The following is a 229,776-nucleotide window of genomic DNA, read 5'->3' on the forward strand; positions in this document are numbered from 1 at the left end:
AAGTCCCCAAAGTGTCGTTTACATATATCATATGTGATGTTTACATTTTTTGCTCTGTTTTCGCATGTATACCATGAGCAGATGTGGCACAAATGTAATAAAAGTAATAAAATAGTAGTACAGTACTGTACATAACAGTATTATTTTATTTTTATTTTTTATTTTTTCCCAAATGATTAAAATGAAACTATTATCTGAAGCCTCAAGAGGTATATAACCAAACGGTGCACAAAGTGAGGAGCAGGTTTATTATTTGCATTTTTCTTTTCTTCTTCTTTGAGTGTGTGTCTTTTTATTGTAATTCTGTGTCTAATCATCGGTGTTAAGACAAAAATGCTGTATGTTGGACATTTTAAGCCTAATGAGGCAAAATCCTCTGTGTCCGTGTTCTGTTTTTGTTTAGTTTTTTTCTTTTGCATCTCTTTGTAGTCATGTTGTGCCTTTTTCAAGACATATTAACACTTGATTCCTGCACCTGTGTAAATATAACCTAACATTTAGATTTGACGTGTTTAACATCACCTGATCTTTAAAATGGGAACGCCTTTGGTTTTATTTTGACAGTACCCACCGGATGTCAGCTCTACTTCTTCTGCCTTTATAAACACGGTAGCTGCAGCAGCAGCAGCAGTAGAAGAAGAAGCAGCAGCTCGGGCAGCGCGGACATCGAGCTGCTCCGTTACTCGGTTCATCCTCTCGTCGATATTTTTGTTTTGATGGGTTAATTTGAGGCAGAAAACAGAAACGTGATATTAAGCGGAAGCCTGAAATGGAAAGACACGTCTTCCCCTGAGTGGACTTGTTGGTTCCGTGATGCTCTGCCGGTCGCACCAACTGTTTGTTTGTGTCCCGGTGCCCCGTCTCTGATGTCCACCTGTTACCGTCGCTTCCTCACCTGCAGACAGCTTCACCACGGATCGTCCGACAGACACAGTGAGTGCTTTGCTCCGGCTAAATTGTGCTTTTTATTGCTGACGGGGAGTTTGACAGCGCAAAGTTGCATCATCTGCCCAGCTGTCAGAAAAACAGCTGCGCTTCAAACTCCGGCTGAAGGATTCGCTCACACATCGACTGATTTTCGTTATTAACGTCGTTCTTTACGTTGAATCTTACGTTACAGCTTCTTCTATGTTGAGTTGATCTTAAGTCGAAACTTTCGTGTTGTTCATTTCATCTTTACAGGACTCGTCAGGTAACGTTACACAAAGTAAACAACGTTACGGTGAATAACACTTACATAAACCTGACATATGAACGATTTGTGGGTTAAATCTCACGGTTTCCTGGTCTGAATTAGACTATTTTTAATCATTTCATGATTTTTTATTTCATATTTATTTTTATTTTCGATGTAACGACCGACCGTGTGTCCAGAATAAAACGGTTTTTAATCATTTGTGGTACCGATCCGGTACCGACCCGGTAATCTTGCGGTTTATTTACACCGCGTTCTGCCGGATGACGGAGACTCGCGTGGCTCGACTCTGAGCACGCGCCTCTCCTCCCCGAGCGAGCATGTGCGCGCGCGCACGGTCTCGTGCACGGATTTGTTTACAAACACAAGTCTCGTGCTCCTGTGTGGAACCCGCCACCGCCCCCCACCGGCACGAGGCAGAATAGAGGTTGAAAGGTCAAAGCAGAAACAGCGGGACTGATAAGATTTACTTCCTGTTTCTGTTCTGTATACTTTTATTATTACTACTGCTAATACTACTACTGCTGCTAATACTGGTACTACTGCTACTACTACTACTGCTGCTAATACTGGTACTACTGCTACTACTACTGGTACTGGTACTACTACTACTTCTACTACTACTGCTGCTAATACTGGTACTACTACTACTACTACTGCTGCTAATACTAGCACTGGTACTACTACTACTACTGCTGTTATTACTGGTACTACTACTACTACTACTGCTGTTATTACTGGTACTACTACTACTACTACTGCTGTTATTACTGGTACTACTACTACTACTACTGCTGCTAATACTGGTACTGGTACTACTACTACTACTACTGCTGCTAATACTGGTACTGGTACTACTACTACTACTGCTACTAATACTGGTACTGGTACTACTACTGCTACTAATACTGGTACTGGTACTACTACTACTGTTATTACTGGTTCATTATATTTAGATATACTTTTACATTTTAACTTTAGCGTTGAACTTCATTATTTTTATTATTGATTAATCTGCTTTTTTTCTTTAATGACCCTTTTTTTTTTATTCTGACTAAATAATAATAATAAATAAAAATATTAATTATTGACCTTTAGATTAAAATTTGAACTGATTAGACATTCGATTTGTAAAATGCGACTCTAATGTTCTTATCAGAGCCCAAAGAATCCAACAGTGTTTGGATAAAAGCAGCAAAATCTCCCATCTGAGAAGCAGAATCCTTTTCTCTATTTCTGTTAAATTGTTAAAAACGATGAACTAAGTAACCCTGTGGGACAGACTGATTTGATAACTGAATATTATTTATCTAAAAATTAGTTAATACCTTCTATTCTTTGGAATTCAGTTCAGTTTACTGTGTGTATAATACTACTATATGCTATAATACTACACGTGTTCTGTATTTTCATGCTTGTTTTCTGTGTCCTCGGTGTGGTTTAGACTACCACTGAGATGGCTCGTGCAGAGACCATCGAGAGTGTCGGGGAGACAGGAAGGGGAGGAAACAGCCCTCTTCCTCGCCACAACACCTGCCACATGGAGCTGCCTCGCTCCATCCACCCGTGGCCCAGCCTGATCACCACTACCACAATCACCACTGGCTCTGGGACTGGTACTGGTGCCATACACCTGCACCATAACAACCACCATCTGCACCCTTTGCAGGCTCTGTATCTGTCGCACCCGCTGTCTTACCCCCACCCAGTGGGCCAGGATGAGCCCCAGACTCACCAGCAGTTACCCACATTATCGCCATCACCAACACCTCCTCCTTCGCCTGTCTGCAATCGGAGGGAAGAGAGAAGTGGCGTTGTGGCTGCACCCAGTGCCTTGTCAGGAGAACAGTCGGGTAAGATAATGTATTTGCTTATAACCAAGGAAACCAGGGATACTTGAGTTTATACAGGTTGAATTGTGGGTAGAAGCCCAACAATGACAAAAGTAGGAGTTAAAATACAACATGATTAATAATATTAGAGCACATCAATAATCATTGAGCCTGCAGGAATGACGAGCACCAAAGAGCCTGCGTAGATTTAGGACTAAACGCTTCTGATGAATCGGTGGAAACATGACATGGTACTCTAACAGACAACACAAACGTCTACTCTTTAAAAAACACCACTTTCCTGTCAGCTAGCAGGGCAGTATAGGTTACGTGTATGAGGGATTAGGCGGAGATGTGTTATCTTCTGGGGCAGATTGTAACCAGCAGGACACGAAGATCCACAAGATTCAGGCCGTAAAACTGCTCAAACCGGTTTTATTCACCAGACGATGTCTGTCTGTCTTTAGGTAATGAAGTGTGAGGAAGGGAAGTTTTAATGGAAACAATCAGTATGACCACAGTAGATTAAACTCTTCATTCACTTGACTCATAATAATAGTAGTATTAATAGCAGGTATTCACCACAGTAACTGTCAGTGAGAGATTCACTCTAACTGTTGAAATAAGTACTTTCTCTCTGTCTCACTTCACTGGGAGACAGATTTTACTTTCACCTGATGAATCAGACATTGGTATTTAGAAACAGAAACACGGGGATTTCAGGTACTAAAAGTGACTGAGCAGGTCCCAGCAAAGGCACGTTTCCATTTGTGTTGTGACCAACCACTGTGTTGTGACAGATTTGAAGCGATGTAAACAATGAGGTTTCCACCCCTTCCTCCTCCTCTCTGCTGTAGGTCAGCTGTGCATCTTGGGCATGTTCAGACTTGTCCTCTGCACAGTGGCTGCAATAAAGAAACAGTCTGCACTGTTTCCTCCTGCTGTGAGCGGCTCAGCCAGACAGCACAGCACAGAGTCATGTCAGTCAGTGAGTTTCCCAGTTTGTCATTCATCCATGCTGCAGATTTGTAAGTCGTTCATTTAGTCTGGTTGTTAAGTTAAAAAGCCAAAAGGTCAGTTTGGCAGATTAAATGGTTATCAGGCTTTTAATGAAGGAGTTGGAAGGAGTGTGTTTTCCAGTAAGTTAATTATTCTGTTAGCTTCTCAACAACTAACTGGTTAATTAGGTGAAGTCATATATTTGGGATAATCCACTAGTCCTCTAATCAGTTAATTAACTTATTAACCCCACGTAAACCAGTGTAACTTATTAATCAGTTGCTTTGTTAACTGGATTAGTTGACTGTCACTGAATAAGTCCCAGTAATCCGTAATCATTGTTAATTACTCATTGAGTTAGTTGGTTGTTTTTGTGTTTGTCAAATCAGCCGGTTACTCAGATTGTTAAATTATTTAAGGAGCTACTCAGCTCAACATCAAGCGTTCCACCTCAGTTTGTTAGTCGATCTGCGTTAGTGCGTTTTGATTTTTAATTCCACCCCCTACCCGACAACCTGGCTCTCCTGGCTCCCGTATTTAACTGGTCAGGGGGTCTTTCTCTGTCACCTGGTCAGTCCGTCAGCCAATCAGACACACTTGTCCTTCCCCAGCCCCACCCTTCTCCTCCCTTCCAACCAGTCACAGCTCAGCCCCCTGTTCTGTCGGCTAATCGCATGCAGACGTCTCGAGGAGTGCTGCTTTAGAGTTACCTTGGCAACAAGCCAGGATTTCCCCGTTTGTTTTCCTTCGCTCTCTCCTTTCGCTCTGTCTCTCTCTCCGTCTCCGTCTCTCTCTGTCTAGTCACCTGCATCTTTAAAGGATCAGTTGTAATCCTCCTAGCAAAACAGATGCTGTGGTTGCCAGGGGTGCCCGTTTCTGTGGCAACTCGAGTTGTGGTTGCTGCTGGCGCTCAGCTCTGGATTGCTTCACAGAAGAGATGTGATTGGACACGTTAAAAAAAACAAACTGGGGACTCAAAGTTGTGTCATTGAAGGCTTTTTAATCACCTAACAGAGAATTAGCATCAAACATATAATGCAAAAAGAAAAGTATAAGTAAAATATTTTAAATGTTGTCTGAATAATCAAATAAACCACAGTAAAAACAACATCACTTTCTGTTGTGAGTAAGTGGAGCCTAATTCAGATTAAATGCAAGTTAATTACATTTGGGACATAGCTCTTAATCTGTTTTGTATTAACCCATTAAGACCGGATGCAACACGTGCCTTTTCTGAAACGCTCACATCTGCTTTATTAAAATCAAGTTGTCAAGTTGTTGTTAAAGCCCTGTTTGTTACCCTGAAGTGAACAGACTGAAGATACGGGTATCTGTCTCTTTAAAACACAGCAAGCCAAAACACACACACACACACACACACACACACACACACACACACACACACACACACACACGCACACACACACACACATAAATAGATACACATACTACACCACTCCATACCAGACTTATTAAGCAGATTAAGAGCTTATTCTCCCAAGTTGCACAAAGAGGAAAATAAGTCACCGTCACCCCATCAGCCTCCTTAAGAAACATGTGTGACTTAAACTGAGCAACCTTACTAAGAACTGCAGTAAACAATTGTTGGTATGTCAATAGTCAAGCTGAAAGTATAAATCTGGTCACTTCATAAGCTCTGGTTCTATCTGCATCAGAGATAGTAAAACTAAAATTAATTGGTAACACAGGGTTCAACATTCAGCCCTTTGCTCTTTTACTGTGATCGATAAGTTTAAGTTTCACATATATGCAGATGACACCATTATTTATGTAACAGCTGAAACTCTTCATCAGGCTTCAGATTTGTTAACTACACATGTTATTTGGATAATCAACACTTTGAATGTGTTTTTATTAATTAAATAGTGTTGAATAGATCAATAATGACATAAAGGAAACCGAGGGAGGGACATAATTTAAATATTCATGTGTCATCGTGGAGGTTGCTTATACAAAGAAACAGTCCAAACTTTTGTTTGATAAGACCACGCATATCTGTCAAAGAAGCTGAAATATAAGTGCTGTGGTTTTTAAAGGTGTCAAAACCAGAGAAGCAGTAAATGGCAACTTACTTGAGTTCAAAGGTAGAAAGCAAAACTCATATAGTCAGTTAAAGGCTCAGGGTTACGGTTTAAAATCAGAGTCAGAGCTTTGAGTCATCACAGGATATGAAACAGTAGCTTAGACAACAACAAAGATGTAAACACTGTTCTCTTTGAATTCTCCTGTGAGTTTTATGGACACACACACTCAATAGTCACGTTTGTCTGGGTGGAAATGTTAAAACCTATTGAGGAGTTGCTGCAGCTAGATGCCCCGGTTATTTGTTCATTTGACATCATTTAGTCATATTCTCCACTTAATGCAGATAAAACATTTATAAATACACATATTAAACATTTATGGGTATCTATCTATCCTTCTCCCAAGTTCCCTGTGAAGTCACGTTATTGCTGGCTGTGATGATTAGTAACACCATGAAAACCAGGGGAAGTCTGTTTGTTCAGTAAACAAGACTTTGTGTAGTTTGCCCATGTGTTGCTGTGTGTGCACACATCTACAAGACATTAGTGAGTAAGGAGGCCACTGAGGGTCAAATAAGCAACGACTTCCTTCAAGAACTGCGGAAGACAGAGAAATCATTTTCTATCCCATTTCATGATTTCATTTTATGGTTTCTGCTGCAGACTCGGAGAGAGATGAGCACCAGGAGGCCTTCAGTCGGCAGGGACCTCTTCCCGACCTGCTGCCCCAGAATGAGCACCCATCCTGGCCTTCCCCACATCACAGGGGTGCCAGGGGAGAGGCACTGCAGGAGCTGGAGGTCAGGAGAGTGGCCACCCAGCTAAGGGTCATTGGAGACGAATTTAATGCCACAGTCCTGCGCAGAGCGGTAAGAGAAAAATGTGTTTAGTTAGACAAGATCATAATATTCCAGAAGTGTCATAGCTCTAACACCACCACTAAGCTTCCAACTTATAATCTGATTTGTTGGCAACTGTCTTTTTAACAAACTTAATCTTACAAAGTAACATTAAAAGCGAATTCAAAATGACATTTTTTTACTTTATTCAAATGTCAGTATGTTCTTTTCTACTTTTGTATGAGGCTAAATTTGAAAACATAAACTACAGACATGTTTAACCTCAGTCACAACAGTACCCATAAACTGTCTTTTATTTCACTCTGACAAACAAGCACAAATTAGATTAGATTATTAGATTAGAGATCATACTTTTATATAAGAAGCTGTGAATGAGATGAGCTGATAAAGATGAAAAATCATTTTGAAGACACAGATAAAATGTAATAATCCAACACCTGAACACTGAGTCTCACTGCAGTTACAGTGGTTTCTGTGTCCCTGAACACAGCACAGTTTCATCGATTCCCCCCCCCCCCCCCCCCCCCCCCCCCCCTCTCTTACATGGATGAACACCAGCGTTTTTGCATGCATGCATAATCATACGTGAGGCCGTGGTGGAGACAGATCAATAAGTGTGTGCGTGCGAGAGAGTGAATCAGTGTCGACTGCCTGCTGAGAGACGGTTATTCATCTGCTTTCCTGCATCCTTTTCTCTCTTCTGTCCTTCCTCCTCACAGTCTCGTGATCGTTTTACTTTCTTCTCGTGTTCCTCTCTCTGATTGTTTCTTTTTTTAATAGGTGTTTATGACAAATAACTTCCCACCTCCTCCTCTCTCCACATAAATGAAACACAAACCTTTTGAGTCCTTCCTTTCTTCCTTTCTCATGCTTCATTTCCCTCCTGTTTCACTCTCTTCTATCTTTTGTAAGATTACCTTCCTTCACTCGCTGCTCTTTCTTTATCAATATTTATACAGATTCAATAACTTTTATTACTACAGTAGTTTTCCACAAACATAAAATGTCAGTTGTCTAAAAACAATAACACATCAAACAGTTCTGACTAAAGTAACCCAGACACACTGATATTATCTTTGCACTGCTGCCTGTCTCTTTCTCTTTATTGTTATTTCTTTATCACCCTCTCCCGCCCGCCCTCCCTCTCTCTGTGCTCTAGATCGTGCGAAGAGTTGGCAGCAAGCTACCCACCCCCCACCTCCCCACTTCTCTCTCTTTCTATCCCGCCCTGTGCACACAAACAAGGATGACGTCAGCCACCCTTGGCTCTCACTCAGACATGGATTGCACACACTCACACGCACTTCATGAGGGCGTAACAGCCGCTTTGCAGACATTAGTAGCAGGTCTCTGCTCTCATTTGACTTTCTCCTATTCTGTCTGTGTGTGCATGAGAAAGACAGACAGACAGATACTTTATGCTCAAGGGGAAATTGTGTGTGCGTGAGGCGGGAGTGTGTTGTTTACAACTGAGCTGGGCCAAAACAGCAGCCAGACACTTTTTCTAAACAAGCAGTTTGAAACAAAGGGAGTGAAGGAAGGAGATGGAGATTGTAAAAGAAGGAGATAGTGAAAGATGGATGGAGGGTTAACCACAGGCAGTCCAGGGCAGCATCTCCACCACAGACACACACTTGTTTATCCTTATTTGAGCTGTGTATTCCTCATTATTCCAGCCCATGCAGACATGTAGTCTCGCTTTCTCTCTGCTACATCCTCCTCCTATCTTTTTGTCTCCCCCAAAAAAATGACATCATAATAACTTTTTGAGGCTGAGTTCTTTGACTGCTGCTCATGTCAACAAAGACGTGGAGAACATTGACTTTCATGAAGTTGCTCTCACGTGATTAAGCCTTTTGTGTTTTATGAGCTGTTTTTGGTTCATTTTGTTAATAAATGCGCATTTTTTAGCATCTTCACTTGTCTAAAAAGGTCAAGATTTGAATAATCAAACATGTCTGTGTTGTACTTGGACCAACATCTCTCTGTTTGTGTCTCTCGCAGCACGCTGCACCACACTGGCGGGACTGGAGAGACGCCTGCCGAGGACTCTTCAACTTCATCACCCAGACTCTCAGCACTCTCTACCGGCTCGTGTAGATTGCCGCATCACCTACCGCCACTGGTTACCATGGCAACTTTTTTACATTTAGGACTGGGCCGTTGGCTGTCGGACTGACAATTGAACAGAATAACTTTGACTGGTCGCTCGCAGGACTAAAGCGTCCTGAAATCAGACTTTTTGAATTTGGAATGATGAGACGAGCAGCTGGAGGTATCAGTGCCACCTGTGGGCTGGATCAACGTGCAACCTGTGCAAACTAGACCCTGCCTGTCTGTCTGTCAGTCAGTCTGCTGGTCCAGACTGCCGCTGACAGACAGTCACTTTCCTACCTGTATATTTTGTAAAATTTGCTTTTGCTGTCTTTGTCAACATCTTGGAGGGCAGCTCTTCATGTAGCAGTGAGTCTGTGTGTGTCTGTTTGTGTGCATGGCAGACCTGGGTCTGTAAACCGAGACACCATTTCAGAGAGATCATTAAAAATTGACTTTTCAGTACCACTTAGAAGTCCTTTTAAACCTTTTGGAGTCACTAATGTTCAGAATAATCCCAGACATTATTTGACCCTGGTCTGATGATCGTGTGCATATCACTGGTCTGTCTTTATTTTGCATTTCGTGCCCCCGTTCTTACAAACTGTGAAACTGGACCCTAACTTACTCCACTACGGAGAAAAGCAGAGAATGAACTCTTTCAATTTAGAACCGCTTCATCTCGTTAAATGACGTGCCTTTCTGCTCACGACTTTGTTGAGGCCTAATCTCCAACACCAGGACAATCATCTGCACACAAACATTCAAAACACGCACACACACACATGCAGAGTCTGCCGCTGTACATTCCTCCACGCCGTTCATGCTGCCAGTGTTGGGAGCTGGCAGGGTCTCCCTCCCCTGTGTTGACAGTGTTTATAGTTACTTGATCATTTGTAGATATTTTTTTGAAAGACGAACCCGGCAGATTGTGATGGACTGTAAAAGTACTTATCAAAGGGAGTTTGTTGGGAGATCTGTTTTTGTATTTCTGAGCGGCCGTTGGCAACAGTAAAGCAAGTTTGAATTTAAATCCAGTGGATTTGAGACGGTATTCCAAGAGTTAAAATAAAATCTATCATTTGGATCTTTTGATTGTTAAAAGTATTTGATAATGTTCGTAAGAAGACCCCTCCGGTTGTGTGATCGTTTTCGCTGAAGTAGGAGAAAATGTTAATTGCTGATATTACGAGGGTAATTTATTTTGGAAGTAGCCTACGTGTAGCTTGTTGTTTGGTTTCTTGAAAGTTTCCATTTTTTTATGTAATGTATTATTTATTTTTTTCTTACTTTCCTGGTTAAAACTATGAATTAATCTGTACTTGACTTATAACTGTTCAAACAGAGATTGAATAAGAGGGGAGCTGTTGATGTACAAGCTGAGAGTCAATACATCACTTTGAAAAGCAGAAAACATTTGATTGACGCCTTAGTGTAAAAACAGTGTGGACCGTCTTAAATGGTACTATGTCCTGAAGTTTACTGATATTCTAGATTTGAAAACTGAATGAAGCGACTTGATCGCACTGTTCACATGGGAAATAAGATAAAGTGATGTATTTTCTTTTAATGCGTATATCAGATGAGATAGAAAAGAACCAAAATCCTCCCTTTAAACTCTTTAAAGCACAAAAAAGAAAAAATCAGGCATGGCAGACAGTTAGCAATACTCAGAGTTATTGTTTAACAGCTTAAACTCAACAGGAAATTCAGTTGTAACGTCAATTTAATTCCAGAACTGGACCCCGGTAGAGCTGAAAACACACATTTATGTACTGTAACATAGTTCGGATCAACTTAACGGTGTATTTCCTGTCACCTTTAAAAGAATTGGCTTCGGCGGACGTGTTTCATCAGGTTTTATTTTGTCATATGGATCATACCACGCTCACTCGGCCTTAGCTGCACTGTTTTGTATGTTTTTACCACAGATCCTTGTTTTTGATGTATAAAGTCATTATGATACCACAGCTTTTGTATGTTCAGTTAACAAGAGGCTAAGCAAAGCTACAGAAGAGGAACAGTGCCAGCTGACGGCAGACACTCGTTCACTGCTTGTGTATTCATAGTCGTAGCTCGGTTGGCTAGCAGAGCTTTTAGCCACGTTTTCTTGTCATCACATGCAGTTCTTTACGTTAACAGGTGTAAAGACAGAACTGTTCAGATATTCCACGAGTCCACCTGTAAGGACTGAACCCGCTCAGCCTGCAGGTGATCCGAGCACCTCCTGGCTCAGGACTCCCTCCTACCAACAACGCTCAGTGTCAGTCACATGCAGTGTGTATTTGCTGTTTTTCAACTTTTTTCTATTGTTAACTTTCTACATGAATTTTGTACTTTTTCTTTTTTATACAATAAAAATAAGGAAAACTGTGACAACCTGTTTCAGCTTCATGTCCAGTAAATATAAAATAGAAACTGTTTGGATGTAAATATGCATTTAATTACATATTTCAACAATTTTTAATTCGTTTTTTACTCTATTTCAGTTGATGGTTCACATCTGTGAGTGAGATGTCGTGAACACAACACGGTCCTAAACTGACACGTTTAAATCTAATTAAAATAAATAATAATATAATAATAATTTAAATACCAGGCTGATGGTTCCTAATTTATGTTGACTGGTAGCAGGTGTTTAGGTCTTTCACCATTTACAAGACCAAATTTTAGTTTTAGGGACTAGATTAAGTTCAGTAACCGCTGTGACCTCTGAACCCTCAGGCACGATGTCCATGTGACGACTACAGCCATATGAGCTCACTGGAAATACAACCTGAAACCAGAATCAAAACCATGCAGAGTTCTGTCTCAGCAAAAGGGGAAAAGTCATCGTCTGTGATGGTGTGGAGCTGTGTCAGCGTAAATGTGGTCACCTGTCGTCCACACCTGTCTCATATTGAACATGAATGGTGCCACATGAAGGGGGGGGTAAGGGAACTGATAGACGTGTTGTGTTAGTACCCTCAGTGCCCAAATGATTAAATAGTGTAATTAAGGGGAAGGGTGATGAAACACAGATGTAAACAAACCTCTGCTCCAACTCTGTTTGTCTGTTTCATCACTGAATTGTCATTTTATGACATTTATTACAACAGAACCAGAAGATTATCCTGTTAGAAGTGATCACTGACGTCTTCATCAGCTCCATTATGCAGGTATTTGTTTACATGTGGTTAGAGTTACTGGGACGGGTTCAGCAGATGTTGAGGGCTCTGGGGGGGTGAGGGGGTGGTCACCATCACATCTGGAGAGCGTCGCGGATTAACAGACAGTGTTTACAGTCCCCACATGTTTTGGTGCTTCCAGGGAGGATTGAATGACTTAGTGACTCTATGTCCACTGGACACAGAGTCACTAAGTTAGAATAAACAGCATCACATCTATTTAATGAGTTGGTTTGTTTTAAATTCAGTCAAATTAAAATGTCAGTGAATAACATCAACATCAATATGTGTGTTTGGAAATGAAGAAACACTAAATGTCCTCTTAATTTAGCATTTATATGAAATAAAAGGCAGAGGATCGAACTGCATTTCATACGATGGTCTCATGGTTTCTATGTAAAATCATAAACTAACAAGTAGCTGAAGCTTTGAAATAAATCTTTTTGCACACAGTGTGAATGTGAGGATAGAACTACTTTCTATGTCATATAAGATTTTTAATTCAATAAAACTGGGTTTTTAAAGATGAAACATTGTGCTGTGGAAAAACTAGATCAAACTAAAACCATCAATTAACCAGCAATTAATCAATATTGACAATATTTATTAGTAGCAGCCCTGTTAATCTTTAATTAATAAACTACTCAGGGCTCTGGACGACCCCCTGCTGGGCCCACACACACTCCCGCCTGTTACTGAGTCAACGTGCAGCATCGGCCGACGTATCCTCACTTTAACTCCTGCAGAATGAGCCAATCGTGCAGCTGCCTGAGCAAAACCAGGACTCTGATTGGTTGCAACAAGAGGAAACAGAGAGAGTGACCACAGCAGGGCCACTAGGCTGGGGTTTAACGAATGATGAAGAGAGTTAGAGAAGCTGTAGTGGAGTCAGAGAGGAATGAGTGTGTGTATTGGAAGATAAGAGTTTAGGTTTAATTAAAGGGGCAGAATGAGCTTAAAGGGACGTTCCATAATTAATCTCCTTCCAAACCCCAGGAAAAGAGCAGCGGCACCCTGTGCTGCCTAATCGCTCCTCTGGTTTCATTTCAGAGCTCTGCTTGTTTGCAGTTCTCCATCAGCTGCAAACACGACACCACTCAGAAGTGTTGCTTCATGTGGACTTACGAGTATTATTTCCATCCAGCCTCTCTACTCTCAATCACTCACTGCGCTGAACTCACCACGAACCCAGAGTTTGAATGGATCTTAATTCAAAAAGATTTGTCACACATTTCTGCAGCTGCTGCCGAGAGCATCAGCAGCAAAGTCCAGGAATAAAAAATAGGTCAGTTCTGGATGTTTCATCATTTGTCATCATCCGTTGAGGTGATTTACTGTTCGATCTACGTCTCCACTCTCACCTATGGTCCCAAAAGGACAAGGACCCAGATACAAGTGGCCAAAATCATTTTCCTCCACAGGGTGGCTGGGTGCATCCTTAGAGATAGGGTGCTCAGTCACCCGGAGGAGCTCGGAGCCAGCTCAGGTGGCTTGGTCCTTTGATTCAGATGGTCCACCAGGAGGAGGCCCCGGGGAAGACCCAGGACACGATGTCTGGCCTGGGAATACCCGCTGAGAGCTTCTTCTCTAAATGGCTCTTGCAGGTTGGAGCCGTGCTTTGGGTCATTGACCTGTTGCCAGGATGAAACTGGCTTCAGTCGAGCTCCGTCCTCAGGGAACAACCTGCTGCTGCACAGTGGTGCGAGACCCCCAAGACCCCAGTCGACCCCGCTCGTTCATCGTGAAAAGAAAAACTATTGACATTCTGCTAGAAGTGACCTGATAACACCTCCTCTGAGGCCTTCGCTACCAGGAGAAAACCCATCCAGGAATAACAAATGGCACCACAATCTCTGGGGAGGAGAACAGGGTGCAAAAGTCACAACAGCTATTAATAGGGAGTCATTATTTTAGCAGAGCCTTTTTCCCTGCACCAAGATTTCTATCACGGGAAACAAGCTAACTAAGCAGAATCTTATCTTTGCACCTGGCATTGAGGTGACGTAATCTCAAAGACGCAGCTCAGGGGACGGGACGGGAGGTGAAAAGAAAATGAACACAAGAGATGCAAACATCTTTGACCGACCTGGATCACACAGTGGCCTTCATGTGACTCGTTCCTCTGTCCACTGTCAATGTTCTTTTGAAAGAATTATATAATAATTTTTTTTATTGGCCAGTCTGAGTCTGAGTCTGATACGGTTTTGTCAGAGTCACTGATGTTGAGATGCATTTGTCCTCTTGCTCAGTAGTCTATCAGGCCCAGCTACTATTTATACCGTAATTAGAGGGAGTTTGTGAACAGCCTCGAATAGAGTGACAAGTTTTACTCAACTAGTCTGAAGAGGTTTTCTTGCTTCTTTAATTAATTAGTGTACCTGAAAAGGAAGCTGAGACACCCTCGAACCCTCGTCACTGTTGTTTTTATGGTTATACTGTGTTCAAAAAAATAAAAGCAGTTTCATCAACATGAGGCTGAACAGCAGCTGAATGTGTTCGTGATTATTATTCTTTGACATTTTTAGATTAACTGACATCTGTGAAAAACATGTAAATGTTATGTTACACATAATGAAACTGAGGCTATTTTTAAACTTTGCAGAGTGAATCAGAGCCCACACTGCTTTTTCCACTATCTGCAGTTAGCAGTTGCAGAGGTGAAACCGTATCTGAAACAAAATAAGAGTGTTTTTTTTCTATCAGTGTGACATATCTTTGTAGTTCAGGTCCGACAGGTTAAACAAGTCCACTCTCCGCGGCCCGGGGCGGACACAGAACCCTTCCGCCGGTCACCCCGCCCCTTAATGCTCTGCTGATGCTGCCTTATTTCGGAGGATAGGATATGAAATGCTTTGAGTTTAATTTGAATGCATGACCACACCCTTTCCTCCTATTCTGCAGAAAGCTGCACAGTCACTGAGACACAGTGCAGCCATGTTTGGTTTGATGAGTCACAAGGCAGGCAGTACCAAATAAAGTCATGCACAGTGCTAGAAATCATATGACCTTCTACTGTCTTTCCTCTTCGATCAACCACACTGATGTGTGGTGTAACAAATGGGATTCTCAACGTTACAAGTCTGATTTAATCACTTCAGCCTAAAGATTTCAAGCATTTCCCTTAATTTAATTCACAACTTCACATTTAACACTGCACGGTGTAATGTGGTTGTTGTGGTGGTTTACCAAGTCCAGAGATCTGAGGCAAAACTTTACTCAACAATCTTTTATTAACAAATCTAAATAAAAAACTCACTGTATATTTGAGAAACATCAGGTTCTGTGGGAAAAATGCATCAAATGACCAAACAAAAATGAACAGCAGATGAATTGTATGACTGGTGGAGCAATTACTGATATAAATAATCAGACAGAACAAAGACAGAGCTCTGGTGGGATTGTGTTTGTGTGTAAAACCGTCCTGTGCACACGTGTGGCTGGTTTAGTTTGGTCCAAAGTAGTCCACCACACCGCTGCCTTTACGACCATCGAAGAAGAAGAAGTTCCGGTGAGGAGCGTCTCTTTGGGAGAGAGCCTGAAAGAAGAGACGGGCAGAAAGTGAAGATTGAATCACTAAGGTGATAATTAGACTTGTTTGGGGTGTTAGGCTTAATAAAGGTTAATACAAGTCTATAAAATTCAAACTTAATATTATATAACTAACCCGTTGTCAAATGCAAATTCTTTATTATAATAAAATACTCTGGCACGTACAGATGTATTCTCTCTGTTCATAAGGTGAGTTCAGTTTTCTGTGCACAAGTGAAATCAGGTTCACCCGGCGAGCCATCGGTTGGCCAGTTGCACTGTGTTTCATCATCACTATAGAAGCGGTACGTCAGCCTTGTGCCAACATAACGCAGTCTAAATCTGAGCTGTCAGTCTCCGCCCTTCCTCTAACCCTGACCTGAACTCCCGTTTACCTCAGCCTGAGGTCACCGTGCACCCGGCACAGGAAAAAATAAAAGGTTTCGAAGTGATACAAGACAAAGTGTATTCAGGTCATGAACTGAGACGTATGTGTGTTAGACTGGGTGCATTAAATAATAATACGGTTTTATCAGTGAGAAGAATCTTAATGATTCTAATGAGCTTAATTTGCCACAGTGCGCCTGTGAAACACTTCAGAGGAAACTATTAAACTAATGACCCAGCTCGACATGGAAATCTCATTTTGATGGAACTGCTGTTTAGTTGTTGTTTTTTTTTTGCCAAAAGTCCACATTTAGTGTCAAACACAAGATGAGAAGCATCACGTGTTCCTGTTGTCAATGAAAGAATTCACAGTGATGTCACATGAAAACTCCGTTTGGATTAACCTGAGGAAGTAAACACTGTAGTATCAGCGGCATCTGTGGTGTATATACACTTCACTGTGCACTAACAGCCCTTCACTCTTTGCACATTTTAACTATGTTGGACGTTTAATTTGAAATTGAAAAACACAATAACCCATAACGACATGATTTGTTTTACAAATTCATGAGACATTAAAAGACTCTTATTAACAGATCTATCCGGTCTCTTTGCAGATTTGCATTTGGGTTCTTTTTTCTTAGTTAGAAGTTAGAGAGTGTAGATAAGGTTCCACAAGTCACACTGCATGTCAGGACAAAAAACAGGCCATGAGGGCCAAGGACCTCTGTAGACCTCCACAGAAACTATCTGTGCAACCGCACAGGTCAGGACAAGGACATAGAACCATTTCTAAGGCTTTTATTGTAAGGTAATTATTGTAAAATAGAACCACAGAGGCTCATCATGGCAATCTGGCTAAAATGAGTCACCAGACAATAATGACCCTGGTCAAGGAGTTGACCAAGAACCTGGCAGTCACTCTAACAGAGCTTCAGAAATCCTGTGCAGAGATGAAAGAACCTTTTGGGTTGAGTGGTTAGCTGGAAGCTGCAGCCTGTTCGGAGCTGGTCAAGCATCATTGAATGGTCTTTGAAAGCATCAGAACAAAGATTCTGTAAAATAAACTCTACAGGCTGTACTCCAGTACTATGTCTGATAAATATCACATAAAAAAAAAAAACAAATTTTCATGCCCTACGCAGTGCGCTGCTGGACAGAGGAGCACGTTCAGCCAGAGACTGATCAACATCAAGTGCTCCACAGAGAACCACAGACGATCCTTTCTGCCTGTGGCCATCAAACTGTATATACAATACTGTAAGAACGGACTGCATATACAGAGTGTACAGAGTGTTTAGTGTTCAGTCATATGTTTTCTATTGAATTTTCAACAAAGGGCTCCATTATACTCCTTTATGTGGCAGAATCAATGAGTTTATTATGACGTGCAGCTTGAGGACAGTATAAATCACTGCTCCTATTAAGAGGCTGCTGCCAAAGCATCACACCGAGTTATGCTGTGGTCACAGTGAAAATCACTTCTAAATCAAGCTGAGCCACTGCTGTTTTTCTGGGTGTGATGCAGAAACCAGCTGAGTGGCCACCTGTCAGCTGACCGGCTCGCTTGCACACACAACACACTGGCCATTTCATTTGCTGCTGCAGTTAATATCCTAATATGCATCAGAGGGGTTATTATTAACCTGCTCCTGGTGTTTCCTGGGGCCAGTTTGTTTCTACATTAATGCACACACTGCATCCATTTACAACTTCCAAATGTTTACATGTTTACCTTGACAACTTCCTGTCCCAGGACTCCTCCCACGACAGCGCAGACTGGAGACATCTCAGAGAAACAGAAGCTGAGGACAACAAAACACACACCTCTGTGACTAACCAGTTAAGGAAGTGAGAAACCGAGAAAGTTCCTGTCACCAGAACCAATAATATGAAAACATGTTGCCAGCTGAAGTATGCGTGTCACAGGTGATGGCAGCCACGTTGACATACAGCTAAGTAATAAACCCTCTTAACATAGCATGTAATAATTACCAACAACAAGCTTGGAATACTGGTTTAACTTCACTACATTAAATTTAGTTAATTCAATTAAGTTTAGTGGACGCTTTTACAAGTATGGAACAGAGCGAGCAAGAAATCTAAATCAGGGAGTAGACATTCAAAGTGGAGTGTCATGAGGGGGAATGTTTCACTTTCGTTAGATGTAAACGTCAGATAAGAAGAAAAAAAAACCCAGTCTGTAGGAAAGTGTCAGAGCTGGAACGAAACCTGAATCTCAATCTGGGGGCAGCCACCGGAGCCTTTTCAGTTGATCAAAGATAAGACCTGCTGCTGTATTCGGGATCACCTGGAGAGGTTTAATTGTGTGTGACGACAGCCCTGTCAGTGGCACACTGCAGCAGTCGAAGCAGAGTTGTTCAGCATAGTCAGACAGGTCGCGCCTGATTTTAATAATGTTGTAGAGGACAAATCTACCTGTCTGACTAATGGAGGACAGAAAAAGTCTGGGAAACGACAGACTGTCCAGGCACAGCCCTGTAAGTGTTGATGGTGATCATTTAACCATTAATCAAATATATGAAAGTGTGACATCATTCCCAGTTTCCAAAGTTTAAGTTTATCCTGGAATCCTTCTAGTACAAAGTCCAGGTAATGTCCACAGAGACGCCCCCGTCCTCACCAGTCATTTATGTCTTTTACATGCACGTGTCCAGTGTTTGTTTTGGGTCTTAGTTACCATAGCACAAGAGCAATGTTGCTTTTGTGTCACTTCAGCTCAGTTCTTCTGTACCAGGGTGACCGGCAGAAGAAGTCAGTGCTTCAAAATTTCATTAATGTGACAATAAAGTTTTTAATCTTTTGAATTTGAATGAAGGCAGACTTTGTGTTGCCCTGATGTGTAATTGTGTTGTATATAAAAAGAGACACAAGGTACCTGATGAAGTCCTCGTTCAGGAGGTCACTGCTGACCGCCAAGGCCTCAAGGACGTCATCGCGGATCTGTCTCAGGAGCTCACTGTCCTCTGCAAAGGACTGTGGGTCGGGGTCACGGCCCTTGTCTGTACGAAACTTTAACAGAACTGTGGAGACAGAAAGGACAGAAAAGAAATGGGAGCGCAGGAAACAAGGCATAAAATGACAGTTGAGAGGCTGGAAACAAGTTTAAACCATGTTTCTAAAGCCGTTATTTTCCATATAATCTATTGCACTATTGCCATTTATAATTTCATCACACTTTCAAGTGACTTCCACTGTGAATTATCATCTTATGGAAAGACAACATCTCAACTTCACTGCTGCTCCCTTTGAAACACGATAAGATCTGCATGTGGTTGCACCATCAACCATTTCATCCGATTAGGCCTACGTTTCCCCACATCAAATTAAGAGCGTGCACACACCTGCATGTGTTTAGCAAGGAAATATTAAGGTGGAAAAAAAACCTTCTTCCTGTTTCTAACACTCAGTTTCAGGACTGGGTGAAAAAAATTACAAATCAGAAGCGTGCACTTTATTTGATCGTGAGCAATATTTCAAACAGTAACTGACTTCTCCAACTGCACCACACTGGCGCACACATCAACACTTCGCCCCCATGTTTCCTGTTCGTCCATTAACTTTAACCACATGAGGAAGTCAAGTCCTCCCACGGCCATTTCCACAAGCACACACACACACACACACACGCACAAAGAAGTGGCGATGATTCATTTTCGCACCTCAGCTCTGCCCTTTATCAGTGAAACTTAGTTGGTAAAAAGTTAAACACTGGCATAAATGGCATCATACTAGCGTGTTGGAGTCTGCACCAAGCAGGAAATCAAACTGAATTTCATCACAATGGGTGTAATAATGTGCACATGGATGGAACAACGGTAGTATCTCTAAAACCATACATATAGTAGTGATGCGCTGTGAGTACAGCTGAGAGGAAATATTTGAAATGGCCCTTTACATGCACATAGATTATTTCCACATACTAAGACGATGTCATGTTTATTTGGCAGAGCAGGAAGGAGAAAGTCAAAACAAACACACTGGGGAGTAGATCATTTTAATATATCTTATCAGGCTGCCGACATAAAAAGGGAAAAATAGAGATCAGAGATACTAACGTGCACTCCACCCGCGGTTCAGATCAGCCGACTGTTTCTAGTGAGACAGGAAGCAGTTGTAACAGAGGAAGAGCCACTTCCTCATCGGTCACCCCAAAACAACAACCACTGGCTCCAATAATAGAAACAGCAAATGAATAATAACACTATCTCCTGTCTCACCACCAGTAAACAAAATATTTTTAATAAACTAACTAGGTGATGTTTCCGCTCAGACGTGACTCTGCGTGGTGCAACTACAGGGGGTATGTGGGTTTCTGAGTATAGTCTGAAGGGCACAATGTCTAGCACTAACCTAAAATTAACCAAGATGTTCTGAATAAAAATATACCTGCAAATGAAGAGTTTAGTAACAAATGCTTCAGACACCCACAGTCACACGAAGGCTGCTGCTGCTGCTTCTGTCAGTTATCTACCAGTCAGACACTGCTGTTCACTTCTGTTGTGATTTTAAACTAAATCAGATTTGGGGTGTGTCTGTAACTCATCCAGTTTACTGGAGCTGCTCACCTAGTTGAGAAGTTTTCATCCATCTGGTCTACTAGAGGAGATTTTGGCTAATGTGAGATTTATTTTATTGTTTTTCTGCAAATTATTTTTTAAAAATTTGATCTGCAAATAATTTAAAAACTATATTTTATTGAAAGTAGTTTAAACGACATGAAACTGATGTTGTAATACATGTTTTTTTGCATATATTACAACAGCATGTGCTAAACTGAGCTGCTAGCAGTCCATTTGATGCATTATGAAGTGAAATAATTCCTAAACACGCACAAGGTGATGAAACACAGCAAACACACTCCTGTCCTGTAACAAGCTGCTGGCATCAAATTCAAACTGAGCAAATGTTCTTCAAAATAAAACCTAATTTCTCTGTTTCTCCGTTCAATTCTGGCCCAGAGAGAAAACAGCAGCAGCAGCGTTTCTGGAGTTTGTTTCTCTGTTTTTGTAGAAGCAGCGAAACTGTTCACCGCTTGGTTTTGAGATGTGTTAATGAGCCAAATGTTTTAAAAACCAACATCAAATGTACAATAATCACATTTTTAAGCACCAATCAAATCATTCTGATTTTCTGTTGTTTTGAACTAATTTGATTAAAATATTGATTTTAAATCATTTTCAAATCATTACGTCACATTTTACACAGCAGCACAATCTTTCTGGAAACACGTTTGCATGGTTTTTGCTTTAGGTTCATATTTCGCTTTTTGTCGTTGACGTTTTGTTTGATAACGATATAAAAATACAACATTACAGCACTTCTCGGTTTAAAATGCCAAAGAAATGATGGTGTTGCTGCAGTTCTTCAGTGGACGAAGCAAATGTTTAAAAACACGATGTCCTGACTTTCACACTTTATCTGTTTTAGTTATTAACTTTTAATGATGTGATTATTTCGTGACTTACTACCTGTTTTATATTACAACAGAGAAATGCTATGACTTCTATAGGACTTTTACATAGATTTACTTTAATAGCTGCATGGCTCCGTCTTTGTAATCCAACATCCAACCAAAGCTGATTTTTTTACATTTACGTTACATTTTTTAACTGAGAAGTTTTCAGAATTTCCAAATGTGCAGCCAGTAACAATTTTACAGTCATTTCCTGTTCTTATACGCTTGTTGTCTTGCGGTGTAGGTGTCGGGCTGTTCTCTGTTCTACGCTCAGTGCACATGACTGGCCATGGACAGCCTGTGATGGAAACTAGCATGTAGCGTTAGGGGATGGTGCAGGGCCAGGTGACAGGAGGGACAATAACAACTCTTAAGAGAAGGTCATCAGCCGCCGTAAATAACATGAAAAACAGGAAGACACACTTTACTTTTACTTTATGGATCAAAAAGTTCCTTCGGGCTGATTGGTTCCTGACGTTTCACAGGTCATATGTAATTATTCATGTGCAGCTCAGTGGAACAATATTGTTTTTTTTTACTCTCCAAAGGAGACTCAAGTTTGGAAAATCATAAATTTCTTTTTAAAGACCACCAACGTGTCTCGGCGGAGGCTGACATTTAACACTTAGCCCTTTGCACTACGATGACATTCAACAAACTTTATGGATAGGATTTTCCACGCACGTGCGATGACAGCTCGTCAGCTTAACTGGAGACAGTCATTTTGCATGTCCATGCCGTGTAATGTTTCAGTCTCGCTGCCTGGTTCCTACGCATTTTCAGTTTCAAATTTCTATACTTTTTTAGACCTTTCAGGATTCTTTGTGATATTCATCAATTCCCTGTAGGTAAACTGTGTGTGTGTGTGTGTGTGTGTGTGTGTGTGTGTGTGTGTCCTGCCTCCTACACAGAATGTCAGGACACATCAAACGGTCTAAACTACTCATTTCACAACAAATGAAATGAACTCACACAGCCTAAATAAATCTTCAGAAAACACTGATTAAAATACTAAATCTAAAGCGAAACAACTGTCAAACTATTTAAAACCTATAAACTCGACTTTCAGCCTCTCACACAAACAGATTTGTTCTTAACTTCTTAACTTCACCAGGAAAAAAAAACAATGATTTGGCTTAAAATACATTTATGAAGATACTAAAATTTGCACAATTAAAATACACAGTGTATATAACAAACCTGATGCTAAACTATGAATCCGTTCTGTTCCAGTATTTTCAGTCGCACATTTGTCGGAGCAGCGTCGACATTTCACTTCTTACTACTCTGTTCCTACACCTGCTGCAGCTGAATTAATCTTTCACCTCCTCACATATTGGACCGATGTTTTATTAGCATCAACAGCTGATCTGTGTTTTCTACTTGTTTGACTGACTCTGCTAAATTTCTTCTGCCTTTCTGACATTAAAGCTTTTCCACACAAATTAAGCAGAACCAGAGCCTTTCATGGTGATTTAATTATAACGATTATATCGATTAAATCTCAAGAACAGCCAGCTCCTCGTGAACAGGAGTGATTCTCTTTAGAAGTGGCCACAGCTCAAAACATCTCAATATCTAAATGTGTCTGTCCAGAGTCCATGTCAACGTTTCTAACAAATCTGAACTGTTTACAGCAGCGGGACAGACGGACAACACACAACATAACATCTCTGTTCAAAGTTTTCACTGACGTAGAGACATAAACAGCTGAGCTGGATACAGCAGCAGTAAAACCGCTGCCCATCCAGATCCTTATGCAAGACCTCCTTACTGTTAACCTGCTGACCCTTGTACCTTGTATCTCACTTGTAAGTTGCGTTGGATTATTTTCCCATTTAGAACCTGCTGCTCTTAAAAGGACATTTATAAATACCATGAAGCAGAAAGTAGTCCACCGGCGTACGCTTCAGACTGGCTTTAGCCTTCTCGCTGGTCCAGTCGACCTCCAGAGCCTCCTTCAGAGTGCAGAAACTCACCGTCTGTTCAGTTTGAGATTAAAAGAAGAGTGATGTCAATAGGGAGTGAATTCCTACATTTATTCATTGTTTGTTTTATTCATTTTGGGAAAAATGGCAATATTTTATTCAGGAAGAGCCGTTTATGTGGGATAACTTATAGGATTTGTGATCATCATGTCGAAGAAAAGCAGACAGTTCAGATAAATCAGTGTCACGTCTGTAAAACGTATTTCAGAACTAATATTTTATAAGTTTATTAATAAGGCAGGTTGATAACACACTAGTTCTCTCCATTGGCTCCCTGTAAAATCCAGAATTGAATTTAAAAGTCTTCTCCTCACTTATAAATCCCTTAATAATCAGGCTCCATCTTATCTTAAAGAACTCATAGTTCCATATATTCCAAGCAGAAGTCTCTGTTCTCAGACTGCAGGTTTACTTGTGGTTCCTAGAGTTTCCAAATGTAGAATGGGAGACAGAGCCTTTAGCTACCAAGCCCCTCTCCTGTGGAACCAGCTCCCAGTTCAGGTTCTGGAGGCAGACACCCTCTCTACATTTAAGACTAGACTTAAAACTTTCCTTTTTTATAAAGCTTATAGTTAGAGATGGATCAGGTGACTCTGAACCATCTCTTAGTTATGCTGATATAGGTTATTCTGCTGGGGGAACTCTACTGATAAACCGAGCTCCTCTCCTCTCTCCATTCAAATTCTACCATTGCATGTCATTAACTTTGTGTCTTCTCTCTCCTGTAGGTGTGTTTCCTCCTCTCTGTCTCCCTCTCTCTGTACTTTTCTGCAGGTATCCTCGGCCTGGAGCTGTACATCTCCAGAATCCAGTTCATCTACCCAATGTTCTTGATGCTTGTTGTTGTCTTTATTGCCTGCTGTTCTTTTCTCTCTTCTCTTTCCACTCACCCCAACCGGTCGAGGCAGATGGCCGCCCACTATGAGCCTGGTTCTGCTGGAGGTTTCTTCCTCTAAAGGGAGTTTTTCCTCTCCACTGTTGCCTAAAGCTTGCTCAAATTGGATTATTGGGTTTTCTCTATAATTTTTTGTATAAATATTTTCTGTAAGGTCTTACACTGTAAAGTGCCTTGAGATAACTTCTGTTGTAAATTGGCGCTATACAAATAAAACTGAATTGAATTGAATTTAATTTAACAAGTTAACGTTTGTAAGAAACAACAACAAAGCAAAACAAAGGACAAATTATTTCACTTGTGGTCTTGAAGGAAAGAAGATGAGACAGATTCACAAAGTGTTTTTTTTTTTTCATTCTGTGTAATTTTCTCAATATTTTTCCACTTCTCTTATCTTTTTAGTTCAGTAACTCCAGCCTCTGTTTGAAGGAAGTCATTTTATTCCACCCATGCAGTCGCTCCTCTGTGATCCACACAGAGGGAGTATTTTTAAAGGAGGATTTCTAGCTGAATAAAGACCTACCTTTTTCACCATGGTCGTCTCATTGGGGTCCACTTTGGCTTTCTTGGCCTCCGGACCATCGTTGGCGTGTCCAGTCGGTTTCACCACTTTAAGTTTCTCCCTGATGACGGCGGTAACGAGAAAACCATCTGTCAGTATTATTTAGGAAACCAAACTCACAGGAAGCTTCTGTATTATGACACAGCTGTTCTCATCCGTTTTTGCCGCAGTGGGACAGAGAACTCCAAACAGCAGGATTTAGAGCTTGGATGTCATCTTAAAGCTACAATGTGCAATTTGAGGCAGAGCCAGCATGATCCTCGAAATCAATCCACTCTGCCCTGCTTCGACTCCTGCAAAGCTCCACCAGGCTCTGCACAGCCCTTCATGTGTTTCTCATGATCACATTACGGTAAGAAGCTGCAAAACTTAGGATGAAAGGATGAAATGATAAAATCCTCTTTTTTCTTCCTGCTTGATTGTTCACACAGGCTCAGTTTGGTTGGATGTACAAAGGTTTTGACCAATAAGGGTCTGTATGACCTGCATGTGGGCATGTTTTTCCCATAAGGAAAGATGTGATGCTCTTTAACACCTCATCGTTCTCACCTCAGTGCTCTTGACCTCAACCAAATTTAGTTAAAACACATGCTACACTCACTCGACGTAGTTGTGCTCCTGTCCGAGGTTGCTGAACATGTAACCGTAGTAACCATAGACGTCCCCACAGAAGACCTTGATGTTGCGCTGAGAGCAGAGCTGGTCGACCCGGACCATCAGGTCTCTAGAGCAGCCTGTCAGACACACCTGAGGGAGGGAAAACACACAAGTTAGCTTCATATGTTTACTTATTTATATTTATTCTTTATTTTAACCCAGTGAGGTTAACAAACTTTTTTCAAAGGGCGACCAAGTCTTCCCTCTCATCTCTGTACACCAGGGAACAGACGGCAGCTTTGTGTCCTGTGCTCTGATATAAACTCAAGCTGCAACATGTAGAACCGTGGTTTTATAAATTAAGTGAGTTAAAGTTAAACAGCCTCATGTCCTCGTGTGTGCAGACACATTCTCGCACATCTTTCTGTCAAAATTAACTTATTTACTTTCTTACATATGAAACCAAACCCTGTTTATCTGTTTTGCAGCTTTTTGTCTTGGATTTAATTCCTAAGATTAACTGACTGAGACACATCTAGTGCAGCAGCATTTGCTGTTAGATCAAGCAACTGGAAGAATCATAGTGAAACCGGGTGGGCTGGTGTTTGTCTGTAAACAACTGACCGGTGGGTTGGGTCCACGTTATCCTGCTGACCCAGCCCAGCACACCCAGAACACCCTCAGCTCACTGATAACACTGATACTGCAGCTTTGGCATCACCGAGTCCCAAACAGCAGCAGGCAGACCGGGGTCAAGGATGAGATTGCCAAATACAGATCACCAGGATTTACTTTCAAACATATCAGAAGCTGCAGAGCAGGATCTCAACATCTGAAACAAGCTGAACCTAATTCTGTATGACAAGTAAATAAAGTATTAATTTAATCTTTCGCCAGAAGAAAAGAGGGAAAGATTGACTCCTGTCACAGCCAGCATTTAACCTCCACCTCTTACCTTCCTAGAAATGATTTGCAAACATTATCTAACCTGCATGTGATTAAAGCATGAAGAAAACAAGGAAGTGACGGGGAGAGAAAAGCAGGAAAACTGGAATCTTCTTTTAAAAAGAACAATATCACAGTCAAAGAAAACATATTGTGCTCCTTGTGTGCCTCTGTGAACAACTTCTTTACACAATCTTTTACTTTTAAAGAGGAATACTGAGAATGAAAAACAAGTCTTCAGTTGCTTCAAACGTGTAGGAAACTGAAGCAAGTTGTAGTTTCTCTGTCTGTGATATGATGTCTGTGTATTTCTTCCTGCAAGAAACTCAAAGGAATCACTGAAACAGACACTGTTAGCTCGTCAGCTGCACAAACCCAGATGGACAGTGTATGTTTTTCTACTGTATCATCTCCATCCCTTAGTAATTAGGCCTCTCATATGAAAACTGTGACGGCGCTTCAATCGCTCCTCTTTAATCACGCTCCATCTTCCTGCTGAGCCTCACACAGATACATCCGTGGAAGCAGATAAAAGTGAAGAGTGGTCCACAGTAGAAAGAGGGAGATGGAGGGGGGGAGAGAGAAGAGAGAGAGAGAGACAGAGAGAGAGAGACACCCCCGTCTGTTTTTCAGTATGTAATTTATTTCTAGCTTTTTGAATTGTCCTGCCTTCACCTCTCCGACCCTCTTATCTTCTGCTCTCATTGTCCTACTAACATCCTTCTCATCCTGTCCTCATTTCTCTTCGTCTTTCCTCCATTCCCGCTCCCCCTCCTCCCTCCTCCTGACCCTCACTTCGCACCCCCAGAGGGAGGAAGACTGCCGACAATTCAGACAGAACAGGAGGTAAAAAAAGAGTCTGTGTTATTCTTCTGATGTGTGTAGAAACGAGTGCTAAATGCTGAAGCAACTGTCACTGTGTTAAATCCATCGACTAGCTTCACAGAAACATACTTATAATGTTTGTGCTTTTCTGTCCCGATCATGTCTTAACCCTAACCAACCCTGGATTCACACGTTATCACATAACGTGAGTTGAAAGTTCGATGCAATAAACTGTTTATCTTCAACATGTTCATGTCAGCACCAGACTGGATTTTACATACATGATGAATTTAAACTTTACTGTGATCATATTTACGTAAACAGCAAGACAATGACCTCATCTATGTTTCATATCCAACATCCCCATCATAAAACACATTTAGCTCAAACATTTCAATAAGCTGCTGCCAGGTTCATGGTTTGTTCTTCATACGTCTTACAGATCTCACAGTATCTCATGATTACAGTCAGCCAAAAAAAACTGCATTTTGAATTTCCTTATCAACAAGTACAATTAGTACCACTCTCCACCCAGTGCACACTGCTGTAAACACTGCAGCAGCAGACGTGGCAAACAGAGACTTTAAACTATCAACTGTCCTCATATTGTAGTTAATAAGCTAATAGAAAACAGTAGAAAACACATTCAAAACAAAAGATAACATTTCTTTTGTCTACAGAGTGAAGCCAAGCTGACGTCATTGCTGCAGAACCACTTTAGAGAAATCTACTTCATTTCTGTGTTTGGTTTGAGTAAAATGAGAGCTTTAAATAACTGATATGAGCTACAAGTGACATCTATTGTCCAGAATGAGTGATACAAGACTGGAAACATCCCGGAGGAAACTGCACATTATAAAGCATCAAATACACAGGAAAGTTGTGAATTTAACATGTTTCAAAGTCTAATTTCTAGAAAAGAAAGTTTAAGTGGATTTTTAAGTCAGGTCTTTTATATTAGTTCCATTATTTTTTTACATTTTACTGTGTTTTACTGCAGCTGCCTTTCATTTCCTCTGTTTAATGTTTGACTGTCTTGAATACATTTTCTTTCTCACTCACTGCATCAAACTGCAGAAAGAAGTCGTCTGGTTTCTCTTCAATTTTGTCAGGGTCAGATTGGACCTCCACCATTGGGTTGAGGTTCTGTGCACGCTCCAGAGAGGCCTGGGCCCGATTCTGACCCTGAGCCGTCACTGGAACCAGGAACTGAGCTCGACACGACTCCTCTGACACCTGGAGGACACACAAGCAGAGAATGTGCTGACTGAATTTATTCACAGGGCCTGGAAAAACTTTTCTACTAATTTTCTTAACTTATGCTAACACCTGACACCAAATAGCTTTTTTCAGGACATTATTTAAAGAGAGAATGAATTTTTTGTGTGACATTATTTTAGGCACATTTGTTAGATGAAGATCACATTAAGTAACAAATGAATGAATGAATAACAATGAAGTTCATCTACTTTTTTTGCTATTGTGAATTAGTCCAACATTTATTTCTAATTCTTAAGTTGTCTTCAAAAGGTTAAGCAGCCAGACTCAAGCTGTTATTGCAGCATCACCATAACAAACTTGATGCAAAATATCTGGTTTGTTTTGTCACTGAGCAGAGAAAAATCATAGAGGCCTATTACTTTGCTACAGGTACCATCTAGTGGGCATCCACAGCAGTGCAAAGACTGAAGCTGTCACAATAGCTGATTACTACTGTCAGGCTTTAACTATATTATTTATACACTTAGGTGACAGCTGAAAACTGATTTATAGATTTTACACTAAAGCTCAAATCCTGTAGGTGACAGGTAGGAGTAGGACAAGAAAAGAGGGACCTTCTCAAACGGTTCTGTGTTATCTGTATGAGCATGTGTACCTGCTCATGATCCAGCAAAGTGAGTCCTTTAACTCCAGCCAAGATTAAGTTCTTGGCCACTTCGGCCCCCAGACCACCTAAACCCACCAGGAGCACACGGGACCCTCGTAACCTGTTTTAAGAAAATGAGAAAAGAACACACACATATGCAGACAAATAAATAAATCACCTTTTAGCTCTATTAGACTCAGACTTGTTTAATCTGCATGGAGCTTTAGAAGCGCTGCTTCTTCCGCACAAAGCTAAAAGTGTCCTGTGACAATTCATTTGAGAACAATGCACAGAACCCGAGCAAAAATCAATAACCTCAAAGAATATTTATTACAACACCTGCTCAAATAAGTATTACAGTCCACGCTTGCACAAATGGAACAAAACACATCGATTTAAACAAATTGTTTATTAACATTCAAACCCGGTGCAGAAAGTGTGCGACCGTCAAACCTCCTCCTCCGTTACACCGATTAGCCGACAAGCTAACTGAGCTAACTCACCTCTTCTGTGCATCCAGCCCCCACAATCGGATCTGGCGGTCGTACTGTGCCGCCTCTTCTTCACTGATGACCGGGTCCTCCTTCTCAATCATATCGATCATTTTAGTTCGCTCTAAAGTCGTGAATTTCCGTGTAAAATTACCTTTTTGTGCCGCTAGTAATGTGGATGTTTCAAACGCCGCGACAGTCCCGCTGAATGGGCGCTGGATTGTGACGTCAGCAGAACAAACAAAGGGTGCGTTTTGTCGCGTCAGATTTTTACATTGTCACTTATGTTATTGTTCGTGGTAATTTCGTTTAGAATTATCTTTTCAAAAATAATTGCACCTGAATTGTTTCTCTACAATTTAAAATCGGACATTTATTGCCAATGTGTTAGTCTTTAAGTTTGTTTGTGATGCTTATTTGAATCTTAAAAATACCCAAGGAATTTGTAACTATTGCTAGGTGTTCATTTATAACTGTGTCATTAAGCCATACAGTAACTTTAAAATCCAAAACATTTGCACCAAAGTTTTGACCAACAGTTTACTGCATGAACGAGCTGGGACGTGGGTATGATTTTCCCTGGGTGCTGACTTTTACGAACAACTCTAAACGCAGCCACATTTTAAAGGGGCTCTGCCTGATGCAGCACAGACAGACAAACTGCCCACTGACGGTCCATGATACTGTCTGTAGAGGAACTGTGGTCACTGGAGACGCAGCATACATCCCTATTAATACTTATAACAAAATAAAATAAACAATGGTGCTGTACATATAATAGTGATACTATTAGGTAAAAATATCAGTAATAGTTTATAATGATCTAAAACCTGTAGCTAAACAATACTATAGATATACAAAAGTGTGTAATCCTAGCATGGTATGACATAACAGCCTATAACTATATAATACTACAGACATTACAATATGTGTTCACTATGTGCAAGCAATACATATCACATAACACTATATAGCAAACACACATATACAATAGTAGCCTACATTCTAGATATAACATAAAACGTAAGATTTAATTATTATTTTATAATTAAGATAAAATAATTCTAACCCCGAATCACTGGTACACCTTCAAGTCAAACGCGGCGGCTAATTTTACCCCCCACTGTTTCCATTCGGATATTTCCGTAAGAAACGTCCAAGATTATTCGTCATGACGTCATCCTCGGATGACCCCGCCCCCTCGTCTTTGGAGAAGACGCTCCGCCATTTTAGGTCCATCAGTCGTCATTTCACATCGCTACAGTAGGACGGAGAACGTCAGGACTCAATTTCATCATATTTCTCTTACAACTGTAGTGGAGAATTGCCTACTATGAACTGAAACTCTTCCTAAAACCAAAAATAAGTAGATCCTAGTGAAGTGACGCATAAGCCAGTAGATTCCAGCGTCGAGTTGTAATTTTTTGCACCTCAATGTAGCTAGAGGAAATGGCTGTGGAAAGCATGACTGTCCATCCAAACTCCCCAACTACCAACCACGAACACAACAGTCTCCTGACTGACGAAAGGTCGAGTAATTCTACAATCATATTTAAATGAAATTATTTATTTGTCCTGTGCTTTTACACAAAAAGCCCGGGGTTTCTTTTTCTTTTTTTTCTGTCAGAGGGATTAAACTCGCCTTTTCTGGAAAACGAGTACAGAGGTAAAGAACGCCATATTGACACGACAACGCCAGCTGGGAGGCCAAAAAGCACCTGGGACACGTTATTCCCTGAATTTTATTATGTTCACAATCAGCGATCAATCGACTCAGCTCAACTTTTCTGAAGGGAAAAAAGACGCGATCGAAACAGCTGAGCTTTCTTTCACCGCCAAACTCACCACCTCAACGTTTATAAAGCATCGGTTAATCACCTGTCCATTGTTAAGGACCGCTGACTAACTAATTAGCGTTAATTCAACTAATTGTGGATGTGGTGATAATTACTGTAATGTCGCAGGTGCAAAAAAATCCAAACGATTGTTTTTGCTACCGGCCTAGTTTTAGGCTAACCTAGCAACATTAGCTTGTTAGCTAACATTGCCAACGAATACACTTGCCAAGGGAGAGGTAGGCTAAGCTAACGGCTAATGTTACTAGTAGCGTATGTTTGCTATTCGATGGCGTTTTCAATCTCTGCGCTTTCTAAGTAAATATAGCCGTAACAAATATTGTTAGGCTAGTTTGATTAATGTTTTTGTACAAATACGTTTAAATTTCATGTTAGGCGTTGAGTTAGCGTTAACGTATTGTAAATGTCTAGCTAGCGTTAGCTAACACTAGCTCTGCGCAGTTTAAAATTGACCCCCAGTCGTCGTCTTCCTGCTTCAATAACTCTCTTTATATAACTTATTATATATAGTTATAGTTAGTTAGTGGGTTCTTCCCCTCGATACTGAAGCGCTTGGTTTTTTTTTCAAAGTGTAAATGTATATATTTCTATCATTTACAATAATCGGCTAATTGCTTTAGTAGCTGGCTGTTTGAAGGAGTTGTGCTTGTTGATCATGGATCTTCGTCTAACTTCTCACTTTGATTCACAGTCACACTGACTCGTCCCAAACCTCCACAAAAAGTCCCCCAAAGTGTGTAAAACGTCTGCAAAGCATCCCAGAAGTGTTTCAAGTCAAACACAAAGTTCCCTTTTCCCAGTTGGCCCCACTTTAGTCCCACAAACTCCACCAGTGTCCCTACAAGCTCAGGGTAAAACTTTTTCAATGGTTTTGAGTGCAAAATGTGAAGAAAACCTGGCACAGTAAGTACTCCCCATTTTAATCACGGGCCTCGGCTTATAGATTCAGTTATGGACTCATGCACTGAGCTAATGCTGTACCATAATGCATGGTAAATAATTTGATTCAGTCGACCTTAACAGTCAAATAATCATGTGCTCTGTTGAACTTTGAGAACTTCTCACGTGTCTTAGTCACAGTTTGTACAGTTTGATTTAGCGTTGATTTATGGAAATTTGGATGACAACAGCACAGGCTTGGACTTTATTGCATTACATTGTGTTGGATTTAATTAATTACTCATTAAGTAAAGTTGTTCCTCTTTAGTCCTAGTTTGTGTCGATAGACTTGAACTCTGATCTGTTAATTTATTGGCTGACGAGCGAGGATGGAGTTTGTGTTTAACTGGCACTTTGTTGGCAGCAGGTGACGTGTAGTATCCGAACAGGCTGCAGAGGCCATCAGCTGAACCCCAGTCACTGCTTACTCACAAACACCTGCTTCTGTTATACAGGCAAATCCCGGTGCTACGTTAGAGAGCACAGGACGGTTTGATTTCACATGCAGAGGTGACTTGGCTGTTGAGTTGATCCTCTAGGCTCGGTGATGTTTGGTTTAAAATCTGATGGCAGCTGCAGGAACCTGAAGAACCTGTTAGAGTTTAGCCAGCTATTTGTGGCAGGGGAGATTAAAAAAAATCTGGAAAACAGCATAATAATTTGTAAATATTTATGTTTTTATAGTTACTTCTCATTGAGTGAGCAAAGAGAGAGTGAGAGAGAGTACACAACAAACTTTGGGCTTAATTCTGTTTTTTGTTCCAGACCACAATTAACAAACAAATGTGTGTGTTCTGGATTGTGCTTTGCAGAAAACAGGATTCTGTTTGTGGAGCAACTTCGGGGTTCATACCTGCGGCCTACTGGCTGCATAAATCCCAGTACTCATTAAATATGGAACAATGACTGAGAAGAATCTTCTCAGGGATTAGAAAAGTAAAGAGATAACATCTTTTCACTTAAGGTGCCTTTCTGGTTTAGATTAATAAAACTTTCCAGCTCTTTCCTACATTAGTTTTTATGTTTTTGTTTAGGATGGATGAAGCTATCGACTAGCATTTACTTTGTCTCTGAATCAGTCATGGCTGTCTTTGTCTTGCTCTGCTGATGATCATTGTGACAGAGAGATTAAGCTCACACTGTTGTGTCTGAATATCGTGCTCTCTCTCCAGAGGATGTGGTGCAGTGCACACATACTGCAGCTGACGTTTTGTGTTAAAGCAGGTCAACTACCTGCTCTGTCTCTGTTCACTTTGTGCTCTGCAGATTCAGAATCTGGCTTATGACTAGTCAAATAATGTAAAGCTTCGGTCATTAGTGAATAAGTGGAATCCTGTTCACGCCACCCTAGTTTCAGGCCTCACTCCCAGTCTCCTGCAGACTGTACTTGTCAGGCTTCTTTGGGCGTGGGCCTCTCTTAGAGCCAGAGCCAGGACCTAGTTTCTCAAATATGAACTGATTAATACTTGGTCTGAAATTTGACAGTTGTTCAAGCCTGTGCCACAAGTTAAACCATATCCTTTCCAGTGAAAACGGCAGTCAGTCACTATGGAGGGAATGTGTACTGTATGCCCAGTAGCTGGTTGTGGATTAGTTACTTTAGTTTTAACAGTTTTGTCAAAACCATTGGTGCATTCAACATTTGGATTAATGTCCTTGTTCTCCCTCACTGTGTGCTCACTATGTGCTGCTCTACCCACTCCCCTCCCCAGCCACCACTCGCTGCAGGAAGGAGGCCCGCATGTGATCCATGTAAATTAGGTCCTCCTGGTTTTGCTTACATTGCCCCATGTGAGGGTCCTGCCCCAACAATTGACCACAATGGCCTGTCCCTTGAATGCTGTAACAGAATAAGAATTCCCTTTAGACACAACTATTTTGGTTGTTTGACCTTCTGTGTGTGTGTGCAGGGGTGGAAAACCTGAAAATTCAACTCACACCATTACAAACTGCACGACAAGATACTGTTTCAGGCCTGGGTTATTGTTAAATCTACGTTCATAAGTGTTAGCACAGCCAGGATCTGCAGAAAGTGCTATTGTGCTGGACACTGAAGTACAGCCTTCACCTGGGTTCACTCTCAGTTTAGGTGGTATCTTGCTTCAGTGCAGGTGTTTCTTGTGTACAGTTTCTAAGTGGAGGTATAGGTGAAGTAGGGGCACGTTTATTGACCAGTAGAATAAAAAGGCAAACATCTATGAATACAGGTGCTGAGTAAATACACCTGACAGAGTCACGGTGCTCACAGAAATACAATTTATGCCTGCCGGGCATGAATCACCAGTTGTAGCATGCAGTTGTTAAAATCAAACATTTGTCCTTCCACTAGTGTGTCAGGTGTTCTCAACATATCCTTGTACAAATCCTTATATCCGTATCAGAAATGTCCATGAGAGAAAGCAAAGAGTGCTACGGTAGTAGCACAACTACTACTAATATAGAAAATACTAATAAATAGTATTTTAATTGACACAGATCTGTGTTTTTGTTTGTGTAGATTTCCCCAAAATAATTTCTCCAGTGGGAGGCAATTAATTACTTGAACCTTACAAGGAATTTATTCAAAGTGGTTGATCAGGCTTTTTTAAATATACAAATAAAGTTAAAAGCTATTATTTCTATTTCTGCTGAAAAAAGGAGAAAAGAATGAGACTGGATCTCACTTGGTTGTCATTTGTTCTGTTTCAAAGGATTTTTCATAAACTTCTTTCTTTTGAATCTGTTTGTGTGAGCAGTCCTTAATCCCAGGTATATAACTTCCTTTTATGTAAATTGTTTCCATATGCAGGCCAGAGGATGGAGAGCTGGAGGAGGGCGAGTTGGAAGATGATGGAGGAGAAATGGAGGAAGAGGACATGGGTGCAGGTGCGTCTGCAGCAGGAGGTGGCGAAGAAGGGGGCGATGAAGCAGCCGGAGGAGGGGAGGTGGGAGGAGAAGTGGCTGGAGAGAGGCCTCGTCGAAGTAGGGAGCGCCATGCCAGCAGCGATTCGGACGAAGAGAGAGCTCATCGTCGCAAGAGGAAGAGGAAGAAAGAGAGGGAACGAGAAAGGGAGAAGAGGAGGGCCAAGAAGAAACGCAAATCCAAGCACAAAGTAAGAATGTTAATAAGTGTAGAACTAAAAATACCCAACCAGTTTTCTGCACCTGCCTTTATCTAACAATCCTTTGTTTGTCTTCTTTCCAGCGTCATGCATCCTCTGATGATGATCACTCGGACTTCAGCGATGAATCAGATTACAGTCCCAGTGAGAAGAGGAAGTATAGAGAGTACAGTCCTCAGTACCCCCCACCTGTAAGTGTGACCAGGAAACATCCACACTTGATAAAGTCTGGACAATGTTACTTTATTGAAGTATTTTAGTACTTCATTTATCAATATCTAATGATTATGTTTAACCGTGTGTAGTCTCATGGAGGCTATGGCGGCACCAAGAAGGGCTACATGAAGATGGAAAAGCAGAGTTATGGGGGCTACGATGACTACGACGAGGACAACTACGAGGGAGAGGAAGATGAGGATGTGGGAGATGAAGACTACGATGACTTCACTAAGGAGCTCAACCAGTACCGCAAGGCCAAGGAGGGGGGAGGCAGCCGTGGTGGTCGAGGTGGGACGATGAAATCAGAATTGAATTTGTTGGCTGCAGTCGAACAATGGAGCTTATTTTCCAAAAGTTTCTTATCAATCCAAAGTCCACAGATAAGTTACTGACAGTTTGTCTGTGTTGCTTACTCTTGTTTAATTTCTCTGTGTGTCTCTGCAGGGGGCAGAGGTCGCATGAAGAGCCTGAGAGGCCGTGGAGGAATGAGGGGAGGGAGAAGAGGAAGGGGAGGAGGCAGGGGCAGAGGGGGGAGAGGTGGAGGAGGAAAGATGGGAGGAGGAGACGACGATGGAGACGGCTACGGAGACGATATGGAGGTGAAGTTTAAAACTGAGAATGAAGTCCGTTGTGTGTTTGCTTTGGTTAAAATCCAGGCAGCAAATAATGATTCCCTTTCATTTGCTCTGTTTAGTGTATTTGCACAGTTGTTTAAATATATTTCACATGGAAGGAATCCAGTAAACAAATCCCAACCCTCACTGTTCAGCACCGAGTCAAGTGTGTTGGTGGTCTTCATAAAAAAATGTTTTCCTGTTAATGGAAAAATGTTCTGCGAGGAAAAATACTTTGTTAATCACCTACTGTAGTACTGGAGCTGTTTTAATTTCCCACAACGGGATTTAACAGGCAGCTACACTCAGTGGTTACATTTTTAAGCTCTTTTCATCTTAACACATACTTGGAGTTCAGTAAATAAGTAATTTTAATTTTGTTAAAGTTGATGCTGACCTTTAACTATTGTGAAGACTGAAGTAACTGAATGTGTCCTCATAGTATGGAGAGGATGACTACGACAACATGGGGGATGACGACTATGACGACTACTCAAAAGAACTGAACCAGTACAAAAAGTGTAAAGACAGAGGCAGAGGTGAGTTTGGACCTCTGTAGTTTTCCAAACAAATCTTTGCCTTATTTTCAGACTTGTGTCTGACAGTGTTTAAAATCTGTGGTGCTCTGAAATCTACTCACTTTCTGCTTTCTGGCTTTAGGAGGTAAAGGACTCCGAGGGCGAGGCCGAGGCAAAGGCGGGCGGGGTATGATCAGAGGAGGGAAGGGTCGAAACCGAGGTAGAGGAAGAGGTGACATGGGAAATGATGACGACAACAATGGAGACATGGACAATGGGGTCAGATATTTGTAACTGTTAATAGATCAACCGGTTACTTAAAGGAAAATCATGATTCAAGTAGATTAATGTAAATTAGTTTGTGTGTTTATTTAGGACGGAGGTGGAGGTGAGGGACCAGGAGCAGGGAGGAGGAATCACAATGAAAAGCACCAGGATAAGAAAGGAAAGGCGATCTGCAAGTATTACATCGAGGGGAGATGCACCTGGGTAAGAAGACACAAATGTTTGCAGTTTGTACTTAAAATGTTCACATTGACTAAATCAAAGATTGGAGTCAGTGCAAGTTTACAGGACTCCTTCTTTCAACAGTTTTACTTTATACAGTCCAGTTGCTGCATGTGCTCAAAAGATATTTACAGGAACGTTGTTGTAATTTTGTCACCATAGTTTGGCCCCTTTTTTTTAAGATTTAATTGCAGTCTGTTTTTTAACCACCAGGGGGACCACTGTAACTTCAGCCACGACATTGAGCTACCCAAGAAGAAGGAGCTGTGCAAGTTCTACATAACTGGATTCTGCGCTCGTGCCAATCACTGTCCTTATATGCATGATATCCTTCACTATTAAGCACACAGAGACTCCATTAGCTAATCCTGAATTCTAATGAGTATTTGTTCCTCCAGTAAATAAAATATATCTCCTACCACAAGACTAGAACATTGAAAATGTGATTATGTAGGTAGGTTTATGTTAATTATGTTTTTTGAGAGCTTTTCTCCTTGACTCTGATTTTACGTGAGTTCCCCTGTAAGCTGTTCCACACCACAGGGAACTGTGTCAACGGAGATGAGTGTATGTTCTCCCATGAAACCCTCAATGACGACACTCAGGAGCTGCTCAACAAGGTAGGAGCCTCTAACCATGTTGGTGATTTACTCACTTTCTGTCATCTACATACAAATCTTTATACATTCAAATGATTTAAAATGCAGCTTTTGAAGTTGTATAGTTTCCCAAATATAGTTGGGTTCATGAGTAAAAAAACGTTTTTATAAATACTCTTAAAAACGTTTCAGGTACATGGCACATAATGTTTTTCTTGTATTCTAGATGCTGGCAGAGGACGCCGAGGCTGGAGCTGAGGATGAGAAGGAGGTGGAGGAGCTGAAGAAGCAGGGGATAAACCCACTCCCCAAACCCCCTCCTGGCGTTGGCCTCCTCCCCACACCTCCTCGGCCTGTTCCTGTAGACACCAACACAGGGGCTGCAGATTTTGGCGGGCCTTTAGCGGGTGACTTTGGGGGTCCTCCTGGACCTAACCAGGGGCCCATTGCCATGAAAGGTCCACCAGGACCAGGGTCTGCTCCTGGGCCTAACCCCTGTGCTGGTCCTCCTGTCCATGGTCCTGATGGAAGTCTCTTCCAAGGTGGTCCTCCTAATCCCAACGTTCCTCCTCCCCACATGGGCCCCCCACCACCTGGGGGTGGTGGAGGGGGAGGGGGAGGTGGTGCAGGGAAGAAGATCCCGTCATTGTTTGAGATTAAAGTTCAGCCAACAGGACAGCTGGCTCAGAAACTGGCTGTAAGGTAAGGGATCAGAAAACAGCAGAGAATCTTTTAACAGTCACATTAGTAGAAATCGTCTGATTGGGGTGGAGGCTGGTGTACAAAGTGCAGGACTGTCACAGCAGACACCCAAGTTTAACTCTAGAGGCACAAGTTTGGTAAAGTTTAGACCATCAAGGCACATTTGTTAATGTTAGAGGTTGGTTTTGTTTAAAGTTTAATGAAGTCTGAACTCTGAAGTCATAAAAACTTAATGATACACAGATACATCCTCACAAGATCAGAACGAAAAACGTGATCTGGTGATATTTTATCAAGATGTTCAGAGTCAGCATTTCTGTCACTTGATATATTTGAAAATATTGTCAGCTTGTTTCCCTACAGAAATATATTTGCAGTTGTTAATTGATACCACTATTACATTTATTAATTAGGGCATAAACAAATCAAACAACACAAAGCAGAAGTCATACGTTTTTTAGTGTATTACAATTGACGATGATTTTGTTACTATAGATTCTAACTACACTAGTTGCAGTAGATTTAGTTAAGTTCTCCCCACAAAGTCCCTTTTAAATCCACTCTGTGAATCCTAATCCCTGCTTCCTCTTCTACCAGGAGCCAGACTCCCAGTGGCAACCAGGGACAGGCTGCAGCACCTGGACCCCAAGGGGCCCCTGGTGCGCCCCCTAGCTGCTTTCCTCCCCCTCCAGGTATGATGTCTCCTGACATGCAGAACATGGGCCCCAACCTTGGGATGAACCAGGGTCCCCCCAACATGGGCCCCGGTGGACCACCCATGATGGGAGGATTTGCATCTGGTGATGGCCCAGGTCCTCCTCAGGGTGGAGGAAACTTCTTTAATAACTTCTTCAATCAGCAGGAGAAGATGGAGGGAGTGGTGCAAGAAGGTGAGAGTGAGTTTCAGGAATCAAGTGAAATAATTCAAAACTAACAGTTCTGTTTTTGTACTAAAGACCACACTTGGTGTTCTCCCTCAGGTGACGACTATCAGGGATTTTCTGGCATGGATGAGAGAGGGGGAGGTGGGAAATTTGGTAATCAGTCAGGTGGTCAAGAAAGTTCTGGTAATGGAGCACCAGCAAATCAGGGAGGGATTTCTGTGCCGGACTTCCTGCCTCCAGCGCAGCGTGTCCTGTTCATGAGGATCCAACAGAAGCAGCAGGAGGAAGAGGAAAGAGCTCGCAGGATGGCCGAGGGTGGAGCAGAGAAGAGTAGAGACACTGAAGGTAAGAAACGCATCTGCAGCTTTACTCCTCCTTCACATCATTTGTTTAAATAATTCTTCATTTTTATCTCTCTTCAGCAAAGTAAAGTATAAAATGTATTTTACAGTTGTAGTTAAAACAAATGTAAGGGTATGTGATTGTCAATGACATAAACTCAGTGCTTTAATCTTTCCAAAAGCATTTTGTTCCCAGGTTTCACACTCTCCACCGATTGTTTTCCCACCTTCTCACAACAGAAACCTCAGAGCAGCTCGCACCTTTGAAGTTTCTTTCATATGTTGTTTGTTGTCACGTCTTTGTTTTTTTCTGACTTCAGCGTTCACACGTCTTTTCTTTTCTAGGTGACACAGGGAACTGGTATTCCAGTGAGGATGAGGACGGCGGTGGCAGTGTGACTTCCATCTTGAAAACTCTCCGTCAGCAAACCCAGGCTCCTCAAAAATCTGACGGCCCCCCTAGTGACCCTCGCCTCCAGAAGGCCTCTGCTGCCAACCCTCTGGCTCGTCCCGCAGACCCACGCTTGGCTCGGGACCCACGTCTGGCACGCGCTGCAGAGTCGGGACAAATCTCCGACTCCCACTCCATGCCCGCTGCGCCTTCCTCCGGACCACCTGCAGACCCCAGGTTAGCCCGAATTGCAGCTGCTGCCTCAACAGGATCCACTTCACACTCGCCTCCTGCCCCTAAACCAGAACCCCCTCTGGTCTACAAGCCCCCACCACTTACAACCCCTGCAGCAGAAGAGGAGGAGACAGAGCGGGTTCTACGGGAAAAACCAGTGCCGATTCCTCTGGACCCGCTCATGGGGATGGCTCTGAGAGACCCACGCTCCCAGCTGCAGCAGTTCAGCCACATCAAGAAGGATATTATTCTTCACATGCCGGCCTTTTCCAAAACCATCACCTGGTCCCCTGAAGATCTCCTTCCGCTCCCTATTCCCAAACAGGACCTCCTTCCGCTCCCACCAGGCATCCCTCCTGTGTCCTCTCTAGACTCACGTCTGACCCGCACCCAACAGCAGCAGCAGCTTCACACTTCGCTCCCTCACTCGCAGCCTCCTCCTGTACAGCCTCCTCCCTCCTCGGACCCCCCTGCTCCATCCTCCTCCACCTCCACCCTCCCAGACTTTGAACTGCTGTCTCGTATCTTAAAGACCGTCAACTCCAGTCCATCTCAGACCCACTCACCTCCCCTAATAACACCACCTGCTGCCCCTTTGTCACTGCTGGGTTCACCTCCCTCCATCCCTGCTCCACCTGCAGAAAAACCCGTTGACCCCCGTATGGCCCGGAAAGGTCCCACAGACCCCCGTCTTCAGCCACAGAAATCAGCACTGAAGCAGCCATCAGATCCAGCACCTTCTCCTGTCCCTTCTACATCTCCAGCAACAACCTCCAGCTCTTCCCCTCCTGCCATTGCCCCCTACGACCCAAGGCTGCTGTCCTCGGGTGGTGCAGGACGCAGTGTGGGAAGTGGGACACCAGGGGGAGCTAGTGTGCTGAGCAGCATCAGCCTGTATGATCCTCGGACTAACAAACCAGGCAGCCCTGGCACCAGCAGCGGCTCTAACAATTCTCCCAATTCAGCCAGCACAGAGCCCAAACCCAGTGAACCCACGACGGGTAAACCTAAGTCCAAGGAACCCCTGTTTGTCCGTAAGTCTGCATTGGACCAACCAGAGCCAGAGAAAAGTGGAGAACAAGGAACCGACCGATACAACAGCTATAACAGGCCACGGCCCAAACCTGCACCCTCACCTAACTCTGCTGCACAGGGAGGACCTGCTGCAGCCGGGGCAGCCGCAGCTGGAGGTCAGGGTGCTGCCGCAGACCAGGGTCCTGCAGGCGTCCACAACCTGCCTGTGTCCTCTCTGTTTGGCGTGGTGAAGCAGGCGACCAAGCCTGGTGGGACAGGTAGCCCCTTTGGAGGAAACAGTCCTGCGCAGCCTGACCAGGTGGCCACAGAGCAGGACAACGCCTCACTGAAAGACGTTTTCAAAGGCTTTGACCCCACAGCCTCACCTTTCTGCCAGTGACCCCACACACATACGTACACACACTGGAACCGTAACATGTGGTCATTGGCTTGTTTTAACGTTCTTGGACACTGAGAAGATCAGTGAAAAGGAGAAAGAGAAGCGCACTGAGGCAGCTGCCTGTAAGACAAACCTTTGTGAACAAACTGACACACAACAAGTTTCACACACAAACACACACACACACACCACAGTGTTACAGTTTCAGATTCTATAAAAGACTCTTGGGTTATGGGAAGGGTTTAAAAGTAAATCTCTATTTTAAACAAACTTATTGATGTATAAATAAATGTATCCTCAGCATCTCAATGCCTAATAAAAACAGTTATTCTGACAGCAGCAAAAACACATTTGTATGAACCAACATTTTAGTTTCACATCTTATTTTATCGTCTCCTTTGTTAAGGTTCCTCAGCTAGTTTTGTAAATCTCATATAAATTGTTTGATGTGCTCGTCTGTGATCTTGGGCAGTTCCGATTTGGCGGTGTTCATGGCAGCAGATTGGGGCGGAAAAAAACAGTTAATCTCAAATTTTCCCAGTAACATATTGCTTTATTTGTGATGTTTTTTGTGGATATGTGCAGCATCTGATTCCCATCAGAAATAAATCTGCCTTAGCACCAACTGTCCCCGCTGTACAAAAACTTGGCATGTCACATTTTCTGCAGCGAGAAACTAAACTTTGATTCATATTCTGCTTGATTTGTTATTTAGTATTTATTTTTCTACTGTCAGTTTGTGTTCTGAGTGTTGTATGAATATTTTAATGTCTGTAGTTCCTCCATCTGTTCATATACTGTTTCATTTCAGGTATTTAGCTCCTACTCAAAACTTAGATGTTGCAGGAGGTGACGTGTGACCTTTCTGTACTGCCTCTCTAACCACTACGTTTCTTTTCCTTTTAGCAGTATTGTTGCTAAACTGCAAGAACGCTCTGAGTCTGTGAAAATGCAGACCATCCAGTCCATGAATTACCCATTTGAGGAGAGTAAGGAAAGGGATTTTGCTGCTCAGACTGATGACAAAACATCACTACTTCCCTCTGCAGTGGTGCATTTTAGCCTGCTGGTGGCTAGCCATTGTCAGTAGGGTTAGATTCACCGATTCAAAATTAATCATCTAGATTTTAGCTTCTAGTTATGTTTTATTAAAGCAAAGCTGCAGATTTCAGAGAGTGATAACAGCATCAGACTACAAGTTCTTGGCTCTAGCTGGCTGGGTGGCAGTGTGACAATCATAAACTAGATTGGACCTAGAATTAAACAAATGCAGACTCCTGCATTGATTCGTTCAGGTGCTGTTCTCTCTGCTGTTAGCCTGAGCTCAGCATAAACCTGCATTCATAAACATTCAGGACTTCCCTCTCTCTAGAGTAGAAGTGAGCCCTTCGTGGTGCATTGGTACAGATTCATCAGTTTCTAACTGAAAGCATAAACAGTGGAATTAAGAAACGAGTGCAGCATTTGTTCCTGTGTTGTCTGATAAGTTGGTGATTTCATTGCTTGGCTTGTTTAAAACTCTTGAAACGTGAAGTTTAAAGACGTTTTCAGCTCCAGAAGGTGAAGATTGTAACAGCTGTCAGGATCGTCGTCAACCATCTCGTCTATAAATGTTGATCATTTTAATTTATTTTTTTATACTTGAGTAAATATACTGTCTCACCTGTCATTCTCTTGACCCGAGTCATTTTATATGTGAAGAGTTATTTGATTACCCCTCACCTCAGTGCGATGCAGGCAGCGTGTAACAGTGTGAAGAGAGGAGAAAGGCTTATTTTTTTATTTGTTTTGTGTATAAAGATACAAACTAATGAAAGTTTCACTATTGGCTGCCTTCACTAAAGGTCTGTGAGGAGGCTGTCAGCTATAGCAAGCGTGAAAGTTATTGATCTTCTTTATGAATTTGTTGATTTGTACATTTGTTTTATGTTTGTTTTTTTTTCTCACTGTAAATTTGACCAGTATCTCATCTTTGGAGGAGTGGAGTTTTCTAACTGTTCTCTGTAGGTGAGGTTATCAAAGTATTTAAATAAAGTTGGTACATGATCAACCACTTATTATGTATGTCTGAATCTGTGATAGCAACATGGTCTCATGATATTTTGTCACCACAGGCTGAAATGCATTTAATTTTTTATCCCTGTCACCTAATCTATGCAGCGTGAACAGGACTGCGATTGTTATTTCTGTGTAATGTTAATATACACACACCTCTCAGAGCCACTGAAGCTTATTTTAAGCTACTGTTCTTAAAGAACCAGACGGGTGGGGTTTAGTGAGTCAGGATTGACGAGACAGTTTGAGACAGTGGTCACTGAACTGAGATTTCATTTCCTTGTGTTTTTTGTCCTTTTCACCCAGTGTCATAAATCGGAGCCACGCTGCTGTCAGTGTTTCTGACGTTGTTCTCTGCTGTTTTTAGGCTTCCAGTCATTGAAGCTCTGAGACTGTTGGCTCGGCCTCTGTGGATTTGGATCAGTACCCCTGCAGCCTCTTTCCTGGTTAGCTACGATCCTGCATTCACTTCCTGCTCCACTCCCATCCTGCAACACTGACTCCAGGAAGACAAACTATTCATCTAGTACCTCAAAGGTTTCCTACCACACACACACTGAGCTGCCAGTTTGAATGCACCCTTCCGGCTGCATGGGGCACTTCTTTTATTTATCATAATCATATCATAATTTATGACGTTTGGGGACATTTTTCTGCATAAAACATCAGATGTTAAGACAAAGGGAAGCCATTTAAACCTATATGAACCAGTGCCCTCAGTAACTGTGTACCTATCGGCAGTTTAGTCCATTCCTACTACAGAACTGCTTCAACTCAGGCATGTTGGTCCAGTTCCTGCATAAACCGCCTGCGTCACGTCTTTCCCCAGCTTTTCTATTTCCAACCATTATATTTCTTCAGCTTTGTCCACTCTCTGGTAGACCGACGTGTGTTTTTGTGTGGTCTTGCTGCATGATCCACTTTCTGTTGAACTCACAGAGACATACTTCAGATTTTTCTGTAGAACTTGCTTTTAACTCAGGATTCATAGCTCCATCAATAATGGCAAACTGTCCTGGTCCAGATAGTGCCAAACGTAACACTTTGGTTCTCCTTTTAATGGAAAAACTGTCCAGCAGCACCATGCTCAGGGTGGGCGGCCATCTACCTCAACTGGTTCGGGTAACGTGATAACTTTTGACATAATGTGTTCTCATAAGGGAACAAACTCACTCATTAATGCTGGTTTAATTTTCCGAACAGCACGAGCTGGATGCAAATAATGTGTTTTTTATGTAGGATTTGTCGGAAGGTGCCCGTGTGTAAATATCTGGAAACTTACTTAAAGTGCAAGTCAGAACAGCTAGAGAGTGATACAAGCTGAGGTCAGAGCCAAGTGGGGCGGTCCTAACACTTAGTGCATCATGAATCATCTTCTTTCTCACAGACATTCTCACAGAAATCCTGGAGATGTCACAGATTTAGGCAGGTGAATTCCCGCACTGTGTAAACACGGCTGCTGTAAAAGTGTGTCACATGAGCTGTAGTTGTTTTGACTCGAAGTTGTCACAGTTGCAGAGAATTGCTGAGTATTAGTGTTTGACGATCAAGGTGATTTGTGTTTTCATGAACATGATTTCTCTCCTGCTGCCTGAACCACTGTTTCACAGTTTGAGCCCAGTGAATCTTGACATTATCATCGCAGAATAGGCGCGTGTAGTCAGCTGACCTCGTCGTGTTGCTGACACGTATTAATCTCTGCAGTATTTATTCAGTGAAATGCTCTGACTCTCCAGTGTTGACTCCAGACAGTGACACTTTGTAATGACAGTGACTCTCATTCATCTCTGTTCAGGCTCATTTTCTAATAGGTTTATGCATGAATCCAAATGACCTTTGACCTCAGACGACCAAACTCTAATCAGTTCATGTTTGAATAAACATAAAAATAAAAATACACGGATGCATGTTACACACTTAACATGGGTGCACATGATACTTTTATTTATACCCGTACTACTGTGGTACACACGTAAAGCAGTCACATTAAAAACAGCAAAGTGGCCGCTGTGACCTCAGGTACATATTTACCTGTAAACACGATATCTTAAGAACATCTTGAGGGAATTTCGTCAAAGAACTGATGACATTTTGGCTGTAAAAGGTCAAAGATCAAGGTCACTGCAACCTCACAGCCTTAACATTCTTATAAACAAGAAGTCACAACATGCCGTGAAGGAACGTCTCTAAATTTGGCAGGATGTTACTGTATGTCAACATTCATCACTTGAGGCACAAACAGTGCTGCTGCTCTCTTCATGACATCGTGTGGTATCAAGAAATTGTTTCCTGAAGTTGTGTGTTCGCTGTATTGTTTATCACTAATCTTCTTAGCCTGCTCTCCAGTAAAGCTACCTGCGGTGAGTGTATATATAGAACACCTGATCCTCTTAGAAGGCCACTTCTGCTGGGATTTGGAGGAGCTGCAGTGCTGTTCCCGCACTTGTGGGGGCGCTAAGGTTAATGGCTGCGCTGAACCGTCAGTCTCCGTTCAAGACACGGGTTGTGTCTTTGCTTGTTTGCGTCTGTCTGCCTGGGAATGGCTGCATCATGAATGTCACAATACTGTACAAAGGTCCCTCTTTCAACACACAAGACGACTCTGGGGTTAAGGAAGAAAGGATTTATTCCACCCAGGACTGGAATTAATACTAAAAACCTTCTTTCCTCAGCAACAATTAAACAGCATTTAACAACAGCGGAGCTTATGTCATCATCTGCCATCATTAAATCAAAAATAACAGCAGTGGACGCATTGTTTTCCTGTGATAGTTTTCTCTATCCGGCGCCCACCCTCTCGTCTGGGAGTCTGTCTGTCTCTGAGAGCTGCTTGTTGTAAGAAGCTCCAGATAAGAGTGGCTGTCAAATGCCAAAAGTGTACAAGTGGGAATTCCTCCTCAGTCTGCACTGTTAAATGTTGAGAGAAAGTGGAGCTGAAAGGCTGAGAGTTCACAAGTGCGGACGTACTGACACAGACTAAAATACATGTGTTGTAGCTTTTATGCTGACAAAATGTGGTGTCAGCTCTTTGAGCTCTGGAATCATGCTGGTTGACAGACTGGTGTTTGCTGTGTTATGGCTTCACTGTTGTTTTATCAGAGGGACATGTATATAGCTGAGAATGACCTGAAATACCAGCTGCTGTAATGCTTTAACTAACCCGGTTAGTATTTAAAACTAACTGAACTGACTCTGGACAAACAAAACCTCACGGTTTCATTACTATGCTGAAATATATTTTTATACTTGGTCGATTTAAAGGTAAATGCACCAATAAAGGCGTCACCACCAAAAAGACACTGACGTTCAAATAGCTTTTCCCAAATTGATTGAGTTAATAAATCAAGAATTACTTAATTAAAACATAAAAAATATAAAGATTTTCCCCTAAAACCACCAACTTTCATTATTTAAAGGGCGACTTCACAGATTCTGAACTCGTGTTCTTCTAATTTGGGGCATACGTGTATATCATTAGACTTCCCTCTGATTTGTCTTTTGTTTTGTTTCTCTCTGATTCTGTTTGGAGAAAAAATCCACCAGATGACGTAATCGTGAGGATAATATCTTAACTTCCTGTTGAAGTCATCTGGCTGCTCCTATTGTGGAGGTTGTGGTGTGGGTCAACCTGCTTCTCCAGGTGAATCGGGTGTGTTCAGTCGATCAGAAGCTGGTAGATACCGTCTCAGACAATGCTGGAATCAGGTTCTTCCTGCTTATGGTGGAGTAAGAAATACTTAAGGTTAGGCTATTGTTTCTATTTAATAGAGCTGGTTTGCTGCTGTTTGACTTAAATTTTGAAATATTACTGATGTGAATATTCTCCACGTGTGGCCACTGTCTGATTAATGTCTGACAACATTTAGTTCATACAGTATGTCTGTAGGACGTTTCTCTGCTTTTTACCTTGCAACTCGTCACCTCTTTTATTAATCTAGTCACTTTGATGTCTGCTATCAGCCACACAACTGATACTTCAGCCTCCATACATCCATTCATGTAAAACATTTTGTAAATCTAGTGTTTCTGCTGTTACTGGAGATTCTCAGCACCTCTCTTGTCACCAGAAGAAGCTATTGGAGACACAGAAACGTGAGTTTACCCACAACGAGAAAAGACTCTGCCGTGTTTACTGTGGCCTTCAGCTGCAGAGTTTCTGATGAATAGATCTGCAGTGTGAGGATGACATGAACAAACTGACATCACTGTGTTGGTATGTATCTGCTCCACATGTGACAAAAGCCTTTGTCGTAGCCACATGCATGTGCCTGGATGTGAGTGAGAGCGTGTGTGTGGCCTTCTGTAGATCTGTGCTGGACCCTCACACAATTCAGCATTTGTATCTTCACATGCACGTATGGATGTGTGTGTGTGTGTGTGTGTGTGTGTGTGTGTGTGTGTGTGTGTGTGTGTGTGTGTGTGTGTGTGTGTGTGTGTGTGTGTGTGTGTATGAAAGCACAGATACTTGTGAGCCACCTCTGCAGTTTCCCTCCCTCTGCAGAGCTTTACCTCAAGTTTCAGCTCATTGTGTTGGTTGTTTAACACACTGCATTGAGTTGATTTCATTTGTTTGTCGTCTGCGCCTGTTTTTAAATCCACCTTTTGCAATTTGTCCTGCACAAAACAGCAGCAAAAGGAAGAACTGCTTCCATCAGGAGTCGGAGACCGAGGTGGAGGTACAAAAACAGTGGTGTTGGACTTTTAAAGAAAATTTAAAAGAAAGGTTTTATTTCATAAAAACGGTTTTTGATCTGACTCTACACATTAGTTCATGATGGATAAACACATTAAACTTCATCATGGGATCATTTTAAACAGAGGTTTTGTCTACTGCTGAAAGTAAAGCTTTGGACGTGAGCATGTAGTGACAGAGGCCTGTAATCTGGATTAATGTGGGGAGGGCCTCACAGACAAATGACAAATGCTTGGGAATGCTGAAGCATGTCAGTTATGTCCCTTTGTGTAAGTGTCAAGGCCACATGGGAACTGCAGACATGACGATCCAAGACTCTTAGCATGATACAGTGGAAGGATAAACAGCGTTATCCCTCCACGGAGCACAAATCACACACACACACCCTGCTTCCTGTTGCTGTTAAAGAATTCCAGCCATCTCTGCTCTCATCCTGGGAAGACTCCTCCTTTCCTTTCCTTTTATTACACTTACTTTCCTTCCTTTTCCTTTTCCCTCCTTTCCTTTCTCTCCGTTTGTGCCGAGGTTACTGTAGTTCAGGTTCACGTGTATCACATGTGGCTTGATGGTCAGTGTCCTCGAGCTCATCAAAACAAATTCTTTCCATATCTCCTCCTGTTTCTCTCTTGATGCTCCGCATTGGTCAGAGTGGGACAAGCCTGCTTCTGCTTCTTTATGGATCATTTTCCTAACTAAACAGTGCTGGGCTTTCCCATCCAGGCAACATGAACATTATATTCTTAGCCTGTATCTGTGTCTTCTTATCTGACCTTTTCTTTTTGTGATCATCCCTGAATTAAACGTTTCTGTGATCATTAAAGTGATTTTTGTACCAGCCTCTTTCTCTATTTCTGCTGCTGTTGATGAGACACTAGGTTTTGATGGATTCATGATAATTAACTTTGCATAACTTGTTATTCTGATATTGATCTTTGGTCTTAAAAGTTTGGCCAGCGTAATTTGAGAGCTTTTATTAGATGGTGGTGCTTGTGTTTATGCTGTTTCATTAATGTTTATTTCTACAGTGTGGGGGTGGGATTCATCAGAGCATGCTCGGTGCACCCGAGATCACATTATCTGTGCTGCTAGAGTTTTACTCACACAACTGTAAAAACTAAAAACCTCCTCTTGTTGAGAGCAGAGCGATCTCTATTTTCTATTTTGTTTTTGTTTGGTGATACAGTTAGTTTTTCAGACAGAAACAGGTTTTTAGTCCAGTTTTTATTTGTGTCCTATTCAGTGAAACGTCTTGATGACATCTTGTACAGCTAGTCATTGATTTCCAGTTGATGAAACCTTTAATGATCCTAATACAGTGATGTCATCAGATAATTTCTCACCAACGTAAGCATGGTAAACATTATACCGCACTTCTAGTGGGCATGAGCTGCAGAGCACGTCAATATGGTGAAGTGTAAAAAAGCTTGTGTTTGTATGCACTAGTTAGTAACGTAGCTGTAGCTGAGAACATGCATTAACAGTGTCTGATTTCACCTCTGTCTCTGAGTCATGCCTTTGAATCCAGACCTCATGCTGTATGTTTGTGGTGTCTCTGTGATGTGTTCATCCAGATGAAAGCGACATGAGGTGATGCAGCAGTCAGTCAGTCTTCATCGAGGTCAGCTTGGTGTGTCTTTCTGAGCTGGGATGTATCTGCTGGTTACAGCATCTCTACAGTCATGTTTCCTGTTGTCAATTGATTTGACATCTTCAGCTATGCTCTCTCTCTCTCTAATATTTTTTCGCTTGACTGCGTATTATTGTGCAATGCACTATATGACATCACAGTCACCATTTATAACACCCACAGTGCAGAAACCCCCTGGCACAGCGGACACACTGCAAACCACAGCTATTTAGAAAGATATAACAGTTTACCAGAACATCTGACTGTTCAGTTGTCATTGATAATATTATTGACATAAGGAGCTGGAAAACAAAGCTGGGAAAACCTTTTGTATTCACAAATCACTGGCATGTGAATTTAAAGGCTCTAACTCACCTGCCTCGGCCTCAGCCTGTGATTCACCGCCCTGCAGTTTAATAAACTCAGGGCAGCAGTTTCAAAGGATGTCAACAGTGAGGATGTCATCCTCCGTTCCCACAGACTCCAACATTAACATCTTAACTTCCTGTTGTGCACCAAACCAATCCACAGGACAAATTTAAGACTGACCATGGCTGGTCTATTCCCAAACACATGCTTACTCAACCAGAAACACACACACACACACACACACATTCTTCAGGACTGGAGTAAACATTGGCACTGGATTTTGGACTTGTCTCTCTTGAGTGTTGCTTAATAGCGGAGCCAAACACTTTCACAAACACTTTAGCGTGCACATAAACATCGACCGCTCCTCTTGCCCGATGTTTTACTGAGATAAACTCTAGTGAGAGTTTTCAGTTTGTCACTTGCCAAGTTTTCCGCTGTCGTCTGTGATCTCACACACGAAAACACCTTAACCCTGCTGGGAGCTTTCCAGTGTCAGCGAAGCATGAGTTGCTTGTTTGTTTGTCTTAATGTTCGGCTATTAAGGTTCCCAGGTCTCGTATGTCAGTCGCTCTCACATATGTTTGTTGTGAAAACCATACCACTCTCCCTATAGCCCCTATTAAGATAGAACAAATTGACCTTTACTCCTAAAATACGTCTTAAAGGAAGAGCTCAACACTTTGGAAAATACATTTATAAGCTCTCTTTCAGAGAGTTGGATGACAAAGGCGTCCGCCCGGCTGCTTCCCTTCCTCTCTTTCTCCTGCTGTTGTCTATTTCTGTGTGATTGTTCCAGGCGGGCAGGGACTCTGACCCTCCGGACGACCCCCGAGCCCTGACACAGAGGAGGAGGAGGAGTGGGGGGAGAGGAAAGAGAGGGAGGAACGCAGTGAGGCCAGGGGAGAGGAGGAGAGGATTGTGGGAACGGAAGGAGGCCAGAGAGGCGGGAGGATCAGCTGTGGATGTTGGAGGACGAGGAGGGTGAGAGAGGGAATGGATTCAGATCTAAAGATGGAGGTGAGATGAAAGTTTACACCTCAACACATTAAACAGCATTGAACTTCACATGTTTTCACGGTTTGAATGAGCTGCAGCTTCTTTTCCAGGTTGTCTCTCTTTAACTTTCTTTCTCCAGTCTAAAACCATCCACGTTCTCTCTCTGGTCAGAATCATGTGCAGACATGTTTCTGTTCACCTCTGAATTCATCCTGCTGCTGCCATCACGACTTAAATCACCAGTAAAGATCAGTGAACCTGTTCCAGAAGCAGCCACACGAGCTCAAGCCACGACACCACGTCCACCATGTTTCTCAGATGAGCTTGTTTTGAATCGTGAGCAGAAGCTTTTGTCCTCCACATTTTGTCCTTCCCATCACTTTGCTAGAGGTTCATCTTGGTCTCATCAGTCTGTAACGCTGTCCAGACATTTTATGACTCATCTCTGTACAGCCTGGTTTTCTGATTATTGTACATACGTCTTCGATTCTTGTGGTGTGGCCTCTGTATTTCTGCTCACAGGGCCTTCACCAGGCTGTTGTTTTTATTCACAGCTCCCACGATGCTCCTTTCATCAGCTGTTGTTGTTTTGTGTATGTTGCTCAGTACACCAGAGGGTTCTTTCTTTCTTTCCATATTGTGCTCAGTGTTTGTGCAGGAGTCATTTAGAGGTTAGAAGAAACCCCTCAGTCTCATGTTCAAATACTTTTACTCACTTCAGATTTAAGTGATCATGTTTATGTTTCATATTTTTTTATATATCTAATGGAAAAACTAATGAATTGGCCCCCGATCCAACACTTCTATAGACACGTCTGTATCTACTAACAGTGTTTGTCTACGTGTGTGAACGTGTGAAGCTTTCTTGTTAATAATATTTTGAGACTCAACGCGACACATTTACGGTCTTATGTGTTATTTTGCCTCTGCTCCTCTTACATCATTCAGTGTTTTGCTTTCCACTGTTCGGCTCACTGAACTGCATATAAACCACTCTAACTTCCCCCCGGGGGTTAAATTGAAAGCCGTGAAAGCTGAGATTGTTGGTTAATTTTATCCATGTCGCCAAAAAAAACAATTGTTGCACAAGTTGAGACTTGTTTGTGGGTGATGATTTATTTTTAATCTTGAACAATTTCCAATCTAGTCGGACATCAAAGAAACTTTAACTAGAAGTTCCTGATCTACAGAAGATGTTATTTTTATATCTAAGTAAGTAAACAAACGTTATTATTATAATAGACTATTATATATACTTTATATACTATCATCATTGCTATATGCATCACATTTCTTGACAATCGTTATAATAGTTACTTAAGTACATTTTGAAGTACTTGTACTTTACTTGAGTATTAATATTTTATGTGACTTTTGCATCACTACTTTAATTTAAAGGGAAATGTGGTACTTTTACATCCACTGATGTGTATTTGTGTATTGACCTCCTGTCAGCTCCACAGATCATTGTCTCCATATTTTTCACCATTGAGAGTTTGTCTGAATATTTTAGTGCTTTGTACTTTTTTACACAGGTAGTTGTACTTTTCCTCAAGTATTACAATTGTGTACTTCTTCCAACTGTGTCTCTTGAGATTTTTCACTTAAATTCACAATTTACAACAAACACTTGTTAATTAAACCATGAGATGTGTTTGTAACCGTGTTTATTCTTTCACCAACATTCATATGACTCCTTTTCACTGTTACTGCGGCTGAACCTCTGGTGACACATGAAAACCACTTTTCTTCCTCGTTAAAGTCGTTTTCTCACCAAATGCCCTCTTTTCTCTTTTCCTCTGTGGCTGTTGTTGTTATTCGCGAGTCTCTGTGCACAAACCCGAGCTGTAAATACCAACAGAATTCTTGTTAAAACTTCCCTCTTCTCCTTTCCGGATGGGACTTTTCCCACTTTCTACATTTCCTTTTTTGTCTTTTCCTCTGTGGTCCTGCAGCCGATCCCCCCCCCCCGAGGATCAGCAGTTTGCTTTAATCAGAGCAAACTAAATGGAAACACATGGGGACTCTCAGATTGCCAGAATTCCTGAGGTGACTTTGTGTCTCAGTGGCTCAGTGTCGCACTTTCACTGCTCCGAAATGGGAATTTAACTCAGGCTCAGCAGGAACCACTGTGAGTTGAGTGTTAGTGGGTCAGGAGGTAAAAATATTTTAACGTGACTCTGACAGTGATTTCAGGATTTGTTTTGATGCACTTTAAGCAGCTAATTCAGGTAAAGAACAGACGTAGTGACTCTCATAGCAGCTGGATCGTCGCCCTCCAAGAGGGACACAGGGGTTCAATCCCAGCTGTGGCCTACCTCGTCCCCATTACATGCTAGTAGCTTCAAATCTAAACTCAAATTGTTGAGAGCATTTAAAAAAAATCAGTGTTCACTCCATAATTAATTAAATACTTATTAATAGCTACGTATATTAAATAGTTATGTGTTTTATTTTTTTAGTAGTGAAGATGTAATGTTTTAAAAGCTAAATCTGAACTATACTGAAATGTCTTCATGCTGTAGTGAAATGTGACGTTGTACTTTATTGAAAGTCAGAAAAATAAGTCAGAACCAAAAGGGGTTCTTCGGAGTAATAGAGGAGCCATTTTTGGTTCCACAGAGAACCCTTTACAACATTGTTCCTTGCAGAACCATGTCTGTTAGTGAGAATAACCTGCAAAAATAGTTCTTCCACTTTTTCTGCAGTAATCTGGAACCATTTCTTCTTGGGGAATTTCAAAATAAAATACAAGCTATAACAAAGAATATGATTTGTATACACACAGATGAACGGTACAAACACGGTACAAACTTTACGCCTTTTTAAAAAAGTTAAACATAACATTAACAGAATTGTACACATTCACAACGTGCACCTACAGTAGTCAAAGGTTAATTACAGTTGGAAAAAGCAACCTATGAATAAAAAACATGTAATTTAATAGACGAATACAGAGAGATGAAACTGTGTCTGCATCAATACAGTATTTATTTTTGTTGGTCTTCTTGTTTTTTTAAACTAACAGTGAAGATGATGCCATAAAATAAGAATTAAGAAACTTGTAATATTTGAAAGAACTACAAATAATAATTCATAAGTACGATTGTTTGTCTGGGAAAACGGCTTCAGTGATGAGTTGGAAGATGCAGATACAGACTATTACACATATGATGTCATAATGTGAATAATAGTCACACAGTGGGAAATTCAAAGAGGTTATTAAGGTTTGGATCAGTAAGTATAACCAGACTTTCTGTGGAAGAGACTGGAAATGACTCAGCTGCGTCACTTTTGCTTCATCCTGACTCTTATTGTGAAATCTCCAAGATTTTATGTCTCACTGGGACAGACTAATTCCACCTGGTGGAGCGGGCCTGTTGCATAATAACAGCTCCGACTGCCAGTGTCAGTTTACAGGACCAACGTGGTGGCGTGTTACAAAGGAGGGGGCGAATATGATCGTTCTGCTCTTCTGACAACCTGAACAGAACAGTTCTAGAAACACTGACTTTCTATGAAACTAGTTTTCTCCACTCATGTTTGTTTTGTTCTTACACAGCTTGGAATGACCTCACATGCAACCTCCACCCCCCACTTTGTCTGGGGGGGAGTTGGAGAAACACCAGCCTCACTGGGGGTCGCAGCATGGGACGGCAGCCTGGGGGGGCTGAGGCCTCATCACAGGGCGTGGTGGAAAGAGTGAGAGACAGATAGGATTCTGGTCTTGTGTGGACCCACCTCATGCTGCACTTGATTTACTGTGTATGTGTGTGTGTGTGTGTTTGTGTGTGTGTGTGTGTGTGTGTGTCAGTCCCTACACTGTGATATAACCACATCTTTCAGAGACTGGGTCTAATTCTCTGCTTATCTAGTTCACACATTCCACTCGGCTTCAAACACTGTAGCACTTAATCTGTTAACACTGAGCGTGAGAGTGTGTGTGTGTGTGTGTGTGTGTGTGTGTGTGTGTGTGTGTGTGTGTGTTCTCTCCGTGTTTGTCTTATTTTAAGAAAGTCCACTGGAAACTGAGATTCAACTTTCACATGCACTGTAAAAGGTTGAAGAGCCACCTTCCCACGCGCGCCTGACTTTTCTCCCTTCTCCATGCACTTTGGATAAAGGTGAACTTGAGACTCTCTGAAACCCAAAACCCAGAACAGGACATCTCAGGTTGATTGGAGGCCTGCACAACGCTGCTTCAGCAAATAAAGCTACCGTCTGTCTGTGGAGACGAGCATAAAGCACACACACGCAGACCAGTGGGCGATTAAAGGGGAGAGTGGGTTTAATTTGCCCTGCAGGAATCCCACAGGAGCTGTAAACAAGATGTGTCTGCAGCCTGAACTAAGAAGAGCGAGCGTCTGCATTCTCCACTTGTTAAATCCTCATTACCTCGATGTAATTATGCTCAGTGCCAAGCAGTGTGACTCCAAACTTTATGCCCCAGCAGGTCTCCACTGAGCCAGCAGTAAAACTGGTGAAGGCCCATTTAAACTTCTAATTGTTCCTCGTAGAGAGATTTTTAAGAAGTCTGTGGAGAAATCATGGTAGATGGATTTGATTTGACCTTAGCCTTCTTCATTTACTAAACTAAACTGTGTTGCAGACCCACTTCACAGTTAACACAGCTCATTGAGAGCGGTTTGGCTGCTGCACTGTGGTTTCTGTTTGCTGCTAATCAAATTAGAGAACAGAGCCTTCATCACCTCCACACCTTCTGTCACAGCCAGACCCACAGATAAGACGCTCACTAATTGGCTGGTGGAGGTGGACAGAAACTTGTCCAGTTTCACTTGCAGCAGCAGAGAAACGAAACCTTTCTGAATGGACCACATCTGACAGACAGAACCTGGGATGTTATTTCTCATCCTTTAACCCTTTATGGCTTCACACCTGTTGATCAAAGGAGGTGTTAAAACCATCACCGGCTTCTCAGCATGAAGCCATTTCATGGCGAGTTTGATCAAAAACCTTGTCTCACTTTCTTACACAGGCCACTTCTTAATGATCTTTATCCTGGAGTCTGTCAAACCTGAGGATCGATTAACTAATACCGGAAGCTGTGGATATTTAACTTCAAAATAAAACCACCTCGTTTGTGTGTGTTGAATTAACTATTAAGATCTTTACTTATAAAAATACGTATAAGACGACGTTTTATTCTCTATTATAAATGTGGTAGCCTGCCAGCATGACGTTAACGCACAATTCAGCGTTTACAAAGCGCAGTGCCCTTTTTCCTGGTTGTTAATGTGTAAATTGTTCATGTTCGTGTTGCGTTGAAGAGGTGGAAATCTGAAGGTTTAGTTTAATACATTTCTGTACTAAATTTGTGGTTTGGTTCTGCTCCAACCCAAACTGAGATTGAGCAGGTGTTCAGATTTGAGCATCTTAATGTGAAACTAACCGGACGCACGTTGCTCTCACTCCAGGTGATTTTACGCACAGAGGCCGACACCCCCCCCCCCCCCTCCTCTGGTTCCTCCGTGCAGAGCGCTCCAGACGCAGAAACAACCCTCCCGCACTGAACTGGAGCTGGGAGTCGGTGGATTGTAGAAACCAAACACGAGTGATTTATTTCTGTGAAGATGACGGAGCGACGCCTCGTTCTGTAGGTAAATAGAAAAAACTAAAACCAAACTGTTCATTCTGAGGGGCTTTGTGGGACTTTGTTCACGGCTTTAAATGTGGTCGGTGGCCGCCGCCTACCTGTTGAATAGATCTATTGTTTGCTTTTATGTGAATAACAACACGAGAAAATAAAACTGAGCAGTGAAACATTTTATTTGTTAACACAGAAAACGAGGGTCCACATGTGTTGGGTTCAGCGTGCGTAATGTGCGCAGTTTGTCTTGGAACTAGAAAGAGTGGAGATAAAAAACGAAATATTCTATAACAGAGAGTGAACTATTCTATTCTATTTTATGATTTCATGTAGCTCTAACATTAAAGTGACGTGTAAGACGATGTTGGCCACATTAATCTTCTCCTACAGCCTTCATCAGAAGGTGTGTTTGATCATCGGGCACCAACTCACCCAGTCCGCGTTAAGATGATCTAATTGATCAGTTTTCATTCACATTTTATCATTTAGAACATTAAACAGCCTGTTTCCACATAAAAGTCGTATCAGGAATACGTAGTTCTAAAAAAGGAAACAGGGAAATTTATATTAATGCAAAAGACAGAAAAACACATCAAATACAAAATCCACAAAATACAAATGATGATGATCTAATTTCTAAGAAGATTAAACGTTCTGTAACTCAGATCAGTCGGATATGGAGCTCTCTGTGCGAAATTTCCCAAAAAGGGAGGGCGAATCAGTGGTGAGGAAATATTACACAACATTAAAACGTAACGGGTGACTCAGATTGGGTCCGTGTTGGTGAGTTACTGCTACCTGGACCTCTCCAGAAATAAACTCAACACAGGAGCAGCACTCAGGCACCGCGGTGCTCCTCCTGGCACAGCGTGAGTACTTTACAGCTGCACACGTATGGACATTTCTTATTTTTACTGTAGAACTGCTTCCACAAAATAAGGCTTTGTGTTTACATGAAGAAGATGTGAGCAGGTTTGTCACAGAGTCAGTTCTGAGCGTCAGAGCAGCTTTCGCTCACATTAGTCCGACTGGAAATAGCTGTCTGCGGATTAGACTGAAAAGAAATAGGTTTGTTCTACTGGTACCACTCGGTCAACTGGTGAGAAAGTCCTCAAGAGGGCAGGGATGATCTCAGAGGCTGGACTTACATAACAGACACAGGGAGAGACGGAGGGAGTTAACCACTTCAGTTTGGCTTTCATCGCTAATCTTTGCGCTTCAGATTAGAACCAGAAGTGGCCAGGCGGTTTTGTTTAGCTGTTGATTAGTTTTCATATTGTCCTTAGATAAAAGAGGGAGAAATACAACGATCTGTTTTTACTTTAAAGTAGAAAAACATTTTATTACGCTGTTAGAGATGAATCGCTGCTTCCGATTGCCTCACCACATGTTTATGCGAAAATGACTTCATGGTGAATAGTGTTGAGTCTGAGCTGAGGAAAACTGACTCACTCTGGTGAAACCTCACAGCCGTATCAACTTCATAGCAGACGAAATCAGCTTTACTTTATCGTAAAAAACAAACGGATTAGCAGACCAGCAGAATGCTCTCTGTCAACAGTCGCCTGCTGTGCGCAATTACGCATGATGCAACAGAGCGCGGAGCATACCGCAATGAAAGGAGCCGTGCCGTCGTGCGCTCGGCGTGTTTGCTTATCTGTGTTTGTCCAAGAAGATGACAGGGATCACGGGTGGCTCACTGTCCAGGTTTAGTGGAGCCAGACACCAAATGGAGCCTGACAGCAGAAACAGATGTCAGATCAGCCTGCGCTGTGGCTCGTTGCATCATCAGCAGTGTCCCAAATCCCTCCAGCTTCCAGGAAAGGTGATGCATAGAGGAAGGAAAGAGCAACTGTTGGAAGCATTTCCTCCCCTTTAGATCAGCCTGTAATTTAACTAGGAGCAAAATATTGGAATTGTTGGAAAGTGAGACTGTTTTGTTTGTTCCAGTTTGAGGTTTCAGATTTGCTTTTAATGTTGAAGTGAGTTACTTATATGTTCATGGGTGGGACTACAGGGATCTCAGTACAGATTATGGTATTATCGTGCAGACCTAAGGTCTGTGAAGGTTCTCAGTCATCCGGGTCATGTTTATCCTGAAAAATGCTGTTCAGTGGCAACTGGACTCTTTAAGTCCTAATGACTGTAAATCATGCCTCATTGAAACCGGAAAGCTTCAGCAGGGCTACATACTGTCCACATGTTAGGGTAAGAGGATGGTAAAGGCTTTATATCCATTAGTAATTACTTTTTGGAGTGTGATAATGTCTTCAATTTAGCTTGTTTTCCACAATTGAAGGCAGTAAATAAATGTCATGAATTTGGCTTCGGTTCACCTGTTTGTATTTAAACTGAGTGACTGCACAAAAACCCACAAAGTAGACGACTAGACTGGAGACTGAACCTGAGCTCTGAGTCCTCACTTGTAAGTCGCTCTGGATAAAAGCGTAAATAACTAAATGTAAACAAGTGTGTTTCAGTTTAAGTGACTCTACATTGAATCTCCTCACTAATGTCTTTAAAGGGCAACTTCATCTATTTTCAACTTGCTTCTTGTGCTTGTTTCATTATTTCATATCAATTCATCTGGGGGGGATGTGAAGGCTCGGGTCAATCCAGACTACAGCATCAGTGGTCTGAGTCACCAGCTGGAAGCATGGAGCTACCTTCATACACGTTCTCCCCAAACTAGAACAACAAGGCGCAGAAAATATGTGAAGTGGCCCTTTAAAGTCCATCTAATTCACTCTTACGATTCATTTTACGGGAACCTGCTGTAGCTCTCCAATATCATTAGAGTCTGTATAATATCTGAGTCACGAGAGAAGAAAAAACAGGGGAAGTTTTGTAGACAGGAGAAAGGGGATGAAGGCGTTTATGACTTTATTCTCCTTATTCACTGATGAGGAGGGAACCGGCATCCCACCTGCTCTGAGTCAGCTCCAATTCAAAATGAGACAGAAACAATTTAACAGGCATTAAAATATCAAGCCCCCCCTCCTGAACTGGACCTGTCTGCTTCTGCTCTGCACTAATATCACATTCATGTGTTTTTGCATTGTTGTGGTCATACTGTTTTAACAGCACACATCCTCCCTTCAGTGTGGTTTGTTAACACAGCTATTGGATTCATTTGTTCCACTGTTATAAATATAGATGTCTTTCTTTGTGTTAAAATGAGAGCTGACAAGTTAATATCCCATTAGTTATGACTCTCAGTAGCTTAAATTAGCCCGAGCTGTTAAACATCTTTAATAAATCTGTGGTTCACATGTTCTTAAAGTCACACAGAGACATTTGTTATGCTGTGTTCTTTCCTCTCTGTGGCTAAAGGACGTCTTTGGTTGGTGGGGAGGGAGAAAAAAGAGGATAAATCAAGTTTTTCCTCATTTAAAAAGCACATTTTGTTCTTTTTGCTCTTGTCTTGGTGGATTACAGAAGACAAACGCTGAGAGGGAATCCGTCGATTCCTAATTGGAGTCAGAGTCTACAAACCATTTTCTATTTTTGAGCCACAAAAAGACAGAAACCATTTTAATCTTCTGTCCAGTGGTGGAAACATGACTCGTGTACTATTTTATTAAGTTTAATTTCTCTGGCAGTCAAAGCTACTTTGCAGATTAAGATATAAAGACACAGTTTTAATGGTTAATGGCGTTCAACCATTTGTAGTGATTTTTGTGTCTATTCATAGCTGTCATGTGCCTTTATTGTCATTTTGTGTCTTTTGACTGAGATCTGCTGTATTATTAACAATCTCTCTCATGACCACACCGTGTCAGACAGGTCTGTTCATTCAAGCACTAGAATCACAACTTGCACAAAAACCTACTAAACTACACGTAGAAGCACCAAATTTAATTCTTGACTCGATTTGAATTAATAAGTGCTCCACTAAGAAACTTCTCAACATCAATCTGACTGTATTTTAAATGTAATGGAGGGAAAAGTACAAATTTTCTCTCTGAACTGTAGAAAATGACAAAAATACGCGTCTCAAACTGAGTAGTTGAGTAAATGTACTTAGTTACTTTCCCCCTCAGGACACTTCCTGTTTGAATATTTAAATGATCACATGTTGAAGTATCAGAAATTCTGGAACTATGATTTTATGTAAGCAAACAACTAATTTGAGCTCAGTTTAAACAGGAAATGTCGCCTTTTGTCCTGCACATCACTAAATCACTGTTAACTAGGAGACGATAATCCCTCTGTGATCTGTATTTTAAAGATTTATCTTATTTGCATTTAGTTTCTGTGTGTTATGTTACTATTTGATTTTTTTTCTTTTAATAATATATAAATGTTGTAATAATTAACTGTGTACTGTGAAGCAGTCTGAAGTATTTTAGTAGTGTAACTGTTTAGTTTTTGTGTTTTTTATCGTTACACTAAAACACAAGTAGGAAAACTTGAAATCAGTGGGATGAATTTCTGGTGAAGTCTACATGCTGCCACACGGAAACACGGTTTCCAGAGAACTCCTCGTGAAGGGAGGAGCTGCAAAATTTATCAACTCCAGTTAAGAGGAAAACAGCTTTTTTGCTGCTGCTGTTTGTTCACTAATACAGTGATAAACCTCACTCATAGTAACCTAGATGTGACCTCGGTGTGAACGTTCACAGGAGCAGTTCAGATGCCATCGTGATGATTATGATTTAAGACGTTTATTCTGTCATTTTTCAGCAGGGATGCAGCACAGACCTCTCCTCTGCTGAAAAATGATGGTCTTCAGTGTCACCTCTTTTAAATTATCAAATCCTTCTCCTCCAACCTTTCCGAACCTCGTGTGAAGGCACTGATTGTCTTCTTAAAATCCAATCTTGACACCAAACCCTCTGAACTCAGAACATAAAACGGTTTCTTGTCTTTGTGTAGGATGGTGATGGGATCACAAGGTCACCGAGCCCTCAGGCGTGACCTGCGTGTCATCCCATAATTCAGAGTGTTTGTCTCAGGAAAGAGAACTTCAGATTGTTTTTCACTAACAGCCGGCCGCCACACAAGACGAGGAGTCGCGAGCCTGACGCCTCTGAAACCCTATCAGTGCAGTAATTTGAGTCTCTGCTCACTAAACTGAGGGGTCTTTCTGAGGGAGACCCCCCTTTTAGCAAACGCTCGGGATTCTTGGAGTGTTTTTCTCAAATGTCCTCAGGCTCAGTGAAATGTTGTAAATCTCCACCCGCCTCCATTCCTGCCTCCTCCCTTCCTACTCACCCCATCTATCTCCCCTTGCTTTTCCTCCCTCCTTCTTCATCTCTTTTAACCTCTCTGACTCCTTTTTCCTCTTGTTTCTCCTCACAGATCTGCAGTGTTTTAACGTCACATTCCTCAAGTTTCTGAAGACGTCGGAGGACTGACCCAGCATCAGACAGCGAGTCCTCCAGAGACCATATTCTTCATTGACAAAGACAAGAGTTCTGAAGAGAGGAGGCCCCAGTGTTTGCTTGGATATGGCTTCTCTGTGTGTGAGAGAAAGGCACAGGGAGCTGATCTGAGGTCAAGTCCTTCCTCCTCTCCCCCAGAGTCACATGTCAGTGTGAGGCTCAACCCCCGGGGTTGCTATCGCTACACTGACCGACCTAAATACTTGTATACTCACTTGGAAAAGCAGCACAGACTGGATCGCTCAGCTGGGAGTGGATAGAGTCAAGAGAGCTTTTTGTCAAGTGTGTTTGCTTTGTGAGCTGTTGGTCGAGTTTCTCCTGCTGGTTTTAATCACCCTGAGAACCTGCACCGACTGGAGCTTTATCTCTCTGAATCACCTCCCTTCAAGATGCCGGCAAAGACGCCAATATACTTAAAAACTACAACTCCCAAGAAGGGGAAGAAGCTGAAGCTGCGTGACGTCCTCTCAGGTGACATGATCAGCCCCCCGCTGGGCGACGTGCGTCACAGTGCCCACGTAGGGCCCGAAGGCGAGGGCGACATGTTTGGAGACGTGGGATTCCTCCAGGGTAAGATGGACATGCTGCCGTCCCTGAGTCGAGCTCAGAACGGTCACGTGCGCTCGCACAGCGTGGAGAGACACGTGGACGACGGCTTCGCAACCAAAGAAGACTCACGCAGCTACGCCTACAACGGTTACCACTACCAGCACTCCTCCACCGGCCTGCTGAAGACCACCATCTCCATGCCAGTGTTCGTCGCCCATGAGCAGGCTCCACCCAAACCGCCACGCCTCCACCTGGACGACCCCTCCCCTCCCTCTCTGTCCTCCCAACATAACCACTTCCACCACCATCAGCCGCTGACGGAGACCAGCCACAAACAGGCCAACGGCTTCAGCCACACACTGAGCCACCGGCAGCAGCACCCGACGCTGTCGCTCTGTGAGAACGGCGTGGTGGGCCGCTTGGCGTCAGAGCCCTGCCGTGACGTCTCCCTCTCCCCCGCCATCCGCAGGCTCGTCCCCTCCTCTGGGTCCTTCTCTGAGGTCTCCTCTGAGGACTCCATGTCAGAAACCTGCGGGCCCCTGGATGTACGCCGGGGCCTCAGCCTGGACTCTGACGCCGGCCTGAGCAACGAGGATCTGAGGAGTGAACGCAGTGATTCTCCCTGCGCTGCTTTCCACCCGGCTGGTCTCACAGCCCCATCCAATGTGCCACGGTCAGACTCTATGGCGGGGTTAGACCTGGATCTGGGCCCTTCGATTCTGGAGGATGTCCTGAGTATCATGGACCGCTATAAGTCTTTGGACAACCGCTGTGAGCTGTGAATGCAGGAGAGATTAATGTGATGTACAGATATGTCCATACATGATTAAACACGTCCATAAAAACTCTGTGAAGAGAAGGAAGGAGAACAAGGGATGGAGGAGGAAAAATGGAGGGTGGAGAGTCTTTCTCAGGAAGACGTCATAGCAGAGTTTAAAGTTAATGAAAGACTTAAAGAGCTGAGAGGTATGTGGACACTTTGACAAGTGTTGGGACATTACTCCAACAGCCGAGGCAACAGGCTGGTCCTGAGGCGCCTTTCATCAAAACTGAACTCAGACTCAAACAGTTCAGCTGTCAGACAATGAGCAGACACCTCGTCCTGCAGCTTCACTCTACATTCCCCTTCTCTGTGGACACTTTATTTTCTGTTAATCTCACTTATGCTGAGAATTTTCTGTCCACTTTTCAGCGGGTTAATGGTTAACAGGTCGCCAGCAGAAGCAGATATAGATGTCTCCACTGACCTGGGAAAATCACCCTGTGTGAAGGATATGAAGCAGCAGCAGGAGTCACAGCTACTAATGATTAATTTCTTATATTTAGGGCCCACATTTGTGTAGTCACACAGATTCATGCTGTTCTGTTCTGCAGACTAAAAGGTTTCAGAATATTAAGAGCTGCTGTCGTTTACTGTCATGTTTCGGTGCCAGGTTAAATGTGAACTTTAATTTTACTGTTTGTGCTACAAATGAAGCTGAAATCGTGTCAAGCCGCCCTCTAGTGCTACTTTTAAGAACAGCAGCAGAAGAAGAAGCTGATTATTGTAGTGTAGACGCTTCACATGTAAAGAAAGTGCAGCTTTGTAGATAACTGAACCTTTAAAAACACTCCTCTTCCAGGTTTCATCTCCTCATATTCACTGTCTGCATTATCACAGTAGCCTATTATTCAAACGTCATTTATGATGTATGAATCATGTAAATGTATAAATAAAATGCTCCTATACATATGAACAATTCGTGGACAATTATTCACACACAAACTTAATCAGGAACTGAACAATGGGATTTTAAAACCACCTTGTGATGTGGTCACTAATCAGACGTAGTACAGTGAGTTATTATTTCATCTACAGCTCAGTCAGAGTAATCAAGCACAAATAATTGGAGTTAAAATAATTTAGTTTAAATTTATTTATTTTATTAGCAAACTTCGCAGCTTGAGGATTTAGATGTCACCTGATGCCATCTTATCATCTTCAAACTGCATCACCGGTGTGCCGCTGTCATCCGGAGGAAGACAGGCCTGTGATGTGTCATCTGCACAGGACGCTGGTGAGGCAGCGTCGTGAACTGGACCCAGTGGCTGCCAGTCGTCTGGGTAAAGCTCTGGTTGTTCCTCTTCAGCGTCTTGGACAGTTTGGGCCGTGTGAAGGACTTTTTTATTGATCCATGACTTTATTTTCTGTGGCGCAGGCCTTGAGATCTTGTGAAGGCGCAGATGAGTCCCTCTTAGTTCTGTCTTCAGCTGGTGCACCTCCAGAATCTTTTCATTCACCAGTTGGAGGAAACTGCTTTTCGTCTGCTCCAAGTGCTCAGTCGCTTCCTGTAGCTGCTCTCTGGTGTTTCTCAACTCGCTGTCGTTATCGAGGGTTTTCTGCAGACAGTTGAGCTGATGTTGAACGTTTTCGTCCATCTGCACGTTGTTGTCTATCGTGTCCTCGGTGAAATGCCGCTGACATGTCTCCAGTTCTTTGACTTTAGTCTTCAGACTGACACAGTCCAGCTCACCGGCCTTCAGTTTGTCAGCCACTTTGCTATTTCTGAGTTCCACCAGTGCATCCTCCAGCTTGGACTGCTGCTCTGTGATTTTATCCTGCAGGTGCTTGTTGATGACCATCAGCTCCCCGACTTTCAGAGCTGTGAGAGCGTGGGCTTCCTTTTCTCTGCACCAGTCAGTGGCCACAGTCAGATCTGGCCAACTCCTGGACCGACCTGTCCTCTGAGCCTGATCTGCCCTTTCTTTGCTCTTTGCTGCCTCTTTTTGCAGCTGTTGTTTCTCCTCCTTCCTCTCACACAGCTGCTTCTTTAGGTTTTCTAGCTCACGCTCGTAGACGTCTGCCTGCTTCTTCAATGCCATGTCTGATTTGGCCTTTTGCAGAGCCAGCCTCTCATCAAAGTCTGCTTGCAGGTGAAGCTCAGATGGGTTGTGTGCAGGTTTTGCATAATTTGAGCGCAGTTTCAGATGAAGTAGGGTTTTTTTGTGCAGTTTCTCTTTCAGCTTACTTCGGGAGCTCATCACTGCCATGTCCTGGTGGCACTTTCGTAATTTCTTCTTTACCTCCTGCTCGCTCTTGCGGGAGGCTTCCACCTGTATCCAGAGAGCCTCTGTTAATTGGTCTTTGATGAGAAGCTCCTGGTCAACGCTCTCACAGAATTCCTTAAAGCTCTCCTCCAGCCGGGTGAGCTCCAGCAGGATGCTCTGAATATCTTCCATGTGGACGTCCATTGTTTCCTCAACTCATCAGATTTAACTCTGCCCTGCAGCTGACTCCTGAGCAGCTAGACTAACGTTAGCTTCCTCGTTAGCTTGATGTCAGTGAACTTGGTCAGATTGTTTAAAAGAAAACAGAAAATCACAATAGGTTAAAAAAAAAAACATTTAAACATAAATAAAATATACGTTTTGTGTTTATATTTAAGTTTTTGTTAAATAGTTCAAATGTTCTACCACTAAGTAGTTAGATTTGTGTTTATTTTTAAAATTAATATGCAAATTAACAGATCCAATATTGATTTATATCTATTAGCTGAGTGTATTTATTTATCTATAGATAAATGGACCAATATTACATATACTGACTTTTTTCGTATTCACTTTAAAATAATCAACACATTACAAAAATTTAAATAGATATCTTTTATTAAGAGTTGGTAATGACCTTAACAATGTGGAAAACCAATTAGAATGTAGGATACAACCCCAGACATACATTAATATACATCTTTTCCACATCTACTGTATGTTTAGCTTCAATCCTGATGTAAAAAGGCCCCTGCAGAAGAAATGGTTTGGTGTCAGTAAAAACAAAGTAGAAAACAGTAGCAGAGGGAGTAAGGCATGAGATAAATGGTGTAACAATAAGGTAGATATGATTTTTAAAAAAAACAATAAGGTAGATATGATTAAAAAAACAAATTTTATTGATCCCTTTTGATAAATTGTTGCTGCACAGATGCATATAGATGGTGGTGGTATTATTGTGTTTCATTGTCTTGGGACACATGTTATGAGAAACAGCTACATGTAGAGGCCCATAGGGTGCATACACACACACACACACACACACGCACAAACACAATTATATATTAGAGTATATTTTGTCTTTTTCTATTTCCAATATAAAATTGATTTAATAGATAAAGTTTTCTCATCTAATTGTTCAGTATTTACATATTCTGTCAAATAAAAGCATGTATAATGTACAAGACAAATCTCCTGTTTCCTGAAAGACTTTAGACGTTTTCCCAAAATATTAAGACTATATTTCCAGACTTTTTGATAGTAGGATAAACATGTTACAACAGCTGATACTCGGTGAACACGCAAATTAGATATTAGTGGAAAACCTTTAAGATTTTGACAGCTTAATTTGTCTTGAGATATTTCATTATTTCACTATTACAAACTTGATTTATTCCAATAGAATATGAATATTAGTAGTTTGTTAAACTCAAATGTGGTCATTTTTAAAGTGGACACTTTTTGTCTGATACCTGTAATTCACGTTTCAACCTTTGGGGGCGGTAACAAGCATTTGCGCATTTAAACTCCCAAAAATCAGCGAAGAAGAAGATTCTCCCTTGTTGGTTACTGCGCGTGTGTTGTTTTAACTTGAACCCAATTTATTTATGATTATTTCATAAACTCAGAAGTGACCAAGAGGCTGCTGCACTTTCTACAAAATGAAGTGAGTGTTTCTACTAAAACATACAAGAAAAACATCCTTGGTTCTAATACGTTGTCAGTGCTAGCTTGAGTTGTAAGGAACAGTTAGCCTCTAAAGCTAATGTAGCTAAATGAAAATCAAACCTGAAAGTAACAGATGTTGTTTATTCAGATTATTTTCTAAAATCAACGTCAGTCAGTGTGTTCGAGTAATTAGATCCATGTGATAGAGCCACCGTCCAAATTAGCACGGTTACATGTAGTATACATCATGGTGGAGTAGCTAAATGCACTTTGTATTCCAACATAGAGTATCTGCAGGTATTAAGTCTAAAACATTGAGTTCAGCATTTAATGTGTAATTAAACTTTAGCTCTAGTAACGTGTCACATATTTTTCTAGTGTTTCCATAGGCAGTAATATGACACGTTTTCTGTGTGATGTTAGCAGAACCGCATTAAAATCTTAAGTACCATATAATTATAAGTCATATGAATTAGTGAGACACATTTGTACACAACATAAATTACAGATTACTTGAACTTTATACTTTAACCTTTCATACTTGGCCCGAAGCCACGAGAAACAGATATTGTTTTTAATTCCATGTGGTATTAAACATTTGACACACTGAACTGTCTAAATCTGTATCCTGTGTGAAGTCAGTTTAAATATTGTTGTGTATTTCAGGCTTAACATTGAGGGTCTGTTGGTGTATTTTCCTTATGACTACATCTATCCAGAGCAGTACTCCTACATGCTGGAGCTGAAAAGGACACTAGATGCCAAGGTGTGTGCTGTTCATGTACCTTACTCCTCACTTTATTCTACATGATGTAAACTCTTCACTGTGCATTAATTTAAACAATAAAGGGTCATTCAGCATGCTAATGTCCCTTGTTGCTGGGCAGAGAAATACATTATACACATTTAACAAATTAACTATAGAATGATAGCATGTATCACATACATCATGCATATCAATACCAGTATCTTGTGCTATATATTTTTATTAATTTATTAGTAATACTATGTAGGAATTATTTATTTTGAAGTATTGGCATCATAGGTAGAGACACTCATTATTATACTAATTAATTAAGCTCTTTTAATCATCACTTTTTTCATTAAAAATTTTAATAAACATCAGAAATGTCCCGTCCAGATCTCAGCTTACTTGTAAATAAATGAACACACACATCAAAAATCCGAGCAGTCAAGTTTCCAAATATTATTGGTAAATGACATTGGGACTTTCTGAATAACAATGGTTGCAATTCCTGCATGATTCATACAGTATTTACAGCCAATCTGTTAAATTAAAACTAGAACTGAAAAGTATACTCAAAAGTTTACACACAAATTAAAGATTTTTTTTATTACTGAGCCAAAATGATGTTCATGACCTTGGTTGTGCCACCTGTAGGTACTGGTCAAAGTTTTGTTTGATGCTGCATCACTGGGTGGACTTTGTGAATTGTATTGTACTCTGCAGGGCCATGGAGTCCTGGAGATGCCTTCAGGAACAGGGAAGACCATTTCTCTGCTGTCTCTCATTGTTGCGTATCAAAGGGTGAGATCACCGTCTCTCTCTCAGATTTACTGTGCTGGAGTTATTATTGACTGTGGCTTCACACCAGCTATTGTCACACAAACAGCTCCATATGTTAGATTCTGTCTCTCTCTTAGGCCTTTCCTTTGGAAGTGACCAAACTAATATACTGCTCCAGAACAGTTCCTGAGATCGAGAAGGTAAGTCTTACATCAATTAAATGACGCAAAAGTTCAATATATAGTACACAGCTTTTCCTAAAACTTGTAAAATAATACAAATTTAAAATCAAGTAAACACACCGAGGTATTAAAGTGTATATATTTTGTCCTTTTGGTTAGGTTGTGGAGGAGCTGAGGAAGCTCATGGAGTTTTATTCAAAGGAAACTGGAGAGAACCACAACTTCCTGGCTCTGGCCCTTTCCTCCAGAAAAAATCTCTGCATCCACCCAGAGGTACACACGCTCTCTGTAATCGAGACCTCACATACAACACAAGCAAAACTTGAACACACTAACATACACATAACATACACGGCCCATAATCCTGCTTACTGTACGACCAGGCGTTAGCCCAACATGGCAATGATTCTACTTTGAGAGTTATAGAGTCATTAGACATCAGAAGTGGGGGCAGAGTTAAATGCACCAAGCTGCTGATCTGCAGCTGCAAAGCTTGAATAAGAATTATTGAGCTTAGGGTTCTTTAACTTGACTGAGTTTCTCCACTCGGCCTCCGACTTTGAGGGCCATTCATTCTGCAGCACCAGCATTTAACACTGACTTTATCTTAGCCACTGTGTTTACTCAGCACAGCTGTGTGAAATCACAACTTATTGCTTTGAGACATTTCACATTGGTGTTTTTTTGTGTTGGCTAATATTATATTAAGGCATTTTATTTTTAACCATCCACCTGGAGACCTAGAACTGGATTTTGAAGATTATTTCTTTACTTTGTAAGTTACACCAGCATAGACATTTAAAGCTGATGTGGTAATTGGTTACTGAAGTATCCATATACACAGAACGTTTGTGTTTGTACTTTGTCCTCTATATTTAAAAATTCAATATGTAGATAGTTTAATTTGACTGTAATGAATCCTCTGCTTGTATCCAGGTGAGCTCTCTGCGCTTCGGTAAGGAGGTTGATGGGAAGTGCCACAGTCTGACGGCTTCATACATTCGTGCACAACGTCATAGCAATCCCAACCAGCCTGAGTGTCGCTTCTATGAGGTAAGAAGTAACCAGAATTCAATAAGGCAATGCTGGTTGAAGGAGTAGTCACATTACATTTACACCTTATGTGATTAGATTAGACAATGTTTCAGTGTTGTTCTGTCACTAAGGACTGCACATAATATTGTGTCTGTGGGGATTCAACTTAATTCTGGGGTTCAGCAGGCTGTGGAGAGGATGTGTGCTGCTCTCATTGATGCTCAGCAGTTTGTGCGGCATCCTCCTCTCCACAACCTGCTCCGAGGGTTTTAGTGAAGTCCCCAGCACAGGGTCTTCAGTTTTAGTTTGTTTTTGTCCCTGGATCTGATGCTGCTGCCCAGCAGACAGCAGCAAAGAAAACTGAACTCTCCGCTCCCAGATGCATCTGTTGCCATGGCTCCCAGTACAAAAACAAGTACACGACATAATGTGAGAAACTGCACACTGGAGCTAGTATGTGTTTACAAGTTGAACTAATTTCTCAACAGCAGTTCTTCACTACCTCTAAACCTATGGTACCTTAGTAATGATGTGTTTGGTGGAGCTGTTAGTTTAGGTGAACAGCTGTGTTAGAAGTCCTTTTGTTTGATGTGCAGCTAAACACACTGGGTGACTAACAAGGCTCCAACAGACTCAGAAAAACCACATTGTAAAGTTGTTGTCTGCTGCTCTTGTTTCTGTGAACCTCACATCGGTGTTTTGGTTTGTGCCTGCAGGAGTTTGATGCAGTCGGCCGACAGGTGCCTCTTCCCGCTGGCATCTACAACCTTGATGATCTGAAGGACTTTGGCAGGAGGAAAGGCTGGTGTCCTTATTATCTGGCACGATACTCAGTAAGTTACACTACACACTTCTGTTAGCATGTAGCGTGGTGTTGTATTCTGGAATAGCCACTACTAGGTGGATTAGTGGCTTTTTAAGCTTTAAACAGAACAAAATCATAGAATTAACAGTTCTACTGACTGAACCTTTACTACAGTAAGAACGAAAACGTTTTGCATTAGTTAACATTATTGATGGATAATGATTGTTTCCTCTCAGATCCTTCATGCCAACATCGTAGTATACAGCTATCACTACCTGCTGGACCCCAAGATAGCTGACCTGGTGTCCAAAGAGCTGGCTAAGAAATCTGTAGTGGTGTTTGATGAGGCTCATAATATAGGTGAGGAACTGACCTCCAGAAGTGTAATCATATGATTTATCTCACAAATGTGAGATTGTTTTACTTACATTTATCTTTTCATTCAACCTTGTTTCCTCCGATTCTCCCTCCTCTCTTCAGACAATGTCTGCATCGACTCCATGAGTGTGAACATCACCAGACGAACGCTGGACCGCTGCCAGAACAATGTGGACACACTCCAGAACACCATACACAAGTAAGAGTTTGTGAACCAGAGAACCCATAGGTTTTGTCTCTCTACAACAGTAGAACCCCTACTGTATGCATCCCCATTGAATGCATACCTCTCTAGATTCCACTGCAGAGATGTGTCTGTATCATAAACTTGTTATAGTTGACACCAGCTCAGTTGTTGGCATTAATATTACCAGACAGTAAACAGTTAAAAGACCTGTCTTCATCTCCTGTAGGGTTAGTTAACAGCAGGTTACTTCAGTGCAGTAGGAGATCTCATACATGTGCTGGAAGTTGTAATTCTGCTTTGATTGTGGTTAGGTTATAATGTAGCTATGTGGGATCTTATTATTTAAGCCTGTGTCTGAACAGGCAGTGTTGATTGTTTCTAAATGGGTCATTTCAACCTTCTGCTCTGCTTCTCCTGGTGTCTGACAGCATAAAGGAGACGGACGCTGCTAAGCTGAAGGAGGAGTACAGGAGGTTGGTGGAGGGGTTGAAAGAAGCTAATGTTGCCAGAGAAACCGACATCTACCTCGCAAATCCAGTGTTACCGGACGAGATTCTTAAAGGTACTAATTTCTGGTTTATTTTTTTCCTTTCATTGCATCGATTTCAGAGTGATGGACTGAAACTTGTGTCTGTATCTCAGAGGCGGTTCCTGGAAATATTCGCACAGCCGAACACTTTGTTGGTTTCTTGAAGCGGTTCCTGGAGTATCTGAAGTCCCGTCTGAGGGTCCAACATGTCGTACAGGAGAGCGCCCCGCAGTTCCTCAAAGACATCTTCGACAAAGTCTGCATCGACCGCAAGCCTCTCAGGTCAGTGTGGACAACTCAGTCATCGTCTCTCTCCCGTTATCTTCCTCTTCTTCAGGAGGTGTTTCTTCATTCTTTAACATCTTCTGACTCTTTATTTACACATTCATCCACTCACCTCACACCTTTATTAATCGCTCACCTTTTCTTTATTTAATCTTTTGTCCATCGCTCTTTGTGTCTTACCAGGTTTTGTGCCGAGCGCTTGCAGTCGTTACTACGAACTCTGGAGATCGCAGACATTGCAGATTTCTCGGCTGTTACACTCATCTCGAACTTTGCCACCCTGGTCAGCACCTACAGCCAAGGTACTGAAAGACTTCTGCACATTTTTAAGTTAACTGTTAAGAAATTAATTACATTAACAGACAAATATTTTACACATGTTAATATTTGTCATCTTCTCTCTTTTGGTGTAAAGGTTTTACCATAATCATTGAGCCCTTTGAAGACAGAACTCCAACCATCGCCAACCCTGTGCTGCACTTCAGGTAGGGTAGAACTGAGCTTTGACCCACTGCTGCACTCGGTGACATTTTTATTTACTTGGTTGAGATATTTAAAAAAATATATTACTCGCTTACAAATACCATAGTCCCCCTTTTAAAGATCTTTTGAACTTTGGCATCGTCACATCACACTGCTGTACAAAGTAAAATGTGTTAAAAACAACACAAGACCAAGCGTTTTGGAATGAAGACGTCATCCAGTAGAGCGGTGTGTCTGGCCGAGGTGTTTTTAATCTACTCTTTCTGTAAACTAAGGCTACAGACTCATTTCTTTAATCTGCTCTTTGTTCCTTTCTGTCCTTGCAGCTGTATGGACCCGTCTATCGCCATCAAACCTGTTTTTCAGAGATTTCAGTCAGTTATCATCACCTCGGGGGTGAGTCAAACACCTCTCTTCTCTTTTTCTTTGTGCTCATCCAGATGATGAGACAACGCTGATGCAAATGATGTGCGCTGATAAATTAGCATGTGCTTTCTTTATTTGTCGTCCTCAGACTCTGTCTCCGCTCGACATCTATCCCAGAATCCTTGACTTCCGCCCTGTTACCATGGCATCCTTCACCATGACGCTGGCACGGACCTGCCTCTGTCCTCTGGTCTGTAACTACACTCAGACACAATCACATTTCCACACCTGTGTTTTTAACTTGTTAGAAACTATTGAAGTTCTTCTCTGTCTAATATAGATTGTTGGCCGGGGAAACGATCAGGTGGCCCTGAGCTCAAAGTTTGAGACGAGGGAAGACTTTGGTAGGTTTTAGATCACATAGGATTATAAATATATTATATATAAAAGTATTTATGTGCTGAAAATTGCAGCATTGACATAAACACACACTGTTAGTATCTTTTTCTGAAGACATCTGAAACGTCCAATATACCATCTTCATTCTGTCTTTTGCTTCCAGCTGTGATTCGTAACTATGGCAACCTTCTTCTGGAGATGTCAGCCATCGTTCCTGATGGCATCGTGGCTTTTTTCACCAGTTACATCTACATGGAGAACATAGTGGCGTCTTGGTATGAACAGGTCAGTGTGTGAACTTGTTTTTTCCTTGTTTTTAATGGACGGTCTCTTAATGTTTCCTTTAATGTGTGTTCATAGGGCATCTTGGAGAACATCCAGAGAAACAAGCTGATCTTTATTGAGACTCAGGATGCTGCAGAGACGAGCATGGCTCTGGAGAAATACCAGGAGGTTAGAGTCGCACATTTTTAGCATTTGTTGGTGCAGATTCATGGTAATTATTTTATCTTGTCCTGCTGTGAGCTGGTCCCATAGTGATGTCCTGTGATATTTCTCTCTATGCTCAGGCTTGTGAGAACGGCAGAGGAGCCATCCTCCTGTCTGTGGCCAGAGGAAAAGTGTCAGAAGGGATAGATTTTGGTAAATGATCCTGCACATCACTCAGATGACTTACGAAGAAGAAATACAAAATATTTATTTGTGATTCCATGAAATGTAAAGAATCAGCCTGACTTCTATGTAAGTTTCTAGTCTTATCAAAGAGTCTTGTGTTTCCTGTCCAGTGCACCACTTCGGTCGAGCAGTTATCATGTTCGGAGTGCCTTACGTTTACACCCAGAGTCGCATTCTCAAGGTGAGAACAATTGTATTTATAGTTTAAAGAAAAAGCATGTAAACCCCTGGGATTTATTAGTTGGTCACAAAATGAAATCTGATCTTCATTTATGTCATAAATACAAACAACACAAAGCTACAAATTTAACTTAAAACATAATTGTTTACTAGCCTAAGTACAAATGTGTTTATTTGTGACTTAGATAAAGATCAGGTCATATTTTGTGACACATTCATGCAGAAACCAGGTCATATACTTTATTGTAATAGTGATTTGATATTACACATTTTTTCTGAGATATCTGAACAGTCTTGTATTTGGGATTTGTGTCTTATCCTGTAAATGAATTTACAAATTACCTTGTTTCACCATCATCGTTCTGTTTATCTACCATCAACATGACACCAACTCGTTTCAGGCTCGTCTGGAGTACCTTCGGGACCAGTTTCAGATTAGAGAGAACGACTTCCTGACGTTCGATGCCATGCGTCACGCAGCTCAGTGTGTGGGTAGAGCCATCAGAGGGAAGACGGACTACGGACTCATGATTTTTGCAGACAAGGTGTGTTGTCTTTCTATTGTCTAAATGTTGTATCAGCGATTTGGAGGGTAAATCAAGGCACACGCTGAAGAAAATAAATAATAAATACCTCAAGACTGATTTCTCATTGGTTTTATGAGCTGAATGACACTGGATGGACCCAGGGTTTGGTTGTTAGTGAATACACCAGTTGGAAACCTGGTGATTTGTGAGTCAGTATGTGATGATGGAAGCTACATACACACACTCTCCTGTCCACAGCGCTACGCCCGAGCAGATAAACGGGGGAAGCTTCCTCGCTGGATTCAGGAACACATAAACGACGGCAGTCTGAACCTCACTGTGGACGAGGCCGTCCAGCTCTCCAAACATTTCCTGCGGCAGATGGCTCAGCCTTTCAGACAGGTACAACTCACACCTGCCAACCTGGCAGTTAACTAGCTGCAAAACCTTTTTGTCCAGATGTTAAAACAAACAATTTTAACATAGAAGATCCCCAAATCATAATTTTAAAATATTTAATGCTACCAAGTTATTACAAAAGCAAATTAAAGGGTAAACGAGGCCCCGTTGGCAGAGCACACGGTGACTCGCTGTATGTACTGAATATTCTCAGTCGTCCAGGTGAAGTTATCTGGAAGTTGAGTCATCAACTGGACTTTCTTCCTGAAGGTCGAAAACACATATTTATCCTCCAGGTTGGTTTCACTTCACCCCTGGACTGAATGGGCTCGTTAGGAGAAACAATGGAAGGGAAGGTGGTGAAGGATGTAACAGTCACAGCTCTGCTGACCCCTCTTATCCCCTAAAGGGGGTTGTTAGGTGTGTCCAGTAAGTGTTGCTGTAAAACATGTTAATATCCTCAAATAGTTGTTGCCAAGTCAAATATATAACAAACAAACCTTTTCACTGTTACCTTATTAAAAATGTGTTTAAACAATACAACTCACAGCGCTGCTGCTACCAGCTCCCAGTGTTTGAACTATTTGAAGTTACCTTTTGCTTTCTAATATTGGAAATACTGAGAACTGTGACCAAATTAGAGACAAGAAAATCAGATGATTCTCATGGGAGATCTGGACATAAAGGTAATTAACATTAGCTGTTTTGGAGCGACAGTGGCTCAGTTGGTGGTTTGATTCCTGGCCACATGTCAAAGTGTCCCTGGACAAAACCTGTCCACAATGAATTTACCCAAGGGGATGAATAAAATATCAGTTATCAGTAAAATGATATCAACTCTTTAAAGAAGAGGACGAGGACGTCCGTGTACTTCAGTTATTTCTATGATCAAATACATAAAACGACTTCCTGCAGATGAGGGATTAAGTTACCCAGAGTGAAGAGTTAAACCAGACGTCTAAAGATCCTCGGCACGTCGTATATTTACTGTGAAATAGATCAGCTCACTGACCTTCATCAGTCACCTGCATTATTCAGTTATTTATCCTGTGTCTCGTCTCCGTCTCTCTCCAGGAGGACCAGCTGGGTCTGTCTCTGTTGACACTCGAGCAGCTGGAGTCGGAGGAGATGCTGCAGAAAATCACTCAGATCGCACATCAGACTTGAAGGTGATGCGTACTGCCTAATGTCATCACCGTGGCAACAGCCTTTATAAGGATTTCATTATTTCATTAGCAACAACAAGTTAGAGCTAATTTAAGCTACGCCGAGTTCCAGGTGTGCAGGGTTTACTTCACCAGGACAGATTTACGCAGTAAAATAATACTTTACAAAGTAAAACTCACCTTTAGAAATATTTTGTTCATATCTGTTAAACAAAACACAAAAGTATTTAAAAAGCGATGTTGGCCCAGCTGTGGTATATATATATATCTACCAGAATGACAGGATTTTAGTTTAATTCCAACTCAGCTCAGCTTTCACCCACTGCTTGGTATAATGTTTTAGAGAGCTGAAGATGTCACACCTCTGTTCCATTCACTTTAATAGAATTTAATTAATGCAGCTGCTCATTTAACATAAAAGAAAACGGCAGCGTGTTCAGGTTGACTATTCAAACATTACGTCTCTGTGTGGGATTCGTTAATAACAAAAAGGTCGATGACCTTCAAATCTTGATTTTAACAAAGTTAATTGTCTGTTTAGTTTTAGCATTTGACAAACTACAACTGCAGAAGGGCTGTTGTAACATATGAACGCTGTTGAGTTCAGTGTTTTCTGTCTTACAGAGAGCCTGACATTTTCTTAAAGGTTGTTAAAAACAAAAATATTGATTTAAAAAATGAGGATGGACCATATTTATCTAAACACAAGCTGAGACGGGCTGGATTTAGTTAATAGTGATGTTTTTGTTCGTCTGTAACGCTACACTAAAGTTTTCTCTCCTGAACTGTACTTCGTATGTTGTTTAAGTTTCCAGAGCTTCAGAAATCGCACCTGCTCATTGAAAACCACTGATTTTTATTTTTTAGACTGAGGAACGCAGAGTTACACGAGATAGTTTTCAGGATCACGGACGTGCTCCTAATATTTGTGTACTCAGTGTGTGTATGCAGTATTACAGAGATGCAGTATAAGAAGATGTAACAAAGGTAACAGTAATTTACATTATGTGCTACTGTAGCTTGTGAAAAATCAAATTTATTCCTATTCAGACCAAAAAATACCAAACACCTGACTAAGGTTTAGTTTCAGTTGAGCAGATGTGTTAATTATAAACCGTACTGGTGGTTTTCCATCTGTGGGGTTGACGTCGGTCCATTTAGCGTCTGTCATACAGACGGTTTGTCTCTTTGCTACTGCAGCTGTACATAAGTTTTATACTGAACATGAGTATTTGTATGTTTGAATATAAATGTTTGTATTTAACAACTGACTTTAGTCTGATTTTGTGTGTTTCAACATTGATGAAATCTTTTTAAGATAAGAGGTCGTTCCATCCTGAAACTGTTTCAGACGAGATGTAAATACTTAAATCTCAAATTTATGCACTACGAAGGTTTTAATGTTTCATTGCTGTTTATTTTAGCTCAAGTTTTCAAATATAAAACATTCATATTTAAACACAGCATCAGAGGAAACGGTTTCAAATCTAACAATCGTACAAATGCTTCGTTTAGCTCGTAACAGACAAATGACAGTAAACGTACAATCAGTAAATCCCATCGTGGAAAAATAGCATTAAGTATTTTTCAATGAGAAAAAAAAAGGTTTTGTGAAATAAAATCAGTTGTGGGATAAACATTCAGAGAACCCGATTTCCCAGCAGCACTAATGTGTCTACAGAATACATTACAGTTAATGTATTGTTAGATAAGATAACAGAGTTATAATAAACGTTATAACAACTCAAACAGTTTATCTGTACCACTGCAGTATTTCTGAATTATAGTGAAGTAGAAGGTATAGGAACCCCTGAACTGTACTCAAATGTACAAAAAATAAATGTACTTAGTTACTTCTGACTATAAAAACTATACAAATTAATGAAAGCTGAATATTGTTTATTTTTAACATGACTATGAGAGTGTTTTCTCATCATTTGTTTTTCAGTCAGATTTTCTTTTTTTTTTTTTTTTATTAAGTTAATTTAGTACAGTTTTTAAATTATTGGTCCTTATTTTTATTTTCATAAAGTGGAATGACAGAACAGGACTGTGGTGCAAAACATCTACAGTAAACACATTTGTGTCTTTATGATCATTAAAAACTATGAAAATGCACTAAAAACTTAATAACCTGCACATTTTAAAGGTAAAAATTTAAATTACTTTAAGTAGAAACTTTATAGCTGAACTTACTTCTTGCTCCCTGTGAACTCTTTCATCTCTGTGCTTCTCCAAAGAGAACTTATTTATTTAAAGAATTTTATATTTAATGTCAAGGTGCCTGTTTCTTTAAAAAAAAAAAGAAACTAAATTAATTTAGTACTAAGGAAAATGTACCTAAAGGACACTAACACGAGGAACAGTACCTCAAATGTAAACTTTTCACTCATGCTGTAAAGAACTATTGTTTCTGAATGGTTTAAAAGTTAAGTTATTAATTAACTTATCAAGAAACGATTCGTTTTTAATCTAACTGAAGAAGGAATGATTTCACGTGAACAGGAAGAAATGTTGTAGTGCAGCACAGGTGTGATGGCGGCTTCATCACTTCCTGGAGACAAACTAGTCAAAAAATGTTCCTCAGAGGTTAAATTAACCTGAAAACATCTTTAGAATTTGACCAAGTCTCCAGTTGTGTTTAAGTTTTTCTAAAGGACAAAGTGGAAGATCATTCGGTGTGTGTGTGTGTGTGTGTGTGTGTGTGTCAGCTGGTCCCACCGGTCGATCCTCGTCTCGCTAAGCTCTGTGTGCTGGAGCTCAGGCCTCGAATATCTGTCAACTGGCTCGACTGCAAAACAAAAACACGTGAAGGGTGTTAAAACGTTTCTGGATCTGCAGAGAACAGAAGTCTGAGAGGACGTCGACTATCTGTGACATCCTCATGTAAAGTTAGATAATCAGATGTAAGGAAGAGTTCAGCTTCAGTTCAGAGTGTTGATTCTCTTGACTCTTTTCGATAAGAACGCTGTAAAAAATAAAGGACGGCGAAGATTTCCTCTAGCTTCCTCTTGTGAAGTCCAACTAAACCGAGTCACTAGCCGCTACACAGCCAGTAAAAGAGTTTGTTTTAAATACCCTGTAACTCTGAAAGACACTGACTTGATTTGGTTGAAGTTTCAGATACAGTCCGTGTGTGACAGCTGTGCACAGCAGGAACAGTTTGAACGACTAAATGTACGTTAATGAGTCGATGTTTGCTTGAGACCAGCTTGAATAATCCCGAACTGTTCCTTTAATGATGCATGTTCGCTCACCTGAGCTCCGTCCTGACTCTCTCTGGCTCCAACATTTAACACGTTGAGCGAGTTTGCCCTCTTCATCCTGAAAACAGAAGACGAAATACAAACCAACAGTGATTTAAGGACAAATTAAAGATTTAACTTCTCTGCACGTTCGTTAACCAACTCGTTTACTGATGGAGTCTGGTTTAAACACTCATACAACAGAATATTACCCAGCATTCCTCGGCGTCGTTTCCTCCACGCCGACTCCTTTCAGCTTGCGAACCAGTTTCTCGCTGCTTCTGCGAATCGATTCTCTGAGCTTGGTGAAGGAGCCGCTCCGCCTCAGGGTGCTGAGTCCGTCCTGTCTGGAGCCGCCGTCCTCCGCTCCGGACCAGGTGGGACGACCGTCGCCTGGAGGACAGAACGACGGCCAGCGCGTGAACACAGTACATACGTAGTTTGTCAAAGTAGGCGATAATATCATAAAACAGGGCTGTTAAATGAAACATCAAGCGCTAAGCGGGAGACACATTGTTTTAAATGCAGCATTTAGAATATTTCCTGCTTTTAAAAAGCTGTTTTGTACCTTCCACTGATCCAAACTCCTTCTCATGAGCTCTGGTGAGGATTTCTTTGTAAAGAGACTCAGCTTGTCTGTATTTTCCCTGCTTCAGATAACACGATGCCTGAAGACGACAAAGGACAACATGGAAACACTGAGGAGTCGCTGTGAAACATAAAAAACACATACAGGAGAGCTCCAGACACATTTCACTGAGTTTACTCTCGTCTCACCAGGTTGTTCTTGGTTTTGGCCACGTTGGCGTCGTCTGGTCCCAGTTTGCTCTGGTAGATGTGCAGAGCACGTTCGTAGTACTGCTCCACCTCCTGGTACTTTCCCTGGTTCTGACACAGCAGAGCCAGGTTGTTCAGCTGCTTGGCCACATCTGGGTGGTCTGTACCCAGAACCTGTAGGGAGCATTCAGACACAGAGGATGATGAACGTGACACTTTCTATAAGGATTACAGCATCTGACGGGACAAATAATCATCACTATGTTTATAACTGTGAGACATGTAAAGTTTATTGTGCTCAAAACAAAGATCCCAATGTTTTAAAATCAAAGCTACAAGTTCAGACTTGATCTTAAATTAGATAATAAATTATTGGAGTTCACTGTAAGAGCAGTTAGATACATGTTCACTCACCTTCTCTCTGATCTCCAGAGCTCTCTTACACAGCGGCTCTGCTTCCTTGTATTTCCCTCTTTTCCCATAAAGCACGGCCAGGTTGTTGAGTGTAGCAGCCACCTGCACACACAGTCATGTCTCTGTATACATAAAACATTCCCTAGCCCCTTACCCAAACCAAAACCTGTGAGGACATTTAGCTGGTCCTCACAACAGTGTATTGAAGGTAAAACCTCTGTCAATACGATCTGAACTTCAATAAACAGGTTGGACCCAACGACTGAAGGATCAAATATTAGTTTCGACCTTTTAGTCGTAGATGTCTGTAACTTCACTTTTTGCACAGTTTTGTTGTAGATTTTTATAGTTTTATACTTTGTTTTGTGTCGTTCATGATTAGAGAATGAAATCTCTCTGTTATAAACTTATTGCAGTTCTTTGGTAACAGTTCCTTCACTTTAATACAGTTGTCAAGTGAACCGTTTCAGGTCCAGACGGCCGACTCTAGATGGTTCCCTCACCTGGACAGAGGATTACACGTGGCTTTCTACTCTTATCCTGATCTGTTCATCACCGCTAAACGTTAGTAACCAGTTAACAGCTCCTTGGACTTTATATTTAGTTTTTTGGACAAACTACTCTGTGTCCAGTTTGGACTCATCATGTTTTGGATTAAGGAAAATTAGGAGAGCACCTGACCACAGGTTGAACTGCGACATCACACGGTCTGAGATTTCAACTTCTATTCTCTTTTTTATAAAGTTGCATACATTTTTATAAGCAATGGCCTGTTTATCTATTTTGATTTGATTCCACAACCAAACGAGCAAAAACTGGTTTATAAATGCAGGAAACTTACGGCCGGATGGTCCAATCCCAGAGTTTTCTCCCTGATCGCCAGCGCGTCGTTCAGCAGGTTGGCTGCTTCTTTGTATTTGTTTTGGTCTCTGTAGAAACAAACGTGTTGATCCAGGTGAAACCATACAGAGACAACAACTGTTTAATTATGTTGTTAGTGGCTAATCTTTCGTTGCCATGGTAACTGCCTCACCTGTACACCAGCGCCAGGATATTCAGCATGGTGGCTACGTCTGGGTGCGTGTGTCCCGAGGACTTCTCCAGGTCTTCCAAAGCCTGTTACGAGATTTTCACATTTTGAGAAAGGCTGCGTTTCCCCTGCTCGCAGACTGAGGTCTGTCAAGCTCCGTCTCACCTGTTTGCAGAGCGGTACAGCGACTTCGTATCGTCCCTGGGATGCGTACTGGATGACCAGGTTGTGCAGCGTTCGGAGGCGAGCGGGAATCTCGTAGCCGCCCTGCTGGGCTGCGGCTGCTGCGCTGCTGCGGTGAGGCTGAGACACTGAGTGACACACAGACACACGTTCTTCTTATAATAAAAATAACTAATGAGCAGCGACTTTTCACCTCTCGTATTATCATCATGTCATATTTGATCAAGATTTTCCCTCGTTCACTGCAGATGTTCAGTGTCAGAGCAGAGCTTGACAAGTTTGTGGTTCAACATGTGATAAGCAGCAGTAACAGTGTGTGTACAATAAAGACTTAACAACAGGAGAATCAACACAGGTATTAAAGGATCAGGACTCTTTATACCCCACCGTGAACAAACATTAATGAGCTGACTGGGAAATTTTATGTAACTTAAACATCTATAATAATAAATAAACTCCTTCCATTTATAATACACCTGTATCTTGTATTTGCTGTATTTGCAGAAACGCTGCACACACAAGTTATTTTAATTTCAGTGAAGCGAGGTTGACTTTCACGCAGTGAATGATTTAAAAACACACACTGGACATTAAAGTTTGTAATAATTATAATAATACCACCACAGGTCGATTCTTACTCTGTGACTGTTCCTCGTCCTCTGCAGGAAAAAGGTCGTCCAGAGATTCCTTGTTGGAAGACGTGTCTTTTTCATCCTGAAGAGAGAAACAAACACTGAGAACCTGCAGATAAACAAGCTCCTGCTGTGAAGAGTTGTAATTCTGATTCAAACTAATGACATCAGTGTATTTTTTAGATTAAATTTTTATTTTTAATGGGATATGATTGCTGTGCTCACAGTGACAAACCTGCACGTCACAGAGCTTCCTACTCCTCCTTACGCTCACCTTTGCTTTTCCAGCACATTTATTACAGGTAGAAACACACTGTGTTCTGTCCAGGACTAAAACTCACAGGTTCAGATAAATGTACAAAGAACTGATTTTGGTCAGATCTAGTTTTTAATCCACTACCCACAGGTTTTCTCGACCTCTTTGTTTGCACGTCTTTCATTATTCCATGTTCCTGTGCGCTTCCTGTTTTTGTCCCAGTCTAGGAGCCAGATCAGGTTTTCCCGAAATAAGAGACACAAAACAGGGTCCTGACCAAGACCCAGTGCCAGAATGTGTTGGTTACATAAAGAGCAGACTTTTCCTGCTCGTGTTGCCAACTTGTTTTTCTACATTTGATCCTTGGTGAAGCTTCCTGAACAAACACAATAACCAGTTTGTGCCCTCCGTCCTCACCAGCTGTGGCTCCTCCTGGTCGTATTTGCGTATGGAGGACATGAACTGCAGGTGTCTGTTCTGCTCCTCCAGGGTGACCACCTCCTGCTCCCTGTCCTGCAGCCGCTGCTGAGCATCGGCCAGCTCGTCCCTCAACCACTGGTTCTCCTGACAGAGACGACGCACCTGAGGCAGAGGGGCGGAGGAAAAGAGAGGGGAAGGAAAGAAAGGACGAAGGAGAGCATGACATGATGAGAAGGACGATTTGAGGGAGATTCATTTTGTACAGTGTCCAAACACTGAACATAAATAATACAAAGTCGTTGTCCTTTTTGTTCCTGCACCTGTCGCTCACCTGAGCTCGCAGCTTCTGCTTCTCTGCCTCTAGTGAACCGAGATGAGCCGACAACGCCATCATCACCTGCAGGGAGGAAAAATAAACCTGTGATCGATGAATTCACTTTAACTGACAGTTAATAAACACTTCAAACACACCTCACAAAGGTAAAAGAGAAGAGTCCAATACCACATTAATTACAGCATTTGTGTTTATTCTCATCTAATCTGCAGTTCAAACTGCAGACGACTCGTCCAAGTTATTGGAGAGAAATTCCCTCTGATTTTTCTCCTCCTCAGCTCCTGGTGGATTTCAGGTCTTTCTCCTGGGAGCAGACCTGTGTTTTGCAGGATTAATAGCTAATAGCAGGCTAGCTGTAACTGTGTGTAAACAATGCTGCGTCCATGGTAATGCACGTCGCCCGACTTACTCACACAAACACAGGGGATCAGAAAGATCCCAGTCAGATCGCTTCTGTCCATCACCTCAGCACGAGTTGGAGACAAACACACAACAAAACCGATTCTTACGTTTGTTCCCTCAGATACAAACAGTGAACGTACACTGTAAATAAAACTTTATTTACAACATAACTCATTTTTTCCTCCCAATAAACAGACTCTCACCTGAAACCTGGATGAACTGACTGTTTTGAAATTGGAGCTGTTGTCATGTTGACTGTGCTGCTACTTTATCGTACTGCAGTTTTTATTGTAGTATAAAGAGGCTGCAGGCGTCCAGTTCATTTATACCTGCCACAGTTTCATAATCTCAGACAGTGGAGAGATAAATTATCCAAATTAAGATTCAAACTCTGAATATTGACGTAATATTTGCTCCTTTTTATATTTAAGTGTTCTGTGGTAAACGACACCTTTCACTGTAGCTACTGTACCTGTGCCTCGCTCAGCCCCAGCTCAATCCTCTCCAGCGTTTGGCGGATGATGCCGCTCTTCTCCTGCTCCACGCTGCCGCTGTCTGATGCCGGACAGCTCTCCAGCGCCTCCTGCAGATTCTCCAGCAGACCGCGGTTCTCTCCTTTCAGCGCCTCCAACCCCGCCATCACCTGCTGCGTGCTGCACAGAATCTCCTCCGCCGACAACATGGTGCCAACTCTGAGGTTCCTCACTGACCTGTGAACAGCAAGAGGAGAGAAAACAAGTCATCACAGCCGTACGTGTAGTAGTAAAAGAAAGAGAAGGATCAGTATGTGTGGCATTAGTAGTGTTTAACTACAGAAATAGGATTACTTTGAAAATAAGAATCACTGTAGTTTCTTTAGCTCAGAAGAGTAAAAGTACCTAAACTATAACTTCATCACTTCACAAATTACAACTTACTGTGGTCGTAGATTGTTGCTATCTGCAATCTTACATCTAGGTGTCACTAAATCTTACACGCTGCAACTTTAAAAATACAAAAGTCTAATCTCACACAGTTTATATGTGAGAGAATAAAGCAAATAAAAACAGAGACAGTCGATAAATACTCTAAAGAACATACTAAACCTGACAAAACCAGCGACAAACTGAAAGGAAAACGACTATTTTTATGCTGTAACATCAGTATTTAGTTCTGTATGCTCACTTCTCTCTCTTCCCAGATCCGACCAGAAAAGAGGAAACCGAGAAAACGTCACGTTGGTGTTTAGTAAAGTTAGAAATCTGATATTTCATGTTGTAAGAGAACCCATCAGTTGCCTTTGTGCACAGACTTTACATAAAGTGAAACTGTTTCAAAGTCCCACAAAACCAAAAAAACAACAATTAAAACAAAAACCCATGACCCAGATAGATTTATTTGAAAGTTAGATTTGTGTTTATTGACCTTTCTTGTTTATGTTGCCTGCAGCCTGCATGTGTGTGGACATGTGGGGCAGTGAAACTAGGTTTTCCCCACTGTGGATTCTTCTATAATAATAATTCTGAGTGATTGTCACAAATTATTTTGGCTTTTTTATTTTTTTAAGATGTGTTTCTTGTTTTATTAGCTTATTTTTTATGCTTTTATTGAATAAGGAGAGCATGCATGTGCAGCAAAGACAGCTGACAGAAAATGTATGCATTCATTTTCAAAGTAAGTAATAATAATAATGATAATAATAATGAACCCAAATCTACCTGCAGCGTTTAAATATGTAAATCCCACTGTTTCTATGTTTGTTTAAAGCCTGTTTGTGCAACAGGCCTCGTCGTCGCTTCTCTAACATCTGACAATTAATGGTTTTTATGGAAATTTAAACTAAATGATTCTTCTGTTGATAAAACGACGACTGCGTCACATTAAGAGACTTTTTTTATAAATTCAATTCATTTTGTGTCTGAACATCTGCTGTAAAACACATTCTTATTTCTCTTTTATTTGTAATTAATCATTTTGCAAAAGAACACGATGTAAACACGATGTAAACACACACACACACACACACACACACACACACACACGCACTCCAGCCCCGCATCAACAGGAGTTATTTATAGCTCTACCTGCTAAGTCCAGACTCCGCCGGCGTGCTCTCGTCTTTTTGTCCACTCTTCAGATACTTTTCTTGTTTTCACTCGAAAAGCAGAACCTGGCGTGAAAAGCGGAACATGTCGGTTCTCGGTATGTTTCGGTTAATTGAATGTTGAACAGGTGTCACGATAAAAACCTCTAGAAGCCGTAAATCATTCACCTGCCGCCTCCTCGGAGCTCAGCTCGTCCCGTCATCACAGATCCACCGGCATCCGGCTCTGCCCTTCAGAATAAAAGTCTCATCAAAACAACGTGAATACATAAATCAGAATAGATTTTAAAATAGATTTTAAAATAGATTTTAAAATAGATTATAAAATAGATTTTAAAATAGATTATAAAATAGATTACAAATAATAATAAACTGCAGGCACCAGTCAATAATAGCAGCATTAATTGTTAGTAATTTTATTTTCCTTTTCCCCTCTTTGTAATGACTTTCAGGACATATTTTAGTCATGTAACATAAGTAATCTACATTTCCAGCTTTGTGGACGTTAAAATAAATTCTCTCATGTACATAAATGTTAATCACCAGATGAATCAATGTATTGGCATTTTCTGTATTTTACTTAAAAGCCTCCAATAAAATGCTGAATAAGTTTGGTTAACACAGTTTCATAGATCCTGTGACTTTTTTTAAACACATATATTGAGTTTTAGTCAGTGTTTGGTTTTGTTTATTATATGAATCATGGGGAAACTACTTGTTTTACACACAATTTAAACATTTTTCAGTTGTCTGATCAGTCTGTACAGACACGTCTCTTTTTAGTCCCCACTGTGTTGTTTCTGTACTAAATTAGATTTTAATATGGTTTGTATTTATGAGCAGTATTTAGCTGAATTTTAACTACACACAGTTTCAGTTCTCTATCTTGACACCTGTAAAGTTACAAAAGGTACTAACAGGTGTCAGGCTTCAACTTCCACTTCAGCATCAGCACAATTTTATTTTTTATTTCCTCAAACTACTTCTGGATTTAACTTGTTGGAGCAACACACACAGTAAGAATATATTAACTAAACTGGAACATAAACTTAACCACATTGGTGCAGGATATGATGTTTATGACATTTATCACTAAAATGCAGAAATACAGTTGTAATTATAAAATACAACATGTCAGGAACACTGAAATAAAAACAGTGAGTACATTAATAGTAACTGGAATCATGTCACAGTTAATTAATCAGCTCTGTAAGGTAAAAACACACACAATAAGTAAGTAAGGCACACTAATATTTTGCTTTTAGCTTTGATTACAGCCACATTCATAACATGGCATCATTTAGATAAGCTTCTGCAACGTCTCAACATTTATTCCCGTAGCAGAGTTGCATTAATTTTTCACCAAGATCTTGTATTAATGATGGGAGAGTCGGACTTCTGTGCATCCCAAAGATTCTCAGTGGCGCTAAGGTCTCGACTCTATGGTGGTTAATCTTTGTGTGAACATGATGTGTGATGCTCCCTGAATTACTCTTTCATAATTTCAGCCTGATGAATCCCCACATTGTCATCTTGGAATATGCTCATGATATCATGGAAGAAAAAAATCCACTGATGTAATAACCTGGTCCTTCAGTATATTCAGGTCGTCAGCTGACCTCATTCTTTGGACACATAACGTTGCTGAACCTAGACCGGACCAACTGCAGCAACCCCAGATCATAGCACTGCCCCCACAGGCTTGTACAGTAGACACTACCTCTTACCTATTTGTTTAGTTAAATCCAGGCGGTGACTTTTTTTTTGGACAGCTTATTTATACTTTTATTCTGAAGTTAAATTCCCACAACTTCCTGCCTCAGGCCAGTTGTCACTGCCTAAGTTGATGGAGCTTACCTGACCCCATTTTTCCCAGGATGCACTGCAGCACCATGACAAGGCCGATGGACATCCTGCAGGAGGAGACAACACACAGACTAAAGACAGAGACATAAGATCTGTCTGAGCATCAACAAATAAACAGGACAAAAGAACAGTTTAGGTCTATGTGTTATACACAGACCTGCTGTGTCGGTACAGTAGCTGTTAAAGTTAAATGTTTCGTGTGCAAACAACAAACCTGAAACATGAAAATACATAAATTAAACAAATCAGCTTTTTTTTTTTAATTGGGGTTTTTGCTGTAAATAAACTATAGTGTTGATGTTGTTAATTACCAATATTACTGCTCTGTTATCTGCTCCTGTGTGCACTTTGTTTTCTTGTGTTGTTGTTAGCTTTAAATAGAGATACTGAACAATAGATATTCAGAGTAAAAGGATATATACATAAATATATATAAATAAAATGAGTATTAATTCTTTTAAAATCAAATCAAGTGAAAATTCAGTAAGGAGGAGATGATAAGCAGCAACACACAGACTATCCCGGTGGGTGACAGTTATATGAGCAGAGTGACGGACGGCTCAGCTGTCAGGTAGACAGAGAAGCACCAGCAACTGACCATGGGGGGCTGCAGGCAGGGCCCAGCCACAAAAGGTCACTGCTTCCAGGGGGAAGCTGCTCCAGGCCTCTGTGCCTACAAACTGCCGTCCAGTACATGCTGCTCCCCACAAATTCACATACAAGGGTCAGAGCCAGGCCCGGGGTCAGGAGGGCGACCGATCGGGTTTTGGTTGGCCGTCTCATGTGACACCGGCTCTGCAACAACAGGACAGATGATGAATGAAAGGTGCTGGGAATTAAAAAGATCCTTTATTCTCCTCATCTCCTCTCAATGATGCATTTTCAGTAGGAGACAGATGTGGTCAGTCAAACACACTGTCCAGCTGAAATATCCACTGACTTCCAGGGAGAAGATGAAGTTTTAATAGCAGCAGATCTGCAGCAGAGGTGCCGTCACACATATAGGTGTGCATATGTTAACATCTGAAACTAACACTGATAGAAATTGATGGATCTCTGCCTTTAATGAAGGAAACACGTTTATAGCTTTTATGTTCTTTTACCATTAACTAATAAATTGTGAGATTTAACTTGGTGATTTTGGTCTTTTTTATTTTTTGCTAGGTTGAATTATAACAAGAATTTTTATCTAAGGAAACAAAACAACAACTGCAGCAACGATATTAAAATAATTAACACATTAAAACACTAACTACTATTAATGATGATCACAAACAGTCACTTACATTTATGGTTCATCGTACTGCTGGTGTACACAGGCAGGACAAACAATCACATCCAATCAATAACAGCTGAGGTAGAGTCCAAAGGGATTATGGGAAACTGAGTTTTAGGTGAATAAATCCTTTTACACATTCAAGTTAGAGTCAGTCTTAATGTTTCAGTGTAAGTTTAGTGACTTAAAGCTGTAGTTGACAAAATCCTACAAAGAAACTTTACTTAAGATTAAGATGAAATATATTCAGTCTGTACATGAACTGTAAAGAGATAAAACTGCTGATATGTCTCTAGTAAAGCTTCTGGTGACTCTAACAAACAATCTGAAGACCAGAAGGGACAAAAAACACTTTAATGTAAAACCTCCTAAGCCTCAGTTCAGCCCCACTGACCTTTCTAATAGCTGCTAATTCTAAGCTCTTAAGTGGACTAGTACTGACTCAGTTTGCTGTAATCTCACACGTTGGTTCTTTTTCCTCTTTTTATGTTTGACAAAACATTTTTGTTGTTTCCAGACGTATGCATAAGGATCCCTGTGCAGCACATGGCAGAACAGACTTGAAGGTCTTGTTGAGTGTAAAGCTGCTTTTTAAATAAACGCATATTTAAGACTGGATTCCACGATAAATGGATGAATTAGTGTCATTTGATGTTGACTTGATGCAGTTTCAGGACCTAATTTGTTGGGATGTAACAAGCACAAATGAAGCTGATAGGAATAGAGGTAGAGGTTGATTTGGTTGTACCCCATGGTTGAAAAGTCACAGTCATCAGCCTCTGCAGAATGTGATCAATTACATGTTAAACCATCAAATAGCTGTTGAGATTTCACCATCCACAGAGTCAAGTCAATGGATGGAGGGACAGACGGCTGAGTCAATGCAATTCAATCGGGAGAACTGGAACTGGAGCTCGGAGAACCCGGTGAGACGAAGCTAAAGATAGAAATCCACGGTTCACCCCGACACCCTCGCACCCCTGCACCTCCTCACGTCTACCTACCCGCTCACGAGTTACTCAGCCAGCTCACGTTTCATTGTGTGTTTACCACCCTCTCTTCTTCCTGCAATAATCAATGATGTGATTCCTGCTGCATTTCAGCATAAAACACATTATTTTACCACTATAAGAACAAAACGTTTATATTTATATGTAATAAATCCTTCTGCTCTGCTTGCTTTGCTTATTATACCATCTCTTTAATGACTATTTGGAGCTTATGTCTAATTCTAAACTGTCCGATTTTTAAGAAAGCCTCGACACAAACGTCCACTTGGACTCCTGAATGAATGGGTTTGATTTTGTTGCTCAAAGGTTCATTCTAGTTCCTTCCCATCTTCACTCAGGGTTTCCTCAGACCTGTACACAGACTTTGATGTGAGCCGTGATGTCCCTTTAATTCAGGGTTTGTATGTCGATAAATGATAAATAACACTTTTTTACCCTAAGAACTGAAACCTGAGATCTTTCATCACAATATTACACAAAACCTCAGAGTGTCGCCCAGAACTTATCTCTGCATGAGAGTTTTAATGTGCAAGAACGTCAATAGAGTCTTCTTCAAGTACAAGAACACATGGATGAATTATGGAGCTATATGATGTGGATGGAAACATCACAGATCTGTGTCCTGTCGGAGGCCGAGACTACACCCACGCGTGAATGTGTAAAGGCAACCTCAAGTACTCCCTAAGGCCTGCGCTGTGAATTAGAATCTGGTTTCAGACTGCACGCCAGCTCAAACTGGCTTTAGAAAATACTTTATGCCTTACTACTTACAATGATTTCTAGGAATCAGGATGAACAAATGATACAAACTAGCACTAAAACTCAAACAACACAACAATCCCCTCACCCTGCAGCCTCGGAACTAGTTTACATGTTTTTCTAACCGTCACACAGGCGTCAGAGAACAAACTGTACATCTATTTCATTCAAACATCACTTCATTTCACATGCACCAAGTCCATAAAGTATTCAAATGTTTAAATTTTGCTCTTGAGAGTCGGATAAGAATCATGGTAAATGTTTGACACACAGGAAAAGTGCTGCAGATAATGGATGAATGCTTCACACACTGTTCCAGGTTGCATAACTGTCCTTGGGGCCAGTTTCCCCTGGGCAGCTGCAGGGCTCTGGGGTTGTTGGCTCTAAGTTTGGGGAGTGGTGTGGATGTGTTGGGGAGGGGGGAGCTTAGGGATATGGTGACAGTCTAAACTGGGGTACTGGCTCTCTGCCCCAGTGGCATATGAGCTACAGAACTAACTGGTTTGAATGGGCAGAAGACACATATTGCATTTCAGTCAGCGTGACCTTTGAGTTTTATTGAACGTGGTTTGATGTAGTGCAGGTAAAATGTTTAAACAACTTTTAGAGTTTCTAACATCATTAACACGAAGTCACAGCTTCTTTATTAGTCACTTCCTCACTACACCAACAGTCTGTCACTGGTTGTTATTCTAATCAGCAGGTGTTTCTGCTCTCACAGCGGGTGAACCACCTGCAGTGACGTGGAGGTAGACTCATTTGGAAAGTCATGAGCACGCCTGCCATCTGCAAATGTACAAAAGCAGTCGGCCTCTCAAACACTCACACACACAGCAGTGGCGTCAGAACTGCCATGTGCAGGCGCTGGACTGTGAGCAACCAGCGTCTTTAACAAAGATATTTAACACGTGTCTGAGAGGGAACCCGTCACTCAGGTGTCATCTCAGGTGTCACGCACTCTGCAGCAGATTTTCTTTAAGGACTTCTCTGGTGTTTGTTCATCCTTCCCTCAGTTCACCCCCATAACATGATGCTGCCACCACCATGCAGCTACTCAGTTCAACTGAAGTGCACAAAGGCAAAGTGGTTTCAGACCTTTTCCATTTCAGAACTATTGAGGCCGCTGTGCTCCTGGGAACAGTCAATACTTATATAGTTCTATACACTTGTCCTGATCTGTGCTTCACTAAGAGCACAGACTTCAGTTTGTTTGAATCAAACTCGAGTTAGATTTCTGAATCATCAAGCAAATGCTGGTGCAGTCCTCCTGTTGAGAAAGCATATGGAACCAAAACAGGATCAAATGGTATAAATTGTGTAATTTGAGGGTTTGAGATTACATGTAGATTTAATTTATCTGATTTAAAAGCCTAAAACATGGAGTTATAATGAGGTGCAGTAGCAGTAGCACTTCCTGGACATAAAAGGAAAATAGGACTTTATGCAATTTGCAAATGACTGCATTCTTAGTGAGTTTATGTAGATTTTATTCAGCATCATGGCTTTTTTGAAATTGAGGTTGTTCAATCTGTGAAGTGCATTGTGGTTATTTTTGTTGTAATGTGGTGCATTGTAAATAACATTGACTTGAATTTAATTTATTTGGGAAAAATTGGGAAAAAAACTGCACTTTTTTCCACCTTGAATTAAAAAAAGATGAAGGTATAAATACTTTCTGTAGAGTGTGTAAATATCCTGAGAACATTTAACAGAACATATGATACAATGATACGAAGACATATCTTGGTTTTCCCTCCTCTGATCAGCCAAATATCTCAGAACAGCCTGTCACTATGCATCACATGACATTTCACACATATGTCAAATTCATGCATTCAGACACCTTCACTTACCAAATTATCATGTGCCACAGCTCAATGAAATCCAATCTGTAATGATGTAAAGACAAACTGGTTATTTTAACTCTGAAACATCAGACAGAACTTCAGTAACTCGTCAGCTTCACTGACTCGACAGGAACACTTATGAAACAGGGAGGATTCAGTATCATTCAGCCTCTTTTATGCACACACTCTTAAGATACTGAATATGTGCACTATATGTTCATTCACCGTCTCTGTAAATTAGTCTGGACAAACTAAAAACACTGGACAATCTATTCCTAAAGCTGTTATATGAATGTACGTAGATGCATGAGCTGTTCTGCACTGTTGCAGAGAGGCACAGGCTCCTGTCATGCAGCTATGAGCAGAAGGCTAAAGGTGAAAAGTTGGACCGAGCAGCTGCAGCTGTTGCCTTGTCTCTCATCTCGAGTGCTGTGTGATGTTCGCTCCTTTTAGAAACTCAACCGGGCACAGAAAACCCTCTGTGACCAATCAGACAAGGGGACCCCAACCCTGGTCAGCCAATAGGAACAGAGGTCTGGGTATAAATGCTTAAGTCCATCCCCTGGCAAAGTTGGGCAACCCCTACATTTGGAGCACAGGATCTGATCCCAGGATCTGTTACTCTTTTCTTTTCTCCTGAGCAGGTAAACAATGACCTTTAAAGTCTTTCTGATAAATCCATAGGGAAACACTGTAGTGATATTTTCATTTAGCTTTGGACAGAAACCTCTCCCTGACCAAAACCCGAAAGCAACATTGCTCAAAGTGGGCAACATCTTTTTTATGAATCTGTCAGAGACTTCTTTAAAGCTTTGAACTGAATGGGAATTATAAAAGTCTCCTTAGATCATTTGTTGATTCACAGCCTAACACAGCTTTTTCTTTGAAATACTTTGACTTTGTGGGCAGCACTAGTCTGCAGTGCTGCGTCGTGTCACTGAAACAGGTGCAACCATCCATCAGTGGTTGCTGATGTCAGCAGGGCAGGTTTGAAATGTGTCAATGAATAGTTTATGAGCGCTTGATTTAGTCGCGGAACTTGTGCAGCCATCTGTGAGGCATTCGAGCTTTGACCTTTTAGAGTAGTAGGGGTCAAGCTACTGCAACTGACGCAACTGAGGTTTGACCTCTGATGGGGAGAGGATCAACTTAGAAACCGATGACAGAATGATGGCTGGTTGTAAACGTATTCCTGTCCCCACATGTCTATTCTGGCTGATTCTGCAGCTGCAGCTCCGTGGATTCCACATTTGCATTTAGACATTTTACACAGTAAAGCTTAAAAACTGTGACTATACATCATGTGCATTAGTTAAATTAAAGTTTGAAGATATCTCAGTTTGTATTTTTTGCATGATTTTCAGTTTTAAAAAACTTAATTAAAAAGTGTTGTTTTATCTTGTTCTGCTTTTTGGCCATTAAGTTCATATTAGTGGGAAGTAGGACGGCAAGACAGGGGCACAGCCACACTATTAATAACCTTCACTGTGAGGTGGAGACAGGTGGTGGTGAGACAGGTGAGAGAAAGAAAGAAAATCCAAATAGAGGCAGAAAGACAGAATGAGGACTCTCTTCTTCACCAGAAGACTCATAGACAACACACGAGAAATGTGACATTCACCAAGCTGTGTTTCAAGTTTCTTTCAATGCTGAACAAATAGTTATCAAATGTACAAACTATAAAATCACAGGAGTTCTTAAGTAAGGTGCTTCTGTCCCACTAAATAACTTCCTAACCTATTTGTGTTGTTTCCCTTTAGACGGAATAAGAATCGCAACCATGAGAAGTGAGAAGAACAAACACAATGACTACAAAATGAAGTTCCCTGTGGAAGATGAGTTCCCCGATTTGTCCCAGCACAACAACCACATGGCCAAGGTCTGGTAACGCACCCATAATTCATTACTATGGTCTCAGCAGCCACTGCTGATTGTGCCACTGTTTAGCACTTTACTGCACACGTTCAAGAATCTGCTGAAGAAGAAACAGCTTTAAACACAGCTGCATGAATAATCACTGACCTACTCTGCTGTTTAGGCACTGACCAAGGAGATTTACGCCAAGCTGAGAAGCTTGTCCACCCCCAGTGGCTTCACCTTGGATGACGTCATCCAGACTGGTGTCGACAACCCTGGTGAGAAAGAGCGAGTCGTCAGCATAGAAGTTAACACAAACCAACAAAGAGTTCAATAGAACATAATTAAACTGGTACAGGAGGCCAAATATGAACTATACCTATGTAATTATATTAATTATTAATTATATATATTAACATGAAATCCAGTTAATCCAAGAATTCCTCACAATCAATACGTAAAAAACAACATAACATAATGTTCCCCACCTCCTCATGCTGCCTCATGGACACACCTCTTGTCCACTAGGTCACCCCTTCATCATGACCGTGGGCTGTGTTGCTGGTGATGAAGAGTCCTACGAGGTCTTCAAGGATCTGCTGGACCCCGTCATTGCTGACCGTCACGGTGGATACAAACCCACCGACAAGCACAGGACCGACCTGAACTTCGAGAACCTGAAGGTGGGTAAAGATCTTTTATAACTTATGTAAGTTAGACTAAATTTTTAGGAAATTTCAGTTTCAATTCCAAAAATAATGGATCTGTTGGATTTTTTCTGCTCTGTCATCTTCTCTCAGGGAGGTGACGACCTGGACCCCAACTATGTGCTGTCCAGCCGTGTCCGTACCGGCCGCAGCATCAAGGGATTCACCCTGCCCCCCCACAACAGCCGTGGAGAGCGCAGAGCCATTGAGAAGCTGTCCATTGAGGGTGACTGTCATTCTAACAATATGAATCAATGAATCCAACACCAGTGTTTGTAGATCACAGGATGTAATCGAATTCTTTCGCTTCCCTCTCTCAGCTCTGTCCAGCCTGGACGGTGAGTTCAAGGGAAAGTATTACCCCCTGGATGGCATGACTGATGCCGAGCAGGATCAGCTCATTGCTGATCACTTCCTGTTTGACAAGCCCGTCTCCCCCCTGCTGACCTGCGCTGGTATGGCCCGTGACTGGCCCGACGCCAGAGGCATCTGGTGAGAGACACAGAGATCTCCCTATTTAGAAAGTAACTGTAAAATCACACTTTGTGTGCATCTGGTCGTCCTTTTAGAATATTAAAATAAGGGATCTATAAGCGTGTCAGTGCCTCTTTAAAGGTGGGGTGACATCCTGCAAATCTATTGCTGTGCAGCTCAGTGGGTCAGAAAATTGTTTAGCATACGCTCGTTTTTTATTGTTTACCAAAACTGCAATTTGTATCCATGCAACCATGTAGTGTGGAATGACTCATTCTTGAACTTTGCTGCACGTAAATCAAATCAAACTGAGCTGGATTTTTTTTTTACCTCCAGGCACAACGACAACAAGACCTTCCTGGTCTGGGTGAACGAGGAGGATCACCTGCGTGTCATCTCCATGCAGAAGGGAGGCAACATGAAGGAGGTCTTCAGACGCTTCTGCGTTGGCCTGCAGAAGGTAACACAGAAACATCCGAGCATACTTTCACATGGACACACAAATACAGATTCATCTTGATCCTTCTGTTCACCCGTCAGATTGAGGAGATCTTCAAGAAGCACAACCATGGCTTCATGTGGAACGAGCATCTGGGCTACATCCTGACCTGCCCCTCCAACCTGGGAACCGGTCTGCGTGGTGGTGTGCACGTTAAGCTGCCCAAGCTCAGCACACACGCCAAGTTCGAGGAGATTCTGAAGAGGCTGCGTCTGCAGAAGCGTGGCACAGGTACTGACATCATCAGGTTGTTTAGTTTAATAGTAGATTAACAGAGTGATGGTTAGATACGGAGGGAGTGATGAGGCTTCAAATCTTCCTGGGGGTCATGGGACCAGCCAACAGGATCTTCATCTGACACTATGATCGATCTTCTTCCCTCCAGGTGGCGTTGACACAGCCTCTGTGGGCGGTGTGTTCGACATCTCCAACGCTGATCGTCTGGGCTCCTCTGAGGTTGAGCAGGTCCAGCTGGTGGTTGATGGCGTCAAGCTGATGGTTGAGATGGAAAAGAAGCTCGAGAAGGGAGAGTCCATCGATGACATGATCCCCGCCCAGAAGTAAAGTGGACAGACAATGAATGACTGAATGACTGTCTGTGTTTGTTTTTTTATATCTATTATAAAAATGAACAGGTAGCCTTGTTGTAAAGTTATCTTAATGGTTTCGGCCAACTGGCTACTTCCTACCTACTTCCTTGTGCTGGATATACACTCCACTTTTCTCTCTACTCCTTTATTTCCTACTGCTGTTTCTCTTTTTCTTTGCTTCTTCTTTCCAAAATCCTATCACTTTGATTATTTCTTTCCCCATCTTCTCTGTAACATCCTGGGATCAATCTATACAAAGTCTGGTCATGACTATGTATACAAAACAAAAAGAAAAAATTGTTTGGTTGTAAAATATACCTGGAATTAAAATATGCCCCATGTAACAGTCAAACCTTCTACTTCCAGTCTTCTTAACACATCGATCACGCATGAGTAGATAGTGTAGTAGACGTAGTAGTAGCAGAACTGTTCCCCACTGATGCAAAGAAACTACCTCCAAAAAAGTTGTGACGAGTAAAATGAGTAAAATCTACATAAAAACAAAATGCAATTGTTTGTAAATCTCATAAACTCATATCTTATTCACAACACAGAAAACTAATGAAATAGAAATGAACCACTTTAAGAAAAAAGTTGACCAACTTTTTTGGATTGAGGTGGTGCAGTGTCACATAAAACAAGAATTAAATCGACGCATCACAGAAAAAGACAAAAAATGAAAGAAGTTGAAAGTCTTTATTTTTGTGTCACACATTATTTCCTAGGAGACATGCAGGATTGCAGGTCCATAATTTTAGCCCATAAGTTAAGTTTTGTCGATAACAGCTTCAAACACACTGTACATCAGAACTGTAGCCTTAAAGCACGGCTCTAACTGTGTCTAGAGAACAGGTTCAGAGAGTGGGGCCCCAGTCGTGTACACACACACACACACACACACACACACACACACACACACACACACACAAGCAAAAACTAGCCCTAAAGTCACAGCTTCACATTTTCAGATAGTGGTGGACACCTGCTGCGGCTGAAACCTCTCATCAAACAGTTCAATGTGTCGACTTAACAGCAAATCTGCTGCAACATCAAACATTTTCGTTTCCATATAAGTGTTTTGTTAGATGCTGCAAAAGTTCAAGTTATAGTTGTGTGGCTTCGTATATTTTTACCATAAATACATCAAACTTTTGAAGTTGCTTGTCGATACAGCAACATGTGACTGACTTGGTGTATATTTGTTAGATCTTAGATTTGTTCTGTGACGAGCAGCAAAGTGTTTCGTAAAAGAAAATCCAAGGAGGTCACTAAGGTCACATTCTCATCTTAAACGACTTCCTCGTCACTGCACATGTTGGTTGTTTTTAAATGTGTCTCATTGGTCAACAGTCATACATCTCTCATCAGAGTCACAGCCTGATAGTCGACAGACAGTTATAGTTTAAAATTATAGTTTCCCCTTGATGTTGCTTAGGTCAAAACAAAAACATAAATCGGACAAAATGTTAGGAGACAGAATCATTTTTGGTACTTTCTAACAGATAAAAATGTAATTTGTACCTCTGATCACTTAAGATGACTTTGTGGCATGAGTGAAATCAAGTGGCATCTCTAACCTGGAAACCTGAAGCCATTCAAGGTAGGTATAGGTGAGTAAATGAATGAGAGGCATTCAATTCTTCACTTCAGTGGGCTTTAAAATGTGCGAAGCAAAGTGATTTAACAATTTAACAAAAGGAAAAATACAGATCAATTAAAAAACCCTGCCAGTACAGTACAATGTGATTCTGGCTAAAAAAGCAAAAAAAGTGCTTAACACATTTTTAAAAAATATATCAGCAATATCAAAAATGCAAAAATAAATCAAACAAGGAGCCCTATTAAGTCTGAACCAATGCTTATTCAAGTCTTAATTCTTGGCTTTGTGGCTGTATTGCACTAGTTGGGGAAAGCAACGGCGTCCCGACAGGTGATACAGTATTGTTATAACAAAGTGCTACCAGAATAACTACTCTCCGCTTACTCTAAACCAGTACGAGCTACAGTAATCGTGTGTGCATGGGGGTGGGGGTATTTTTAGAAAAGATCAAATTACAGGTGACCTTTTAAAAATGCGCTGCCTTTAGTGAGATTTAAATGATGAAGGTTTTTTTAACTTCATGTTGGATCAGAATTTAAACTATGTCTGCAATGGACCAGCTGGAAAACGAGTGTCCAAACTCGGTGTATTAGTAGAATAAAAAAATCTGATTTAAGGGTTAAACAGCTTTTTTGTTGTTTTAATATACGTAAAGGGTGCCTATAGAAATACAGAGAGAAGTTTTCTTCTCCTTCTACAGCCATGCATAGATCCCTAATGGCCTCACCGTGTTCTAACACTATGATGGGACTTCAGCTGTCTAGGTTAATCAAATCAGGTGTACATCTTCCAGACCTTTTAGTATAAAATTCCCTATTTTGTTTCCCTGTTGACTTGCAAAGGAAAGACACTGACAATAAGAGAGTCTTTTTGCTAAAAAAAAGCTGCAACTTTGGAGTTATCTATTTAATGTGACTAATTTGGAAACTGGTTAAACAGTTCAGTTGGCAGGAAAATCTTTTTTGGAAAGAAGTGAGATACTATCAGGTCAATCGGCAGGCAGAACATGAGCTGAAATGATTACGTTATATACAACATATCAGCTTGGGTCGTATATTATTAGGCAGCGATGCTTGTTTGTTAGCAGCTCATCTGCCAGCTATCAACACACTGTGGATAATTCAGTATAGACAGCAGGAAGTGGAGCCATTTGTTTACCTGAAATGATGCAAATATCAAAATCCCAACTGAGCATTAAAATAGGCATCATCAGTGGAAGGGCAGAAAGGCTGTAATGCTTCATTCAGTCTGTCACAAGTCTCTGCATTTCTGCATGTCTCCCTCTAAAGGCCGGAGGTCAGACTGCGCCCTCATTTCTGAAATATGTGACATCTGCTCCTGAGAAGAACAGATGTCGAACTTCTGCCCATTTTAGAAGCATTAAAGAAAGAAAATAAACTTACTACACAGATAAACTTAACATTTCTTTAAATAGCAGCTCTTTAAAAAGGAATGAAGAAAAATACCATACAATAGGAATAATAACAACAGCAATCTGTCTCTACCTTTCTCTCATCAAATATGAAATTATGAAAACAAACAAACACGGACAAACAGAAACAGTCGGACTCCATGGGCTCACATAATGTGCAGGTGGTGGTGTGTTTTAAGCAGGGGTCATTGGTCACTGACAGCTCCAAGGTCAAGGGTCATCGCAAGTCTGCCGATGGCGGTCCATCTGTTTGTCTGGCTGCAATTGGTGGCATCAGAGGAAGAGGGTCTTTGGTGGAGGCGAGGCATCGCTAGCCACATCAGATGAGGAAGAGGAGGAGGGGATGGTGGCTGGCTAAATGTTCCTCCTCCTCATCCCTCTTTACTATTCAGCCTGTCCTGTCTGTCCTCAGTCTACCCCGCCTCCTGTTGCCCTCAGAGCTCCAGCTCCTTGGACACTTTGGTGGCGATGTCTCTGAAGGCTAGCGGTGCCCCCCAAAGGCGCTTGAACCTCACACCACTGCTCTGGCCCAGTCCCCCGGGCAGCTGGCAGACCTCAGCCTCAAAGGCCACCCGGGCGCCAGCTGCTCCGTGGGTGCAGGACAAGAGGAAAGGCCCGGCCAGGTGGACCTGGCAGCCGCAGCCCTGCGCCGCCTCACGCAGCGCTAGCACCACCTCAGCCGGGTCACGGGGGCTCCGCACCCTCACATCCCAGCCGCATCGGGGGGTCCGGGGCTCGGCCGCTTTCTGATGCCCAGATAGATGGCGACTAGAAGGAGAAGGGAGGGTATGGGTGAAGGAAGCAGAAGAGGAAATGTATAAAACAGAAAGTGTGGTGATGAGATGTTTATAGTGGAGGGTTGAAGGGGTTGAAGGTCAGGGAAAAAAAAAAATTGAAAATGAGGATTGTAAGGTGAGAGGACAGGAGATGAGATGTCAGTGTACCAGCGCAGATATGGAGATGTAAAGTTAATGGAGTTAATGTGTGAATATTGTGTGGAGACAAGTGAATGTATTTATGGTGGATAGAGGAGAGGGAGAAGAAGAAAAACATTTTATGACACAGTAATGAATGAGGACATTTCACTAGCTAGATCAGAGAAAGGTAAATATCTATATGAAAATGTAATTACTTGTTCAACTATACATGAATGTACAACACCAAAGGGAATATACAAATCAAACCAACCTAATACATTTTAATGTCAGGGATTTGGGACTGATAAGACAGTTACTACAGTAGTAGTTTTTTTTACGGCCAGTTTATAGTTAAACACATTATACAGATAAATTCTTAACAAACTAATTAGTGTTTTGATTAGATTGTTTCTGTTATTGCTTTTCGCCGTGCTGATTAATTTTTGGCAACACATATGAAACCAACTAACGCCAGAGATCAACCTGCTGTAGTGGGAGAGCAGACACAATGCAAGAAATTATACTTTCCTTAGATCATACAAACAAAGTTCTATTTGCAGGGATCAACTACCACAGGGAACCATGCTCAACACCTACGACCACACCACAGTGTGCAAGCTGATGTTAGCCTGGTTTACCTGTTGATTTTAACCTGAGACTGTGACTGGGCTGGAGCAGCTGAAGCTGAGAGAAAGTGCACAAAATCTTTAAACAACTTGAGTCGCTGAGACTGATAATACTCCAAAATATACAGTATAAAAAGATGAGGGTGAAGTATCTCCTCAGTAATAATAAACTCGACTGTCTTTATAATGTTGATCTTTATGTTGAGAAATCATCCATGTCCTCTGTGCACCAGAATAACTGCAGCTATATCAAATATATAATATAAAATTGCAATAGTGTCTATTTGTTTCAAGCTTCTGCAAACACAGAGATATAGATAATATACTGGCTGATGAACAGGGAATGACAATTAACTGTAGTTATTTACTGCAAGTTTAACAAGCTGTTTTAATTAGAAAGTACACAGGTAATACTACAGTGTCCATTCACCAGATTTTGTCATAAACATTTAAAAATAAATCATTCAATTGTTGATATATGGGTGTTAGGTTTCAGGATCTAAGTTGGTTACACAGCATAATCCAGTTCTGATAATTGGGACTTCATGTGTTGTAAAATTCTGATATTTACAAAGTGATTTTAAAAAATGTTAAAAATGTGGACACATTGTTTTGTGTTTACTTTAAATCTCACTGCATTTAGGTAAAAAGATAATGTATATCAATACTTTACTGTGTATATATAATTTACTAACATTAACAACAAATTTATAGGTACAGTACATTTCGTTCTCACCTACCTGCTTTACCTACCTACCTACATTCAGCCACATGTTGTGATCTTTCCCAGCTTTATTCATGATTGTGTGTTTTAAGGAGAATCTTTCTGTCATTGTTTTTTATTACTGTGTGGAAGTAATGCTGAGAGCCTCTAGGAAGCAGAGTCAAATACTTTGACTGTACAAATATACTTGGCCAATAAAACTGATTCTCAGGTTATGTCATATTTTAAAATGATTCTTTTAGTGCTGTCTGTGGGATAAAGAATGCAATGGCGACACTGTGTCTAAATTCCCTCCAACCTAGATGGGTATCTCTGTAACTTCTTCTGCCATACACAGACATTAATACTGTATCTGCTCCTGGTTCTACTTGGGATGAGGCTGCAACATGATTTTTAAGATTATTCTACTGCTGCCAGTGTTAAAAGATTTAACTCACCTTGTGACCGGAGATCTGCTGATTCTCTCAGGTTCGTCTGTGACCCTCAAGAAGAAGAAAATGTGTCTGTTAGGAATCCATCATCCAGTTCACAATAACCCCTCTAGCCCCCTCTCCCTCCCACTTCCTGGTTTAATGTGCCAGTCAGCAGCAGGGCTATGTCAGCCAATCATGACACAAAACATGATGACTCATGATATCACAGATGAATCACCACCAACCTGGACTCACTACACTGGAACACTGGGTGAGTGTGGATAAAAAAAAGTCAAAGTCACCGACAAAACAAAATGAAAAGGCTAAACAAAAGTAGAGGGAGTGAATACAGGTGTCAACCAACAGCAAATACAATGTGTGTTGCAGCGGTGGTCACAAATACAACTCTAATGCTGGTAAAAGCACAAGTAGATGAGTAGAAACAGGACGCCGGCCTCATTTAGCTACAAAAAGTGAAAATAATTTAGTCTTTAGCTAAGTTTATGTTATCTTAGAAGTATTATTTTTTTTAATGGTACATCTTCTAACTTTAAACATTTGATATGTTTTTATGTTCTATTGTGAATAAAATATGAGTTTATGAGATTTGTAAATCGTCACTGTCACAATTTTTTTAAACCTGGGTTGTAGTTTCTTTTTAATATTTAAGGCTTGTGTCTTATTATCTAGTCCTTTTGTATGTAGCTCTGCTATTATTGCATTTAAAATGTCACACACATACATAATTTATATGCTCACAGCTGCTGTAGGATGGTTTGGATTAGGAGCCTTCTGAAGAGCATATGCTCCCTCAACATGCTGGTCGTTATACTTTCCTTTCATGACCACAAGGGGCTGCTGTTGCTATTTGCTGTATATAATGAGGGTTTCTTTCACACTAACCTGATCTGCATTCCAGGAACTGGGCACTAGATTAAAGCGGCAGGCAGTAAGACTTCATAGATGGAGTAAAATCTACAAGACTATGACTTAGGATCTGTTGCAGCACACTAGCATTAATCAGATCTAAGTGCATGTGTAGACTGTGTGTCTCATCCTATTGACTGCATCCTCTCTCTAAGAGTACAGCAAGATCCCTGATAATCCACATAAGTAATCACAAGGATATGCATCAGCATTATGAATGATTGTTAAACAAATAATTATACAGCAGATATCCGTAGGGGATTTCCTGCTGGAATAAGAACAGTTAATCTCATTCCAGCAACATCTGACTCCTAACACCATTAACAATAAAAAAGAAGTATCTGTAGTAATGCAATGGTTTCCTGTGTACTTGTAGCAGTTTTAAGCATAAGGTTTGCAGGTATCATATTTATATTATGACCTTGTCGTCCTTGTGTGGGTAAAAAATAAAAGTTTGTAGCAACTGATGCCAAGGTGCCCTTGAGCTCGACAACTGGTGATCACATCCATTTGAAGCACAGGGAGCAACAGACTGGACAGACTGTAGTGGTCTGAGCCAGTAACTACAGTACTTGTATATTTACTGTTCCATATGTGCCCCAGATTGCGCAATCTGTATGAAGGCAGTGTACTGAGAGAGCAACATGGAGGACTGAAAGAGAGGGATTGAGAGAAAGAAGAGCATAAAGTGACAGAGGGAGGAGACATGAAAAGAGAGAGAGAGAAGCTAAAATGAGTATAACAGAACAGTCTGCTTGTATCTTGAGGGAAAGCTGTGTAAGATCCCCGTTTAAGTGAAGAATAAATCCAGGTTACATAACTAATCCTGATTTAAAACAGCAGTGATGCTGGGTCAGTCAGTCAGGATGACTGGTGCAGGCGGAGATGCTCCTTCAAGCATCTGCTTCTGCAGAAGGCTCAGACATATGCAGTGCTCTCTACCGCCTCATGTTCAATGATTCAGACTGAGGATTTTGTTTTTACTCTGCATTTTGTTTACTGAGAAATGGATCTTTACAACTTAAACGGTGCTAAATTTTGGAGGACAGGATAATTTAAGAACATTATGTTTCATTGGCATTGCTTGAAACTTCTTTTCCCACCATATCTCTGATCTGACCTGACCCTGAATGTTGTGTATGTGATCTAACGTATAGAGGTGCATTGATGAGTTAATGGATTCATTGTTTTCGGAAATTCTTAACAAACGTGAAAAAACTGAAAAAAACAAAAAAACAAAAAGTTTTCAATCAGTGAAAAATTATTTGCCAAAGGAGATATGTGGAAGAACTAATGTCAGTATTTGATAAACTGTACACGGGAATGTGAAAAGATGCACACCACATTAACAGTCTTTGAATTTAGAATTGAAGTTCACTCAAAGCCAAAGACAAATGATCCTATATTTACTCATTTTTTACTTCATACTTCTGTCTTGTTTAAAAAACAAACAAACAAATAAACAAACAAACAAAACAAAAACAATAAAGCACCATCCCCCTTTCCTGCATGTCTCGTAAACTCAGCTTCCAGAGCTCCTACGGCCCTGCCGATTTGTTAACAGCATGGACAAACATCTGGTGATGATTACATGACTCAGACCAGTACAGTTGAGCTGTAACATATTTCAGGGTACACACAAGCATGTGCACATCTTCACAGGGTTGGATATTCTAAAAACATGTTGAGTGTGTTAAAGCTAAGCTAAATTGTTCCACCATAACCAGTGCTAATATTGATAAATACTGTCAGAAATAGGGGAAACTAGAACTCCTATTTCTAAAAACAAGATTTTTAGAAAAAAGATTAAACAACGTCTGCAACTTTTTCCACAAAATCAGTACTAGTGTAGTGTGTTTTGTTGGAAGCAGGTAATGGTGCTGTTCCATCTACAGCCTCTAGTGAGTGCTACAGTATAGAGACAAGCAATCCAGACAGACAGGCAGACAGACAGACAGCGGCTGGTCTGAGTGCTAGTCACACAAATGCAGTGAGGTAAAGCTGCTCTATAGGAAGAAGGGACTTCTAAACAGACATGGGCTCCATCAAAAAAAAAAACCTGAGGTCATCTCAGGATAAGAATTTTGGTCCCAGGATAAGCTAGGTTTAGGAAGGCTAAGGTTTTCCAAAGCTTCAGGCCAACTACACGGTGTCTCTTTAATTAAATAGCATACAAAAAACGAAATCTATGCAAACAGAGTGAAACTGAAGTGGGATGAATAAGCAACAACTTATGTAACTGCCACAGCTGGATGTAGAAGAGTTTGACATACTGTATGCATGACAACATGCTCTAAACCATGAAATATTTATATAAAGTCAGGTAACTTTCCTTTCACTGTAATGAGACGGATTTATATCAGTAGTATTATTCCAAGATTTCTTCTTTAGTATGATACTACACGCTTTGTTTCTTTCTACTTAGTGGATTCATTTAAAAAAAACTGATATTTTCATGGGGTTATTTATTTGTAAATGTGCTTTCATCTCTTCCTGATACAACATGCTGTACATGTTGCATTAGAAGAGTAATTAACTATGTGTGAACCATACTTGCAAATGAAAACAACTACAAAAAGAGATGTTTTCCAGTGCAGAGTTGTCTCAGTACAGATGTAGCTTTACTGCATTTCTGAAAATGTTCAATTTAACACACTCATTGATTTATTTCCTTCCTGTAGAGAAGCTTTACCTTGGATAAATGTTTGTATAACCAAACACCAACCTGCGTCAGACAGCGAATGAGGGGCATGGGAGGTGACAGGGCACTGGCAGGCAAACAGACAGACAGACAGAAGCAGCCAGAAAACATGGGTAAGGAAAACTTACTAACTGTTTTTGTCCCTTGTGGGAGAGTGCAGCCCGACATGGACTTGTTTGAGCTCTGGCGTTTAGAAGGGTCAAGAGTGACCCTAGGAGCAGAGAGGAAGAAAAAAGGAGATGAAGAGAGGATGAGAGGAATGGAAAAGGAAAAATAACAGCAAAGAGTCAGAGAGACATTGAATGAAAGAGAAAGCAAGTGAGGGGGAAAGACAACAGAGTTGACAGACAGTAAGAAGCACAAGTAGAAGAGGCAGAGAGGTACAAATTAAACTGTGTGTACTATAAAGGATAGAATATAGGCAAGGAAAAGCAAAAGTTGTTAAAGAATCAAACAAACATTAAACAAAACAACAAACAAAGCAACAATAAGCAGCTGAGAAAATCGACTGAAAAAGACATACATACATATCCAACTGCCCAACAGATCTGGGTCAAATAGGTTTGTTTTTAACTACACTGCAGCTTCGGCATTAGCAAAAGGTTTCCTGACAAAAGCTGAAAAATGCAGGTGTGTTGAACCTAAAAGCATAAATGTGACAGGGTTAGACCACTACAAGACCTAAATAAGAACTGCGGGTTCAGGATATATTGTTTTGCCTTTATTATTATGTTGCTTTCTTCAGTTTAAATATTCATACCATCAGAAATTAAATGAAAGCCTTCAAAATTACTTGTTGTCATGTTTCTAATTTATCTTTTTATTTTCATCCGTTTAAGTTTCCTACAGGCAGATTTCAGCTGCAAACACTTCACAGGTTATGTGGCAGTGGGCGGGATTACAAAAAAACCCCTAATAAACAGTAGCAATAATGTTACACTAAACACTATTAGACCCAGATCTTAGATTAATGAGGACTGATCTTTAAGCCTGTAAAGCTTTATTAGAAAAGGTAGGCTGGTAGGTTAGTATTTGTTAAGGAAGAGACAATGAGAGGCAGCCGAGTTAGCCAAGTGATTTATAATAAAAGAACCATGCTGTCCAGTTATTTTAATAATTAATGCTAATAATCACATATAATAGACACATAAAGCCCTCAGACCCTTGCAAATGAGCAAAGGACACAAAGTTAACTTTACTAATAATCTGTTGTTTATTTAACATCCTTCCTCCTACTGTCCTACTTTCTATTCTCTTTCTCTTCGTATTCTCCTGGCTGCTCCCCTTACCTGCGAGTCAGCTTGGAGGTGAGTTTGCTCAGCAGGTTGGTCGTTGCCCGGGTCCGGGCATGGGGCAGTGGGCTGGCGTCGTGGGACGGTGTGGGAGAAGCTGGAGGAGCATGTGAGGGAGGCCGACGGTCCCTAATCTGCCCTCCATGAAAAGTGCTCCTCACTGTTGATCCCCTGGAGAGGCGGGACGAGGGTGTGGAGGATGAAGAGGAGGCTCCAGAGGCGCCAGCGATGCTATGGGTTGAGGGGGAGGCAGGGGGAAGGCGGTGGGACAAGGTGCTGGAGAGAGAAAAGGAGGAAAATGATGATGATAATGTACATTATAGTGTATAGTGTGGTGTATTTATTTCAATTATTTATATTTCACAACAAACATCAAGACAGAAACTGCTTCATTTTAATAGTACAAAAATATGTTACGGTATAAGTTAACATACATCATTAATTAGCATGCTAGTGAGTACAAGTACTGATACCAGGACAATATATTGAGTCAATCTCACACTGACTCAAAATAAGTGCCCATATTCATCATCAACGAGGAAAATGTCCCCCACTACAGGAGTATGACTCACTGATGTGCCGTTAATAGATTCTGACTAACAATGGAGACCTATTCCACAGAAGAATAACATATATGAAGCACTGACACATTGGGAACTGTTTTCTGTCTTTTAATTTGATTTACTGGCAGTACTTAATTACAGTAATATTTTTATACTCTTGTTCTTCTGCATTCCCCCTACCTCTCATCCAATGATCTGGTCTTAAACACTCACACCTACACACAAACACACACCTCTCCTCTACACCCCTGTCTGTCTGGCTGGCTGGTGCCCTAAAGCAACTTTTCATAATGCTCTAGATAGCACCCACAAACAGGGTTCAACTGGGGAAGAACCATTACAGGACTGAAGCTGAAATGCCGCACATATATAAAAACCACGGAAAGGGTTTAGAAACTTTATGAATTTTAGAGTTTAACAGTACCTACATACACATAAATTCATGTAACTCTTAGTTAAGTTCTGCATAAGGAACGTGGAAACTGCTTTATTTTCAATGTGTTTTCTTGTCTAAATCTACAGTATATCTTGGTATGAAGTCATTTATCTATATTAGCATTTGTGTGTATAATGCAAGGACTGTTATGTTTATGATCACGTTATAATCACAAAGTAACAAAATATGATCAATTATCACGTTGTTGTGTACATAATCAGAGTAATGCACCTCTCGTATGTATCACACAACAGTGTTGTATATATTTTTTAACTAAATGTGAATCATTGTGTGGTCTGTGTGTGTGAGTGAGTGGTTGCACGTGTTTTTCCCATCAACCAGTCTGGCATGGCATCACATTGACATGTCCTCTGATGCAAGCAGAGAGTTATAGTGGCACAATGCCAGTCCTCACTTCATCCTGCTGCTCTCTACCTCTCACCTCCCCTTTCCTCTTCCTCTATTTTCTCTTTTCCTCATCCTATCATCCCTTCCTCCTTTTACTTGCCACCCTTCTCCTCCTATTCCTACATCCAGCAGCGCCACCTGTTAAATCACAAAATGGAGATGCAACAGAGAGCACAGCCTCATTGTAATTCCTGGATGTAAAATTATCGAGTATATCTCTGCTCACCAATAGAACAATATCAAGTCAGCTCTAAATCCAGGGCACTGTTTAATGTGTTTTGTTCTTTTTTGTTTTGCTTTTGTGTAAATCATCAATGATGATTAATGTGAGCAAATCTGTGCAGGTTATGTCACTGTAAAGGATTTTTTTCCATTAATTTAAAGACATTTGTGTGTGTTTTATATGTGTTAATACTAGCTGTGGTCTAAAATTTCCACAAATAAATCTGCTTTCACACATACCAGAGACATGTACAATATAAACACAGTCATGCACCACTCACCTGTTGTCCTTGCCATTTTGTAGCAGGGTGTGTCTATCAGTGCTGGTTCGGTCTGTACACACATATGTGTTTCTTCGAGTCATGGCACTAGCAGGGATGTTGTTCTGGAGAAGGAATCAGAATTTGGTGATAAATAAATGATGTTCTGAACACTGTATGTGTAAATGGTCTGTTTTATCTTGATGTGGTAGAATGAGGTGGATGAGAGTGATTATCTCATATTACAAAGAGAGCTTCAAATGCAGAGGAGATATTTATTATGCCTTCCCATGACTATGACTTACAAACACTTATGGCAGTATTTGAAAACAAACAACTCCCTGACCCCGAGATCTGCCTGAATGTGCCGTGCAGAACTTTAAGGAGTTAATCTCAGGTTAATCTGTCTTTACATCTCTTTTCTCACACTTTCTTTTATTGAACAATCATCATCTCTATATTTCCCCTTCTGGGCGACTTTACAGTTTATTATGCATCTTAAAACTATAAAAGCGTTTCATTATTTAGCTCCTGTCGGCTCTGTGTTGGGTGTTAATGTTTACAGTCTGTGACAGTGTAGACTCAATTTGTGATAATCTGAGGAAATGGGATTAGGAACAGTGTGAGGACTCTGCCATCTGCAACTCTTATATTGATGATTCATGACACACACAAAACATCCTTTGAGGCTTACCGTCGTTGAGTTAACTTCCTTTCGGCGGTCAGGTATCTCTGCCTTATTTGGGTTGTGAGCAGAACTAACCATAGGACTAGAAGGAGTTGGGATGCTACGGGAGCCAACAGTAGTGGTGCTTGGCTTGCGGGTTGATAGTCGCTCTTCCTTAAGCCCTGCCCCTTCGCCTACACCACTGGGACTCCGCCTCGGGTGTGTTGACCCTGGAACTGCTGGACCACCTAAAAAGACAGTAAAACAGTTCTCAGACAAAAGCTAAACAATCCCAAAACAAACTGATCTGAGAGAGTAGTCTTACAGAAGTCAGAGTGTCTTCTCTGTCTGTGGTATGTCGAGGCACTACGCTGTGCTTTGTGGCTGGATGAGGAAGAAGGTGCTCCAGATGAGGAAGAGGAAGTGGAGTGTTTGCTAGTTCCATTGGTGATGGTGCCAGGCCGGACTCGAGCTAGACTTAGACTGCTGCCCGACCGCGACTCACTGCCCTCCGTCTGGGATACAGATAGATGATACAAATGAAGAAACTTGAGAAATGTTTACAGCTTCCATCAGTGCAACAAGCCAGATCTATAACCAAGATCAAGTTAGTCAAGTCCAAATATTTCCAAAACAAGGTCCAATTAATTGTTTTTCTCTCATCAGGTCAGGACCAATACCACAACAAATGGAACTGTATGCTCATATTTGTGCATTTAGTTAAACAGGTTGGGTCATAACTGTTTGAATCATTTTACATTTGGAACTGTTTACAAAGACACTTTCTTCATCTTGAATCTGACAAACCTATGACTGCAATATTAATTTCATTATTTAGTGGTAACCTTTAGGATCTGTAACTATAACACCATGATTTATATATTTCACCTAATTATAGAGGAGGAAACAATAAACAAAACAAACCTCATTCTTGCGTCCTAGCAGAAGGTATGTGGCCATAATTTCATTGTGTTTGTGGTTGGTCAGAGAATCTCTGACCTCTTCTCTAGTGAAGCCCATCCCAACCATCACCTCTGGAACACAACACATTAAACCAGAAATAGTTACTCAATTTTTACTAGTTAAACTTGGGGCAGAAAACATGCAGATTTTTGTACTACTTACAAAGAATTACAAAATCTTTAATATGATACCTCTCAAGAGATTAGTGCCAGAACATTACATCTGAAGCACCAGTGTGTATTTTCATCTCAGAAATATGTGTGTGCAGAAAAACTCATCCATATTTTTATTATGACCAGACTTAACTATTGCAAAGCTTTGTTCACAGGTATTCTGACAGTTCCAATTAACAGGTTGCAACTTGTCCAGAATGCTATTGCTAGGCTGTTAACCCAAACAAAGAAATACAATACCCCAGTTTTGGAGTCTTTATATTAACCCCAGCCTACAGAATTTCTTTTAAGGTACTTTTATTGGTGTACTAAGCCCTTTATGGCTCTGCTCCCCTTATATTTGACATGGATTATCTTCCAATGCAATACTTTGTGTTGTCCCCCAGCCTGTGAGACAACAGATTTAGCCGGTCATTGACAGCTTACATTACATTTTTCTTTACCTTTACTGCAGTCTGTAAGGTGAATCATTTTGTGATCTATAATTAAGTAAATCAATTAATGTTGAGGCTAGGTCACTTCTCACCAATGCGGTTGGTATCATTGAAGTCCTCTTCAGGCTCAATGTGGGGCTTCAGCTCGTCAGACTCATAGCCAACATTTATCCACTTGTCTTTCATTATTTGCTGTTGAGAATAAAGAGAGTGAGGAAGGCTTTGCATTGCTCAGCTTGATACCTAAATGCCAATATGGTCATCTTTTCCCACTCACCTCCAGTGAGCAGCGCTTGGCAGGGTTGAGGACCAGGAAGCGGCGCAGGATGCCCTCACAGTCTGTAGACATGTAGAAGGGCACACGGTATTTCCCTCTCAAAACACGCTCCCTCAGCTCCTGCACATAAACACCATGACTTTTATCTACAGGAACACTGAATCAATAAAAGACGCAAGCTAGGCAACAATTATATACAAGTAAAATCAGTTAAAAAGCTGACATTAATATTACTTTGAAGTTTAACCTGATTTACATAAATTTCTTCTTTATCTTGCATAATTGTAAATGTGTAAGTTAATCATACTGATTACGGACTTTTCTCTAAGCTCGTCTTGTTAGATCTTAGTGCTGCATTCGACACTATAGATCACAACATTCTATTACACTGCACCCTAGATGACATAACATTGGTCTTAAGTAATACTGTGAGGAATTTTGGAGTTATCTTTGACCAGGATATCTCCTTTACATTATACCTGAGGAATATTGCTAAAATTAGGAGCATCCCTTCTCAAAGTGATGATAAAAAACTAGTCCATGCATTTGTTACTTCCAGACTGGACTATTGTAATTCACTATTGATAGGATGTCCCAATAACTGCTTAAAAAGCTTCCAGTTAATCCAAAATGCTGCAGCAGTTCAGAGTTTAAAACACTTCTCCTCACATATAAAACACTTAATAATCAAGCTCCATTCTTATCTTAAAGACTTCATAGTTCCTAAACAGAACACTGTTTATAAAGTGCAGGTCTACTTGTGGTTCCTAGTGTCTCCAGATGAAGATAAAGGCAGAGCCTTTAGATATCAAGCGCCTCTCCTGTGGAACCAGCTTCCAGTTCAGGTTCTGGAGGCAGACACCCTCTCTACATTTAAGACTAGACTTAAAACTTTCCTTTTTTATAAAGCTAGTTAGTTAAAGATAGTTAGAGATGGCTGAGGTGACTCTGAACCATCTCTTTGGTTATGGTTATCCTGCTATAGGTCAGTCTGCTGGGGGACCTCTACTGTCACACTGAGTTCCTCTCCTCTCTCCTTTCCTCTATCCAATGAAATGCTACCATTGCATTCATTTTGTCTTTTCTTGCTCCCGCAGTTGTGTTTCCTCTTCTCTGTCTCCCTCACTCTGTTCTCCTCTGCAGGTATCCTCTGCCTTGCAGCTATATATCTCCAGGGTGCAGTTTGTGGAAAATTTCAGCTTCAAAGTAAATATCTGTTGTGTCTGTATTATATTTATTAAATATGTGTACAAGCAAATACAAGTCAGAAAAAAACAGATCTTTGGTAATCTAATTAAGGTGTATGGATTAAATAGAGATTAGCTTACAGTATGTTTTTGCACTACTGTTAGTCCACCCATTTTCACTGTACTGCAAACCTCTTCAGTCATTTCATGAATGTCTCATGATATTCACGACTACGCCAACATGTGACCCACCTTTAGGTTCTGTCCATCAAAGGGCAAGGACCCGCTCACTAGAGTGTACAAGATAACTCCCAGGCTCCAGATGTCCACCTCTGGACCATCGTACTTCTTCCCCTGGAAGAGCTCAGGGGCAGCATAAGGTGGGGATCCGCAGAACGTGTCCAGTTTACTACCCACTTTGAACTCATTACTGAAGCCAAAATCAGCTATTTTGATGTTGGAGTCTGCGTCTAGAAGCAAGTTCTCTGCCTGCAGGACACAATACACACACATAAGAAGATAAACAAAACTATAATCATGTATTGCTACTGAATAGCTGAGTGTTTGCAAGCATATTTGTAAAGCTCTGATTTCTTTCATTTCTAATTTCCTTTATTTCATTTTCATTGTTTCAATATATGTAAGGGACAAATCATTTTGTAATTAGGTGTTTAAAGATTTTTAGGTGATTTAAATAACATTTAGCTGTTTGTGCATTTAATATTAAAAATATTTAGTACTGTACTGTGACTGTTACAGATCAGTGGTTATCTAAGAAGATTTATTTTCATTTGTTCTCATTGTGTAATCACCTTCAAGTCTCTGTGAACAATGTTCTTCTTATGGCAGTAGTTCACTGCTGAGACAATCTGAGGAGAGAAAAACAAAGACATCAATTAAGGCAGAATAACTATGCTAAATGTTTGCACTTGCATTTAAATGTCAGCTAAACACGGAGCTCCATTCGATCATTCAGGCTCCCACTGACTACTGATAGAATGCAATATTACAAAACAATGGATGACTACAATTCTTGCTTATGCGATCACACTGATCACAACTGTTGGAAAGTTTTACTACATTTGTGTTTGTCTGATTAGGGTTCACACTGTCAAGAAAAAATACAATTAAAAGAAAGAAGGAACTCTAAAATTAAGAAAAAAAAAAGTATTGTTACTCCCTGTTTTATCAGCTCAAACTTGACTTTGTTAAAGGCATTCGTTATTTATTTTGTTTCTCTGCATTTGCTATTTTGTTTTGTTGTTTATTTTATAACAACATCTCGTCTCGTGTGACTGTAGGTTTTTATGTCGTTAAATTAGAATATTAGTCAAATGATCACTTATTCAGGAAAAAAACACACAAACAGACGACATAAGAAACAGGGTTTTACTGACCTGTCTGAACTTGGCTCTTGCCTCTTTCTCCTTCATTCTGCCATGAGCCACGAGGTAGTCGAACACTTCGCCTGGAAGAAAGACTAAGTATGAAAACATGTTGTACCTCATGCAAGTTATTTAACAGTTAGATGCTCCTAAACCTTCCAATTTCACTGTCTAGTTCTTACTACCATCAAGAACTAGCCTATCCCTTTTCTAACAGATTTGGCGTGCTTTCTTTCTGCATAAACTAGGCATGAACATAAGATGTCATGTTATGTCCATTTTTTTTAAATTGCATCCAGCCAGTCTCCGGTACAGTCTTGACTGAGGGAGTCCTGCTGAGATGTCCCTATTAGAGTGACTGTTGGGGTCTTGGTCACATCTCCAACCAAAGCCCTTCTTGTCTGGTTACTCAGTTTGGCCAGCCAGTCAACCACAGGAAGTGTTCCAGGGATTGGTCCAAGAGACTTCAAATTCAAATCAGGTTTTAGACATAAGATTGATAATTAAAGCAAACAGGATGCAACTGATCACTAATTAGAGTGCAAGGGGTTAACATACCTTTGTTAATGACATATTTTAGCTTTTCATTAATATAAAATGCAACTGCTTGAAATTGTTTTTTATGTTTGTGTGTCTTCAGCCAAACATTTAATCACAGAGATCTTTAACAGGCTGAGGTTGAGTTGAACTGAGCAGCACGTCTGCTAGTGAGCTACTGGCTCCTTATTAGGCATTGAAAGTAAGACATCACACAAGCACTGGAGAGAGATTGAAGGATCATTAGGAGAGAATAAAGGTAAATATAGAAACTGCAAAAACAGAATCATGATTGGGAAACAATACTATACATGAAGAGATGAAAGTAAGTTGACACTGCCTTTTTTCTGCTTTTGCTAATGAAAATGGAGCCAAAGGAAGTGAACTCAATAGTTTATAACTTAAATAAATGAGTTAATCCGTTGAACTGCACAGTTCAGTCAGTCAATACTTGGCAGGGTGGTACAAATGTCACTCACCTCCACTGGCATACTCCATAATCAGGTAAAGAGTCTTCTCCGTCTCAATCACCTCAAACAACTGCACTGTAAGACAAACAGGAAGAAATGTTAGCACAAACACACACATACACACACACACACACACACAAAAGCTAATTCTATATAGAGTAACTCACCTATGTTGGGATGTTTAAGAGTTTTCATGATGCGTACCTCTCGAAACAACTGAAAAACAATTTAAAATGAGAGTGAATTATCAGAATCCAATGTTCTTGTCAAGCCTCAAACGCAACATTATGCATACCAATATTATATTATATTAATTTAAATTTTAATTGTTGTATGGCCTGAAATGACAGCTGGTTTATGTTACTGTATGGTGCATAAAAGCAATATTTGGCTGTCAATAAGATCAAAAATCTAAGAAACAACCCTTATTGCCACATTATCATAATATATCCAAATGTTAATGTTAAATTCATATTTTCTAAATTAAAACAAATAAATAAATGAAATGCTGATTTTAACAAAAACTTAAGATCAATAGTATGAAAACTATGAAATACAAATACATACATTTGTCACAATATAAAGAGTGTATTGTTTTGATCAATATGTACACACAATGAACAATTAAAATAACATTTATATATGTGATGCTGTTTTCTTTGTGCTCATTCTCACTATTTCTCTCATATATTAAATTATGTATTCTCCACTTAATTCATACAGTTCACAGCTGGTATCCAGACAGTTTACTCTTCATTCATATTGTCCTTCTAAAGAGACACACGTGTTCTCGATCACACTCGTCTTTCCAACCACCCTCAGACTTCGAGCTACCCAAGGGAGTGTCTCAGTAGAGCTGGGCTGACACTGGGGCCTCCTCCCCAGGGTGTGCACTCCCTCTGCCCCGCACTCATCCATCACTGAGCTCCAGACTGCTGCCTCATCCTGCTGCTCTGATGCTGTCTCTCTCCCTCTCTGTCTAATTAATGTAATGTATTTGTCTGTGAACCACATTTTAAAAGATTACAGAAAGAGTTCATTGGGGTTGGATGCATCATGGTAGAACATGCTGATAATGATTTGTTGGTGTTTTTAACACCAGATCAATGTTTAGTATGTAATAAAGTCATTTCACCACAGCACTGAATGAAAATCAGAGTAAAACCACTGAAATCTCAAGTCAGCTTAAAGAATACCCTTGAAATGTGATTTGACCTAACATATCTAATAAGGTTTCATGATTTTGTCAATTTATTGCTAATATGTTTTAAGCCCCTACATCAAGCCTCTGTGAAACAAATATAATCCATCCATCTAGTCGAGTTGTTTTGGTTTGATTATTAGTGACAAAGTGATACATTCTGACCCTGAAGGAGAAATATGACTAAAAGAGAAATATGAAGTGCATTACAAAACAACATGTGTGTGTTACAATGGAGTGTGTTAGCAGGAAACCTAGTCAGACATAGAAAATGAGAAAAATTAACAATGCACAGAAGCTGAAGGGTGTAGCAGCAGGAAAAGACAAGAAGACTGAGAAAGAAAGAAGGAGGTGAAATGGTGTACATACAGAAGTGAAACTCGTGCATATTATTATTTAGTTTTGCTTAGTATTGGTGTCATTTTTACTTTGTAAGCCATTGTGGCAAACTTGTTAAAAATAATTTAAGAATAAATTAGAAGTAAAGAAAGCAGAAATGTGGAAAAAAATCTGAGAGTGGAGAGCCAGCAAAAAGAGTAAGAACACAAAAGCAGGAATGCCCTGAGGACCTCACTCTCGTTGCTGACACTCAGCTGCCCAGGGAAACACACTCCAAAATTATTTTTCTCTATCACAATAAAACCCTTATGGTTACATTTCTATATGTTTACACTACAGCCAAATTAGTGTTCCTGTTTAGCACAATAAGAAACAGCACAGTATTACTGCATTATAACCATTCTGTTTGAAGATCTTTTTTATTTTTAGTTTAAAATATTTCACACTCATTAGTGGCTTAAGCAGATGTCCATAATTGATACATAACAGAAAAGGTTGATTGATTTAAAACCTTATTTGAGTGGTCATTAATAAAACAGACAAAAAAAATGAATAGTTTTGGTCTAAAAAGAAGAATGAAAATGTGAGTGTGCTGGTTTATATGTTTTCAATTTCACTACATCAGTGACTGCACCATTAATTTTTCTTAAAAACAAAATGACTTCACTTCGAGATGAAGGAAATCTCTTCTCCATGGAATTAACAACACTGCCACAGTGTCATAACTTTACAGTCGCCTGAGGCGATTGGCCTTTGAGTGTGTGATGCTTGTTTTCATCATACACAGATTCCTGCTATGCAATTCAGCCTGTGGAAAAAGACCAGCTTAGTTTGAATACACAAACACACATCCATACTGTACGACCAAACACAGGTTCTGTGCCAAGACAAGAAACTCGAAAAAAATATCCAGATAACAAACAACACATCTGGTGTATAGGATGCCAATCTTGATATTAATTGTTTAAGTTCTCAAAAAAAGCATAAATCAGCTTCTCTAATGTGTTTGCTACTTTCTAATGTCCTATGGGATAAACTGAGAGGAGTTTCTATTCATCTCCCAGCTTTTCCACTCACAGTTTTAAAAGTAGGAAGCTGCATCGTCACAAACACATACAGGCCCACTGGGAACGTGTGTAATTGAATTAAGTGCATCAGCTGTTCATCTGAGCTTTAAGAAGAATTATTGGCTTAGCCTTTCTTCCTTCACCCCTCTCTCTATATCTCTCCTGTAACCGTTCACCTCATTCTGTCCCACATTTTCACTCTCTTTTTTCTTACTTGGCTGACCAACTGAGAAATGCAATCTGCAACCACTGTTTGCTGGAATGTTACATATTTAGAGATAAAAATAAAAACTGGGGGTTGTTTCTATAACAGACTATGGCTGCAAATAGATGTTCAAAGACCAGAAACCTCAGCATCTGGCTAGGAAATTGTTGAGTCACTGGTATTGATCAGTCCATTCAATCATCAGCTCATGCAGCAGTAATGTTATGCTTAAGGTTTCTTATTGCACATTTAGAAGCCTTTTGTAGACTACAAAGTGTATCTTTGTAAAAACACTAAACACTGCCAGATGAATGCAGAATTTGTCCACTGAGTCAAGAGAATAACTTTATATGTTAGCCTCATTATGTTCACCTTCTCTTAAATCACTGCCTGTTTCTCTCTCATGGAAATAGCCCTGTGTCACACTTGCCATGCCAACCCAGGTATTAATCCCTTAGTCTGGATCTACTGCTCCCAAGAGGGTTGCGAGACACTGGATGATAAGCAAAAGGCCGGGCTGCACACACATAGGGACACAGTAATAGGTGGTCTTCATATCACAAATTAAAGAACAGTGCCATTTTTCTATTTTCATGCTTTGTTGGCCAAAACAGGAAATCCTACTATCATCTCTTCAGGCAGAATTAATCAACTTTCTCTCCTTGCCAAGAATTATTAATTAACTGCCAAGTCAGAACTCTCATTGCCTTTTGATAAGTGTTTACACCAAGCAACTTTTCACTCTACTCTTTCTCACTTTGAAAGCAGTACTGCGTGGGTTTGATTCATGTGTCTGTCGACCTCTGACCTATTTATCCAGGCTGTGAATCTGCAGTTTTCCTTTGCTTTGCACACGAGAACGCTCACTCAAACACACACAAAGAGAGAGAGAAAGAGGGAGGGAGCATGAGGAAAACTGAGATGGTGAAACGGAGAAATGAGGAATTGATAATGCTTGTTTAGCTGACATATTTAAATAGCCGGCTCCTGCATGACAAACACACTAACACACTACAGCCCTCTACACAGTGGAAAACACACTTCCACTTATCAGCTGCAGCCAATCATGAGACCAGAGAAATTCTGTGAAAAAAAAAACAAGAGTGAAAGACAAAGAACGGCAGAATGAGAGGAATGAACACACAGAGCTCTCTCTCTACTCTCACGTCAGAGTACCTCTTGTGAATAACCCTCTCTGTGTGCCTGTGTGTGTGTATAAACTCTGAATGAGACAACCCTGCTCTCAGTCTATTACTCCTGCAGTTTAGATGAAACATTTTAAACAACTTCAGTTAGTCAACTACTGACCGCAAAACTGTACTTCTCTTGCCCAAAGTTTCTAGATACTCATCTACCTCATGACTACTTGCATGGTGCCCTTCAGCAAGGCACAGCTCAATGCAATCCAATTCAATAGGAAGTCAGAAAGTGCATTAAATACTGTCAACAAAATAAGTGTCAATTAATAAATGCATGGCAGTAGTCTCCTTTTCAGTAATGAGACAGGGCAAAACTTCCCAAAGTCACAATGTCACAAAATGAATGAAAGGATGTAAAACATGATACCAAAGCATAGAAAGGCTTGATAATGGATCACATGCATCCAATGCTAAGCTATAAATGCCACACCAACATACAAATGAATAATTTATGAGCCTATTTGTCTTTACAACACATTTAATATTTAAGAAATCCAAGCAAAAATGTTTAATAGAATTAAGTCTTGAAGAAAGAACTATGCTGTTAACCATCTGGCCTTATTAATATCTTATCACAAATGTTTAGCCAACCAAACTGTCAATCTAAATTATTTAATACATAAAGCAATCTTCTACACATGAATTACGACAAAGATCTGGTGGAAATCCTACAGGCGATGAGCCACTTCAGTTCATGTCAGTGCCTTTACAGCAGGATGGAAGAAGAAACATCAATAAACGATCAGTGTCTGTGACTCTAATGAACAACATTACTGAAAGATTTTCCTTTGCTCTTTTGCTTGTTGCTGGGGAACATTTGAATAGATATTTGACCCTTTTGTTGCTTGTTGCTGGGAGTGCTGTCCTTTTACATTACCCCAATAAAATGCCTAATATATGAACACCTCCTACCCATCCTTCCATTCCGTTAATGTGCAGTGGTAATTGAAGCTCCCTAACCTGAGCACTGATATATAAAACATGGTATTAAAACAAATATTTAGGAAATGAAAAAGTGAGAAGGAACAGATATTTTCTACGTTTAGAGGTGCTGATCACTAATGAAGAGCAGTTGAATGTGGCCTTATGTAATGTAATATCAATTTGACAGAGATCATAAGAAGCCTGATTCAGGTGATTAAATAAGGGGAAATAAAATATAGTTTTACAGATGTCGAATAAACATCAAAAAGGGGAAAAAGAGGGTGAGTGAAAGCTTAAGTCAGAGCATCATACTTCTATGTCTATTTATGTTGCTTTGAAGATGAGCTTATGGGAAAACCTGCTCTTGCTCTGTACACCCTCATGTTCCTTTATTGTCTAATTATTCTCTTTGCACACTGTCACAATAAAAACACTGCATACAGCAGCAACAATGTGATTATGCACAGACACCCACACAGGGACAACACGCTGCGTATGATAACAATGCAGATAATAGCATTACACGTGTATACAAAGGCAGAGCAGAGACCATGTCGGGCTGTAAGTTTATCTGCATTATCATACACGTCTACACTCACACACTGTCGGTAATCCTCAGTTCTGCTCTGTATCTTGTCTTTCTCAGGGTCTCTGCTCTTGTCCCAAGGCCTCCATCATACCATCACCCCACCCCAACTGAGCTGTCCCTTTTGTTTGCCTGTCTGGTATTCAGCTCCTGTCTAAGGGGGCCTGCGTGAGGGACAAAACGTACTTCATAGCATTAGATGGTGGCCCAAACACTGTCCGGCATGCACACACATACACGCCACTGGATAACTCTCCTCTTCTCAAAGTAACACCAGGCTTTTTATGGGGACCTGCCTAGTCTGGAAGATTATCTAACAACACGCGCACACACACACACACACAAACAAGTGAGGGGTGTACAAAACAAAACAGTCCCATATGTTGCTATTACAGTCAAAGTTTTAAAATGTAAACGGAAAAAGAGGATATTTGCAGTGAGCATCTGCCAAAATCCTACAAAGAGATTCAGTGAATCTTCTGCCAACATACAATTTTTTAAGTCGGTTACTTTTTTGCTTTGAAGACACTGTGACATCAGAATTTCCAAACATTTGGCATTACGCTATTTTCTAAAACAATGAACACCCAAATGCAAATCACTAAAACACAAATACTGGGTTTAGAAAGGTTCTGAAAACTGATCAGCACTGGAATATACAGTATATGCACTTTACTAAATGCTAAAGTTTATGTAACAACAGATAATACTATTTGTTTTCTCTGCTAATCCATGAAAGTGAGTACCAATTAGAATTTAGGCAAATGTACATGTTTTTCTGAGATGATGTCTCTTATGATTTGCACAGGACATGCCTGCATCAGTCATGTGGATGAACTGTTGTATGTCAACAATGGGTACAGTTGAATTTGGTTTATACTAAATTCTAAGGCCTGATGTTTAAACACATTGGATCTGTGACTTGGGTAAAGCAGGGGGATTGCACAGTGCCACTTCAGCAGTACTTTCTGATCTTTAGAAACTAAAATCTCAGTCCCTAGATCCCTTAAATAGTTTTAAGATGCATACTGTAGTGCTACCAATGGCAGAGAGTACAACTGTGATTACAGTAGAGCTAGTACTGCAACACATCGCCTGGGGAGAAAAGAGAGAAAAGTGGAACATGGAGCTACAGTAAATAAAGAGAGGATGAAGAGAAAATAAAAAGGGAGAAGAAGTATGAAGAGAAACAAAGATAAATAGGACATACAGCTGCAGTACAGAATATAGACTGAGGCATAACAGAGAGAAAGAAAGATCAAGAAAAAGAGGAAGCAGAGGTCTAGCATACAGAAAACAGACTTGACAGAAGCTACTATGTGTTTCTATTTCAACAGAACCGTGAAATCTACATCTTTTGAATATTTATGCTGTGAAAATTAAAATGCAAATTATGTGCATTTTTATCAGAAAGCACATAAATCAATCTTCCATGAAAGACAAATAACTAATTAATGTGGGACGAAGATGCTCCAGTGTCAGCTAACACCATCCTGAATATTTTTATCCAGAGACAAATATAGGAAGCATCATCTAGTGGTCATAAAATCAAAATGGGACAAGGAGACAGCAGATCTGTAAGTGCTTAACCAGGAACTATATGTACAATACTTTCTTTAAAATGTCTTTAAATGATGGGAAATTTCATGTATGTATTTGCTTTTAGACTACTTCTATTGGTTTGAATGGTGAAAGGTGAAAAGGTTTAGAGTAGCACTGAATGATTTGTCGATTAAATCACTATTAGATCAATGGAAAATTAACTTACAGTAATTTTGACATTAAATATTTAAGCTGAAGATTATAGAGATTTGCTAAATTTGTTTGATCTGTTTCATATATAATCAAATTTAATATTTTGAGGATTTCTTAATTGTCAGATAAAAAAGTAATAAAAAACTAACTAGCTATTTTAGATAAATAACTAATCAAAGCAAACATTAATGATTGCAGCTAATTGCTCCAAAATGATGTACAAAATTACTAACAGAAGGAAAGGAAGTGAGAGATGGAGTATGTGACAGATGAAAAGACAGAAAGTGACAGTGTCATGTGGCTGCATGCGTAGTGTCGTACCCTGACTACAATAATGCTGACAGGACAGGACACAAATGGTAGCCCCAGTCCTGACACAGCTGAGCTATGCAGCACTACACCACTGCCATACTGCGGAAAACACACACACACACACACACACACACACACACACACACACACACACACACACACACACACACACACACACACACACACACACACACACACACACACACACACACACACACACACACACACACAGATAGCTTTGTTTAAGTCTTAGCTTGAGAGATTTGAAGAGCAGAATGATGGTGTAATTGAGAAGATGGCTCACTGTTGAAACAGAAGGAAAATGATGCTCTGAGAAAAGAAAGTGGTCACTCTCACAGCAGCTGTTCAGTATAAGCAGGTCTGTGTTCTCACAAAGCAAACACACAAAGAGACAGACAGGCAACCACCATCCCAGTTTCACCTCTGTTGAGTTAAAGAGTCAGTAGTTTATCAACAGATAAACCACTGACAGAATATTAACTGTGCTGTGAAGGAGAACATTTCCTGAAGAGGTTTAGCGACATGATGGTAGTACCAAATAAATAAAAGGGACATCAGAAAATAATTGTGGTCTGGTTCAAGTGTATTTCTGATATACAAAATTAACTCCTGTCAAATAGGAGAGGCGGCCTTTTAACACTTCCATTCATGCATGCTGAGTTGAAATATGTTACAACTGCAGCTATCAAAAGGTTTAGATTTCACAATGACTGCTGGATACAATCTCCTTATCCAGACCAGAATAAAATGATCAGGATAGTTACATTTGTTTTCTCACAGGAGCCACAGACTTCAAGGACTTCAAGATTTGTAACAGACCTCACGGGTTATTCAGAATGTCTGTCTAGTAGGTAGGTACAGAAAAAAAATGTAGATGAGACTGTTCCTTTTAAATAGACCAAAAATATGTGGCATTGGATAACACAACACAAAATACACTTGCCATAATTTACCACAAAGGAATATATTGAGATATTAAGATGTGGCTAACAAGTCTTTCACTTAATATTTTTACCAGTCTGAGCGGCAGGCTGATAAACCTTCTTTCCTGTCCAGTATATAGGCCAGGTGGACACAAAGGCCAGACAACATCAATAACACAAATCTTTGTAATCAATAGAGTCAAAAACCAGTCTGACCTGGTTAGTTAACTCAGTATTCCTCAATAATGTCACTGTTTGCAAGCAATACAATTTCTATGAACTCGCTGATGTGCATGTTTTTGTTGCAGGGAAGGTGCTGATAAAGAGTTCACAGTTTGGTCAGTAGAAGCACTGAACAAAGACTGACTTGTACGAGTGGTTTTAACTGCTTGTACTGTGAGTCTACACAAGGTTAAAGTTATCTCTGTGACAAAGAGCAAAAACAAAATCAAAAGTGAAAAGATTTGTTAAAAAAAAAAGAAAAGAAAAAGAAAGGCATATGGTAAATACAGTTCATGTCCCCACATCAAACATACAAATACACACATATAAGACAAACCATATGCTGAAAATAGAAGAAAACGCCTAATGTAGCATTTATTATACACAGCACAGTCACCGGTATTTCAGTGCTTCAGATTATTTATTATTATATAGGTGAATACTGCACCAACAAAACCAGATGAAAAAATGCTGCAATTGTAACTGCTTAGAAACAGTCTGCAGGCCTGAGGCAAAGTTTTTCGCTCAATTTTGTTTCATTAGATTGCTCTCAATGAATGACACCAATACACATGCACGCACATTGAGCAGCAGGTTCAGATAGGAAAGGAGCTTAACCTCATTAGGGCTTTGAATGCTGCACACAGAGTTAACACATGACCCTAGATGCCACTAGACGAGCATACAGTGACGTACATTACTCAAGCCCTTACCCAAGTTAATTCCACTGGACTGGGTGGACAGACAAGAAGTTTATAAGAGTAGTGTATCATTTTTCACTAAACCTAAGTTTTTCAGCTCTTAACTTACTTCCATAACTCAAACTTAAATGTAACATCCCCCCCCCAAAAAAAACAAAGCTCACATTTCTGCATGGAACATTAGAGTAGCAAAACACTATAGTGCAAGATAATGCTGTGCTCAATTACTACCACTGATGTCATTGGTAGTAATTGTATAATATACATGCTAATAAAAACTTGACACATGATTTTAAATATGAACTTATTTTCATATCATGCAGTTGCAGAGGTGAATAGAAGGTTCAGGGGTAAGACAAATATAACAAAATAGACAAAATAAATAAATAAATTAGATAACCACAATGTTGTGTCTATAATACAAGCTAAAACTAACAGGCAGTTAATTTCTGCTTAACTAATGTGTTGAACATTACATTTCAAAGTTTTGTGATGATTGCGTGCATACTCTTTGTTTTGATCTTTATGCTTCTACAGTCACCTTTTACTTACACACAAAAGTCTGAGCATGCATATAGACTCACCTTCTGCAGGCTTGTTGGGTTGAGTTGTGTTTTGTCAATGATCTTAATTGCAACCTGTAAAGGAACAACATAAAAACAAAGAACAAAAACATTTAAAAAAGGAAATATTTATTCCACATTGTGACTTATGTTATAAACAATGCTTCTTGATACAATAATCTAATACTGTATGTTTCGAAAATGCGTGCATGTACTTATTCTTGGACTTGTGCTGGCATAAAATAAAAGGTGCTACAGTGATTTTCTCATACATATAACTTGTCTAACCAATCAAATGACCAAGAGCAGCATTAAATATCTATAGTTGTGATATTTGAATATGAAAAAGTTGGAATATTTGGTAGAAAACTATGGAGCCCATCTGGTAAAATTTGGAAGAAGGGAACTGACTTTAAATGTTTTCTATTATTATTATTATTATTATTATTATTATTTCTATTATCAATTAATGGACTAATCAGTTCAGCTCTAGCTGTGTTTTATCAGAAATATGCTCTTTCAGTGAGTCTAATTTCTGGATTATATTAATCAATCCTTAAAGTAAAACAACAATATGTGGTGACCCAGTCAAAGACTGTGTCAACCTACCACTCAATGACTGTCTGCAGCTTTATCTGTGTGAAAAACAACAACAGCTCTCACATCGAGACAGCAGTTTATACATCAAGTTTCTACTGACCCTAATGTGCTATCAACCCAACTAATGTAGGTCATGGTTTTATGAGATGAAAGCCCACGGTGTATTTAAACACCAACCACAAGAAAAGCATGACTGCCTCTCTTTAAGGGTTTAAGGGTCTGGCTGTACAGTGAGATGTAACAGTTATGGCTGGCTGTAAAAGCTAACAGAGGGTCCAGTGAACTTGTAGGAACAGCCTTTAAAACTCTATTTGGGCTGAGTTACAGGGTTCTGTTCCTCTATTTACCCAGAAGTCAACTTTAACATTGCGTTTAGCCTCATTAATCCCAACATGCACATTTCCCTAACACATGCTTTCAGCGCTGTCTTAATGCAAAATAATAATAATACAAAAAACACACTTTCTTGTATAATGCTGTTTCTTTAAACTCACCTCTCTGCCGGTCAATATGTGTCTTGCTAGTTTGACCTTGGCAAAGTTGCCCTTGCCAATGGTTTTGAGCAGCCGGTAGTTTCCGATGTGTGGCTGCTCGTCTGAACACAAGGCAATAGAGTTACGGCAGCGGGCACCAAGCGACTGGCGTGACCAGCCAGTACCTTTCTCTGAACGGCTGGCCGACAGGAAGGTATGCTGAGGAGAGAAAGACAGAGAGAAAAACTATTAGTGTGACTAAATGCTGTGCCTTTCAATCTGCAGTACAATACCATTATTATGAGTTGGCCTTTCTTAAAATTCTGCAATCTGCAGATCATACTAAAGATAGATCGTGTTATGATAGCAGCTTTTAGTGCTCTTTAAATGTAATCTGTTACATCTGAAAAGATTACTTGGGTCATTTAAAACAAACAAACAAAAAATTGCACCTATCTTGATAGGGAATCGAATTATATACTCTGAAATCTGATAAAGAAAACATCTTACATCATAGTGAACTGAATGTTTTTAGGTTATGACCATATAATTATTCAGGGAAAGCTGTTTTTAGTTGTGGCTGCAGCCTTTCCCGCTCCACAGTCACATTGCATTATCATAATAACCAACATACATATGGCAACTATCTCTGGTTTTGTAGTCACCTATTCTCATCTGACCCCTCATAGTGTCCATTTTATACCGTCACTGCTGTTAAACTGTACATGTGCTGTGACCGGACGATGTGTGACATCAGTGACACAAGTGACATCAGCGCGTCACTAACTAATGCAATACAATGTGGAGCTGAGCATGAACAGTTTGCCTGTAAAGCACACGTCACTTACTACTCAGAGAAGTGATGAAAAGGCCAAAACAGCAGTATTTGCATTAAGTGACTTCTTCAAAGCTCAGTTTATACTAATGCAGTTTCATTTTTCCTTTCACTTAACTTCACTTTTTAACTTATCTGTACACTGAGATGCTCTGCTTGACTCTATGTGAACCTGCAAAGCCAAGTGAAGTTAGAGATCAAAATAAACATTCATCCTCTGAGCTCTGAGCAGAAACAGAACTATCCCACTAAAAACAAACTTTTCATCAGCAAGGGGTATAACATGATGAACAAGGAAATAAAGCATAGCAGTCTACTATCACAACAAATGACGTATGCATGTTATCAATTCATATTCTCTAGTCTATTTTTAACTGTGCTGTTTGCCAACTTCCACCCACTTTCAAAAGCTAATACAGATCAATTACATCAGTGTAACAGTCTTGTATTCAGGGCAATTCATGACTGATAAGACAGGCAATCTTCTCTGCAAAGGTGTAAATGAATACTATACTTTTCACTATTTTCAGCAGGTCATAACATTTAACCAGTAGACTGCGTGTAATCTATGATTTCTACGTAATCACAGGTACACTTTGTTTTATGTTGGTAAAGAATGCCAGTTACCATGGAGCAGCTGGTTGGTGTAGTGGAGAGATTGCCACCCACCATGTGGGAGACCCGGGTTCCTTTTGGTAAGTTTCTTTGGATAAAGCATCTGCCAAATGACTAAATGTAAATGTATCTAGTTGAGATTATCTGGAAGTAGCTTCACTACTCATCCAAGCAGCTTTTTCAGTCCTGAGAATAAAGAAATAATATTTGACATAATATTAAATAATTTCTTGTGCCCAGGACTTTTTAAAAACTCCCAACCTGTCTAGACATTGGGGTTTGTATAACAAAATGTCAATGGAGTAAAGATGAATAACTGAATAAAACCATAAATACAGGAAAAATAGGATCTAAATACAGCTCAGGAGCTTTAACATCTTCCCATCTCAGTCTGCCCAATCTTATAATGTTTCAACCAAGAAAATCAGTTTGTAAACAAGGTCAGGCATGTGGCTAGTGACACAGGTCTCCGGACAATGTTTATTAGTCACAGAACAGATAAAGAGGACTAAGGGGAAGAAAGGCAAAATATATTGCTCTGAGAGAAACTCACAAGGACAACTGACTTTCTGTTTCTACATTATGAAAACCACACACAGAGATCAGACATCTGATGAAAATAAATTACCTAGAAATATTCTCAATGTGATAAACACCAATGGTGAGATCACAAAATAAAATATTTCTCCAGCACACACACAGGAACGCCTATGGTTTAATAACAATAATATTGATGTAACTGCCATTAATGCTGCAAAAAAAGAAAATGTGTATTTCAAGATCTGCCCCCGATCATTCACCTGTCCCTGTAAAACACTGCAGAGTTTAAGAGGATTTCTATCTGCCCCAGAGTGGAGCATTTTCCCATCGCAGTTGCCTATACACTGTCCTGTGAATCATGATGCAAGTTAAACTCAGTTTCCCACCAGTGTGACATCAAAGTGTGACTATTTGGAAAAAGGCAGAAGTGACCAACATATTTATAATGATATGACCTTCAGGTACACTCAGCGACTTATAAATACATACTAATATGTTTTTGAGGGGTATTATAAAGAATAGTAATAGCCACGTTCATTTCCACCCCCTCCTCACCCTTCCCCCATTTATTCACCACTTCTTCTCTCCCCTGGCTCATACCATCCCCCAGACAAATCTTTGCACTCCATTTTCCCCTCCATGCCTAGACCCGCCCTCTCTTTTGTCTCGGGCAGCTATCTTCATTTTCAGCAACCTCACATCAATTTGAGCTAGATGCTGCCCTTCGTCACACCCTCCTCGTTTCCCTTCCCCCCTGTCCCACGTAGTCTTGGAGCGCAGTCCATCGATTTAGCCTCTCCTTCTGATTACCATGCAGTTTCATTCAGGACGAGGCCTCTTCATGAGTGTTAGTGTGTGTCTGTGTATGTTTATGCAAGGTGTGATGGGGTCAGGAGCAGGCAGAGGTTGAGGAGTGGGGGGAATGAACGACCCCCACTTTATTAGAAATGTTGGCTGACATTTAGTATAGAAGTGAGGGCTGGTGGTTGGTTAGGTGCGTGTAGGTTCTCACTGTGTAATTTGCACATTCAGCAAACAAGCTTCACCTTGTCCTAGCAAACTGAAAGAAATCCAATTCAATATTGCCCTCCATGTTACAAGTAACTCTGCTGCACTTAAGTCTTTGTTCTGGATCTGGTGCTGATGAACCTCGTGGGGCAAATGGAAGAGGCTAAACACTTCTAAAGTTACCCTAATCTTAAATTACAGCTGTTCTAAGTATTAGTCTCCATTTGGACTGACCACTAATAACTTATTCACTGCCTCGACATGTTTGAGTAGTTGTTCGATACAGTATGTTGCTGTGTTAGTAAAATGTCAAAGGTAGAAAGGGCGGTAAACTTTCTAAATAGCATGAATTGGAAGTATCCTGAATTGTCAGGTTTTTTTGAGACTGACTGCATATACAACTAGGACAATAATAAAAGTAGAAGTTTGTCTATGGTGATGAGTTTTATATGAAGTCATTAACAGAATAAACACAACTTTTTGGCAATTTCATTTACATCAGCCTATTGTGCAATTATGCAGTGACGGAGATGCTTCCTGTATGACTAAACAAAGTCAGTAGTCTGTGTAGTCCTTTAAATTCCTGCGAGGCAGATAAGAATGACAGCTTGACGTAATTTGATCAACAATACACTAAGCATGTCAATGTGACTATCAGATGGGCTCTGACATGAGAAACAGAAAACAAAAGCAGTATTATCGTTCCTTTTTATCATCTGTATCCTCATCTTGTGTGTAAGCAAAACAGATAAAGATTATCTGTCCTGTTTTAACCATTTAGCTGATGCTGAAATGCATCAGTTAAATAGTCTAAGTGCAAATTTCAGCATTTTGTTATTGCAGGACCTATTCCTCTGCTCAAATGATCTGCCTGGGCTGTGATCCTATCTCATACATACACATAGTGTGTGATCTAAGAACAGGGAAATCCTTTAAGGCATATCACATAGATGATGCAGACCATGATGCAGGCAACAAATCGCAAGAAATCACTGTTCAATGTTAACATCCTTCTAAGTGTAAAAGAATAAGTGTTAAAGTGCTAATAAGTGCTAAAATATGTGGTGGCATTGTGAAGGCAAACTTTTGTGCATGTCTAGCATACCATCGGCTAGTCTACAGTACACCAGTCATCTTCCATCTGGGCTTGTCTATGTGGGCACACAGCTGAATAAAAATGCATATGAATGGAAACTTGCATGAATGTTGTGATACAGTTTTTCTACTATAAATATGTGCATAATTTGAGTGAACACAATTGTACTCGACTCGCCTGTTGTAGAATGCATGATATCCATAATAACTTAACAGTTAATTACCTTGTCATCTTTATTTGAACACCTGAACATTTTCAACCAATATGAATATATAATGCCACTTGCGGTCATTATATGAGTTTGTAATGCTATTAATGTATGAATTATTCTTTTTCTACTGTTGGACTGACTGGATAAATAACTGCATCCAAGTGTCAGCCCAATTCTTATTATGCAAACGCAAATGCAATTTTCTCTTTGTTTCTTGTTTTGTTATTGTGGTTTTAACTGAAGTTGGGGGAGGAGAAGAGATGGCAGACAATTGCTACTGTTCATCACAACGTGCAGCTTAACAAACAAACAATTTTACAAACAATAGGCCACACCCTGAGAGAGGTGTCCTGTTGCTGCAGTCTGGATTCACTATGGGTCAGAGTGTGCGTGTTGTGGAGAGGTATTGAGTAAAGACAGGATATGTGACGTTGTTCCCCGGCAGAGAAATGGCCTAACCTTGGGCCATCCTCAACCTCTGCTAAGAGACACACACTCACACAGTGCCTGTTCAGCTTCCTCTTCCTCTTTAGTGGCTGTGTCTCTCTGCCTTATGGCCTCAGATTGAACACTGGCCCTGACACATACCTCCTCTATCACATATCACAGTAGACACACTGTCTCTGCAACATATCAGAAGACAACAAAGAGATAACATTGTTGAAAATAAAAAGGATTAATTATCCTAGTGACTCATTTCACTAAATTACATAACATATTACTTTGATGTCATGGGTTCTACACCCATGTGCAGTGTTTCGTCCAGTGTGTGGCAATAACAGGCTGTGTCTGGCAATGTCCTATTAACCAAAATAAAATATAAATAAAAAGGAAAAGAATGTGTTCTCTTGTTATGGAGGATGTAGTCACTGGTATTTTGCTGAGAAAGTCAAGGTATTACAATTATTTTTATGGTCCAGAGCAGTAATTAACATGTGTTTAGAAAGGACTATATTAGGTGTAAATAAGAGAAACCAATCAAGTAGCAGTTTATACGCACATCTGCATGCATGTCACTCTATTGCTTGTGTAAAATTTGAGGAAACAAGCATTTATTTAGATGAAAAGAATCAAAATCAGTGAATCACTTGGGGCACTGGACTGGCACCATTGCTAACTGCTGTCACTCATTACTAAAAAATGTCCCACAAAAATCGTACAAATTTTGATATCACACAACAGACGCTTTCGATTCATCTCTGCTACATCTTCAAAACTGTCAAAACAACTCAGTACTGCAGTAGTAACTCCTCATCACATCGTAGTCATCATCAGGAGTGTGTGAAGAGCAGCAGGAAGTTGCATGAACTTCACCAGCGTCACTTCCTGCACCGCACACAGAAATGTCACAGTGGTGACAGCAGATGTGTCACATGTTGCGCTACAACACTCAGCAAATGTTTCCTGGCATGCCCCACAAGGAAGAGGGAGCTGCCAGAAAAACATGTCAGTAACCATGACAGACAGGCTGTCTGATACTGTGGAGCTTGATCAGCTGCTGCAGGTTTGCTTTGCTTCAAAGCATCACAAGGTCTGACTTTTTCACAAAGCATTTCTTTACACATAACAACTGCTAACTGGCTATTAGTAACTGTGAGAGGGTTCGTGTAAATTACTGTAAAAGCTGTTAATTATGTGCAGTTTTTACTGCTTAAAACCCTAAATATCAGTCAGTATGTAATGATAAAGCAATGCAATCTGTTTGAAGAGACTAAAAATATATAACAATACAATCATTATTATAATGCTGTAAATCATTAGTATTCACTCAGACGTACATTATATTTTAACATTAATTACTTGTCATTTCATAATTAAGTCATCTTAAACAAGCAATTCAACACTTCATTATCAGTGAGGCCATCATCATTGTTTAGTTCACTATCATCACAGGAAATAATTAGCAGTGGATGTTTTTCATGATCATTTTTGCAGGAATTTCTACTTTATTAGATGACAGATGTAGCTGAGTGACAGGGAACATGGGAGAAAAAAGTGTGCTAAAAACAGGAAGGTTATATTGGATTGAATTATGTGTGAATTTTAGAATAATTAGCAGTGAAAAGAGTGCTAAAAGAAATGTGCTGTATTTTAAGGATGGTGTGAATGTCAAGTCAAATGAATTAATACTGTAATCAAGTGGTATCCATTTCAACTGTTCTTAAACAATTTAAGCAACTAATATTTATACTGGTCATACAAAAAAAAAAAAAAAAACATTCTTCAGCTTTTCCCAGAGTCACATTCCTACCAATAATTATTAGGTCGATGAGTCACCAGTTTAAGGCTCCTCCCACTGACATGTACTGTAAATTTCCCTGGGGCAAGCTGAATTGTTTTGTTCTTTCAGGAAGTTCAATCTTAACCTTCAGTTCTATCTGCCAAATACAGCGTGAATAGCGAAGGTAAATTCAAAAACTCCACTTTTCATTTCAGGGATTTTCACTAAGTAGCCTCATTTAGATCCCTCAGTAGAATGGTGAGGTTTGTGTTATTGAAATATGAAAATGGTTTTGTGTTTCTTGGCCACCTCAGGTCAGAATATTACATATATTTAAAATTCATAAACTTTTAGTTAATTTTAGGACTTAATTCATAGTTTAATTAGCTTGAATTTGCAAAGTTATGACGATTTCTATTGTTGCTGTGGATGTAAGCCTGGTTCCTGTCAGCTATTCAGCATCACATTTAAAAATGAACATAAGATGACGGAATTAAGGTATGTCATTATCTTTCCATAATGATCCTCTGTCTGTTGAGACTATTATACTCTTCCCGTGGAACACTTTGGAGTGGATTTAAGACCCCCAATTTATTAACTTCTGTTACACATAAAGCACTGAGTAACAGTTAAATATTATTGTCAACATAAGCCAGACAGCACCATGCTGAAGAGGTCAACCAGCCGACACTGTGGGTTAAAGGCCTCCTCCAGTCTGACATTATATGGCTCCAGTATGCAAAGCGTAACTAGATTCCTCAGTCTGGGCAGTACAGGACTGCAAACACACACACGCACAGAGATGCTTTCTGTTTGCATCTGGAGATCTGCCACATTACTCAGCATATCATTCTCCACAGGGCTATGATCACCAGACCAGGCTGAGGATGGGTCAGATCTATTCTGTTTGGATTAAAGAGCTGAGTCACTCCTTGGCCAGGCCTCGGTTTCTCTCTCTGTCTCAACACAGTCTGTTTCGTCTCTCTGAAATGATCCGTTCCCTAAACACTGCATGCTCTGAGATACATTTTTAAAGGTCCCACAAATTCAAAGAGACACCCTTTTCTTTGTTACAAACTTAGTAACACTTCTCTTCAAATTAACCAAAATAACATAAAATCTAAGAATACAGCAACATTTTTGTAATGAACTTTGACAGTGCAAGAATGTGATAGTACTAATTCATATGCATGTGCAGATGTAAATGAAATGTTATTGCGTACAAAACTAATGACATATTGTAATACTGTAATTTACTCAACAGTAAAATGCAATTTCCTCAAAAACTGATCTGTTCTTGTCAGTTTAGCTTCAACAGTTTAACTGTCGCTCACTTTCATGCAAATGTATACTTGTATACTCACAAAAATCTACCTCAGAGCGTCACACATTTTTGAATCAGATCCTTTCAGGCCTTTCGCTGCCTAATTTATGTTCACCACCTTCCACTTATTCCCTACGCTATCTTTTTTGCAGCTTACCGTCATCAATCTGATCTAACATAACAAGGTCTACACAGCCTCTCACAATGATTATTTTTCTTCCTTGTGACCAAAGCTATTTGTATGAAAATTTAAACAACCAAGATTGTGGATATCTGCTAACTGGAACTTAATGATTGGTTTGGTTTCACAGATTGGTGCAGATCCCGTGACTAACTTTAAATATTAGATATTTTTAGTTTGAAACTACGGCTCATGTGCTTTTTTTAAATTTGGTTTAAAACTAAAATATTAAGAAGTACTGTTAAACAAGATTATTGCCAAAAAAAGTTTTGCTGATGTCATTACAGTCTGTCTGCAGCAGGAAATTATAAGACCTCATTGTTAGGGGAAGTCACGACACATTGACAGCATAATACTTTTTCTCTACCATAAAATAAAGCAAAATTGTCTAAAATAAGTCTATTCAATCCCAAAGAAAAACTAAAAGTGGTAATGCAAATGCTGTGAATGGCCATATCAGACTCCGTCTGTTTCTGCAGTCCACAATTACAGGACATTCATTTAGTTTCAGAGCTCGTACGCAGCTGCTAATGGACAGAAGCAATGACAGCTTTTCTGATGCAACATTTCCTCTGGTAAACAACAGTATCACCTCTCTCTCTCAAGAACTTATGGTAAACAGTTTAGTTTTCAACATAAGATCTGTGGCAAAATACGAACATCACCATAGAGAAGCTATAGTGAAGACAGCATTAGCCACCTTACACTTGCATACATGGTACTGCAGGGCTGGCAAGATACTGACAGAGTCACCGTCCAAATGCAAAAACAGTTAGGACGATAGGAAGAAGAGATATTGTATCTGCAGGGGTTAAACTGAAGCAGCTCAGGAGTGAGGACAGTTGATACCTGACACTGCAGCAGAAGGCCCCAATTACACAGTGAACACAACAGGCCGACTGTGTGCTCTGGCTGAGCATCTGAGTGTCCTTTATGCTTGTCTGCCAGTTGATTTTAGTAGTGGGGTGTATCTGTGTGATAATATGTTTATCTGCAGGGGTCTGTTGTATGTGTGTGTGTGTGTGTGTGTGTGTGTATGAGGCAGTTAACAAAGACTCTGAACAGTGTCATTCACATGGTGGCCTGCTCTCCAGAAAACACCACCTGTTCACCACCGGTTGCTGACTAAATGCTTACTTAGAATTGCATAATAACTGTCAGGAAACTAGAAACTAGTACAGACAATGACAGTCATGTGGATTATATGGATTCTACTCCAATAAAGTTTAACGAGCAAACATGGAACATTTTTTAAGAAAGTAAAGTAGAAGGTAGTTTTACGTAAAGCCTATTATTATCAGAGGGCAGACAATATGCCAATCTGCTGGGGGATCACTATATGCCCTGTTCAAAGATAAACTGCATTATAGATAATATTATATTGCTAAGATTTCCAGTGTATCTTAAGTAATTTTTTCGCTGCTGTTTTTAAATGTTTGTAACAACAACTATATAGTAAGTATAATATATTTCCAACAGCAGAAGTGGCTGTTATTTGGAAAAAATAAGGAACTTGAGAAAAGTTAGAATGATCAGCAGAACACCAAGAGAAACAAAAGAGCAGCTTTGACACTAGCTAAGTCAAACTGCTGCTTTACACATACACGCCCTAGGAAGAAGATGCCACAGTGAACCCACAGATTGGTATAAAAGTAAGTAGTCCCAACCAGGTGTACTTAAATAAGTACTACTATTCTGGACAGTAAGTAAAAACTTGTGTTCCTCAGCAAGCCATTTACAGTACGGTGCGCCAAATCTCTTAAGCTCCTTCCTCAGCACTGCCCTGCTTTAGATTCACACTTTCATAGCTGAATTTGCGGTTTTATCACTGCTACCTGCTGGTAAAGGCAGTTACTTGGAACTCTGGGCACAGGCACCTTGGTAGTAGCCGTTAAGGCTGTGAGAGATAGTAACTCAATCATCTCTCCAGGGATTTAAGATGGACATTTCCCTGTTGCTGGCCCATTTCTGACCGTTGGGCTACTGTTAGGCCTGTAAGTTTAACCACATTTCACTTGGGTTAGGGTGGCAAGTGTACAAAATAACATACATCCATGAGGTATTGTAAGCAATATATGTCATCTAATATGAACCCACCTTATCATACATGGTTCTCTTGGTCTCAGCAGACCAGATGATTAAAAGCCTCAAGCTGTTTACGACTGTATCTGGTGTGTTTCTAGGTGAAACGAATGCCTTCGAGTGCATCAGAGGTAGTTGTCAGCTTTATGGTAACAAGTCAGGACAGTGAGCTCATGAATCTTTCGCTTGTCCAGTGAACACAAAGGCTGTGCTCTGCCCTAAGGTGGCACACAGAAAGACATGTTGGCCTTTTTGTAATACCACAAAGCTGTACATGTGCACACAAGCACTCACCCACACCTACAATATGATTTCCTTTTCTGTTTCTCAAACCTCATGATTAGCCCCAAGCAAACTAGTGTGCCCATTCCCACAGTATAGCAAAAACAAAAAAAAGAAAAGCTCAGCAACAAATTAATTCCTTAATGATTCATGTAGGGACATTCACTTTCTATTTTTTCAGCTCTGAACTTAAAACTTAAAACATAAGTTTCTCATTCTTTTAACCTCTACAAAGCATTGTACCTCTATTAGGAATACAAAACACCAGAAATAGCAACAACAGTAACACAAAAGACACACACATCTCTCATGATCTTTAACCAGTTTACAGACACGGTAACAAAAGTAAATGTGAACACTTGCAAATAAAAGATGCAGGTTTAGTAGGTTAGGTAAAGTTGCCTGTATGTGAAAATGAGGAAAATGGAAAGTACAATACAAATAAAGACAACGCCTTCTGTAAAGGACTGAACTTTAAGTAAAAGTTCCTCAGTAGAAAAATGCTATTTTGTTATTGCTATAGAGAAAAAAATATATTATTTATTTATCATCTCATTAACCAACATAAATGTTTTAGTAGAATAGATATTAACCAAGTTAAAATTTAAGAAATAACTTATAAATTGTTCCCTCATGAGGTGAAATAACTTATCTGTTAAACACTGTTGAAATCAGCCTTGTTTTATGCACTACAGCTATGCATCTTTCAGAGTTTTTGAATGGTTTCATAAACCAAGCCACTGTAACATCTGCTCAACGCATACAGAAGCAGATTATCTTGATACTTAAGATAAAACCTAGACATAACCACTGGCGTTGGATTGTTTGTGATTATGATGTGTGGAGCGTGTGGGAGGAATGAGATGGCACAGCAGACTTTGTACTAGGGTTGCTCGTGGGATAAAACCCCAGGTAATCTCCAGGCTGTCCTACTCAGATATTAGCTTTCTCACATGCAACAGTTCAGTATATTTATCTAAGTGTCATTCTGGTTTACAAAGTCAGGAAATCAATATTTAAGTTAAGGCTGTGGCCTTCACTGTTGTCAGGAAAGTCAAGGTAGACAGTTTATTAAATCAACAATTGGATTGGAATGATATAGGAAATTGGCTGATATGCTAAGTCCAGGTATTGGCATTGGTACTGGAGCTGAAAAAGTGAGATTTGTGCATCCGTTGTTTCTGTGACTTAAGGGAGGTAACATGAGGAGAAACAAGGCAGAGAGAAAATTGGAACAGAAGAGGCAATGCAGAGAACAGAGAGTACGAACATGCAAATTGCAGACCCTGGTGTGAAAGCTCTGGCTGTCGTGTCATGAGTGCTGTGACTGAATTATATCTCCACATGTTGATAATGATCTCAAAAGATGGCAAAGTCACAAGGGGATGAATACCACAGGTCGAGTTGTGTAACATTTATGATGTTTATGATGTCTCTGCTCAGCAGGAAGTTATGACACAGGACATTTGAGCTATGTGCAAAATATATATATACACACTTATATATATTTGTATATGCACCGATGAGTTTAAGCGCAGCTATATGCACAGAAAATCAGTGCATCTAAAGCAATTATTGCTTAAATTTTCTCAAATTGACATACAAGCAGTAGTTGTTTTGTTGTTTGTCTTATTTTAAAAGTATCACCTGTAGTTGTATCAGTATGTATTAAAGACATTTACTTTATTATTTATTTTTGTCAAAACTGTGCATGTGTGTTTTTGTCGAAAAGGAAAAGAACAGTGAGGGAGGGTGAGGTGGGATGGGTAATATAGAGGTGGGGGAGGGGGGGATGTTGAGGACCCCCTGCTGTTGCTATGGTGAGGTTGCTAACAAGAATGGCTTGTGCTTGTGTGAGCACAGCAATCACCCTGCTGCCCATCTACAGCCAAATGGTTATAAATAAGGATTCCTCTTACAGCAAATGCACCACAAACTTTACCAGTTCTGCAGTTCACAGCAGTGGGGCAAATGTAACAGCTTCATGAGTCTTAAGAAGTATGGGATCAGGTAATTTTTAAAAAACTGAACTCATCATTTCAGTTATTGTAATCTGTAATGCACAATCCCAGCACTGAACGACAAGCAATCTTTTGACAAACGCACGCAAAGGCACCATTATTGATTTATCGCTGTGCTTGCTTCGGGATAAACTGTTTTATCACCTCTGCAGCCATTAAACAGGAGAAGAGAGCTGCCACTAACTGGGAATCTCTCATAAAAAAATCTGAAATCAAGTGCTTAAAAATAGAACAAGCTCATAAATCAATGCAAAGTAAATGGAGAGGTAGTTTCCTGTTATGACAGAGCTTCTATTCTGATTAATACCAGGAAAAAAGGCTTATTTATATGCAGCATCACCTTGTAAAGTGTTTCTGGATCCTAGCAAAGCCTGCCTGCAATAAACACCTCACTGTAACAATCCACACCGAGTCAAGAGCATGGTCAAAAAACAGCAGAGAAGGGTATAGAGAAGGGCAGCAGCCTCTGTTACATGGGGACAACCACCGGCTCAAAATTCAGACACTAAATGCTCCCAGACAGCGGAACATCAGCTTTATATCTGTACTTTCTCTGTATCCATTTTCCCTTCAACTTATATTATAGCCTGCAGTGTCCCACCCCAAATATGGCGTACTTTCAGCAGTCACTGTAGTAAAAGGTCAATGTGGACGCCAAGGAAACCAGCTAATTGTTGGGTAAATTCTGTGACAGTCATTATGAACCATTTAAACACCAGACATGGGAATCTGAATCATGTTGTGACAATATACCCTATAAACACCCCTTAGAAAAAAAGTAAGTTTTCTGTATTTAAGCAGATGATGCAGAGGGGTGTAGCCCTGACAAATTGTAATAGACTCACTGACAGTTCAGGCTGCTACTCTGGAGTAAGCTAGGTGTCCTTGAGACAAAGGTGGGGATTCTCTGTGCAGCTGCACTAATGGTGTCAATATATGCACAATACATGGTGAAAGGATATTAGAGAGAAGCTTAAGTCCTTACAAACAGCTTTCCAAAACAACAGTGAAATGCCTCTGGAGGACATTCACCTCAACATTGTGTCTCCCAGACGTTGGCAGAGACAGAAAAACATCAGCAGGACAAACCGGGCTACACTGACACAGCAGATTTTACCAGGCTCACATGAGCTGACGGGGGACACACTTTCATTAAACTGGACACATCAAACAAGGTGGAGAAGAAGAAGAAGAGCTGCAAGTAAGGGTGATGCAGGAGGGATGGACTGGCAGAAAAGAGATGAGATCAGAGATGGGTGCGGGGGCAGGCTGGGTGTGGAGAGGGCTGGGTGGCCTTGCATCAGATGCATTAATAATTGATCAGCTGGCGGAAGACAAACATGCGCACACTGGTGGGTAAAGGAGGAAGAGGTGAAATTGTAGGGAGATTTTTTTTTCTGTATGGATTAGTCATTGAATAACAAATCTATCCTGAGTGTAACCGGGCCAATCCCTCATCTACCTAGCCCTGTTCTCCATCTCCACCCTGGCAAGCTTGTGTGTCCAGTTGCTCCTCGTCCCAAATGAGCTAGGGGAGATTAGTGCGTCTGCGTCGCCTTGTTGATGGCAGCTGCTCTTTGCACATGGAAGACTAATCTCAGGGCCTGAGGCAGGTTATTACTATCGTTTTCTTCAGGAGCATAACACAACCTTATTGTACCATATGTATGCCATTTATCCTGCTGCTGGAGGAGACAAACACACGCCGAGTGTTTTAATGATCTACTTACGTGGTCCGGGTTCCGCTCGTCCCCAGGCAGTGCCGTGCGTAAAGACATTTTCGTCCCTGAGTGCTTTTCGCCCTCCAGAAGAAAAAAATCAAGTAGACTGTGGGTTTGTGTTCAGATTTGGTTAAAACACCCCAGATTGGGCTGGCTGTCACTCTTACCAAAAAAAGACCCCCACGTCTCATACAGTCCTCATTGTCACAGTCCGTGAAGGCAGCACAGATCACCAAGGCAGTGATCCAGCTTAAATTGAGTCGTTGAAAATCACACCAACTAGTTTGCTATAGCCACCTCATGTCTTTCTGGTGTTGCTGGTACGAACGAAGCCTGATCTGATGGAAAGGAAACAACCCAGACTGAACCCCCCACTTAGCTTTCCACTTCCCCCAGTCCTTCCCAGACGTTATCGTACCATTTCGGTGAACACGGGCTGGATCGTTCCCAAAACAAAGCCGGTGGTCACCGTCACAGCTGAATCGTCTTGTGGTGACAAAGGAAGGAAAACCCGAGCACCGAGGCGGCTGGTGTGAAGACAGGAGACCGTGTGTGTGCGACCACCGCGGGCTGAATGAGAAAAGGGGGTGTTTCTGTTTTCCTGTTAGCTAGCTAATAGGTTTTCTTCTGGGACGCAAACGTCAAAAAGGTGGCTCCCACGGAGAGACTGTCTCGAAAACAGAACCAGGAACCACATGAAAGAACAGTCATAGACGTACAGAGCTTTGGGGGAATAAAAAAAAAATAAAAGATAAAAACAGAAAATTGCGGTTGTGGTGAAGAAAGCGGCGGATGTAACAGCCCGTCTCCCTCTCAGTCCAGTCCGCCCTTCAGCGCTCTAGTTCGGCTCCAAAGTGCCGTTAAATGGGGGAAAATAGAAGCCGTCGGATGAGCAACAACAAAACACGAGTATTCACCTCCTCCGTGTGGGAAATGAAGCATTAGTTTGAGTGGAGGACGGAACCCGGAGTCAGTCCCCTCCACCTCCCGACGAACACGGCGACGAACACGGCGACGAGACGGCGACGGAGGGGGGACGTCAACGGCTGCTGCGTCGGGGACCGCGCACGCGCACGCGCACACACACGCGTGTTTTTTCGTTCACGCCGCCTTCAGGTGCTCCTCGTAAAGTCAGAGTTAACAGTGTCGGAAGTCCTCATTAACTTTAAATGTGAGTTTAAGTGATGATTTACTGGACGACGACTAACTTAACTTTTTTCTATGAAAACATTTTCGTGTGTTATTTTTATGACAAAATCCCGTAAATGCTTCTGCAAAACAACGCAGACTACAGCGCTTGTTTCCCATATGATACCATGATGTGGCCTCCTGGTGGATAAACTCACTGCATTTCCTAGAGATGAGATAATCTCCACATAATCTCTAATCTCCAGGAAATGATTATTATTATCATTACTTAGAGTTAGGAATACACAAAATGTCCAATTAAAAGATCAACCTTTAAGTAGACTAACAAGTACATGTTCTAAAATGTGAAGAAGAACAAAAGGTGAAAACGGTGTATTTTAAACACAGTAGAACTGTTTGACATGAACATACAGGCGTAGTCCAGATTTTTCAGACATGTGTCTCATAAATAAAGTTTCTGCTCAAATCTAAACTGTTCAGGCCTGAGTTTAAAGTACAAAGTGTTGGCCTAATAAATACTACCCATAGTAAAGTACTGGTTTGAATGGTGTTGGAAGTTGCTCATATGTGGAAATGACAATACTGAACTTGGACTTCATGAGATCTGTGGCTTTAACCTACCAGAAATAACCTACACCTCCTGGTCCATGTTTCATGTTCCAAACAACACCCTGATCCACCTTCCCCTCCTTGTTCTTAAAAACACAATCACTTCATCCATGCAGATATTAGTGTGTGTGTGTGTGTGTGTGTGTGTGTGTGTGTGTGTGTGACAGAGAGCTGTTAATGTTGCCTGAAGTCTGTAGAGACCTCCTACCAGGAAAATCTGCCTCTTGGATTACGATTAAGCATATTAAAGACAATTCAACCAACACTTATTCACAGCTCACACGAGTATTTAAACATCAGCAGGCTGTAAGTATTAACAGTCTGACTGCAATACTGAAGAAATTACACATTGGATGGAAAGTTAGATATAAGATTTGGGTTTCGCCTGTTCAGACTGTATTTATAGTTCTATCGGTGCAACTAGCAGGAAAACCAGAGAGTTGTCTGTGGTGAAGAACAAGCAACTGTAAAACTGAGAGAAGATGGAAAATCAAATTTCAATCAATCAGCACAAACACTGGCCATAACCTGTACAACCATCTGGAATGTCCTGCAGAAAGAAAGGTAGACCAAGGAAAACTACAACTGATGACGGAAACATTGTGAGAGCTGTAAAGAAAGACCCTAAAACAACTGTTAGTGACATCAGTAACAACCTCCAGAGGTCAGGAGTGAAGGACACAATCTACTGTTCACAGAAGACTTCATGAACAAAAGTACAGACGACACCAGAAGATGCAAACCTCTCATTAGCTGGAAGAACAGGAAGACCAGGCTGGACTTTACCAAAAAGTACATATATTTGCTGTATTATTTGTAACAGTATTTCTTGAATATAATTATAATGTTATGTGTACTGTGCAGGATGTAAATTCAGGACAGTAAAAATTCAAATGCAGTACATCCTAACATCAGACTAACTCATGTGAGTTCAGTAAAAGTGGACACTTTAAATGTATTTTTAAATTCTACTGTCACATCATTATCTGTCACCCCACAGACATTTCTGCATTAGTGGAGTACTTTACCTTCTGACTTAAGTACACTTTAGAGTATGTACTTCAACTTCAGTAAAGGGGTAGGGAAGGGGGTACTTTTACATGTAGTGGAGTACTTTGTAGGTACCTACTTGAACTTTAACTCAAATGCTGAGTTTTCTGTGAGCTCTACAACTTAGAAACAAGTCTTACCTGGACTGATCTGGACCTGTTGGAACGAACCCAGGGCCTCATCCTTGCCTCGCACCCCTACTTCCTGGTTATGACTGAGACCTTCAGTGACCTGAACCCCCACAGACTAAAAGGTTGTTGCAGGAACAAGCAGGAGAGCAACACACAAGCAGATTCACCGTCATCCCTCAGAGAACAGAGCAGAGGAAGCGATTTACCAGGAGAGCAGAGTGTGGCTGCTGCTGCTGCAGCTGAGAGGATCGATGGTGGAAAAAACAGCAGCAGTCCATTTTTCCATGGAGTCTAGAGTCTGTACTGAACACGGTGTTACACCAACACTGGCATCTCTGCCCGGTCAGCTGTGTATAAACCAATTAGAGGAAAAAATACTGCATGTGGAATGGTCAATACATCTAATGGGCTACAGAAAGGGAGTGGAGGGGGTGATGCTGGTGTTTTTACATTTGGGAGTGATGTATGTGTGCGTCAGCTAATGATTTGTGCTGCTCTGTGCATGTCAGAGAGGATTGATCCAGCCAGCGGTTCATGCTGACCCTGAGGACATCAACAAACACATATTTGTGTACTTTAATACATGTTATGACCTTCATTGATACCACATGTTCTCTGGCTCCTGAGCTAAATCATCTGAGCTACATGTCAAGTCACAGCCTCTTAGAAACTATAACCTGTACTTCCTATAACCCTAAAACCAGAAATTAACTCTTAAACTGTCTTTTAAAGGAGTGAGGACAAACAGACAAACTTAAAATTTGAAACATCACCTCTCTTAAGATCTAAAACTGGAACTGTTCCTCACAACTGGAGGTAAGACCCCCACCTCCATCCTCTTCACCCTCTCATGTCATCGTATCAGGTTATTCTAAATCTGACCAGTCTTAACCCCAGAACCCACTATTTAAAATTATGTAAAAATGTTTACAACATGTTTTAAAAATGTTTTTTCCAACTTTCTTGAACATAAATTGAACTTCCTCTGCTACAATTTCTTAGTGGGCATAAATAAATTTCACTGATCTTTATGGCTTCATGGTGTCAGGTCCTGTTGCAGGTGAAGTTTTAAAGAAATCTTCTTGAAAGCAGATTAAAGCAGCCTGCTTTTCAAAGTGTCTGGTAGCTACTTCCTCCAAACTGAAGTTAGCTGGTAAATGTACATGCTGACGTCATTTAAAGGCATTTAAAAGGAAGCACACATCACGCAAATGACAAGAAACTTCCCTCGGGAAAATCTGAAAACAGCCTTACTCCCCGAGTGACTGGTTTAGATGACTTTGTTATAAAAGGCTGAGGTTTGTGATTTTACTGATTAAAGCTTGTTAGTAGTCCATAATTAAACCAGAAAGTTAGACATGAACTGCACTTCAGACAGCTGTAACAACGAAAGAAAGAAAATATTCTCTTGCATTGTTTAGAAAAAAAATCAAGGCAAATAAGAGATGGAGAGAGTAAACTCATGTTTCATGTCAACACCACAGTGTTGAGGTGATATTAGCATCGACTGCCATCTAGTGATGAAAAAGATGGAGACTAGCGGTTTTTAGTCTCCATCTTTTAACTTGTGCTGCAAATGTTCTGACACACTTTGGTCAGAGAAGTGAAACTATAAGCACATCGTTCTGACAAAACAGCAACCACCTCCTGTTTGTGTCGGTAACTATTAAATGAGCCCCCACAGTCACGTATAAAGACTGTGTGCAGCCTGCCTCTGAGTTTTCAGCACAACCACGTCAACTTGAAGCAGTGCTTTCTCAGGAGAGGTAAATTCTGATTTTTAAGTATTTTCAATGCAAGGACACAAATACTGTACTTAATAGACAACTGTTTCCACCTTTCACTGTTTTAAAATTATAAAAAAAAATATATATATATAAATCTTTAAACTGTAATTTAAAGTTCAAAGTATCTCACAAAGCAAAGTAAACAAATAATGACAATTTAACAATGTGAAATTAATTATTTCAGGGTGTGTGAAACAGTTGGAAATGAAATTACTGAACTGTTTATTATCTGTGTTCTGCAGTAGCTCACCATGCTGGCAGCTTTGACCTTGGCCTCCACGGCTCTGTTGGTGTGGGCGACTGACTTCTGCCCCCGAACCTGCAAATGTTTTCACAATCTAACCTCGATTGGATGTCAGAAAAAAGGATTTCACCAGATCCCTAAGCTGCCAGAGAGCACAGAGGAGCTGTACATCTCATACAACAAGATACAGGAAATTCCCTGGCGAGGGATGGAGAAGCTGCAGGTATGAAACGTACTGTCCTCCGTTAGATCGAAACTCCTGCAGCAGCAAAGTCCTCAGCTGCATTTTTAATAGTTTCAAGGGTCGGCAGATGACCAGAAGTGTGATTTGTAGCTCATAGACACTTGTTTGCTAAAAAGAGCTGGAAGACAGTCGAACATTTTGGAAATACACCGTGTTGCTTCTTGTGAAGAGTTAGATGAGGACATCTGTATAGAAATTCACCAACATGTAAAATGTCTTGTATTTCAACTTGATGTGTGACTTTGGGATCTGTTTGTATTGTACTATTCTGTTTTTATTTACATTTTAAATAGCATCTTAATTTATTGCTTATTAGAGAGAGTCGGCTCAAATGTTTCCCTGTTTCAAGACTAAATGCTAAACTACAGAAAACCTGTGTTGAAATAAAGACTTTTAAAGAATAAAACATACAAACAATCCTCTTCACGTCCTGTAGGTCCTGGATCTGACTAAGAATCAGCTGCATATCTTCTTATCCTTCAACCCAGTTTGGCCCAGCATGCCGAAGCTGTCCAAGCTCTTAATACGTGACAATGGCCTGAAGTCTCTACAGCCGGGTCAGTTCTTAAACTGTGCTGCTCTCACTTTACTGGACCTGAGTGAGAACCAGATTAAATATCTACCAGTGGGATTCCTCCGCGGATTAGCTCATCTGAAGAAGCTGTTTCTGAATTTTAACCAGATTCAGATGCTACAGGTCGGTGGACTGGAAGGAGCCTTCGCCCTTACTGAACTCCACCTCAGACATAATTATCTAACACAGATAGAGGAAAGCGTTTTCGGGAACTCCACTTTGTTAGAGACACTTATCCTGTCAAATAACAAAATTACAAATCTGGGCGATGTCAGTTTCAGAGGAGCAACAGGTCTCCAACACCTTGATCTGAGCGGTAACCTGCTGGTCACTGTTCCAGCTGAAGCATTGAAGGATCTCACGAGGCTCAAGCTTCTGTATTTAAGGATGAACAACCTCACCACCCTAGCAGATGATTGCTTCTCTTCACTAAGCCTGCTGGTTAACTTAGACTTGAGCAACAACAAGCTGAGCTCTCTGCCTGAGGAATTACTGAGAGGTCTGATCCTGCTGAGTGAGCTGAATCTCAGTGACAACCTCATAGACTCTCTAACCTCAGAAGTCTTCAATGACCTTATCAACCTTAAGCTACTTGACTTGTACAGGAACCGACTGACCCATCTTCCGCTGGACATTTTCCAAAACTTGACCGACTTACAAGAGTTGCAGTTGGACAGCAATCACATCTCTGTCATACCTGTTGGGGTATTTGATTCACTGTCCAAACTCAATGAGCTACAACTGTCGCACAACCACATCCTGCAGCTCCATCCTGCTTTGTTCACCAAGCTGACGTCACTGCAGAACCTGTACTTGTACGACAACTCTCTGCAGCACCTTCCCAAAGGCCTTTTCCACAAAATGAGACAGCTCAGGGAGATAGACTTCAGTGACAACAACATCAGCTCTCTACATCACTCAGTCTTCCACGGTTTGGTGAGATTACATTCGCTGAAACTCTCCAACAACCGTCTCTCCTCCCTCCATCCAGACCAGTTCAGAGACCTTACTGGTTTAAAAGAGTTAACACTTGATGGAAACCACATTGGTAAACTTCCTACAGGCCTGTTCATGAATCTAGCAAATCTTACAGCTCTGGATCTGGACAACAACAGCCTCTCAGAGTTGTCTCCTGATGACTTTTTCAGGTTGACTCGACTTAAAGAGCTCAGGCTGAGCTTCAATCAGCTTCATGACATCCCGTTCAACACCTTCCACGTCCTCCGCAACCTCCGCAGGCTTCACTTAAAGAACAACAGCCTGGACAGTTTACACCCTCAGCTCTTTGCCCACCTTGCAAAGCTAACAGAAATACATTTGGATAGGAACAAGCTGAATCACCTGCAGCCTGACGTGTTTAAAGGACTCACAAGGCTGCACAAGTTGAGTTTGAAATCAAACCAGCTTAAAACAGTAGAGACTGCGGTTTTGGAGCCTTTGAGAAAACTTCACACTGTCTATCTGTCAGGTAATTTGTGGGACTGCACAAATACAGGTATTATCAACATCAGCTGTTGGGTTAAGAACCACACAGACAAAGTAGGAGATCAGCCCGCCTGCTTCTTCTACCCATCATCACCACTTTCTGTTCATACACCGCTCTCAAAGCCAGCGACAAAGTCCCCGTTGTTACAAGAACAGTGCTCTGCAAGTGCTGCACGTTCACCTTCATTTCCTCTAGTAATGCTGACTCTGCTCACAGCGTTTCTCAGCCTACCGTGACATCCTTTGCAGTGGTTATAACCTTTGTGGACTGCTGCTTTTCATGTGTGCTCCTAGTTTTAAATGATTTATTTCAGTTTAAATATTAAACAGTGTGTTTCCTGTTATATACTGTTATCATGCAAAGGTGTATATTATACTAAAGCGGAAAATGACCCAAAATAATAATAATTGAACTGACATCAAAAGTGAATTTAATGTGAATATAACCATTATAAAGGTGCAACACAGTACAGCTACATAAGTATGTTCATAAATCTTGTGGAAATGTGTATGAGTTGATTTAATTATTAATTAACAGTAAACAATGAAAAGTAGTGCATTATCACTGTTATACAGCTTACTACTGGAATGAACTGCAACACAGGGGTGGGATTTAAAACTGTTAAAACTAAATATATATTAATAATGTCAATAAAAGGAGAAACTCATAATATTAAAATTTCTGTGTTTTCCATTTTATTGCACAGTCAGAGTTGAGAAATAACAAATACGCACTCAACAAAAAAGTTACTGATGCCAACAGTTTTACAAAATATATCTTTCAGTATCTCAGCCAGCGTAGCAGTTCTTCTGACGGACACAGGATCCAGTTCTTCATGTTGGTCCAACTTAAACAGGGTTCTTTACAATCCTGAAAAAGCTCCATACATAAAAACGTACTGACATTTAACAGCTGCCAGCGACATGATGCTACAGATTAATCACAGCTGGTGGGATTGCTTTGAATACATTAGTCCCATTGGCCACGGAGCCAAAAATGGTACAAAAAACTAAGAAAGAAGACAAAATGCATATCAGCTTTTCTCCTACTCCGAGAGAAACAAGTCATTATTTAGTTCAGTTAATGTCAAGGAAATGTTTTTAGAAGCTGATACGGCTGATTTGTGCATTAGTTGTTGTGTCGTGTTAACAAAAACAAAGATTTGAAATTCAATCCTTCTTTATAACAAGTTGAAACCTGGACTTTTACATCTACAAGCAAACAAATGCAGTAAATACAGGTTCCTTCAAACATACCTTGATCCTCTGGTAATATCAATTATTATTTATTAAGGTTCTTTAAATCAGAGGAAATACTTCTGACTATGATTTTAGGATTATTTGTGTGTCTCGTTGATGATTTATCTAGTATCTTTTTTAAGCTGCTGTACCGTTTGCTCACTGCTCAGTGTCAGGTACAAGGCTTAAATTAAAAATACAAAAAGTGCTCACTTAAGTCTCCACTGTGCTGCGCCAGTTAAAGGCTGAGAAACCTCAAGTCAACGCTGCAATGAAACTTAACCAGTTTAAAAAATGCAACATGTTCCCTTATTTTTCCGTCCGTTCAGTCATTTCCTCCTCAGCAGCTACAGGGAACCTCACGCCATCGATTCTGCCCCCAGGGCATCACGTCATTCACGCAACTCACGCAATTCACCTTCAGACATAGAAACACTTGTGGTCCTTCAGGTTCCTCAGGTAGGAAAAACTCTTCCCACACTTGTCGCACATGAACTGCTTCTCCCCGGTGTGAATCTGCTGGTGGGCTTTCAGGCTGTTGCCCTGGTTGAAACTACGTCCGCACGTGTCACAGCTGAACGGCTTCTCCCCGGTGTGGATACGCTGATGTCTGTTCAAATTGCCCGTGTTGCTGAAACTTTTTCCACATGTGTCGCAGCTGAAAGGTTTCTCTCCTGTGTGGACCACCTTTAGAGGAGAGGGTTGTAAAGAGAATTCTCTGTCACCCTCCATTTGAGATGCATGTGCAGTATAGAGACTGTGTGGTGCTGTAGAATGTGTGGCTGAACCATTTTAATCATTGAGGACAGTCTGGTGCCCGTTTAGAAATTAAATTCAGCTACAGTCAAATTATCATAATCATTATGTGGTCAAGTGTCTGCTATGATGTGCAGTGAAGTGCAACTTATATTTGAGGCTTCTAACCAAATGATCATGCTGCTTTATCAGGGCCCATGTTTACTAAACATCTCACAGTAAGAAGTTACTGATGTTCTACTTTTAGAACTTAAAGACAGAGCAGTTTACACCCACTAGGTGTAGGTCTTTCCAAAAACTGCAAAGCCACAGGGACATTGATATATTTTCTATGCATTATTTACAGCTAATAAACCCACCTGATGTGATTTAAGGCTGCTGTGCTGTGTAAACATGCGACCACATATGTCGCAGGAGAATGGCCTCTCCCCGCTGTGCGTCTTTAGGTGAATCTTCAGGTAACTGGACGACTTGAAGCTCTTCCCGCAGAGCCCGCAGCTGTGAGGCCTGTCCACCGTGTGGTGCTGCTGGTGCGAGCGCAGGTCAGTGATAGAGCTGAGCCGTCGGCCGCAGAGCACACACGTACACGGGATAGTCGCCGCATGTGTCTGTAGATGTTTGCGTAGAGAGTCGACACAGGCTACCGTCGTGCCGCATGCCACGCAGGCCAGCGAGTTCTCTCCTGAATGAGAGGTCTTCTGGTGCATCTTCAAGGCACTCTTCTGGATAAAACATTTGCCACAGGTCTCACAGCTGAAGGGACGCTCACCAGTGTGTATCCGCTGGTGGCCTTTCAGAGTGTCGGCCTGATTGAAGCTTTTTCCACAAGTCTCACACCTGAATGGCTTTTCCCCCGTGTGTATGCGCAGGTGGCGCTGCAGGTTACCTTGTATTGTGAAGCTTTTGTTGCAGTACTGGCAGTTGTAGGCACGCTCCCCGGTGTGGACCATCTGGTGCATTTTCAGGCCGTGGGCTCGGTAGAAGCTCTTCCCGCACTGTTCGCAGCGAAATGGCCGCACCTCAGCGTGGAGACGCTGGTGGTTCCTGAGGAGCTGCTTCAGGGTGAAACCCTTCCCACAAACATCACAGGTGTGTGGTCTCTCACCTGCACAGAAGAACAGTGAGCATTAGATTTGAAAGCTTCTCTAATAAAACCCTTTAATGCCCAATTAGAGAAATAATGTCATGAAATCATGAAATGTGACTGTACGTCCTGGTCCTTTCAGCTCCTTTTAGTTCTTCGTTTTGTTCTTAAAAGATCATTTTGAACATGTTTTGTGAGGCATCAAACATAAAGCTGACAACTCACCGGTGTGCAGCAGCATGTGTGCGTTGAGGCTGCGCTGGAATGAAAAGCCTCTACCACACTGAGAGCAGTGGAACGGCTTCTCCGCGTTCGCCCCGTGCACGGCCTGGTGGGCTTTGAGCTGCAGCAGCTTGGTGAAGGTTTTCCTGCAGTGTTTGCAGCTCAGAGGCTGCTGGTTCTGACTCTGAGTGTCCTTCTTCACTCGGCCTCGATAAGACCTGGGTTTAACAACACGTTTAGGTCTCGTGGTGTATCCTGGGTCGACGCCATCTGGATCTTCATGCTCAAGCTATGAAAACAAAAACTTTAAGTGTTGGTTTGGTTTCCTTTTCTTGTGGACTGATGATTATTTGATTGATTATTCTATAATACTCTCAATTATCTGGTGTATTTCTTCACATATTTCAACACACACACAACACACACACACACACACAAATGTTTCACATAATAAACAACAACAACAAACAATAAAATACTGTAACTAACTAAGAGGTGAAAATGACTCACGAAACATATAAAAGTCTAAAGGTGTTTGTGAAATGAACCTGGTAGTCTGGGTCTCCATCATCGTCCTGGCCCAGCTCCTCTCTGTTCTGACAAGCATCAGACATGGCCTCCAGTCCTTCCTCCTTTATAATAACCTGTTGGCCACTGTCCTAAGAAAAAGAACAGAGACGTAAGGACTTAATGAAAACAAAAACATATGGGCACCATCTCCCTATAAGACCTTTACTTTCATGGTATAAGACACTCTCCCAACCTGTTCCATCATAATAATATCCTCATACACAAATTCAGGCCCATAAAGAAACTGTTCTACATCATCCTGTACAGGTTCTTGACCTCCAGACAACTATTTTTAACAGTCTAATCTGCACCACCACATATGTAGATAAATACCAGTTGAGTTATTTTAAAATACCCTAAAAAACAGACTGAATGAAATAAATATGCCAATAAAAGTTATAGCAAAAATAAATGTAGTGGACTTTCTGGTTCTTTCTACTCCAGATGTCCAGGTGTGAATGAGCAACAAGACGTTAGAGACACAGCTTGATGGTCAGAGCAAGTTAATAAAATCCAAAAATAAACTACGATGCGACAGCTCATATGGCGCCTGATTCAGGTTTCAAGAGCAATAATAATCTGTTTTTACTTCTTACAAGGTCAGGTCTAAATGACGTGACAACATCTATGCAAGACAAAACAGAAATGTACCTCATACGTTCTGCCTTTCCACAGGTGAATTATAGGCGATCTCTTCACTCCAGCATCAACACTGGACACAACTATAAAGAATTCAAGATATTATTAATATGTGCTTTTGTTGAAACTCAATGTCAACACTGAAGCTTCTTTTACAGGGTTAAAAAGGAGGAAAGTTTTCTTCACATGCTTTTTAAACCAGCTTTGTTTCAATGTGCTGTAAACGAGCAGATCTGATTAAGATTGTCCTTGTTCAGTGTTCGTGTTAAATACATTCTTCTTACATGCTGCTCTAAAAGCAATAAACAAGACAAAACAAACAAATAAACAAAACAACAAAAACAAATAAAGAAAAACTGAATTAACATCTTCACTGTATTATAGGCAGTTGTAATGTTTAGTTTAAAAGTATCATAACAGAGAAATTTTACTTTAAGTTGACAAATCTGACAAACTGGTTCTTTACAATCCAACAAAGCATCATAAAGATAACACACAAATAAAACCATTTTTAAAATGAATTATCGACAGGACGAACTCTTCACCTCTGTGACTCTTCCTCCCTGAGCGCTGGTTGGTCTGAACAGTCGCCCCATCTGCTCCTTCCACCAGCTCCTCCACCTCCAGTCTCCTCCTCAGTTCCTCAATCTCCAACACACCCTGTGACACCTAAAAAACAACTTTTTTAAAACGGAAATTAAGACAAATGTAGAAGTCTTTCTACTCATCTGACACCAGATTTTACGTACACGGGTATTTTTTTTTTAAAACTTGCTTTTCCAACTTTGTCCGTTTCAATAAAATCTTCATCCACAAAAAAGTGGAAAAAGATGCTGACAAACTGTACCAACAACAAGAGGCAGTGAAAAAAATACCCGTGTATGTGTTGACTAGGCCTAGGACGACTATCAGCTGAGTGACGTACTTCCAGTCGCAGCAGAGACGAACATTCATGGAAAAGCTGGCAGATCTTCTCCACAGCTTCCCGAGCCAGAGACGTCATGAAGATGCTGAGCTGGATCACCTGATGGGAAGAATCCAGTTCACAGTTAGAGGAAGATTTAACCCAAGTACAGTGTCATGGCTGAATAACGAGTAGATAAACACATTTATCCTTTCAGATAAACAGTGACAGTGACAAACACACAATGTTAAATATCTACCCATTTCAAATACACACTTTTTTTATGATAGCGTAATATGTATTTGTCAGAAGCACTGAGCTGAAATGATGAATATGAGACTGGTTGCCTGTGTGAAAATGACATTTAAGACACAATTCAGATGCTTTAAAGTAAACATAGTTACATTACTATAAAATAGTGTCAGTTCAACACTCAGGACTTTAAGAGAGACAACTGAAAGAGGTTTCTTTCAGTTGTTATACTGCAGGATTTGTATAATATCTGCAGATGATGGCGGAAAAGTATAATAAAACATTTTAATGTTTTAATTTTTACTACTTCAGCTTAATAAAGAAAAAATCCATTTGGATTTTTACTTGGATAAAGAAAGCTATTAAAAAATGATTGGTGTATTTTTACGTTCATCTTATTATACATTATTATACATTTACAGACTAAACAACTGACAAATAACCAACCTAACATTACAAAGTGACTAATGAAATACATGATGATTTTCTTAATAATTCTTATTTATAGATGATCTGTGTGTAAAAACGACAATATTTACTTTAGTGGAACAATTACATAAAAAAAATAATCACTTTTTATCAGAGTTACATTTTAATCTAAATACTATCAGGTAAATGCAGTAAAGTGATAGTTTGATGCAGGATATTATTATAATATTCTGAGTATTTGTACTTTTAAATTCCACTTGCTGCTAAATGAAACCTGTAGCTACATCTTTTCTAGACATACAGCAGATAGATAGGCCCAGGCCGGAGCTACACCTCAAAATGGCGTCCAGTGATGGATTCTTCTCAATTGTTGTGCAAAACTCACATTTAATTTTCATTTAACTTAAACACATGACCAGTCCCGGTCCTGTAGTCGCTATTAAACTGGGTTTCACACTGGTTGAAGGAGGCTAACTGTTGCTGCTAGCTAGCTCTTCTATTTCTACGATCAGCTGTTTGTCTAGACAGGAGGGAGCATCAGCGCGGACGGAAGGATGTCACCAAAACAACAACAACAACGACGAAGCTCACACCGGTGATAAACAGCAGATACACGGTTTTACCTTCTCCGATTCGTGCGTGTTTTCAGCCGTGCACGGTGACACTTGTGTCGAAGAGCAGCCGCCGATAACTTTGCTCATTTCCATGACAGCCGAGTTCACCATCAGCTCCAAAATGGCGCCTACCTGCGCCTCTAAATTTGACATGTTGACCGGTGAACGCGGCGGCTGCAGGTGTAGTTTAGAGGATTAGAAGTATCTTATACAACAAACTGTTGTATAAGATGCTGTTTGGTGACACACAGATGTTCGAGTAAAGAAAGTCGAGCCGATAGAAACCAACACGGATCCTAACTTCTCCTTCCAGGTCAGGTTTTCAAAATAAAAGCACGCAGCTCCTAGTCAGCGTTGAACCCACCTCCCTGTAAAATACAATTAACCTGCAACTAATCATCCAGAGGAGCATGTAGATGAATCACCTCTAATGCACATCCAGCTCAAAACTATTTAGATCTGTGATCTTATTAGACAAGAAACCAATTATTATCAATATAAAAGGTACAAATTGACACTAATCCACTTCAGAGGATTTTAACTGAAGCTGTTGTTGCAGACTTAATGTGATCTTTGAAGCAACAATATCATTTAAAAAAAAATGAAAGTGAAATAAGGTCAGAAAAGCAGAGAGTTGGTCCAGAGGTGGTAAGTAACTAAGTACATTTACTCCAGTAGTATACTGCAGTAGTTTTGAGGTACTTAATTATCTTCATATCATGTTACTTGTTACTCAACTACAAATCAAAGGAAAATATTGTACATTTACTCCACTACATTTATGTTTGCATCACCAATTACTAGTTACTTTTTGTAGGTATAAATAAATTATAAATTCACTTCCCAGTGTAGGAATGATTTTTTACTTCTTCACACTGACAAAACTGAAGAAACAAAAGAGTTGTATGTAAATATAAAAACTGTAGTAAAATCATTATTGACACCATAAATTGTCTAATTTATTTAAGCCAGTGAGGGAAAAAAGCTGATACAAGCTTCAAACTATTTTATTTTGAAGGTCTTACCGGAAGTGTCCCTATAAGAGCGTTGTTTTCTCTGATGCGTTCACTGACCTCCAGTGAGCAAAATCGGGAACTGCAGCTCACACTTCAAATATGAACATTATTCATTTCACTGTGTAAAACTGGTTAAAACTATTAATTAAAAGTTGCTTTAATAATCTGTTTCCACTATTGGCATAGTGACGATTTTGCTCAGTAAAATCAAAATAAATCAAACAGGTCAATTTAACTTAATTTTAAATTAAATAGCAAAAATTATCACAACATTTTCATCAAAAGACCTTTGTTGTTTTTTCATATGCAGCTGATGCAAATAGGTTATTAGTCTGGTTTAATGTCCCTGTTAGTCTTTTTGGATCCATTTGACTAAGTACTGTAATTGTGTTGCTTGAAAGTAGTGTCTTCTTTTCCAGCTTTATGTAAATCTATTCCAGATCGCAGATTCTGTGAAAGCTCCTCTTGGCAAGGTATAGATCCCATAATATTCTTCTTGTGCGGAGAAAACTCAAACTCATTTAAGTTAGTTTTTGTCAGTCGAAGTAGCTCTAATCCACAACTCCAAACTAATTTTCTTAGCACCTCACTCCAATTAGCTTTTTTTCATATCACTATGAGGTTTTTATTGTTGTTCTCAATAAAGACACAAAAGATCTTAATGTTTTGTGTTATTATTTTAGGTAAATTATATTTGTTAATACAGCACTCTGCAGTTAGTGAACTTATATCAACATATAATATGACTGAACTGAAAAAAAGGCATATAACTTAAAGCAGCCTTTATTTAAGGCAGATGTTTGATCAACATTAGGTGAGTCTCTTATTGAACTGCAGTGACAGACTTCCTTGTGCTACGTTTGGGGAGCAGCGAGCGTGTTCTCCAACATTTTCTGGAACTTCTCGGTACAGTTATGTTTCTTCAGCAGTCTTGAGTCTGAAAATCGAAGTCCACAGCTGCTGCAGGAGTACGGTCTCTCCCCTGTGTGGACCTGCATGTGAAACTTGACGTGTCCGAGCTGCCTGAACCTCACGCCGCAGACTTCACACTCGTACGGTTTCTCCCCCGTGTGGATCCGTAAGTGTCTGAGGTAGTTTGTGTAGATCCTGAAGTCCTTGCCGCACTGCTCGCATTTATGCGGTTTCTCTCCAGAGTGCTGCAGTCTGTGAGACTTGAGAGCCTGGAGGATGATGAACCTCTTCCCACACACGTCACAACTGAACGGTCGCTCCCCCGAGTGGCCTCGCAGGTGGTAGTCGTATGTAGCTTTGTAGAAAAAAGACTTCCCACATGTGCTGCAGCTGTACTGCATCTGACCGGTGTGGATCAGCTCGTGTCTCTTGAGTGAACTCGCAGTGTCGAAGCCCTTGCGGCAGGTCTTGCAGCTGAACGGCGTCACGTCCACTGTCGTTCTGTCCTGTCGATAGATAACTCTGCGGCTACTTCGCTCCAGAGTTCGTCTTCTGACGACCTGCCCGTGTCTTTCATCGTGAGTGGCTTTCTGGTGTTTCTGCAGCTGGCAGTTGTACAGAAACGTCTTCCCACACAAGTCGCACATAAACGACTTGGAAGCACCGTGAAGGAGCATGTGCGCTTTGAGCTTGTTGTCCTGCATGAAGGTCAAGCCGCAGACTTTGCATCTGAACGCTTTTTCCCCTGTGTGAATACGAATGTGTCTCTTCAGGTTGTGCTGCAGCGTGAAACCGGCGCCACACGTCTCACATGTGAACACTTTCCCTCTGTGGACCGACTGGTGCGTCCTCAGGGACCTCCTCTTTATAAAAGCTTTGCCACACACACTGCACGTGTACGGATGCTCCCCTGTGTGAACGCTCCTGTGACACTGCAGCGTGAAGGCGTACCTGAAGCTCTCACCGCACTCTGAGCACTTGTGCGGGTTCTCAGCGGTGTGCACGGCCTGATGAGCCCGCAGGTTGTGTTTCGTTTTGAAGCCCTTCCCGCAGGTGGAGCAGACGAACGGCCTCTTGTCTGTGTGCACGAGCTGATGGGTCTTCAGGTGCATTTTGGTTTTGAACGTCCTCTCGCAGAGCTGGCACTTGAAGGCTGCAAACTTCTTCTCCTCATGTCGCAGCAGGTGGTACTCAAACGACGCCGTGTTCCTGAATTTCCTCGGGCACTGGTCGCAGGCGAAAGGCCTCTGATCTTTGTGAGTGTTCATGTGCTTCATCAGATGAAACTGACGGTTGAAACTCTTGTCACAGACATCACATACGAACTCCTTCCCCGTCTTCCTGACCTCTGCTTCCTGCGTGTGTTTGGGTTCCGACATGTTTGGTGGGGTAAAATCCTTTGCAGCATCTAGACCGGAGTGAAAGATAAAAGTTAAAGAGTAAAAGACACGTGTCACAGCTGCAGCTCCAGAACTGTCTACACAGGAGACGTTCAGGAACAGCACAGAATGTAGGACAACAGCAGTGTGACACTCACAGAGACCTTTAACCAAAGTATTACTGTGGATTATCTCCAGATTTTACTCTAGAATCTCACCTTGCCTCGTGGGGGTGGAGGACTCCGCTTCACAAGTCACTTCTTTTGTTTCTTCTCCACCACCTGAACAAGAAATGAAACAGGAATAGGAAAGTATAAAAACACATGAACACTGACATATTTCTCAAACCCTGGCTGATAAAACTGATGCTAGATATTTAAAGAAACTGCACAAACGTGAACGTCTGATGTATTTGTAAATGTAAATGTCATGTAGTTTCTAATTTAGTGTAGTTATTCATCACTAATATTGGAATCGTGAGGATCGTCTCTCCTTCCTGACTGTTTGAGAGGAGTCATTTCATCATCTGCCAACTAAAACCACATTTGCCTCCTGTGCGTACAAGAAATGGTAACTTACCAGCATCATGTCTGCTCCCAGCAGGACGCTGTGACTCTGCGACTCCCTCCGAGTTCCTTTTTAACTTCCCAAACGGTTTCAAGGTGTAAATCAAGCCGCTCTGCTCGAACAGGACCGGGCAGCCGTTCAGGACGTTTTCTCTCCACCTCCTGGCGTTTTCAAAGTTCTCAGTCACGGCCTTCAGCTCGCTCTCCAGCTCTCCCACTTTGGCCTTCAGAGTCTGGTTTTCGTTGTGCAGCATCGAGGAGAGCTGGGAGAAAACGGCGCTGATCTTTCTCACTGCCTCCCGTGACAACACTTCCACAGTGCTGTCCAAATCGGCCTGTGAGGATTCAAATAAAGCAATCACCATCATCATTTCTAAATATATCTATATTCTATATTCCATAATTAGCTACACGAGGGTCCTGACAGCTTTAGTTACAGTTACTCAATACTAAATATGTTGGTAATAAATAAGTAACAAATTGGCTGGCAGTAAATAAGCATTTACATTAGCTGGCTTTAATCATTCTTTTGTTATATTTTTCTCACTTTTTAAAATGTATTTACAGTTTGCAGCTAACGTAAAATTAGTTCAGTCTATTTTCTCTTTTAAATAAGTTTCAGCATTTGCTGTTTATGAACTAGAAACAATTACAAATTTCTACATAGACACTGTTTTTGGGTGATTTTACAAAATTAAATGATCAGAAATTGTTTTATTTTATGAAAAGTGGCAAAAAGTGCTGTCAGTATCTTCGTATTTGAAGTTAATTGTAGAACATGTACTTTAAGAGTTTGAAGTGGTACTTGTACTTTTTTAAACAAATACTTTTACTTCTGCAAAACATATGACGCTATTCTTTGTGTATACATTTAAAGATTATTTTAGACATGAACATATTTCTGCTTAAGATAAATGTTAAATACATAATGATTGATCTCAGTGTAAATTTAAATTTTTATAAATCTGCACTGGAAAGAGGAACATTAATGAACCCTGAGTTTTATAAAACTGTAACATTAATATGAAACAAAAATGCAACTTGTTTAATAAAATGATGTTTTACCAACATTCACACACCAACGTGCAACATTTTCTATAACTTTAACTTTATTTGCCGTTTAAGAACTTTGTTTTGTTGATGTTAGCTCGCTAGCTAGCTGCTGTACGTCAGGACTGTCCGCCATCTTTGTTACGCGGTGCCCCGTCCTCGGGTTTACCCCGTGAGTCCAATCTCTCCCAGTTGTAGCATCTCTAACTCCAAACAACAGTAATAAATAGACACCGTTTACTCACTTTACGTCTCATATCTTGCTCCAGTCCTCCATCTTCTTCTTGTGAATTTCCGATCGCAACCGCGGTCTTAACCGCTGTGTCCACAATTGACTTAGTTTCTGAGTAAAACACCTTTTCTGACATTTTCACTTCAGTTACCGAAGAGAAACAGCATCAGCGCCATTTGCTCCGGAAACGGAAGGAGTAGCAAAAACAGATTTCAAAATAAAACACGGTGATTGCAAATTTTCTTTAATTTTGCAATTATGACCAAAACAAAAACAAAAAGCACAGTGTTATAACACTGAGACCTGAACTTTACATTAGAAATTCATTTAACAATTGCTGTTTTTGAGAGCATTTCATATTATTGTGAATACACAACATAAATTAATTTGAAATAGTTTAAGAAATCTCTTAAAATAACAACAAACTAAAAAGTGACCTTAATGTTAACATCAATTCAACTCAACTGGAAAACGAAAGCAAAGCTTCTGAAGATAACATCTAGCTTAACTCTATAACAGTTTGTGCATCCAGAAAGCTCCATTCATCTTCAAATGTGATGCATGTTTAAATGACCACAGCGTCCTACAAAGTTAAACAGGCAACTACTGTTAATTGTACTGAATAATAATAAAATAATGCCATGAACAATTCTGCTAATAGCTCTATCAAACACTGCATTTGTTGATTTTGATTAATCCCTTACTCTAACCTAATAGAAAGTAATAATAAGCGAGTTACCAGAGCCCTGAAGTGTTAAAACAAAAGCTATAATTTTATTATATGAAGCACCCTTTGCCATTCTGAGGCTACACCAAGCAAATGTTTTGCACTGTTGATTTAGCAGTCAGAAATCATGAATAAACTGTCTAAACTTCCAACACCAGCAATTTAATTTCTGTCAACACAACATATCTCAGGGTCATTTATGAAGGCGGACGACACACGTCAACATCACCATGTTTATACATAACGCATTTCTGCCACATTCACACTTCTCACAGGACCTCCTGTTGTGTTTGATTAATTACATTTCAAGTCTATTTTCACATTTCACCAGTGACGCTGTGCTGGTGTTTCCAAAATGGGTATGACCTGCATTTCGTTTTGTACTTGAAGGCCTCGTGGGCAGACAGAGGAGCTGCTGTTCATGCTACACCGGCTCTGTGGACACGACGTACGACCCGTCGCAGCTGTGCTTCTTGAGCTGCCTTGAATCGGAGAAGCCCCGACCACACTGCTGGCAGGAGTAGAGCTTCTGCCCGGTGTGGACCTGCAGGTGGGACTTCAGCTGATTTGACTGGTGGAACTTCTTTTGACAGTACACACATTCAAATGGTTTCTCACCCGTGTGGATACGCAAGTGTCTGTAGAAGTTTCCGTCGGTCCTGAAGGCCTTTCCGCACTGGTCGCATTTGAACGGTTTTTCACCAGTGTGAATCCGCTCGTGCTGCTTCAGACTTCCGGCGTGGAAAAACCTCTTCCCGCACACGTCACAAACAAAGGGCTTCTCGCCCGCGTGGCTTCTCTGATGATAGCTGAATGAGTACTTGTTATGGAAAGACTTCCCACATACGCCGCAGTTGTACTCCTTGTGCTCACTGTGACCTCTTTCGTGCAGTTTGAGTGAACATGCTGCACTAAAACCTCTCAGACATATTTTACAGCTGAACGGTTTCACCAACTTGTTTTGCCGTCTGCTCATGAAAACTCGCTGTGTGTCGTCTGCGTTCTCGTTCCTCTCTGCATGCACGTACTTCTGATGTATCACCAGCCTGCAGTTGAAGAGGAAAGTCTTCCCGCACAGATCACACATGAAAGGCTTTTTGGCACCGTGGATGAGCATGTGGCACTTGAGCTTGTTGCTGTCTGAGAAGCTCTTGCCACACTCCTGACAGGTGAACGGCTTCTCACCGGTGTGGATGCGAAGGTGCCTCTTCAGGTTGTTATTCAGGCTGAACCCCGCCCCACATATGTGACAGGTGAATGGTTTCTCACCTGTGTGGACGACGCTGTGTCTTTTCAGAGCGGTGCCGGTCCTGTATGGCTTGTTGCACACGGTGCACACGAACGGCGTGTCTCCCGTGTGTTTCCTCTTGTGAACCGTGAGGGAATGGGCGTATTTGAAAGTCTCGTCGCACATTGTGCATTTGTACTTTTTGTCGGTCGAGTGAACCATCTGATGGAAGCGAAGAGTGTCTTTACTCTTAAACTCCTTCCCGCATGTTTCGCACCTGAACGGCCTTTCATCAGAGTGGACAGCCATGTGACACCTCAGCTGGACAGACGTCTTGCAGGTCTTGTCACAATGCTGGCACTTCAACGGCTTCTTCCATTTCTCGTGGCGCAGCAGGTGGTTTTCCAGCGACTGCTCAATTCTGAACGTTTTCCCACACTGGTCGCAGGTGAACGGCTTTGGTGGTTTCAGACGCTGGTGGCGTTTGAGGTGATTCTGAAGCGACTGTTCTTTCCTGTACGATCTCTTACACCGGGGGCAGGGGAAGGGCAGCGGCGCTTTACTCGTCTGATGACGCAGAAGATGATTCTCCAGAGACTTCTTTTCCAGGAAACTTCTGCCACACGTTTCACATGGAAACGGCTTCTTGTGGACCCTCAGGTGTTTGTTCAATTCACCTTTCCAGTGGAAGCCGATGTTACACTGCTCACAGAAGAACCGCTTCACTGCCTGCGAGTCTCTCTTTCTTAGCCTTTCGCCTGACCCCATCTTCTTTTCTTCAGTGTCAGTGGAAACTAGAAGTGAAAATATACTAAATTAGTTATTAACAGCTTTTTTTAAGCGACTAACTGCACATGCTTCACAAACTGTACATGAAATTCTCACCTCCTTTAACAAGCAACAATTTAAAGTCATACCTTCTGCAGCTTTAGATGTTGGCTTCCTGATCCTCCTGGGCCTCCCTGAAGGCGCCTTTTCTACAGATTTCTGTGACAAACAAAGAAAAAGAAATTGTGTTTAATTTGTGAGACTTTGACGAAACCAGTTTTATCTGACAGCTGAACAAAAAACAGAACTTCAACCTTTTTCTGAACTTTGTCGACACCATCAACGGTGCTGGAGTCTGGACTGGGGACGTCTTGTGGCATCGACCCCGGAGAAGCTGCCGGTTTGAGGATGAGCTGTGTTGTAGCCGTTGACGGTGCAAGGGTTTGGGTGACGACTTGGCTGGCACCCACCAACAGCAACGTGGGAGCGGAGCTGACTTTCCCGACAAAAACCACTGGGGCCACTGCTGGTTTGGGGACAGACACAGACTCGTCCGAAGAGCCCGGAATAACTTCAGTACCTTCTGCTGAAACCAGTGCAGGGTTCGAGGTGGGTTCTTTCACAGCGACCACAGGGGAAGCTTGACTGGTGGAGACTGACAGCACGGGGGCTCCTATGTTGATTCAAAGACACAGAGACATGATGTCTGAGCAAACTCATTTGGTGGTCTCACGTCTTTCAATTACCTGCTAATGCTGTTGGTGGTTTGACCTCCAGTTTCCCATCCATGCACTTGACAGTATAGTACTGTATTTACTATTTGTCCTATTCTTTATTCTAGTCTTATATGTACACACACATATATATACATATGCTCAGTGTGAAGGTGACTGACTTTGTTGGAGCTCAGATGTTCCCTCCTCAGTTCTTATTTCCTAAACGCTGATTACAGGTGAGTTTCACGTGTCCTCACCTGTTACTGAGCCGTCCTGCAGCAGGATGTGTGCCCGGCCTCCCGGGGTCTTGTCGCTGGCTCCACTGATGCTCTTCAGCTCCTTCTCCATCTGCTCCATGTCTCTGCCCAGCTGACCCACTCTGGCCTCCAGCTCCTGCTCCAGCTGCCCGGCTTTCCTTTCCAACACGTCCTCCAGCTGCTCCACTTTGGACCGCAGAGCCTCATTCTCCTCAGCCAGCTCGGACGTGAACTCCGTGAACGCATTGTGGATCTGGATCACCAGACACCTCTCTATCTCCTGGATTTCTCCGAACTTCGCCTCGTCCCACTGCGCGTTTGGCGCCTCTTCCGCCCAAACATCCCTGAACACGGACACTGTCGCCTGGATCGCCGCATCTACGATCGACGCCACTTCGAGACTGTATTTCGCCTCCATTTTACTTTACTCAAAGTCAACACTCATCCCGCGGTGTCCGCCAGCTCGTAACGCATTTTAAAACGAAACACAATTTAAATTAAAGTAATTTGGACCTAAAACACAACAACAATCTTTCTTCCGTGTTAACACCAGCGATCCAATATGGCTGCCTGTGCGCCTCTGAAAAGAGTCCGTGTTGCACATCCGTTTCCGGCGTCACGTCTACATTTCACAATAAAAGCTCCAGCGTCCCTACTCAAATCATTTACTTTGAAAGAATGGGTATCTTTATTTTTATGTAAACAGGTATTAAACTGGTACTATTACATACTCTAAACTGTACTTTAGGTACGCTGCAAGTACTCAGCAGATTAGTACTCTGTAGATCTGTTCCACATGTGCCTCAAAAATAAGGGTTTCAGGCCTTATGTTTTATACATGTGCCATTTAGTTAGCTGCAATAAAAAGCAAACTATGAGAAATACACACAAGCAAAACTAAAACTAAAAGGAGAAAATATTTATTGTGAACTAATTTCACATGTAAACTTTAAACAAACCTTCAAAGGAGAAACTATGGCCCATAAATAAATTGTAGTAAAGATGTGTTAGGTGGAACAAAACAGTAGCTGCATATGTGGAGCTTATTTTAACCACTTACTGCCAGGTGGTTATTCCACAATAACATCCTAATTTACTAGCTAACTAAAATCTACAAAACACACACAGACAGTCATTATGTTTCAATATCACAATTTGTATTCATCAGTTCAAAGAAACTGCTGTACAGCATTATAGACACAGTTGCTTCTGATCATTTTTACATTATTGGTTCATTTGTTCACCTTTTTCCATGGTGGAGGTGTGTGTCGCCTCATGTTTTACAGTGATTGTACAGTGGTGGGATGGGACTTCAACACATGCACAGCAGAACTGAAGACTTTGTCATTCATGCAACCTCTTTGTCCTGATGTGTGTGTGGAGGACGGTGGATCATGTTCAAACCCTGCTTTTGGTACAAATCAACAATCTCACTTCAACAAAGACTGAAAAATGTTAAAATGAACAAAGAACAGGTGCAGTCTTTTCCACTGTCACCATGGATAAACAAATCCTCGTGTGTTTTTACAGAAAATACTTCTGAGCGAACACATTTTGTACATCATCAGGTCGCTGTGGGCAGATATACAGAGAGACAGACAGATAGACAGTGGTGCTCAGGGAGAAAATGATGGCAGCAAAACGTTTAGTATTCACATTAGGAAATAACTGTTTGAATCTGCTTGGAGAACAAAAGGTTGTTTTTGCAGAAGAGTGAAGTGAAAGTCGATGCCAGAAGTGAGAATAAGACATATAATTTGCTAAGACTACTGAACAGTGAGGGTTATTTACAGTAGACCTGTGGACAAATATGATAATCAAAGATGGCTGCAAATAAGGAAACATGCGTTTCCATTGAATTAAATGTAGCTGCACATATTAGTTGTTCATGAATAAGGCAGAAATTCTCATAAATGTTAAAACCATATAAACTAATTACAATAATCCTTAATTAAAAATGTAAGTACACAGGATAACTCTGAAAAAGAAGAGATAAGTGGAGCATTTATAGATATGAAGCCTCCAATAAAGAGACGTCCCATTAAGGAGCAGTTACCAGCTCTGATTGTAAAACACGTAATAAAGGGTTCATTTTAAAAAGAAACATTATACTCGCTGTCGTCTGAGCCCTATTTAAAGTCTCTCTGTAGATTTTCCTGTTGCTATATTTTCCAGGCAGTGGACTAGAATAAGGCTGTTTTCTGTCTGGACACCGGCACAAGCAGCCGTCACAGCAAAACACTGAATGTAGAACGTGAAAGTGGATTTCTTAAAAAAACATTTAGTCTACGACCAAACTATTATCTTAGTGTCCTTGTTTTCAATTAATGTGGTTATTTAATCAATAAAATAATATGATCAGACAACTATGATGAACAACTTATTAATGTTGAGAGAAAAAGCAGAAAGTCTTCACGTTTTCTTTTTCTTTGTCCTGTTTAAGGTTCATTTTGGGGAGTTTTTACAAAACAAAACGTGAGTTGCAGATTATTTTATCTCCGCTCAAACATGACCTTCCTGAAAATAAAACGTTCTCCTAATTAGCGTGATAACGTTTGTGGATGTGACGTTGCTGCAGGATCCCCGGCACCACCGCCCATCAGGCCTCAGCTCTGCACCAGGCCAGCGTCCCTGGTGCAAAGGAAAAGTTGCATAAAGTCTTAGATCATCAACATTAACAACAGAAACTCCTGAACACACATAAATTCCTATTACTGCATATGACTGAGTGGTTTTGGTGTCTTATGTTGGTGGCTGCAGGAAAATCTGCACCAGTGTTTCCTTCTGCTGAAGTGAGAATAAAGATTTAATTCTAAAACTAAAAAATAGACATTTTAGATTTCGATGATCCAAGCTGAAACAGCTTCAACAACAGAGTTCACTCACTCATCTCCAGTGAGAAAAGAAAACGCTGACTATAAATACATTAATGATAAACCAAAAGGTATTTTATTCATCAATTCTTCTCGACAGACTGAGGCGGATGTGAACAGAACAGCACAGACACACACAGACAGGCAAGAACCAATCTTTGACTCATGTCGCCATGTTCACTGATAGTTTCTGTCGTCAGCGGTGTAAAAATGGTTCGAAGTACGTGTGATCTGTTAGCTGTACCTGCACGTTCTGTCCCGTGTGTGTCAGTCTACGATACTTAGATTCATAACCCAACAGCAGACGACTGAACTGAGTCACCCAACACACAGACGTTTGTTCTCATTCACCTCTTTTAACCCTGACTTTGTTTGTTGTGTCCAACATGCATGGAAATGTTGCATTGATCTGGCATTCACACCTAATTCGGATGCATAAAGTGTTGTGAAATAAAAAGTTGCAAAGATGATGATGAACACAAACTGAACCAACAGGTCAACGGAGAGTTTAACGTCCTGACGCGAATGAAATAAAACCAGAAACAACAGGAACACAGAGACAATAATAGTGAATTTGATATAGAAATAAGAAATCTAAGGTGGAAATGACCTGTTCAGGTGTGAAGATTAAACCTTTAAAGTCCAACTGAACACACATTTTATCGTTTCTGTCCACTTTAACCAAACTTACATAGAAGAAGGCGTCATCATGACACTAAAAATATAAAATCCTTCCTTGATGCTTTCTCTGAGGACATGATGTGTGTGTTGTAGCAGATGTTTGAGATGCTGTGTGAGTTTAGTTGGAATTCAGCTGAAAGAATCAAACGCGTTTACCAGTTAATTAGACTTTAACCTTTCTCATTTTCTCTTTGTTTCCCTGTCGTTTCTGGCTTTGCGGTCTACAGGGTAGGGCAGCAAAGACGAGTGATTTCTCTCCAACATGCAATCTCACAGCTAAGAGACGGTTTTACCCATTTCTTTTCTAAGTATTAGGTCAGTGTGATTTCCTCACTCTAACCTGTGTCACTATTCACATATTCACCCATTTATTCTGTCGTTCATGACGCTTTCACTCTACACAGATGAGATGTTGACCCAGACAGTCGGATGACCTTTTACACCTGCTATAAATCTATACGTGTGAGTGTGTGTGTGTGTGTGAGTGTGTGTGTTTGTTGTAGATCGGACGTGTCTGGAAGACTGAGGTGATGTCTGAGAGGGACAAACACACTGACACGTGAAGCACACGGTAAGCACAAACCAACATAAATAACCTGAGAGCTATGGAGACCCTGGGAGCGGAGAGCAGCACACACACACACACACACACACACACAGAAACTACATATTTTAAATTCTGTATAAAAACTGATTCGTGTGAATAAACCAAAGAGCATTTTCAACTAGATGTTTGATGTTATAAAAGAATAAAAGAGCAGACGGGGTCTGTCTTCAGCCCGAGGGCCTCATTCGTTTAAAAACTTGTGATCTGCAAATGTTGTGCTTATAACAAAAGCCAAACATGATTGATTGTGATTCGTTAAACTGATCTTGATGCTAAATTCAGACGTTAACAACAAATTTAACCACTTTTGTTAAAAAATATCAAAACATACAGTTTTGAATATCAGATGAAAAATATTTTATTTTATTGAATGAGGCCCCTGGGAACCAAAGTCCACCATCAGTTTCTGTCAACTCTGATGAATTTCTGACCACTGATCTAATAACTATACATCTGTCTTTAATATTTTTTATAAATTAGACAAGTAGCTGCAGTGACTGAGTCTTAATGTCAGTGGTTAAAACAGTGAGACTTGTCTGTCCTGCAGAAATCTTCATGAGAAATTCTTTAATCCTAAATAAGTTCTACATGAACTAAAGGAAGCTGCTCTGTTTGTGCTTCCTGGGCTGATTCTGATGTTTGTGAGAGGCTGCAATCTTTCCTAATGTGGTGACTGAATGAATTTCTGAGCAACAATTAAAAATGTGTAGTTTCTTCTTGTTGTAAATCATCAGTTTCCACCTCCTGGATTCAGGACAGCAGCTGTTTATTCACCCGTGGTGAGTTTGGATGGACGTGGTGTCAGTGGTGTTTGGTATCAAAATAAAACCTGTTTCAGGTCCACAGTTTTTTATGGCCAGACGGGATAAAGAGTTAACAGAAAAGACATTTTGGCATAATTTTCTTCTTTTTCGATTTCTGAGGAGTAATAAGACAGAGTGTAGGATGTCTTGACTTACAGACAGATAAATACAGTAGATAAGACAGACAGACAAGAAATACATACAGATACAGCTCATCTCATAGAAAAAACGAACATGAACAGTATGAGCTACATTTTATCACACTACCAGCAACCAGCCAGCTGCTCGGGGTCCAGCAGCATTGAACTCCACCCTCCGCAGTTCTCTGCAGCAGCCACCGGGGGCTTCAGTGGCCCTGTGTGTTCTCACAGAGACACAGAAGAGAGACAGAAAGAGAGAGAGAAAGACGTCTCCTGCTCCAAATCCGTCCAGCCCGTCCTATGAGTGAGCCTGAGTCCTGTGTGTCACTTTTCATCCAAACACAACCTCTCTGTTGACGGTGTTGGAGGCGGAGAGATGGAGGAGGGCGTTCACTACCAGTCTCAAGCCCCACCTCTCATCCAGAGTTCATGAGCTTCAATCCATTGACACCAAGCTGTCATCAGGATCACTTTTTCTTACTGGACTTTTCAGTACGCTTCCCGTCTGTCTTCCCGCCCCGATCCGACCTCTCCGACCTCTCACCTCTCTCTCTTTCCTTCTCCTTCTCTCTCTCTTTCTCTTTCTCCTTTTCTTTTTCTGCTCGTTCGAGCTTCTCGGCTCGGTCTATGCGCTCGCCGCCTCGCTCTGACCTGTTGTCCACCTTGCTGCCGTCGCGGCGCGTGCCCTCGTCGGTGGATGAGGTAGTTGGTTGGGGCTGACCCCATTTGGCAATCTCCTCGTGTTCCGAAATACTGGTGGTGATGTTGGTCACCCACGCTTTGAGGTCCTCCTGGGAGGAAGAAGAGGCACAGAGAGCGTCAGCTGTGTTGCACTGGAATAAATCCACTGTTAGAACTATTTAGAGAAGTGAAAAGGAACAAATGTCTCACCTCATCTTTTGCATGAAACAAAAACTCGCTGCCATCCTTCGTTCTGCAACGAGAGGAGAGAAGAGTCAGAAACAGTGTGGTGTGGTTTAGTATTTGCAGTTAATTAAAGACAACTGGAAACAGATTTGAAAACAACTGGATCATCATTTCCAATTATGCAACTCAACACCTCAGCACCTTTCATTATTGTCTCTCTCCTTGGTGAAAGCCACAGCGGTGGTCATCAGATTAATTGGGCCAATTACTTCTTATTGCTCGTCATCAGTTAGTGACATAGCAAACTAATTAACAGGCTACAACATCTACTCAATCATGCTCAATCTTCTACAATCTTCTCAATCAAATTACACCCTGGGATCTTTAAAATTTTTATTTTACCTGCTCTGAAATTGCAAATTTCCTGATCATGTAGAAGAGATTCAAATTGTCATACATACAAATAGTTCCTTAAACCACTAGATTCAAATCAGCCAACAGAAATGTTTTAACTAAGATGCTGATAAAGTAAAATAGTATTTTGTTCAAGTATTCCTCAGGGAGCAAAAACAAAACAAGAGTATGTAAATAGTTCCTACTTCAGTGTGAAGACGTTCTTCTTCTTCTTGTAGCCGTTGGTGATGTCGCAGTGGCAGTGGGAGAGGCTGAGCAGCGGCTCGTTGTTGTAGGACGTGGTGGTGTTCTTGGCGTCCTTGTAGAAACCCAACTCCCCTTTGTTCAGCACGCAGTACAGGTTGACCCATGACCTGCTGTGGTGTGGGAAGGCGGGAATGGGCAGGAAGGAAGGGAGAGAGGAGAAGGAGGGGAGGAGTGGAGGGAAGGTGGTGGTGGGGGGAAGAGACGGGAGGAGTCAGGTAGAGCTGCAGAATCATTCTCGCTAAGCTAACACCTCACTCACCTGGCCAGAGCAGACAGGTAGGTAGGCGGGATGGACCGGCACCAAGAAGTGAGGAGGAAACACACTGCTGAACAAACACAGACGAACGCACAAACAGACGGAAGGAAGGACGAACGCAGAAGGTGGGGATGGAGGGGTGCGCAGGGAGGCTACGTACAGTTTGTGTCTGTGAGGGTTAAACATGACTTACCTTGGAAGAGACGAGAGGAGCAGCCAGCAGCACCGAGGAGAAGAGGAGGGAAAAAAGGAGAGAGGAGAGTTTGGTTAAATGGATTTTGGCAATAATACGACTCAAAGCAGCCTCGTGCTTCTTTTTCCACTGGGAACGTGTTTACATGCACACGGCATTCCAGTTAAGAGCTTATATCCAAATGTAGGTATTATTCAGACCAAGCTGTGTGTGCAGCTCAATATCCTGACTTCAGATATTTCTGTGAACAATGAAACAGAACAGAAAACCAATAGTGGAAATGATCTGTCATGTTTGTGTTTATGGGAAGAGAAAGCAACGTAAACAATTCTGATTATAAGATATTTAAGATGCTTTTGTCAGCAATGTTCACATAAAATGACTCAAAATGATTATTTTTAAGGGTGGAGTGGAGTCTCCTCCATATTAATACTCCCCTGACATCCGAAATGTGATACAATATCGTGAAAATATGGTTATTATTATCATTATTATTATTATATGATATTACTCTGTAATCTGTGTTTGAAAAGGCCCCAACCCACAAAAAAATGAATGTGAAACTTTCATACTTGGTTATCCTGAATAATACGAAAATATTAATGTGCATAAAAAACATACTCTCATCATGTATCTGTGTATCAGAGACAGGGTGAATCTCAATGCTGCCTCACAGATAAACCTGTTTTTCTCAGTATTAACTGGAGGAAAAAGCCTGAAAGTGTGACCTGCAGATCTTCTCTTCCAGTCAAACACAGATCAAAAAGAGAGCACACGAGCAGCTGTTTGAATATTCACACTTGTAAGATTTAAGCCATTCAGGGTTACGCTTTACCTTGCCATGTACATAACAGGGCATGTACATAGGAGACATTCATCCATTGCCTTGAGCAGACTCATCCTCAGCAGGAAGATGAGCTTTTAGCTGTGTGTGGTCAGCCCAGCCACTAGAGGGCAGCGCAGGGAGACACTTTGCCATGTGTGCGTCTCTCTGGTGGAAGCAGGGTGGTCATCTGACGAGGCCAGGAAATGTGTATGTGTGCAAACTAAGCGAGTTGTCGCCATCAATACTGTAGCTTCATCAACCTTTACTCCCACAGCATTCATCAGCCAGCCTGCCAGCCTCTTCTGCTGTGATTTACTCTGTGGGCTCACGTTGGATCAGGAGGCACCGTAAGCATCATGCATTAGGATTTTAGAAAAGGTTAGAATTCTGCAAGCTGCTCTTTTAATTCATGTCCCTGTTGTCAGATGGCATACATCAAATACTAAAAAGCTACAGCCTAAGATGACACTAATTAATGTAGTTGTTCTTCACCCACTGCCAAGCATAAAACATAATAATGATAATAAATAATAATAATAATATTTATAAGTGCCAACGAGTGTCACACAGCAATTATTGTCCATTTTAAAACTTTCTATACAATACAAATGATTCCTTTAAGTTCTTCTTTGCAGGATATAAAATAAGTTACAAAAAGATCAAATGTCTGCAAACTGCACATAGATAAACATACAGTTTATGTATGTATGATATAGAAACATAAAGTCATGTCTGCTGAGAAAATCTAAGGCAGAGCTGAAGAACCATGTCGTGATCTGAGCTGTTGTCAGTCATGCACCAGCGGAGTGTGTTAGCTTGATGGTTCAGCATGCTTCAGTCATGCCCCTGTCATCATTTTTATATCAGTAAAGGGAGGGGGCAGTGATGGCATAAGAAACGAACAGCAGGTACAACAACATGAGCATTCAAACAATATTTGACTCATGTATTTTGGCAGTTTATTTAATCCCAATAGACATAAATTAGAAATAATCTAAAGTACCAAATCCAACTGTGACCATTAAATCCAAGCGCTGTTCCTCTAATAGCTAATGCTATCACTGTGAAATTTTGTGGAGAAGAAACTGTCATACTAGACATAGAGCTGGACCTATACCTCTCCTTGAGGAAAACCAAATGGGTTTTGACTCTAACTATCCAGAAGATTTGAGAAATACCTCTGGACTCGTCCGTATTTAATAGATGGGGGGGTCTGACACTCATGACACCAATGCCTGTCCTCCCCCTCTATGACTCGTATCAGCTACGCTACATCTCATGATCATTATTAGGACACTGAACACCCACCTATTGGTGCTCTTCTTCAGACTCTCGATGTCCAGCTTGCGGAAAAGGAAGCCCTCGTGGTGTGTGGTGTGTGTAGGTGGCTGGGGCACTGCCGGACTGCTCTGAGCCGGAGCAGACCTGGACCGCCGCGTTGTCTCTCCTGGCTCTTTGGGTCGCGGTCGGCGGCGTGGTTTGGGTCTGTCCCTAGCTCGAGGGCGGTCGGGACGGGAAGACTTCTCTGGTAAACCGTTAGGAAGGCGAGGCACCTCACCACGGGCCTGAGGGTGGAAGAGGGATGGATTTGGTATGGATTTGAAGTGTGTTCTCGATGTGATTCAGGTAAAAGCAAATAGCATCATCAAGATCTATGTTAACCAAATTATTCTTCATACTCTGGAAGACGACATCGGCTCTTAAGGTGAAAAGCTTTGAGGGATTGTTTGAATCAAATGTTAAACAAAGAACACACCTGCGCTGCTTCTCTTTCTTGCAGCTGCTCTACAATTTCGGCCATGGTGGATCTCTTTTCTCTGTGAAAGAATATAATAATGAAGAACTTGTTACTGTGATGTCCAAGCTCTGTGACATTTTATTACAACTGATTAAAACTCATCTCTTATGTTAAGCTGCTGATAATAACGGCGTCCAGGAATCTCCACAATCACTAAATATCAACTCGCACTGCAACATAACAGACACCACAGTCTCACCCTCCTCCTGATCGTCTGTCTGAGTGCTCCTTCCCGGTGTCGTGCTCACTGGATTCCTGTCTCTCCAGCCGGTGTCGGTCCCTCTCTCTTCGCCGGCCCTCATGGCCCCCGTGGCCCTCCTGTTCGCTGGACGTTTGTCTCTCCAGTGTCCGTCTCTCCCGCCTCTCTGCTTGTTCCCTCCACACCTCCTGAGGCAGCTCGTCCCTGCGTGCTTGGATCAGCTGCTCACTGGACAGTTGCCGTTCTATCCTGTGGTCCCTGTGGTATGTGTGTGTCTGGACCTGGGGTTCAGCGTGGCCCAACGGGTCAGTCCTGGACCCCCGGGGCCCTCTGGTGGGCTCGCTGTGCAGCCGCTCCCGGCTCGGCTCTTGGAACACCACCTCGGCCATCACTGCTACCTCTGGTTTTTCTGTCCCTATCTCTCCCATCATCATTTCTCTCTCCCTCCCCCTCTCCCTCGCTCTCTCCAGACGGCTAGCGACAAGAAGCGGCGTTACGGCATCATCCAGGTGTTTGATTTTCGGTTGCCGTAGATATGGGGATGATTTCACCTCCTGCTCCCGCGCTGCCTGCCCAGGCTGGAGGTGACTCATTGCCTTTGTCACCTGGTCTCTTGCGGCGCTGGTGCTTTCTCGCACCTGGTTGGCTGAGACTAACATAGCCGCTGTGGCAATGGATGCGATTGAGGAAGGTGCGGGCTGGCCTAGACCTGCAGCGACACCCACCACACCACTGTGCCGGGCCTCCAGAGTTTGGCGGTAGCTGGAGCCGTTCATCACAGGGGTGTAGTTTGCGACTGTTGAGCCCAGTCGACGAACAACAGAGGAAGGAGAAGGTGTAGGAGTAGCGGGCGAAGGCGATGGAGGGGTACTGGCTTCATTCTGTTCATAGATGGTCTGTCTCATAACGGGGGAGATTGGAAGGCGTGGGAGGTTGGAAGGACTGAGTGAGGCATCTTGGGGGTCTAAAAAGACTTTACGACCCAGCAGAGGTGTTGGGGGTAGTTTACTTTGCTCTGCTTTCAACTTTTCTACCTGCAGAAAGAAAAGAGCCAGATTTTAAATCAGAATGAATCTCTGATATCAAACTATTTACACATGCATGTATTTACACAATAATAATTAAATATTACTGTGGTGAGTCGTCTCAGCGAGCTGAATCTCTCCTCCCAGGTGGCGGCTGCTTTGCGGAAAGCTTCGTGTCGGCGAATAAGCTGCTCCACCTCGTCCACGCTGCCGCCCAGTTCATTGCTGCTGATGAACGGCTCCTGAGCTGTTAGCCACGCCTCCGCCACCACCGCCTCCTGGGCGAACTGATGAACCTCCAACACTGAGGGGAGAAGAAGAGAAGAAAAAACAACTTTCAAAAGCAGTTTGAGCTTTTTTTATTTCACATTCCTCATGCTTTATGTACTTCTGTGTTTCTGTACATCTGTTTATATTTATGAAAGCTTTAACGTGTGTGTACACTCACGTTGCTGCAGAACTTCCCAATGCTTGTCCCACTTCTCTGATAGCTCACGTTGCTTAGCAACCACCTTGTCCAGCTTCTCCTTGATCTGAAAATCAAAATCAGACCCAAAATTAGTGCTAGAAAAACAATATACAGGATATTTCCGGGCACTATTATTGTATATAATCTGACTATAGTGCTAATGTTTAGTTTTAGATTTTAGTTACGTGTATTTATTGTTCTATTTCTTATGTTGTTATGTTTTTGGTATTAATAGAGAATATATCAATCAATCCCAACATTTGTAATTAATTTTCTACACTGAGGGATTTTCAAAACCAAGAAAATAAATTTTTGCTGCAGCAACAATCTAATGTTTCCCTGTAAATTATTTAACTGAGGTCTATATCCTATTATCTCACCTCCTCAGCTGCGGGGTTTCTAGCAGCCAGCAGGGTCTTTCCCATCTCAATACACTCCAGGATGCTCTGGCTGCGAGCCTCCACTTCACTCTTCAGACTCTGGTGATAATTCATCAGCACTTCCACTGAGGACACGTCCCTGTAGGAGCACAAACCGATACTGTATAATTTACAGTGTCTTTCCATCATATACAGAGAAAACTGATGCACGGTAGAGGCTGTATATTGCACAGAGAAACCTCTAATCAAATCTTCAGAGGTAATTAGGGTTTCTAATGGAGTTGGAGTAAAAATGTTGCAGCACTGATTACTAGATTCTGTTCCAACAAGATGATTTGGTATAGATTTATATACAAAAAAGAAGCTTGGTTAGTTCTCCTTTGAGTAAGAATTTATTTTCTTCCTGGTAATATGATGCTGTATATGATTTCCTAATAACTGTCTGCATAATTCAACATAATTTCGAGCTTGAGGCTGATGCCAACTGAAACTAAAAAACCACAAACCAGCAAAATGTCAAATAATATTTAGGAACAAAGCACATTATTATGTTTTTCTTTTGTCCTTAGGTTGACACAGACTCCCGTGGTGAAGATACCTGGGCTTTTCTCCTGTTCCTATCTGACAGATGACCGAGTCCATCCACATGATCTGATCTCGGACCATGCTGAAGAACCTCAGCTTGTCTGTCTCTGTGGTGATCTGCACTCGACACTCCTCGCACGATGTCAGCAGCTCTTTCCAGCACTGCATCACTTTGTGCTCACGGCACGCAATGGTTTCGGCCTTCTCGCCAGCGTACACCGTCCTCAGCTGAGCTGCACTCTCCTGCAGCTGACGCACCTGTAAGAGGGGGAGGAGCAGATTTTTCTGAAATAAGCTAAACTAAAGAAGAAAGAAACAGAAAATAAAAAATGGAAAGAGTTTTTGTTTTTTCCAAATGACGCACAAAACACAGCTGCTCTGACAGCTGTGTTTTGTCAGAGCCAAATGGTACGAACTGTGTCACTGAAGTTGACACAGAGCAGCTGTGATTTTGCAAAATTATTCACTAAAGAAAACTACTGTTTTTGTTCTGCAGGTGCATGATAGAGCCTAGATAAAGCAAAACAATGCAAAGTAAGAAGGTAGTGCTGTTACAAAGATTTATATTCAGACTATTGAAAAAAAACAAACTTTACTGTGGATCTACTGTATATTCAACTGAATTTACTGTTTTATTAAGCACACGTTCCTACAATATCGTGAACCTGAGAAAGGGCATGTAAATGGGATTTTGGCGTGCATGAAGAGATATGAAAATATAAATAGTATTCATTATTGCTGTTTTACTGATTGAAAATGATCCCCTCTTCAGAGACTCTGCATGCTAAACAAACTTGGTAACTATATGTAAAGGAAAAACAAGTGATCATCACTCAGGGAGGTGTGATTCTTTTGTACAGGAGTCCTGAAGACATCTGTACCTGCGTGACCAGCAGCTGTATGTCCTGTTCGAAGCTGTGCAGGAGTCTCTGCAGGGTGCTGGTGTTGGCAGTGCTGCCCTGTCGAGCCCTAACCTCTGGCAGTCTTCGATGTTTGTCCTCAATCTGGGCTAAAACCTGAAACGTCAAGCAATGCCAACATATTTAGTTTTTATTATCATAGGAATTTACAGCAAACCTAAAAACTCACCATACAGTGAATACAAAAGTTCAGCTTACAATAAAATGACTTCCTGCTGGGCAAATAATGAATAATGGGTTTATTTTGTGTGACCTTGATGCATAATCAGCAGTCATTTACATTTTTGACCCTTTATAAGATTTTTCAATGTCCCCCCCATCACAAGAAAGCACTAAAACCTTAGATGCACAAAGAAAATGCATACTGACTTCAAATCAGACTGGTCCTTCTAAACATTTTTAGAACACTACATGATGTTGTATTTGTGTCTGTATCAATCCACCATAGTTTTATTCTTTCTGTACCTCACCTCTCTGGAGTCGGAGAAGAACTTGTGCAGCTGGTGTGAAGCAGCAAGCATCTGCGCCCGAGTCTCCATGAGCTCCAGCAGGTCTGCCCAGGCCTCATTGACCCCATCCTTCCATTCAGCAATGGTAGCAGCCTCTGAGTGGCCATAGTCAATGAGCTCGTCCACCATCTGGTTGACAGCCGTAACTCGTTCCTGCCCCACATTTCCCGTCTCTGATGCAAACTCTGTAAACTTCTCCTGCAAGACCTGACGATACAGTAGGTACAGCGGCAAGATAGGAAAGGAAATATAGAAACAACAGTACAAAAGATCAATAAATGACTAAATAAACATTCAAAATCAGAGGGGGACCTTATTTTACAGCAGTTTTATTATTATTAACTTGACTTGAACGGTACCAGTGTTTGGTTTCTATATGTGCCTTAGAAAAAGGTTCTTGAATCTATTATTCATCTAAAGACACCATCTGTCGACACACTTACTGTGACATGCTCAAAGTCTTGACCCAGTTCGGGCGAGCTGGCGACCACCTCCCTCTGAGCGATCCACTGCTCCAGCTCATCTACCTCCCTGTTGAGCTGGTACAGCCAGTACTGCTGCTCCAGACGACTCTTTCTCTCCTCCACCAGGTCCTTCAAAGACACGTACAGACGGTCGATCTGTGACTGACGCTTGCTGATCTGCTCACTGTTGAAGAAAGAGACAAAAGTGTGTCAGGTCAAGTAGAAACCAGCAGGCAGGACGGCAGCGATCAGATGTTCAAAAGTCACAGGAATGGTGCTTTACTTGAAACCACAACAGACGTTTAAATGGTCTAACTATCTATATAAAGCTTTCTGTGGCTAGAGTGCTGAGTGTGAGTAATATTAGCCTTTGTATATATCATCTTTATCATCATCTTTTATCTGTGGTGTTTTGTTAATAAATGCTTTGTTGTCTGTTGCTTCTGTTATACGTCAGTCAAGTCTCAAACATAACAGCTAAGATCAAATGAAAAGTCGTGGTTGAAATGCAGAAAATCAGGAGCTTTCCTGTAATTTATTTTTGACACAAGGTGTGTACATTTACATTTAGTTTTTTTGTTAGATGATGTGGGGATGTGTGTGTTTACATTCTCACCAGTCTGGATGTCCTATCTCCAGCAGTTGTCGACACTGCTGTGACAGCAGGCCGATGGTCTCAGCATAGTCCTCGATGGTCTGTTCAAGGACCAAGTGTTTCTTCAGCAGCTGCAGTGTGCTTGGCTCATCCTGGTGGGAGGAGGAAATGAGTTTCATTTTAAAAATAGTTCACACACACAGCATAAATGCTCAATCCTGCCTGTATGTAAAACTCTTTGTAAAGAGTTGAAGCTAAAATTTACATAAAAACTTCTAAGGGCTCAAATTTTATAAAGCTGATTCCCTATTGACAGCCGACTACAAACAGTGATTTTAAAATAAACAAATGTATTACATGTTTTTTATCCAAATGTCAGCATAACTCAGACAAATGCACATTCACCTTTCCCTTCTCCTCATTCATCATGTGCAGCTCCTGCTCACTCAGCCAGGCCTCCACCTCGGCCGTGTCGAAGAAGTACTGCTGGGCCTGGTACATGGCGTCCAGCACCAGCTGCCTCCTCTCTGTCTCAGTCCAGAGCAGAGCCCACAGCTGGGCCAGCTGGTCTTGGCCTGCCCTGACACAGTCAGCCTCAGGGCTGCGTATGGAAGCAATGACCGCCGCCCTCTCCAGGACATCCTCAATCCTGCTCCTGTGGCCCTGCAGCTCCCTCTGAAGGGTCTGGAGAAGTGTTACAGTTTAAAAATGTTCTATGTTGTTTAAAACAATGATGTAGAGTTTCAGTACAGCATAAGGTCTGTGAGAAGGTTAAGTTGGGATTTCAGTTTGTATTTTTTTATGTTTATCTGTCACAGGAAGATCACAGTTACATGCTGTAGTTAGACTCGTTCTGTTATTCTTACCTGATTCTTCTTCATGAGCTGCTGAACAGCCTGCAATGTGGATCCGTGCTCCTGGCATGTGGCCATTGGGAGGCGCTCCTGGACCCACAACTACAACCCCAAGAGTACAACACATACATTGAACAGGTATAATCTTACCAGTATGTGATCATATATTTGTACAGTCTTCAAAGACAAAATAAAAACATGACAACTTATTGTGAAAATAAAGTGTCCAGAAATCCATTAAGTGTTCAGACTGTAACCCTGAGAGCTCCACTGTAGTGAACATGAACGGCTTTCACTCACAATCTCGTCCTCCAGGTCTCTTCCAACTTGGTGGACTTCTTTAGACGCCAGCAGGATGCGTCGCCTCTCCTTCAGCGGCTCGATCAGACGCACCATCCTAGCCTCTACGGCGGCCTGGCGCTCAGCGACTGTCTCCTTGACTTGTGTCTGCTGTGGAGTGAAGGCCGCCTGCACCTGGAGCTGCCCCACCTCCTTATACCACTCCTCCATCTGGGTCTCCATGGTCTGAGGGGAGTGGGAGGAAGAGGAGGATAGAGGAGAGTGGGCGTGGAGCAGAAGTTACCAAAGTGTAAAAAAGAGGATGTGTTGATAAGGAGGGAGGATGGAGGTAGGTCAGAGGAAGACAGAATAAATCAGGTGGAGGTGAACGATAAATATGTAGTCATGAGAGAGAAGATGAAAATATTAAATGAGTCAGATGAAAGGAATTACTTACGACTGAAACCAAAAACAGCTAAAATAAAAAGCTTTGTTTATACTGAACAGTTTGTGAACCACCCAAAAAGATGGAATGACACTGTCCCAGTAATGTTTAAATAGCTGCCTATCATATGACAGCATTTAAATAACAAGCTATGTGAGAGTGCAATAAGCCAATACAGCAAAAAAAAAAAAATGGAGACAGACATGTAGTGTAGTGTAGTAGGTTACTGTACCCCTTGCCAGGATGGATGCTGGATGTTTGGTTTGTAGTTAGGATGATGTGGGAAAGCAGTGCAAATGGCGGCCTGTTAAAGGAAGCTGTAAGCGGCATGCTGTGGGAGAGGAGAGTGAGAGATGTCTGGTGAAATGATGAAGTAATGAAAGGATGAATCTGTGTGTCAGCATGGCCCAGGCCTGCCTGCTGTTTGCTGTTATGAATCTGACTCCTTCAATCCGTCGCTGCTGGAGATCTAGAGAAGAGTTTCATCCCAACATTAAGTGTACATGTGTAAAAAGTAGCTTTTTACAACTTGTTTACTATAATAAAGTGAAAGCAAATTAATATTTATTTAGGAATATTAAATTGCTGACTGTGGAATTCAATCCTGCTGATTGGATGTTTCAGAAAGTTATCAATTTTTAATATAGTTGCTCATGTTTTTGCTGTAATGACTCTAAGACTTTCATCATGTGTCCTTTTGAGAGTTTCCATGTGATGGAAACACTCAAAAGGACAGATAAACTGTTTCTGTCCATCTCTGAATTCACTGGACTGCACTTGCTGTATATGGTACTTTCAATTTGAGAATCTGTGTCTTGATCTGTAGTGCTCAGTAACTTGTTTAAAAAATATAAATAAGAAAATAAAGATAGATTAAGATGCTGGTAGCTGTTTTTTAATCTTGGGATGAAACGCTCATGAAAGATTGCAGATTGCCAAGAATGCAGATGATATAATTCCAAAAAACATCAACACAAATTAAAAATTAATGTAATGCATGAAAACAAAGAGCTTGACTTTGCTGAAATGAGTTGAAAAGCTGAAAGGAACGCATTGCAGGCTGCTGTTAGTCTGCAAACAAGATGTTTGCTTAAAGATTAATGAGATGAATGTGTGATGATAATAATGTAAACTATGAGTCATTCTGACACAGTTTAACACATACAATAAGAAGCAGAGCTGCAGAAACATATTTAGGTTTAAATACACTTAGTTACTTCAGAAAGTATTTCTTCATTTTCAAAATAAACTTCCAACAGAGTAAAATGTATAAAAAGTGAAGTGGTTGAGTACAATGAGTCAGAAAATCACCAGCAACCAAGAACATGAAAAGAGGAGTCGTGTAATTGATAAATAGAAACCTGTCCAAATATAAATGTGTAATCCTAAGAAAACAAGACAACGAATGGCACAGGTGACCGCCAAAGTACAAGGAGATCTTACATTATAATTACAAAAAATAATAATAAATAAGGCATGATAATTAGTTATTTGTGATTTGAATTGAGTTTAGATTTTGAAAGCAGTTGAAGTTGTTGTTATTATTATTGCACAAGCATCTGTCTCTGAGCCCCAGTGGAAGCACTGCAGTGGGAAACCTACAACAAATTCACATTTACTGACATTAACTGCCATATTGATTGAAAATATGTGATGATGTTTAAGCATATTTGAGTATAACACCATCTCAACCACCAAATGTGCCTCCCCCCATTTTATGAATTTAATGAATCAAATGAAAAAGATGAAAAACTCTGATTGTCAATTGTCAATGTTTTCCTTAAGGAGACCAGAGGGGTTTACTTAATGCTTTTCAATCATACACTCATACCTGTAGTTTTTTGAGCTGCTTGTTGACACTGGTGAGGTCCTGTCCCTGGTCCACGTAGACCAGCTGACCCTCCAGTTGGCCCAGTCTCTGGTCCAAGCTTTCATAGCTCTGCACTAGCAGGTCGGCCTTGTTGGCCTCAAAGAGCTGGCGTGCTTTGGCCTGGGTGGTGCTCTCGAGATCCTGCCAGCACTCCCTGATCTCCTCCAGCTTCCTCCGGACCACCGGGCTGAGCTCTGGCTTCTCCTGGATCAGCTGTTGGCCCTCCTGGATGAACAGGTAAGATGTTTTCTTTTTTTTAGTAAATGTGTTGATGAAATCCAGACAATAATTAGTCAACAGCTGAACAAATGAAACACAATAAGATGTAGTTAAGCTATTAAACACAACCTGTTATGACAATAAGGCCATTAAGGAGATTAATTAACACCTTAACCAGTGAATGTTTCTACACAGCACCTCGGATGTATTAACATAAACCCTGAAATTTTAGTCATATATCAGTTTCATATAAATCACTTTTTCTCATCACTATGCAAATTTATTCCAAAAGATACTTAAAAATGTAATCAGATCATCTGCTCTAATAAAATGAGCTAATGAGATTCAGAGAAGAGGAATCAAGTTTCTCATTAAAATAATAATTTTTAAAATAACTGATGGTGAAAATAAACAGTAGTTGCTGCTGTACTGAAATGCAACATTAAAAGAAATTTGTGACCAGTGGAAGTGAAACATACAGGAGGCTTAACATCCATAGTCTGGATCATTTTTGCCTGTTTCATCACTTCCACAAATATTTGCTGGATCTTGTTGAGATGTTGGGATTAATTATGAGCAGACACTGTGGAGCCGGGTGAGAAAGTGTGTGTGTGTGTGTGTAAAGAGATTAAACCTCGGTATATTAAAATGCATCATAAATTATCTCACACTCCCCTCCCCCTTCTTTTTCTCTGTGTGCACTCGTTTTAATATTTCCCCCTTTCTGAACCCCCTTTTAAAGGCAGCACCATTCCTTATGTACACCTGCCCCCCTTCTGTTTCAGTTTGGCCTCCCCCACAGTGAAATCATTCCTCCATCCAATTGTAATTCGTCTAGTGCAGCCTGTGTGTTTCTTTGTGTTTGAGTTAAAGAGAGCGACTGAAAAAAAGAAGAAACAGAAAAAGAGAAAACAATGAAATATGGTCAAATATGGACTAATTCATATCAGATTCTCAACATTTGTCAAATAAAAACTAAATCTATTGTAAATCACATTTTTACAGGGAAATATACCAAAATACACATTAAAAAGGCTTCAAGAAGATTTGGCACGATCTCACCCCTACACTCTCCAGCCGCTCCAGAACAAATAGTGTATATTTTTATTATTTTATTTTATTTTTATGACTGGTAACCTGTTCTGACACTGAATTTTACACCATTTGGTGCTCAGCAGGCGATTATTTCAGACTGCGCCAAGACATCTCACCAAGACGATAAACTAACTATGAGCAGTGACTCTTCATCCACAGAGGTCAACAACCCGGCTGACTCACTCAGGTTTTGATAAAATCTACAGACACACAGAGCTGCCCAAAGACTGCAAACCAGATGGCACTGATGTAATAAGGTTTCCTGAGATTAATACATTAATATAACTGTGTTAATGTGAATATTTAGTCAGATATTTCAAAATATGTTATATTTATTACAAAATATTATATGTATATTTACAAAAATATCTGAATTATCTTTTGTAATACATTACTTTTTACTGTTAAAGAATATGTTTCAAAATATAAGAACATTTTCTTATCATGAGATACTGTTTCATACACAGAAACCACATTATACATATACAGTGCCATGAAAAAGTAAGTGAACTCTTTGCAATTTGTTTAATAAATTATTCATGAAATGTGATTTGATCTTCACAAAAATAAACAAACACTATATTTCTAAACCACAATAGTTCACATCATTATTGAAGACACCCATTCAATATATAAACTGATGGTGAAACATTTTAAACCACCTTTGGCATCAATAACCTTAAAGCAAGCACTTCCTGGATCTGTGGATTAGACTCACAGGAACTGTGGACCATTCTTTATCTATTTTCTCTTCCATGATGAGAAGCGGCCCCAAATCATGAATCTCCCTCCACCATACTTTGGGATGATGTTTTCTCATATGTGGTTCTCTGTTTACCATAAGTAGTGCCGAGTGGACCTGACATTTGTACTTTAGTAGTAGACAGTACTTTACAATTATATTAGGAAAAATATGGTACAATATGAGATCTTTATTTATAAAAAATACTGAATCTAAATTCTGTAAAATACTAAATATGTTGCACAAATGACAAGACAAATTTCCTACAGTAAATGAAGGCTGATACTACAGCCGCCTCAGCGAAGTGAATAAAATAAGTCCAAGATGATGTTTTCCTTAAAAACAGTCCAGCTGTACCTTATACCACACTACACCACTCACTGTCCTGAGGGCGTTACGTCAGCTTTCATTCTGATGTGGCGTTTCTCCAGCTGCTGATGCACACCATCCTCTGCAGCGAGTGGGAGGGCTGCGTGGGCTCGAGCAGCTTCACCCACAGGCACAGAGCTGCTACTCCAGACCCACATATACTCAGTCTGCAGTTGAAAGCGGGGTACATATTCCACTGCCCATACAAACAATATCTGCAGAGATTCCACAGCAAACAGGAAAATCCATGTTCAACACTTAACAGCAATATTGTTCCTGTCAGTGCTACATGACTGACAACAACAGAAGACCGATTCAGTAAGCCTGTGAAAACAGTTGTGTAATGTCTTCTGCTGTCATCTTGGCTGTAGGCAGATATTTTAATCACTCCGTTACAAGCTGGTGGTGTGGAGTTAAATGAAACTGGCATTTACCATGCATGTTCAGCCTAATGAAGATGCCACTAAGTTGTGTTAATTAAAGGGAATTATAGACTCAACTGTTTTTAGATCTTGACCCATGACAGGACTAAAAGACAAAGTTTCTCATCTCAGATTTTGCTGCATTGATTTTGGCCACGTTCCTTTAGCAGGTTTTCTGTAGTTTACATAGCTGGACTCCCAGTTTAACATGATCAGTAACAAGAGTACTGTATTTCACTAAAAGACTGGATTTGAGGTATCTTTCTTTGTAAGGACTCTTGACGGGACACTGATGGTAACAGTAACAGATGGGCTGTCCTCATTCTGCTGTCTGGTCTGTATATCACATCAGACATCTGCTCCTGACTGTCACTACTGACACTCTGCTGGTCGGTGTATCTGTCACGCTCAGGCCACTGCAGCTATTGTGTCAATATTTACTCTGCATGTGAAAAATGTGTTCATCCAACAAAATGGCAACAATTGCTCTGCACATTTCCCCTTATAGCTTTCAGTTTTGAAGGGAATAATTGGTGATATTTTTCAGTTTGCTGATTTTTACTATGTACATCTGAGTTTGTGTGTTTACACTAGAAAAGTGTCCAAATTGCTGGTAAAGTCAGAATGGTAAAGAACAGAATAAAATAAATCAGTTGTCTGAAGTGTTTTGGAGATGATGAAAGTGCAAGAGAAGATATTTTTTAAAGATTTACATGCAGAGAAAGTTGTGGAATGATTCTGTTTTTACAGAGTTTTGAAGATTGGGAGTGAGGCTGCTGAGCGTGCCAAGGTGGGTAGCTTGTTCCACCATCACAGACCCACTGACCTGAAAAGTTTAGCCTGGGATCTTTTGACATGAGGTCCAGGTTCACTGGAAGCTGACTGCACTTCTGAATTATATGATCTTCAATAAAGATCTGTCCTATTGACTTATTGACTTTATTAGGTACATCTGCACAACCTAATACAGCAACTTTGCCATGAATCCTACTTTTACCCACATGTAAAACGTAGTAGAGTAGAGGTTAGAGAGATATGCACTTAATGCACACGTGCACACACAGAGATGCCTAGCTAGAGGCGGAGATGGCCGCTGTTACCTAAAAAGTGCCCTCCTCTCCTTCTCTGTGCTCATGTAAAAGCATCACTTTGACTGCAGAAAGAGAAAAACTGAACTTTTTGTTGTTGTTTAAATTTGAGTGCATTAAAAAGCTTAGAGTGCTCCAGGATTTGGAAGGAATAGCAAACAACATTGATGTACTTCACTCTCTAATTGGATATAAACTTTATGTAGGCAAAGTTTTAAAACAATAACTAACATTTAGAAAGTTAAATACCAAATCAAACAGCTGAGAGTGTCTTAAAATGAAGCAAATACATTTAGGTTTTAACTTCTCCAGTCTGCATGAAGGCCACTCAGCGTGGAGCTCTCTTCAGGAGTCTTAACAGCAGGGAAGCTACTGCATAGTATCACTGTGAGACATATTGAGGTCAGAATCAGCAGGTACAGACAGACACACATGCAGGAGTAAATAAAAAAATAGGAACAGGAGTAATAATGAACCAAGTTGCCAAATATAATGTAACACAATATGAAATGTGTTCAGTCTTCAGCTTTCTGTGGGTGGATTAACAGCTCACTGCTGTGTCACTGTTACTGACTTTTTATTATAAACATCTCAATACAGAAACTTCTGTGTCAGTAATACGTGTTTAAACAGGTTCAATTGTACTGGAATGTCAGAGTAACTAAATAAAAATAATTATTTAAAGAAACAAAAAGGTTTCTGTCTGTGCTTTCTCTGACACTTTCTTTTAGCAAGTGTGCTCCACTGATGTTCTCCTAGCACATACACTCCCTCCTACACACACACACCCTCATTCACATACACCCACACTTGTCTCATACTGCAGAGTCAGCACCAAACTATGGGTCAAAGCTTCATGCACACTGGGCTTTGTGTGTCAGCCAGTCTCACATGTGCACTGATGTGCATACATAATTTAGTAAAAATGAAAACGAGTGCACCCTGGTATCTTTACCAAAGTATTTCTGGTTAATTATTGTTATGCATTTATTTTGTAATTTATTTTGTAATTCAATATGAACTATTCCAACTCTGGTCTAGAGTGAAATTTATCACAACAGGATAAATACTGTTGCTTACCTAATGCCATATGCCCAGCACATCTTTTGTTTCATTGTGGCATCTCCTTGATATGAAAGTTATGAGCAATACATATTTCCTTATTGGCTTCATTGTGCTTCATTATGTTTTACAGCTCACCTGTCCTTGGGTGTACGACTGCTGTGCAGCATAGTATGAATGCAAAGTATGAATAAATAATTAGATGTCCTAGATTTCATAATTTAACATGCTAAAACTAAGATTAGTTCAAGATTTGAAAGCTGCAATATGCAACATAAGCTAGTGCTAGTATGATGGTCCAGCTCCACCCAGCCCTCCCTCTTCCTGTTCTGCTGCGCTCGGCTGCCCTCCACAACGCTCTGCTCAGCACTTCGGGTAGCGTCATTATAAAGTTACAATAAATGAGAATGCTCCATAACCTACTAATCAAGCAAGAAGCGTAGAAGAGTGAGCCTTGATCAAAAACTTGAAGTGAAAGTCTCAGTGTTGTTCAGTGACAAGAGGTTTAAAATTTTAATTAAAGTAGCCGAGTTAAGCCCGACAAAGTCAAACTTAAGCTGTGCTAAGAAGAATAATGTGTTAATGAAGACAATTCATTATCAAACATAAAGGGAGAGAGTGGACAGGAATGTGACGCCCCCTGGGATTAGACAAACAACTGCATGGGGAAGAACGTGTTTTCACTGCACACGCCACATAATCACACAAACACAAACTGGTGCAACTGAAGCAAACTACCTGTAGGAGCCAGCAGCTTCTATTCAGTCAAATCATAGCTGTTACTTTACAGACGTTACGAAATGACGAGACATATCTTTCCACAACACAATTACTAAAAGCGTGCAGATTCTTGACTCATAGACTTTAACTCTGAAATAAAAAAACTCGGGTTCTATGTTGAGTTGGAAACAAGAAACCTGCACAAGTGGTTCCATAAGAAGTCAGAGTATAAAGAATGAAAGTAATTGTTGTTTTTTGAGTGTTTATTATTACTCTGGTCATTAATTTATTCAAAGCTTTGAGATGTTAGCCAAGTATTGTATGTTCAGATTTGATTATCTGGTCTAAGGAAGCCCAGTCATCCTGCAGCATCAGAGCAGTACGTATTGATTAAACATTGCATTACACATTCAGAACACTGCAAACCTCAGCTTATTAGAGTTGGCCCCCCTACACTACTCCACATTATCAACTATTATTATAGGCTCTGCCTCAACAGTCTGAAGCAGCTTTCTGTGCACATTTGGTCTAAGCCTTACATCACTTCCTGCTAAATGTTGATGTGTTTCCTGTTCTCTGACTAAAGTGGAGAGGACTAAGATTGAGCGAGCACGAGGAGGGGAGAGGAGGGGAAGGAGGAATGACCTTCACACTTGAGCTGTAAGAAGAGAGCAGGAAAGACAAGGAGAAATGAGAGGGGATTGGACAGCTGTTGCCTGGCAACCGCCACATCCACAGGAAAGAGGAGACACGTCGCTCCAGCTACTGCCAGATGTCTGACGTCACCACAGATGGACACAGCACACATGATGCAACATAATCACCCAGAAACCGTGTCCTCATCTGGCGTGTTCCTCATCTCACACACTCACCAACACGCTGAGGGAGGAGAACTGTTTTATTCTTGATGTCCTTTTATTCCTCCATATAATTACATCCCCATCACAAATGTGTGAACACACAACTGACAAGCACAGATGCACTTGATGGTGTTTAGCTCAAGTGCACACAGTTTACTAATACTAAGAAGCAAGTGACCTTGGGACCATAATAGTTGCAATATTCTTAGAAATCTTTTACCTCTTTTAGCTAAAGAACATGTGACTTTTACAGATTGGTTTTCAAATATATGATACAAGGATTATTATCTTATCTGCTTCCAGAGTTTTAAACTTCTGCTAAACATGACAAATTGTTCTACACCCTGTACTGTAACATCTCTCTTTTTGGACACAGTGCAACAACAAATAGCTCGACATAAACATTTGTCCAGTCTGCAGGTTGCTATCACCTAATTTTCACAAATCAATCCAAGGGTTCCACGTCTGACTCTCATAACAGCACAAACATAAAGTCATAAATCACTTGTTTTAGACTGATTAGCACCAGCTGTTCTTATGCACATCCACAAGATTTGATCATTATCATGATGATATAAGGCAGCATGTTCCTCTTCATTTGTGGCAACGTTTCGTTCACAAAAATGTCAAATGAGAGTAAAAATCTAGATTTTCAAAGAACTTAACATAAGAACAATTAGAAAATGTTAATAGTACATCTGTCAGGGAGGTGTCATCAGATCACTTCTGTTCAAGTAGGAAAAGCTCAGGCTGTAAATGCTAAAAAAGAATTTTCCCATTTAACTACTCAAATGTAGAAGCTGTTACACTAAAATATGCCAATAAAACTTCTGAAATCTTATAAACTGTCAAACCATGATGATGACAATATGCTGAACATAATACTTTAAAGCATTATGTTTATGGCCTAAGCTGTACGCTTTAATTACTGTAAAACCATTTCTGTATCGCTCTTAAACTCCAAATTAATTTAGCTAAAGCTGCTGTAATTCTATCTTCCCCCTGTGAAGAAGGACTGTTCATGACAGGTGTAACAGGTCTGGACCATTTGTGAATTCTATACAAGAAAACTGATGAATGCAACAATTTCTCTCTAATTTCTTGTAAGTTAAGAACAGACATGTTCACACCAGAGGTTCCTGCTGAGTTATTTTTTCAGTCTTCAAAAGCAGAAAATATTCCTTTGTCTTTCCGTTGTCTTGTTTCAGTTATTTTGGTTCCACAGTAAACAATCAATAGTTTGAACATGAAAACAAATGCGCACCCTGGTATTGACAAACTCTGGTGTTTGGTAGCTGGGTCTTTGGTTAGCTAGAGTCTCAGGAGAGCTGGACCCTGGGTTTAAGAGGCTGCTGATGAGGAAAAGGGGGAGGCAAACACTTTTAAAAGTCCTTGATGTAAATTATGCTTTCACCGAGAAGCAAGAAATGGAGAATAGCTAACTAGTAAAAATATACGTGCCTGTGTAGCTACCAATGATTCTCTGGCATATTTAAAGATGAACAGACCAGGTACCTTGTTTGTGCAGTTATTGAGTTCCTCTCTAAAAGCTTGTGTGTTGTTTCCTGTGTATCTGTTATACAGGTACATATGTACTCACAGATGGCTGATGATACCCTAAAAACAGGCAGTGTGGCTCACAGAGTCCTTCACAGCAGAGAGGGTTTCTTACCCGATTATATAAATAGACTGGAGAATCTCATAGGACATAAATAGAAAGACACAACCAGGACACAAAATATAGTGTTTGAACAGGACGTACTCTAAAATAACCCTAATTTACTTCAGGAGTTACTTAACACAAACTCCCACTCTGTGATTTTGTTGATGCTTTGTACAAATCCAGTTCATATTAGGACCTCGGCTACAGCCCCGTGCAAAAGGACACAACCATCTTTCTAACACTAGTCAGCAATGTGTACAAATTCTCGTGAGTGCTGCCATGAGAAAATGCCAAATCCTACCAATGTTATCTTGCAAAAAACTGTAAGTTGCTAAGCGACGGCCACGGAGCAGGCGTATTGGGTGAACATGGCTACCACATACGACTTCGGAAGCGAAACTCTGTCTATCTGCCAACAGCTCGACAGCCTGGTGTGACTACAGTCTGCTACTGAAGAGCACGAGCTGGGACCACTAGAGCTGGACACACACCAATACACGTTTGTACTTCTGTACTTATGAGCCCATTGGTAAAATATAATCCCTAACCTATCCAGCACCTAATTCTAATTTTAACATGGACAATGAAAAAACTGATTACTGACCAGCTCCCTCAAGAAATGATGAGGGAGAGTCTCCCGCTGTCTTATATTAAATTATTCTTATTCTTTACAGTCAGTCATCTACCTGCATAGAGATGTGGAGAAGTACTCATTGAACACTCAGGGTGAGACACCTTTGCTTCTGGAGGACTGGCCTCCTTCCACCTGGTTTTCTAATGTCCAGCCTGTCTGAGAAAGGAAGTGGAACTGAACTCGCATTTCGGAAATAATGTTTAAATAATGTTTGTTTGTAATATTCTTGGTTTATACTGTCACTGTAAATGATACAAGCAGCAGAGGAGAAATACTGCAGAGCTTCTGTATTCACTGTGAAGACAGAAATAGTGACATTTTAAGTCAGATGTTCACTGTTCACTAAAATAAAATTTGTAAAATAAAAAAGATGGAAACCCATTAAAAGGTGAGAATATGTTAAGATTTCAGTAATGTTTGACTAGTGTGAATGTGACAAGTGTTGTGTGTTATTCGTTTTCACTGTCAGCCAAATTACAACCTTTCATCTGAAGATGAAAACAAAGAAATGCACTTAGCAGTATTGTGATACTTCAGCTTGTGGGCGTAAAAACTACAATGGACTCCTTTATACATCAAAACGACATCTGATATTTCTGAAGGTGTGCAGAACTCTTACAGAAAACATTGTGAGACGACCAAAGTAAGTAAATTAAAATCGCTGTAACCGTGTAAATCGAAATTAGAAATTCATTGTTTTTGTCTATTTTCATACAATTTCATACAATCACATTTAATCTCCACACGACCTATGAATCTATAATAGAAACATTGGTGCTCTCAGGTGGACGAGTGCTGCTTAATCTACATCTTATCACTGTAGTTGTGCGTCACTGCAGTCAGCTGATTTCTACACATTACACACAATACTTCACTGTAGCTGGTTTACTTTAAACTTACTAAGATCATTTTATCAGAAAATATCCAATAACGGCTGTTTTATTGTGAAAAATTAATTATTTGTGGTTGTGCAAACAATGCTTGTCCTCATATATGTTAATAACTAGTAATAATAATTATTTTTATTCCAAATCATTATAGGACGGATGGTTGTTGATCTACACTAAACACATTCTTTGTGGTCTACTGCATCAAGTTCAACCTTAAACATGAACATTTAAAGGCTTAGGCTACTTATATGTATTTACTGTTGAGCTGGTCAGAATGTACCCTACCCATTGACTCCCCAAACAAAATAATAACTAGTTATTACTAATTATTCTTACGATTATTAATTGTTTGGTCTTAAAAACACAAAACAGTTGAAATCACACACTGCAAAAAGCAATCACAAGGTTTCTTTTTAAACATATTTAGTTTACTATAATTTAGAACATTCAACTGCAAATACTCTGATTTAAGAAGCTGTAAACATCAAAGCGAGGTGAGTTTTTGTTTGATAAAAGTCTATTCAACTACAAAAATAGCTGCTTATTAATGTTGTGTCTTTAAACTAATCATTTCACTTCTGTTCTCAACCATGTCAAAGATCATCATGCAGTGCAGTATGTGTACACATAACACAGTGTTGTGCCTTGGCTCTGTTCACTCTGTTCCCACCGGGGGAGTTTGGTTTCAGCCCTGCCCAGAATGAGACTGCAGAAGACTGAGCCATTATGCCACAGTCAAATCTACTGTGTGCACCACCACAGTAACAGTATGATGAGAGTTTCTGGTTTAGTGATAATGAATGTTTCAATTAGTAGCATAATGTCAGTGAAAGCTTTATGATAATAAACGTAGTGTCAGTGTGGTGTCTAAGGAGTTCTTTGACTTTCTTTAGAACAGATGTATGGATAAGACTTGTTTATACCACACAACCTATCAGATAGAACTGCAGCATGCAAGCTAAACTGTCACAGATTTGGTTTTCTACAACAGCCCATATGGGTCCATCCGCGTCCATGTGTCCTGTCAAAACTCAGCTGCTCACTATTACTCAGAGTACTCTGAAGGGCCATCACACAATATCTAAATTTGCACTCGTATCAGGCAGCAGGAGTGAGACTACTGAATCCTGCCCACTAACTGTGAAACACCATCAGCAGGTCTGAAGGATAGTCACAGGCAGAGCTTAGCTTTAAAATGAAGAAAAGATGTAGCCTACAAGTCCTGCCAGCCAGGACAAATCTGAACTTATCTAATTGTAGACACAAAATTCTCGATTATTAACTTCTCAAAAAAGCCGTTTGTGTTCTTAACGTTTAATAGATAGGGAGCAAACTAGTAACTAGCAACATCTAACACCATCTGTAGCTCAATTATCACCTTCACTGTCTCTCACAGGCCAAACACAGCCACACACACAGAACACTCAGAGTAACTTCAGTTTAAAATAGGAACAAAAATCAGTAACGAAACAGAGACAGCCTGAGGAAATGTGGCACTGAAGTACAGCTCCACTGACCAGTAAAGATTTCAGACATCCATATTCACGTCACAGCAGCCAGTTGGAGGTGTGAATACAACAGTCCAAAGTCAACCCAGTGAAACCCGGGCGTGCAGCTGGGGAAGCACTGGCTAACCCTATTACGTCTGTGTCGACTGCAGCTCTAGACGCGAGGCTGATGTGCTGTATAAATCCCCTTAATATGAAACAGATCCTATCAGGACACAGAGCAGCGGAGGTTACAGCGTTCCCTTTTCTATATAAAACCCCTCCGTCATTTTTTTCGTCCTTTGCCACAGGCTGTGTTACACTTTGTCCCTTTAGAGTTTATAATAAGGACTAACTGCTGAATATAAAATAAGTTGTGAGGAACTCAAACGCTGCAACTTAATGATGTCTAAGCTCTCTTTACATTGTTTTCTGTTGCTAACCATTAGCACAGTACGCTAGCTCCTATTGACTGTACAGTAGCAACATTATTAAGACATTCAAGTGCTTTTTAAAGTGTAGACCCAGTTGAAAATAGATTAAGATTCTTTCTTACTTATTGATGGTGGACAAAACTGTGTAAACACTTGATGGGTATACTTAACCTCAGACACTCATAAATGCAAATCTACTATAATGTGTTTCATACCAGCCACCTGGTATTCAGCACTTTAATACTGTTTGCAACAAACAGCATTTCCCATCTCAAGAAGCCAAAGGTCCTAAAACTGAGTCAACAGCAGAATGACCCTGTTTCAAGCCAGAGAAGAAACACACCATCTCAACAACAAGAAACTCGACCAGCAGCACTCACCTTTTCAATTTTGTCCAGCCATTCTTTGTTCTGGTCCAACTCGGCCATGAAGGCCTGGTGCTTCAGCCATTTCTTATGAAGCTTCTGGGTCTCGTCTCGACTGCTGTCCCTCGCCATCAGCATCTTCTCACACACCCAGTCACCCAGCTGGGCGAGAGAGCCAGGGAGAGAATAAAAGAGAGAGAGAGAGGTTTCAATATCGGACAAGTATAATTACTGTAAAGAACTATTGGTGTTGTATGGACCTATAGGTACCTGCACTCTGAGAATTCTCTAATAAATATGAAAATGTTTAAATATTAACATGTTTTTCCCACGTTTGTAAGTTTGATGATCAACTTTTCAGCTGTTCCATAGTTTTTCCAGTGGGATGTACGACATAGAAGTGGCAAAGGATTGTATTACGACACATAGCAGTTTCCCTGTTTGCTATTTACAGGATTTTAAAGAAAATATACAAGGAAAAAATCCAGAAAGCACCAATTTTTTCTGTTTTGAACTCTTCACCAATTAATTTGTTTTAGATCCAGAAGTAGATTTGACACGTCACATAAAAATGTCTTTGCTTTACAATAATACTGCGGAAATACATATCTACTTTATACTTGAATCAATTAGGAAGGAAAATGTGAAGATAGGTGGAATTCAGCTAAAATGTTCTTATATTATATACTAAGGGATTAAAAAGTAGATGCATGCTGAAATTGTGTCCATTTCATAAGAGAAACTAGTTTAACTACAAATTCAAATGATCATAATTCACACATGTAAAGTTTTCATTAGCTTCTATAATGTGAAAAAGTTATAATAAAAAGGTAAGATAAAGTGTATAGATAAACACACAAGCATGTGCTGTATACTTTGGGAAATACAAGGTCAAACACGCAGACATGAATATTTAATGACGCACAGTAGGCACATGTAGGCAGACACACATGTAGCAACAAGCATGGCGGCAGGAATTCACATGTACACACAACAGATCAGTGCCCACAGCATCAACACCTACACAGTAAACAGCCCCCCAACACAGACACACCTCCACTCTGAATCAAAGGGTAAAATCTGCAAATTTTGTTCAAGACGACAGTGTCAGTGTGAGGCAAACACTGAGGAGCCACCTCACGCCTGCTCTGCCAGCATCACCAACATATTCAGGTCAGCATCAGCACACTCATCTGTCCATCCGCAACATCCTCACACCTGCACACAGCATTTTCACCTGCACATACACCCTTCTTTCCTAACCCTTCTGCACAGCGAATAACTCGTTTACCGACGGCGTTTAACAGGAAGAGCCCACACAGTTGTGGCAGCTGCAGGCAGCCGCTGGTATCTGCATCCTCGCTGTTCTGCCGTCACACACATGCAAAGGCGCTTTTCACCGCAGAGCCAGGTGGAAACAGAGAAGAGGAAGGAATGGAACAGAAAGAGATGTGCCTTCTGGAGAGTGAAACACAATCCAGTGAAGCAAAAGGTTCGCTGAGTGGAAAACCCCAGGCAGGAGGGTAAATAACAACAATACTGGAGGCTGAAGAGACAGACTGGAGACTGAGTCTGCGCTCCCCTCGCTCCTCTCTCTCCTTGCTGTGGTGCCGAGCAGGCGCTGTATGGACAACTCTGAGAGAGAGGTGGGGTGGGGGTGGATCTGTAATGAGCGAGAGAGCTAGAATGAGGATGACTGAGAGGAGGAGAAGAAGGAGCAAAAAATCCTCTTCGCCTAAAACAATAAAATGGCAGGAAGCCAAGCCGGTGCATGGGCACCCCTCCCCTGCCTCACACCTTCAGCAAGCAGGCGTGTGAGCGAGCGGATTGGTTGGAAGAGAGATGGAGCAGATGAGGAGGAGAGGAGAGGGAGGAGTGAAACACTGGGAATGGGATTTTGGCGGTGGTGGTGGGGGGTGCAGGCAGCGCCTCCAGCCTCACCGGTCATGGCTAATGATGCTGAGCTGACGGAGGCAGAGGGGGAAGGTGGGCTTTAAATGGTGTCAAAGCAGGAGGATGAATGAGTGTGAGGGGAAGGAAACACTGAAAAACAGAACAAGAGTTTTTTTTTTCAGCTTTAATAGATTGAATCACGGTGGTCTCCGCTAACGGCCATGCTCACGTTCCTCTAAAGCTGCTTTTGTTTTATATTCTTCCCATTCTGCACTACATACAACACCCTACTCTGCCATCTCTCTCCTCCTTTCTGCAGCAGTCCCAGGCAGCTGTACGCTCTGTCTCCAGTTTGCCTGACTGTGCTGCAGTGGTAAAGCAAAGAGAGAGAGAGAGAGAGAGAGAGAGGTTTGGACAGTAGAATAGAAACAGAAACAAAAATGTAGTGCTGATACAGGGAAGTGAAGGCCAGGTAGTAGTGGACTGGACAGAGCACTGATTTATTTGAATGAGGTATTTGTAGTTTAACAGATTTACTACCCCTCTTTTCTTTAAGGGGCTTGGGTTGAATGTCATTCTGATGTTATGACTTAAAAAGCCATCAGCACACATAATTACATGTGGTGCAGACTGTGCACATGCTGGCTAATAAGACTATGCATACAGAGTGTGTGCAAACTGACACGTAAGCGAACACGTGCATGAATACACAGACTCACATACACACAGGTCTCATAACTGCAGAGGTCACGCAGGGTCACAGTCAGATGTCCCCCATGAGATTGTAAATAAATTGAATGAGGGTAGAAGAGGAGGAGGCAGGGACCGTTTATTGCGGGCTAGAGGGGAGACGAAGAGAATGAATGAGGATGAATGGGTGGAAGGAGAAGGAGAATTATGGCGTATGACGTAAGAAGGGAAGTCACGTCATCAGAGTTCATCATCACAATGATCTCTCAGATTTAGTCTAACAATACACATCTAACCAAACCAAACCAACTATATCTATGCCATTATATAGCAATTTGTGGACAGAAAATAATTTGTATGTTGAAGTAACATACAAATGACTGCGCAGTAAGCTAAAAATGACAAAGATCAAAATTGGAGAACAACCTACAGTTTCTAAATATCAAGGTCACTGCTTAGTCCTACTTGAAATGATCTAAACAGGAGCATATTTCAGTAGTTCCATATATTTTGAAGCAGAGTATAAAAAACTTAAATGAAATATTTGAAAAAGAACACTGATTAAAATTACAGGACACTTTCAGATACCTCCCAGTTATTGATGTTAATTTAGCACCTGGTGCTAATTTCCTTAATTATGTGACAAACTCTATTTTACTGGCATCTAAATTTTCCAGTTTTCACTGATTTTGCAAGATAGTGAGCCGTTTTAAAGTGACTGTTGTCCAGATGAAAGCCGTAGGAATGACCCTATTAGCCATAGCAAGAGAAGTTGGTCGTTCCAAATCTGTGATTTCTAGAATATTGCATCTTTGTTCACCAGTTCAGTGCTGATTCACCCCAAGATGCAAATCTCTGGTACACTTCACCCTCAACAACAGAAAGGCCAGGCCGTAGTTCACAAAACAATATTAGTTCACTATAGATACTGTATGACCAAGAAGATGAAACTTTACATTTACTATATTGTACAGAGACAGTGTGTGTAACATCCAGCTTTTGCACACTTGCTCTTTTCCTGAACGGCACAGAGGTGAGTGCGGGTAACAGGGTGAACTACTACTCCCCGGGCGCTGTAGCTGCCCACTGCTTCCCCCAGGGGGATGGGTTAAATGCAGAGGACAAATTTCATCTGTAACATGTAAAATGTGACAAATGACAAATAAAGGTGTTTCTTCTTCTCTCTTCTTCTTCTTTATTGTTTTTTGTTGTTAAGTTTTTATAAATTTTGTCAAAGACATTAAAAACAACAATGACAGGCTATCTTCACATTATAGGTCTGCCTCTCTAAAACTCACTGTAAAGTGCTTAAAAAAATAATATTAAAACTGAAACAATTACAGTTCAGCATCATTGACTGTACAAAAACAACATGTTGTACAGTAGATGTAAATAACAAACACTTCATTTAGGCAAATCAGTGGTTTAGATGAGTCTCACAAAGAATTTATGTTTACTTGATCACGGCTCTACCACAGCTTTCACATTTCTTTGTGTCAGGACATTTAAGTGATTTCATGCATCTTAAAATAATCCTGGAAACCATACCAACCCTTACAACTGAGAATACACTCTGACACATGGTATTTAAGCTCTACCCACCAACACACACAGGTTTAGACTCAAAAGAATTATTAAACAAGATTATTCCTACAACATTAACCCAGAATGTTCTGAACACTGTCCATTCCTGTAGGGATGCAGGGATGTTCGGTAACTGAACACTTGCACTTTGATGCCATCTACTGTACTGTATGGAGTAAAAGGTTATACTTTTAAAGGAGCAGCTGCATCTATGGGATGTATTACTACTATTACTACAACTACTGTAACTCTGCCAACATCTTTAAATAAGTCCTAACATATCTTTATGAACTAATCTGTAAATGTGATCATTTTGTATACTGTATATTGCTGAGTGTACAAATATACATAAGGATGATGAACACACTCGGCCAGCTCAGGTTTTACAGACTGATGCAGTGTCACTCACCCACTTTAAATAACACACACACACACGCCATTGGAGGAGGACTCATGCATACTGTATTTTAGACACATATCACATGAGTAGACCGACACATATACTGTACATGCACATGCACACTTGTGTACACGCTGAGATACACTCTTCTCTCCTTTGAATTAGTGATGAAGAGCTGTGCTGCTGAATTATTCATGTAAGCCAAAGAGAGAAAGTTGCTGAAACAAGGCTTTGGCCCAGAAAGAAGCCTGTGACTGTGCAGGTTGATTGAGCCAAAACTGCAGCAGTGAGCAGAGATGACCGACCCCAAATAGACACGCATGAGGTGTGGATCACAACAACAATAGCTTACAACAAACAGACTAATGTATACGAGTTTTATCTCTGATGCAGTAAAATAGGTTCTAAAACAGTTCTCTGATCCTCCACTGTCACTACTTAGAACAAAAACCAAAAACAGATCATCATTCATGTGAAATGCTCTTATATCTATTTAATTCACCTCGTCATCAGTCCATCGTATGTACAAAGGTATTCAACCAGTAAAACCTGTCTTTTGGTTTCTTACCTCATGACAGTCCTGGAGAAACCTCTGAAGCTCCCACTGGTCGTTCAGTCTTTCCAGCCACTGCTGGGCCAGCTCTCTGTTCTGGTTTCCCCTGAGAGAGTAGAAAACTGAATTTTTAGTTTCACATTACAATAATAAAAAAACAATTATAACCCTATTTAGGAATTTGGAGTTTGAATCTTTCACAGACAGACAGACAGACAGATATTTATTTAAATTCTGGTGTTGCAGTAGCCATTAGACAGAGAAACGTACATACACAAGATATATGAAGAGAAATATACGTCCACAGAGTAATTCATGTAAATTAAATCTAAAAAACCATATGGCTGACCATATTACTGTGAGAACACATATACAAAAAACCCTACCCCCACTCAATACACACACACACACACACACACACACACACACACATACACACCTCAGCTATCACACAGATTTCATGGTGAGGTGTCAGTTCTGAACTCAACAGACGAGGCTCTGTTCTCTGTTTTTTGTTCCATTCAAACTTGTGAGTCCCTTCACTTCAGACTGTTCAGCTGTTATTATTCTTTTTATTACTGTTGTGCTGGGTTTCTATAGCTGCTGTATAATCAGCGTAAAGTAAAATGCACACTCAGGACTGCGCTTGGTGCCGCACTTCAAGTTGAACTGAACCAAATTCAGTGCATTGACACAGGAGTTTTACCTTAACTGGAAATATCTACAGTAATACTACTTAACACCTGAGCATAAATTATGCTTCATTGTTACATCCAGCATTAAAATAGACTTAAGCATAAAAAAACGTCATAAAAAAAGAGGTCTTCTTTGTCAAGTTTTTGGCCTTAACTTAATCTAGGCTTTAATCTGAGTTGTCTCATTTTATTTTATGTATGTATTTGCAACCTGTTGGCGAGAGTGTCGATGCGCTCCCTGATGCGTTCAGAGTAGATGTTGTTCTGGCTGATCAGACTCTCTCCAGCCTCGATCACAGCTTTGATCCGGTGCAGGTTTAGTTCCATGGTGGTGGTGAAGTCCTTATGTTTTTTTATGGCAGCTTCGACTGTTTCCACTGTGGTGGGCAGCTCCACGTGAGCGAGGGCCGACTCCTGGAGGATGAAGAGCAGAGCAGCGAGGTGATTTCACAAATCAAGAACAAAAAGAGGTAAAAAAGTCCAAAATACATAGAAAGATCAGGAGAATGGACACGATTATCTTTAGGTTCGGTCTGCTCCACTTCCACTAACTTCAACGATACTAAAAACAATCACTTTTTGATTCTGACCATGTGAAGCAGCAATCTGAAACAAAACTACTCAAACAAACAAACAAACCATGATAAATAGAAAAAGCCTCTGGATACAGAACATACATTTAATTTTAGACAGAAACAACAGGGAGAGGCAGAGCGAGATCTACGGCCTGGAATGTATTTGATACTTATTAAAGAAGAAATGCTTTTCTCTCTAAATCTACCCCCAGGCTAATAAGCAGAGACACAGATTCAAGCTAACACAAAGGCTAACATACACACTCACACACATACACACAGGAGGCAGGGTCAGTTCAGCCTGTGACATTTCAGACTAGACAAACAGACCTTTGTGCATTTCATTGTGGTTGTTGTCTGTAAACCTAAAAATACTTACAATACACTTAAGGGATATGTTCATACATTAAAAACAAAATGAATAATTATTATTCAGCTAATATAAAAGTACTGACAATGTCTAAATCTAGTTTAAAAGATACAGAAAGATTCTACAAGTTCTTGCTTTCTGTAATTTCTGTCTGTGTGGATCGATCCTTTAATTCTCTAGCTTGTAATCATACAGTAATGTGAAGAAGAGATAGGTCATTATTTTAAAAACTGCATTTAAATTACTTTGCTGATCCATTAAAACCTTTCTTATGTCATGAGACTGAAACACAATATTTGCTTGTACAACAGAAACCTATGAATCATGGACAGAAACATCCAATACCAATCAACAATGATTTACACAAGCCTAAAATAACATCATAATGGGCACTGTTACTGTAACACACATACACACACACACACACACACAGATTTGACAGGACAGCAGCCAACAATTCCTCTTCCTACACTTAATCATGAAGTCACATTGTAGATCTAGAGTTACTAGAAGCTGCTGCCTCATCAGCTTTTGCTCTAATATCACATAACACATAGACAGTCTGCAGAAAGACACCTGCTGACCACACACACACACACACACACACACACACACACACACACACACACACACACTTCTTTTCTCTCAGCATAGCCAGCCAACCACACCCAGTCCCTCTGTGAAGCTGTGCTGCAGTCGGAAGGCACCATTAAGCCTGCTTAGAGAGGACGTGTTCCTGCAGACACCAGGATGTTTTATTTTGCTCTCAGATTAAAAAAACATCTCCTGAATACTAAGAGAGGAGAATATTAAAAGATTAGTCCATGTGGCATCATTTTCACATGACTAAAACACAAAAGCAGAGCAAGTTTTATCCTCATAAAAGTTTTCTTACATGGGGCTTTGAAGAAGGTTACTTTATTTAGTTTATCTGTTCTATGACATAGGAAGAATTCATCCTTTCCCTTACTTCCCTTCTCTATTAAATTTGTATGTAAATTCATGGTCTAATAAAGAAAAGGCCCTGACATTTTAAAGACATGACTATTTAAAATGCACATTATCTTTTGTTGCTTTTGTTATTTAAAAAAATGTGATTCTCATTTGAGCTTAATTTCATTTTGTATATTTATGTTTTTATTTTGTCTATAATTGAGACATGAGTGACCTTTGACAATGTGGTGAGTCTACATATACAGTATTGTACTTAATTTATGTGGTACACGTAGATAACATAATATAATACAAGAGCAATGGTTCAATTGGGCCCTAATGTTCATTGTTGTATTAAAATGTTTCTTTTGTAGAAGATAATTGTTCAAAAAAGGAACCCTTATCACTTGAATCTCTCTTACTATTCAAAACTACGTGTATGTCTTTTATGAGAAACATGTCGAAAAAATAGAAGCTGGAATGACATCAGAATTTTGACTCATTAGTTATAGCAGCTAAATTATGCCCTTGGTTCTCCCTTTGTAACTCTGACTAACGGCTGAATCTTTTTTTGTGTGCCTTACCTGGTTGTTAAGAAAGGACTCAGCCTGTTTAACATCTCGCAGGAACAGATGGAAAATGTGAGCCTGTACCAGGACCTCTCTCCTGCTCTCCCACATCTCCAGCAGTTTATTCCAGCCAACGTCAAGCTTCTGGAGCCACTGCTGTAGGGCGGCCTGAGGGAGAGGGGCCTCCTCAGACTCCAGCAGCTCATTCATGGCCTGTAAGCGCTCGTAGTCCTCTTCATACCTGCATGGACAATGCCAGAGGTTGATGCATTTTAGGACCTTTTAGAAAGATCACATTCAAGAAAGTTAAGTCATGTTGTTGATTAACCCACCGTCCGATCTCCTCCTTCAAGGCAGCATGCTTGTTGATGAGTTTCTCGGCTTCTTCCAAGTCATTGGGCAGCTGATCGGAGGCAGCAGCCGTCTGCGTCTGGACCAACCAGGTGAGGAACGAGTCCAGATCCTGGCAGGATGGAGAAACCAGTTAGCATGTTGCTCAGCATGCAGCAGATACAATGTGGGCCAATGAATTTTGCTCTGGTGTATGAACTATCTCTGTGTACCTGTATGAAGCTTTGCAGCCTGCTGGCCACCATCAGAGAGTCCTCACAGCCCTGCAGCGTCCGTTTCAGCTCCTCCCACTCCACACTGATGCCATCAAACTGCATGAGAACCTCCATGGCCCGACTCGGGTGAGCAGTGGCCAGATGCTCTGCCTCCTCCTACGTCACCGAAGAGAAACAGGATTATTTATTATTTGTGTTTGTAATAACCACATAATAAACATTAGCAGTAATAACAAGCTGAAAACACACCAAACTGACAAAATATCATGTCAATGTAAATGTATTTATTTATTGTGATAGAAATTATCTTAACAGATTTGTATATACCCGGTAACACCTTGTATTTTCACATATCTTCCCATAATTTCCTACCTGAAGATGCACCAGTTTGGGCTCCAGGACAGACAGGGCTCCTTCCATGGTGGAAAGGCGTCTCTGCAGAGCCAGGACTCCTCCAAGATCGCTGCCCATGTACTGGGTGGCATCGATGGCTTTCCTCTTGTCCTGGACCTGGGACTTGATCTCAGCACACTCCAGCAGGTAGTTCTGCAGGCGTAACATCGATTCCAGCTGATCTTTCTTCTGCTCAACTAGCTCCACAATGCTGTTCCACCTGGTACAAGGTGGAGACAAGACAGGACAAAGAGTTTGGTACTGTGAGGGAGAAATGTGCCATAGTGTAATCAGTTGTGATGTTTTAGCTACAGTAGATCATTCACAATCATTCAAAACAACTCTGGCATTTTCTATATATTTTAAGTTTCTTAAGTTGAAGATACTGTTCATGTGAAGCTGCACCATAATTAAACACATTAAAAAAAATTAATAAATACATTTATATTGTTAACAGTTGATTCAGTTTGGCCTCTGTTGTGCTGTGGTTTCAGCCCAGCTTGTGTCTGCTTACCACAATATGTTTTCCTAAATGTGCTCCAGACCAGCGGGTCTCAATACCCAACCATAAGGCCAAGAAACACACACATGCACAGTTGCACACACACAGATCATTGTGACTGTAATGAGATAATAGCAGAGGTGCTGAAAGGCAGAAAGAATGCTCAGCAGGCAGGACGGAAAACAGCTCAGTGATACTGACCTCAGACATGCTAAAGTCTTATCAATGAGACCAGCAGTGGCTGGTGTTGGTGTGAGTGAAGGGGTTCGCTGCTCCACAATAATACATGACATGTGTATCCTTTTTATACAAGGTTGTGTGGAACCCAAACTCAGTTTACACACAGAATAATGAATTATAAAGGATTATATAAATAACTATTACAGTAGTAATATTGTAGTAACAAAAAAAATGTTGGAGCCAACCTCAGTAGTTGTTTGATTATTGTCTAAAATGTTATTAACTGTTAAATGTTGTTAACTTATGTATGGTTAATTACCATTTGAGTACTAATTTAATTAGGAAATGGGAGCAGACCTCCACTAAAAGCTATTTCAAAAGTAGAAAATAAAAAAACAAAGGATAAAATTGACTGAGCTGCAAAAAGTGTGACTCTGCAGTAGATAAAACTCAGTAGGTTATAGGACTATCTGCTTCGCAATGGAAGTATTCAAGTAACAATGTATTATTGTGAGTCATGAAGTTAAATGGAATGTACAGAAGCAAGAAAAAGTATGTGAACCTTTTAGAATTTCGTGGTTTTCTGCATTAATTTGTCATAAAATGTGATCTGATCTTCATCCAAGTCAAAAGTATTAACACATATAATGTACCTAAAATAATAAAACAAACAATATTCTGTTCTGGTCGTGTCTTTATTAAGAGCAACCATAAAAACCTCATAGTGTTAGTGAAAAAATTATGTGAACCCTTGAAATTAAATAATAATCTCTGTATGCCAGATGTAGTGTTGTGTGTTCTCCAAAGTGTCTCCATCTGTAGATTGTCATTATATTTGTTATTTTGTCACATTTTATGACAAATTAATGCAGAAAGGTACTTACTCTGTGCCGAATAGAATAAACCACACTTTGTTTGTGGTATCTATATCAAATATATCATGTAGTTAGGATGCTAAAACTAAAAACTGAATTTTATAACTAATACCAGAAAAGGTGATTGTATATTTGTTTTTATTTCTGGGACACAGGCTCTCAGCTGGCCTTAACTTGACTGAGTCAGCCAGCACAGATGGTCTCCTTGAGACCAGTACTATGTGCCAGGGTCACAAGACTCACGGATACCCTGCAGCCATGGACGCTGCTGTCAGCCAAAACAGTGGTCAGTAAAATGACAGAGGCAGGTAAATAAGCCAATCACATTGCTGGGTCAACCTGGCTGGACATTACTGTAGATAAATACAGAAGCTAAAGAGACAGAAAGACTGGTGCAACAGAGATACACGCTGGTACTTTACATTTATGTCTCAGCATCGGGACTGAGACAGAAACTGACAAGATGAGGTTTTTGTCAGAAGGCAGCTACAAAAATGGTAAGAATTATAACCCAACAAGATTTGATTTACCTCTCTCTCATACGTGCATACATTCTCCCTCCCCCTCCCATGAGTAAAAAGGAACAGAGGTTTTGCAGCTGCTGGGATTGTTAATGTGATTAGTAATGTCACAAACATTAAAAAATATTGGTTTTCAGATACCTGGAGTTGAGGTGGTCCTGACAACCTCTGACTTCTGTAGAAGATGGATGTCCACCATCCAGGAGCTGCTGAACTATCTGATTAACATCCAGGATCCTTCCCATCAGGCTGTTCATTTCCTGGTCCAGACTCTCAAATCTACAACAAAATACATGACGCTAGAGTTCAGAGTTCATCATTCCTCAGCTATGATTTATAAATTGCACCTTTCTCACCTGTGCGCCACCACCTCCACGTCCTCAAGTCTCTCTGGGATCTCCATCTTGTCCAGCCACTGCTCTTTCTCATCAATCCAAAGCTCGCAGGCATTGACCTCACTGAACATGCGGTAGACAGCAAGGGCATCATGAAGCCACTGTTGTCTCAGAACTGCCACCTCAGCCACCTCAGTATACAGCTGCTCCACCTCTACCATACGAACCTGAACCTCCTGTAGAGAGGACAGGGAAAGGGAAGGAGAACAGAGGACAGTACAGAAGGAGTGCAAAGACAAAACAGGGTAAACAAAAAGCTGTAGAAGGACAAACACAACCCTTTACATCTTTAAAGGTAAACATTTTTGCAATGTTTCTTCTACTAACCTCTTGTTCATGGTACTGCAGGGGCAGTGCCACCATGTGTTTGCGAAGTGCCACCACGTGCAGACGATGTTTGTCAACAGCCTCGCTCACCCCTCTGTGTTTCTTAAGCAGTGACTGAGTAGAGTACTCATCGTGTCCAAAGTCTTCACTGGAGACCAGGCGGTAAGCATCCTGCAGCCAGGCCACCAAGTCGTCCGTCTCCGTGGAGAACTGGAAGAAGTTCAGTGCCTCCTGCAAATGGCCAAGATGCTGTGCTGCCTGGTCCTCCAGTCTCTTCCACTCGCCCTTCACCTCCATGATGTGCTCCTGGATCCCCACTGTCCCAAAACTCTTCTCACTCAGGATCTGCTTTCCTCGCTTTATGGTGTTCTAGAGGAGCAGGGTAGTATGGAAGCATAACAGTATGAATCTAAATTATTTTGCACTAGATGAAATACTAGATGACATTTTTAACTTTAATATACATTTTTGATTAGAAACATGGCCTGATATTTGCAGATCATGTTGCAAATGATTTGCAAGCAGTTGGATGGAGAGGGTTTATAATCAAATAACCCATAAAATGGGTGTGAGACATGAGCTAGAAAACGCTCATACTCACATACAGGGAAACAAGTTTTCCTCAGTGTGCGTGTGACAATAAACGCTTTGAATCTTGAATCATGTAAAATTTGACCAAAGTGTTCAACAACACACCTTCAAGAACCTGACATAGCTGGCATTTGGCACATGTACATAGCCCAGAGTAAATTGTGTAAATTAGTGTGTAGCCTTGTCAATTTAAAAAAATAACAGTAATACATGATGATTGCTTTAAACTGTAAAACTGACAAATTAAACTATACTGGAAGATTTTTATTGTCTCAAAAAATGCTATTGCACTATTGAAAATAACCTGAGGCACAAATGTTTTTGTAGGCTAGCTCAAAAAGAAATATATTAACACTAATGCATATATTGACAGAAGTACATAAAGTTCAGAGGACAGAGACTCCGGGTACTGCAGGTATGCCAGGTGCCCATTCACCCACACACAGACAAAAACACATGCACACACACCTGCAGCAGCGACCGGTGAGCCAGCAGTTCTCCAGCCAGAGTCTTGTGTTTTTGTAGTAACCTCAGCACACTGCTCAGGTCCTTCCCATAACCCTGCGCTCCCAGGATGGAGCTCTTCTCCCTGATCCAGGCTTCTGACTCCTCTAGCTCCTAAAGCAGAACAAACACATAAACAAGATTTACATTTTTAAACATAAACAAAAATAAATAAAATCTATAAAGAAAAAAGAAACACCAGGAATGAAAAAATTTAAATTGAAAGAGGGGAAGCAACTGATAATAAGTCCAACATTCTTACAAAAGGCAGAAAGAGAATTATCCAAAGACTCATTCATATGATAAAGTGATTCCACAGTGTAAACCAATGACTCTTTAGACTAAGAACCCCACTAAACATATTATACACTCATTATTCTCATTATAATTTTTCACTGTTCATTGTAAAAGCTTACTCACTTACATTATTAACCAATTTATGAGCTTGGTGTAATCAAAGTGACAGCTACACAGAGGTCAAGTCAAGGAAATGTTGATATAATCTTATAATTTTACCATACTTATTTAGATTTGTTTAGCTTAGTAAATGAAAGTGGTCTTGGTTTTTGTTTTGTTTTATTTATTAAAATCTTTAAACTGCATTCTGTAAAGACATTACTGAGTAGTGCTATTTTTATATTGTCACCAAATCATTTTAAGTCCATATCACCCACGCCTTGAACTTGTATGTTTAGAGAAGAATCTAATTGTGCCTGAAAACACATACCCAAATATAATCAGTAGTAGCTCTTAAAAATAATAACAGACTTTTCCAGGGTGAGACATGTTGGACAACTTGTTCAAAATGGTCGTCGGAGCAGATGCTGCATCAGGTTTGCTAAGGTGGAAAGGGTTAGAGCAGCTGTAGGCAAGTTTTAGAAAAAAAGTGTTATAATGATGTGACACACAAGGCTGTCATAGAGAGGTGGAGAGGATCCATCTCTCCTGGATGGCATCCATAGTGTTAAACCTGGTTGAACATGCAAAGGTTAAACGTACTGTACTGGTAGAGAACTTGGGAGGGAAGTTCACCTCCACCTGTCTAGCTGTCCCATCCTACCTGAAAAAAGGCCCACAGTTGTCGTGACTCCTCGAGCTCATCGCGTCTTTTCGCTGCCAGTTGTTTCAGCTCCTCCAGACAGGAAGAGACATGATTGACACGGTTACAGATCACCTGTGGGTCACATGGTTGGTAACCTGGAAGAGATCACATGACCACAAAAACACACAATAGATAATAGTGCTCCTTTCATTGCAGTAGTGTATCCTGAGCTGGACTGACTATATAAGACTGATATCAGGTTCCAAAAATCAATTTTCCAGTTGTCTCAAGGTCAATTGCTGAACATCTTCAGTTGACTAAATGAAATCACTACTGAATCCTTGTTTTCTGGTTTGATTTAGTGTCTCACAAATAAAATTGTATACCCTCTATAGTAGTGAATTTGAGTGCGGCTGCGTTAAGCGTCTCGACTCTCTCAGCCTGCACAGCAATGTCAGCTTCCTGGAGACTGTGTTTCTGCAGCAGATCATCCACCTCCAGTAGATGCTTTCCAAAATCTTTGGACAACAGCTGGACCTGAAAGGGGTTGAGGGGTGGGACGACAACAAAGTGCAACTTTTTAAACACATATGCAGGATCTTTGAGACTCTAGCCATTTTCACACATGTGTTTTGTTTGTTGTAGAGCAAATCACATGTTTAGAAACACTTTATGTTCATAACTCCCATTTCCTGAAAGAAAGAAGTGCAATTCAACAACACAAAGCTGGTTATTAACTCTAAACTCTCTCTAATACAGCAAGTAAAGTCCAGAGATGTTCAGGGTGTAAGTGCAAGTGTGAAAGCAGCTTCAGTCTCATCTTTCTTTAACTTTCTGGATTTCTTCCTTTCATTTTTACTCTTCAAACTATTCATTATCTCGCTAATGTCAGTACCTGTGTTTCCTCCATCCAGTCAATCATGTAGACCATGTCCTGAAAAGTCTTCTGAAGAGCCAGGTTCTTCTCCAGTCGGGTCCTTCTCCCAGCCACTAGCTCCTTCAGCAGACCCCACTGCCCCAGGATGTTCTCCTTACGTGCCGAGATACGCCGGATGTCGTAGTAGCCTTCTGCCTCCATCTCCGCTGCAAGTTCTACCACTACGCCAATTCGCTCTTCATATGAATCTATGTCCGCCTCAATGGCCTCATGTTTCTTCATTGCTGCCTCGACTGCTGGTAGATCATAACCAAAATTGTCCTGAGATGAACAGAAAAAAAGTGAAAAGATGGAAAAAGAGATTGAGGGAGGACTGAAGGAGCAATATAGTGATGAAGATTAAACACTGAAGTTATGATAGTCGACCATTAGACCATCATCAGTAATATCTGACCTTTAAATTTATACTACGTTGAAGTGCAGGGAAAACATTCTCATTTTAAAACATGATTTTATACAGGGGAGTTTTGGTTCAATCCTGCCCCTCCTCAGGGACCCCTACCTGTGAAACAAGTCTCTGGTTTTCGTTGAGCCAGGCCTGTCTCATGGTGGTTTTGTGGTCAAAGCGCTGAGCCAGCAGCTCTAGCTTCTCCTGACGGATCAGCTCCTTGCGCAAAGCTACACCCCTCTCATGCTCCGCCTTCTCCAGCCTCTCCCAGGCCTGGATAAAAAATGACCAAACACAAATGTGCACAGCACAATAATGGGACATATTACAGATGAAATCAGCTGATGGTCACAGTTTAATCTAAGAATTTGTTCACACCAGTTGCCACTTTTATATTTACTATAAGGTGAAATGTTTTATATATAATAAAAACAACACAGCTGGTGGACGTATGACCTTGTTGATATCTGAGATCAGCTTCCCATCATGAGGCACATAGGGTTTCTGGTTGTTGGCTCTGAGTTTGCTTTGGATGGTGAAGAGGAGAACCTCAAGATTACCCTTCTCCTGAAACCTGAGAAACACACAGATAACATTAGTTAGAGACTTTATTCATGTCTTATAGCCTTTTGTTTCTCTGCTTGTTTCCATGTGTCAAAGAATTATAACCACCACTCTTTAGTGTTGCTTTCATGACCATATGTACTGAATAGTGCACATTGTTGCTGATGCTTTGCTGTTTCCTCTTGCTTATTTTGTTGTCCGTCTTCTGCTTGCAACATCACTTGATTGGTTTCACAACATCTCACCTAAGGACTGCAGATGAAAATAGCTAATAAAAGACACGCTTTTAATATCTGGCTGTGCTGGCCAAACTTTGTCAAACAAAAACTCAAAAATCATTGAGGTCAAAAGGAGAAAGGTGCCACAAAGTTGGTCAGGGATTCTTGCTCAAGGACTCACAGAGTACCCCGCTGTCTAGTGTCACAGCCATTCATCACTCTCAGGGAGTGTACTCAATGAACAACTGGGTATTTACTGCTGCTTTAAAGAGATATCATGACATTCTCTGAACACGGGCAGAACCCTTGTGTGCTTGTGCACTGTGTTTACATGTTTACAAGTGCTAAGCCAACTGTTGGCTACTAGTATTGGTCACAAACACCTGACTTACCTAGAGTCTAATAAGACATGTCTTCGTCTGTGTGCATGTGTGTCTGTGGATATCACTATAACTGCCACTGTGCTCCCTGTGCCTGTGGGGTCATGAGTGTAGCATTGGGTTGTTTGTAATGCTGATCCTGATGATGCTAGACAAAAAGCTCAAGGCTCAACATTCTCTCAAACGTTCGTGTATTTCCTGCCTGTTTACATGTACACACATCATGACATTGTCAACTTTCACACACTCTCCCTTTTCAGCTAATGCTAGCCTAAAGGAGTGATGTACTGAAGTTAATCAGCTGTACACATCCACAACAATCCTATTATGCTTGCAGGACACATTGATTAATATGCATAAATATTAATTCATATTTGTACATTTATAGCTGTGTGTGCTAGATAACAAACAACACAAAATTACATTCTAATATCAAGATGCTATTATAAAAATTTAAAAACGTACTTGATGGGTTTCTCTATGGTGCAGTAGGTTGTGAAGGCCTGTAGCTGCTGCTGAACTCCGGTCAGCGAGTTGGCAAACTTCTGGTTGCTGATGACTGCGATGGTTTTTTCAATCCACTCCAGCAGGTCTGATGCCAGAGCCTCGTACCGGTTGATGATTTCCTCTGCCTCAATACAGTTGTCCAAAACCTGAGACAGTCAAACAGAAGTGCCGTTGGGGGAAGATTTGAAGATGAAAACAGGATACAGAGTTTAGAAAAAACTGTAAGGGAAATTGTCAGATTCTATTTTCACATTTGTGTTTTTTAAGCCATGCACATTTTGATGAACTGTTATTGTGTTAGCTTGCTAATACTGTTGGATCCTCCGACTTTTAAAATAATTGCACCTGTGTTAGCTTTGTATTTGCTCCAGACATGAAGTATCTAGTAGAGCTTAGTAGAGCTGTAGATGATTGTATTTATTACCTTGCCAACTCTCTTGCCCTCCACAATAAGAGCCTTCATCTTGGAGAAATAGTGGTAATACGAGACCACATAGGTGATGATGGACCTTTCGTCTGGGTTTTCTGTGTTCACATCTGTACCAGAGAGAGGTCATAGAAACAGAGAGCATTTAAGTGAAGTGACACAAGGCTGGATATGTCTGCATACAATGTGCTTTGACTGATAATAACCCAAAACCAGTAAATCATTCTCACCCTCAGGGTCCAGGAGTTTGGTGAGGCCCAGGTGCTGCTCAGCGACGTTGAAGGCTTGCTGGAGGTTATGGGTTGCATTGGACCGTGTTAGCTTGTGAAATTCTATCAGGTCCGGTCTGAAACACAATTTAGTCATGTTTGTGACGGCTTTTGGTTGGGTGAATTTCACAGTTGCATGTCAGTCAAATGTATTCCATGTATTTCCACTCTATCACTAGTACAGTAATACTCAGTAAGTACAGATACAGTATATTTGCATTTTGTTTTTGCAGTTTTATTTGGCTCATATTATTACATCAAAACCCTTTTACAAATCCAGGAAAACTAGGACATTTCTGGTATGAATAAAAAAACAAAACAACAACTACTAATATTTTCTATTGCTGCTCCTTACCTGTGTCTGTGTATAAGGGCGTTAAAGGCGAGCCCGTCTCTCCAGCAGGTGGTGAAATTCTGGATGTTGACCTCAGGGTACCTGTGTCACAGAGAAATCTTCTGTAGCTTTAAATGCAAACCAAGGACAACCAATATCCTAGCACACTAGTATAGCAGCCTATGTGAAATTAATGACAAATTATCATGAAATTGCCGTTGTGGCTTTGGATTTCCTGTACTTGGTTTTCACTGCTCACCCTGCGGTCTTCATCTGGCACCAGAGCAGAAGGGCATCTTTGGCAGAACGAGTTTCTCTGTTGTCTTCTGTCTCTATTTTGATCACCTGGATCTAAAGAAGAACAAAGCAAAGCAACAGTTCAGTATTTGTGAAACATAAAGACAATGTAGGCTGACTCTCAATTTTAAAAATATAAAGTTTTATGCACAGTGGTACTTTAGTTTGGCTTGTTTTCAAATTTTGTTTTCAAATTATAGTTCCTATTTAGTGTGGTGCACAATACTCACATCCATCATTGTATTTTAGTGTTAGTATTTGTAACATAAAACACTATATTTTACCCTCAACTGTCCCTGTATACTGCTTTCTACTAAAAATCCTATAATCCATAGCTTTGTAATGCTACACCTTCTCAATGTACTTATCCATTCAGAGTGAGTGGTCTAATGTCCACAATATATTTGGAGCAGAGAATGAGTGAATGAATGAGTTATTTTTAACTCAGAGTGACTGACAAACCATAAGTGGCTACAATTGACACGCTAGCTAGCAAACTTAGCAGACCCATTAACTACCTGTGGTCATTCTTCCATCCTGAGTGAGATAGTTGTATTGAGCACATGGCAAATAGTGATTTGGATCGTAGTGATTAAAGTGTTGATGATGACCATGTGACAAAGGTAAGCACTGTCATCAGCTTCTACCCTGCCTATAGAGGCACTGATTAGCTCAATTATTCTTCCACTTCTCCACACACAGCCATTCACAAGAATCACTGAGAGGCCGAACCACCAAAACCACAGATGAACAGAACAGTAAGAACTGAGGACTTCAGTGCACCGAAGCACAGAACCATTACAACGCCTGTTTGGAGCTAACACTGACTCACAGTTATTCAACCAATCACATCACAGTGACATGATCCACATTAATTGGAGACAAGACACTCTGGAATCAGCTGCAATCTGTTTTGTTAGGCACAATATTGTGCACACACCCAGTGATGCATACACTCTGAAACTAGCACTAGATGTTACATCAACAGACAGAGACATGATTTAGAAACAATGCATCAACTCCTATAAAGATATGAATATGGACATAGCCTGATTACATTCTAGCATTTCTTAAATTGTCACTTAATTTAAACGATTAGTGGTGAACCTATTACACTGATACTAAATATTTATTCAAATTTTATTTTTTCTCATCAGTGAAACTGGTCACAGCTTTAAATTTGAACAGCTGTTTGATCACTAAAGTACCTTAAGTGAGAGAAACTAAGCAAGATAATAAGAAAATAACGTGTCAAGTAGTCAGGGAATATATGAAACATTAGGAATGGTTCTCTGGTATTGAATATTTACTATCTACCTCTTATCCTTGTCAAGGGTGCAATATTGTGTGCATGCAGTAAAATCTGAATCTATACATCTTGTGAAATGCACAGCAAGGCTAGATCAATGTGTCTTCAGGCTCATTGTAAACACAAAGTGAGCTGGCAGTGTCTCAGCCAATTACACACACAGAGACACAGACACACACTGCACCCAACACAAGGACACTCAGCCAGCCGTGTACAACATTATAATTTACTGTAAGTCACTGCAAATAATAACACCCTCTTATTATTTGTTTACGGTTCTGTAAATGCCGTAGGATTACCTCAATCCTCTCCTTTCTTTCCCTGCTCTCTCTCCATGTCTTTCTGTCTGACTCCTTCTTTCTGCCTGTGTGCACTCACTGCAGTGGTTAAGCCTTACCTGCTGACTGGGCAGAGCAAATTCTCACTTTCTCACAGAACAAGGAAAGGGGAAAATGGGTGGAGATGAGGAAAGACTGTGCAAGAAGGAGGAATACTTGGAAACACCATAAATCTCTGCCAAACTACTGATGCACAGCACTTAAATGTTGAATTAAAGCAGGTTACTAATACTATAGACATGTTGCCATTACTTAATGTATTATTCACATCATTTATTGCCCTTGTGTCTGTTCTTTCTGTGCAGTACAATGTGTATTTTGTTTACATTTCAGTTTTGCACTCTACTCTTAAATGTGTTTTTTGCCAGGTTGTCATTGTAAATAAATGTTTTCTCCACCTACCTGCCTGATTAAATTGCAGCAAGGTAAAGTGAAGTAAAAGTGTAAAAGGTAGCTTGTGAACAGAGAAGAAAGAGCAAACAGTGTGGTAAACTGAAAAAATCTGATTCAGATGTTATTTTAACCTCTAAACTCATCAGAGACTTGACAGAGCACACACCACTGATGGTGAACACTGACTGCAGGTCACAGTCGGGCTCCATCTATTGCTTATTTATCACAGCATCACTTCTATGTTTTCCATCTATCGTCACTTCTATCATAATTACTCTAACACAAACACACTCTTGAACAACAGTATCCTGCACTGCTCTCCTTTCTCAGCACATTTAAAATGGAAGAGGCTCTCGAAGGGTGGCTCTTGGGATCAAGAGTGCAGGACGACAGCCAAGCTAAGGTAATGGCAGCACAGCAAGCTGGCAGCTAACACTACTAAATCCTATCTAACTACAGCTTACTTTGCATGCCATTTCCTTCAATTTGCAAAGACAAAAAAAGTCTATGCAATATTTAATTTTATAATTAAATTACCACGCATTTCAATTATTACACCCAGATGTACAAATGTGGAACAATGTCAATAATGTCATCCTGAACTATGTTACAGCAATGATCACTGCACCACATGTTAACATTTTATCATATCAACACTGAATTTATGAGCAGCCATATTTTGTTGCTTCACTAGCCTAGTTTGAGGAGGATAACTCAGCACAGAATACTACAAGCTAACTCTTCTAGCAGTGCTTTTAAATGTGTAATGTGGTAGGTAGCCAGTCCCAGCATGACAATACAGTCCCAACAGTGGTACTAAGCGACTGTGCATGGTGAATGTTACAGAAGGGTCTGAATAATGCTACGTCAGTATTTCATGCTGAAGCCACGCTGTAGCACTAAAGCGTAATAAAGAAGAGCCCTCAGCCTTTGCTGTACTTACGTTGGTAGGAACTGATCGTCACTGCTGCTAAGGCCTGGAAATGTATCTATGTGAGTGTGTGTGATAGTATATGTATGTCAGTACGTGAGCAGATCAGACAGATATGATAGACAGACAGATAGATAGGTAGGTATACAGGCTGAGAGTACAGTGTGGGTATGTATATATGTGTGTATGTCCTTGTAGAGTCGACTGGAAGGCTACTGCTACGTGTAGGCTGCCGAACCCTAAGTGACTTTCAGGCATCATCCACCAAACACTGCTGTTGCCGTCGCACACCAGTGATGCAGCAGCTGTGACAGCCTCCCCCAAACAGAACTGCAGGCAGGCCACTCTAAACGAAGCTACTGCTGATTGCAGCATCCCAGTGCTTTGGTAAGGAGCATAGGAACACGTGCCAGCCCCTCAGTGCACTTAGAGAGGAGCTCAGATTTAAGTCTCAGTCTCCCACAGGAGGAATCAAATATTTGACGGTCGGTTCATCTCGTTAATCTACTTTAATCTTCTAGAAAAAGCCATGCGATACTGCTAAAATAACAATAACAGACTTAGAGTTTACTCCCTTATGATGATTTATATATATTTTTTAAATATCCAGTGTATTTACATTCTCATCTACTGCTCTACATTGTATATGTTTTATGTTAGTGATGGAGCCCTCCATTCTGGTGCTGGATTCAATAAAGTTTCTCACTGCAAACAATGCAGCATGAAATCCAGCTTTCACTCATCCATAACCATATCAGGGCTGTTTATGGTTATTGCTAATGCAAACTAAAGATTTGTTTTGCTGCTGTGTGCTGTTGAAGGGCTTGTGACAGTGACAGACCTTCTAACCCACAATAAAATGATATCCCATTCTGTTGTGTAAAATACTACACTTACACTACACTTTACACAAATTACACCAGTTGAATACACACATACAGTGTTTACTAGTATTTAACTTTACTTGTTTCAATAAAATGTAATACAAGGTCATACAATAGTCTTTGTTTACCTGGAAGCGCAGGATGATGGTCCAGATAAGGCCCAGTGTGAGGCGGTGGTTCCCATCCACAATGTCATGGGAACCAACATTTTCCAGGTGAACTCTCTGTTCTTTAAGGAACTGCAGGGCCTTGTCAACATTTTCCAGGCAGTGGATCCGCATCCGACCCCGTGTAGGCCTTGGCTGGGGATGGACATAGAGACACTATAACACTTTTGATAGGAAAGACTTTATTTTGACAAGTCCTACTGTATGTGTAGTATTGTGTACAATAGCATCACTACACATGTAATAGACTTTGTACAGTACTGCAGCAAACTGTGATTTATTCTGTGGCTAATGTTAAAGTATTTGTGAAAATGAACAACTAGCTGGTTAGCGAGTAGTTTTACTCATGTATACTGTCCTTTCAGAATGATTTATTGATGCTCATACAGCACTTTGAACACTCAATTAACAGACACTAAATTATTGATTTAAGCCTATTATAATTTGTGCCATTGTGTGTGGGGGTGTATTCCCACCAGCAGTTCTCCACTGAGGACCTCCAGCAGTCTGGTGAGCATGTATCCATCCCTCAGGTCATTGTAGAGGTCAGATATGCGACAGGACACTCTGGCAAGATGGGAGTTAACCCATTTGGTAAAAGTCTTCTTCTGCACTGCATCTCGTTCATCTGAGGGATGTAAAGGAATTAACTTTATGCAAAAAAGAAAGGGGAAAGGAAAGGACAAAGTGGTTCCTTTCTCTGAAAAAGAGACCTTTGGGATAATATCAAACACTTATATAACAAAGTATTGAATTCAATTGTGAGAAATCTACATTTTTTTAAATTATTACTGAAAGTAAAAAGTGTGTGAACACTTTAAAGTGTGGGTGTATTATTATTCCAACTGATGCAGATATGTGTGTGTCTGCACGGATGTGAATAAGCATGCATGTTGATGTGTCTGACCTGCCAGGGCCTTTATGCGGGAGCACTCAAACAGCTTGGAGCTGGTACACTCCGTCTCCCAGAACCCAGAGCTGATTGGTCGGTTGTTGTTGTTGAGTTGGCGCTGGGCTTCCGCGTTGTCCAGGTCTGGGGAGGCATTAGCCATCGCGCCCAACACCCTGAAACACAAACAGGAACAAATGCAGGTCACACTGACACTGACAAGAAACACTAAAACAAGTCTACATATATATGTGCAGAAACATGACTATGTACTATGTAGACTGTAATACTCAACATTTCCCTTTTATACAAATCCATAAATTCAGTTTGTCTCTCATTTTCGGTATTCACTGCCTAATTTTCAGAATAATGACATTATAACAACATATACAGTACATTATGACATTTTAAAATGTACAGAATTTTGCACAAAATATCAGAATCAAATCCAGGATCCCCAACTGGTCCCACAATGAGGGGGTGTAAAGGCATGTGACACATACTGAAAAGTGGTGAGGTTCTACTGCTGTGTCCTTGTCCTGTGTAACATCCAAACACATCCCCACTGGTGAAAGGCTGTTTACACTTCATAATTAAACTGATTTCACACACCTCATCAGACACCTTTTAGGCCATATTTAGTGCAGTGTCAAGTTCACAGAAATAATGTCAGATTCATGATTTACGTTGAAAAAACAATCACACAGCTGCAGCAACTGTGCCAACCTAATGTACAAATAATACGACTCCCAGCACAATTGTGTTGAAGAACGATGCAGAACTCGTCTTTGGCCTCAGAACATTTTGAAACAAAGAAGCTTAAAATAAAACCTCTGATGATTAAAATGGTGGTGGGAGATAGACAGTATGTGGGTCTTTCATCTCTTCAGTCATTATCATTGACAGCTAAAAACAGGTTGTTAAAAATAACATAACTTCAACAAGAATCAGAAGTGGGAGTTAAGAAATGGAAAAGTTCAAAAGAATTGGTTCTGGCTCTCCTCATTTCCATCAGTTTCAGTTCAGGTGTTTGATCAATACCAGATTTCTGTTACAACTAAAATATATTAAAACAAAGAGAATGCGATACCTAACTGGTTTAAAGAACATGCTTCAAACACTGCATGCTTTTGTTCGAGGTGTCTTTAGAATATTTAGATCACACATAAAGGTCAGAAGACTGGTTGAAAATGTAAACTCCTCATCCTCATGTGCTAGAAAAGCCTGGCAGCTATCAAGTGCATTTTCAGAGGTCACTCATTCTTGTGCAGCTCTATTGATTTTTCTTAGACTGTAGCTAAAAATAACTAAGCTATGCTACAGAAAAAGTCTTTTGTTTTGTGCACTGATATAATACAGTTGTATAAAACACATAGATAATAAAAACTAACTTTATTGTACTGCTGCCAGTTTGTAAAATGTGAATAAAAACAACCCAACAAATAGAAAAGAGACAATCATAATCCTAATCATATCCAGTGCACAGAATGGTTCAGGTTTAAAAAGGTAGTGTTGAAAAGATGTTATATTTTAATTGAAACACGCCTACTGCTCTGACTCCATACTGTAAACATCCTTGCTTATATTCCATTGACCCCAATGAAAGACATGTTTTGTATGACTGCTATTTTGACTAGAGAGTATATGTCATATAAGCAGCAGACTGTTACAGTGATTCTGAAAAGCTGTGTTTTAAAACATATTTAAGATAAGAGGATAGAGATTCTGCAGACTGTTCTCTGTGACAGTCTGAAAACAGACACAGAAGGTAAAGGTTTTTGTCAGTCTTAGGTTTTTGTATTAGTTTGTTCCTGTTCCTAAAACATTTTCTGTATGTTATACACATGCTGGATGAATGGAAAACACATGTAATAGTGTCTCTATGTATAGAGCACAAGTACCCAGAGGGAATAAAATATGCCATTTGATGCTCTTCTCCAAAGCTGCTTACAACAAGGGAATACATGGTTGCATGCACGGTTGGTCCCAGACAGAAACCTTACTGAGCTTTTTCACATGTAGGTCAAAGAGATAACACTGATGATATGATGCAGCTTCATGTGTATTTTAATGTATACTCACAGTTCTTATTTTTTAGAAAAGACCACTTCTTTATGAAAGAGTCATAGATATCCATCAGATGACTGTGGACCTTTCCCAGTGTTAACCTCTCTCTGCATTCACTGAAATCACTGTCCTTGAAATGCCTTGTTAAATAACACTGAATGACGTTCTTCCCTCTTTCCCCCCTCAAACCTCCTTGGTTCCTCTTAGTCTCTTTCCCCACCTCTCCCCATCCCCACCTTTACACACACAATTACTGGATGGATATCAATCAAACATATCAGTAAGACAAATGCACCAATGCACAGCATACATGAGATTTAAAGTTGAAATCACAGGAGGTGTTAAGTTATATTAATATACATTGCAGGTTCATATCCATCAAAACTAAATTCAAGCTTTTGGATTGAAGTGGGGAAAGAGTGTGAATAAAGCAGCTGTGCTGTTTTTTTTTCCATCATTTTCTGCCTCAACGTTTTGCTGTAAATCTCTTTGTCCTCCCCTCATCTCATCCCTTCTCTGGCCTCTCCCTCCTTCTCCACTGCAACAAAAGTCCAAGCTCACAGTTGTCACTATACCTAAAGCGCTGGAAACAGCGTAGCCGTATCAAGTAAATGTCAGCGAGCCCTGCAAGACAGAGAGAGGAGGGGTAGTACTACAAGTGCACTTAGCTGTTCTCCCTGGAGAGAATAACAGCAAAACATTACAGTGCTTTCCATCTAGAGATGATGCTAGTATAAAATTGCAGTAGAACCCATGAGAAACATACATGAAACAGAATTTGAACAGAATTTGATTGAAATTTAGAGGTTCATTAAATTAATAGACTTAAATTTATAGAATTACAATTGCTTGTTTGCAGAACTACAAAAGTGCTATTCTTACAGAGCTACTGAATAGAAGAAACAGACATTGGTTTTAGATTAGTTACTTTTACTTGATTACATACAGTAGCACCTTGAAGAAAAGTGTCAGAAACAAAATTTCAACAATTGTGGAATTCTTCTTTTGTTTAATTGTTTTGTTTCTCAGATTATAAAACCATAAAATAAGGTTTGTGCATGATTATAAAATAATAATAACCATAAAAATATTAAAAATAATAATTCAGTTCATACTGTGACACAACATTCACGAGTTAAAATGCCTTATGGAGTGATTTACAAATCTCCTGTATTGTATCTCAGTAGAACTAGGACAATATTTTCCTTTGTGTTTCATGTTCTTATTAAGAGTTTTTCCAGTTAGACTTTACAGGACATTATAATCATTGGGTTATAGAGAAACAACAGCTGAGGAGGAACACCAAGTTCACATCAGTCATACATGCAACACTTACATGCCTGTCGCAAAATAGTGTGAATGTGTTTGTGTGTGTGTGTCCTCTGTTCTCCTTGCCTTGATCCTCGCCTAACCTCAACCACCTGGTGTCTTTCTATCAATCAGACTCTCAGCTAGTAGGAGCGCTCTGATGTGTATCTGTGTGTGTTTGTCTGTGTGTCTGTGTGTGTTATCACCTTTATTCTAATAATCAGACTCAGCTGTGGAGAAATCAGACAGCCCCGGGCAAGAGGGTCGACACTATGTCTCACACACACACACACACACACACACACACACACACACACACACACACACACACACACACACACACAAAGTGAAATGCTTCATGATTTGCCCCCATAGTGTCACCGCAGCCTGATATGATGAAGATGATAGAAATAAAGAAAGCACTCGCCACATATTTATAGTGGAGATTTATTGTTAAAGGTTACACTGAAGCCTAAGGTACAATAATCCTGTCCTTAAGGAACCTCCAGAACCAGTTTCACAGGCTAATTTCTTCTTGGCCATGCTAAATAGCAGGTATTCTCCCTTATGTTGTATTTTGTTTAATAGCTGGTAAGGAAATGAGACTGCCTTTCTGTAAAGTATGACTGAATGTGATAAATGGATTGCTCGTCATCTGTGCCGACAACATTGTGTATTATATGTATTTTTTAATTAATAATTTAATTAAAAGCTCAGGAAGTGTTTGTGCTGCAGCGACTCAGATAAAATCCAGTAAATGCCCCAGACAACCGCAGCAGAAACCTAAAAAACAACAGCTTCTTTGAATGTGCAGCAATTTTCATTATTGCACCATAATAATGACACTAAAACGCTTCTTTTCCTTATTGGCACATTTTTACTGTTAGTTAAGCTGTCCTGGGGATTCATTATCAGATTGTATTACCACTGCTCTCAGTAGTAGTGATGACAAATAAACCGTAGGCAAGATTTACTTCCAGAAATGTTGCAAAAAGCTTGGAAACATATACTATCATCTGTCTGAGTCTCATTTTTCGTGTTTTCGAAAGATTTTCAAGTACAGTGTCTTGACTGCACTGTCAAACATAAACTGCTGACTAATGCTGCTGTCCTCACAGCAGCCAGTTTGAGAAGCTAGTTGGTATTCAACATCTAAAACACAGGAGGTTCTCTCAGTAAATTTAATGAGTGAATACTGTTCATTCAAAATACGGCCACTGTTTTAGTCTGATGATTAACTGTTAAAGTTGCTGTCTGGCAATAAATGAAAAGAAACAAAGATCATTTAAACCCAGAACAAGGAAATAAGTGAACCAACAGCATGAAGTCTAGATCGGGAAAAAGGTTGTTTTAGACTCTTGTGTACTTTCCCAGAACCTGGTCCTGAGGTCTATCTACTGCGACTCCACAGGATTACAGAGTTCAGTCAGTCCAGGATACAGAGTCTAGTGTTCCAACACGGATGGATCAAACATTTAAACAGCAGCAGCCTCTGTGATCTCTCCATGGAGCTGAAGGAAAGAGCAGGAATCTCACACATACACACACACACACACACACACACACACACACACACACACACACACACACACACACACTTTACATGTTCTGGAGTCAAACACCAGTCTGGGGAAACTGTGATAGGAATTTTATATTAAAAAGGAATATTCCATTAACCAAGCAAGTAATCTGCCGATTTAGTGATAACTACTAGTTAGTTGAACATGATATTGTGAAGTGAACAGAGTAGAACTTCAACGGTAAAGACAGTACAACAGAAATTAACATCATGTGGTAAAGATGTCTTCTCGTCACTTTTTAGAAAGTTTAAATCATCATTTTTCTCCTGGCTCACCTGAACTCTCACCTCACCATTGTTTGCAGGACAGCATCTTAAATGTAATGTTCTGAATTCAGGATGATCATATTTCTTTCTTCCTCGTGTGATTTGAGTGTTTGGGACTCAGCTTTAGCTCTTCTACTAGTCTCTCAGCTGTTATTCTCGTGACTTTGAAGCTTCATAAGGCAGACTCCTACCTGCCTGTCTTAGAGACACTTCTACAGACATAGCTGTAACAAACATCACTGTGAATTCTAGCACATGAAATATTACTCTTACAGTATTTAAACCATGTACTTTACATCTATATATAGGACTTTAACTTCTGATTTCATCATCCACAAATCTCTCTTTCTTTGACTGTTTAGTCTCTATACTATAATATACTGTTTGAGAAGGTGAAGCCAGAAGAAAGTTTAGCTCAACCAATAAAATAATCAGTATATGTGATTATTCAATCAATAACCTAGCAGCATCAGCATTATTGTATATATATATTTATATATACACGTGTGTGTGTGTGTGTGAATATGTGTGCAGAACGGTCTGTAGTTATCATTTCTCCTCTAAACCACTCAGTGTTATTATTGCCCTACCTCCCCAGCTATGCTGTTGTCGTTGGTATCCACAATAAATCACTGCTACACCAATGGTGTAATGAAAGTGTCACCCCCCACTTCCTATTCTCTCTGACTCGTCTCCTCCTCTTCTGTTTTGGCTAATATCATTTGGCAGAATGCCGCCATAATACCAAAAAGCAACTGTACAACAAAGCTGGGGAGTAGAGTTTATTAGTATAAAACCTCGCAAACACACCCTACTGGCTGTTCTTGTACCAAAACACGTTTAGTGAATATTTATAGAAATAGTACAAGTTTAGTCCAGCTGCTCCAGCTCATATTATGCATTTCCACATGGATGTACTCTAGAAAGCAAAGGGCACCTGCTCATCTTAGGTTTTTGCAGTAGTTAGTACAACATGACTTGATCATGATCCACACTTCAAGGACTATTTATGAGGCTCTTTTAAGCTGCTACAATATTTGATTGGTTCTAGTTTTGGTTACATTTAAGTGATGATGTCCTATTACTATAACGAAGAGATGATATAGAGTAACAGAAAGGCTGATGATGAAAATAGAGAAAAATACACCAATCAAAGAAATAAAAGAGATAAAGTTGAAAGTTGATGAAAAAAAGAGAGACGTACAGCTGCCAGTGTTAATCAGTCAGTGGCATCAGCTCTGTATCTCTGTTTGTCTCTAATTAATGGGGACCAGACCCTCAGTGCATTCTCCATTTTGACCACACACACACACACATTCCCATCTGAAGTCCTTATCAATATCATCAATTATAGATCACAACATCTCGGGGATGTTTATCATGACCTCTCTTATCTAGCTGATATGTAATTGCCTGGTGGATACAAATATACAAGGACTTTTATTGGCATCTCATAACAGTTATATGTTTCCAGTAGTGTGACAAACATACTCAGCATCTGGACTTTTTATGGACTGATCTAACTACCTGACATCAATTACAGTAAATTAACTTTGGAGGCTCTGAAGAAAGTCAATGAAGCCTCATTATTCATCATTACAACGTAAGAATACTGTTAATCATCTAATGAAATTTGATAATTAAATATGTACCTACTTGTTAAATATCTATACTGTAAATATAGTGTCAAACATAGCACAAGATGTCTTGCTCTGCCCTAATATGTTGTCATTTTTTCATATATAAGTGAATGTTAATCAGTCAATGTCACTAAAGTCTAATGTGTATACACTTCTGTCCCTTTTCTTACTATTTGTTTCCTGCCTTTTATTACAGCTGTGTCTAACATTGGTTCCTCTGATCTGTCAACAACAATGAAACAAAAACGTTTAAATCTAGATTTACAGTAGGTTTAACCACTAGGCATTAAAGTGTCAACCAAAAAGCCCCAAATAATAAATGCAATTGACTTATTTACTTGAGGTTTATTTTACATTCACCTCTCATGTAAAAAGGCCCCTCAGGAGGAAGAAGACATGTGAAGCCTTCCAGATGAAACAAGACAAAAAAGCAATTGACTTTAATTCTTTGGAAAATTTCTTCCAGTCTGATGGAATAAGCTCCCTAATGAAAACTGGGGTCACCTTAAATGTGACCATTATTCTGAACTTACCCAGACCTAAAGACTTAAACTAAACTTTATTAATATGATCTCGCCATGCAAAAAAATACTTAAAACCCAGACAGTTTTACCCAGATGGAGACTGTCTCTCTCTTTCTCTTTTTCACACACACACACACACACATCCTTTACTGTGACGTCACACAGTACGCACTTTACACACTGCACTGAGTCACTTTCACTCACTTCACCTCAGCGGAGTGAAACAACATCTGTAAGAAAAAGCAGCAGCCGACACCCAGTTCTGAGTCAGCAAGACCACGGGCCTTATTCAAAACAATAACCTTTTACTCTAATAAGCAACAGAGCAGCAGCAGAGAACTTCAGTGTCACAGAGAGGGTGTCTTTCATCCAAACAAGTCAGGGATGACAACATGGGGTTGAACTCTATACTGCAATACAGGTGGACAATATATTGCAACACGATATATACACATCATTATTTTGCTATACAATGACATTTTATCATGTTGAGCTCAATAAAAGCTGTATAATGTGTATTAATACCTGTGCCCGTTTATCCTTGAGGGCTGTGGGGGGGTTGGAGTAAATCCTAGCTGACATTGGGTGAGATGAATATACGCTGAACACCACAGGGTACCTACAGGCAATTTATAGTCACCAATTAAGCTAACCTGCATGTCTTTATGCCGGACAGTAACATCAGTTTTCTTTTTAAACTACGTTTGAGGACAAGTGGACACCGTGGATAAAATGATGACTGTAACTGAGAATTATTTTTAGTATTCTATAAATATCAGTAAAGCTAGATAAGATGCAATAAATTCAATATATAGTAAACTGCTAAGCACTACAGATACGCTTACACCGCCTTAAGTTGTATTAAACAAACTGTTTGGGCACAGAACAAATTCACATACATTCAAGTATAAATTTACTATTCTATTATTTACTATAAAATATTTCATAGGTTACTATGAACATCTGGATGAATATCAAAGGAGGAAAATCTAACTGGTTCAACTGAACTGCAGTACTGTAAGCTGTTTGTTATTATCCATAAATTATTAAAACAACTACAGGCATTCTGGTCATTGTGTCATTGTGACTGCCTTTAAAAATAACACATTTATAAATACCATCCCATTACAGCACACACACACACACACACACACACACACTGCACCAACTAACCAAAGCTAACCAACTACCCCGCGCCTGCCTGTATATCTCCATGTGAGCTTCCTATAGCAGCTCTAGATATTTACCATAGATAGTGACTAAATTCAATACCCAGTGAAAGTGTGGGTGAAAACTGGGCTTGTAGTCACTTTTCACTGCAGCTGTGATCGAGACCACATTAAGACTTGACAGGGTACAGCAACTCCTCCTTGTGTTGCTGAACCAAGCTATGCTGCTGTTGGCCGGCCTCGTCTTATGAAAGCATGTGAATAATCTCAGAGGATCTGCCACTGTAACACTGAAAAAGCTTAAATTGAAAATAAGTGATTCCATAAGATGTAGACATTTCAGTGTACTGTGAGGTCACATAGTGACACCACAGACACACTATAACTTCCTGCAGGACTAGATAGCATTATTGCACAGCTTTAATTGTACTTTTGTTGCTAGTGTCTGTTGGGCCACAGAAGGACAGGAACCATCAGTAATTTAAAGTTGAGGGTATGAAGAAGTCTAAACTAGCCGGTGTAACATGCAACACCACACCATGGCCGATGCACTAGGCCGCTATTCTGCTTCTTAACCCATTTATCCTTCAAAATGAGACAACCCGCTCCAGCAGGCGTCTTCCACACTTTTCCAGGCATGCATCATGCAACACATGTAGGTGAAAAGAGGCATGAAACAGCGGTTCCCCCCACAGGATCACTGCGGTACCCTGCACCCAAATGCAGGCCGGCGTGCCTGCAAAGGCAAAAAGCACCGTGCACCTCGACTCACACAGAAGACGCCAAAATAGTACGACACGGAGGAAGACATCGTCATGTCGTCCTCCTGTCTGTCTTACCTTCAGAGTCACTGTCTGTTTTTGGGTTGGTTTTGTCCTCCGCTTTTTCCAAGACGTCGCTGCTTTGAATCGATGAGCAGAGCAGTTCATCAATGGAGGAGACTGGCGCTCCGCTTTATTCCACCAGGGTCTTCCCTCGATTAGTCCTCGTTACAGGAGGAGGAGGTTTGAATGGGTAATTACAGCAGCGGCCAGAGGACTCGATTACGTGGAAGGACGACGACTCGATGTATTGAAAGGTCGCTGCGCTACCGGCCGGGAGATCGGAGCTGTCGGTGCTGAGGATGCGGGTGATGATGATCCATAGAGGTCCCCGTCTCCACCTGACACAACCTCTCCGCCCCCTCCTCCTCCTCCTCCTCCTCCTCCCCTCCGCTGGTGATGCTGGAGAGAAATATCAGCATCAGTGCGGCGAGCTGAGAGAGAGAGACAGGCAGAGAGAGAGAGACAGGCAGAGAGAGGCAGACAGAGAGAGAGAGAGACAGGCAGAGAGAGAGAGACAGAGAGAGAGAGACAGATAGACAGGCAGAGAGAGAGAGACAGAGAGAGGCAGACAGAGAGAGAGACAGGCAGAGAGAGAGAGACAGAGAGAGGCAGACAGAGAGAGAGACAGGCAGAGAGAGAGAGACAGGGAGAGAGAGAGAGACAGAGAGAGAGAGACAGATAGACAGGCAGAGAGAGAGAGACAGGGTGAGAGAGAGAGACAGAGAGAGAGAGACAGATAGACAGGCAGAGAGAGAGAGACAGAGAGAGGCAGACAGAGAGAGAGACAGGCAGAGAGAGAGAGACAGAGAGAGGCAGACAGAGAGAGAGACAGGCAGAGAGAGAGAGAGAGAGAGAGAGAGAGAGGCAGACAGAGAGAGAGACAGGCAGAGAGAGAGAGAGAGAGAGACAGAGAGAGGCAGACAGAGAGAGAGACAGGCAGAGAGAGAGAGAGACAGAGAGAGGCAGACAGAGAGAGAGACAGGCAGAGAGAGAGAGAGAGAGAGACAGAGAGAGAGGCAGACAGAGAGAGAGACAGGCAGAGAGAGAGAGAGACAGATAGACAGGCAGAGAGAGAGAGACAGATAGACAGGCAGAGAGAGAGAGACAGGCAGAGAGAGAGAGACAGGCAGAGAGAGAGACAGACAGAGAGAGAGACAGACAGAGAGAGACAGGGAGAGAGAGAGACAGATAGACAGGCAGAGAGAGAGAGACAGGCAGAGAGAGACAGAGAGAGAGAGAGACAGGCAGAGAGAGAGAGACAGAGAGAGAGAGACAGGCAGAGAGAGAGAGACAGACAGATAGACAGGCAGAGAGAGAGAGACAGGCAGCGAGAGGCAGACAGAGAGAGAGAGAGACAGGGTGAGAGAGAGAGACAGATAGACAGGCAGAGAGAGGCAGACAGAGAGAGAGAGAGACAGATAGACAGGCAGAGAGAGAGAGAGACAGGCAGAGAGAGACAGATAGACAGGCAGAGAGAGAGAGAGACAGATAGACAGGCAGCAGAGAGAGAGAGAGAGAGACAGATAGACAGGCAGAGAGAGACAGGCAGAGAGAGAGAGACAGGCAGACAGGCAGAGAGAGAGAGAGAGACAGATAGACAGGCAGAGAGAGAGAGAGACAGGCAGAGAGAGAGAGAGACAGGGAGAGAGAGAGAGACAGGCAGAGAGAGAGAGACAGGCAGAGAGAGAGAGACAGGCAGAGAGAGAGAGACAGATAGACAGGCAGAGAGAGACAGGCAGAGAGAGAGAGAGACAGGGAGAGAGAGAGAGACAGGCAGAGAGAGAGACAGGCAGAGAGAGAGAGAGACAGATAGACAGGCAGAGAGAGAGAGACAGATAGACAGGCAGAGAGAGAGAGACAGGCAGAGAGAGAGACAGACAGAGAGAGACAGGGAGAGAGAGAGACAGATAGACAGGCAGAGAGAGAGAGACAGGCAGAGAGAGACAGGCAGAGAGAGAGAGACAGAGAGAGAGAGAGACAGATAGACAGGCAGAGAGAGGCAGACAGAGAGAGAGAGAGACAGATAGACAGGCAGAGAGAGAGAGAGACAGGCAGAGAGAGACAGATAGACAGACAGAGAGAGAGAGAGACAGATAGACAGGCAGCAGAGAGAGAGAGAGAGACAGGCAGCTGGACAGGCAGA

General features: G+C 40.8%; 14 protein-coding genes and 1 long non-coding RNA gene across 26 annotated transcripts; 7 read left to right on the forward strand and 8 right to left on the reverse strand.

Annotated features, from left to right (window-relative positions):
• The first annotated feature begins 624 nt into the window (after window positions 1-624).
• On the forward strand, window positions 625-11,375 carry bbc3 (BCL2 binding component 3). The gene is made up of 4 exons (XM_026378645.1): window positions 625-933; window positions 2,640-3,048; window positions 6,735-6,940; window positions 8,936-11,375. The coding sequence occupies exons 2-4, from the start codon at window positions 2,652-2,654 to the stop codon at window positions 9,029-9,031; spliced, it is 699 nt and encodes a 232-aa protein (XP_026234430.1). The 5' UTR covers window positions 625-933; window positions 2,640-2,651; the 3' UTR covers window positions 9,032-11,375.
• Window positions 11,376-15,409: 4,034 nt separating this feature from the next.
• Window positions 15,410-29,969, reverse strand: sae1 (SUMO1 activating enzyme subunit 1). The gene is made up of 9 exons (XM_026340885.1): window positions 29,769-29,969; window positions 29,275-29,386; window positions 28,461-28,634; window positions 25,633-25,778; window positions 24,993-25,092; window positions 23,463-23,568; window positions 19,007-19,151; window positions 17,843-17,912; window positions 15,410-15,727 (listed from the first exon to the last, which is right to left on the reverse strand). The coding sequence occupies exons 1-9, from the start codon at window positions 29,867-29,869 to the stop codon at window positions 15,635-15,637; spliced, it is 1,047 nt and encodes a 348-aa protein (XP_026196670.1). The 5' UTR covers window positions 29,870-29,969; the 3' UTR covers window positions 15,410-15,634.
• Window positions 29,970-30,979: 1,010 nt separating this feature from the next.
• On the forward strand, window positions 30,980-44,130 carry zc3h4 (zinc finger CCCH-type containing 4). Of its 3 annotated transcripts, none has more exons than XM_026367539.1 (14): window positions 30,980-31,285; window positions 35,340-35,643; window positions 35,736-35,843; window positions 35,958-36,159; window positions 36,316-36,470; window positions 36,928-37,024; window positions 37,146-37,282; window positions 37,379-37,492; window positions 37,724-37,835; window positions 38,021-38,130; window positions 38,336-38,811; window positions 39,409-39,701; window positions 39,792-40,040; window positions 40,382-44,130. In XM_026367539.1, the coding sequence occupies exons 1-14, from the start codon at window positions 31,206-31,208 to the stop codon at window positions 42,073-42,075; spliced, it is 4,131 nt and encodes a 1,376-aa protein (XP_026223324.1). In that variant the 5' UTR covers window positions 30,980-31,205; the 3' UTR covers window positions 42,076-44,130. The 3 variants fall into 3 exon arrangements, with proteins under 3 accessions (XP_026223324.1, XP_026223316.1, XP_026223333.1); XM_026367531.1 differs by lacking the exon at window positions 30,980-31,285 and adding an exon at window positions 31,292-31,422; XM_026367548.1 differs by lacking the exon at window positions 30,980-31,285 and adding an exon at window positions 31,431-32,515.
• Window positions 44,131-57,315: 13,185 nt separating this feature from the next.
• On the forward strand, window positions 57,316-65,098 carry zgc:154093 (CRIB and BORG_CEP domain-containing protein). 4 transcript variants are annotated; one of them, XM_026338866.2, is made up of 2 exons: window positions 57,316-57,436; window positions 62,731-65,098. In XM_026338866.2, exon 2 carries the CDS (start codon window positions 63,203-63,205, stop codon window positions 64,142-64,144), a length of 942 nt encoding a protein of 313 aa, XP_026194651.1. In that variant the 5' UTR covers window positions 57,316-57,436; window positions 62,731-63,202; the 3' UTR covers window positions 64,145-65,098. The 4 variants fall into 4 exon arrangements, with proteins under 4 accessions (XP_026194651.1, XP_026194667.1, XP_026194661.1 ...); XM_026338882.2 differs by having other exon boundaries at window positions 57,316-57,432; XM_026338876.2 differs by lacking the exon at window positions 57,316-57,436 and adding an exon at window positions 58,035-58,295.
• Window positions 65,099-65,259: 161 nt separating this feature from the next.
• Window positions 65,260-66,697, reverse strand: LOC117152948 (GRIP1-associated protein 1-like). The gene has a single exon (XM_033326317.1). It carries the CDS (start codon window positions 66,591-66,593, stop codon window positions 65,313-65,315), a length of 1,281 nt encoding a protein of 426 aa, XP_033182208.1. The 5' UTR covers window positions 66,594-66,697; the 3' UTR covers window positions 65,260-65,312.
• A 1,238-nt stretch (window positions 66,698-67,935) lies between these two features.
• Window positions 67,936-77,844, forward strand: ercc2 (excision repair cross-complementation group 2). Of its 2 annotated transcripts, XM_026370254.1 has the most exons (23): window positions 67,936-68,055; window positions 68,724-68,823; window positions 69,529-69,606; window positions 69,723-69,785; window positions 69,927-70,040; window positions 70,704-70,820; window positions 71,519-71,635; window positions 71,844-71,967; window positions 72,088-72,184; window positions 72,601-72,734; window positions 72,815-72,983; window positions 73,170-73,288; window positions 73,402-73,471; window positions 73,796-73,865; window positions 73,984-74,085; window positions 74,176-74,239; window positions 74,398-74,519; window positions 74,595-74,687; window positions 74,804-74,876; window positions 75,020-75,090; window positions 75,491-75,634; window positions 75,875-76,018; window positions 77,090-77,844. In XM_026370254.1, the coding sequence occupies exons 1-23, from the start codon at window positions 68,051-68,053 to the stop codon at window positions 77,180-77,182; spliced, it is 2,283 nt and encodes a 760-aa protein (XP_026226039.1). In that variant the 5' UTR covers window positions 67,936-68,050; the 3' UTR covers window positions 77,183-77,844. The 2 variants fall into 2 exon arrangements, 1 of the variants encoding a protein (XP_026226039.1); XR_003299541.1 differs by lacking the exons at window positions 75,020-75,090; window positions 75,491-75,634; window positions 75,875-76,018; window positions 77,090-77,844 and having other exon boundaries at window positions 74,398-74,509.
• A 1,639-nt stretch (window positions 77,845-79,483) lies between these two features.
• On the reverse strand, window positions 79,484-87,165 carry klc3 (kinesin light chain 3). Of its 2 annotated transcripts, XM_026370270.1 has the most exons (15): window positions 87,126-87,165; window positions 86,938-87,023; window positions 85,347-85,584; window positions 84,470-84,535; window positions 84,136-84,300; window positions 83,469-83,544; window positions 82,813-82,958; window positions 82,651-82,733; window positions 82,459-82,546; window positions 81,618-81,719; window positions 81,204-81,377; window positions 80,995-81,094; window positions 80,639-80,819; window positions 80,439-80,505; window positions 79,484-79,972 (listed from the first exon to the last, which is right to left on the reverse strand). In XM_026370270.1, exons 3-15 carry the CDS (start codon window positions 85,554-85,556, stop codon window positions 79,889-79,891), a joined length of 1,542 nt encoding a protein of 513 aa, XP_026226055.1. In that variant the 5' UTR covers window positions 85,557-85,584; window positions 86,938-87,023; window positions 87,126-87,165; the 3' UTR covers window positions 79,484-79,888. The 2 variants fall into 2 exon arrangements, with proteins under 2 accessions (XP_026226055.1, XP_026226064.1); XM_026370279.1 differs by lacking the exons at window positions 86,938-87,023; window positions 87,126-87,165 and adding an exon at window positions 85,792-85,966.
• Window positions 87,166-94,263: 7,098 nt separating this feature from the next.
• Window positions 94,264-98,194, forward strand: ckmb (creatine kinase, muscle b). Its single transcript, XM_026370289.1, has 9 exons — window positions 94,264-94,359; window positions 95,476-95,594; window positions 95,754-95,850; window positions 96,101-96,255; window positions 96,373-96,505; window positions 96,600-96,771; window positions 97,090-97,213; window positions 97,294-97,483; window positions 97,638-98,194. Exons 2-9 carry the CDS (start codon window positions 95,496-95,498, stop codon window positions 97,814-97,816), a joined length of 1,149 nt encoding a protein of 382 aa, XP_026226074.1. The 5' UTR covers window positions 94,264-94,359; window positions 95,476-95,495; the 3' UTR covers window positions 97,817-98,194.
• On the reverse strand, window positions 98,010-142,734 carry mark4 (microtubule affinity regulating kinase 4). 3 transcript variants are annotated; one of them, XM_026370227.1, is made up of 17 exons: window positions 141,694-142,734; window positions 127,569-127,766; window positions 126,496-126,549; window positions 116,624-116,672; window positions 116,466-116,531; window positions 115,462-115,532; window positions 114,877-114,933; window positions 114,317-114,553; window positions 112,878-112,997; window positions 112,693-112,792; window positions 111,955-112,064; window positions 111,356-111,545; window positions 111,058-111,278; window positions 110,385-110,488; window positions 108,472-108,750; window positions 103,579-103,623; window positions 98,010-101,642 (listed from the first exon to the last, which is right to left on the reverse strand). In XM_026370227.1, exons 1-17 carry the CDS (start codon window positions 141,739-141,741, stop codon window positions 101,309-101,311), a joined length of 2,283 nt encoding a protein of 760 aa, XP_026226012.1. In that variant the 5' UTR covers window positions 141,742-142,734; the 3' UTR covers window positions 98,010-101,308. The 3 variants fall into 3 exon arrangements, with proteins under 3 accessions (XP_026226012.1, XP_026226021.1, XP_026226027.1); XM_026370242.1 differs by having other exon boundaries at window positions 101,568-101,642; window positions 103,579-103,615; XM_026370236.1 differs by having other exon boundaries at window positions 101,500-103,615.
• A 3,520-nt stretch (window positions 142,735-146,254) lies between these two features.
• si:dkey-182i3.11 (insulin-like growth factor-binding protein complex acid labile subunit) lies at window positions 146,255-149,632 on the forward strand. The gene is made up of 3 exons (XM_026368231.1): window positions 146,255-146,389; window positions 146,653-146,877; window positions 147,335-149,632. Exons 2-3 carry the CDS (start codon window positions 146,662-146,664, stop codon window positions 149,192-149,194), a joined length of 2,076 nt encoding a protein of 691 aa, XP_026224016.1. The 5' UTR covers window positions 146,255-146,389; window positions 146,653-146,661; the 3' UTR covers window positions 149,195-149,632.
• Window positions 149,633-150,523: 891 nt separating this feature from the next.
• On the reverse strand, window positions 150,524-155,990 carry LOC113170634 (gastrula zinc finger protein XlCGF26.1-like). The gene is made up of 8 exons (XM_033326295.1): window positions 155,676-155,990; window positions 154,393-154,491; window positions 154,013-154,136; window positions 153,480-153,550; window positions 152,807-152,917; window positions 152,262-152,547; window positions 151,312-152,057; window positions 150,524-150,883 (listed from the first exon to the last, which is right to left on the reverse strand). The coding sequence occupies exons 1-8, from the start codon at window positions 155,817-155,819 to the stop codon at window positions 150,617-150,619; spliced, it is 1,848 nt and encodes a 615-aa protein (XP_033182186.1). The 5' UTR covers window positions 155,820-155,990; the 3' UTR covers window positions 150,524-150,616.
• Window positions 155,991-157,364: 1,374 nt separating this feature from the next.
• LOC117152944 (gastrula zinc finger protein XlCGF57.1-like) lies at window positions 157,365-161,039 on the reverse strand. Its single transcript, XM_033326294.1, has 4 exons — window positions 160,835-161,039; window positions 159,553-159,874; window positions 159,192-159,254; window positions 157,365-159,002 (listed from the first exon to the last, which is right to left on the reverse strand). The coding sequence occupies exons 1-4, from the start codon at window positions 160,955-160,957 to the stop codon at window positions 157,537-157,539; spliced, it is 1,974 nt and encodes a 657-aa protein (XP_033182185.1). The 5' UTR covers window positions 160,958-161,039; the 3' UTR covers window positions 157,365-157,536.
• Window positions 161,040-161,049: 10 nt separating this feature from the next.
• Window positions 161,050-165,086, reverse strand: LOC117152943 (oocyte zinc finger protein XlCOF6-like). Its single transcript, XM_033326293.1, has 4 exons — window positions 164,518-165,086; window positions 163,859-164,217; window positions 163,694-163,763; window positions 161,050-163,570 (listed from the first exon to the last, which is right to left on the reverse strand). The coding sequence occupies exons 1-4, from the start codon at window positions 164,933-164,935 to the stop codon at window positions 161,973-161,975; spliced, it is 2,445 nt and encodes an 814-aa protein (XP_033182184.1). The 5' UTR covers window positions 164,936-165,086; the 3' UTR covers window positions 161,050-161,972.
• A 666-nt stretch (window positions 165,087-165,752) lies between these two features.
• On the reverse strand, window positions 165,753-227,711 carry LOC113174199 (spectrin beta chain, non-erythrocytic 4). Of its 3 annotated transcripts, XM_026377995.1 has the most exons (43): window positions 227,649-227,711; window positions 218,274-218,431; window positions 217,843-217,994; window positions 217,328-217,501; window positions 213,307-213,398; window positions 213,069-213,149; window positions 212,675-212,790; window positions 212,442-212,554; window positions 211,976-212,163; window positions 210,805-210,922; window positions 210,463-210,621; window positions 209,919-210,221; window positions 209,410-209,560; window positions 209,042-209,178; window positions 207,946-208,095; window positions 206,887-207,255; window positions 206,521-206,735; window positions 206,306-206,443; window positions 204,066-204,306; window positions 203,691-203,849; window positions 203,460-203,590; window positions 203,143-203,368; window positions 200,892-201,094; window positions 200,001-200,091; window positions 194,881-195,027; window positions 182,777-183,040; window positions 180,522-180,746; window positions 180,234-180,323; window positions 179,773-180,051; window positions 179,389-179,519; window positions 178,752-178,956; window positions 178,270-178,515; window positions 177,761-177,895; window positions 176,893-177,137; window positions 176,295-176,433; window positions 175,894-175,978; window positions 175,553-175,749; window positions 174,421-175,454; window positions 174,180-174,240; window positions 173,732-173,988; window positions 171,088-171,258; window positions 170,513-170,555; window positions 165,753-170,412 (listed from the first exon to the last, which is right to left on the reverse strand). In XM_026377995.1, exons 2-43 carry the CDS (start codon window positions 218,416-218,418, stop codon window positions 170,089-170,091), a joined length of 8,130 nt encoding a protein of 2,709 aa, XP_026233780.1. In that variant the 5' UTR covers window positions 218,419-218,431; window positions 227,649-227,711; the 3' UTR covers window positions 165,753-170,088. The 3 variants fall into 3 exon arrangements, with proteins under 3 accessions (XP_026233780.1, XP_026233771.1, XP_026233764.1); XM_026377986.1 differs by lacking the exons at window positions 200,892-201,094; window positions 203,143-203,368; window positions 203,460-203,590; ... (18 more) ...; window positions 218,274-218,431; window positions 227,649-227,711 and having other exon boundaries at window positions 171,088-171,255; window positions 200,001-200,086; XM_026377979.1 differs by lacking the exons at window positions 200,001-200,091; window positions 200,892-201,094; window positions 203,143-203,368; ... (19 more) ...; window positions 218,274-218,431; window positions 227,649-227,711 and adding an exon at window positions 196,157-196,361.
• LOC113174219 lies at window positions 171,277-176,402 on the forward strand. The gene is made up of 3 exons (XR_003299893.1): window positions 171,277-172,801; window positions 175,593-175,791; window positions 176,303-176,402. It is a non-coding gene; the product is annotated as an uncharacterized LOC113174219 (long non-coding RNA).
• Window positions 227,712-229,776: the final 2,065 nt, after the last annotated feature.

The sequence above is a fragment of the Anabas testudineus genome, chromosome 13, assembly GCF_900324465.2.
Source record: "Anabas testudineus chromosome 13, fAnaTes1.2, whole genome shotgun sequence".
Lineage (NCBI taxonomy): Eukaryota > Metazoa > Chordata > Actinopteri > Anabantiformes > Anabantidae > Anabas > Anabas testudineus.

Bases quoted from the DNA above. Each gene is read 5' to 3' on its own strand.
- bbc3 (XM_026378645.1), top strand. From the start codon at position 2,652: ATGGCTCGTGCAGAGACCATCGAGAGTGTCGGGGAGACAGGAAGGGGA. The intron at 3,049-6,734 runs GTAAGATAATGT...TTTCTGCTGCAG, and splicing joins CTTGTCAGGAGAACAGTCGG to ACTCGGAGAGAGATGAGCAC. The intron at 6,941-8,935 runs GTAAGAGAAAAA...TGTCTCTCGCAG, and splicing joins CCACAGTCCTGCGCAGAGCG to CACGCTGCACCACACTGGCG.
- sae1 (XM_026340885.1), bottom strand. From the start codon at position 29,869: ATGATCGATATGATTGAGAAGGAGGACCCGGTCATCAGTGAAGAAGAG. The intron at 25,093-25,632 runs GTGAGTGTAGCA...CGCCGTCATCAG, and splicing joins CAGGAGCACAACTACGTCGA to GGAGAAACTTAAAGTGGTGA. The intron at 17,913-19,006 runs GTACCTTGTGTC...TGTTGTCCTCAG, and splicing joins CTGAACGAGGACTTCATCAG to CTTCTGTTTCTCTGAGATGT.
- zc3h4 (XM_026367531.1), top strand. From the start codon at position 31,313: ATGAAATTATTTATTTGTCCTGTGCTTTTACACAAAAAGCCCGGGGTT. The intron at 36,160-36,315 runs GTGGGACGATGA...GTGTCTCTGCAG, and splicing joins AGGCAGCCGTGGTGGTCGAG to GGGGCAGAGGTCGCATGAAG. The intron at 37,025-37,145 runs GTGAGTTTGGAC...TTCTGGCTTTAG, and splicing joins GTGTAAAGACAGAGGCAGAG to GAGGTAAAGGACTCCGAGGG.
- zgc:154093 (XM_026338866.2), top strand. From the start codon at position 63,203: ATGCCGGCAAAGACGCCAATATACTTAAAAACTACAACTCCCAAGAAG.
- LOC117152948 (XM_033326317.1), bottom strand. From the start codon at position 66,593: ATGGACGTCCACATGGAAGATATTCAGAGCATCCTGCTGGAGCTCACC.
- ercc2 (XM_026370254.1), top strand. The intron at 73,289-73,401 runs GTACTGAAAGAC...TTTGGTGTAAAG, and splicing joins GGTCAGCACCTACAGCCAAG to GTTTTACCATAATCATTGAG. The intron at 74,688-74,803 runs GTTAGAGTCGCA...CTCTATGCTCAG, and splicing joins CTCTGGAGAAATACCAGGAG to GCTTGTGAGAACGGCAGAGG.
- klc3 (XM_026370270.1), bottom strand. From the start codon at position 85,556: ATGTTGTCGGCGGAGGAGATTCTGTGCAGCACGCAGCAGGTGATGGCG. The intron at 81,378-81,617 runs GTGAGTGAACAT...TGCTCCCTACAG, and splicing joins CTCTGGAGATCAGAGAGAAG to GTTCTGGGTACAGACCACCC. The intron at 81,095-81,203 runs GTGAGACGAGAG...TGTCGTCTTCAG, and splicing joins CCAAAACCAAGAACAACCTG to GCATCGTGTTATCTGAAGCA.
- ckmb (XM_026370289.1), top strand. From the start codon at position 95,496: ATGAGAAGTGAGAAGAACAAACACAATGACTACAAAATGAAGTTCCCT. The intron at 95,595-95,753 runs GTCTGGTAACGC...TCTGCTGTTTAG, and splicing joins ACAACAACCACATGGCCAAG to GCACTGACCAAGGAGATTTA. The intron at 97,484-97,637 runs GTACTGACATCA...TCTTCCCTCCAG, and splicing joins TCTGCAGAAGCGTGGCACAG to GTGGCGTTGACACAGCCTCT.
- mark4 (XM_026370227.1), bottom strand. From the start codon at position 141,741: ATGTCTTTACGCACGGCACTGCCTGGGGACGAGCGGAACCCGGACCAC. The intron at 116,673-126,495 runs GTGAGTCTATAT...ATTGTTTTTCAG, and splicing joins ACCCAACAAGCCTGCAGAAG to TTGTTTCGAGAGGTACGCAT. The intron at 114,934-115,461 runs GTCAGTAAAACC...TTCTCTCCTCAG, and splicing joins CAAGAGCCAAGTTCAGACAG to ATTGTCTCAGCAGTGAACTA.
- si:dkey-182i3.11 (XM_026368231.1), top strand. From the start codon at position 146,662: ATGCTGGCAGCTTTGACCTTGGCCTCCACGGCTCTGTTGGTGTGGGCG. The intron at 146,878-147,334 runs GTATGAAACGTA...CACGTCCTGTAG, and splicing joins GAGGGATGGAGAAGCTGCAG to GTCCTGGATCTGACTAAGAA.
- LOC113170634 (XM_033326295.1), bottom strand. From the start codon at position 155,819: ATGTCAAATTTAGAGGCGCAGGTAGGCGCCATTTTGGAGCTGATGGTG. The intron at 154,137-154,392 runs GTACGTCACTCA...GTTGTTTTTTAG, and splicing joins CGTCTCTGCTGCGACTGGAA to GTGTCACAGGGTGTGTTGGA. The intron at 150,884-151,311 runs GTGGGTTTATTA...TCTCCTCTAAAG, and splicing joins GCAGCCTTAAATCACATCAG to GTGGTCCACACAGGAGAGAA.
- LOC117152944 (XM_033326294.1), bottom strand. From the start codon at position 160,957: ATGTCAGAAAAGGTGTTTTACTCAGAAACTAAGTCAATTGTGGACACA. The intron at 159,255-159,552 runs GTAAGTTACCAT...TTTCTTGTTCAG, and splicing joins TGGGAGCAGACATGATGCTG to GTGGTGGAGAAGAAACAAAA. The intron at 159,003-159,191 runs GTGAGATTCTAG...ACTCCGGTCTAG, and splicing joins CTCCACCCCCACGAGGCAAG to ATGCTGCAAAGGATTTTACC.
- LOC117152943 (XM_033326293.1), bottom strand. From the start codon at position 164,935: ATGGAGGCGAAATACAGTCTCGAAGTGGCGTCGATCGTAGATGCGGCG. The intron at 164,218-164,517 runs GTGAGGACACGT...GAATCAACATAG, and splicing joins GCAGGACGGCTCAGTAACAG to GAGCCCCCGTGCTGTCAGTC. The intron at 163,764-163,858 runs GTTGAAGTTCTG...TGTTTGTCACAG, and splicing joins TCGACAAAGTTCAGAAAAAG to AAATCTGTAGAAAAGGCGCC.
- LOC113174199 (XM_026377995.1), bottom strand. From the start codon at position 218,418: ATGGCTAATGCCTCCCCAGACCTGGACAACGCGGAAGCCCAGCGCCAA. The intron at 213,150-213,306 runs GTGAGCAGTGAA...TCTGTGACACAG, and splicing joins TGCCAGATGAAGACCGCAGG to GTACCCTGAGGTCAACATCC. The intron at 195,028-200,000 runs GTAAGAAACCAA...TCTCTCGCCCAG, and splicing joins TTCTCCAGGACTGTCATGAG to CTGGGTGACTGGGTGTGTGA.